We start from the raw sequence: 219486 nt of genomic DNA on the forward strand, positions 1-219486 counted from the left end.
GGCTCTTGTGGATTTGGGGCAGCCAGTACGGTTTCTAAATGTTTCTGATGAGCCCCGGATATTGAGGATGTTCAGTATTATAGAAATACACACAGAAATAGGAACTAATTTGGTTGGTCCTATTTCTTAGCAGAGATATAAAAATACAAGCAGCAGAATGAGAATAAACCAGCCCCACCTTTCTCTATGGAACTATGAACTATGGAACAGCTTACCTGAGGAGATATGCCTGGCGCCTATGGTACTTTCTTTTAGGCGCCAGGTTAAGACCTGGTTATACTCCCAGGCATTTTAACGTTCATGTTTTATATTTAATGTTTTTATTCTACTTTGTTGTGATTTTGTATGTTTTATTGTAACTTTGTATTTTAACTCTGCTGTTCACCGCCCAGAGAGCTATTCGCTATTCACTATGGGCGGTCTATAAATAAAATAAATAAATAAATAAATAAAATATATAAACAACAACAGACACAATCTTTTAGGTAAAAGAAAAAAATGTTTACTTACGACCTCATATGTTAGGAAATAGGCTCTAGCTTAGAAGAAAGAAAATAGGAGTCTCAGTTCATTTTAGTGGTTTAGTATTGATACTCTCAGAGAGAGTATCTGTGCCATGCGGCCTCTCTCAATGGTGGACAGATCAGCAATGGCGAATATGCAAGGAATCCTCCAGGACAAAGGAGGAGGAAGTCAGGTAAGTAACTCCACCCATTAGGAAGTTACATCATGGTAAAACAGGTACATGGGATATTTCCCGAATATCCCTTAAAGTGAACATGCAACATTTGCCTATTCCAACAGAGGAAAGGCCTCATGGTGGCAAAATGTGAGCCTGTTCAATTGTTAGGGGTGGACACAGAGCCCAGTTGGGAGGGGGACTGCATCAAAGAGGAGCTGCCTGAGTTTCTTGCTGGGTTGTATCAGAGCAGTTCAGTGCATCTAAATGAGGAGCAACAGATTGCCCTAAAGGGTTTTCTACTAAAGAACCAGGGCCTGTTTTCAAAATCAGATGCAGATATAGGGTGCACTTCACTTGTGCAACACAAGATTGATACAGGAAATAGTCATCCTATCAAACAGGCACCCCACAGATTACCTGTTGCGAAGCAGGAAGAGGCTTTACAGGCAATTAAAGACATGCATGATTAGGGGATAACTGAACCCTCCACCAGTCCTTGGGCCTCCCCTATTGTCCTTGTAAAAAAAAAAGGATGGTAGCCTTAGATTCTGTGTGGACTACCGAAGGTTAAATGAGGCCACAATAAAAGACTCCTACCCTCTGCCATGAATAGATGACACCCTAGATGCAGTGGCAGGATCTGCATGGTTTTCCACACTAGATCTCAAAAGTGGATACCGGCAGGTGGAGATGGACCCTAAGGACAAGGAAAAAACTGCTTTCACGGCAGGGCAGGGGCTATGGCAGTTTAGGATGATGGCTTTTGGCTTGTGTAATGCTCCTGCTACCTTGGAGAGGCTGGCGGAGAGGGTGCTTTATGACCTACCCTTGTTGGCCTGCTTGTTGTATTTAGACAATATTCTAGTGCATGCCAAGACATTTGATCAAGAGCTAACACACTTGCAGATGGTCTGTGACAAATTAAAGGGTGCCAACTTGAAACTGAATCCAAAGAAATGTAAGTTGTTCTAAAGAGAGGTTACTTACTTGGGGCATACCTGCAGGGTACCTCTCATAGTGTCAATAACACAACCATTGGCCATCATCAGATCCAGGCTGATTATAAACTGGTCCACAATGCCTGCCTCCCAGATCACATGTTGCAAATGGGCTGGGCCAATCTTTATGCTCACACTTCCCCATTTCCTCACAGGGGCTGGGGTTCCATTTACCATCTCCATCTGAGACCAAGTGGCCTCCCCAACCTGGGCCCCTTTCTTCCTGAACATGCCTACCATATCAGATCGAAGAACAGTAATGTTTGATCCTGTATCTAGTATCCCTGTGCATTTCACCCCACCAACTTCGCAATCAATTGCCAAGCTGCTATTAATTGCCCAGATTTAGGCACACACTGTGGGGCAGATTTAGGCACACACTGTGGGGCCTCCCTCCCTCCCTCCAAGCTTTGCCCCTTCAGCTTGGTGGCTCCCTGTTTCCCAGACCTGCTTTATTGTCTTTTGGCACTTGTGAACCTCTGTCCTGGCTTCCCTTGGCAAGATAGCAGTTCTCCCTTTTGTGGCCAATTTTGTCACAGTGCCAGCATCGAAGTGGCACCTTGCCCCTAAACACTTTGCCATTACCAATTGCCCTAGGTTTTCCCACCAAATCTAGGAACTCTTCTAACTGGTCTAAAACATTAGCTGCCCGGTCAGATGGTTCCACATCCCCATTCACATTAGAAAAGGGGGCATGCTTACACAGGTCTTCCTCATGAGGGGCTGCCTCCCACTCGAGCTGGTAGCTGCATAGAATGCTTCTATCTCCGTGGCAACTTCTACTGCTTCTCGCAAGGTCTTTGGATGCTGCTCCATGATCTTCATGCGGAAGTCCACATCACTCTGTCCGTCGAGGAACTGGTCCTTTGCCAGTGTCTCCCAGTACACTATTCCCGGTACGCTATTCCCACCAGGCATCTCAACTCCTCAGCAAACTCAGGAAGGGCCTCTTCTTTCCTCCTCCTGCAACTCCTGAACTGGGTCCTGGCTATCTCAGATTGGTGCACAGCCCCAAACCGTAGGTCCAAGGCTTTCACCAAGTCTGGATAACTCTGCCTTTTCTCAGATGGGAGATTCTGCAAGACCACCAGAGCTGACCCGCTAAGGTTGGCTGCGAGGAATCCTCCTCTCCACCCTTCATCCCAGCCATTTATTTGGGAGATTATTTCAAACTGGGAGAGAAAAGCTTCCCAGGATATTTTTCCATCATAGACAGTGGGCTTCTGGACCACACCTTGGTGACCAGCCCCCTTCTCTCAAGGCCTTTACGTGGAGCTCATGGGGTAGAAAAGTCTGAGGGGAAACTCCTAACCCCCAGTTGCTGGCTGCTGGTCTCTCTCCCAGCCACTCATTCCCAAGGTGGGTTGGTACTCTTGCTTCATCTCCTGCAGCTGCCTCTCCAGTTCCCGCAACTCTTTCTGGAGCTTTTCATTGCCATCTCTGTTGGCTAGTTCCAAGTTGGCTAAAGCTTTTTGGGTTTCAGCTACTGACTCAAACACCCTAAAGTCCAGGCTAAGCAGTCTCTCATCAACCTCATCAACTTTCTTACGGAAGTCCTGCATCTGGGCCTTCTGTCGCTGCTGGTCCTCCTGGCATTCTTGTAGCCTCTGCAGCTGGAACATCAATTTTATCTGTTTCAGGAGAGTTGCTGTTCCTCTCTCCATTTTAACTCAGGCACACCTTGCTCCCAATGCTTCTCCCAGGAAACTCAATCCCACTCTGACACCAGTGTTGTGCGCCTCCCCCAACCTCCGAGCGGTGAGATTTCGGGGGTTCCTGTGCTCATCCAGGGTTTGGTTTCCTTTGGGAAGAAGGTCAGCGGAGACTGCGGTGTCTTTATGAAATATGGTTTGTTTATTTACACATATTTACACATTCCAACCTGAGCTGAAGGATGGAGGGGGTTCAATGCATCAGCAGTCCAATACCCAGCTTTTCCATCTGGGTTGCAGGAGGCACCCCAAAGGCCATGGTGCAGAGAGCCAGTCTCTCTCTGCCTTCCAGTTCCCAGCAATTTTCTAGACACACATAAACTACAAGCACAACTTCTGCTAGCTGCCAAGAGTGGGGGGGGAGGCTCTCCTGTAGAGTTTAAATGACAAAAAGGGTCTTCCTGGCCCATTCTCCATTGCTAGGCAACTATCGGCCCATTATCTTACCTGGCCAATCTGTTTGGTTAACAAAAGACTCATTTGACCAGCAGAGAGTTCCTCATTCCAAGGCACAGGATTCCAAATCAGAGGCTGGAAAGGGGACCCACAGGAATCATCCATCCCAACCCCCATGCTCATAACACTACCCCCTTCTCTGAAAAAGGCCTGTCCCAGACCTGCAAACAAACAACAGAATAACTGCTTTTCCTACAAAGAAATAACAGGTACAGGTTAGTAAGACATTGAAATATACATCATTAAAACATAGTCATATTACAGTCTCATTTCCACATTAAAAATATGGGGAGGCTAGTCCTATGGTTCAGTTCAGTTGGCTGCCACTATCCCAGAGTGGCTACAAATAACAATACCATGTGCAAACCACAGCTTTGAGAGTATGATTGTTAATGGAAAAATAGCACAGGAATAAATAGTTAACTCCCCTCTTCCCATGCTGCAGTCCTAATCAGACCCTGCCTTCCCTTCTACAGATGCTTTTCACCTTGTGCTACGCAGATTAAAAACACGCACGCACGCACCGTAACTTGACATTTAGCATGGCCCCATGTTAAGTTTACAACTAGTTAATAGTCACTATGCCATCTTAAACTTCACTGGGCTAGCATAACTCAGAGTTACACCACAATCAGTGATTTAGTAGCAATCTCATACCTATCCAGTGAGTGTAAGATGAGGATAGGGTTTCACCTATGATGATTAAAATACAGCAAAACAGCACCGCCACCACACTCATTTAGGTGCACCACTATCAATCATGTTAGCCCCCTGTCAAAGGCCTTTTGAAACCAGAATGTCCTTGTGATCCTCCCTAAAGAAAAACAGAGAGAAAGCCTGACAGGCCTACTTGGGGAGGGTTCTCTATAAAGATAAAATTAATGTATGAAATATGTGAATAATATATGGAATTAACATGCTACAACTCAGTAGTGTAGTGGCAAATTTAGAAATGCAGGGTGTGATGTTCCTGTAGGTTAAGCATCTGTAAATATGGTAAGTGCGGGTCTATTAGGTGATGTATGGTAATTGACTGAGGGAGAAAGGGGGAGTACATGGGTGAGAAGCTGAAGTATGCTGGATGATGATTGGCTGAGTGGCTGGCTGGCTGGCTGAAGGTATAAATGGAGGTTTGTGAGTGATGGAGGGAGAAGTTGTTGAGTTGGTTGAAGTGAGGTCATTTGGTGAGGGTTGGTTGGTAGAGTTTTGAGGGAAGTTTGGATTATATTTGGCTGATATTTAAAGAGTATATATATGAACAGAAACATAAAGAGTGACCATATATGAAACCATACGCTTGTGAAACATTCCTAAAGTAATCTTGTTATTTCCTATTGTTAGTAAATAAATACTTATTTGGTTTACCAAAGGCCTGATCCTTGGCTGGGGGAACATACAGACCAGAAGGGAGGGCAAGGTAATTACCAAGGCTGAACAGAAACTGTATCTAATGGCGGCAGCGGTGAAGGGAGATATTGTAACAAGTCAAGTATCCAGAGCAACCCAGAGTTGTATGCTTTATATATAAAGATACAAAGGGGTTGGGAACAGCATAGGCACACAGTCACAAAGTAACAAGCTATAGAGAGACTAAGGCAAGGTCTCTGGGAGTATTGGTTACAGGAAGTGACAGGTGGTGGTGCCTAGTAGTGGGATCTAGTGAGATCTGTGCTAGAGCGGAGTGAGAAACCATATAAAGGACGGTCCTGACTGGTGGTGTTCCTGGTGGTGTTCCTGGTGGTGCCTAGTGAAAGGCAGTAGCCACAAGCAAGTGGGAACCTGACAGGGAGAACCAGGGAAGGACGTCACACAGGGTCCCTTCATGAGTCATCAGGATCGGCCTCACAGGCCAAATTTGGTAACTGGGGGCACCCACCTGTCAATCATGTGACATCATTACCCAACTCACTTATCAAAACCCTTTGCAGGGGGTTCCCAAGCCACAACATCCTGCTGGCAATCAGGTGATTGGAAATTGCTACACATGGGGCATTGCTAGCCCTGTGCTCAGCGCTTCCCAAAACACCAAACATAGAGCTAACAAAGTGGTTGTTCCCTCCCTTCCCCATCAGGGCAGGACAAAGAAGCTGGTATTTTACAGGCATTGCTGCCTGCAAGAAAGGTACTGCTCACAGATGATCTGCAAAAAGCAGGTCCCCCCCCTGCATTTTGTTTGTTTATTTGTTTCTTAAATTTCGATCCCACCCTTCCTCCTAAAAGGAGCCCAGGCCAGCCAACAAAAACACTAAAAGCACTATAAAACATCTTAAAAACAAAAGACTTTAAAACATATTAAAACAGAACATCTTAAAAACATATTTTAAAAAGCATCTTTTTTTTAAAAAAAAAAAAGCTTTAAAAAATCTTAAAAAGCAATTCCGACAGTGCAAAGGAGGTTTTGCATATCAGCTAAGAGAAGGATTTCTCTCTCGTACATGTTGTCTGTAAAATACAAGGACCATCTCCTTACACAGATTCACTGCAGCCAAAATAGAGGGAGAGAGAGAAAGAGGGCTAAGAAGAGTGGGTGGAAAGTGAGGTGAGGTGGCATTTCCTCATAAAGAAGGGGGCTAAAGAAGGCTAAAGAAAGGGAGAAGGAAGGCTGCCTCTAAAATACAAGGGAAATTGCTTGTAAAGCAGTTCTTTTCCCCTCTATTGTGCTTTTTGCAGATTGTCTGTGAGAGAGGAGTGGGAGAGAGAGAGCGCCTCACGGAGGGTGGGGGAAGACAGAAAGAGCAAAGGGCTAAGAAGAATGAGGCTGCCTGTATTTTACAAGGGGAAGAAACCTGGTTTTTGTAGATCAGCTCTGAGAAGGAGTTCTGTCTTGCGCCGTGATGTCTGTAAAATACCCCCACTCTTCTTAGCCCTTTGTCTCTCTCCCCCACCCTCCACTTTCTCCAAGACAATCTGCAAAAAGCACCATTGAGGGAGAAAAAAATGCTTTAAAAGCAAAGTATTTTACAAGCAGCCTTCCTTCTTTCAGGCTTCCTTCCTTTGTCCCCCTTCTCTGTGAGAAAACGCTGCTTTGCCTCACTCAGCCCCATCCTCCCTCCCCCTCACTAGCATGGCCATCTTCACCTACCCTCCACATTGGCTGCTATGGGTCTGTGTGGGACGGTTTGAAAGCCCTTCCTTTTAGTAAGATTCTGATGCAAATCCTCTCTTAATTCAGGCTTGGCTGTCCCTCCCCTTCTCCGTAAACTTCCCTCTCTTAACTCCTGCTGATTCTCTCCCTCCTTGTGTTTCTCTCCTCCCCACAACAATAGATGGTGGGAGACAATTAGAATGCAAGGAGATTCATACTGACTGTTGATGGCTGTAGTGATTCCTGACCTTGCTGGATTCTCCTGCTCTTCTAAGGCAAGAGGAAAGGGCATAGCTTTTAAATGATAGCATACACTCGTCATTCGGGAATTGTGGTGGCTTGATTGGCTGTAGAGAGAGACAGAGGGTCTCCAGGAGGGGGCCAGCACGGGGCCCACTGCAAAAAAAGTAACGGGGCTGTGTCCCACAGAGTCCCCCCAGGAAAACATATCTGCTAAAACTATGGCAAAATAAAACATAAAGGTTCTACAACACACCATGCTTGATGCAAATTACAAAAATGTGTCTCTCTGATCATTTTTTATATTCTTATCTCATCATTTCAGTGTTGCAAGAAAATTGAAACCGTTGACATTTAAGAAGACATAATATCCTTCTTTTCTGAATAACACAGGAACTATCCTACCTTCAGGGTATAGATCTGCATATAGTTCTGGTATATTATAAGCCTCAGGGGAAATGAGGTATCCAACTACAGAATTCACTGGCAATAAAAACTAAATTCCATAGATCTTCCAAATCAAATTAAAGAAGTTTCCCCTCTCTGTGGTTAATGTCTGAGTACTATTATCAGGTAATATGACAATATGCTATGTGTTGTAGAACTAGTTGAGGGCACAGGGCTTGCAGGCCCTCTGCTGGAAGTTGAGAATACAGGTTTTAGATACTTCATAAACTGGAGGAAGCACCATCCAAGGTGTAGCAGAAGCACTGTGCCTTTTGTTCTTGATAGCATTAGGCTGCCCGCTATCATCTTCAAGCTGTCTGTCAATTTAGGGTTACCATCATTTTGTCATTTCAAAAGGAGTACATTTGGCTTCGATAAGTGAAAAGTAAGAGTATGCTTGCTGTTGCACCATCTCAAAAAGAGTGCATGTACTCTTAAAAGAGTACAGTTGGTAACCCTATCTGTCATCCATTCTTATTGTCATGTGCAGTGATTCCCAAACTTTTTAAAAATCAGGCCTCTCTCCAAAATGTACTCCACCTTCTAGGCCTCCCAAATCAGCACCAAAAATTTGTTCTATAGGTGAGCATTTGATATGGAGATCCTTGCACTTAATTGTGCATATGAAGCCTGCTAAAGCATACAAGAATACTGAGATTGAGGTATTGGCATTAGAAGATTAAAGAACTTAACATCTCCATCTCCTAGCACAGGGAAACATAACTTGAATAAAACAGCAGCAATTCATAAACTCTCTTTCCCTCCCCCAATCAGGTGAGATAATAGGAAACTGAGGAGACCACATATCCTACCCAGAAATCCAGTGTTAATCAATGAGGTCTCCTGAGTTACTATGGAGCCCCAGATTCAAAGGCATTTAGAGAAGGCCTACTTACATGATTGGTGAGCCTCTAGTAATGGTGCTGTTTAAATACAAGGGAGAGGCACATCTATGAGTGGATTCCACATGGCTGGGAATTATATCTAAATCAGGGGTGAAGAACCTTTGACCTTCCAGATGTTCTTGGAATCCACCTCCCATCAATTCCATCTAGCATGGCCAATGGTCAGGGATGAAGGGAATTGTAGTTCAGATTTGAAAGGCCATGCATTCTCTACCTCTGATCTAAATTATCTAGTCATGGGTGAGGCTGATTTTGTGGCCCTCTCTAGATAAGTGGCCCTCACAAATCTGCATGAATGTTTGAAGAGCACCACAGCGATTCACAAATACTGGATGAGGCTCCACCAATGTGGTCATAAGATACCCATTGTAGGTAAGCCGCCAGGAATGATTGTTTGGAACAAAAGTCATAGGTAGTTAAAGCGAGAAAGTAATAACTAAAGCCAAGAAGTAAGATAGATAGCATCTCAATAGTAAAGTTCTAGTGCTGGATCTTCCATTTCAGTGGAATATTTTAGAGATTCTAGTTGAAAAAAGGGGAAGATGCTATTCACAGTCATTGAAACAAATACATTTCAATGATATATATGTGTAGGGTTGCCATATTCCAGTTCCACAAATCCGGACAGGCTAATTTGCATATTATGCATATTGTGCAAATTATTTGCATATTGATATTTGGATTGTCCAGATGTTTTGTTTTTGTGCCTAGGAATTACCACCAAAAACTGGGGAAAGATGTGAGAAATCTTTTTTTTAAAAGCAACATTTTCAGCCTTAAATGCCTAGACTCTAGTTTCCAACACTATGAAATATTGATTGATTAAGAGGATTTATATCCTGCCCTTCTGCTGTTAAAAACAGAGCTCAGCACAGCTTACAAATATAATAAAAACAATAAAAATACACAATCAATATAAAAACATAATAAAAACACAAAATAGCAACAAACATAAAGTAAGTCAGGGCAGCAGTACGGTTAACCATAACATATACAATATATTTCAGAGATGTGGTGGGTGGAGAAAAACAAGAAGCCAAAATGTTAGGAAAAGGAGTCTTTCACACCACATGCTCCGTTCTAAATACTGTTGCAGCAAGTTTTACAAGTTCCTCCCGTATTCCACTGGTGCAGGCACTCAGACATTCAAGAGCTTTGCTTAACTCAAAATTTCTTCTCCCTTTGATCAACCACATCTACACAGGTTCCATCTCCCTACTCAAAATGAAACTGGGCCTGGAAGTGTGCAACAACCCCACACATACCTTACTAATTAGATTACCAATGCCAGGATGTCTGTCTTATCGACTACTCTCCTGCTCCCCCCCCCTGCACCGGGCATCATGAAAGACCCAGTCCTGGGCTCAGAAAGAAAATAAATATCTGGTCCTCTTCAAAGTACTGATACGCCTCTTGTTTTAATTAAAATAATAATTATACATTCTTGCTCTTATCACTAATGGGAGTTAATTACCTTGCATATGCTGCTGTTGCTTCTATGGCTGTAACGGAGTGAGGTTAAAGATAAGTGAAATGCAAATAGGAAAAAAACAACACAAAAAGCAGTAACACTTTCCTAAATGTAATACCATACCAACCACAACAAGATTCCTATGAGTAAGGCAGAAAACTCAGCATCCCACAACCAGTCACGATTCATAACCAAAAACCCAAACTAAAAATATCCTAGCAGCCAGTCAGCCAAGGTCACAGAAATCCCCATGCAGCACAACCTGACCTGGGGACTGCAGTTAACGCAGAATGCTGCAGCACAATTGCTGACATGAGTGAGATCCTATCAGCACATAATACCTCTGCTCTGAAATCTGCATTGGTTGCTGATTTGCTACCAGGCCAAGTTCAAGCTGTGCTTTCCATGTTATGGGTGCCACATAGTACTTGTTCTGCTCTTGTAAGAAATCAGTCCTGTAAAGTGGCAGCACCTACGCTTTGGAACTCCTTGCCTATTGACATTAGGCAGACGCCTCTTTTCAGCACCTGCTAAAATCAGTTTTCTTGAGGCAAGCCTCTTCAGGCATGTGGAAGCTATTGTGTTTTTTATTTGTTTAAACTCATTGTTGGTTTTATTATTTTGAATGTTTTTAAATAACTGTCTTTAACTGTTTTTGCCAAAACAATTATTGTTTTAATTCTTTCTGTAAACCACTTTGAGGGTTTTTATAATAAAGTGGTATATAAATGTTGTAAATAAAATACATAAATAAATGTTGGAGTCACTGTGGCCCTTGAGTCTCTTCCCACTTTTAGGAACCAAGGAATCTGCCTTATACTGATTCAGGCCATTTCGTACCATGATTTCTTAAATGCAATACCATACCAACCACAACAAGATTCCTATGAGTAAGGCAGAAAACTAAGCATCTGACAACCAGTCAGGATTCCTAACCAAAAACCAAAAATATGATAAATGAAGAAATATTTATATAAGCATGACTAACAAATATATTTATTATTTACACAAACTGTAACGATATTTATAGTGCAATCCTAGGTTTATTTATTCAGAAGCAAGTCCCAGTGTATTCAGTGGGACTTACTCAAACAGGGACAGAAATACAACCTCAAGTGATAAGCAACTTCATTCACACAACCCAAAATTCCGAATCATGCCACTTTACGCTGTTTTGCAACTGTTTATACTTGTTTTTATGTTTATTGGATTTTAAATGGCTTTATTTCTTGTTGTGAGCTGCCTTCCACACACACACACACACACACACACACACACACACACTGCAGATGTATAAATACACACAGCCCATATAATAGTTTATTGTCAAACCAGTTGGTCATTGCAGAAAAATCAGTATTAGTTTTTAAAAAATCAGTATTAGTTTCCTACATAATAAAAACTGTAATACCTAAGTAAGCCCTGCGTACTTGCTGTAAAATAGGACTGGAGAAAGAAAGTTAGAACACAAACACAATTCTTTTTTACATTCACTCCCAAGTCCCATTGATTTTCAGCACATTCATAACCATGTCTACTCAAAAGTAAGTCCTATTGAATTCAATGGGATTTACTCTGGGCATATGGGATTAGCATTGCTTTTACAAAAGCAAGTATTGGGAAGGTTTTCAAAACAGTGCCCAGGATCTGACTCCTGCACACAAGAGGAAAAAAACTGAAATGTATATACTTACCCAATTTATGAGATTTTCAGATAAACAGAGGAGGAAACCACCATTTTCTGGCATTGCAATGAGGTTTCCTAGACACTGCCTCAGGTCAATCAAACTGAAACACAACCCTGGCTTCACTGATTGGCTGCAATCCTGAACGGGCGGGATTAAAGCTATGAAGTGCTATACAGTACCATTTAAAGAAAGATTTAACAGTCGGGGGGCAGCTGATGTTTGTATGTATTTCTTGAGAACCAGACCACCTAGAAACTTAATTTTTTTAAAATTAAAGCTGAGAATCCAGGCCACCTAAGGGGCTAAACGGGCACCGGGTGGCATGCAAAGAATCCTAGTAAAACCCGGCTAACCGGGCAATATGGCAACCCTATATATGTGTAGCATAATAAAATGTACTAATAAAATAAAAAATATTTATTCCAGTTTTAAAACAATATTCTGTGTTGGTGGTGTTATGAACTGTAATCATCTGCTTTGATTTCCTCTCCATGTGGTATCTGTCATGTTTCCTTTTGTAGTTATCTGCATCTATAGTAGCATGAAAACACAGGAGTGATTCATGGATTAGGCTAGATTGCTCACAGATTAAATAATTTCATGCAGTGATCTCATTTTAGTCTTTTACATTCATTTTACTTCAGAGCTGAAATTCAATTACCCAGAGCTCTTGAGGTCACAGTTATAGGATAATCCTTGCAGGGCTGAGAGATGCCTCCCAGAGTAAAAGCTTTAAAAGGGGGTGGGGGTAGAGAGCAGGATATATCTAAGTAAATTCAAACCTCTCAGAAATCTAAGTAAATCCAAAACCATGCAGATCATTATAAACTTCCCAACATTTTAAAATGTTATGGCTTTTAAAAGATACACACTGGACAGAATAAGCTAACTGATAAAAGAAACAAATGATACAGAAAAATTAAGAGTAAAGCAATTTCAAGTGGAGGATAATGAAAAAGAAAAGAGAGAAAGAGGAAAGGGGGAAAGGGTGTAGAGCAGGCCAGCATATATTATCAGCCCAACTGGTTACTGTATTTCCTTTTCTTTTCTGCTCTCACACTGGGGACCTTCCTCTCCGTTTGGTTGTCAGCCCAAAGACAGAACGTGCATAGGCCTCTGTGCTTAAAACATATTTCTGCCAAATTAAATTATAAGTATCAGAAGTCTCACATTTGTTGCAATTTCTTTCACACTGAGTTCCCTCTTGTCATTTTAAGCATCAATCAATATGAGGAAAGAACAGGACTGCCAATGCTGATATACTATCCTCTTTGCTATAAAAAAACTACAAACTCACATGTAGAAAGCATCAAAGGTGCCTTCCAGGGATGTTGGACTCCAACTCCTATCAGCCCCAGCCAGCATGGTTAATGGCCAGGGATTATGGAAGTTCAAGTCCAACAACATCTGGAGGACCACAGGCTCCCCACCCATGGCTTAGGATATCTCTGGTACATATGGCCCAAATTTTCCTGAATGTTTTAAGGCTACACCTGAGAAAATGACTAGGGGACTTCAGGACATAATTTTGAAACCAAGCAATGCTACAATTATACATATTGCCATACCATCTTAGGAGGCAAATTGAATTCCTTCTGAAACAGCTCTTAACATCATTTAATCAAATAAGCCGAGGGAGTAAACAGATTCCAGTCTATAAAACTGACCTGCTTCAAGAATAATTCTCTTTGCATTTTTCCACAGTCGCCTCTCTTGTATGCAACATTAAACTATAGGCTATGGTTTAATGTGCATGAGTGCTTTCCTCCTCCCCCACACCTGACTGTACAACTGGGGGTTGGGGAGGACAAGCCAGAATCTGGTGTGTTGTGATGTACAAACCTGGGCTCCTGGTTTGTTTTTCTCCAGACGATGAGGGGAAGCTAATGTTTGTTGTTATCTTATTACTCATGGAGGTAATAGATCACAAGTTTGGAGGTAATAGATCACAAGCTTGGGTTTGCATGTCATGACAAGCAGGATTCTAGCTTGTTTCTGACTTGTTTGCTTCCCCAACTGTAGCACAGTATGGGGCTGGGGGAGAAGCAAAGTGCTCATGAGTGTTAACCCATAGTTTATTTTAATGGATTAATGTTACGTGTGAACCAGGCCAATGTGAGATCCATATGGGGAAAGGGTCTGAGTCTAAGCAAATATTGATTTCCAGGTTGACCTAGCAGCCAAAATAATTTGACTAGGGATGTTAGAGAAATCCAGTTGAAGAAATTCCAACTTTTTGAAAGAAGCTAGTTCTAGCATTTCTATGTTTGCCCATTCAGGCAATACCCACATCTATCAGACAGAAGAAAACCATAATGGTACTTAGGATAGTTTGAAGTCTAAAGCTTCCAAGTCCCACTGGCAATTGCATATTTTAAATATGAATTTGTAGTGTTCTTTGAAGTCTCCATAAGGAGTTATGGAACAGAACATCAATTTTCTGAAAATAAAATTGAGGGACATGGACAGGGAGATCTCTAAGAACAGAAATGACTCAGAATTACATTCATTTTCAAGGTATCATTTCTACCCAATAATACATGACAAGTGCAGTCCATTTATTCATGTCCAGAGAGATCTTTTCCAAAACTGTTTTTATATTGAGATGTACTATATTATTACTTACCTTGGGACCTTTCATTTGTAAGTATTTCATATAATCAAACACAAAATAAGACTGGAGTTGCTAAATAAGCAAGCAACAGGTATATCCTAATTTATTTTACAGCCACAAAGATTGTCAACAACTTTTATTAATTTAATCAGGGCTGGGAGAGAGATATAAAGATCTTAAAGCAACAAAAGTGTGTCATTAGCATCAGACAGGAACTTAAACCACATGGGTTGGGATCCAGATGCATGCAGATGCTCTATTCACGTATAAGGGCTTAATCACCAGTTTCAGCAGCAGGGCTCACCATCTCTCTCGAAATGCCCCTTCTCAAGACTGGGAGCCATTTCATGGTAGACTCCATAAACAATGATGGGGTGTTGTTGGAAGGAATTTTCACCTGTTTCTCCCTAGTTTGAATGTAAGTGCTTTCCACTTGTGCATGACAGGGTTTGGATCTTCCAAATCTTATCTCCTTTGGTATCTCCTGATTGCACATGCTAGCAAGTCTAGAAGTGGAAGAAATTGTTCACAGTCATGGTTTGTGTCCCTGGCCAACTTAATAAGATCCAAATATATTCCATAGTGACAATTCTGGAACTGGATGGAGATATAGTAACTGAATAAGCTATGTTAAGTCTAGAGATACCTTGAATGCTAAGAGAGTATGATACAGAAAATTCCAAAGCAATCAAATGCTTTCTCCATAGGGAAAGTATCAACACTTGATTACTGCAGCAAAGACATCAATAAGCTGCCTTAAATTGTCTAGTTGAGGGGTCAAATCCCAGTGGTTTGGATATAGAAGACCTGAGGAAGGAAAACATTTTTACAGCACAATCCTATGTACTGGAAGAAAGTCTCATTGTTTTCAATGGAGCTGATTCCCAGGCAAGTGTGGCTAGGACTGCAGCCTAAATCTTTCTGCCAAACCTTTAGTATCAATTTATTAAAGAAATAAGTGTATGGCTATACAGGACTAAATACCTTTCCCCACTTTTAAGCAGTGTCTAAAGAGTATCTTGTACATAGGAGAGAAAAAGATTCCTTTGCATCCTCTATGGTTCTCTTTGGAAGAGTGACTAGAAGATCCTGCAAAACTTTATACAGTAGGGCCACGCGTATACAGCGGGTTAGGGACCAGGCCCCCGCCGTAAAGTGGAAATCGGTGTAAAGCGGAACCCATAGACTATAATGGGGCTGTCGCGCGAAAATGCCATAAAATGGCAAAATCGGCTTTAAAAAGGGGAATTTCCCACCGCCACATTAGCGGAACGCCGGAATGCAAAGCGGCGGTAAGCGGAGCCCTACTGTACTCATATGGATACTGGCTATCCTTCATTAGGCTGATGGTTTGCTGGTAGTCCAGGATTATAATTTTATGTTTCATCAATGAAAGGTAATGATAGGACATTTTCTTCTGATAGCCTGAAACTCTTTGGAATGTAAAACCCAACAGAATTTGAGAAGGTGACACATTCTGGCTAGTGGAAAAAAGCAGAGAAACAGTTTAGAGCTAGGTTTGCAGTTTAAATGTGAAGTGAAAACTGTGAGTTCAGAATCTAAATTTGAGATTAAAAGTAACTGGGATGCAATGGCTGCTCTCTGGGAATCTTATGCAAGAGACAGTTGATCTGCTTGGAGTTTGCTTACTTCCAATATATTCTCTGCTTGTGTGTTTGTAAGTAAAGCAAATACTACAAAAAATGGAATAGCCATATGTTTCCAAGACCCTTTTCACTGCAGGGAAAAGAGGGATCAGTCACACTGGTAACAATAAAGCAGCCAATGCAACCAACCACTTTCAGCATATACAACAGTCCCTCCCTCCCACATAATAGAATAATAATAACAACAATAATAATCCCCAAATAACCCTACATAATTAGAGGTGTATAAATAAACAGCAAAGCAATAAATATATCTTCAAAAGGGGCAAAAAGGAGGAACATAGGAACTACAGACAAGTCAGAGTTCAAATTGGCAGGGCCCGATAAACTGCATCCTAGAGTATTGAAGGAACTGACTGAAGAACTCTCAGAACCGCTCTCTATTATCTTTGCGAAATCATGGAGGACCGGTGAAGTGCCGGATGACTGGAGGAGAGCTAATGTTGTCCCTGTCTTCAAAAAGGGCAAGAAGGAGGAAACGGGGAACTACAGACCAGTCAGCCTAACATCAATCCCTGGAAAAATTCTGGAGCAGATTATAAAGCAGTCAATCTGTAAGCACCTTGAAAGCAATGCAGTGATTACTAGGAGCCAACATGGATTTATGAAGAACAAATCCTGCCAAACTAATCTTATCTCATTTTTTGATCGGGTAACCTCCCTTGTAGACTGTGGGAATGCTGTGGACATAATATATCTCGACTTCAGCAAAGCTTTTGACAAAGTGCCCCATAATATTCTGATTAGCAAGCTAGCTAAATATGGGCTGGATGGAACAACTATTAGATGGATCTACAGGTGGCTCCAGAATCGTACTCAAAGAGTGCTTATCAATGGTTCCTTCTCAAACGAGTGAGGTACCAGAGGGCTTGGTCCTGGGCCCAGTGCTCCTTAACATTTTTATTAACGACTTTGATGAGGAGGTACAAAGCATGCTTATCAAATTTACAGATGATATAAAATTGGGAGGCATAGCTAATAACGTAGAAGACAGAAACAAAATTCAAAGGGACCTTGATAGGCTGGAGCATTGGGCTGAAAACAACAGAATGAAATTCAACAGGGACAAATGCAAAGTTCTACACTTAGGAAAAAGAAACCAAATGCTTGGTTATAAGATGGGGGATACTTGGCTCAGCAGTACGACATGCGAGAAGGATCTTGGAATTGTCGTTGATCACAAGCTGAATATGAGCCAACAATGTGATGTGGCTGCTGTGAGGCGTCCTTCCCTGGCTCTCCCTGTCAGGTTCCTACCTGCTCGTGGTTACTGCCTGTCTCTAGGCACCACCAGGGACTCCACCAGTCCGGACCGCTCTCTCTTATGATTTCTCTCCCCGCTCTAGCACAGATCTCAACAGATCCCCCTGCTAGGCAACCACCAGTAACGTCCCAATACTAGTATTCCCAGAGACTCTGAATACTGGTATTGTTATTCTCTTCACCGCTGCCACCATTTGTTACAGTTCCCCTTCAGCCTTGGTCATTACCTTACCCTCCCTTCTGGTCTGTGAAACCCCAGCCAAGGATCAGGCCTTTGGTAAACCAAATTAAGTATTTATTACAGATAACAAAGCTAACAGGATTAACAAGATTTCTTCTTAAGGCACATAAGCATATGGTTTTACTCAATACTAATCCGAACTCCACCTCCCTCCTGGTAAACAACTCTCTAAACCCCACCAAGCAATCCACTCTTTCTCTTCTCCCCCCAGATTCCACAATTCACCACCTCACATTCCCCCAGATTTACCTGTTATCCTTTCATTTATACTGTCAGCCATTTTAAACATTCAGCCAATCATCAAGCATTCTATTGCCCATTCACTCCCCCTCCTCTTTCACTACTTACCATGTATACTCTAAACAACCAGCACTTACCATATATACACTAATATATAGGAACATCACATTTCCCCCCCCTTAAACAACGGCAGAGTATTATTCCTGTTCCAGGATTTATACGTCGCGTTAACAAATAAAAGTCTCTATGGGGAAAATGTCTTTCTTTGTTCCTCTGTCTGGTCACGTCACTACAGTCCCAGCCACTTGCCTGGAAAGTCCATCGGCCAGTACATTGTCCTTGCCTTTGATGAACTGGAAGTCCACTTGATAGTCCTGTAGGGCCCAGGACCACCTCTGCAGCATAGTGTTATGGCTTTTCATAGTCTGCAACCATAACAAGGCCCGATGATCCGTAGTCACTGTGAATCTTCGTCCCCACACGTATGGGCGCAACTTGTTCAGTCCCCACACGACCGCTAGGCACTCCTTCTGGACCGATGAATAGTTTTTCTCCCTCGGCGTCAGCTTGCGACTCAGGTACGCCACTGGATGTCTGGTGCCTTCTCTCTCCTGTAGCAAGACGACTCCCAGCGCCAGGTCCGACGCATCTGTAGCCACGATGAATGGTTTCTCATAGTCTGGTGCTATTAATATGGGTCCTTGGCACAAGGCTTGCTTCAGTAGATCAAAAGCCTTCTGACATTCATCCGTCCATACCACACGCTCAGAACACTTCTTCTTTGTTAATTCATGCAAGGGGGTTGCTATTTCCCCAAAATTTCTCACAAACTTCCTATAAAATCCAGCCACACCCAGAAATGCCCTTACTTGTTTTTTGGTTAAGGGGATCGGCCACGCTTGTATTGCCTCCACCTTGCTCCATAAGGGGGTGATTTTCCCACTCCCCACCTTATGTCCTAAATAGATTACTTCCTTTAGTCCAAACTGGCATTTCTTAGCTTTTATTGTGAGGCCTGCTTTTTTTAAGGCCTCCAATACTGTTGTCAGGTGTTGGACATGCTCAGGCACCGACTTGCTAAAAATGGCCACGTCATCGATATAGGCCACTGCAAAATCTGACATGCCTCGCAACACAGTATTGATTAGCCTCTGAAATGAACTTGGTGAGTTCCTTAGTCCCATGGGTAAGGTCACAAACTCATATAACCCATCTGGTGTACTGAAGGCAGTTTTGGCTCTGGATTGCTCGTCTAGTTCCATTTGCCAAAATCTTTTACAGAGATCTAGTGTAGAAATAATGGTTGCTGCCCCCAATAACTCTAACATTGCGTCTACCCTAGGCATAGGATACGCATCTGGGACAGTAATTTTATTGATTAGCCGATAATCAATGCAAAACCTTGTTGTTCCATCTTTTTTCGGAACCAGGACAATACTTGAGGCCCAGGGACTGATGGATTCCCTGATCACTCCTAATTCCAGCATGTCTTCCACCTCCTTTTTGATCTCATTCAAAACTTTCCCATTCACACGGTACGGAACAGATCTGATTGGGGCATGATCTCCAGTATCAATGGAATGTATAACTATACTGGTTCGGCCAGGTTTGTTGCTAAAGAGATTCCTATAGGTTTTCAAAACTCTCAGAATCTCTTCTTTTACTTCCTCCTTCACCTCCTCTGACCATTCCACTTGATCTACCCCTCCTTTGTCTTTGCTTTCCTGTACCAAATCTGGAAGTTCAGGCCCACTTCCCTCAGGGAATAAGGTAACTTGCAACACCTGTGCATCCCTGGTATGGTAAGGCTTCAACATATTTACATGAACCACTTTGCTTTTGTTTAATTGGTCTGTGGTGATTACATACGTCACTGTGTCAAGCCTTTCTCTGATGGTATATGGTCCTTCCCAGTTAGCCTGTAATTTGTCATGTTTCCTGGGTATGAACGCCATAACCATATCTCCCACATCATACACACGTTCTCTGGCTGTTCTGTCATACCAGTAACTTTGCTTCTCCTGTGCATGACTCAAATTCTCTTTCACTACTTCCATCATTGATGTTAATTTATTGCGGAATTCCAATACAAAATCTACTACAGAAGTTTTGTACTCTCCCAGAGTTCCTTCCCATGATTTTTTTAGCAGTTCCAAAGGTCCCCTCACTTTTCTAGTAAACATTAGTTCAAAGGGTGAGAAGCCTGTTGACTCCTGAGGGACTTCTCTGTATGCAAATAAGAAGCATCCCAAACGTTCATCCCAGTCTTGTGGGTGATCTTGAACATAGCTTCTTATCATGCCCTTCAAAACTCCATTGAATCTCTCAGTTAGCCCATTAGTGGCGGGATGGTAAGTAGTGGTCTTTAGATGTTTTAGACCACAACATTTCCACATACATTGCATCACTTCTCCCATGAATACACTGCCTTGATCCGTCAGCACTTCATGAGGGAAACCCAGCCTCATAAAGATTTTTAATAAAGCCTCTGCCACTACAGGGGCTTCTACAGATCTCAGTGCTTCTGCGTCTGGGTACCTGGTGGCAAAATCCACCACCACCACTAGATGTTTCTTGCCATGCCTTGTGGGTTTGGAAAAAGGGCCCACCAAATCTATTCCCACTCTATAAAAGGGTTGTCCAATTATAGGAAGGGGCTTTAAGGGTGCCTTGGTCTTTACTCCACTCTTTCCCACCTTTTGGCATATTCCACAAGATAGACAATGTTGTTTTACATCCTTGGAGATACTTGGCCAATAATAATGTGCAGCCAATCTCCTCTTGGTCTTTTTTATTCCCAGATGTCCTGCACATGGGACATCGTGGGCTACCTCTAGCAATCTGGTTCTGTATTTGCTAGGTACTATCAATTGCTTCACTGGTTCACATTCATCCTTTCTCTCAGCAGGCATCCACAGTCTATATAAAATCCCATTCTCACACACAACTTGATTCCTCAGTTTGTCAGTGAAAGGAATCTGTTGGGTCAGAGCTTGTTCCTTTATCTGCTTCAGACTTATATCTTGATGCAGCTCTTCCCTGAATTGCTCTGCTTCTTCCCCAGAGACCACTTGATACATTTTGTCTCCTTCAGCAGGCCTGCTAGTGGTTGCTATGGTGACCTGAGGCTGGTTAACAGATTCCACCCTGTTTGTTTCAGCCCCCCTTAATATGGCTTCTTTTTCTCTGCCAATTTGCTGTCTGGTCACTACATAGATCTTTCCTTGGGCGCCCATTACATCTGTTCCCAGTATTACTGGTTCTTGTTGCTGGGCATTAATGCCTACTTTATATCGGCCCTCTCGGCCTCTCCAAGTCATTTCCACCAGAGCCACAGGCAAACTTTCTGGTTGACCCCTCACTCCTTGGATAGTCACAGTTTCCTGAGGTAATATTACCTCAGATTTTATTAAATCTGGCCTCAGTAATGTCTGAGCGGCACCAGTATCAAGCAATGCCCAATAATTTGCCCCTTGTACACTCACTTCCTCTCTCAGACTTGAATCAAGGTCTGTTACTTCTGTCCAATTTATCTGGCAAAACTGAACCTTTTTCGCTGTTTCTAAAGCCTTGGGCTCTGTTTTCACTGCCCTTGTCTGAGCAGGATTACTAATGGGGTTGGCAACCTCACATTGAAAATGTAGGTGCCCTGGTCTACCACATTTGTAGCATAATTTCTCCTCACTTTTAGGGTACACAGATCCACTCTGGGGTGTCCTGTGCCCTTCAGATTTTAATGGAGGACTCACTCGCTGTGGTACCACATCCCTTCTGCCAGCACTATATGGTCTGGGTTTAAACTCTCTTGATGTTTTCCCCACCCAGTCAGTTCTATTGGAGGCGAAGTGATCCGCCATCTCTGCGGCCTCCTGCACAGATGTAGGGGAACGGTCTTTGACCAGGAGCCTTATTTCTGGTGGTAACTGATGGTATAATTGATCCAGTATCATGAGGCTTTTCACCTCTTCCACTGACTGAGCTTTGGCACTACTCATCCACTTTCCAAATATATCCATCAACTTTGCTTCCAGTTCCACAAAAGACCTCCCTGTCTGTATCTGGCAATTTCTGAAAAGCTTTCTAAAATAATCAGGCCCCAGTCTGAATCTTTTAAACACTGCTTCTTTGAATTCAGCATAGGTGACGGGCTTGTCTGAGGGGAAATATTGGTATACCTCAGCCAATTCCCCTTTAATCAGGTTTGATAAATACTGCATGTATTTATCTTCAGGTAGCCCCCACAACTGAGCTGCTTTTTCAAAGGTGCTGAGGTAAATTTGAGGATCTTGACCAGGCTCATAGACAACAAAGTCCTTTGGAGTAATTTTTATTTTTGCTCCATCTCTGTCCTTTCTTGTTTCATCAGAATGAAACTTCTCTTTCAAATTTTAACTTTTCTACTTGTAATTCGGCATCCACTGCTCGTTGCTTCTCCCTCTCCTCAAACCCCATTCTCATTTTCTCAGCTTCCATCCTCAATCTCTCAGCTTCCAACTCTCGCTGTTTATCTTTTTCCTCAGCCTCCATCCTCAATCTCTCAGCTTCCAACTCTCTCTGCTTGTCTTTTTCCTCAGCCTCCATCCTCAATCTCTCAGCTTCCAACTCTCTCTGTTTTTCCTTCTCTGCACCTTCCATCCTCAACTTCTCTCTCAAGTACTCTATATAAGCGGGATTGCTTAAATATCCTTCTGGGGTCTCTTCTCTGACAGGTTGTTTTTGCTGGGCAGTTGCAAATCCTATAAGTGCTACCCTCAATTCATCTACCCCTTTACCCTCCTGAGGTAAATTGAATGTTATGCACTTCTCCACCAGCTCCTCTCTTTTCATTTTTATGTATTCAGCCATGGTGTTTGAGTTCACTCACTCTTTGCCACACACTCTTTGCCAGTCACTCTCACAAGAAATCTTGTTTTGTTATTTCTGTTTGCCACACAACTATTAGGGATTGTCTAGTATTCGTATCTCACTGCTACAGCCAACACCTGTGACGTAGTCTCCTTTGTCACCACGTGTCTTTGGGACTCTCTTTGGTTCGTATCTGGATTCTCTGTTGTTCGTATCCCACCGCTACTGACACCACTTGTGAGGCGTCCTTCCCTGGCTCTCCCTGTCAGGTTCCTACCTGCTCGTGGTTACTGCCTGTCTCTAGGCACCACCAGGGACTCCACCAGTCCGGACCGCTCTCTCTTATGATTTCTCTCCCCGCTCTAGCACAGATCTCAACAGATCCCCCTGCTAGGCAACCACCAGTAACGTCCCAATACTAGTATTCCCAGAGACTCTGAATACTGGTATTGTTATTCTCTTCACCGCTGCCACCATTTGTTACAGTTCCCCTTCAGCCTTGGTCATTACCTTACCCTCCCTTCTGGTCTGTGAAACCCCAGCCAAGGATCAGGCCTTTGGTAAACCAAATTAAGTATTTATTACAGATAACAAAGCTAACAAGATTAACAAGATTTCTTCTTAAGGCACATAAGCATATGGTTTTACTCAATACTAATCCGAACTCCACCTCCCTCCTAGTAAACAACTCTCTAAACCCCACCAAGCAATCCACTCTTTCTCTTCTCCCCCCAGATTCCACAATTCACCACCTCACATTCCCCCAGATTTACCTGTCATCCTTTCATTTATACTGTCAGCCATTTTAAACATTCAGCCAATCATCAAGCATTCTATTGCCCATTCACTCCCCCTCCTCTTTCACTACTTACCATGTATACTCTAAACAACCAGCACTTACCATATATACACTAATATATAGGAACATCACAGCTGCAAAAAAGGCAAATGCTATATTAGGCTTCATTAACAGAAGTATAGTTTCCAAATCACGTGAAGTATTAGTTCCCCTCTATTCAGCACTGGGTAGGCCTCATCTTGAATACTGCATCCAGTTCTGGTCTCCACACTTCAAGAAGGATGCAGACAAACTGGAACAGGTTCAGAGGAGGGCAACAAAGATGATCAGGGGACTGGAAACAAAGCCCTATGAGGAGAGACTGAAAGAACTGGCATGTTTAGCCTGGAGAAGAGAAGACTGAGGGGAGAGATGATAGCACTCTTCAAGTACATGAAAGGTTGTCACATAGAGGAGGGCGAGGATCTCTTCTCGATCATCCCAGAGTGCAGGATACGGAATAATGGGCTCAAGTTGCAGGAAGCCAGATTTCAACTGGACATCAGGAAAGACTTCCTACGTGTTAGAGCCATACGACAATGGCACCAATTACCTAGAGCGGTAGTGGGCTCTCCAACACTGGAGGCATTCAAGAGGCAGCTGGACAGCCATCTGACGGGAGTGCTTTGATTTGGATTCCTGCACTGAGTAGGGGGTTGGACTCGATGGACTTGTAGGCCCCTTCCAACTCTACTATTCTATGATTCTATGAGCCTGACATCGATCCCTGGGAAAATTCTGGAGCAGATTATAAAGTGGTCAGTCTGTAAGCACCTTGAAAACAATGCAGTGATTACTAGAATCCAACATGGATTTATCAAGAACAAATCCTGCCAGACTAGTTTTACATCATTTTTTGATTGGGTAACCTCCCTGGTAGACTGTGGCAATGCTGTGGAGACAATATATCTTGACTTCAGCAAAGATTTTGACAAAAGTGCCCCATGATATTCCAATTAGCAAGCTAGCTGAATGTGGGCTGGATGGAATAACTATCAAGTGGATCCACAGTTGGCTACAGAATTATACTCAAAGAGTGCTTATCAATGGTTCCTTCTCAAACTGGGGGAAGGTAATGAGCGGGGTACTGCAGGGCTCGGTCTTGGGCCCAGTGCTCTTCAACATTTTTATTAATGACTTGGATGAGGAAGTGCAGGGAATGCTTATCAAATTTGCAGATGACACAAAATCGGGAGGGATAGCTAATACCTTGGAAGACAGAAACAAAATTCAAAGGGATCTTGATAGGCTGGAGCATTGGGCTGAAAACAACAGAATGAAATTTAACAGGGGTAAGTGCAAAGTTCTGTACCTAGGAAAACAAAACCAAATACACAGTTATAAGATGGGGAATACTTGGCTCAGCAATACTAAATGCAAGAAAGATCGTGGAATTGTTAGTGATCACAAGCTGAATACAAGCCAACAGTGTGATGTGGCTGCAAAAAAGGCAAATGCTATTTTAGGCTGCATTAACAAAAGTATAGTTTCCAAATTGCATGAAGTATTGGTTCCCCTCTACTCAGCACTGGTTAGGCCTCATCTTGAGTACTTCATCCAGTTCTGGACACCATACCGGAGCTGGTTCAGAGGAGGGCACAAGGCTGATCAGGGGACTAGAAACAGAGCCCTGTGAGGAGAGACTGAAAGAACTGGGCATGTTTAGCCTTGAGAGGAGAAGACTGAGGAGAGGTATGATAGCACTTTTCAAGTTGCCACACAGGTTGCCACAGAGGAGGGCCAGGATCTGTTCTCGATTGTCCTAGAGTGCAGGACATGGAATAATGGGCTCAAGTTTCAGGAAGCCAGATTCCAGCTGAACATCAGGAAAAACTTCCTGTTACAGCGGTACGACAATGGAACCAATTACCTAGGGTGCTGGTGGGCTCTCCAATACTGGAGGCATTCAAGAGGCAGCTGGACAGCCACCTGTCAGGTATACTTTAATTTGGATTCCTATGTTGAGCAGGGGTTTGGACTTGATAGCCTTATAGGACCCTTCCAACTCTATGATTCTATGATATATGCCAGAGAGAAATAAAGAAAAATCTTTTCCGTTGTCCCGTTAGCATTCATATCCAAGAGCAGTGCAATCATCAAAAAATGCAATAAGCAATTCAGAACTTAAGCTGCACTGCTCACATCTAGTAGAAAATGTTCTCCATAGTATCTCCCTGTAACTTTTATTTATCTATCATTAGCTTGATGTCTTCCTGTCAAGGAGCTCATACGTTTCTCCCCCTCTCCATTTGATCCTCACAACAACCCTGTGAAGTAGGTTAGGCTGAAAGACAGTGACTAGCCCCCTTTCATGGGCAAGTGGGGATTCTAACCTTTTCACCACACTGGGTCTTTGAGGAAGCAAACTCCAAATATCACTATGGAATGCAATATACAATACTCTTTGCTGGAAACAGGTAGGTGGTCAAGGTCTCTACCTGATTGCTGTAGGGAACCTAAAAGACTTCTATAAACTGAAGACTCTTTTTCTCATTATATATTATTTTTATTTGATTTATTATTTGATTTATATCCCGCCCTTCCTCCCAGCAGCGCTAAAACAGAAGCGCGAAAAACACTTCAAGACATCATAGAAACAGACCTTAAAATACATTAAAACAAAACAACGTTAAAAACATTTATTTAAAAAAAGCTTTAAAAACATCTTTTAAAAAAGGGTTAAAAACATTATTTAAAAAAAACATATTGACAAGCAATTCTAACACAGACACAGAGTGGGATAAGTTTCAACTTAAAAGGCTTGTTGAAAGAGGAAAGTCTTCAAAAGGCATCAAAAAGATAGCAGAGATGGCGCCTGCCTAATATTCAAGTGGAGGGAATTCCACAGGGTAGGTGCCACCACACAAAAGGTCCATTTCCTATATTGTGCGGAACGAACCTCCTGATAAGATGGTGTCTGCGGGAGGCCCTCACCTGCAGAGCACAGTGATTGACTGGGTACATAAGGGATAAGACAGTCTTTCAGGTATCCTGGTCCCAAGCTATATAGGGCTTTGTACACCAAAACTAGAACCTTGAACTTGGCCAGGTAGCAAATGGGCAGCCAGTGCAATTCTTTCAGCAGTGGGGTGACATGTTGGCGATACCCTGCCCCAGTGAGCAGTCTTGCTGCCTCTCTTTGCACCAGCTGCAGCTTCTGGACCAACCTCAAGGGCAGCCCCACTTAGAGTGCATTACAGTAATCCAGCCTGGAGGTTACCAGTGTGTGGACAACAGTGGTCAGGCTATCCCGGTCCAGAAACGGCCACAGCTGTTTTACCAGCCAAAGCTAGTAAAAGGCACTCCTAGCCACAGAGGTCACTTGGGCCTCTAGCAACAAAGATGGATCCAGGAGCACCCACCGGCTACAGACCTGCTCTTTCAGGAGTATGACTCCATCCAAAACAGGCAACTGACCAATTTTCCAAACTCGGAAACCACCAAACCACAGTGCCTCCATCTTGCTAGGAATCACACCCAGTTTATTGGCCCTCATCCAGCCCACCACCAAGTCCAGGCAGCGGTCCAGGGCTTGCATGTTACAGAGAAATAGAGCTGGGTATCATCAGCATACTGCTGACACCTCACCCCAAATCTCCTGATGGCTGCTCCCAAGGGCTTCATATAGGTGTTAAACAGCATGGGGAACAAGATGGTACCCTGCGGCACCACACAGCACAACTACCAGGGGGCCGAAAGACAGTCACCCAACGTTATTCTCTGACAGCGACCCTGGAGATAGGATCGGAACCACTGTAAAACAGTGCCTCCAATACTCATCTCACTAAGTTGGCCCAGAAGGATACCATGGTCAATGGTATCAAAAGCCGCTGAGAGATCAACAGGGTTGCACTTCCCCTGTCCTTCTCCCAATAAAGGTCATCCATCAGGGCGACCAAGGCCGATTCAGTCCCATAACCAGGCCTGAACCCAGACTGGGATGGATCAAGATAACCTGTTTCATCCAAGAGTACTTGCAATTGCTGCGCCACAACCCTCTCAATCACCTTCCTTAAAAAGGGAGTATTTGCAACTGGTCGGTAGTTGTCACAAACCAATGTGTCCAGGGTGGGCTTTTTCAGGAGTGGTCGGATCACCACCTCTTTCAAGGTGGCTGGAACCACTCGCTCCCACAATGATGCGTTGACCACACCCTGGATCCACTCGGTCAGACCCCCTCGGCAAGCTTTAATAAGCCAAGAAGGGCAAGGGTCGAGAGGACACACTGCTGGCCACATCATCGCAAGCACCTTGTCAACGTCATCAGGCTGCATCAACTGCAACCGTTCCCAAGAAGTTGGAGCAGACGTTGCACTGGACACCTCATTGGGGACTACAGGAGATGTGGATGGGGCATCAAGACTGCTACGGGGGTGAGCAACTTTACCCTCAAAGTGCCTTGCAAACAATTCACAGTGGGCCTCTGAAGGGTCTAAAACTCCATTTCCTGGCGTTGATGTCAACAGACCCCTGACAATACGGAAAAGCTCCACCGGATGGCTACTTGAGGATGCAATGGAGGCAGAGAAGTGGGCCTTCTTCTCTGCCCTCACCGCCACACAGTAGGCTCGGTTGTGATGTTTTACTCATGCCCGATCAGCCTCACAGCATGTCTTTCACCACTTGCACTCTAGCCATCATCCAACCTGTTTAATTGCCTTCAGCTCACTGGTGTACCAAGGTGCAAGCCGGGCTCCCCAGTGCCGGAGAGGGCACTAGGGAGCAACTGTGTCCAGGGCCTGACGCGCCTCGCTGTTCCACAGCATGACAAGGGCTTTAACAGAGTCACCTGCTCTATCTACTCCCCTAGGGCATTCAGGAATCCTGTGGATTCCATTAGGGTCTGGAGGCGGACCATCTTAATCTGTCCACCACCCCTGCAGGGAAGGATCGGAGCCATAAATCTAAACTTCACCAGGAAGTGATCTGACCATGATAATGGGGTGACATCCATGCCCCCATCTCCAGACCATCCCTTCCTCCATCTGAAGCAAAAACCAAGTTGAGGGTGTGCCCTGCCCTATGTGTTGGGCCACTAACAACTTGAGACAGCCCCATGGTCATCATGGAGGACATGGAGCCGGAACACTAGAGGCAGCCTCAGCATGGACATTGAAATCACCCAGCACTATTGTTCTGGGCTCCTCCAACACCACACCCAAGACAGCCTCTGCCAACTTGGTCAGAGAAGCTGCCAGGCAGCAGGGTGGACGGTACACCAGCAGCAACCCTAGTTTACTATCTTCTTGGCCCGACACCAGGTGCAGCCCCTCACAGCCAACTCCAAGACAGAGTGGTTTCCTAGTGACAGAGATGGAAGTTCTGTAGACCACAACTCCTCCTCCTCCTGTCCCTGCAGCCTGTGCTGGTGTTGCACTGAGTATCCAGGTGGGCAAAGTTGGGTCAGATCAACTCCTCCAAGCTCACCCACCCAGGTCTTGGTAATGCACTCCAAATTGGCACCTTCATCCACAATCAAATCATGGATGAGAGTGGTCTTATTGTGTACCAATCTGGCATTAAACAACAACACACACAGGCCAGTGGGCACTTCAGATGAGCAACAAGGAACCCATCCATGAATTGAGTCGCAACCAGGAACAAGGCGCAGATAGCCTTGCCCTCATCTTCTATGTCAATTCCATCCCCATGGCTATATTTCCCTCTGCCTGTAATCACTGAAATTGGGGTGGCATCACCCATGTTCCTCGTACTAAGACTCCTCCTAAACACCTGATATGGACCCAACACGAGCCCACCAACAAAACCTGCTGGAGCAAATTATCCCAGTAGGTCTCTGCAAGGATTGGAACAGTCATACCTGTTCAAACTTTTTCACACAGGGCCCATCCCATCTACTCCCCCTCCTGACTCACACCCAGGGAGGGCCAGCCTTCTCCCAGTTACAGACTCTCACTCTGAAGGCATCTGGTGACTTCCTCCTATCATTCAGTTCACTGCTCAGGCTCCCACCCTGTGCAGGAACTACACATGCACTACAAGCGCTCCCCATCACCAATCTGTTCGGTATTATAAAAATACACACAGAAATAGGAACTAATTTGGTGGGTCCTATTTCTTAGCAGAGCTGTAAAAATACAAGCAGCAGAATGAGAATATAAACCAGCCCCACCTTTCTCTATATAAATAATAACAGACACAATCCTTTAGGTAAAAGAAAAAGAATGTTTACTCACAACCACTTCACATGTTCAGAAGAAGATAGGCTCTAGCTTAGAAAAAAGAAAAATATAGAAGTCTCAGTCCATCTTGGTGTTTTGTATTGATGCTCTTAGCAGAGAGTATCATGCCATGCAGCCTCTCTCAAAGGTAGGAAGATCAGCAAAGGAGAAATACTCAAAAATCCCCCAGGACAAAGGAGGAGGAAGTCAGGTAAGTAACCCCACCCATTAGGAAGTTACATCATGGTAAAACAGGTACATGGAACATGCAACATTTGCCTATTCTAACACAATCTTCTCTAGATTGGTTTAACAGAAAACAAATTAAAATAAGAAAAGGTAATAGAAGGGGAGTAGCGCCCTCATGACTCCCTAAGCGGCTCCCCAAGGGGCAACCCCCTTCACTAGTGACCCTGCCCACAACAGACCCACCTCCCAAAGACAGCTGGGCTTTTATGCCTCCTGCCCCAGCCAGCAGCTGATGCAAAAGGCTGCAAGATTAACTGCAGCCTCTCTCTGGAGCCAGGGTCAGGCAGGGGTCCGAGTCCTTGCAGCACTTACTAGGGACTTCAGCTGTCTCAAGGGACAGCAACCCAAAGGAGCGAACAGCAAGAACCCAGATGCTCAGATACTCACTCCCAGGGCAGTTCTTCAGTCTCCTAGTTCTGCAGCTGTTCCCCATCCAGTATCAGAGGCAGTACGTCTCTGAATATTAATTGTTGGGGAACATGAGCAAAACAGTATCCTGTGTTTGACTCCTGCTTGCTGACTTCCCAGAGGCATCTGATTTACCACTATGGGAACAGAATTTTGGAGATGAGAGACCTTTGGTCTGTTCCAGCAGGGCTCTTGTTATGTTTGAGACTAACTATCTGCCACAAAAGCTTAGAAACCTGGGGAAATGGAAAATATGGCAAGAGAGGGCTTAGAACATGGTCAAAGCTTACAGATATGGTTTCACATATGCTTTTTCAGTAGTTGATGAGTGCAACATTATATGGTGTCTTTCACGGATGAATGAACCATTGATCAAAAACTGAAGTGTTGAGGTAATGGTGAATAAGCTGTAGGTTTGGTTAATCCACTTCTCTGAGGTGGCTTCTCTATAGGAGTAGAAGAGAAGTATAAATGTTTGCATACTCCCATGACACCTACTGTACTTTTTTATGTACATATAGCTTGTGGATGCATAATTTGTCACCTTTTCTCCTTTTTATAGGGGGCAGTATTTATGCAAATTGTCTACACATGTGGGTATGTTATATGAAGACATGGTAGGAATGTTTATTTCCCCATCACAATGGCAAATAGCTGCTTTAGGAAAATATATAAACTGAATCATAGTCAGGTGGCGTCAGGCTTGCTTCTGGAAAGTTTGGATTCCAGTTTCAGCATTACCATGGGTAAGTCATTTTCTCTCAGCTCAGTTCCCCATTTGTAGATAATACTATAAAGATTACCTACATAGTAGAGGCTTTTGAAAACACCCACATGTAAGGTCACTCAACTATATGACATAAGACGGGTTGCCAACCTTTTTGGGCCCAAGGACCTATTTCAAATTTTGAGAGTGCTAGGGGTACCATTCATAAAACGGTTGCCACAAATGTATGGCATAACACAAAATGGCTGCCATGGGGAGCATGGCATAATACAAAATTACAGAGTAGTCATGATGAAGTGTTTCTCATAATTGTATTTCCATATTAGAGAAGGCTTGATCTACTGAATTTCTGCCTGCCGTATGGCTGTTAAAGGCACAAGAAGCCTGCTTTTTCCCCAGTGCCAACCCTAAACTAAAGCCTAGACTGCCACCTATACCCACTTACCTGGAAGTAAGCCCCATTAAACACAACAAGACTTACTTCTGAGTAGACATGTATGCCATTGTACTGTAAGAAAATTATACAGTGAGTTCTTAATGGAGTCTGTGGCCTTTAGCTCCATGCATATACCTCTTGGAACATTTTCATATTTGCCTTTTGCAGGGAGGAGGATTCTTTAACATTCACCCATACATTGTGTAGTAACATTAGCGGAAAATAATTTCTAGGCAGTACCTGATCTCAGGCAAACCCAGCATAGGATAGGAAAGAAACATCCTGGTTGCTAGGGAAAAAGGAAAGGCAAACAATGAAGATTCCAAGGATGGGGGGGGGGAGACAGAAACAGAAAAAGTGCAATTAGAAGGAGGGCAAAACACCAGTTCTTTAGGACCCAGGGATTCCTATTGCCTAGTGTCCAAATGACTAACTTATCAATCACAGCTCTGACTTCACTCATTGGCTAATAATACTGGCAAGCAGCAGCAGGTTGGCTCATTTCACATAAATTGCTTAGAAGGGTACCTGCATATTTTGCTCTGTATCTTTCTTTCTAGGAGGGCATATATTTCAATCCGATACATGTCTACTCAGAAGTAAGTTCCATTGGGTTTCCAGGTAAGTGTGTATTGGATTGCAGTCTTACTTTTCTTTTAAATGAAAGCTTAGATCATGGGCTACCTGCTGAGGGCACCAATGAAAGCCTTTGTAAGCACCATGATGCCTGTAAGCAATGAGTTGGTGACCCCTGGCATAAGGAGATAAAAATGAAAAGAAAGAAATTGAGATGTTGCCGCCTCCTCACTGTAGTGTGTTATTTTTATAAAGAATAACATAATTTCAGTGTTGGGCAAGATGAATTTAGCAGTGTAAAAAGGAAAAGGGCTCAACTGTACTTTACTTGGCATATCATTCCTGTCTGCCCATCTCATAAAAGCACCAGATCAGTGCCCCAGGGACAGCATTCTTCCTTAACATAGTGAAGTGGCCCCCTATTTATGGAATGTATACAACACAACAGGAAATTTGACAAGCCCAGTCGCTGGCCTCTTTTAAATGAGCTCTGAACTAATACTTTTTAAAAATTGCCTTTTGGGATTAAAATGCGAGGTCAGCTGTTGGGTTACAATGGTTGGGCCATAGTGCTGGTTTTAACCAATTTTGATTTAGTAGTAGTAGTAGTCGTCAAACTTTATTGCCTAGCCATAGGCCTTTGCAATATACATTATAAAATTTACAGTATTAAAAAAACAACAACCAGCATTTAAAACAGATAAAAGGTACATACCCATGATACTACTCACTAAGAATTGGTTAGCAGAACTTCAGCATACTTCGCCTGTAGCTTTGGGCAGCAAAGACAAAAAGGGCTACTCTGTGTGTTACTAATGGGTCCTGGTCCAATAAGAGACGGATCATGGTTTCTTGCAAAGTTCCCTGTTGTATCAACAAACCATCAAGGAATTTAGCCCTCGGGTGGACATATAATGGACAATCCAGCAAGTAATGGGGTAGATCTTTGGCTACCTCTGCTCCGCAAATACATAATTGCTGGGCCCAAGGGACCTGGCTATAGCAGCCTAACAGGACCGCCGTCGGCATTGTCTGGAACCTTAGGGCGGTAAATGCGTGTCTAAAGTTTGTTGGCATAGGATAGGACACGTAACTAGCCCTCTGATGATTCAACTTAATTGCTCTGTACCACCTTGAAAATTTTGATTTATGTTGATTTGTCTAGAATTTTATTGTTATATTTTGTTTATTGTTATTGGTGTATTTTAGTGATTTCAAACTTCTTTATGAGTTTATTGTTCTAAATACAGTACATAAGCTTTTCAAATAAATCTGCTATATATTTTGGAAAGTTGTTTGCCTCTCCGCTATGCATTTGGACACTTCTTGAGATATTGTAACCAAATTTTGCATGATGGTTCCTGAGATCAAGGAACACATTTTTGTCTATGTTTGACTACAGTTAGACACCATTTTGAATCAAGATGACAGACTGAATCTTTCAAAATTTCACTGATATAAACCACTGATTTAAAAACTCCACTTAAAGGTATACTTTAAAAAGTACTACATAGTGTACAGAAACAGCAAGAATGTAACCTTCTATTCTACATTCATATCAAAATCATACTCTCTCACGCCTAGTACAGGAAGATTTTATTATCCTACTGTGACCAAATCACCTAGTGATATTTGCCTTTCCTCATGTGGCTTCAGCTTCCTTGTTTTCATGCCAGGAAATTGGAAGATTCACAGTGGATGAAGCTACTCTTTTCATATTTCATCCTTAAAAAAGTGCATTTTTGCTTATGTCATGTTGGATTAATGCTATCCACTGCCTCAAAGTAGTGAAGAGAAATCTAATATAATAATTCTTACCAATGTAGGTTACATTTGCATTACAAACTGATTTAAGGAAAAGCCAGTTTAAGCCTTGCATGTGAACAGTTTCCTTGGAACTCCTAAACCACCAGGCTACAGCACATCCGCATTCAAAATCTGTTAGCTGACCTCTTTTTTTGGGGGGGGGGTATTTTCTGATCCCCCATCCTCTTCCTGCTAATTCTGTTGGAATCAGAAGACTTCTCTTCCCCCCTTAATGCTAGAAACAGACAATAACACACACACCCCACAAACTGAAGGAGATTTTAAAAAAGGATTGCTGGTTGGGGGATCTACACAATCCAACTCTCACTTGTGGGAAACATATTTTGAATATATATATATATATATATATATATATATATATATATATATATACGTATGTGTGCATTATGAATGAAAAGATCTGTCAGTTTTGGTTATCTAAGTTTCTCATTTTTTCAGTCTTTAATTCAGTTCTCCACATTTCTGCAATTTGATTTAAAAAAAAAATCCTCATGAAAATTCCCCAGCATTTTAGTGCAAATTTCTCATAACAAACCATTTTTGTAGCAATTTTTGACACATTTTTGCAAACCATCTTGGCATATAATGCATTTTTGCATGTTTTCACTCTTATATTCATTTTTATGCACACTTTCCTCTAATATATGAATTTTTGTAAACATTATTTGGTTGGCGAACTGTATTGTAAAATCTGAACAAATGTGAATTTTGAAGGATGGCTGTGTTTCCATTCTCATATTGTTTCGGAAAGTGCAAATTTGATAAATTCAGCTTGAAATGCAAACAGAATAAAAATTATTGTCCATCTCTAGTGTGTGTACATCACGGGAAGCAGCCACTCTTAAATCACTTTCAGTGCACCTGTTTCAGAAAGTATTTGACCATGCTGCTGCTACTAGTGCTGTTTTGTTTGATGCTTGATCTTTTATGGGATTAATTAATTTAATTTACTTTTGTTAATTTAATAATACGTTCATTATTAGCCAGCAATCTATTTTAAAAATCCTATTAACAATCTTCACCTTTGCCACCTCCTGCATGGATGTTTACTCAGAAGTTCGACTGAGTTCAGTGGGGGAGTTCTTTCCAAGAAAATGTGTACCGTGGTGTGTTTCTGTTAATTTTGGGTGCAACCTTTAAAGTTTAGATACCCTGAGAAGGCTGGGCAGCCGGCTAAAGGAGCCTAGGTAACTGAAAGAGCGAGCTTAGGCAGGTTTACTCAGACGTAAATCCAATTCATGGACATATTCCCAAAGAAGTGTGCTTTTCTTCTCTGTTTAAACTTCATTCCCCTGAAATTTATCAGTCTCTCTCTCGGTTTTGCGTGAGTTCAGAATTGCTGCATTGATTCGTGTTAGGTAAACTTAGTACTCCCCCTCAGAATTGGGCGCAGTCTCTGTAGGTTTGGGATTGAAGGACCCGAAGTAAGCGGCGGAGACGGCGAAGGAGACGCCTTTCCTCCCTTGGTTCATCCGCTATTCGCGGGAGCGCGCCTTCCGCGATGGGGACGCGACTTCCTTGAATGCTCAAGACGAGTCCGAGCAAGAGGGCGATAACGGGGAAAACGGCTGGAGGTGGGTCCTGTGGCCGTGAAAGATGAGGGGGCGTCCTATGGGGAGCGGGCTGCGGCCCTCCTCAGCAAATGAAGTAGGAGCAGAACACGTTGGTCTCCTCATAGGAGAAGAAAGGAGGAAGCTTAGTGTGGGTTCGGCGCATGTATTCATGACTCTGCGACTAAAATTGGTGATCTGTTTGTGCTGCAACTCCTCGAAGTGTGTGCCTGATAACTTTTTTAACAAATGTGTTGGTGTGTGTGGTGAATGTTTCCTTTTAACATCGCCGGGGGTGGGGGAGAGCTTCTCCCCCACCCCGAGGTACATATTGCTTCGCAGAGGGCTGGTCTTGTCTGTCCTCGTTTACTTTTTCTTTCAGTGTGTGGGGCTAGCAGCTTCTCCCTCGGCTCGCCTTTGAAGAAAAGAAACAATTTGGGGTGTGGGAGGGGTAATTCATAACTTTATTTTATAAGGGGCTCTGCTCGGTCGTACTTTAACTTCCTACTCCTGCCCAGCTTATTGTGTTTATTATATGGAGGTAGGTGGGGTAGGGCAGTCGCCAGCCCAAAAAGTTAGGGAGGGTACCAAAAAAAGGGGGGGAATTTTCGGCTACGGCTTTCGGTGGGGGGCGAACTGTGTCTTCCTCCAGCTTCCTCTACAACCCACCTCTTTACCTTCCCTCTCCCCCCCCCCATCTCGCTGTATGCGTCTTTCCACCACCTGGGACTTGGCTTCTAAGTCTGCAAGGAATAGGCAGGCTTTAGTTTCTAAACTAGTAAAACACAACTTCTGACTGGTAACCTCTCTTCTCCTCCTCACCAATCTCATTTTAGTGGCATCTGGTTACAATTGTTTATAGGTGGGGGAATGCACTCTCTTCTCTGTTGTTGTCTCTCCTGCTCCACAGCTGAGCCCTGTGGCTTGACAAGATAAGCTGCAGGGCTGTGCTACAGGCCATAGGGGTGTTAGCTCTTCACTGAGACAGCAGTGTCGGTGGGGGTGCAGGCAGGGCTGGAGATTCCTTGGTAATTGCCAGGCCGTAAGTCCTCAGCCGGCAGCTTGGCTATAAATCTGCCAGGCTAGCAAGGAGGAAGCAAGATAAGGGCAGAGGCCGTTCAAAGCTTACGTGCCAAGCCAGAAATCCAGAAGAGACGTCAGTGAAGGTCCGGGTCTAGTTTGCCGAGAGATCAGTCTCTGTTGGGAAATAGGCAGTGACAACTTACTATTCAGAAGAGGAAATCTGAGACCATCCCAGTCAAAAGTACAAAAATAAAGTGGAATATGAGGAGAGTTGCAAATTGTGAGTCACTTTCTGTTAGGTCATGCAGAACAGTTGTCTGCTTTTAGATCTGCCAGGATCATAGGTTATTCTATGCAGTATTTTCATAGAACTTTATAGCGCTATAGTGTGCTTCCTAATTATCTAAATAATCCTGTGAAGCTCAGAAATAGCATGTGTCCAAGACCATTCAGTGATCATTAAAAGTTAGAGGGGCATAGGTTAAACCTAAAAACCTGTCTGCTGCGTGCATCACTGACTATTCGTTCACACTCATGCAGAAGTCAATAGGGCAGGAAAAGTATGCTTCCTTGAAGTAACTAGGGTTCTTTCACAACTTTCCTTTGCTCACAGGCTTCCAAGGTCATTGGGATTTCAGGAGAGTGTTCAAACTTGATTGCTGCTCGGCTATGTAATATACTGTTAAAGGACATTCCATTTCTATGTTGAACCATATTTTTGAAATCCTATATGCCTTTGACACACAAACTATGCTTTGTGTTTTGCCAGCATACAAGTACACCTCTGCCATCTGCTTCCTGGGGAGGGGCATATCAAAACCCCTGTTATCCGTACTCTGGATTGGAAAGAAGGAAGAGCAAAGCAGGTAAGTGGTTAAATCTGATTTTATTGGCTTTCCAGCTACTTCACTGGATGGTCTAATGTTTAGAGCAAAGGTGGGCACCTTTTTCAGCATTTCCTCATGAACAACCTTATGGGGGCTGCATGCCAGTGATGAGTGAAGTAAGAAGCAAAATATGGGTAGGACCAGATGCAATAGTGGGTGAACAGATGTGACTCTTAGCTTTGTATGGTAAGTTACATTCTAGTTACACAAAAGGTGAAATTCCTATACACGTACACATATCTCCATCCATGCAAGCGAAAGGCATAATCGCAGTTTAAGGACACATTTCAGCCAGGTGAAAGCACTTGAGATGGGCATAGAGCAGGATTGGTGAAGGGCATGGACTGGGAGATTCCTGAGAGCCAGATAAGGAGGGCTGGAGAGCCACATTCAGTCCCTGTACTGGACCTAAAATTCCTGAGCCCTGCTTGAGAGGTACAATATTTAGTTCAGGTTAAAGAATTTCTGCGGGTCCTTGGATGTCAGAATGCAGGTAGGTAGCTGCCATCCATATTCCCCTTAGGCAGAGCTTGGAAGATTACTTTTAAAAAGTAACAAATTACAGTTACAATTACTTGGCCAAAAAGTAGTAATTACAGTTACAATTGCAATTGCTCTGAAAGTAACTGATTATTTTTTCTCAAAAGTAATCACTACAATTACATTTCAGTTACTTTTTAAAAAAAACACCTGCAAGGTGCTGGCCTTGGCTGCTGCACATCTAAGTAGCCTAAAACAATATTAAAACTAAACACACACACATAGGGGGTAGTAGAAGGGTTCGAATCCCCACATAGCCATGAAGCTCACTGGGTGACCTTGGGCCAGTCACTGCCTCTCATGAAAACCCTATTCATAGGGTCGCCACAAGTCGGAATCAACTTGAAGGCAGTACATTTATTTTTTATTTTGAAGATGATGATTATGATAATGCATTTCAAATTAATTCTGTATGAGAAGCATTCCATGCCAAGCTTGGAAAACCAAGGAGGAGGTATAAAATGTAGACAAAAATACTTTTGGCAAAATGCCGTTTATCCTTTCTATCTGTATCTATAATCAGCAATACAGCTGAATGATATATGTAAAGTATTTTTTCTCTTTCCCTTTTCTTTTTTATTAGTATTTTAGTACTGCTGCTAAAGTTCTGATGAAAGAATAAAGCATTCATTAGCCAAATTCAAATGATTAGAACATATCACATAAATTCCACTGAAGTTGGAAGTTTTGCAATAGAAAAGGCAAAAAACACATACCCTATGATAGCCCAATAGACAATCAGAACTAATATAAACCCCTATTGCTTCTCATTTGCAAATGTTGCAAGATCTAAGGTAACTCTAGCTCATGTGAGTTCAGGTGATACATGTTTTGTAAATTTGTATAGATATTAGCAGAGATTGTCAACAGTCTGAGATGTGTGTGTGCCAATGTGTGCGTTTACCTAAGTGGCAGGCTTTTACCCTGCACTGAGATCACTGAGACTTAAGACTTAGTAAAATAAGGAAAGCTATTTTATTTATAGAAATACATAGTAGATAGGAAAGGCATACCTAGTTCTAACTAATTAACTTGGAGGTGCAACGCCCAGGTTTGGGAGTTGCCCTCATGGCTCAGGAGGGAGAGAGCAGAGACAAAGGTGTCTCCTCTCTCTCAGACAGTCGAACAAGAGAGGAAGGGTAAAGGGTGGAAGGAGGGGCAGATAAGCTTCCCTAAGCATATCAGTCTGCGAGGGAAGGAAGTCAGTCAGAGCATCACAGGTAAAGGTAGGCAAGCCTAGCCAGGAGTTTTATCTAAGAATTATGGCTTCTAAGAGCTGGTTGTTGGGACAGCAAGAAAAGTTCTCTCTTGGAAGCAAGCTGCTTGTTTCAAAATGTGTGTGTTGTAATCTTTCACTAACAGTTGCACATAGGATTTTCTGAAGCTTGCTTGCTTTCTTTTGACAGATGCTCATTCACTTGAAGTGAATTTTTTTAGTCAATAGATTCCTACAGGTCTGAACAGAAGTGAGAAATCAGTACAGCTTATTGTTAAATCAACCTTGTCACAAGTCTTCAGCTGCAGTTTCCCATAATAAAACCTCCATATGAGGAGGGCGTGGAATGGGTTAGTTACAAATGGGGTGCAGCTGTAGTGTGGCACACTATATGCCCACAAAGTGAATGAATCTTGGCAGCTTCGCAATCTAACTGGATTAATTTATTGCTTAACTGCATTCCTTGTTTGCCTCTGTAATTCTCACTTTTTTTTACCCACTGTTTGAATGTCTTTTGGGAATGCCTACTGATTATTGGTTATCATTTTGGGCTGATTACCTGCAGCTATTATTTCACCAAAGTTGCATACACATGATAGATTTAAAGCACATTTCACCACCCCAAAAAAGAATCCTGGGAACTGTAGTTTGTTAAGGGTGCTGGGAATTGTAGCTCTGTGAGGAGTAAACTACAGTCCCCAAGATTCTTGGGGAAAAGCCATGTGCTTACATGTATGGTGTCTACTGGGAGACTCTTACGGATTGATTCTATACTCCCAGAAGTAAATCCTATTGACTGCTATGGGAATTACTTCCAAGTAAGTATGCTTGGAATTGCAGCTTTTAGGTCATGTTTAATAGCCACCTTGTATCAAATTGAACAGAATACAGTTTCCAATCAGATTTAAACACTAACCACTTAAACTGGTCAGAGTGTCATTCCCTCTATTTCTGAAGCTCAGGCTGGAAGTGTTGTTGTTTATGTAGCCATGGTATCGCCATCCATACCACACATAATAAGGAGTATTAGCGGGCAAGAGGGAACCCCAAGTGTTGCAGAATACAAAAAAAGTGAGAAAAAACAGAAAGAGGATGACTCCCATAAGAACATAAGAACATAAGAAGAGCCTGCTGGATCAGGCCAGTGGCCCATCTAGCCCAGCATCCTGTTCTCACAGTGGCCAACCAGGGGCCTGGGGGAAGCCCGCAAGCAGGACCCGAGTGTAAGAACACTCTCCCCTCCTGAGGCTTCCGGCAACTGGTTTTCAGAAGCATGCTGCCTCTGACTAGGGTGGCAGAGCACAGCCATCACGGCTAGTAGCCATTGATAGCCCTGTCCTCCATGAATTTGTCTAATCTTCTTTTAAAGCCGTCCAAGCTGGTGGCCATTACTGCATCTTGTGGGAGCAAATTCCAAAGTTTAACTATGCGCTGAGTAAAGAAATACTTCCTTTTGTCTGTCCTGAATCTTCCAACATTCAGCTTCTTTGAATGTCCACGAGTTCTAGTATTATGAGAGAGGGAGAAGAACTTTTCTCTATCCACTTTCTCAATGCCATGCATAATTTTATACACTTCTATCATGTCTCCTCTGACCCGCCTTTTCTCTAAACTAAAAAGCCCCAAATGCTGCAACCTTTCCTCGTAAGGGAGTCGCTCCATCCCCTTGATCATTCTGGTTGCCCTCTTCTGAACCTTTTCCAACTCTAGAATATCCTTTTTGAGATGAGGCGACCAGAACTGTACACAGTATTCCAAATGCGGCCGCACCATAGATTTATACAACGGCATTATGATATCGGCTGTTTTATTTTCAATACCTTTCCTAATTATCGCTAGCATGGAATTTGCCTTTTTCACAGCTGCCGCACACTGGGTCGACATTTTCATTGTGCTGTCCACTACAACCCCGAGGTCTCTCTCCTGGTCGGTCACCGCCAGTTCAGACCCCATGAGCGTATATGTGAAATTAAGATTTTTTGCTCCAATATGCATAATTTTACACTTGTTTATATTGAATTGCATTTGTGACTTCCGGGAAGGGTGACTTAGCCTGTGCCTGCTTTTGAGACGGGCTCCTGCCTCAAAAGAAGCTTATTCAGATATATCAGTCAGTTTTTTCTTTTTTTTTTGACTGATTAAACTTCTCCCGGGTAGGGAGAAACGAAGAGATTAACCTCAAAGCCTATTTTTGTTGGGACGACCAGATCTCATTAATTTATGGGACGAGGTCCAGCCGACGAAGGTGGGACGGATTTTCAACAGCAAGCTCTATCTGTTAAAGCGAACGTTCATCTTATCTTCTAAGAGAGAACGCACTAACAGGCAAGCACCCTTCTTTCTATATTTTTCTTTTACTTGACTTAAATTGTTGCTGTTTAAAAGAGATTTGCCAGATTGATCGGTTTTTGACATCTCACTGGGGAGCCGTAACTTCTCTCTGCTACGCACTAATTAATAGCTTATCTCTGTTTTTGTTGCAAAAAGCTGTCCTGGATTTGCATTCTAAAGATATACACAGAAGAGGGATTTCTATTCCAGATTTTTATTTTGAAAAATATTATACTGTTTTGAGACTACTCTCTTTTTGGTCTATTTTATTTTGACGAATCTGTTTCTTGACGATTGCCATTAATTGTTTCAATCCTGGGAACTGCATTTTGTTTACTTAACTATTGGAGAGATAAGGCTGTCTGCTCTGTTTATACTGTGATGTCACCAAGTTTGGAGTATTAACCCAATTGTTGCTGAAATAAGAAGTGGTTTTCCTATATTTTTCTTTTAAAATGGCAATTAAGAAAGTGGCTGAGAATCTGGAAATAACTATGTTTCAGAAAATAATGGATGAGATTGAGATAACGAAAATTGAATTGAGTAAAATGAAGCAGGAGATTAAAGATATAAGGGTCCCTGTGAGAGAGGTGACCCTGGAAGGGGTCCCTGTGAGAGAGGAGACCCCGGAGATTGGAACAGGGGTCCCTGTGAGAGAGGAGACCCTGGAGACTGGAATAGGGGTCCCTGTGAGAGAGGAGATCCCGGAGATTGGAACAAACGTGGAACAGGAACAAGATTTGGAGTCTATGGACTTTAGATATAAAATCTATTGTTTGGAACTCAATGTTATCTCTGAAGAAATTAATGAAGATTCTAGAGATAAAGTTATCAATGGCATGGATTATCTTCTGGACTGGAATGATGTGATGGAGCCCAATATAGAGAAAATCTATGGAATTAACTGCAGCCATGTGACAATGGAAAAACTTTTAAGAGATGACCCAGTGTATTTTGAAAAAAAGAACAGAGATATGATTTTACAGCAGTATTTCAGCAACCTATTCAGAATGGATGGCAAGAAAATATTTGGGATAGAGGTAATTCCCATCAGACTCTTACTATATGACTATGGCTTTGACAGCAAGATTATTATGGAATACTGATAATGGAAGATTGGATATTGAAATTACTGGACTTAACAAGACTACTGAAGATGGAAGATGGAAAATGGAACTAATAGAGATAATAGAACAATGGCTACTGAAATTACTGAACCTAACAGATTCTGATGTGATGGATTAATTGAAATGTTTATTTTGACTATGGTTATGACAATAAGATTATCATAATTAGTAATGAGATGGATTAATCGATATGCTTATCTGGAAAAAAAAATTGATAGATATATTTCTTAAAGAATTGAAACCTCTCTTTGACTTTTTGTGGAAAGAATAAAGTAATGTTTATGAGATTTGATGATTAAGTAAGATAACTACTGGAGGAAAGTGATTTTATAATATGACTTAAGAGACAGGATTGTTATATATTATAGACTTATAACTGATTTGATCTTTGACAAATGGGAAGTCAATATTTTACTCTTTATTTTTTATTTTTGTTTTTTTTTTTCTTTTTTTCTTTTTGTTTAACTATTTTTGATTTTGTTTTTTGTCTTTGAATGTTTTATGATTTTGTTTTGTATGTTTTATGAAAATCTGAATAAAAATTATTGAAAAAAAAAAAAGAACAGACTCCCTCCCCTTGCAGAGGTTGTGTGTAGTGGATACCAGATCTAGATTTTCTCCCAGCCTGTTACAGAGATGTCGAGCCCCAGCTTTCACTGTCTTCTTACTTTTCTCCCTTATTCTGCTCTTTTGCCTCAGTATATCCTTCACTGGTTACTTTTTTCATTTAACGATTAAAACAAAATAAGTTCCCCTCTTGATCCAGTTCCTTTTCATTCCTCTATTATTCCTTTGATTTTTCTACTTCTGACTGGTAATGGGGCAAGACAAAAAGGAGAGGCAGGCTCTGGTGCCAAGTAAGATTTATTGTAGTGCTCTACGGTTTTCGGAAACACTTTCCTTCCTCAGGAGCTAAAAACATTCAAACAAACTGAAATTAATGTCATGGAGACAACACCATGGTCTTCAACATCAACAGAGTACTTTTAGAGACCACATTCTGTGTAAATCACTTAAAAAATTTAAAAATGTTTTTCATTATGATATATCCCTGATCATTAACATCAGACTGGCATCATATAAAACCATACTGTATGGCTCAAATTGAACAAAATCTTGTAATAGCCATTACAAAGCAGCTTAAACATAAAACTCATCTCCCCAGAAAAACACAAAGACATTGCCCTGTACTGACCCGTGGAGCTATATTTCCTTAGCTCTGTCAAAGTAATGTGAATTCTTTATCCAAGCCCCACACTGAATACAAACCAAACTTAAAGGCTGCTAGTATCCATAGTAAGTATATAAATCAGCTCAGCTGCACAATCACTGCATTTGTAAATTTTACTGATTACACTGACTAACTAGCATATACAGTTTTTAGACAGTAAACAAAGTTTCATATAGAACCCTTGTTTCTTATATTATTTAAACTCAGAAAAATCCAAATCCTCATTTAACCCTAGAGGTCCCAGACTTTTCAGAGAAATGATCCAGAATAACTCCCTCTTGCTGAGTAATCTGTCATTACCCACAACTCTTTCAATGGCCCAAAATGTTACATCATTTGGCTTATGTTGTTTCTCAACAAAGTGTCTGACCAATGGAGCACCCATTCTTTGGTATCTTAAATTGCAAAGATGTTCCCCAATTCTGAGTTTTAATGGTCTCGATGTCTTCCCAACATAAATCCGATTACAGGGACAAGAAATCAGATAAATGACTTCTGCAGAATTACAGTTAAAAAAATCTTGGATTTGAATGTGCTTTTCCAGTGTTGGGATTGACAATTTTTTTTTAATTTTGAGTAAACTTGCAGTATGAGCAGTGGCCACATGGATGGTTTCCTGTTGGCTTAGATGTATGAAGGATCGTTGATTGACACTTGTTATTGTCACTCCTTGCATATTCTGTATAGATCTGTCGTGTCTGGGTTGGGAGTCAAGAACAGAATCACTTGATGAAAGCAAATCAGTTTTTATTAGAGTAATTTCCAGACATAGGCTTCTCCGCCTCATGAACTCTTAACACGAACCAAAACCCGCGGCATGGAAGAGAGTTGATAGAACAGAACAGAGTTTCCAGCATTCCCCGTCCCTTATCAAGGGGGCTTTCGGGCCCTGATCCTCTCACTCTGCCTCAAACTGCCCACATCTACGCCCCTTCCCTCCTCTTTTCTTTGGCGCCGTTTTAACTGTCTTCGGGTGCGGGGCGATGGGGGGGTGGCTGCCTCCTCCCCTTCTGATTCGGAAAGGATGGTAGGAAGTGGGGGGGGTTGGCCCAATGTGTCAGGTGATTTCTCTCTACCCTTCTCTGCAGCCGAACGACCTTGGTCCTCCTCCTCCCTCTCTGTCTGTAACGGCAGCACATTCCTAGGGGGGGGAGTGCGTGAGAACCGAGTCTGTTGTCTGTTCAAGATTTCCCCCCTCTATCTGGGAAGCTTCTCCCTCCCCTCCAGACGCCTCAGCCCAGCTGCCCCCCTCTCCTAGTTCATTCTCAGAAACATCAGAACTCCAACCATAGCTCATGACAAGATCAAACAGTCTGTGAGATTTCTTGTTCTTTTAAATGCTACCATGGGTCTTGTTGTTAGGCCTGGCAGATCCTGGACCAAATGCCAATTGGAGCGAATATATGTTTGAAGTCTCTTAGTAATTGGATTGAATGGAAGGATGCATACTGTGCGATTCTGCACTGTTCTTTTTTGAGGACATAACAGAATGTCACGTTTACAGGCATTAGCTCTATTCATAGCTGCTCTCACCACCTTAACAGGATATCCTCTATCATAGAAACATTGTGCTGAAGATTGGGATTCCTGGATGTAATCTAGGTTTCTTGAACAGTTGTGCTTTATTCTTAAGAATTGACTATTTGGTATTCTTGAGATGAGCAGGATGATAACTATCATACTTAAGAAAAGTGTTTTTATCAGTAGGTTTGTTATAAATGGTGGTAATTAAACTCTTTATGGATTTTTTGACTATGATGTCCAAAAAATTGACCTGTTCAATACTGCAAGTTGTCTCAAAACTAAGATTGGGATCTTGAACATCAATCCATTGAAAAAAATCCCTCATCATTTGTGCCTCACCAACTCATGAATATTATCATCTATATATCATAGCCATGAAATTATATTTCTACCATGTGGATTGTTGGCAAAAATAAATTGTTGTTCAAAATGTTGCATGTATAAATTGGCAACCTCTGGAGCCATGGGGAATCCCATGGCCACCCTGTTGGTCTGCCAAAAGAATGCTGTGTTGAATGAAAAATAATTTTTCCATAAAGCTATGTCGGCCAAGGAGGTCAAAAAATGAGTTGGTGGATTCCGTACTTCTCATTTCTGTAAAATATCAAAAATTATTTCCAGTGCCTGATCTTGTGGAATACTTGTATATAAATATTTGACATCCATAGTGACCAGAATGTCTTTTGACTGGATCTTGATAGGACCTATTTTTTGTAAAAAAAAAAAAGTGTGGAATCCTGCACATAAGATCTCATGGAAGGAATGAAAGGTTTTAAAAAATAATCAACAAACTGAGTCAGTGGTTCCAGTATAGAATTATTGTCTGAATCCTGGGGGAGGATTGACGCCCTTATGGATCTTTGGCAGCACATAAAATAAAGGGACCCTTGGATTTTTCTTGGCCAAAAATTCAAACTCAGAAGTGCTGATTCACCCCATAATGCAGCCCTCCTCCAGAATATCTTTAATATGTGCACTTATTTCTTTGGTAGGGTCAGATGAAATCGGTGCATATGATGTCTCACCCAAGAATATTTGACCAAATAGTGTGATTTTAAAAGTAGCAAATACTTTGTTTTCACAACTAAATTTCTACTAACATTTAGCACAAACTATACTTTTTACAAAAAGTGAACTTAGACCATTTGTTTGGTGGAAGTGTTTTCATTTCTTTAGACAGTTTTATAAATATTACTCAGTGTTTTGTGACTTTAACCCCGGAGCAGGGTATTGTTTCGTACTTTCAAACCCAGAAGAAGATCCTATTTTCAGATTACTACAGAGGAAGATGTTTGTCATGTGTGGTGTATTCTGCCTTCACAGTTCCCTATGTTAAATTATTGGAGAGCAACGTGATACTGGAGCAGACATCCAGACAGAGTAACCTCTACTTAAGCAGGCTCAAATTCTAATTTGTCAGAAGAAATTGCTATGTTAGAAATAGCAAGAGTTGGTTCTATTGTTATAGAGTGTTTTTAATTTTGCCTCCTAAACATCTTTTAAAAAGATGCATTCTTTAAATTTGGAAGATGCGAACTTAAAGCGTTTGATTCAAGCACAGTTGGACATGCCCGTTATTCTCATACTGTGTATTGGATTCAGATCTCAGGAAGATAGAAAGCAAATAGATCTCATGTTGCCTCACCCAAACTCTAATTGTTACTTTACTACTTTTTGAAATTTAGAATGACATGCTCTTTAATCAATGGGAGTTATTCCAGTCAAGCCATTGTAAGTCTACTGACCTGTGACTCACTGTATGTTAGAGTGCATAAATTACTTAACCTATATTACACAACCAATAGATAACCAATTTGAACCTAACAAAATTTTGGTTGTTCAAGGATGTTCTAGCATTCTAGGGTATCCTGTCTCAGTTTTCCTGACTTTCTTTCCCTATGTTCAGGCTGGGACTGTAATACTTTGGGGAAATCATCTTGACATGGCTATGCTTTCCAGCTAACCCAGGGATGAAAAGGAAAACAGCAGAATATTCATGGAAGCCAGTATCACAGAGCAAATCTTCTCCATGTGATCGATACAAGCATGCCTGCTGCATCTGCCGAGGGTTCCTTTATGTTTATGGTGGCCGGCAAAACTCCAGCTTGAGTGATTTCTGGCGGTACAAGATAGGTAAGTTTCCTTGTTCATTTGTATCATTATACCACTAAACCAAATCCAGAGACTGTATTCATACAACCCTGTTTTTCTTGTGGTGGTTACAATTATCTCATGATAACCTGGTGGAATTTCCACCATGTTCTTCCTCTAACATTTTTTCAATTTGAGCAAGCAAAGTTACATTAATGAATAATCTTTATCATCCTAATAAAATATATCACATGATGATCACTATGTGGATTGGTCCTTCAAGCCTACCTTTATGGAAAGGTGACTCAAGCCTTTCATGTGTGAGAGTAAGAATATCGTAGAAGTTTTATTGTGACTACCTGTGGCACTTACAAACATTTTTGTTTTTGTGGTAAACCATGTCATTGGTGTTATGGAAAAGCAAACATACCTATTCAGAAACCATTGCTGTTTTTCTTCTGATACCTTCTTGCTTCTTGAAGATGTCTGGCTAGTTAATATTGAAAACTGAATACTGGATTAGATAGATCTTTGGTCCAATGTAGCAGGGCAGCTTTTATTTTTCTACGTTTTCAGAAACTAGACAAATGCTGGTTTGTATCTGGGAGTTTGTGTGAATTTGGGTGTGGGGGAAATTCCCAATGGCAATTGTCCAAAATGAATTTTAAAAAATACTTAATCACATTTTTTTATTTTTAATTTAACAAAATTTATATACTGCTTGGTTGTTAAAAAACCCCAGCAACTCTTAAGTAATTTGCTGTGTATTAGTGCATGGCAGCCTTGGGACAATCTCAGGGTACCTGGCTATGTGTTTGAACTACACATTATCAAAAACAGGTCTGCTGTGAAAATTGGTAGTCTTGTATTAATTCCACATTCCTTCTATAACATATAGTATAATATATCCTGTGTCCTGACATCATTGATCTGTGCATTTCCTCCTATTACACATCAGCTGACACTGGTGGGCGAGGGAAACTCCTGGCATTCTGCTAAGTAAGTTGAACTATGGTTATGGAGGGAAACTATGAAACTTGGTGGCTGGTGGCTGGTTTTGGTGGTAGCCCATATTTCTGATGTGTAGTTTCTGCCTCCATCTTTTTCTCCCCAGATATCGTTTGTTTGTTTGTTTGTTTATTTATTTATTTATTTATTACATTTATATACCGCCCCATAGCCAAAGCTCTATGGGTGATTTACAGCAATTAAAAACAATAAAAACATTTAAAATTTTGTTATAGAATACCCCCCCACATTCCCAACACAGATATATGGTATAGAATCAAAACCCAAATTGTACAAGGTAGTTCCAGAGATTACAATTAAAGAAAATATGACCTAATTCAAACCAACAAAAGGACTTAAATTCTGCATTTTGTTTTACCCATGGTTAGCAACTCAACCAAATTCTGATTGAGACTGTATTTGTCCAGTAACATGAACCCTTTTTACAGAGAAGTGTCATCAGAGACTGTTGCTGGCAGATGGGGCCAGTGTTCTCCTACACTGCAGACTGGCCATTGTGAAACTTATCCATGGACCTTGCCTTATTTTCTAAAACACACCAACCCAATGGTATCGCATCAAAGCATCATAATATATGCCAGTCCATGTTCTGTTTGCTTAATCTCTATGGGACATTAACAGAGCTTGATATAATAGGAAAATTGATTCATGTTGGAAGAAAGACTAGGTTATTTCATGGGTCCCTTTCAAACCTTAACAATCAATCAAAACACTTTCTAGCGAGTTACGAATGGGAGAGGCTGGAAAACTCAGAAGATGGCCCCGAAGAACTGGAAGAGCACACAATGGTGGATTATCAGGCAAGTTCAAATTGGTTCAGTCCTGTATAATGCTATGGATTGTTCTCCTTTGTTATAGTCCTTTTTTTATAGTCTGTGGTCTGGTGCTGTTCTGTACATTAGTTTCCTGGTAGTTCCTGACAAGAAAGAAGTCTCAGACTTCTGCTCAGGGTGGGAATTTCTAGTCTGTTTCCGCAGCAGCAAAAAGAATCACTTCTAAAAAACCTGCTAGTTATGTGTAATAACTTCCTACACGTCAGGTAAAAGCTTGTTAGCAGGAAGGAGTGGGAAGAGTCTGTCTTTCCTAGGGAGGTTCACCTACTCTGTTCTTTGTGGGCCTTCTTTCACAAATAACATTTTAAGGCAGAAACCTATAAATGTAAATTGAGAATGAACAAACACGTGGTTGCAAGCATCAATATATTGAGCCTCCATGTTTTGTTTAAATTTGAATTTGCACTTGGATAACCTTGTTAATGGAGTAACATGATTTTTTCAAAAGTAGATGTTTCTTTGTTCTACTACCCTTCCTTTAGGTGGAATAAGAAACAGGGTATCATTTTTTAAAATTTTATTTTGCATATTCTCTTAGTGACAAGACTGCTTTGTTGAGAGGGAATGATAAAAAAAAATAGCCAGTCAGCTGTGGGAGGACATTTATTTCAGTAAGGTCATTCAGTTTATTTTTTACTTATCAGGGCTGATTAAAACTTTAGAAACATTACAGCCCTTTTGTGAAAATTGCCCAAAAGCACTTTCCTGTGGTGCTTTATTTAGCGAACAAATACTTTAAAAATTCTTATCCTGTATGTCAGGTTGTTGTTTGTTTTATTATGCAATAAAAATGTTTTAAAGTGACTTGACAAAATAAAACTACATAAAAACAATTAAAACAATAAAAAATCAAAATAATAACAAAATAAAATCCATAAAATGCTCATCCAGCAATATGTTAGTATGGAACAGTTCCTACCCACCCCACTATAAGATGAGCACCAATGTAAGAGACAATATTAGCTGAAGGCCTGGGTGAACAGAAAGTCTTAGCTCGGTGCCTAAAGACTAGCAGGGATGGTGCCAGGTGTGTTTCTCTGGGAAGAGCATTCCTTAGACGGGGGCTACCACCAGCGACAGAAGTGGATCTAGAAGTACCACTGAGCTGTTCCCCTGCTCCTTAAAGGGGAGTGCACCAGGTTGAACCCCCCAATCTGGTCTAGGGAACTGGCAACTAACAGTGCCTCAGTCTTACCTGGGTTGTGCTTCAGTTTATTGGCTCTCATCCAGTCCGTTACAGAAGCCAGACACAGCTCCAGCAAATTCACCGCCACACCTGCAGATATAAAAGAGAAATAGAGTGGTGTGTCATCAGCATATTGATGACAACACACTCCAGGTCTCCTGATCACCCCACTCAGGTTTCATATACAGTGCCTTGCAAAAGTAATCAGCCCCCTGACCAATGCTCTCATATTACTGAATTACAAATGGTACATTATAATTTTGTTCTGTATGATATTTTATTTTGAAACACTGAAACGCAAAATAAATTGTAAGGTGACATTGATTTTATGTTGGGAAATGTTTGCAAGGGCTTCCAACCCTGCTGTGGTTGGATTTGCAACCTCCTCCATGAGTGCATCTCATTTTAGTTTCTTTCATAGCAAAAGCTACTCCTAATCCTGGAAACATAACACCAAAAAAATCCTTGGGTGTCAGTTATCTCCCTCTTGCCTCTAACTTTATCCAGTCTCACATGGTATTCTAGAGTGGCTACATAACAGGTTCCTCTCCATCCTGGTGGCAAATATTTAAATACTCTCAATCCACATACGAAGTAGCAATTGGGTAGAGCCACAATTCCAGTCCTGTAATAGCGGACTGACATCCAATAGGCATAATATCCAATTATTCCTTCTTTTTCTGGAGTATGCCGATGCAATCAAGAACCAGCCACCCATGCCTGCTTTTGCTTAAAATTGACACAACAGTTACTTGTACCATGTAGATTGTTTCCATTACATGTCCAACAATGGGTTCAACTTGTATGTTTAGGGAAGAATATATATAGTCTACTTGTCCTGCTCTGGATACGTTAGGGATTTCAGGTCTTAAGGCATAAGGAGCAGGATGAATCAAATCAAATAAGGGCCAAGGCACAGTAGGAACCAAAGAAGCATTATTAGGAGGTCTAGTTATAACGCTTCTCTTGTATACCAATCTTTTCCCTGAGGCCAATACTGCAGAGTTCTAATAGCAGGAACTACAGTACCTATGTAACAAGACCCTTTACACCCAGCTGGTGATCTCTTATAGGCTCTGTTCTCACAAACAAAATAATGTCCCTTTAGAGCAACGGTTATTTGACATTTGCCTACTGAATTCATCACTAATGTAGCATTATAATATAAGTTCAAAGGACAGGGTAGGTATCTCTTTGTAAATGTTCCATTTGGTGAAAAGTATCCTGCCTGTAGCATATATAATTAACAGTAACTATGTCCCACCCAGGGACGTTTGGGTGGACTTAGTATAATTAGTTTCATTTGATTGGAAACAAAAATCACCAATTGGAGAAAATGCTAGATGGATAAATTCAGACTTGTTTCTTCCCACATCTGCCCAGGTTCAGTTATCTTGCGAAAAATCTCCACTAAAACCTTGGCTTGCTTCTAACCGATTAAGTGGAATTGCTAATATTGGAATATCTCCCAGTGAATGGTTAGGAACATGTCTGAATATCCAACAATTAGAATAATTTAAATTAGTCCTTATTCATTCCACAACTTGCAAAAAGGCATTAGAAAGATATGCAAAATGCTTAATTCTTTGAATAGTGACATCTGTCCATATGTCCAGCTCTGTGTTATTTAAGACCCATTCTCCAGTCTGGTATCATCAGCCAAGGACCATTCTTCTGTTTTATTTAGCCAAAACAGGAGAGTCCATACTAAGCTTGAAAAGAACAGCCAGAAAATGAGAGTCCACACCCATTTCAAAAAGCAGGATCCAGGCCACGGGCTTCTTTCTCAAAGATGATACCTGGTCTGCCAAACAGATTCAGCTGCATCCTGTAGTGGCAAATTCTCTTTGCTCTGTAGTGGCAAATCCTTTTCGCTCTGTTGTGGCCAATTCTCTTCACAAGTGAACGCTTGGTTTACTACTGGACTTTTGTTGAGGGCATTATTATGGCCCTTTGTTGAAAATTCCTTTTCTAATAGGCTGTCCTGCTGGCAGGCACTAGGCTCATCACCAGACTGTGGAGACCTATTTTTGGTAACTGGTCTTTGGGTTTCTTGGGTAAGCAGCCTGAATCTGGGGATGAAAGGCCTTAACACACTTCATTAATGCCTTACAATAATTCATAACTATCTCATTTAAATTGAGGTCACAAAGGGCAGGATTTATATGAGGTGAAGCTGGAGTTCACATTGGGCGACCCATCAGGATCTTATGGGGTGATAGTCCAGTCCTTCTATTTGCTGTTGCTCTGATGCTCATAAGGGCAAGAGGAAGAGCATCTGGCCATTTAAGTCCAGTTTCAGCATAAATTTTGGCCATTTTGTTTTTCAAAATTCCATTCTGACGTTCTACTGCCTCTGCGGACTGAGGATGGTGTGGGCAGTGGACATTCTGTTAGATACCTAGAGCCTTACAAATGTCAACAATTTGCCCAGTGAAATGAGTTCCACAGTCAGAGCTGATAGACAAGGGCATGCCAAACCGGGACTTTCAATAGTCTTGTGGAAGCTGTGAGGGTGTCAGCCTTTGCACAGGGATAAGCCTCAATCCATCCAGAATACATACATACAATAACAGGATCATATTCATAAGAACAACATCTGTGCATCTAAATAAAATCAACCTGAATATGTACAAAAGGTCCCCCCAGTGGGGGGTGGGCTACCCTCTTTGTCCTTACAGCTTTGCCTACAGTGTGGGCTTGGCAAATAGGGCAGGTATGGCAATATTGTTTGTTTGTTTATTATTTGATTTATATCCCGCCCTTCCTCCCAACAGGAGCCCAGGGTGGCAAATATTGTTGGGCTACAGATGGAAAATTTGGAGCATACTAATCTTGCTGTACTGCATGTATCATTCCCCCTTTGCTGGAGTGGGCATATTAATGAAGTTACTTTGCCTCGGGCTCTTCTAGTATGAGGATTCCTCTTTCAGAGAGGGAAACTGGAAGAGAGTAGGAGGTGGCGATAGTGGGTTAAATGCCATTAACGACTGGTCAGGTTGGTTTGGGCATTGTGCCTTCCAATGGCCGGACTGACCACAGAAACAGCAGTATTATTCTGGGGCTGAAAAACTCCACAGCCCATCCCGTGACCTTGTCCCCTTAACCTTCCCCGGGCTTGTCCTCCCCCGTGGCCTTGGCCAGTGTCAAAATACTGAGTTTGAAGTGTCATAAGTTTAGTTTCTACAAATTCCTTCTTTTTTCTAACAGGCTAGGCGGTGGTTGGCTATCGTTACTAGTTCTTGAAGTAGTTTAATCTGCCAGCCTACAGCAATAGAACGCAAGTGTTCCTGAAGTTTTGGGAGAAGTCCCTCTATTATTGGATTTATATCCCACCCTTCCTCCCAGCAGGAGCCCAGGGCGGCAAACAAACTCTAAAAACACTTTAAAACTTCATAAAAGACCTTAAAATACATTAAAACAAAACATTAAAAACATTTTTTTAAAAAGCTTTAAAAACATCTTTTAAAAAGGTTAATTTATTTATTTTATTTAATCTTGCAGCTTGTAAACATTTGGCTATACATGCCAACAGTAGAGCAGACCTAACATTTCAAAACTGGTTTCTGTCCTCTACTCTGCATCCAGCTTCTGTAGTGCTGCCAAGGCAAAATCAGAGTGACCTGCTTGTTGGCGTTTTCTAACAGGCACATTCAGCTTTCAAGTGTGCACACAAACAGGTCAAGGCAATTTCCCCTTTTCTGGAGGTGGGGTTGTACACAAGGGTAACGTTGGCAGAGCCTCCCCCTTTACTTCCAAAAAGTTGCAGTCAAGGCTCTTGTAGGATTTTGTTTGTTTTGACTGTAGTAATGTGCTCCTTGGAGGATTCTCAAGAAAATGCTGGTGGTTCCTGGCAGGAAGACTCCAAGCTATGCGCAGGTCACATTGTGGTAATATTGCCACAATGCTACAAACCTCCTCTTGAGCTGCATTCCAGAATGGCGTCCCACTTTTCTGGACTCCTTGACATCCTACCGCCCCATAGCTGTTAACCCTGGGGCCACCCAGGAGTTACAACGCACACCTCCATAACGTGGGGCTCGGGATGATTTCTTCGGGGTGGCGCCCCGTCCTCCCTCCCTCCTGCACTTCGGGTCCGGCGCCACGTGGCAGAGGGGTGAACCTCGCCGCCGCCATCTCCTCCACGAGGCCGTCGCTGCTGGAAAAAGAACAAAGGCTGCAGCCACTGCTTCAGGAGAAGTTTCTAGGGCATCATCAATACCTGAATGTCTCTCAAAAACTTTCTTTAGATGGTTATGTAATCACCTGGGCTTCTCCTTTATTTTGTTTACAGTTATTAATCTTGGACCAGTCTGTTTTTGTAGGGCAGACTACAGTAATGGCACTTAGAAGTATGTTTAGAACTGTTTGGTCTGTGAACACAGTACAATTGAAGATCTTCCTCTTCCAAAAAGCCTTTTAAGTAGAGATCTTTCCCAGTCTCCATCTATATTAGAATTTTTTTAAAGATGTTTTTATAAGGACGAGCCTGCAGGACCTCATCTAGTCTAGCATAAGATTCTCACAGTGGCCAACCGGATGCCCTTGGGAAGTGTTTATCATTTGTTGCCAGATGCACACGGGAAGCTGTTTATTGTTTGTTGCTTGCTGCTGTGTATGGGATATAAATTTAATATATAAATAGAAAGTTGTTGTAGGGATGATAATATAACTATAGGAATCCGCATTAGTAAGTAGGGTTTTTTTTGCTATAAATGATTTATTCTGTCTGTCCAATGTTTAAGTGTGGTTTCAATCATAAAGGTTGGCCCAGTGAAAGGTATTGCATCCATTCTGTGTCTGTCACCGTCTACGCGTACACTTCATTGCAGGCCAGTCTGGAGAATGATTTAGCTTCTTGTAGGGGAGGAGAACACCATACAAAGGATCATTACTCCCTGACATACTTACACACTAGGTATAGCCACTTATTTCCTCCATCTGATGAATGCCCATAGTTCTAACGCTGGCACACAAAGAGGGAGAGTTGTTTGCAGTGCTTCCTTCATTCACAGCTGTCTTCTTGAGGATATTAGTGATACAGAAGGTTTTTAGGTTCATCCTATTATTTATTTATTTATTATTTGATTTGTTTCCCGCCCTTCCTCCCAGCAGAAGCCCAGGGTGGCAAACAAAAGCACTAAAATACTTTAAAATATAAAAAATATAAATATAAAATTTAAAATACATTAAAACAGAACATCTTTAAAAACTTTTCAAAAAAGCTTCCAAGACATCTTAAAGAAGGTTAAAAACAACTATTATGTGGCTAGTCATTAAAACCTCTGTCTGTCGCTGGAGTGTGATTTGAGATTTATCTTGAATTCACTTGGTTCTATTTGACTTTGGCAAATACAAGCATGTTTGACAGGAAAATCATTATTTTACTTGTAGGGTGTCCTCTATGTCTTCGGTGGAATGGTAGATTCTGCTTTTACACAAAGGAAGAATCCTCTCTGGATGTATGACACTGGTATGGAACAAGACAAGCGACATCTTCTAATGGGATTACATATAGATTTGCTAAATTGTAGTACAATTGTGTAGACAGTGTGAGGGATATATATGCTATATTAAATGTGCTAAATTTAGGGAGTGTTGACATTCATGCATGTATACCTGAAAACAGATGTTATTTATTTTATCCTCTTTTTTTTAGATATACCAGTGAATATTGACAGCTGTGTTCCGGTAACTCAATAGTCATTGGTATTTGGGGTTGTCAACATTTATATGTAATTGATAATCAGTGTCAGCATTCAGTATTCTCAGACATTTGCTGTGATGTAATATAACACCTGTTCTGGCCCGTTTGCACTGGCTGCCTATATGTTTCCGGGCCAGATTCAAAGTGTTGGTTTTGACCTATAAAGCCTTACACGGCACGGGCCCGCAATACCTGATGGAATGCCTCTCCCAATATGAAACTACCCGTACACTGCGTGCAACATCGAAGGCCCTCCTCCGGGTACCGACTCATAAAGAGGCCCGGAGGATGACGACAAGATCTAGGGCCTTCTCAGTGGTGGCCCCCGAACTATGGAATAGTCTTATTGACGAGGTGCGCCTGGCGCCAACTTTGCTCTCTTTTTGGCGCCAGGTTAAAACGTACCTCTTTTCCCAGGCATTTTAATATTTTAATATTCTTAGTATATTTATTACATCTTAGTATACTAGAACAATTATGTAATATGTTTTTAGTCTTTGGAATTTTGTTATGTGTGTGGTATTGATATGTGATTTTATTATATTGTATTTTAAATTTATGCTGTTCACCGCCCAGAGAGCCGTTAGCTGTGGGCGGTATAGAAATTGAATAAAATAATAATAATAATTAGGTATATTTAGTACTTATGCATGCATTTAAAAAGAGTACAGCCATAGGCAGTAGCTTGTTTTTAACATCATGTTGTGTATGTTTCTCTTTCCATTGCATAGCAGTTATTTTTTGTTGCAGCTTAAAGCTGTTGTCATTATAAAGAACTTGTATCAGAAACGTAGAAGTTATTCAGCTGTGGGTAAAATAGAAGGCCTCTCTTTCTCTTAAAGCAACACCACCACCTGTATGAAAACTATAGGAAAAAGCTGCATTAAGTTAGGTTTACTTTTGGTCTTCCAGAAAAAAAGTAGGAAACAGGTGGATTTTACAAGAGAATTGCAGAATCTAAATCACCTTGAATATATTATACAGAGAAAGATGAGGTATAAAGGCTAGAATTTCTAAGTATTGAGTAAGCCAAAATGAAATATTGAATGCCATTTCTTACTCAAGCTTTTTCATTCTTGTAACTATATTATAAGGATTACATACTTTTTGTCCCATAATAATTGTACTACAATACCAGGAATGGCAAAAAAAGAGAGCATCTAAGATTTCACATAATGTTCCTTGGAGCCATGATATACAGCCAGAAGTCTTAGTCATTGTAATAGTAGTAATATGCTTCAAACATTACAGTAGAGACTTGGTTGGCCTATGGCAGAAAATCAGGGCCTGTATTTTTGTTGTAATATACAAAGCACTTTTTACCTCCAGGCTTTATGAGAAGGCAAGTGGCAACATCAGTATATCTCTCTGTGTGTATGTGTGTGAACATACAGCCTTTCCAGCTAATATTACAGTATTTTAACAGTCCAGTCATCTCCTTTTCTCCCTTCTTTCGATTGGTAACAGTGGAGATAACTGTAGTTGATCATAGAAAGCTGGGTCGGAATATGGGTCTATTTACCCCAATAATGTCTACCCTGACTCATAGTCGCTCCCGAAGATCTCTGACAGGGAAGTTTTCTAGCCCTTCTACTGGATATATTTTTAACTGATGATGCCTAGGCTTCAGCCTGTGTCATTAAACATGCCAGACACTGGGCCATGGGCCCTTTTTTACCACAGTATCACCTCTGGCAAACACAATGTTGTGAGGCAACTTCTGAGTTATATTTATGACACATGAAGTTGCCTTAGTTGCTGTTAAAGGAAGGCAGTTCACCAACTTTCTCTGTCCCCCACCTCCTCCAAAGATTAATGGCCTTGCATAGCATTGTAAGTACAGCAGCAGCACCCTCCTGTGGTTAGTATTGTAAATGACACTTTATTAAAACTGCAGATTCAACAAAGTGGATGGAGCGCCAGCTCACAGCAGCAGAGGGTGAGGTAAGAAATTGAAAAACAGAAATATATGAATAATACATGAAACATGTTGCTTTGTTGATCAAACAGCTTGCTTAGGAATATGTTCTGAAAATGATTCCAGGCTAGGCTCATCCAGGGACATGTGGCAGCAGAGTAATCTCATGATGTTGCTGTCATTGCTTCACTGTAAGAGGATTCTTACTACCTTTTAGATAGCATCTATATTCTTAAATTATCTATATAGCATCTATATCCTTTTGAATCTTGAAACACGAGGGTCGTATCCCTCAGCCTCTGTCAGAAGAACAGGAAGGGTAGCAATTTTCAGCAATTTTCCTCCCTTCCAGTTCTTGGAACTCCCCAAATCTGCTCTGAAGGGCCCCACAACTTGCTGGACAACATTTTTAGGGCTTCAGTGAAGAGAACTCAAAATAGCTTCCTTCCTCATTTTGCTGGCTGAAAACTTACTACCAGCCGAGCAACAGAGTTAGGTGCAACCCAGACTATTTCTTTGGTTATGATATGCAGCACATACGTTTCTCTATTGAATTACTTACTATAAGTAACCAGTTATAGTTTGTGAGCTGCCCAGAGTAGTTACGTTAAGGGATGGCTATATACCTTTTCAATAATAAATACCAGGTTTTCTCCATATTGATGGGTACGAAGGGTGGTATTAAAATGTGTCCCACCAGCACAAGTTTTGCTTGTGTAATAGGATCTCCCCCCTCTTCCCCCCCTCTCCAAATCTGCTCCAGAGCATTGAGGGAACCCCTTCAACAGATGTAGGGGGTGCACAAGGAAAGCAAAGGGGGAGAAGATTCTGTTGTGCAAGCAGAAATCCTTCCACAGATGGAACACTCACATTGTACTATGTTGGATACAACCCTAAATAATGAAAAGCAGGTATACTGCTTTGAAGCATGCGGAGCTAGGGAAATCCGGGCTGCCATAAGTTGTGAGAACAAGTAAACCCAACCAAAAGAACCTAAGTTCAATTACCTTTCATCATGCAGATGAGGATTGTCTTGTGCAGGGCAGCCTGTCCTCCCTTCAAGTCCGAAACTACTTTCTCTCCTAAGTGATGCAAGAAGCTTAGCCAAAGAGTAAACAGAGGCAGCCTTGACTTCCCAACTTTTCCTCCTATCAAGCTGTATGAGTTTTCAAGCTGTTTTTCCCCTTCAGACTGACTTCACAAACAATGCTGCTGTATTACTACTATTTGCATCAGGAAAGCACTTGGAAAACTCAGTATGCAGATAACTGTTCCCAAGGGTTGTTGCTTCAGGTCTGATGTTGTAATTGCCGTCTGTAACTTGCCATTTTTTCTCTCCACCTATAATTTATTTGCTAATTCATCCTTTTCCACTTATGAACTCCAAGGATTCTTTTAATAGAGGATATCCCTGTATGAAGGATGCTTCTCTCTGTGGGTACTGGGGCACACCAGGAGTATTTCTCATTCTTGCTGTTCTGGTGGAAACATTGCAAATTCAATTCATTTCTTGCACTTCATTGCACTTGCCATTAATTACTAGAAGTGCTCCTACTACTGTTCAGTCTTTGTCTCTTACCTAATTTTTGCAGTAGTAGTTTCTCTTTCTGGCACTCTGCAAGTGAACGATAAAGATGATTCTGGGGTAGAGTGACCATGTAACTAACCTTGTCTTCCTGGGCGGAAATGTTTGGATAGCATGTCCTTTACAGAGACACCTCCACACTCATGCACTGGGTAACTATAGTTGCTGTTAAACGTTTTGTCCTTTGTCCTCACTCGCCCAACTGAGAAAAAGATAGAATTCTAAACCCGTGCCCTATACCCATGAAGTGGTTGTGCAAACAGAATTCCTTCACTTCCAATGTTTGTAACGGTGCAAATTACTGGTGTTTGACAAGGCAAGTATGAATTCATTCTTAATTACAAGCAGTAGGAATGCCTGCTTGATTTGTATAGATGTGATGGCAACAAATATTAATGATAGTTGTCTCATTACTACCCTCTGCAGGGACCAGCTCCAGTTAATCGGAAGGGGCACAGTGCAGTTGTCTACAGAGGTAGAATGTATTTGTACGGTGGATACATTGACATTAAAGGTGCTTCCCAAGAATTCTGGACTTTATGTTTAAGTAAGTTTGAACCTTCGCTGTAGGCATACAACTGCAAAGCAGCAGTACAGAATCTCTGGCCAGTGGTCCTAATTGGCTTGTGGTGTAATTAGGGTCAAATTATATCCACCTGTCCCATCACCTGATGTCATATGATATCAGGCATGGGGGCAGGTAAACCTTCAGGGCCAAATTGAAAAAGAAGAACTGGGAACACACTCTGTGCTCTTCCAATTCTTCCTTTCCAGCTACTGGTAGAATGTGGTGCTTTTTTTTGTCACCCCACCCACCTGTCAAAGTAGCTTCCAGTAACATAAGAAGGTATCAAATTTTAAAAGTCTAATTATAGTTGGAAATTAAACAACTAGAAACTCCTTTCTTTGTAGCCACAACTTGAATTCAAGAGTGCACTTCTGATTCTTCCTTTGAAATTGGATTTCCTGATGTCATGTGAATGGCAGGTGGGCAGCCCCACCCATCTGTCAGTGTGTCTGGCAGATGAGAGTTTTGGATCCAGTCCACTGGCCAGATGCAGTTCTCCACCCTTGCTGTAATGATTGGTGGTTATGGTACAGACCCCCTGAAATATCTAGAGTGAGAAGGCAGTTTTGCATCTGGCTTCAGCTTCATGTTTATATGGGTATTGAGTTAAACCAAGGATGGGGAATTTCAGGCCTGTGGACCAGATGAAGCCTTCTAGGCCTCTCCATCTTGTCCTCTAGACTCTTCTTCAGGCCACATCTCTTATCAACCATGCTCCATGTCAAGTGCTTTTTACCTGGCTGGAATATGTTCTTGCACTATGATAATGTCTTTTGCTTGCCTGGAAGGGGATTTGGAGAGATGGGTGTATGCAATCTATTGTACAAATGTAACAGTTACACCTGTTCTCTCCACTTTTTCTTCTGGCCAGTACCCCACCCCCTCGTATGCAACCTCCATAAAGTTGTCTATGAGGGAATGTGGCTGCTGGGCTGAAAAGGGCTCCCCTGCCCAGAGTTAAAACAGAAATTAATTGTAATCTTTTTCCTTCAGATACAAAACTGTGGACACCTATACCAGCTGTATCTTTTGGTGGCAGTCCAGGCCCTCGGCATGGTCACTCAGCTGTGGTTTATGGCACCAGTATGTACTTATTTGGAGGGCTAATGGGTCTGAGTGAACAAAAGGACTTCTGGAGGTGGGATTTCATGGCTGCCAACTGGTCTCATATCAGAGCAAGGTAAATATTTGAGAGCTATACACTGACAGCTTCAGCAAGCAGGAGTTTGACAGTGGATAAAACTACCAAAAACTAGAAGGGCAAACACGTATGTGTCTAGTGGAGGACAGTAGCTATAATGGCTCTTTTTCCCTGGATGATAGTCCATCAAGTGGGCTGTAGCTCAATCTAGTGACCATAGACAGGAAATTACAGCAGAATTGTTGGAAGGAGGTCGAGTCATGCATGTGACCTCTCCAGTCTTTTCCTGCCTCGTCGACCTAGGCGGTAGAATTTTCCTTATCTCTCTGTTTTTCCCCCTGAACCTTCTGTAGTGCCCAGATGCCGTGCCACCATCAGCTCAAGCAGCGATCCTTTGGATCCATTCATAGATCCCAAGTGCGAGGATGAGGGCTGGAGTGCAGATTCAGGCATGAAGGATGCCCCATCTGCAGCATCTTCCACTTCCCACAAACTCTTTGTGGCTGACCACTTCTTGCCTCTACTACACAAGTCCTTGGCAGCCTTGGACATCAACCCAAGGCAAGACCCACCTCTGCCTTCTTCCAGGGCAGCATCGGTGCTGAAGGGTCCCAAGCCCAAGTTGCTGACCATCCCTGTGCCGGACACTTTCAAGGCAGTAGCCCAAGCTTAGTGGCAAGCTCCTCTTCAGACCCGGCGCCCTCCCGGTTTGGCGGCCCGCTTCTACTCCTTCGAGCCAGCTTTTATGGACATGCTGAAAGTCCCTGGGGTGGATGGTCCCATTTCCGCTCTGGTTTCTCATTCTCTGTTGCCAAAAGAAACTGAAGCTCAGTTCAAGGATGTGTCTGAGCGTCCCCTCGATCTTTCCCTTTGTAACACCCATGAGGCAGCAGCCCTGGCGGTCAGAGCTTCTTGCATAGCATCTATATTTTCACGGGCTTCCTTAATTTCGCTGAACGATCTCCTGGAGCCAACAGCACAGGATATCACTCGTGACCCCATTAGACTACACAAGACTTTCCTGAAGCTTCACAGAGCTGCCACTTTCAGGGCAGATGCCAAACTGGATGCAGTCCAGTTTTCTGCAAGGGCAATTGCAACACAAGTCGTGGCATGACGTACCTTATGGTTACGTCACTGGGATGCTGACCCAACAGCTTGGGTCAATTTGTCGATGGCCCTGTATGTTGGACTGAAATTATTCGGTGCATAGGCCCTGTAAGAGGTCCTCGTGGATCCTAAAGAGAAATGCATACCATTCTTGGCTACCCTGCATTGAGAGGAGCGCAAACCTTTTTGCAGATTTGCTCCTTACCAGCTGACTTTTCAGTCATTTCAGTCCTTTTGGCATTCACAGTCGTCAGGCAGAGGCTGGGGCTACCGCCCCGGTCAACCTAACAGCCAGGAGTCACTTCTCCAGAAAATCCAACTCACGGGGGAAGCTGGTTTGACTTCACATCCTCTGGACCTAAGAGCAACAGGCCTCACAACTCATCACACCAGTTCTGACTTGGAGATCCCTCCAGTGGGGGCTCAACTCCATTTTTACAAAAATTGGGACCACATAACTACGGATCTCTGGGTATGACAAGCGGTCCAGGTGAGCAACACGATAGAGCTGGAAAGTCTTCCTCCAAATCATTTTCTGCCATTGCCCATGCCCATTTCTCCCATAGAGTGTCAGGCTCTTTCAGATGCCATTCTCCACCTTCTCCATATTGGGGCAATAGATCATGTACCAGTCGCAGAGTGGGTCTCAGGAATCTACCTCATTGTCTTCATCGTGCAACAACCGAGGGCAATCTTGGACTTGAAATTCCTAAACTACTTTGTCTGGTATCGGAAGTTCAGAATTGAGTCCCTCTCATCCATCCGGGAGGCTTTACACCAAAGCAACTATCTAGCCTCAATAGATCTCCAGGAGGCCTATCTACATGTGCCACGGCACAAACAATACCTCCAATTTGCCTATGACCGGCAACACTACCAGTATCGCACAATGCCATTTGGTCTCTCCTTGCCCCCCCGGGTGTTTACAAAGATTATGGTTGCCCTGGTAGCTTCCCTTCATTGCCAAGGTGTTCACATTTATCTGTACTTAGACAACCTGTTGATCTGCACAAAGACCCATCTTCAGGCAGAAGTGTGGGTTCATCTCACCCTGCAGGCCCTGTCATCCCATGGCTTCCTCCTCAACTATGCCAAGAGTCACCTGGTTCCCACACACTGCCTGCAGCACCTGAGGGCGATTCTAGACACCCAAGAGGCCATGATCCGACTGTCCCCCTGGAACTCAGGGCGGCTTGACTCGCCATCCAAAACTTCACTCGTAGCCTCAACCTTCACCACATCCTCCTTTGCACCGACATCTGTACGAAGGCCCACTAAAAAGGAGGACTGTGGTCATGGAGCCTTCAACAGGAAGCCACTCTTCTCCTCTCCTGGGCTGAGTCACACCTGGAGTCTATGCACGCAGAACATCTCAGCAGAGACACCAAAGTGGAAGCCGACTGGCTAAGTTGTCAGCAACCTCAGGAGGGGGAGTGGAGACTGCACCCAAAAGCCTTCTCTCAACTACACCCAAAAGCCTTCTCTCAACTACAACGCCACTTTGGCAACATGGCAGTGGACCTCTTTGCTTCTCCCAGCAACCATCAGTTGCCTCGATTCTTTGCCAGGTATCCATCTCACCAGGCGGAGGGAGTAGATGCACTTGCAACTGCCTGGCCTCCAGCCCTCCTCTACGCTTTTCCATCAACTCCGCTGATAACCTGCACCTTATGGAAGCTGAGAGAAGAACGTGCAGAGGTGGTGCTGCCTTCTGGCCACGCCGCCCGTGGGTTTCGGAGTTGATGCATCTGTCAATCAACGCACCCCTAAGTCTTTCGTTTTACCGGAACCTTCTCACACAAGGGCCAATCCAGCATCTGGACCCATCCTGGCTGAGTCTGACCGCCTGGCGGTTCAGCACAGCTACCTAGGGGAGGCGGGTCTGTTTCAGGTCATAAACACCATCCTGGCATCATGTTGTTCCTCTACAAAAAGAATCTACAGTTCCATGTGGTGCAGCTTCACCACTCGGAATGCTGGCAAAGACATCTCCCCAACCCGCACGTTAGTCTCAGAGACCCTGGTGTTCCTCCAAGAGGGTCTCAACAGGGGCCTTAAGGCCAACAATCTGCGGTGCAAGGTCTCGGCCCTGTCAGCGATATTATCTATCTATTGTCTATGGAGGCTCAGGTCTTCGCAGTGAGCCGGGCGGCTTTATACCAACTTCACCTGATACGGAGAATACACCCTTATCTCCCCAACCACTTGCTCCCCTCAGTGGTACATGCCTTGGTCTCTTCCCGACTAGACTATTGTAATGCGCTTTATGTGGGATTACCCTGGAAAACAGTCCAAAAACTGCAACTGGTACAGAATGCGGCAGCTCACCTGATTAAAGGCAGCCTCCGCCGAGATCATAGCACTCCAGTGTTGAAGGAGCTACACTGGCTATTGGTAGTTTTCTGGGCCAAATTCAAGGTACTGGCTTTAACCTTTAAGACCCTATATGGTGCTGGTCCAACTTACTTAAAGGAACACCTTTAATGTCATCATGGGTGCCGCTCAACAAGATTGACCTCGAAAGGCCTACTGGTTATCCCACCAGTCAAAGCAGCTAGACTGGTGAGGACTCGGGTGAGAGCCTTTTCAATTGTAGCTCCCACCTTATGGAATTCTCTACCAAATGACCTCTGCCAGGCCCCCTCTATGATGAGTTTTCGCTGGACTTTGAAGACGTGGCTGTTCCAACAGGTTTTTGAGGTGGGTTAGGTTCTGTGGGCTCTGCAGTTATTGGTGGTGATTTTAGTGTATTAATGGTTTTGTCTATTGTTCATTGTAATTTTATACTTCTGATTGTACGTTGCCCAGAGTGGTTGGATATCCTCCCAGATTGACGACTAATAAATCCAATAAATAAATATATCTCTCTGTTCCTTCGGAGTCACTGGTTCCCATCCTCTCGTACGACATTTTCTCAAGGGGGCTACAAGCCTTTGTCCTCCTATTGCCTATTGCTACTCCTCTTGGAGTCTCCAAACTGTCCTCGTGGTGCTGCAGAGGCCACCTTATGAACTGCTCAACACTGCTACTCTTCGCCTAATGTCATTCAAAGTGCTTTTCTTATGGCCATCACCTCGGCCAGGCGTATTTCAGAGCTCAATGTGCTGTCAATGGCCAAACAACTCTGCATTTTTTGCAAAGAGTGTGTTGTTCTGAGACTAGACCCCTCCTTCGTGCCAAAGGTGAACTCCCATTTCATCGCCAACAAGAGATTGTCCTTCCTTCCTTTTATCTGGATCATATATGGCCACATGAGAAGAAGTCCTGGCATTCCCTAGATATCTGGAGGGCATTGAAGGTGTATCTTAATCAGACTAAAGAGTTTAGATTGTCAGACTCATTGTTTGTATCTTTTCATCCCACCGGCTTGGGGGAGTCTCCACTTCAACCGTCATATTGGCTATGAGCCTGTATTAAGTTAGCGTATGAAGTACAAAAGGTGCCAGTCCCTAATAATATAGTGGTACATTCTACCCATTCAGCTTCTACTTCAGTGGCCTTCTCGGTTAATGTTTCCTTAGCAGAGATCTGCCACACAGCCACTTGGTTGTCTGCTAATACATTTGCAGCTCATTATAAAATGGATTTTCATTCTTCGACCATGGCTATTTTTGGCCAACAGGTCCGTGAGCCACTTTACCCTCCCTATCTTAGGTGGGAACTGCTCTGGTATCCCACTTGATGGACTATCATCCAGGGAGAAGAGGACTTTGGTCCTTACCTGAAATAAATTTCTCCTGGATGGTAGTCCATCAAAGCCCACCTCTATGTGGCTCTGCAGGCTGTAGTCTTCCAGCGTAAGGGTTCTACACACATATAATTAATAAATAACACTACAAGAATTCTGGCAAACGGTTATGCATGTTACAGTTCTCATTATATTGTTTTTTTCTTGCCTTACGGCTGTCATAGCTTAAGTACTGGGCTGGTCAGGCACCACAAGGGATCTTCCTTCACAGTATGCGTGTAACAATTCTATGTTCGAGGGTTGCTTGTTCTGTTCTTTTGCTTATATTCCATCAATACATTTGACATCTAAACATTCTGCAGTTTTTGTCGTGTTTTCCGTTTTTTCCATTTCAAAGGAGTAGGTCATGGCCGGTTACAGTTCATATATAGCTGGCACCTCGGTATTTGTCTCATCATGAAAAGACTGGAGAGGTCATGTGCGTGACTCAACCTACTCCCAGCAATTCTGCTGTAATTTCCTGCCTATGATCGCTAGATGGAGCTACAGCCCACTTGATGGACTATCATCTAGGAGAAATTTATTTCAGGTAAGGACCAAAGTCCTCTTCTGAAGGATGTGGCTTAAGCTGTATTTGTACTATGAGTAACAAGAAGTCAGTACCCTTTATAACAGGGATGGAACCTGTGCCCTTCCAGATGTTGTTGGACTCCAACTCCCATCAACCACATCCAACATGACAAGTAGTCTGGGGTAATAGGAATTGTATTCCAGCAACTTCTGTTTCCTACCTCTGTTTCATAAGCTGTGAAATGTATGCTTTAATGTACATCTTCACACTATTATAGTGACATTATCCAAAGAAACCTCTGAAAGCAGAATGCATTTCTAATGCATCTGGGGGGGGAGGTCTTCTGCTCTAGAAGAGACTTCTGGGGTAGATGGACTGCTGTGGGAAGTCAAACCCTGATGTGTGGAGGTAGGATCACATTTACAGGCTTTATTATCATTGTTTGAGACTTTTTAATGCTCAAATGTAATTTGTATGTTTTTATGTTGTACGTCGCCCAGAGTGGCTGGGTAACCAGCCAGATAGGCGACTAACAAATTTAATTAATAAATAAATACATACATACCAAACTGTATGTTTTCAAAGAGAGCAAACTTAACTCATAATTAGATTGTCTTTTTGAAGAACTCTTTTTTTAATTAGGGAAATTGTGCAAATCAGAACTTGTACTTTTAAAAATATATTGAGGAACTTGGGCTGACCAAGAATCATTGCATAAGGATCTGTAACAGCAAGCACTGCAAATCATGAGCCAATTTAGGCAACATAGACATTGGGATACACAATTTTAGCATGTGTTGTTGTTTTTTAAATTGTTTTTAAAAGATGTGTTTTTAAATTTGTATATTTGTTTTAATGTTTTTAGTTACTGTAAACTGCCCAGAGAGCTTCGGCTATTGGGTGGTATATAAGTTCAATAAATAAATAAATATGGAGGAAACTGTACTGAATGGAGAAAGGTAGTTAAGTGACTATGTATATAGCACTCACTGAACATAAATGTATAGCATTTTCATCAGCATAAACATTAACTGACCTGTGCATTTTCTTCTGTGTTATGCTTGTGTCTAGTCAGGGCCCCCCCAAAGTGGTGGGACACTCAGCCTTAATCTTTGAAGATTCCATGCTGGTCTTTGGTGGAGGAATCTCTAATAGCAGGCCAAGCAGTATGCTGTGGAAATACCATTTTCCATCTCAAATGTGGAAAAAACTGGCTAGTCCAACAAATCCTTCATCCAAAGCTTTTCATTGCCTGCTGGGAATTGGATATGGTTTCCAAGAGACTGCTGATCCTTCAAGGATGTCACTCAGCTACTTATATCCAAAGGAAAAGGGCTGTTCAAAGCTACTGGCTATGTCTAAGCAGCATGCTTGCTTTTGTGAGTATATTCGCCAGGAGCCCACATACCAGACATTCAGCAATGATAACAATGAACTTGAAATGAAAACCTTTTACCTGTCGCAGCAGGAGCCAGGATTTTGTTCATCCCAAACCACTTTGAATGCAGAACTGAGTGCAAACCAGGCAGCAGGTATAGTGTCTAAGAAAGAGAGAATGTCTTACCTCAACCTTTCAAGAGAACATGAGTTTACCACCCTTGCCTGTACAGAGAGAAAGATGAGCCTCAGTGATCTGAGACCTGACTCTGTGGACTTTAGCAAGTCTCCTGCTGTGCTGCTGCTTATCGGAGGCAAACCTTTGTCAAGTTCCTCTTTAATCTCATTTTGGCAAATGGAACTAGACAATATTTAAATGGCACACACATACCAAGGAGGGAGAACAAAAACATGCCTAGTCTTGGCAAAGTCATCTACCAGGAATGATGTTTTTAAGGATATTATGGATTTAAGGTTTTTGTATGGTTTTATGTATGCTGTGTTTTATATCTATGTAATCAGCATCGGAACCCACATTCTGAGTGAGAGGAGAACAAAAAATAAATTTTATTATTATTACTATATTTTACTCACCTTGTCATGAAGCCCCAATGTCACTTTGTTAAAATTGTCATTCCCAATTACTTTCTATTCACAATCATCACACTTCATAGTGTTGGGTGAGATTCAATATCAATCTCACTGTGCCTCCTTCCCCAGGTAAGGCATGAGCTGGATTGGACCCTGAACCACGCTTAGGAAGGAAAACACATTTACACACAATGAAATCTTTGGCAAAAGGTTCCACCCGCACAAAGCAGCCCTCAGTCCAACCAAGCGACAGCCTTGGTCAGATGGACGAGTTTATTTAGGAAGCATCAACATTTTATAGACCACTAGGGCACGGTGAACAGTAAACAGATGAAAGACAGAGTAATCAAAGTCGTAATACAGACATAAGAAAAGAACAAAAGGTGCGTTTTCACTCTTCCTGTTCTTAAAGTTATCACCTCCCTTTGACGCAGACCCTTCATGACTTACTGGAAAAGAACCAACATGTTTGTTCTTTTCAGGGTTAAATGCGTCTCTGCAGGGAACACATTCTTTGCCTTTGTCCTAGATACAAAAAGGCAATTTCAGCAGATTCTAAGTGCCAGTACTTTACAAAGAATTAACATATACTTAGCTCAAGCCTGAAGGAAAAGCTAAGGAGAGATGCATTTTAGAACATTCATAAGCCTACAAGGGGATAGTTTAGATCCATTTGGGGTTGCTACTTGAGGCACTCATATTTTCCACGCCAACAACAGAGCCTCTTACTCAGGGAAACCAAACTGTGCAGCTATTTTTATGAACTCAGATGAAGCAGCTTAATTGTGACTGTGACATTATTGTCCAATGAACCCACTGAATGTTACCATAGTGCTTTAGAGTGTTCAAAGTCCTTCATAGGTTATCTTTGTGATCTTTACTACGGCACTACGTGGCAGTGGTAAAAGACACTGGCTTGCCTAAGCCCTCCTGCGTTTGTGGTTGAGGGTGTATTTAAATCAGAGGACTTCTTGGTCTTTGCTTCTATGCTACACCACTTAAATTTACATCATCCCTAATGTGAAACACTGTGATCTTCAACTAATACTATGTATCTGGCCCTTTCAAGTATTTTTTTCTCCTAGAAATAGAGCCAAAAAGAACAAATTCCTCTGTAGTTCAAATAGTTCTTAAGATGTGAACCTGAGCAGGCTTCTCCCTAGGTCAGAGGTCAGCAAACCTTTTGAGCCATGGGCACATTTGCAAACTAGAGAAACTTGTGGAACCATGCACATACTTACTGTCCACTCCCTGTAGCAGTTAGGCTTGGAGGGAGCGTTTGATTCCCCCCCCCGCAAAGTCTATGGCCTATATGTAGGTGAGAAGGTAAGAGGCAACCTTCCCTTCCTAACTGTAATCTCCAGGAAGACTCCCCCCTCCCCCACAACCATTAGGCTGGAAAGAAGCCTTCTGTTGTAGATAATAGTCTTTTTCAAGCCTAATTTGGGGGTGGGGAAGTGTCAAATCTGAAAAGGAGAAAACCAAACCACCTTTCCCTCAAATGTGACCCCACCACCTGACAAAAAACACCCTCAACACCATGATTAGGCTTGGGGTGTCCTGGTACCCCTGAAGAACCACTCTATTGGCTACATTACAAGGTTTCTTTCAGGACCAATGACCTAGCTCCATCCCTGTAGAGTATCTGTTAAACCTCTCCCTGCACCCTATGTAATGATATGATCTACTCCTGTTAGTAGTACTGCAGCCAGTTTCTACTGTGTTTTTTCTCCCTTTTCCTGTTTCTCTGGGGACTTTAAAACATGTTGAGCCATGTGCTCCGCGGACATCCCAAGAGATTACAGATGATGACTCATCAATTTAGGGTGTACTAAGTGAATTTGCATTCTGTTGTGCCTAAAGAAAATACCTTTGTATACAGGCTGCCAAGGGATATTTATAGGTCCCAGATGGTTAATATATAAACCAAGGATGGAAAAGCAGCGGTGCTTCAGAAGTTGCACTCCAGCTCTCATCAGCCCTACGATTACACCATGCTGCCTAAGGCTGATGGGAGAGTCTGGCAACATCCTGAGGACTGCAGCTTTTCCATGCTTGCTGTACGTAGAACAGAATGGAGCTGCCACCACACCCCTCCATTGTTGTGTGCAATGTTGATTCTGTTCTGTGATAGTGGAAACAGAAATAAGGGTCTATATTTATCCAGTACTTACCACAGAAGCTTTAGTGTGATCTTTCATATACCTTTCAGCTGCCTTTGAAAAAGACAAGTATTAGTAAACAGACTGTTGGGTTAAAATTTAAGAATTGCCTTAAACATTATAGTTTGCTTTATACCCTGTCCATATAAATGTGAACAGTGCCCAGATTAGATTCAAAGTGACCCCTGACTGACTCTTGATATCAAGAAAGGTTTATTTCCTGGTGACCTGACCCTTACCTACACATTCCAGTGGCTCGAATAATAAAAGCCGGTTTGAGCTGGAAACTTCACTATTATATGTGTTTCTTATATCACATCCATGCCTATGACCTTGTTTATTGTTATAAATGTGCCTTGCATAGAAGTGTTATAAGTTGTTCCGCTGCCCCACAGACCTTCCCTTGTGAAACCCTTTGATATGCAAGCGTAGTAATTTTCATGTCTGTCTCCTACTCATGGGGCGCCCGGTTGCAGCCGGCCACCCCTTTACTCTTCTCTTTGTCGGTTCATGCAAAGCGCTTATCTCAAGAACTTGCGAAGTATGTAGACACAGAGTCTGAGAGATAGTCTTGATGTTTCCACTTTTGTCCTTCCCCCTGTACCCCTTCACCTCCTTGCATATACCCCAAAGCTATAATGTTTAGCATTTGCTTCTTTTGTATTTTATGACGTGAGCCCGATATTGTAAACTTCGGGGTAAGCCTATATAAACCCTAGAACACCAATAAACGAGGTTCCCATGCTGACCTGCTTCGGCTTGTAAGTATTGGGTCCCCTTTGCAAAGGTTTTTGTCTCGTGTTACTTGATCTCTGATAGTGGGTTAATTTGCACTCAACTCCGCACTCTTCCCGGGTGTAATAAGCGAGTTGGGGTTGACAGGGCGACTTGCGTGTTGGGTTTGGACCTAACAATTGGGGGCTCGTCCGGGATCCCTTGTGCGGACCCCCTTTTTGCCATTGCACCCCTTAATTTGATAACAGGCGCCACGAGAGAATTTTCTCGGTTATCAATAAAAGCGGGCAGCTTTGACACTTTGGGGATAAAGCACAGTTGAGGAAAACCCGCTATCAGACATCATGGGAAATAAAGGGAGTGTGCCGGTAAAGGACAGCCCTTTGGGAATAATGTGTATGCTGTGGCAAGAGGAGGACTTGCCTGTGCGTAAGAGAGGCCTGAAAAAGAGAAAGATGATTGAGCTCTGTGCAGTAGCGAGACCGCGGGTAACTGCAGTATTGGCACCGGGTGAACGGTAGCCAAAGAGTGGCTCCTTTAAACCCGTTCCTTTAAGAGGAGTAGGGGAGCGGATTGAGGTAAAACATTCAGATTAATTGCATTTCTGGCTCCTATGGCAGATGGGAGTGCAGAGATTAAAGGGTTTTTACAATGCTGAAAGACAGATCTTTGACTGGTGAGGCCCCCCCTCCAAGTTATTTTTCTGAGGATGACTCTCATAGAAGAATGATTTTAAGTCGTTCTATTATGCTTTCCGCGCCAGCGTCGCCTTCCAGCCCCGAAGGCAGGGCTCCTCAGCCGGCGCGGAAACAAGTCTCTTCCAATTCAAGTGCTGAGACGGAAGAGAAGGATCCAGGAGAGGGGCCCTCAGGGGGGAATGGTCACGCACTTGCGAAAAAGGAGAAAAAGAGAAACGGTTATTGACTAAGGAAACGCCATTGATTGTGCGAGACCAGCCATACCTGGACGCCCAGGGACGGGTCAAACTCCTAGGTGTGTAAGGCTTGTGTTTTCCCGGAAGTAAGAACGTAAGAATGGTAATAGGAAGGATTTGCATAAAAGAAATGTGTATGAGTTGGGTACCCAAGTGAGAGGGTGTATGCGTATAGCTTTTTTTGAGTTTATGTATGAAAGTTTTTCTGTGGGTTTGCTTTCAAGGGAACTTTCCTTCCATTACTGTCGTTCATAAATCATGCTGATTTTACCTTTTCCTCTTTTAATTGCTTGGATCAGCTGCGCTGCCCACCTGTTCTCTTAGTAGTTCTTAGCATTTTTTTTTAAAAGAAAGTATAGGATTTGAACTAAGCGATTCCTTTTAGAATGTCAGGGTTTCTTTTTCTTTTGTTCCTGTGCTGGATTAACTCCTTCTTCCCTTCCTCCTTATTTGATATGAATTTAGATTATTAAGTTTTTTTTTGTGTTTGTCTGTCTTGCTTGCTACAAATTACTTGTGTGCATCTTCCTTCCTGATGTAATGTTTTATATCCTCCTTATCTCAGTCCTTGCCATTGAGGAACGTTTTATTTCTTTGGAGCTCCCTTCCTTTTCAAGTTTCTTAAAATTGTTTTCTCCAGTTTGTTTAAACAGTGGGATGATTGTTTTTTTTGCAGCAGTTTTATGCTTTAAGTCTAACGTGATCCCTATGGTTTACTATGTTTTATATAAAGACGGATTGGCTGTGTTTTCCTAATTATTGTGCTGTCTGTTATGTGATTGTAACTTATTAAATATAATTTCTTATTTCAGCCCTTGCCGTTTGACATTAATCCCAATAGCAGATGTTCACAGAGGGGGGGATATTTGTCTAGAATAAGTTTTGCTTTTCATTATTTGTCAGTTATTTCTTATCTTGTAAATGTTACGTTTCTTTTGACGTGGTTCTGTTTTTTGTTTGTTTGTTTGTTTTGTTACTGCATGTTGAGCCAGAATTACAGAAAAGGGAAAGAGATTGGTTTCCCCCCCCCCTTGTTCTCTAGATCTAGCACAAACGTATTAAGCATACATCTTGAAATCAGGAGAAGATACTAGAGTTCCTTTTGTTTAGATTAGACCTGAACCTTTGGCTGTTGCTTGTAGATAAAAGCCTGGCACAGTTAGTTTTTCTGTCAGTGGCCAAAGGGGCAAAAATAACAAAATTACTTTTGAAACTACTCTACCCATTTACCTGTATATAAAGGGAGGCAATTGTAAGTGCCAACTAAATTTGTATGTAGTGCCTTGTGGGTAGAAATGTTTTCCTCCCCCCATACACTTTGACAGGGAAAAGATACCCATGAATTAGAAAGGTTGTAAGTAAAATGAAGGATTCTAGGAAATAAGTTATTTTGATGGTAGAGGAAGGATAGTTTGAGAAATATTTATTGATGGTAATAAGAAAAGGGAAAAATGACAGGAAAAGGGAAAAATGACAGGAAATAACAAAATGTTGTATGTGGGTTTTTTTTCTCTCTTCTTCATTGTTGCTAGATTGTGGATTAGAACCTATACCTGTTTAAACTTTTCAACTTGGGTAATATATATATATTTTATATATATATATATATATATATATATATTTGGAAGTCAACAACAAAAGAATATGTTGTACTGTTGTGTGTTTTGTCTGTCTGTTGCAAAAACAATATTTTGGTTTTGTCCACTTTGATCAGAAGTCTCATCTGTGGCCATGGATGTTTTATTTTTATATTTTCTTTCCTGGACTGAAGTGTTTTCTCCCCAAGGAACATTTTCCTTTTGCGTGTGTATCACAGAAGATTTTTATTTTGAGACATTTTGGACTCGATCTTTGAATTGCTCCAGGACCAGAACACGATACTCGGGGGGGAGGGGGGGAATGAAGATTCTTTCATTATTCCAGTTTCTCTGCCTAGCATCAGCAAAAGACACACATGTTCAGTGGAAGCTGTAACTGAACATGAACAGGATGAACTTTGTGCAAGCCATCCCACAGTGTGTTTATTTGTTTTATTTACTTGTTTTCTTTGTAATATTTCCATTGTAATATTGAATGTAACTGTTTATGCATTGTCCTTTAAGAATGTGTTGTTGTTATTGTTTTCCCTTCATAATTTATGTTATGGCTGTTTTGTTCTTTAGATGTTTTTACTTTTCAAATCCTTCTGAGTGATTCTGTAATAGGGGTTTACTGAATTTGGCTACTTCAGATGTGAGGTTCATCAATGTGAAGTTTTGACCCATTTGTTTATTTTCTCACTCTGTCATTACAATGGCTAGGAATAGGTAACAATTAATGTGAATGGATGTCAACACCATAAGAATCTAGGAAGATGATAGTTTGGAATTCCATCAAGATTGCTTTTCTCTCAAAATGATTAATGTATCTTATGGCTTTTTCATGCTAAGAAATGAATTAAGTTCAACTATTGTATATTCTGGACATGGGTGCATGTGCCTTAGAACATTTTGTGATTATGATGTTATTGATAAGTACTATACACAACCTATGCTAACATTTCAATAGATGCCTTTGTGGTATTAAGGAAATGGTAGGATGTGATTTTCCATTTAAAGTCCCTGTATGGATCATCCAGAGAATATTAGTCAATCCAGATTTGTTTCAACACCTCAAACCCATCACATTAGGTTATGACCTAGCTGATCTTCAGACACTACTTTCTCATCCTATGTACAGAAACAATTAGAAGCAGTTAAACAAATGGGGGAGCAAGTACACTCTAGATAGCACATGATTGCCATACAGTCATTTACATTATAGATAAGCACTCACAGATATAGGAACATGGATGTATTTGGAATTCCCTGTTTGGCTGGGGTAAGGATGCCAAAGAAGGTTTAACCCTTATAATGCACCCCATTGTGGTGATTTTGAATTCTGATCTTTGTCTAATTAGCCCTTGTAATGTGTATCCATCTCATATGGCACAGTCACACCCTGGAAGTCAGTATTGGAGACAGGGGGCAGAACGGTGCTTGCTAATATGTGAAAGGTCATCTGTGTACATCTGCCTTTCACATAAAAGGAGGGAGTGGTACGGCTTGGCTAACCCCGTTTTGGTTCAAGTGGAATCTAGGAGGTGCAAAAGCCAAGAGCTATAACTTCCACCCCAACTCACACATACCCCCACGGCTGGTAATGCGTTCCAGAGGTTTTGTGCATAGAAAAACAAGGGCAGAGTTAAACGCTGTCGCATAAATGTTATCTTAATCCTTGGCGGATACACCCCCATCCACAGGGAATCCCATTGCTCGTTAGAAATAGCATTAGTTTTCCTTTTTTTCTTGACTAGAAGCACACATATCGGAAAATATATACAGACATAGGGGGTCTTCTTATAGAGATCCCCCCACTGGCCTGGACTTTACAGGAGACAGGGACAACCAAAACAAGGAACACACACTTCACCACATGGATAAGTGGGAGTCCCCTTTGTTATTTAAGGAGTACAGTCTCCTTTGCTTCCTGCTACAGCTTAAAGGAGGTAGAGGAGGGCTGGGTGATAAGCGGTTTAGTAAGAGGTGAGGTCTGTGTGACCAATACATGTGATATACCCACTTGAAAATGGCAATTGGACTTTGAAGAATGGGACATAAAACAGTGGGTAAGGTAATATTACTGTTGAGATGGTAGCATTTGTTGCATTTGATTTTCCTTTGGTCACTGACTTGTTCTTTTCCTATTGGGCTTAACGGGTCGCCAAATGCCTGCTGGCCCTTGGTGGCTCTGTGAATTTTGGTCTAGCTGGCAGAAGATATTGTTTTATGTGATTATAGTAATAGTTTTTATTATTATTACTGGATGTTGTTACTTGCAATGTATTTCTAATGTTATTCAGTTAATGTCTATAGGTCTCTGAGTTTAGTTTTAGGGACCAAAACCAAGCAAACGGGCCATTCTAGTAGTATCAAAAGGTCCAGTCATACTTGACAGTTCCTTGGTCAATGTACTGAAAAGGGAGTTGAGCAGACGGACGCAAGATTGTGTTTTATGTTGTAATAGTTATAGTATTATTAATAGCTGTTTGTTGCTGTATACAATGCATCCCAAATTTAATCCAGCTTGCTTCCGCCTGCCTGCATAGGCTGATTTCTTCACTTTCCCGAAAGCCTCAATCTAATCTAATGGAAATGGCACTGAGACCACTGTGGGAAGCAAAACACGGAAAATGCAGCTACCTGAGTGAATAGTTATTCTCTCAGGGCTGAAAGGGGGGACTGTTGGGTTAAAATTTAAGAATTGCCTTAAACATTATAGTTTGCTTTATACCCTGTCCACATAAATGTGAACAGTGCCCAGATTAGATTCAAAGTGACCCCTGACTGACTTTTGATATCAAGAAAGGTTTATTTCCTGGTGACCTGACCCTTACCTACATTCCAGTGGTTCGAATAATAAAAGCCGGTTTGAGCTGGAAACTTCACTATTATATGTGTTTCTTATATCACATCCATGCCTATGACCTTGTTTATTGTTATAAATGTGCCTTGCATAGAAGTGTTATAAGTTGTTCCGCTGCCCCACAGACCTTCCCTTGTGAAACCCTTTGATATGCAAGCGTAGTAATTTTCATGTCTGTCTCCTACTCATGGGGCGCCCGGTTGCAGCCGGCCACCCCTTTACTCTTCTCTTTGTCGGTTCATGCAAAGCGCTTATCTCAAGAACTTGCGAAGTATGTAGACACAGAGTCTGAGAGATAGTCTTGATGTTTCCACTTTTGTCCTTCCCCCTGTACCCCTTCACCTCCTTGCATATACCCCAAAGCTATAATGTTTAGCATTTGCTTCTTTTGTATTTTATGACGTGAGCCCGATATTGTAAACTTCGGGGTAAGCCTATATAAACCCTAGAACACCAATAAACGAGGTTCCCATGCTGACCTGCTTCGGCTTGTAAGTATTGGGTCCCCTTTGCAAAGGTTTTTGTCTCGTGTTACTTGATCTCTGATAGTGGGTTCATTTGCACTCAACTCCGCACTCTTCCCGGGTGTAATAAGCGAGTTGGGGTTGATAGGGCAACTTGCGTGTTGGGTTTGGACCTAACACAGACTAATAGCATTAACACTGTAACTCTAGTCCTGCTAAAGGAAATCTGAATTCTGTACATAAATTATGCTTGCCTAACTGCTGCATGTGCTATTAATAGGGATGGCAAAGAGCACTAAATCCACACTCCATGAAGGGACCCTAATTCTTACATGAAAATACTGCTCACTCATTTTCAGGCCTGCCTTTGCAACCAAAAGGGCTAAACATGCATTATGGGCCTCCTCCCACACCAGAGGGGATCTCCTATAGGATTCTTTCTTCTGTCTACCAACCTCTCAGCCAGTTGTGCCATTATGAAGTGTTTCATATCTTCCACAAAAGGCTACTTGTGTAATGGGGAACCATAGGTTGGCATTATCTTTCTCAGTGCTGCAATGGTAGCACCATCTGTTGAGAAATGTCCCTTTAATCTAAAACCACGTTATTATTGTCTTAGCGACATCTGAGAATCTAAAGCAATTGAATTATTATGCTGAACACAAATTTTGGTGCCTGTTTGATACTATCACAATACATTGCTGGCCACCAATGAAGGATGTTTTTGCTGGTTTCATGAACACATGGTTGGCCACACACACCAATGAGGTTTGTAGGCTATGTGAAATTTGTTGTGCTCAAGTAGAAATGGAAAATAATCCCTTGAATCTGCCCTTTCCTGACATTTCCCACAGAACAAGGCTGTGAAGTCCATAGCCTATGCCTTACGAGTTTCAGAACTTCAGATCTCCACATTGTGGTTGCTTGAGTAGCTAATGCTTAAAGTTTAGCTATTGCGGGCAGCATATGGTTAGTTTTGTAAGCAATCGTATTTTTATATTTTTAGACCTTGCCAATGATTTTTATAATATACTGAAACTACTTTAAACATTTTAATATACTGTATATTCCGGCGTATAAGACGACTGGGCGTATAAGACGACCCCCAACTTTTCCAGTTAAAATATAGAGTTTGGGATATACTCACCGTATAAGACTACCCCTGCTTATGACATGCAAGCGATGTACCTTACCGGCGATTGGCTGGTTGTTGTATACAAAGCAGGGGATTTGAACCCCAGCCTTCCAGGTCTTAATCCAATTCTCTAACCACTATACCCCACTAGCATAAAATAAAACTCGGCATACATCCTAACCGCTACACCGCGCTACATAAAATGAAACAAAACCTAGCTAGGGGACAGGGTGGTACAGAGCGAAACAAGTGCCAGGGATGAGTTGGGTGTTTTTAAGCTCCACACCCTAAAAGTGAGATTATGACATCAGCCTGTGCTGGCACCTTTTAACTTTGGAATAGTCTACTGCACAAAACACTAGTCCCTATGATTGCCATTGCTTCTTTTTAGCCTGCATCGCAGCCTCCCCTGCCCTGGTGCCCACCAGATGTTTTGGACTACAACTCCCAACTGTGCTGGCTGGGAGTGGTCGTGCAAAACATCTAGAGGGCCCTGGGTTGGCAGAGGGTGCTGTGCCCCAAACATTTCCATTTCCAGGCCGATTCTAACAGAACCACCACACTGCAAATTCAAACAGCTTAGCTTAAGAAAAAGCATACAGAATTGCCATGACTTTGCCCACATGCCCTGCATTTAAACACACACAGATGCAGCTTCCCCTGCCGCCTTCCAAGGTCTTAGCGATCAAGTTAGCTTGGACAGACCTAGCTGCAACAATTCTCTTTTCACAAACAAGGGGGGGGGAGACAAAAATAAATAACCAAGCCCAAAACACACACACAGGGGACAGAATAAGAATTGCTAACTTATTTCGGGGAGCTGCGGTGCATTCAATTTGCAAAAAAATGTATCTATAGTGGGTGGCAAAGATTTGGTGTAGACCTCAAGAGGAGACGGGCACTTCCTGGATCTAACAGAGAGGGGGAAGGAAAGAAGAAATTGAGCCAGGGAGAATGCACACTTGGGGGAAGGTGGACTTAAAATATTCCACAGGGATGCAACATATTTTGGGAAGGCAAGCAGAAGCATCTCCCAATAAAAATAATAATAAAAAAGGGCTATCATGCACAAACATGGCTTTCAGGCACTGATGGGCGGTGGGGATACCATCCACAATCTTAGCTGAACAGGGCTAAACAAACAGAACATTGTCCCAACCACAATGGCCCAATCACCAGCAAAAACCAGAGAGATGACCCCTCCCCAGCTAGCACCAGTGTTGGACATTCAGGGGGCGGAGGAAGAAAAAGATACATAATGCCTCCTATCTCCCCCTTTTTTTGGCTAAACATTTGTAGTCAGCTGCAAAGAACTCTTCCATTTCTCAAAACACCAAAGGCCTTTAACAAAAATCTGCTTCCCCATCCCAGAGAAACAACACAAGCTGGGAAGAAGGGGGGAGGTCGGGGTTCTCCCCCCAAAAAACCCCTAAGTTAAAAAAAAACTTTATCCAACCACAATCTTTTTCATATATATTTTAAAAGATTTTTTTAAAAGGAAGAGAAAACAAAAGGGGGGGCTTATAGATTTGAGGGGAGGGGAGAAGACCTGGAAAGGGCCCCCACCCTCTATAGAATAGGATTTCTGAGAAACAGCATCAAAAAGGAGGGAAGGGAATGATCATTACTCTAAATTTTCCAAGAAGAAAATGAACGCCAGTGTTGTTTCTGCAGCAATGAATCAGATCCGTGGGGAAGGGGGGGCTGTGAATTTACACTGCCCCCCCAAATCTCCTTATAAAAATTACCGTAGTCGGGGGCGGGGAATGCACAGCTCAAGGAACACACCCGGCCTCAAAGTAAGTTTAGCTATTAAAAGCAGCTTGCCCAGAGCTTCACGGCCACGATCCCACACACCTTTACTTGGAAGTAACCGCCCTTGAACATAGCGGGGCTTCCTTCCAAGTAGGCTGCAAAATCCTAAGCGTCTAGGGCGGGGGATCCCCCTTACCTCCGAGTAAACGCGCAGAGGGCTGGGCTGCTAACGGGATGAATCGATGCGAAAAGTTCACCTTGAGAGGCGAGGGGGGGGCCTTCTTTACTTCCGAATAGGCGATTCCCGCCGGGCTTTGCTTGGGAGTGAAGAAGCCCCCAGGGGGCTTACTTTAGAGTAACAATGCAGCGAAACTGGGCGGCGCAAACTCTTTCGAGCATGAATTTCCTTGGGGAAAAAACGCCTAAGCGCTCCATGCAATCAAAAGCAGGACTGGACCCAACCTTGGCCACAAAGTAGGCCTGCTGAAATCAACAGGCACGGCCGGGCTCCGTTAGTTTCAGTGGGTCTCCTCTGGAGTAGAACTTTCCTGGAGCCCAGCCCGCAGCCGATCACACATTTCCCAACTCTAATTCGAGGGAGACCGTGTCACCCCAGCCATGCCTACTCGGAAGTAAGTCCTCTTGACTTTCACGGGGCTTACTCCCAGGTAAGCGGGGTCACGAGCGCCGCCCCAGTCAGGCTCAGAAGAGACAAACATTCACACACCCCATTTGAAACCGATGGGCTCAAGTCTACTCTAAAAGTAACTTGAATTGTTGGATAACCCCCATAAGCATTTTCCCGTTAAAGGAAAGAAAAGAGACCAATCCAACTTAATATTTTGCTCACCCGATGAAGGAGAGAAAGAGAAGATGGGGAGGGGGAAGGACGGAGGGGAAAAGGTCACCCCCCACTCACCCTCTCCGACCCCAAATGGCTTAAAAGAAACGTGCCTGGCACAGACCCGTTGAAATTAACAAGTCTAGTCAGTTTCACCAGAGGAAGCAGAATTGCTCCGGACTGGCCTGCTTTGGCTAATCTTTTCCTGAACCCAAAACGGCGTTGGAAGAAGGAAGGATTGGACAGGAGGGGGACGCTGAAGGAAGGAAAGTGGGGGGGGAAGAGACTTGTTGCAAGGAGGAGAGAGCTCTAGTTCCTTACACTCACGTTTGGCAGGAAGTCAAATGGATATATAATATATATATTCCCCTTTCTTTCTCTGGCGCCCAGTTTAATTGATTTTTTTTGCGGGGGGGAGGGATGAGGGAGGGTCTCTTCTGCGGCTTCCCACGCGGCGGCGGCGGCGCTGCAATGGCGCCTGAAACGCGGCGGCGGCGCTGCAATGGCGCCTGAAACGCAGCGCCTCCGCCGCCTGCCCTCCACGTAGCCCCGTCGAGAGGACCCAGGAGATCGGGGCTCCAATACCCCCTGCTGCTTTGCCAGGAGGCTCACCGGGGACCCTAAGTCGGGCCCTCCCTGCGGCCGCTGGATCACGCCCTTCGCCCAGCACCTGCCCTCCTCCCCGGGGCCAAGCAGACTTGGGCGCAGAAGGGCTTCCTTGGATCCAGCAGCGACCTTCAGCCATCTCGCCCGCCCCCGAGCTCCAGCCCCCACATGCCGGGCCTGACGCAGCTGCGCTCGCTCGGCGGTGGCCCGAACAAGGAGCTCCGGCAACTTCTTCCCTGCCGCTCGGCAAGCCGGGGGCAGTAGGGAGCCAAGCGGCCGGGCTCCCTCGGGGCAGCCTTCGGGTATATGCAGGGAGGGGATGGAGGCGCCCCTTCCCCTCTAAGCCGTGACCATTGGCCGCTACTGCAGCTTTGTTGTGTCTCGGAAATGTTCCACGGCGCTCGCTGACCCTCCCCCCGGCCCCTCTGATTCAGCCCCGCCGTCCGTCCTCCCGCCCGTGTCATCCCGGTCTGGCCTCTGGCTCGGCAGCTATTTTTCAGCACCCGGCGTATAAGACGACCCCCAACTTTGGAGAAGATTTTCCGGGGTTAAAAAGTAGTCTTATACGCCGGAATATACGGTATATGTTATTTGCTTGAAGAATTTAATAATGTACACTTTTGTCATAATAGACCACCATTGTTCAGTTTTAAATTGTTTGCAATATGGCTGGACATTAGTCTCCATCTGATGTAGATTGTGTACCTTACCTGTAACAAATTTGCAAAACACTTTGAAGAGCCTGTGTATCCTCCTATAATGAGGCAGAGGTCAAATTTGTGGAGCTTGGAAATAAATTGCCTTCTGGAATAAAATTAAAACCCTAATTCTAGCCCTGCAAGTAAATTATTTCTTCACTTTGCAGACAAGAATTGTGGGTAGAAATTTCTTACGTTCAGCCTGAAATTCTCCCCTTAACAACTCTTACTTGTTCGCATTAAGTTGTCATCAAAAATAAATGTCATCAGTTCTGCATGGGAAAATGTAACCTCACCCCAAGATAAGAGGGCTACTGAAGGTACGCAGAAATATAAGGGTGAAGCAGAATGTTTGCCCCAAGTAAGAATGAAAAATGGCAACATAATTGTTCTTGTTGGAGAGGCAGTTATTTTCCACAGATGTGTTATATTTTGAAATAAACTGAACAATAAAAGTTCATGACTGATTCCAAGTGGACCACAAATCACAATTCCCATATACAGATGTTCAGTTCAGTGCAGGTACTTTAGCACATCTGTTGCCATGGAACACTTTGCTCGATACATACATTACTTAAAAATACAAATAAGTTATATTTAGAGCTACTGTCAAGCTCTATATCATTTAAAAATGAATTAAAAATACAGCAGTTAGTGGGTGTAGTTTTTTAAACAAATACTCAAAATAATGACTCTTGCATACTTTAAAGTAAGTTTGTCCAGTTGAGGGAAGTAAGAGGATAAATGGATAATCAGAACACTCTGCTGGGGCTGCAACAGCAGAATCCATTCTTTGGTGCATGTGGAATAGCATACCTTCCCACAACTCCATCGATTTCACAATTAGAAAACAAATGAAAACTTTGCTTTAGAAGGAGGATGTTCGGTGTTCACACCAGAGATCAAATCAGTTTTAATAATCATTGAAACCCAAGGCCTGGGTCTTCATACTGTTAGTGAGCCTTCTTGTGTTTGCTACTATGTGTCTAGTGTGACATACAAGATGTGTGTTATATACATGGAAACATGATTCTCAGTTATGTAACATGCTTCACACATTACTATATTTGTGAGCTGAAGGAGAAGACTGGCACTTATTCCTTTAGCATGTAAATAATATTGTCATTTGGTAAGTATATGAACTGGGTCAACCAATTAACTAGTTAAAAGATCAGCTACTGTAAACAAAACTGCAATTTTGCATGCATTAAGCCAGGGCTGGGGAACATGCAACTTTTCAGATATTTGTTGTTGGACTCCAACTCCATCCCATCACTCCAAGCCAGCAATGGTCAATTGTTGGGGATTATGGGAGCTGTCGTACCAAAACATCTGAAAGGCACCAGGTTCCCACCTACATACCCTTCTAACATCAGTTAATTGTAATTTTCAAAATATACCATCAATCTTAATTAACCCCTAAAGCCAGTGTCTTTTAACCAAATGATCAGTAGATCAATCTTCTTCTCACCTCCACTGACAAGTACTGCATTTCTGAAAGGTTTTAAATTTCATCTGTGACAACCACCTTTCACATAATAGTTTGGCAGGTATCACGGAATTGCAGAGATGGTGTCAGGAAGGCTAAAGCTGAGAATGAGCTGAGGTTAGCGAGGGATGCTAAAAGCAACAAAAAAGCTTTCTTCAGGTATGTCCATATTAAAAGACAGGGAAAAGAAACAGTGGCACAGCTACTAAATGAGGATGGCAGAATGATAACAGATGACAAAGAAAAGGCAGAAGTGCTCAATTCCTACTTTGACTCAGTCTTCTCCCAAAAAAGGGTCTGCGACCCTCCCGGGAAACATGAAGCAGAAGGGGCAGGATTGGACCCTGAGATTGATAGACAAACAGTCAAGGAATACCTAACCACTTTGAACGAGTTCAAATCAGCAGGGCCCGATAAACTGCATCCTAGAGTATTGAAGGAACTGGCTAGAGAACTCTCAGAACCGCTGTCCATTATCTTTGCATAATCATGGAGGACTGGTGAAGTGCCAGATGACTGGAGGAGAGCTAATGTTGTCCCTATCTTCAAAAAGGAGGAACCGGGGAACTACAGACCAGTCAGCCTTACATCAATCCCTGGAAAAACTCTGGAGCAGATTATAAAGCATTCAATCTGTAAGTACCTTGAAGACAATGCAGTGATTACTAGGAGCCAACATGGATTTATGAAGAACAAGTCCTGCCAAACTAATCTTTTCTCGTTTTTTGATCGTGTAACCTCCCTTGTAGATTGTGGGAATGCTGTGGACATAATATATCTCGACTTCAGCAAAGCTTTTGACAAAGTGCCCCATGATACTTTCATTAGCAAGCTAGCTAAATATGGGCTGGATCAAACATCTATCAGGTGGATCCACAGTTGGCTCCAGAATCATACTCAAAGAGTGCTTATCAATGGTTCCTTCTCAAACTGGGCGGATGTAACAAGTGGGGTACCACAGGGCTCAGTCCTAGGCCCAGTGTTCTGCAACATTTTTATTAACTACTTGGATGAGGAGGTACAGAGCATGCTTATCAAATTTGCAGATGATACAAAATTGGGGGGCATAGCTAATACTATGGAAGACAGAAACAAAATTCAAAGGGACCATGATAGGCTGGAGCATTGGGCTGAAAACAACAGAATGAAATTCAACAGGGATAAATGCAAAGTTGTACACTTAGGAAAAAGAAACCAAATGCTTGTTTATAAGATGGGGAATACTTGGCTCAGCAATACAACATGTGAGAAGGATCTTGGAATTGTCATTGATCACGAGCTGAAAATGAGCCAACAGTGTGATGTGGCTGCTAAAAAGGCAAATGCTAGTTTTGGCTGCATTAACAGAAGTATAGTTTCCAAATCGCGTGAAGTATTAGTTCCCCTCTATTCAGCACTGGTTAGGCCTCATCTTGAATACTGCGTCCAGTTCTGGTCTCCGCACTTCAAGAAGGATGCAGACAAACTGGAACGGGTTCAGAGGAGGGCAACAAGGATGATCAGGGGACTGGAAACAAAGCCCTATGAGGAGAGACTGAAAGAACTGGGCATGTTTAGCCTGGAGAAGAGAAGAATGAGGAGAGAGATGATAGCACTCTTCAAGTATATGAAAGGTTGTCACATAGAGGAGGGCTGGGATCTCTTCTTGATCGTCCCAGAGTGCAGGGCACAGAATAATGGGCTCAAGTTGCAGGAAGCCAGATTTCAACTGAACATCAGGAAAAAATTCCTAACTGTTAGAGCCATACGACAATGGAATCAATTACCTAGACAGGTAGTGAGATCTCCGACACTGGAGGCCTTCAAGAGGCAGCTGGCCAGCCATCTGACAGGAGTGCTTTGATTTGGATTCCTGAATTGAGCAGGGGGTTGGACTTGATGGCTTTATAGGCCCCTTCCAACTCTACTATTCTATGAAGTTTCATCTGTGACAACCATCTTTCATATAATACTTTGGTTGCATGAAGCATGTAACAATAAGCCTGATCACTTGAACTTCTCCTTTTGTGCAATTTAATTGTAGAATACTTGTATCATCTCATGATGACCTATGTGGCAATAACAAGGGTTATATTCCACACCTGATTTCCTACTATGAACAGGAATAAGCATTTGTTTATTTCTAGATAAGAGACTGCCTATTTTTCATCTAAGCATACTTTCTAGTGATTCAGAATTTCAGAACAGCACAACTGAGAGCAGACATTTCTTATAACTGATCATCTGTCCATATTTCCTTTTTTTGGCTTGCATAGCATAGGACTTAAAATCACACAGGCAAATAGAGTAACATAAGGTTTTTTTTTTAAAGTCACAGTTCCTAAAACAGCCAACACGCAACATACTACAAACTAGCTAGACTTGCAGCCTAGGAAACTCAAGGAAGTGAAACTAACATTCTGGGTAACAGACAAATTATCATTCCATACCGCCCCACCCCCAGCCATCTCCCCCTATGATCTGGGGAATGTTAAAAAGGAAACTCACAATAATTAAGATAATGTCATTGCTATAGCATCTAAAATATACCATTATCTTGAAAATGCTGATAGGATTCATGAAGTAATTTGGAATTTACCTCCATAATTCGCACTGGAAAAGGTTGAAACAATTTAGGTAGCTTTTTTAAATTTGCTGATGGTAATGAGGAATTTATCAAAGGCAAAAATGAATCCAATGCATCTTGCAGGTAAGAAATTCAGCTATTGGTAAAGATGAAGTACTCAGCCCTACCTTCATTCCCACTGCAGAGGCTATTTTATAAAGAAAACATACTCCTCACAACGCTACAGATAAAAGCATAGCAGCTGTTCTTAATTCAGATGCAGCAATCACCATGTAAGAAGTGGGGAAAGGTAAGGGCAATCAAAGTGTTCACACACCAAGTTGATTCATTAGTTCCCCCGCCTCTGCCAAAACGACACTGCAAAAACAACGGTTTCTTTTAATCTTACATCACCAAAATTAAACTTCGCTTGCACTATAAAGACAGTTCTTACACATTTCATACACTTTCCCTTCCAGAGTTTATCTATGGAATTCATTGTCTCTTAGCACACAGATTTCTTCCAACTGGTTTTTTTGCTTGCTCACTTATCTAAACACTTATTTTAAGGAAATGAACCCTTAATCATCATAAATCGTTTCTTGAAACTGATATTATACTTAATAATTTATGTTTCAAGAGAACTTGCTTCAGAACCAGTTATATCCTTTCAATCTGCCCTCCCAGGTGAGTAGCAAAAAGTCATTTTGGGGCAATCAAGTTGAATACACCTTATGCCTTCCTGTCTTCTTTCAAACTGGCAGAAGAATTTAGTTAGTTTTTGAACTTGAGCCATACCATTGTGCTCTAATTGCACATACTCAGATTTATTGTTCTCTCTTAAAGGGGATACCAGATTACAAACAAAAAATGCTAGGCCTGAGTTAAACAAACAAACAGCATACTTCCTGAGTTTGTGGTAGAAAAATGTTTCCCCAATGGTCTAAAACTATTAGCACTCTAATGTTCAGAGGGAGAGGCCCTTTCCTTAAATGTCAGGTCATTGGCCTAATTTAATGAAGGTAGGTGAACTGTTGGAATGTGTTTGAACAGGTCTAGAAAATCAAGAAGTAAAACCTGGCAATTGTAACATCACTGAACTCGCCTGAAGAAAAAATAAAGTGTAACACAGAAAAAAGACAGTAATTCTAATTAGTGTGCACTTGCACTTATATTAAAGAAATCAGCTACTGACAAGTTCAGAGAACGTATCTTAAACCAATTTTCAGATTCCTTTCCTTGCAAGGAACTTTTCAAATAGCAGCCCATGAAAAGCCCAAAGGAACCCATCTTCAGTTCTTCTGCAGCCGAAGGCATGTTTGTAGCCTACCTAGTAGTATTTTAGAGCATTTTATAGATAATGGGACAAAATGTGATGTGGGACTGCTCCACTCACATGCTACCGTAGCTTTAAAATATTTGGTAGTGGGCAATTTATCAAGGTGCTGCATTTTCAGCTCCTTCCATACAATGTGAGCAAAAGTGCAAAGTCTAGAAAGTGGATTAAGGCCAAGAACATTTTATATATCAGTACAAAAGAGGATCAAAGGAGATGGTCACATAGAAAAGAATGGAGGGCTCACTCTATAAAAACATTACCACCATTTGCTTTTATACAACAACCAGCAGATGGCCTTAGAAGTTCTAATTCTCCTCATTACTGTGTTACAATATCCTGAGCCAGATAAAACTAGCTGGTTCATCACAGTCACTGCTTTATTTACACCTCTAAAGCAGAAGGAGTTCTATAAACAAAAGCACTACTATGGATGGAAGCCTCAAAGATTTCATTACTTGTCATAACTTGTTCCAGTGTACTTCACAAAAGGTGCTCAGGCTTCCCAGCAGCTCTTAATATTATAGTCATATTAAATTTCCAGTTGAAAGGATCCACAGTAAAACAGCCAGGCATTTTGTTTTAACCACGGTCTGAGCATGAGTCAATTCCAGGTTAAGTTCTTTCCAGGGGCCCACTGAAGATGCTAAGAAGATGAGACTTGTCAAAGCTCAGAGTTCAGTAGTAAGTAAACATTTCGGCCTTCTTGTCACATCTTCTGTAATGGGACTGAAAAAAACAACAACATACAATCTATGTAGGAGATTTAAAGGGGGCCCTACTTGGAAGAGGGGGCACTGAAAACTGAATGAACTCAGTCAGCCAGCCAAACTATTCAACCTGATGAAGGGCAAATCATTCCAGTCAAGCTAATTCATATCCATCAAAAGCAATATAGTGTTCTGTTCTATGGGACACAGAGTAAATATCATGATGATCAATTTAAGAGATGTCCACCATGAGCAGAATCATCTTTGCCTCATAGCCAACGATCATCAACTTTACTAATATCTGCAGTAACGTATATATGCTGATATGGAATGCATACAGTTGCTCACTTCTGACAAAATGCCCTAGTAGTACGTGAGTTTTTTTAAAAAAAAAATGGAATAGCCATTACAAACATTGACAAATTTGAGTCCTAAAGATGGGCAGAAAACCACCAGTAAAGCCTTCTTGGAAAAAGATTTGGAAACTGCAAAATATAATTGTGTCTCTCAGTGCTTAATAGAAAAACTGAACTAATTTAAACTCACACAGAATAAAATAAGGGTAAAACTACATTAAAGTAGTGTAGCAGTCCTGTAACCCAATGCACAGAGAAAATATTTACCTGGCCATGATTTCAGGTGAGTAAAGTTGAGGTGGGGAGCCAGCAGAGACTGTTGGTACCGCAGCGCTGCCTTTCACTGCTTTAAGTGCTAGGGCAATATTCCCTAAAGGCCCACTGGAAACCAGTCCGCTCTACATAAAGAAAATGAAAGTAAGGAAGTCAGTAAGGTAATACAAACTAACCTGATCCATGTATTCTGTCAACTGCATGTTCCCAAAAAATGTGGTTGTAGGTTCTGCCCTGCATTTGTGTTATCTTGACAGTGGAGGCTTGATGGGTTGAAGGAACACTGTAAGTGCCCCCACACACACACATTTTTGTTTGTTTTTCCCAACTGGGCTTATTTCCAGACTCAACTTCTGGCTGAGAAAAGCCCTGGAGGTAATTTGGTCTCCTGCTCCCCTGGTGCATTCACTATAGCTGTCCAATTTCCCTGTTTTTTAAAGTTTGATAGAAGTATCTGTTGGCTACAGGTATGTTCTTAAACGGCAAGGTTTTTTTTGCCGATTAGTGAATTTCTCTGCTTTTTAATCCGGGAAGTAAGAAATGGGATCCTGTGCAAGTTTGCTAAGAATGGACTGATCCTTTGCATGCTTATTGAATTCAGTGGGATTTCCTCCCCTGCAATCATGTTTAGGACAGGTGAAACTGACCACAGGGAGATGAGGAGGAGAGGAGGAGGAAGGGTAGGAAGAGGGCAGGTCTGATTATTTGCATGCTTATTGAGTTCAATGGGATTTACTCCTGTGCAATCATGTTTAGGATAGGTAAAACTGACTGGGGGGAAGGGGGAGAAGAGGGAGGGGGAAGGAGTGGGCAGGGGAGGGAGAAGAAGGAAGAGGGGAGAGATGGGGAAAGTAGGGGAAAGGCAGGTCTCATCATTTGCATGCTTATTGAGTTCAACTGGATTAAATTCCATGCAATCATGGTTAGGATAGGTAAAACTGACTATGGGGGAGGAGGGGAGAAAAGAGGGAAGGAGGAAGGGCAGGGAGAGGGGAGCAGAAGGAGGGGATTGGAAGGGGAGGAGGAAGGGGTGAATGAAAGGGGTGGGAAGGGGCAAAAGGGAGGTGATGGGAGGGAGGAGGAAAGAAGGGCAGGTTTGATTATTTGCATGCTTATTGAGTTCAGTGGGATTTACTCCTGTGCAATCCTGCTTAAGACAGGTATAACTGATCATGGGGGAGGGGGAAGGAGGAGGTGGGGGATGGAGGAATTTGGAAGAGGATGGGGAGAGGGAGGGAGGGGCAAAGGGAGGGGGAGGGGCAGGCTGTAGGAGATAGGCAGTAGGAAAGGTTTGATCATTTGCATGCTTATTGAGTTCAATGGAATTTAGTCTTGTGCAATCATGCTTAGGGCAGGTGAAACTGACCTGGGGGAGGGGCAGGGAGGGGAGATGGAGGGCAGGGAGGGGAGATGGAGGGCAGGGAGGGGAGATGGAGGGCGGGAAGGGAAGGGAGAGAGGGAAGAGATTGGGTGGGTGGGCACTGGGCAGACGGCATGCCCCTTTCCTTTCCAAAACAAAAACATCGTGAACAGTATTATTGTTTTTCAGCGTTTCCCCCACCTTTTTATTCTACAGCAGGCATATGTAGTCTCCCACCCAAATTTAAACCAAAGCTGTCACTGGTGACATCCACACCAGACCTTTATTCAACTTTAGACAGCCATGGCTTCTCCCAAAGAATCCTGGGAAGTATAGTTAGTGAAGGGTGCTGAGAGTTGCTAGGAGATGCTCTATTCCCCTCACAGAGCTCTGTCAGGGGTATAGGAGTCACCTTTCAGGACCCTTCACAAACTACATTTCCCAGGATTCTTTGGGAAAAGCCATGACAGTCTCAAGTGAAATAACTGCCTGGTGTGGCCCCCTGATTAGCCAAACCAAGCAGCTGTGAGTCTGGCCTTTGGAATGCTGACAGTTGGTTCTTACTGAGCATGCCTGACATTATGATAGACTTCAATGCTAAATTTCTTAAATTAATTAAAAATCAGCCAGGCATTTTCCTAACTTTTAAACTGCAGAAGATGAAGGTCAGAGTATGGGGCAAGGTCAGTAATTGGATTAGAGGTACTCTGTGAACATGGCTGATTTTTAATCAATTTCAACAGATTATGAGAACTCTGACAGAAAAAAGTCCAAAAGGGCTCTGGTTTTCTCTCTCTTTTTACACTTTGAACTCTCGATTCTCTCTGACTGTTTTGAGTATCACCATGAAAACGTAAAAGGTTGTTAAGCAAGCATTTCTGAGTTCAGGACTATAACTTTTGTAAGGTTTTGTTTTGTAATGAGGTTATGGGAAACCTCTGAATAGCAGGGAGGATATTTTCAATTTAACATTGCAGAATGCGAAAAATCTATGCTGGCTATAGTATACAGCCACTCTTGTGGCTGTATAATATCTAGACTACGAAGACACTATAACTGTCACTAACATTGCAAAGGAAGACTTTGATACACTACGCTGCATGTATTCAGCTTACAGCAGGAAAAAAGAGAATGAAATAAATAAATAAGTCAAAAACCATTTTTACATGTCAGTGTTGTACAACTGAAGTAGAATTTTAGAAATGCATTACACAAAACAATAATTTTTTAAGTGACCACTGCTATAATTCAGATTAAGATCTACTGTTCAGTTACTGTTACTATTATTTAGACATGAGTTGTTTTAAGAATAATCTCCTGAATTTAATCTTAGAAAATCACAAAAAAGTATAATTCTTAAGAATTATTGAATATACTTACTGGTACTAACCACCTGGGCAAAACTGTTGGTGGTGAAGACACCTAAAAACCAAACACAAAGAAAGATCTCTGTGATGCCCCTGTAGTGTTTGTATAATATTTATGGTAAGTGCCGGTTTTGTAGGTTAAATAGGGTAAGTAGAATGAGTTGCGAGGGGGGAGTACACATGATGGAATGTTGAGGAATGCTGTGTTGTGGTTGGGTGAGCATCTGGGTGGCTGAATGTATATATGGGAGAATGACAGTTGGTCAGGGGTTCATTTCTGGTTTTGGGTTGAAGAGGGTGAGGGGTGGATGTGTGTTTAGACGGGTAGTGAGGCAGGTTTAGGACTAAAGTATATTAAGTAAAAGAAACTATAATATGTTGAAGATCATTTATACGTAACTACGTGCATGACAACTGAATTCAAAGTAATCTTGTTTATTTCCAGTGTTATTTAATAAATCTGTTTGGTTTAACAACATGCCTGATCCTTGGCTGGGTTCATACAGAGGAGAAGGGTGGGCAGAGCAAAAACCAAAGCTGGAACCAGTACCTGTGGTAGCAGTGGTGAATGGTTAGTGTATCAGCAGCACGTATCCAAAGGCAACCCACGGCTGTAGTCTTTAAAGACAAAAAGATACCGAGGGGAGGAGGGGTTGTGGCCTGAAAGTGTACCTAGACACTTAATACCAATCTGTTAAAGGAGAAGACTAAGGCAAAGTCTCAGGGCAGCGCTGCTTTCCAGTGTGTCAGGTAGTGACGCCTAGTGGTGGGATTGTGAGAGATCCATGCCAGGGTCAGCACAAGAGAGGAGGTCTGACAATCTTATATACATAGAAAGACATTGAAAGTGTTTTGACATTGCTCTCATATAGCAATGCATCACTTGACTGTATACATTAAGAGACCACGTAACTGAATAGCAGCACAGGCACTATCAGTGGTACCCACTGCCAACTCCTGGGGATAGAACAATGCTGTCTCTGAGGTAACCCATGTAATTATTATATGAGAAACCAGCTTAGATAAGTATCACACAGGAACCAGAGATGTTCTGTGTGCAAATGATGGAAGCATAAATCAATCATGTTTTCCTTTTCAAATTATCAACAGCACAATGAAATCACTGAGTTCCATTTACCGTATATTCCGGCGTATAAGACGACTTTTTAACCCTGGAAAATCTTCTCCAAAGTCGGGTGTCGTCTTATACGCCGGGTGTCGTCTTATTAGGGTTGCCATATTGCCCAGATAGCCGGGTTTTACCCGGATTCTAAGCATGCCACCCGGTGCCCGGCTAGCCCCTTAGGTGGCCCGGATTCTCAGCTTTCATTTAAAAAAAAAATTAAGTTTCTAGGTGGTGCGGTTCTCGAGATATATATAAAAACGTCAGGCACACACACCCCGGTTAAATCTTTTTTTAAACTACTGTATAGCACTTCGTAGCTTTAACCCCGCCCATTCAGGATTTCAGCCAATCAGTGAAGTGTTTGTTTGGTGGCAGTGTCTGCAAAACCTCATTGCAAGGCCAGAAAATGGTGGTTTCCCCTCCTGTTTATCTGAAAATCTCATAAATTGGGTAGGTATATACATTTCAGTTTTTCCCCCTGTTGTGTGTAGGAGTCAGATCCTGGGCAGTGTTTTGAAAACCTTCCCAATAGTTGCTTTTGGGGGTAAAAACAGTGCTAATCCCATATGTCCAGAGTAAATTCTATTGAATTCAGTAGGAATTACTTTTGAGTAGACATGATTATGAATGTGCTGAAAATCAATGGGACTTTGGAGTGAATGTAAAAAAGAATTGTGTTTGTGTTCTCTTTCTGCCCCCCCCCCAAGTCCTATTTTAAAGCAAGTAGGCAGGGCTTACTTAGGTATTGAAGTTTTTACTCTGTAGGAAACTAATACTGATTTTTAAAAAAATACCATATATTCTGGCGTATAAGACAACTTTTTAACCCTGGAAAATCTTCTCCAAAGTCGGGGGTCGTCTTATACGCCGGGTGTCGTCTTATTAGGGTTGCCATATTGCCCGGATAGCCGGGTTTTACACGGATTCTAAGCATGCCACCCGGCGCCCAGCTAACCCCTTAGGTGGCCCGGATTCTCAGCTTTCATTTAAAAAAAAATTAAGTTTCTAGGTGGTGCGGTTCTCGAGATATATATAAAAACGTCAGGCACCCCCCCCGGTTAAATCTTTTTTTAAACTACTGTATAGCACTTCGTAGCTTTAACCCCGCCCGTTCAGGGTTGCAGCCAATCAGGGATTGTGTTTCAGTTTCATTGACCTGAGGCAGCATCTAGAAAACAAAATGGTGGTTTCACCCCCTGTTTATCTGAAAATCTCATAAATTGGGTAAGTATTGCAAGAGAAGAGGACCATCACCGCCCAGGGAGGGAGAGCCATCTGCCTGCTTTGCTGCTGCTGCTGCTTGGCCAACATCTCTGCTCTCTCCTTCTTGGGCTCCTGCTCTGCACGTGGGCACCTTGCAGGACCAGGCTCCAGGTGGCGCTTTTCCCGGGAAGAACGGTTTGAGAGCTGCGTTGGTGCGCATGGAGCACGGGACTGTGGTTGTTGTGTAGACCTGAATGGAATGAGTGGATGTTTGTATTACTGTATGTTGTGAGTGTGTGTGTATTTTTATTTTATTTTATTTTTATTTTATTTTATGATGTGCCTGGGCGGGAGGATAGGGTATTGGGAGGGGGGACCAGAGGGGGCCCCTGTTAGCGTAGTGACGGGTAATGGGAGGTATGGCGTTGTGAGGAGGACATGCCGGTTGAGGAGAACTCGGCACAGACAATTGGTGGCTGTACCGTGTTCCGGTCCTCCCCACATCCACAGGATTGCTGGTAGTTCTATCAGCCAACTCTCGGATCTCCAGTTGCTGCTTCTTAATGCCAGATCGGTAAATAATAAAGCTTCCCTCATCCATGATTTAATTGTGGATGAGGCGGCCGATCTGGCGTTTATTACTGAGACATGGGTGAGCGATCTGGGAGGCATTAATCTCTCCCAGCTGTGCCCACCTGGGTACTCGGTTCAGCATCTGGGTAGATCCGAGGGTCGGGGAGGGGGAATCGCTGTGGTCTATAGAAGTTCCATCCCTCTCATTAGGCACCCTATCCAGGTAGCTAATGGTCTGGAGTGTCTCCATATTACGTTGGGCCAGCGAGACAGACTGGGAATACTGTTGGTGTACCGTCCACCTTGCTGCCCAACAGCCTCCCTAACTGAGCTGACGGAGGTGGTCTCGGGTTTGGTGTTGCGATCCCCCAAATTTATGGTATTGGGGGATCTCAACATTCATGCCGAGACCGCTTTGTCTGGGGCGGCTCAGGACTTCATGGCCTCCATGACAGCCATGGGGCTGTCTCAATTTGTTACTGGCCCTACGCATATTTCGGGGCACACTCTAGACTTAATTTTTGCTACTGGAGCAGGGGATGGTGATCTGGGAGTGAGGGATTTTACATCTATTCCTCTGTCATGGACAGATCATCGCCTATTGAGGTGTAGGCTCACAATGTTTTCTCCCCTCTGCAAGGGTGGAGGACCTATTAAGATGGTCCGCCCCCGGAGACTAATGAATCCTGAAGGTTTTCAGAAGGCTCTGGGGAGTTTTCCGGCTGATAAAACTGACGCTCCTGTCGAAACCCTGGTCAATCTGTGGAATACGGAAATGACCCGGGCAGTTGACACAATCGCCCCGGTGCGCCCTCTCCTCTGCAGAGCTCAATTGGCTCCGTGGTTTACCCCGGAGCTAAGAGTGATGAAGCAAGAAAGGAGACGGCTTGAGTGCAAATGGAGACGAACTCCCGACGGCTGTGGTCTTGCACTTGTGAAGATCTCTACCAAGCTCTATGTGAAGGCGGTGAGGGCAGCGAAGAAGCAGTACTTTGCTGCCTCCATTCAGTCATCTTCTAACCGCCCAGCGGAACTTTATAAGGTTGTTTGGGGACTTTTACACTCTGGTCCTCAGAACGCAATAATACCATCAATAGCCCGCTGTAATGAGTTTGCGAGACACTTCCAAGATAAGATCGCAAACATCCGCCGGGACCTTGACTCCAATATTGTAGCAGTTGAGCCTAATGAGGTGTCCGGAGCACAGTCCTGTCCTGTTTTATTGGATGAATTTCAGTTGGTTCAGCTCGAGGACGTGGACAAGGTGCTTGGACAGGTGCGGGCGACCACTTCTGCTCTGGATCCTTGCCCCTCATGGCTAATAAAAGCTAGCAGGAACGGAACAGCCGGATGGGCCAAGGAGGTGATCAATGCCTCTTTACGAGAGGGAGTGGTACCACCCTGCCTGAAACAGGCGGTGGTGAGACCGCTCCTAAAGAAAACCTCCTTGGACCCTGAAAATCTTGACAACTATAGACCGGTAGCAAATGTTCCGTTCCTGGGCAAGGTTTTAGAGCGTGTGGTCGCTCACCAGCTCCAGGCTCTCTTGGATGAAACTGATTATCTGGATCCATGTCAATCGGGCTTTCGGCCGGGGTTTGGTACAGAAACAGCCTTGGTCGCCCTGTATGATGACCTCTGTCGGGAGAAAGACAGAGGGAGTGTAACTCTGTTGGTTCTCCTTGATCTCTCAGCGGCTTTTGATACCATCGACCATGGTATCCTTCTGGGACGTCTTGTGGACTTAGGAGTTGGAGGCACTGCTTGGCAGTGGCTGTGCTCCTACCTCAAGAATCGTCTCCAGAAGCTGGTGCTTGGGGAGCATTACTCGAGTCCCTGGATACTCCAATATGGGGTCCCACAGGGTTCAGTTCTGTCCCCCAGGCTCTTTAATATCTATATGAAGCCGCTGGGCGAGGTCATTAGGAGATTTGGAGTGCGTTTTCAGCAATATGCTGATGATACGCAACTCTACTTCTCCTTTTCATCTTCTTCAGGTGAGGCTGTTAATGTACTAAACCACTGCCTGGCCGCGATAATGGACTGGATGAGAGCTAATAAACTGAGACTCAATCCTGACAAGACTGAGATGCTGTTGGTGGGGGGGCTCTCTGCCCAGATGGTTGATGTCCAACCTGCCCTAGATGGGGTTACACTCCCCCTAAAGGAGCAGGTCCGTAGTTTGGGGGTCTTATTAGATCCGCTCCTGTCACTGGAGGCTCAAGTAGCCTCGGTGGCACGGAATGCGTTCTACCAGCTTCGGCTGGTAGCCCAACTACGACCCTATCTGGATAGGGAGAACCTTGCCACAGTTATCCATGCTCTGGTAACCTCTAGATTGGACTACTGTAATGCACTCTACGTAGGGTTACCTCTGAAGACGGTTCGGAAACTTCAGCTGGTGCAGAATGCTGCGGCCAGAGTTCTTACTGGGACAAAAAAATTTGATCATATAACACCTGCCCTGGCCCAGCTGCACTGGCTACCAATATGTTTCCGGGCCAGATTCAAAGTGTTGGTTCTTACCTATAAAGCCCTTAACGGCATCGGACCGCAATACCTGGCGGAATGCCTCTCCCGCTATGTACCTACCCGGTCGCTGCGCTCGACGTCGAAGGCCCTTCTCCGTGTCCCAACGCATAGGGAGGCACGGAGAATGATAACTAGAGCTAGGGCCTTCTCAGTGGTGGCCCCCGAACTATGGAACGCCCTCCCTGATGAGATACGCCTGGCGCCTTCTTTGCTATCTTTTCGGCGCCAGGTAAAGACCTACCTCTTCGCCCAGGCATTTTAAAAATTTTAAAATTTGAATTTAAAATTGAAAATTTTTAATTATGTTTTATTGTGTTTTTGTATTTTAACCTGTTTTATCATGCTGTACACCGCCCTGGGAGCTTATTGCTATAGGGCGGTCTAAAAATGTAATAAAATAAATAAATAAATAATAAATAAATATACATTTCAGTTTTTCCCCCTCTTGTGTGTAGGAGTCAGGTCCTGGGCAGTGTTTTGAAAACCTTCCCAATAGTTGCTTTGGGGGGTAAAAACAGTGCTAATCCCATATGTCCAGAGTAAATCCTATTGAATTCAGTAGGAATTACTTTTGAGTAGACATAATTATGAATGTGCTGAAAATCAATGGGACTTTGGAGTGAATGTAAAAAAGAATTGTGTTTGTGTTCTCTTTCTGCCCCCCCCGTCCTATTTTAAAGCAAGTAGGCAGGGCTTACTTAGGTATTGCAGTTTTTATTCTGTAGGAAGCTAATACTGATTTTTAAAAAACTAATACTGATTTTTCTGCAATGACCAATTGGTTTGACAATAAACTATTATATGGGCTGTATGTATTTATACATCCGCAGTGTGTGCGTGTGTGTATGGAGTCTTTCCAACACCCCTGTGAGGTAGGGTTGGAAACCAAGGCAGCTCACAACAAGAAATAAAGCCATTTAAAATCCAATAACCATAAAAACAAGTATAAACAGTTGCAAAACAGTGTAAAGTGGCATGATTCGGAATTTTGGGTTGTGTGAATGAAGTTGCTTATCACTTGAGGTTGCATTTCTGTCCCTGTTTGAGTAAGCCCCATTGAATACGCTGGGACTTGCTTCTGAATCAATAAATTTAGGATTGCACTATAAATATCTTTACAGTTTGTGTAAATAATAAATATATTTGATAGTTATGCTTATATAAATATTTCTTCATTTATCATATTTTTGGTTTTTGGTTAGGAATCCTGACTGGTTGTGAGATGCTTAGTTTTTTGCCTTATAGGAATCTTGTTGTGGTTGGTATGGTATTACATTTAGGAAAGTGTTACTGCCTTCTGTTTTTTTTTTTTCTATTTGCATTTCACTTATCTTTAACCTCACTCCGTTACAGCCATAGAAGCAACAGCAGCATATGCAAGATAATTAACTCCCATTAGTGATAAGAACAAGAATTTATAATTATTATTTCAATTAAAACAAGAGGCTTATCAATACTTTGAAGAGGACCAGATATTTATTTTCTTTCTGAGCCCAGGACTGGGTCTTTCATGATGCCCGGTGTGTGTGTGTGTGTGGGGGGGGGGGGGAGCAGGAGAGTAGTCGATAAGACAGACATTCTGGCATTGATAATCGAATTAGCAAGGTATGTGTGGGGTTGTTGTACACTTCCAGGCTCAGTTTCATTTTGAGTATGGAGGTGGAACCTGTGTAGATGTGGTTATCAAAGGGAGAAGAAATTTTGAGTTAAGCAAAGCTCTGCTTTTTGTTTGATTAAGCAGGAGTAGTCTTATACGGTGAGTATATCCCAAACTCTATATTTTAACTGGAAAAGTTGGGGGTCGTCTTATACGCCCAGTCGTCTTATACGCCGGAATATACGGTAATTTTCACTCTTACCCGAGGCATGCCTTCTGTAAAGTCAATTAGATTCTCTGCCTGTGATGCTAATAAAATCTCCAAGTCCTCTGGAGAGTTCTGCAAAACACAATAGTTAACTAAATTACAATCTGTAACCAAGCAGAACTGCTGAAGCTTTTCTACTATCTCATCCACTTTGAAAAAGCTGTAGGGTTGACGTTCATGAATGCTCCCTCTGAGAGAGTCCTTTCCCTCTTATACAATGGTTTGGTATACAAAAATTTACCTCATTAAGTAATTCAATCAATACAACACAGTAGTAGAAGAATCCCACTGTTGCTGCTCCAAATTCAGAATCTGTATAGACTGATTAAACTACATGTAAAGATTTCCTATATGCAAGCTCTGCAATTTGGAGTATTCCAACTTTTATGCAGGTCTTTTAAATCACAGACTCAGTTTGTACATAATGCTAAACCGAAGTACTACTTCACACAGTGGAATTTGCTCCCCTGAGAGGTAGTGGCCACCAATGGCTTTAAAAGGGGATGAGACACATTCATGGACGATAAGGCTATCAATGGTTACTAACCATGATGGCTATGCTCTAATTCCACTGTCAGAGGCACTGCAGAATGCCTCCGTATACCAGTAGGAAGAGGGCTGTTGTACTCAGGGACTGCTTTTGGGCTTCCCACAGGCATCTGGTTTGCCACTGAGAACAGAATGCTGGACTAGACGGGTATTTGGTCTGATCTAGCAGGCTCTCTTTAGGTTCTGATGAGGTCTTTTGCCCTCCTACCTCCAGTCTCATACTCTGGCACAGGCAGGAGAAGGAGATCAGAAGCATCTGCTTCAGTTTTCAGCAAACTGCTATTTGTTATGTTATGTTTGAATCAGGACCTACGGTCAGCATTAACTGTGATTTTTTGAAACAAATCAAGATTGTTAATCAGCATTTGAAACTGAGTTTCAATACACTTCACACTTACTACAATCTGTCCCAGTTCAGACAATATAAATTGTGGTTAGCTGAAAACAGAAAGAGATGCATCGAATTACTTTGTGACTGTGCCTGAAGGGGAGATGGAAGGGAGGGGGAGTGCATACAGTTCATGCACATAACATCAAATTATGGTTTATGTTGTGCCAGAACATAGCCAAAGTCTGTGGGTAAAGCAGGAAACACTGCATTTCCAAAGACAATGCTGCTGCATATGTTTTGACACTCAACTAAGTGTTTTGTATGCAACTTCTAGCCTTGTGGTCTGTAATAGTCAATGATTCATGGGGAAAAATCCACCTGTCCTCACAAAGACACAACATACCTTTATAATAGCAGCTTCCTCTGTAGGAGCCAGATTAGGGAGACTCAAAGAATCTTCAGGGGTAGAGGCAGCATTATCCTCATTTAATTCATTCCTGGAAGATGAAAACATGTCCACCATCATGCATAGCATGTACAAAATAGACAACGTTACTTTCCACAAACACTTAATTTGAAGAGATGACAAATGACTATGGAGGCAAATAAAAGATTATTGCCTGGAGCAAAGGCAGCCTTTGAACTCATTTGTCATGTGAACCACAGCATCTCAGCACCTGCTGCCTCTAGCAAGCCCCCTGAAAGGCACTGTGCTGTGGGCAGATGTCTACAAAAACATATTGCTCCAGAGTATTCAGCTCATACTCCTTTGCAGGAATCCATGGTCCCAAGTGATGGCTAGATAAGAATGCCAAAAGCTTTTCCCACTCTCTGGCACATACACTGACAGAAAGGACAATCTATGTGGCAACAATGCTTTCGCAGATCCATTTAACATACAGAGGTCAGAAGGAGATTGTTAAGAGACTTACAGGAAACCAGGGTGATTTAATTGGTATTGTATTTTTAAGCCCTCTCAGATTCAATCATTTCATTCCTTCTTATGAGCAAGTGATTTTTGATCCTATTCCTACCAAGTGTGAAATTTCACATGTGCCAGTTCTTTGGGTTTACAGGCTACAAAATTAGTATCATTCAGTAAAGGGCTGGAGGGGTTGGGGTTTGCATTTTGCAAACTTAGCACGGTCCAAATTATTAAATAAAGAAATAATCGTTTAGAAACAAAAATGAGCAAATGAGGGGACAAAGCACAGTTGATTGTAATTTCAATCATAAGCCATGAGAAGAGTATTCAGTGAATGTACAAGAGAACTCAATTAGTAATGATACAAAGAATCTTCATTAGCATGCTGGTTTCCATGGAAGTCAACAGTGATGTAGCTGGAATGAAGCCATTCTAATTTATGCACTGCAGCACACAAGCACTGTCTTTTATCTCTAGATATTGCTCTTTACTAAGTAGTGCAAGACTACAGCTGAAGTAACACTGGCCCTCTTAAGAAAACTAATGAACCTTATTTAAGATTTTGATTTTTTTTCTAAAAGAAAAAAGTATCCATCTCTGTACATGAATTATAATAAAGACAGTTTATAAACAAAAAACCAGCATGTGCAAGTAGTAGTTACAATCAAATTTTAAAGCAGTAGATGCAATAGAATTAAAAAGAAATATTATCCTGAAAAAGGCCACAGAAGTAAAAACCATCTCCATCGCTTTTCTTAAATTCTTTTTCTTTTAGGAGGCTGTTCTGAATTCTGGGTGCCATAGCTGGCGAGGCTGTGATGAAATGCAAATCAATCTATAATGCTTTTAAATTATTTCTAGTAATTAATTTCATGTTATAAGGATGGTAACACTTTTGACAGAGTTAAATAAACAGTCATGGTATCCATTCTAGCAAGCAGCCCAAGAGGAAGCAACTTCCTGAAATCAACACTGAGCTAAGACGTTGGGTTCTGTTCCTCTGGTATTGCTTGTTTGGATTGTGAATAAGCCAAGCTAATTGTTCCTGGGCTTCTGGCAGAAAAGCCAAATGACTAACCTCGCAGGAAATTACTAGGATAACTAAATGACCCATTGAAGTGCTGAGCTGTTTTATTCTTTCCTAGAATTCATTCTCTATGTAATCTTTATGCTGTTTCCTTGCCCTAAAAATATTCCCTCCCAGAGGACTTACAGAATGAAGGGATTTGAGACAGACATCATTTTCAGGCCCTCTCTTGATTCCTGGAACATGGGGTTGTGGGTTCGCAGAGGGCTGTTCTGAACTTTTCCTGACAGAAGAATGTTCCTGAACAAAGAAGACCCAAAGGTTTGACTATGAGCTCCTTTGCCACTGTTCATCACAGAACGTTCTTCATGTTAACAATAAAAATGCATGGCAGCTAGGCACCCACTCTGCATACATAAATTGTAGGCAATTTTCAGTCATGTGCCCAGGGTTGTGCACACTGTGGATTTCAACACAGCAAAATTCTGCACAAGGAGTAGCATTCAACTAGGTTCCTGCACTAGCTCAAGGATTAGTGGTAGTACAACAGGATTCCCCTTCCTGTCCTCCCCCCTGCACCATCTCCAAATCGGCTCTGGAAGGTTGGGAAAACCCCCAAAACTGATTTAGGGGGTGTACAGGAGAAGAATGTTCTGTTGCATGAGGAAAAATCCTTGCACTGACGGAACAACCTGCTTAGCGTCACATTGAATACAACCAAGGTATCCCATATTCTATGGTAAAGAAAAGTAAATCTGGGCAAATTAAATAGAGTTAGCTTCATAGAGAGAGGTATACCAGGAACCCACATATTTTGCTTAATTTTTATTATTCTTTTAGATGTGGTTAGCAGGAAACAGAGAGCACACCTGTGAGACAGTTATAGAGGTTAACAGTATTAGATTATGACCATGGAGAACCAAGTTCAAATCTCTTTTTTGCAATGAAACTTACTGTGCGGCCTTGGGCCAGTCACATATGGAAAACAAAACAATGGCCCACAGACTGGAAGCATTCGATGTACATCCCAATTCCAAAGAAAGGGGATCTCAGGGAATGCAGTAATTATCGAACTATTGCCTTTACTTGCCCATGCAAGTAAAATAATGCTCAAGATTCTGCAACAAAGGCTCTTACCATATATGGAGTGAGAAATGCCAGATGTTCAAGTTAGATTTAGAAAGGGAAGAGGCACCAGAGATCATATAGCAAACATACGTTGGATAATGGAACAGAGCAAGGAATTTCAGAAGAAAATCACCCTGTGCTTTATAGATTACAGCAAAGCCTCTGGTTGTGTAGATCATGAAAAACTATGGAATGCTTTAAAAGAAATGGGGATGACAAAGCATCTGATTGTCCTGATGCGCAGCCTATACTCTGGACAAGAGGCTACTGTAAGGACAGAATATGGAGAAACCAACTGGGTCCCAATCGGAAAGGGTGTGAGACAGGAGTGTATTTTATCACCCTATTTGTTTAATCTATATGCAGAACATATCATATGGAATGTGGGATTGGACCAAGATGAAGGAGGTGTGAAAATTGGAGGGAGAAATATCAATAATTTAAGATATGCAGACGATACCATACTGCTACCAGAAAACAGTAATGATCTGAAACAAATGCTGATGAAAGTTAAAGAAAAAAGCACAAAAGCAGGACTACAGCTGAACGTTAAGAAGACTAAAGTAATGACAACAGAAGAGTTATGTAACTTTAAAGCTGACAAAGAAGACTTTGAACTTGTCAAGGATTATCAATACCTCGGCACAGTCATTAACCAAAATGGAGACAATAGTCAAGAAATCAGAAGGCGTCTAGGACTGGGGAGGGCAACTATGAGAGAACTAGAAAAAGTCCTCGCATGCAAAGATGCATCACTGAACACTACAGTCAGGATCATTGAGACCATGGTATTTCCAATCGCTATTCACTAATAGGCAAAAATCCTTGCGGTTTAAGAACGTACATATAGCCCACAGATATTTCTATCAAACTTTAAAAAGCAGGGAAATTGGGCAGCTATAGTGAATGCACCATTGGAGCAGGAGACCTGAACTCCTCTCTGAGATATTGTACTGCCCTACAAATTTGTCAAAATGCAAACACAATTTGGGTTGGTCTTTCACAGTCCAATCCACTTCCTGTGTAGCTTGGAAGAATTTGGTAACGTGCCTCTGAGCATATAGTGGGTGGGGGCAACAACTGCCATCTCCAAAGATGGAGAATTATATTTTTGTATGATTGTTGGTGTTCTTCTTACTTTGCTTCTTTCCTGTGTTACTAATGTTTCTACAGAGAATCTAAACTAGAAAATTTTATTTCCCTCATTATTCATCCTAAAAATCTGTGACAAATTTATTTTTATTAATTTCAAAGCCTTTTTATTGGTCAATGTCATATGATGGTGAAGGCAGCCTTTTGTGTTTCAAATTGGAGGTTATGTTCTATTTCTATTTTGAGCGCATTAACAGTTGAATCTGAAACTGTGGTTTGATGTAAAATCAGACTGATTACAATATGTTGCTACTTCAGTAATGACTCTAGCTGTTGGAAAAAAGAGGATGCATGTTTTCAGCCTGCTATGTTTAAACCCCTTCATTTAAGGCAAGGTGGGCACGGTCAATTAAAAACATAGAGCACACCTAGAATTTTACTAAAATATATTTCACCTCCCACTGTTTTATCTTGTGCAAATTGAGACACTCCTGAAGTCCACTGGAGACTATTCTGCAGAAGTCAGTGCCATTATTCCACAATTATGTTTGGAGTTTTTTTAGTGTTAATTTTGCAAAGTGTTGCTGTACATCACATATTCACAGAAATAGAAACAAATGAAAATGATTTCCTACAGGAAACTTCACTAAAATTGCAAAGTAAATCAGACATATTTAAAGTGACCATCTGAACTATATCAACTGTCTGAATATTGTTGCTGCCTCCCTGCTAAAACAAGATCAGCACAGCACATGTCTTCTTTCTATTCTTTGGGCTGACTGCAGGTGTTGCCACCACTCACCATATGCTCAGAGGCACATGTTACAAAATTCTTCCAAGCTACACAGGAAGTGGATTGGACTATGAAAGACCAACCCAAATTGTGTTTGCATTTTGACAAATTTGTAGGGCAGTACAATATCTCAGAGAGGAGGTCAGGTCACCTGCTCCCCTCGTGCATTCGCTAAAGCTGCCCGATTTCCCTGCTTTTTAAAGTTGGATAGAAATATCTGCAGGCTATAGGTACGTCCTTAAACCGCAAGGGTTTTTGCCTATTAGTGAATTTCCCTGCTTTTTAATCCAGGAAGTATGAAACGGGATCCTGTTCAAGTTTGCTGAGAATAGATGAATCATTTGCATGCTTATTGAGTTCAGTGGGATTACTCCCCTGCAATGACGCTTAGGATAGGTGAAACTGACTACAGAGGATGGGGAGGGGAGGAGCAGCAGAGGAGGAAACGCAGAGGGGAGGACTGGGAGGGGAGCAGGCAGGAGGGGGAGGGGAGGAGAAGGACAGGTTTGATCATTTGCATGTTTATTGAATTCAGTGCTATTTAGTCCCGTGCAATCATGCTTAAGATAGGTAAAACTGATGGGGGGGAGGGAGGGCTGGAGTAGGCAGGGGAGAAGGAAGAGGAAGGGAGAGGAGAGACGAAGGAGGGGAAAAGCAGGTCTGATCATTTGCATGCTTATTGAATTCAATGGGATTTACTCCTATGCAATCATGGTTAGGATAGGAAAAACTGGCCATAGGGGAGGAGGAGGGGGAGGGAGCGTATTGGAGGGGAGCAAAGGGAGGGGGAAGGGAGGGCAGGTTTGATCATTTGCATGCTTATAGAGTTCAATGGTATTAACCTCCGTGCAATCACGCTTAAGATAAGTAAAACTGACCATGGGGAGGAGGAAGGGGAGAGGGAGGAGGGGCAAGGAGGGGATTGGAAGGGGATAGGGATGGGGAGTGAGGGGGAAAGGAAGGGGGAAAGGAAGGGGGAGGGAAGGGGCGGGAGGGAAGGGGCGGGAGGGAAGGGGCAAGAGGAAAGGGGCGGGAGGGAAGGGGCAAGAGGAAAGGGGCAAGAGGGAAGGGATAGGAGGGAGGAGAAGGGAGGGTGGGTTTGACCATTTGCATACTTTTTGAGTTCAGTGGGATTTGTTTCCGTGCAATCATGTTTGAAAATGGAAATGGACTGCCTTCAAGTTGATCCCAAGTTATGTTGATGCTATGAATCGGGTTTTCATGATAAATGGTATTCAGAGGTGGTTTTACCAATGCCTTCCTGTGAGGCTGAAAGGCAGTGACTGGCCCAAGGTCACCCAGTGAGCTTCATGGTTGTGTGGGGATTCGAACCCTGGTCTCCCAGGTCGTAGTCCAACATTACCTGGAGGAGGGGCAAGGACGGGAGAGAAAGGGGAGGAGATTGGGTGGGTGGGTGGGCACTGGGCAGAAGGGAAGCCCCTTTCCTTTCCAAAAGGAAAACATTGTGAACAGTATGATTGCTTTTCAGCGTTTCCCCCACTTTTTTATTCTACAGCAGGCATATGTAGCCTCCCACCCAAATTTCAACCAAAGCTGTCCCTGGCCACATCCACACCAGGCCTTTATTTCACTTTGGACAGTCATGGCTTCTCTCAAAGAATCCTGGGAAGTGTAGTTAGTGAAGGGTGCGAGAGTTGCTAGGAGACGCCCTGTTCCCCTCACAGATTTTCAATCAGAGTGGCTGACTGTTAAACCACTCTGGCCACTGGAGCTCTCTCAGTGGAACAGGAGTCTCCTCTCAGCACCCTTCACAAACTACAGTTCCCAGGATTCTCTGAGGGAAGCCATGACTGTCTCAAGTGAAATCAAAGTCTGGTGTGGGTGTGGCCCCCTGATTAGGCAAGCCCAGCAGCTGGGAGTCTGGCTTTTAGAACACTGACAGTTGGTCCTTACTGAGCATGCCCAACCTTACCATAGGGGTCCAGCCAAAATTTCTTTAATTAAAACTCAGTCAGGCATTTTTTAAACTTTTAAACTGTAGAAGATGAAGGTCAGAGTATTGGGCAAGGTCAGTATTAGGATTACAGGTACTCTGTGAACATGGCTGATTTTTAATGAATTTCAACAGATTAGAAGAACTCTTAGAGAAAAAAGTCCAAAAGGGCTTTGAGGTTTTTTTCTCTCTTTTTAGACTTTGAGTTCTCTATTCTCTCTGTCTGTTTTGTGTATCACCATGAAAATTGAGAGGGTTGTTAAGCAAGCCTTTCTGAGTTCAGGACTCTAAGTATTGTAAGGTTTTGTTTTGAAATGAGCTTATGGGAAGCATCAGAATGGCATGGGGGTATTTTCAATTTAACATTGCGGAATGTTAAAAAGCCACGCTGGCTATAGCATACAGCCACTCTCATGGCTGTATAATGTAGGGATGTGAAAACAGTGAAAAAAGCAGATAAGAGAAAAATCAAACCATCTCAAATGTGGTGGTGGAGAGCCTTGCGCATACCATGGACTGCGAAAAAGACAAATAATTGGGTGATAGAACAAATTAAACCAGAACTATCACTAGAAGCTAAAATGATGAAACTGAGGTTATCATACTTTGGACACATAATGAGAAGACATGATTCACTACAAAAGACAATAATGCTGGGAAAAACAGAAGGGAGTAGAAAAAGAGGAAGGCCACACAAGAGATGGATTGATTCCATAAAGGAAGCCACAGACCTGAACTTACAAGATCTGAACAGGGTGGTTCCTGACAGATGCTCTTGGAGGTCACTGATTCATAGTGTCGCCATAAGTCGAAATCGACTTGAAGGCACATAACAAAACTGCTTCAGAAGATTGTTCTGTGAATAAAGGGGCAGGAGCATCATGGAGTACTGCCTTGAGCTTACTGGAAAAAGCTTTAGGAGAGGAACTACAGCTCTGTGGCAGAGCACATGCTTCAGATGCAGAAAATTCCTGGCTTAATCACTGCCATCTCCAGCTAGAAGAATACAATAGAAGTATCTCAGCCAGAGGCCCTGGAGAACTGCTGCTAATTATAGTAGGTAATGTGGGACTAGATAATCTGACCAGGTATAAGAAAGCTTTCTATGCAGGATAAAATAAAAATGTCACATTCACATTACATAATTGCCACATGCATTCAAGCTGATCTGTACAGCCTGAAGGGCTAGAAATGAAGCATTTTAAAACTAAAATTCTCAGGCTACAAAATTCTGCATTTGAGCTGTGCATAACTAGAGAACCATAGAATTCCATTTATCCTTCCATCTTATGCACCCAGTGCCAATTTAGCAGACAAAAATCATTGCAAATCCATAGCCTGTTGGAAGCCAAAACAGTTCCCATGGCATTTACATCACACACCAGTACACTGAAACTAATTCCTTTTCTATCTCTTTCAGAAGGATGGCCAAGAAGTGACATTAAGCCATGGGAATTCCTTTACCCCCTGTACACTTGTATTTGATCTGTAGTCTAGCTGGCGATACCCTCCTCTCTCAAGTTACCAATCTAGTAGTACGCAAAAGTAATCTCTTTTTTTTTAAAGGGCTAACACCTTCAGTGGGTTAATGAATTCAAATAACAAGGTTATGTGTGAATTAAGCACTAATAAGAGAAATATTATCCTTCTGGTGGTTTGAAAACCAACTAATTTTGATTGTACAGAAACCTTTTCCATGTGGCTTCTTGATTCACAGAGTAACTGAAGCAACCTGCTCTTGCTGCCAGTAAAGTGCAGAACTCCTCAGCACAGTTCACCTTCAGTGCTTATACCTGGCAGCAGCATCTTGAATGTTAGTGTTCTTGTTGCCAGACACATTATCCTCCCTCATGACCTGAAAGAAAGAACATGGAGGGTAATGCTTCAGAAACTATTAATTTTACAGAGCAAAAGCAAGGAGTTTCCCCTCCAACAGACCAAGGACATGTTGCATAGTAACCATTTAAAGGAAGCAGAAAAGAGTTTAATGATCAACACTGAGAAAGTCTCATTTTACATGGCAAAGTATTCCAATATCTATTTTATTTTAAATTTAAAAACCACCTTTTTGTCTTATTAGGGCTTTCTAACGTGGTTTACAATATAGATTGCCAACCTGGGGCGAAGGGCAGGATATAAATTTAAATTATCATCACTACAGTAAAAGCAATAAATACTTTTTCAAAAACCCAGCAAAGTCAAAATAGCTGCATTAAAAACAGGCATATACAAGCCTTAACTATTTCCCAATGCCATGATTAATAAAAAAGACCCAACTACAACTCCAAAACCTGCAGGGAGCCAAGCTGCACCGAATGGATGCTGAGACAGGAAAACCATTCAGGCTGTAGCTTGTGGCCTGCTTAGCCCCAAGACGGTATACGGGCGCTCATATGTATCACTTTGGTATTTCTATATAATAGAAAAAAAAGTAGAAAGTATTGTTAAAGATAAAATAACCAAGCATATAGAGTAACAAGCTTTGCTGAAGTAGAGCCAGCATGGCTTCTGCAAGGGTAAGTCTTGTCTCACTAACCTATTGGAATTCTTTGAGAGTGTCAACAATCATATAGACTGTGGTGATGTGGTTGTCATAGCATACTTGGACTTTCAAAAAACTTTCAACAAGGTACATCACCAAAGACTCCTGAGTAAGCCTAGCAGTCATGGAATGAGAAGAGAGGTCCCCTTATGGATCAGGAACAGTTTAAACAGCAGGAAGCAGACAGTAGGAATAAACAGACAGTTCTCCCAATTGACAGCTATAGAAAGTGGAGTTCCCTAAGGATTAGTATGCATTTTTTAACTTGTTCATCAATGATCTAGACTTAGCAGTGAGCAGTGAGGTGGCCACGTTTGGTGATGATACTAAATTGTTCAGGGTTGTTGAAACAAAAAGAGCTCCAGAAGGACCTCTCCAAACTGAGTGAATGGGCGGTAAACTGGCAAATGCAATTAATGTGAGCAAGTGTAAAGTGATGCATGTTGGGCCAGAAAATTTTAACTTCACATATACACTCATGGGGCCTGAACTGATAGCGACTGACCAGGAACGAGACCTGCCCTGGGAGTGAGTATCTGAGCATCTGGGTGCTTGCTGCTCAGTCCTTTGGGCTGCTGTCCCTCGAGACAGCTGAAGTCCCTGATAAGTGCTGCAAGGACTGGGGCCCTCTGCCTGACCCTGGCTCCAGAGAGAGGCTGCAGTTAATCTTGCAGCCTTTTGCATCAGCTGCTGGCTGGGTCAGTAGGCATAAAGCCCAGCTGCCCTTGGGAGGCAGGTCTGCCACCTAAAGGGTGACACCAAAGGGATGTTGCCCCTTGGGGAGCCCCTTAGGAAGTCCCGAAGGTGAGGGCGCTACCCCCTTCTATTACCTTTTTTAAAAAATTGTTTTATTATTTTTCTGTTAAACCAATCTAGAGGAGATTGGTGGTAGGGAGGGCATGTGGTGCATGTGTAAGTTCCTGCACAGACTGAGAGTCTGTGCAGTGAACTGAATGATAGGAGAAATTCGCCAGATGCCTTCAGAGTGAGAGTCTGTAACTGGGAGAAGGCTGGCCCTCCCTGGGTGTGAAACAGGTGGGGGAGAAGATAGACCCTGTGTGAAAACTTTTGAATGGGTGTGACTGTTCCCAATTCTCGCAGAGGCCTACTGGGATAATTGGTTCAGGCAGGTTTTGTTGGTGGGCTCATGTTGGGTCCATATCAGGTGTTTAGGAGGAGTCTTAGTACAGAGAAACAAGGGTGATGCCACCCCAATTTCAGTGATCATGGGTAGAGGGAAATATAGCCATGGGGATGTGCTGAATTACCATAGAAGATTAGAGCAAGGCTATTTGCGCCTTGTTCCTTGCTGCCACTCCTCTCATGGAGGGATTCCTTGTTGCTCATCTGCTGTGACCATTGGCCTGTGTGTGTTGTTGTTTAATGCCAGATCGGTACACAATAAGACCACTCTCATCCATGATTTGATTGTGGACAAAGGTGCCAAGTTGGTGTGCATTACCGAGACCTGGGTGGGTGAGCTGGGAGAAGTTGACCTGACCCAGCTTTGCCCACCTGGATGCTCGGTGCAACACCAGCACATGCTACAGAAACGGGGGGGGAGTTGCTGTAGTTTACAGAACTTCCATCTCTGTCATTGGGAAACCACTCTGTCCCGGAGCTGGCTGTGAGGGTCTGCACCTGGTGTCAGGCCAAGGAGACAGGAAATTAGGGTTGTTGCTGGTGTACTGTCCACCCTGCTGCCTAGCAGCTTCTCTGATCAAGCTGGCGGAGGTCATCTTGGCTGTGGTGTTGGAGGAGCCCAGAATGATAGTGCTGGGTGATTTCAGTGTCCATGCTGAAGCTGCCTCAAGTGTTCCGGCTCGGGACTTCATGGCCTCCATGATGACCATGGGGTTGTCTCCAGTTGTCACTGGACCAACACACAGGGCAGGGCACACCCTTGACTTGGCTTTTGCTCCAGATGGAGGAAGGAGTGGTCTGGAAATACGGGGATGGATGTCACCCCATTGTCACGGTCACACTACTTCCTGGTGAAGTTTAGACTTATGGCTCCGATCCTTCCCTGTGGGGGGTGTGTGTGGACAGATTAAGATGGTCCACCCCCGAAGACTAATGGAATCCACAGGATTCCTGAATGCCCTGGGAGAGTAGATAGAGCAGGTGACTCTGTTGAAGTCCTTGACACGCTGTAGAACAGCGAGGCGTGTTGGGCTCTCGACACGGTTGCCTCCGAGCGCCCTCTCCAGCATTGTGGAGCCTGATTTGCACCTTGGTACACCAGTGAGCTAAAGGCAATGAAACAGGCTGGACGGCGGCCAGAGCGCAAGTGGCGAAAGACGTGCTGTGAGGCTGATCGGGCACTAGTAAAACATCTTAACTGTGCCTACTGTGTCGCGGTGAAGGTGGCGAAGGCCTACTTCTCTGCCTCCATCGCATCCTCAAGTAGCCTTCCAGTGGAGCTTTTCCGAATTGTGAGGGGTCTATTGACAGCAATTCCAGAAAAAGGATTTTTAGACTCTTTGGAGGCCCAGTGTGAATTATTTGCAAGGCACGTGGAGGGTAAACTTGCTTGCCTCTGTACCAGTCTTGATGCCCCATCCACATTTACTGTAGTCCCCAATGAGGTGTACAGTGCAATGTCTGCTGTAACTTCTTGGGAACAGTTTCAGTTGATGCGGCCTGATGATGCAACGATGTGGCCAGCAATGTGTCCTCTCAACCCTTGCCCTTCTTGGCTTATTAAAGCTTGCCAAGGGGGTTTGACTGAGTGGATCTAGGGTGTGGTCAACACATCATTGCAGGAGAGAGTGGTTCCAGCCACCTTGAAAGAGGTAGTGATCCGACCACTCCTGAAAAAGCCCACCCTGGACCCATTGGTTTGTGACAACTACCGACTGGTCTTAGGGAAGGTGATTGAGAGGGCTGTGGCACAGCAATTGCAAGTACTCTTGGATGAAACAGATTATCTTGACCCATCCCAGTCTGGGTTCAGGCCTGGATATGGGACTGAATCGGCCTTGGTCGCCCTGATGGATGACCTTTATTGGGAGAAGGCCAGGGGGAGTGCAACCTTGTTATTCTTACTTGATCTCTCAGTGGCTTTTGATACCATTAACCATGGTATCCTTCTGGGCTCACTTGGTGAGATGGGTGTCAGAGGCACTGTTTTACAGTGGTTCTGATCCTATCTCCAAGGTCATTCTCAGATAATAGCATTGGGTGACTGTCTTTCAGCCCCCTGGCAGTTGTGCTGTGGGGTGTCGCAGGGTACCATCTTGTCCCCGATGCTGTTTAACATCTATATGAAGACCTTGAGAGCAGTTGTCAAGAGATTTGGGATGAGGTGTCAGCAATATGCTGATGATACCCAGCTCTATTTCTCTGTAACATCTGAATTGGGAGAGGCCATGCAAGCCCTTGAATGCTGTCTGGACTCAGTGGTGGTCTGGTTGAGGGCCAATAAACTGAGTCTGAATCCTAGCAAGATGGAGGAACTGTGGGTTGGTGGTTCCCGAGTTCGGGTAATTGGTCAGTTGCCTGCTTTGGATGGAGACGTACTCCCTCTGAAAAAGCAGATTTGTAGTCTGGGGGTGCTCCTGGATCTATCTTTGTCGCTAGGGGCCCAGGTGACCTCAGTGGCTAGGAGTGCCTTTTACCAGCTTCAGCTGGTAAGACAGCTGTGGCCGTTTCTGGACTGGGATAGCCTGACCACTGTTGTCCATGCATTGGTAACCTCCAGGCTGGATTACTGTAATCTGCTCTATGTGGGGCTGCCCTTGAGGTTGGTCCAGAAGCTGCAGCTGGTGCAAAATGCGGCAGCAGGACTGCTCACTGAGGCAGGGTATCATCAACATGTCACCCCACTGCTGAAATAATTGCACTGGCTGCCCATTTGTTACCAGGCCAAGTTCAAGGTTCTAATTTTGGTGTACAAAGCCGTATACAGCTTGGGACCAGGATACCTGAAAGACCATCTTATCCCTTATATGCCCAGTCGATCACTGCGCTCTGCAGGTGAGGGCCTCCTGCAGATACCATCTTATCAGCAGATCTGTTCTGCACAATATAGGAAACGGACCTTTAGTGTGGTGGCACCTACCCTGTGGAATTCCCTCCCCTTAAATATTAGACAGGCGCTATTCTGTTATCTCTTCAGTGCATATTGAAGACCTTCCCCTTGCAATAAACCTTTTAAGTTGAGACCTATCCCAGTCTGCATCTGTGTTGGAATTGCTTTTTAATATGTCAAATTTTTAAAATATTTTTAATCTTAGAAGATGTTTTAATAGCTTTTGTTAAGTAACTTTTTGAAGATGTTTTGTTTTAATGTGTTTTAAAGTTTGTTTTTATGATGTTTTAATGTTTTTAGTGCTTTTGTTTGCCACCCTGGGCTCCTGCTGGGAGGAAGGATAGAATATAAATATAAATATAAATATAATAATAATAATAATAATAATGGATAGCTCGATGAAGATGCTGACCCAGTGTGTGGCAGCTGTGAAAAAGGCAAATTCCATGCTAGGGATTATTAGGAAAGGTACTGAAAATAAAACTGCTGATATCATAATGCTGTTGTACAAATCTATGGCATGACTGCATTTGAAATGCTGTGTACAGGTCTGATCACCTCACCTCAAGAATGATATTGTAGAGTTGGAAAAGGTTCAGAAAAGGGCAACCAGTGGATGGAGTGGGTCCCCTGTGGGAAGTGGGGCAAGAGCAACTCTTGTTTTGTTCTTTTGTTTATGTTCCAGAAGAGAGACAGAGTTAGGGTCCTCCAGATGGATAGGCTTGACTACCTTTACCTGTGATGCTGACTGACTTCCTTCCGTCGTTTGACTGATATGCTTAGCAAAGCTTACCTGCCCCTCCTCCTTCTGCCCTTTCCTTTCTTTTCTTCGACTGTCCGAGAGAGAGGAGACATCTTTGTCTTTGCTCTCTCTCCTGAGCCACGAGGGCAACTCCCACTTCTGGGCGCTGCACCTCCAACTTAGTTAGTTAGTAGATAGAAAAGGCATACCTAGTTCTATGTATTCTATAAATAAAGTAGCTTTCCTTATTTTATGAAGTCTTAAGTCTCAGTGATCTCAATGCAGGGTAAAAGCCTGCTTTCTTAGGTAAACGCACACACTGGCACACAACATCTCAGACCGTTGACAATCTCTCCTCATTTATACAAATTTACATAACATCCCCCATGAGGAAAGGTTGCAGCATTTGGGCTTTTTGGTTTAGAGAAAAGGTGTGTAAGAGGTGACATGGTAGAAGTATATAAAATTATGTGTAGCATGGAAAGAGTGGATAGGGAGAAGATTTTCTTCCTCTCTCACTAGAACTCGTGGACATCTAATGAAGCTGAATGCTGGAAGATTCAGAACAGATAAAAGAAAGCACTTCTTTACACAGGGCATAGTTAAGCTAAGGGACTCGCTCCCAGAGGCAGTGATGACTATCAGCTTGGATGGCTTTAAAAGAGGATCAGACAAATTCATGCATAATGGTGTCTAAGGCTACTAGCTATGATAGCTACACTCTGCCTCCATAGTCGGAGGCTGGAAACTGTAGGGGGGAAGAATGCTTTTGCACTCAGGTCCTGCTTGTGGGCTTTCCATGGGCATCTGGCTGGCCATTGAGAGAACAGGATGCTGGACTAGATGGGCCACTGGCCTGATCCAGCAGGCTCTTCTTATGTTTTAGGAGTGCACCAGCAGTAGATCTTATTCTTATTCAGTAATTATGTGATCTGAAAGTGTAGCTGGCTCTGATTCCTATGATGTTGCAATTGTTTTTGACATGTATTTTTGTTCACCTTGTTGTAAGCCGCCTTGAGCACAATTTTATGTGGAAAGGCGGCATACAAATAAAATGATGATGATGATGATGTTCTTGATTAATACAGTGTCCTGAGTGCAATTTAACATACAGCTTTGGCAATGAGAATTACAGAATACAACCTTTTATGCGGCAATATCAGTACCATACAAGATTCAAATATTATGAGGGAACTGGTAGTTTAAACAATCTGATTTTCAGGAAACTATTTTAATATTGTAACCACAGCAAATATGCATCATCAGCTCCAATCAAAATATTTCTTTAATAAAGTAAGGTCTTTATGTTATCAATAACTATACCATTTGTTATCAATAATTACACCATTCTGTCTCAAAGCAAGCACGCTCAGGTAAAAGCCAGAGGATCAAATGGACATTTTATTTTGTAAGGAAACTGCAAACAAACAAGAGGGAAAATAAGATGCAAGACAATAAGCAACAACATGTTTTATGTCTACAAATATCTTTCAAACAATGGACTTTACAATACTTTTAGAATGGAAGGCAGCAGAAAAGAAGAAAAAATACTGCACTACTATGTGGGGAAGAAGTGAAAGGCCAAGGGATGATGTATCCATATGTGCATATGATACGGAAGCATAATCTGATGCCCTTGTTATTAAGGTTCTCTCACACTACAGCTACCGCTTGCTGAAGAAAAGGTCCACAGAGAACTTCTGGATGTTAATTATCAACCTCAAGCAGCCAAGGAAAGCTTTACCGATCTATATTCTTTGAGAGCCACACACAGAAAGTTTGTAGTGTGTATGCATATTAGGGCAATAGATGACACAGATTTGTTTCACCCTCAGGATAGTCACAGTCTTCCAAAAACTAGAGCCACAAAAGCATTTCCATACCAGGTATAAGGAATATTAACAAGATCTAAGTTGTTCAAAGAAAAGCCTGTTTTTTACTCTTTTTTTAACTGCTCACAATGGCAAACACCTGGATTACCGCACTTACCTTGTTCACTGCCTCTGCCTGGGCCTTCAAAATATTGCTCTTGATGTCTGGAGGCAGCCGCACAGAGGCACTCACTGGACTCTCAATGGCATTGTTGAGACATTTCTCTGTCAGCTTCACCATTTCCTCCTATGAAGGAACAGAAATGCATTAATTAGCAGCATCTCTTTAAGGAGAATCTGGACAGGTTCACTGGGAGCAGCACAATGGACACACAAAAAGGGGGTCTCAAAGCCAGAACAAGTAATCAATGATGCTTCTAACCAACTTGCAACATCAAACATGTAACATACTGGAGAAAAGCCTGCACAATCAGAGACATGTGGTTTGGACAGCAATAGGTACACCTTGGAATATTTTGCAAAAGCTATTGATAAGTAACCACAAGGTCTGCTTCTACAATACACAAGGATTTGCACCAAACTAATGTTTTTGGAGCACACACCGTACTAAGGAATCCAGAACCAAACCAGACACACACACACACACACACTGATTAAAACATGCTCACCAGTTCAGTTATATAGCGGGGATAAAAAGGGAAACTTATCACTAAAAGGAACAAATGAGGACAGGGGCAAAACCCACCCTATGTTCATCCTGCTGATTTAAACCTTGCCACCAGCCAGCTCACTTATAGTATTAGGGCCATGCTAAGGGGGGGAAAGCAACAAAGTCAGGTGAGTAAGGCAGGGTTTTATTCCTATCTCTTTGTTTGTTTTAAAAGTTAACCCACTCCCAGTTTATAGCCAAACTGGTGAGTATAGTGAGTATGTTTATTAAATATGCGTGTGTCTGGTTTAGCCCTTAGTAGTACTGCTATTTCTCACTTTCTTATGGGGCATTTTGCTCTAGATGTCTGCTACCATATGTCAGGGCTAACCCAATAGTGTGAATGCATCTCACAATTAATCTAGTGCTTATATTGGGTGACATCAAAGAGTAGTTTTTCTGGACAATTACTTGATCTTAGGAGAAGCAAAAGCAATTGCCAGGTCAGATCTCCCTCCCTGGAAATTCCCTAATGTTCTTCCTTGCAAAGCACATCAATGCCTCAAGCATTTTCCTGCCCCAAATGGTGGAACCACAAGGTCCAAGTGCAGCGCTCCAGGATCTCTTGCAGTTGCGATGGGGAAACTCTTAGATGTCATGTGAACACATGCAGTACAACAACCGTACCTCTCCAACATGCCAAGATAGCTTGGGTCACATGCTGCCTCTCTGACACCCCTAACAAATACCCTAGAGTTGCTTGTGCAGTCAGACCAAAAAATGACCCTCAGAAAAACCATCACAAAACTGGGATGGCACTCTTTGTTAATCTGGGCAGCATGTACCGGGACAAGTTGCCATTGCTGACTGCACTGACTGCCCAGAAAATGTTTGTTTACTTATGATCATTTCTATGCCACTTTTTATAGTTATAGAGATGTACACACACCCCAACTGAAAACACAATGATGGCATGCTACCTGGGGAAAAACACAATATTACAAATACAGAGTAATACCATTACAGCAGCAGTTTTAAAGACAAAAAGACAGGGTCCAAAGTAATGATCAGGGAAAGCCTGGGAAACATATGTTAAGACACTGAATATGGCTCAGCAGCTAATCAGCAGCCAATGCTGCTGATCCTTCAGCACAGATGTAGTATATGCATAATCAAGTACCCCGATGGAGGAAAAAAGATGGCCGCAGTGAGCAGTCTGCAGTAAGTCTACTCTCCTGAATATTTTGATTTTATCTTTAATTTTAGCTTTTTTATCACAAATTTTATCATAAATTTTAAACCTTTTTGGCCATCTATGCATATGAACTGAAGAAGAACATTATTCTGAAGCCAAGGACTCATATTAACCTTTTCCTATTTAATGCAACAAGCTTCCAAACAAGATCGGTGTTTCCTGCAGATAGAGATTTCCATTGATTTTCATTGACTTTTTAAACTTTAAAGTTAAACCTTCCTCTTATATGGTGTCTCTAATTTCAAGCCTTAGAATATACTAACGAAAACGAAAAATCTTAAAAGAAAATAGTTAGAAAAGAAAAAGAGAAAGGATATGTATACTTACATTTAGTTATCTATCCTTGTGGAATTTTTACTGATAGCAGAACAGCAGCTGTTATTTACACAACTGATAACATTGGTTTAAGGGCTATTGAAATATGGTTCTTACTAGAAAAAGCTACAAAAAGCTGGGCCTTACGCCAATTGATAATCTAAATCTAAGCTCAACGCCAACGAAACGGACAAAGCAGTCGAAAATAACAAACTTTTGCTGCTTAAAGAAAGATGCTAATTCTGCAAACACTTCAAGGGCAGATCTTCCAGCTGTTCCACCTGGCCATAATTGGTCAATTTCCCTTACTCCCTGTGCTTTACTATCAGGAAAAGATGAAGCTTGTAATTTAGCTCAAGAAATTGCTCAAACATCCTTAGCTGATTTTATATTCGACAAAAACATGCTAGATGACTCTACTCAGAACAGCTCGCTCTCGATGCCGGCCCTTGAATCTTCTGACTGTGAAAACTCAATAAATTTGAGCTGCTCTGCTGAATTTATTCCTCACCAGGAGACAGAAATCTCTCAGATACCAAAATGCAAGTCGATTATGCTGAGCGAAAGCTGGTCACATACAACTACTCTGATGTTAACCCAAATTGCGCAATTCGTGGCGGAATCAAACTCTTTACTTACAACTTTAACGAATCTCCTACTAAAAAATGTTGCGAAAACAAATAAAGACGATGCAACAGTAACCACAGCCACGAAAATAACACAGACTATGGTAAAACAAGACTGTCAATTATTGACTTTAAATAAGAAATCATGTAGATCTAAAAAGCCATCCAGAAGCAAACAAATCAGGAAATCAAAAAATATGAAGACCTCTAAAACTCACTGCAAAAACAACATGAATTATAATAAGCTTTTTAAACTTTTGGATCCGCCAAAGTCTATGACTAAAAAGCAAAAGAGGAAGCGAAAGTATAAGAAGAAATCTAAAAAAGGGACTTCTGTTCAACTTCCGGCACCTCAATTAAACCAAACAGAACTTCCATTGAGGATTAATTCAAATGCTATGATCCCTGAGGGTTCTCCTATTCCAAGAAATGCAATAAATCAGCATCAAATCTTTCAACCATCGAAAATGTCGAATTTCTTTCCAGCTATCAATCAAAATAGATGGAATCTAGTTCGAAGCAGGAACATGATAGCCATAACAAACTATCCAAAACCTTGGGGTCTGCTGAATCTACAAGCACGGAAACATCACTTATGTGCCACCTTGGATAATATAATCCCTGGGCTTTTAAATGTCCACCAGATCATCTCAGTGGAATATCTCTTCAATAATTACATTTCCGCTAGAGCCCTGATAACATTATGTGATGATAATACAACGAATAATATCTATAAAAGAAGACAGATTCTTCTAAATCACAATCTTTTATTATCTAGGGTATTTAAAAATTGTGCTCCACCTCAATGTTTGATTTCGCGTGATCTACCAAAATATAGTCCTGTTTTGACTAACAGTTCTGATACTGCAGAACATCAAAATCCTCAACTCTACAGTACCTCGGACTCGAATCATGGTCTTAATGCTATAAGCCCTCTAGAAAATGGGAAATTCCTCCAGGAAGAGATTCTTCTACTTGACTCATTTTCCTCTTTATCGACAGATGCTAAAAGTGAAATAATCACGAAACTTGAAATTCTCTTACAGACTTTAAAAACGCAAATGGCAAATGTAACCCCCGGTGTGAGAATTTATGAAAACATTAAACTGAATGCTACTGAAACAAATAAAGATCAGCCCTCCATCTGGAGGACTACTAATACTCAATCTATACAAAATGTTTCCTTAGACATACCCAAGACAACGACTTTATCTAATCCCAACTCTTATCGCCTACAAGGTTATTGACCAAGATCGTCAAGTGTAAAGTGGTTCTTCTCCTTGGTTTCTTGGAATATTGCTGGATGGTCTAGCAAAATACAAATGCCAACTGTTAAGGATTTCCTATCCAGCTATGATATTTTATTAATACAGGAAACTTGGGCTAGGGATGAAATATACCTAGATGGATTCTCAGCCTTCTCCCTTGAAGCTCTGCGAAGCAATAGGGGGGGAAGAGATAAGGGAGGTTTATGTATTCTGGTTACTACCAGATTTGATGCTGTGATCTGCTCCTTAACCCCCTTGCGGGATCTAGCTGTGGCAATATTGTTAAAATCTACATCCTTTGTCTACTTAATAGTAAATGTATATATTCCCCCTAGCAAAAGAAAAAATTCTACCAAAAAACAATTTACCAAACTAGAATCTTATCTGTTAAGCTTGATTGACTCTTTCCCCAAAGCTATTTTAATCCTAGCCGGGGATTTTAATGCCAGAATGGGTGCATCAGATAATGACTTATATTGTAAATATCATCTTGAACCCCCGGCGATAGATGATCCTATAATAATCCCTGTAAGACAATCTAGGGATAGAGGCATAAATTATGCAGGTTTGTGTCTAATGCTTATGTCTGTGAAACTAAATCTATCCTTGTTAAACGGCCGTATGAGGGGAGACTTCGATGGAGAGCTAACATGTCTAGGGGCCAGGGGAGCATCTGTTATAGACATGATTTTTGTCCCGCCGGAACTTTTTGCTCAAATTAAATGCTGCAGAGTCTTGGCACGACCTGAAAGTGATCATTTTCCGATATCTTTAAATGTCTATGGTACAAATAAATCCCCTTTTTTAGAACAACGAACATTCGCTGCCACGGATGTTGAGATACGCCCAGCGCGGATTAAGTGGATTCCTAAACTCCAGGAAAAGATCGCTGAAGGTCTCAACTCCTTTGAATTACAGACTATCAAAAACCAACTTATAACAGCCGCCTATAGCTCTGTAAGCTACCATTACTTATACCAGTTGATTAATAAAATTCAATATTTGATTAGAACAGACCCCAGGAAGTCACTGAGAAGGTTTACCAATAAGGCGAACCTGTGGTTTGATAGTGAATGTTATGAAGCAAGAACACAAGTAAAATATTTTCATCAAGCATTTAATTTGCATAGATCTCATGAACATCTACATAGATTTAAGACAGCTAGGAAAAAATTTAAACAGCTAATTAAGCGGAAGAAGATTCTTGCCCTAAGACAATCGTGGCAAAATCTCCTTCAGGCTTCCAAATTAAAAGACTCGACTATGTTTTGGCGTATAATAACCCAACACTGGCCTAAATCCAATCTTCGATTAGAACGTGCCATTGCTCCAGCTATTTGGGAAAACTATTACACCATTCTTTACCAGGGAAATTATATTATGGAAGATTCCAAACTGGACTCCCATATAGAACCCCCTGTATGGCCTCCAGTTACTTCAACTGAAGTCCTAGATCTTATAGCTACCCTCAAACCAAATAAGGCACCAGGGCCAGACAATATACCCCCCGAAGTCTTTAAAGCAAACGCAAAGTGGTGGGCCCCCACCTTGGCTGCATTATTTACTAACATCAACTCTTCCATGGTTATACCACAAGGGTGGGGTGCTGCAATAATAATTCCATTATACAAAAAAGGCTCTCGACTGGACCCTGCTAACTATAGACCGATAAGTTTGCTTAATATAATTAGTAAGCTATACACCACTTACCTCTATAGGAAATTACTAGATTGGGTTAACCATACCGATTTGTTAGCACCTGAACAAGCAGGTTTTCGCATAGGACGATCGCCGTCTGACCATGTTTTGGTTCTTCAGCATCTTATTACCAAATACAGCAAAACTAATGGCCAGGCTTTATATTCGGCCTTTGTAGATTTAAAGGCGGCCTTTGATTCTATATCTAGATCTAGACTCTGGGTGAAAATGCAAAACTTGGGAATTGATAGGCGTCTTTTAATCTTGATACAGGGCCTTTATCATAATACTTCCCTGCAGATTCGGTGTAATAACGAAGGCCATCTAACGAAGCGTATCTTTACTTATAAGGGTGTTAAACAGGGGTGCATTTTAGCACCCTTACTATTCAACATCTATATAAACCCCCTAGTGGCCAAACTTTCATCTATATCATCTCACCCTCCAATGCTAGCCTCTAACCCGAGAGCCTGCCTGTTATATGCAGATGATATACTGCTCCTTTCACAGACACCCATTGGTCTCAAAAGATTGATGGCAGCTCTGTCATCCTTCTGTCAAGAAGAAAAACTAGTAGTAAATCGGCAGAAGACGAAGGTTCTTGTCTTTACTAAAAAAAGGACAAAACATATTTGGAGGATTGACAACTTGCCGATTGAGCAAGTAAAAACTACTAGATATCTCGGTATTGTACTTCAAGCATCAGGTTCCCATCAGATGCATATCTCCTCCTCCCTGTTAACTGCCAGACGCACAACAAAGGCCCTATTATCTTTCTTCTATACCAAAGGGGGCCAATTTATCTTTCCAGCCATAAAAGTATTTGCTGCGAAAATCCTCCCGCAACTCTTATATGGGGCTCAAACTAGTACATACACCAATTTTACTAAACTAGAAGCCATACAAAACTCCTTTTTAAGATCAATATTAGGAGTCCCTACTTGTGTTCCAAATTTTATATTGAGACTAGAATGTGGTCTCCAATCCATAGAGTCTTGCGTGTGGAAACTGAGATTACTATTATGGTTGAAATTAATTTTTAGGCCCATCGGGTTGGCTCCACATGTACTTATAGATAAAGTTCGTTCCCATTGGGAAAAAATGATTCATGACAAACTTTTAAGCCTAGGCTTTTCTTTGCCCTACATTCTCCAGTTGGGTTATGACTCTGCTTGTGCGATAATTAAACAACGGTTAAGAGATATTGACTTCCAGCATCATTTACTTCTTGTAAAGAAACAAAGACACAACCCGAAATTTTTCACCTTAATGTCCTACCTCATGAATTTGGAACTTCCCAACTATAGAAGGGCTTTTACTCTAATTAGATTAAATATATTGCCATCCGCTGTATTGTCTGGTAGATATAATAAAATCTCATATTCTGAGAGACTTTGCCCCTGTGCTGATGGAGAAATTGAATCAAATGAACATGTTCTTTTTCGTTGTATATTTTATCATGATTTAAGATCTCAATTGATTATGCCTATCTTGTCGTCTCTTCCATCTAGTCCTGAATCCTTTTACATAGATTATCTACTAGGCGATTATGTACCTGAGGTGACACTTGCTGTCGCCAAATTTAGCGCTGCTGCTATTAAATGTAGGAAAATAAAAGTCCAATAATTAATTTTAATCCGATTGTTTTGTATATTGATTTTATTTGATATATATCTCCTTGCTGTTAAATCAAATGGAAGTCATTTGTATTTGTTTTACTTTGTAATATTTATGTATGAAGGGTCAATTTGACTGTAAATAAACTCAAACTCAAATCAAGTACCCCACTTAACACCCTGGCCACAGCATTCTGCATCAACTATAGCTTCCAGTCCTATCTCAAGGGAAGCCCCACATAATACATATTACATTAGTCCAATTAGGAGGTTACCAATACATGAGTCACAATGGTCAAGTCATCCCTGTTCAGAAAAGGGCGTAGCTGGCATACCAACTGAAGTTGATAGTAGGTGCTCCTCATCTTTGATCCTACAAAGACAATGATGATCTGAAGTATCCCTAAACTATGTATCTGTTCTTTTCGAGAAGTAAAATCTCATCCAGAACAGGTAGAATTCCCAATTCCTGAACCTGGGAACCAGTCACTCATAAAGTATCCATCTTATCAAGATTCAGCTTCAGTTTATTTGCCATTAGCCAGTCCACTTCTACATCTGAATCAGGCCTCTCCCAATTGAGATGTAAAAGAGAAATAAGAATTAGGTGTCATCATCATACTGATGACACCATGCTCCAAATCTCCTAATCAGTGCTCCCAATGGCTTCACATAGATGTTAAATAACACTGGGTACAAAACAGTGCCCTGAGGCACCCCACAGCACAACCAGCATGATGCCAACACATAGTCAGTCAATGTTATTCTCTGAATCTGGTCCCATAAGTAAGGGTGGAACCACTGTAAGATAATGCCTCCAACTCAGGGAGATAACCAGGAGGATACTGTAAACAGTATTGAAAGCTACTGAGAGATGGAACAAGAGCAACAGGGTCACATTCCCTTGTCCCTCTTCCAAAGATGATCAGAGCAATCAAGGTCAATTCCATCCCAAGACCGAGCCTGAATCCAAGCTGGAATGGGCTAACGAAATCTGTTTCCTCCAAGAATACATGCAGCTGAATCACCATAACCCTCTGTACACCTTGCCCAAAAAATGGGTATTAACAGCTGAGTGGTAGTTGTCATATTCCTCAGGGTGCAGGGTGGGCTCTTCCAGGAGCAGACACTATCACCTCTTTCAAGGTGGCAGGCACCATTCCCTGGCATAAAATGTGTTATTTGCTCCCTGGACCCACCTGGTTAATGAGGAGGTGCTTCAATATTGCCCAGAAAACAAAGAACCATAAAGACCTGTGTATTCCTCAACGTATTTAGTAAACTACAATCCCCTGCCACTCCTGACAACCAGCAAGAAGGAAAAGGCCCATTTTTATTGGCTCATTATTTTTCTTTTCAACCAAATATTGGCTCCTAAAGTAGTTTCACAGCAATTAAAATCTAATTCACTAATAGGCAAAAAACCCTGTGGTTTAAGAACATACCTATAGTCAACAGATATTTCTATCAAACTTTAAAAAGCAGGGAAATTCGGCAGCTATAGTGAATGCACCAGGGGAGCAGGAGACCTGAACTCCTCTCTGAGATATTATACTGCCCTACAAATTGGTCAAAATGCAAACACTATTTGGGTTGGTCTTTCTGTTAGGCAAGCATCAGAATGGCATGGGGGTATTTTCAATTTAACATTGCGGAATGCAAAAAAATCCATGCTGACTATAGTATACAGCTACTCTTGAGGCTGTATAATACTTATCAATGGTTCCTTCTCAAATTGGGCAGAAGTAACGAGTGGAGTACCAGAGGGCTCGGTCCTGGGCCCAGTGCTCTTCAACATTTTTACTAACGACTTGGATGAGGAGGTACAGAGCATGCTTATCAAATTTGGAGATGATACAAAATTGGGGGGACAGCTAATACCGTGGAAGACAGAAACAAAATTCAAAGGGAACTTGATAGGCTGGAGCATAGGGCTGAAAACAACAGAATGAAATTCAACAGGGATAAATGCAAAGTTCTACACTTAGGAAAAAGAAACCAAATGCACAGTTATAAGATGGGGAATACTTGGCTCAGCAATACGACATGTGAGAAGGATCTTGGAATTGTCATTGATCACGAGCTGAAAATGAGCCAACAGTGTAATGTGGCTGCTAAAAAGGCAAATGCTAGTTATGGCTGCATTAACAGAAGTACAGTTTCCAAATCGCATGAAGTATTAGTTCCCCTCTATTCAGCACTGGGTAGGCCTCATCTTGAATACTGCATCCAGTTCTGGTCTCCGCACTTCAAGAAGGATGCAGACAAACTGGAACAGGTTCAGAGGAGGGCAACAAGGATGATCAGGGGACTGGAAACAAAGCCCTATGAGGAGAGACTGAAAGAACTGGGCATGTCTAGCCTTGAGAGGAGAAGACTGAGGAGAGAGATGATAGCAGTTTTCAAGTTGCCACACAGGTTTCCACACAGAGGAGGGCCAAGATCTGTTCTCGACTGTCCCAGAGTGCAGGACACGGAATAATGGGCTCAAGTTGCAGGAAGCCACATTTCGACTGAACATCAGGAAAAACCTAACTGTTAGAGCCATACGACAATGGAACCAATTACCTAGAGAGGTAGCGGGCTCTCCGACACTGGAGGCATTCCAGAGGCAGCTGGACAGCCATCTGTCGGGAATGCTTTGATTTGGATTCCTGCATTGAGCAGGGGGTTGGACTTGATGTCCTTATAGGCCCTTCCCAACTCCACTATTCTCTGATTTTACGATTCTATTCTGTGATTAGAAGGCGATACAATCCTGCCTGCTGATGCAAGCCTTAGCTGTGTCTGGCCATGATGGAGGAGTGACTGGCCAGAGACTTCCCTACATGACCATTGCTAGCTACGAAGATTCCCAGCTAGGAGCTGGCTCCAAACATAATGGAGGAGTAATCTAGCATCAGCTTTCTCCTCCACCATTGAAAAAAATCTATTTGGTAGTTGTAGGTGGCATGCATGCACTACCCAGGCTGCTGGATGACAGCAGTCATACTAGCTAAAGACAGTATAAATACTAAATGCTTATAGACTCAAGCACTAAAAGTCCCTGTAGTCATACAAAACCAACAAATATATTATGTGTTGATTACAACCACGGTGCTTTCTGGTGATGATATGCATGAGCACAAGGAAGTAAAAAATATACCCCATGTTCCCATGAATTGCTGGCACCAAGTGATTTTTGTCAGCTCAGACACTATTTCCTTGATGCAGCTGAGACCACAGGATTGCTCCATGTGAAGGATTTTAGACTACGAGTTGGACCTCAGCGTGGGAGCAAACATTTGGCTCCACATCACTGGTGGAACGAGTGGAGGGAAATGCACTTCATTTTTTTTGTTTGGTTTGGAAGTCTGTAACCTGCAGTGTTGCTCACTCCTGGGGGCTGAAGCTGTCCTGCAGGTACTTTGTGTTCTAGGAGATCTGTTCTCAATTAAAGGGGTTGTGCTCCTCCAAGATATGATGCCATCTGCTTCCTCTCAGACTGTAAATGAATCTAAGGTATGCAGGAAGATCCTGTCCTGTCTGGTGCCGAGGAACACAGGCTCACACAGTTCAGTAAAGTTTTCTCTTTTTATTAAAGTGACAGTTATATCATCAGCTTTTTGACTCATTCACCTAACTATGCTTTCTAAGAGCTATTTCCCTGACTAGCGCTGATTAAGAAAGCCTCCCGTTACAGACATTGACTCAGCACCCCCTCCTTGTTAACACCCCCCTTAACACCCCTTTGTGTGCAAATGACGGGTCCTCCTAACCCCGGCTGGCTGTTCTTCTTCACGCCTCTGAATTCTGCGAGAGTGAGGGGAAGGGGAGGAAAGTTGCTGGACCTCAACTTCTCCCCCCAAATGAGGGGGGCTAGCTGACTGGATAGGCGTGGGAAACTGCTGAGCACCCGGCTGGGAATCAGCAAGTGGATCAGGTGGCTCCTTGGGCGCAGGAGAAAGGAGTGTGTCCTCAGAAGCAACCTCGGACAGCTCTCCCTAGGCTTCCATGGGAGGAGTTGGGATTTGGGTGCGCTGAGATTCTTCCTCCCTCAACTCCACGCCCGAGTCCTCAAAGTCAGAACCCTCCTGCTGCAAGCCCTCCCCCATCCTGGGTCACAACAGATCCCAAAGAATTTCTATCAGATTAATGCATGCATCTATTTAACTTTTAGTGTGATTTCCCAAAAACAATATAAAGACAGGGCCAAACGGCAGTAAAGTAACAAGTTTCACTGAAACTTAAAATTTACATCCAATAACTATGGGAGGAATGAATGCATAGTACCTGTTTGTTGGTGTTAATGTTGGATTGGGAAACCAGCAATGGGTTGAGTTCTGCTTCCAGACGTTTCAGTTTCAATGATGCATCTTCAATTACTCAAAAAGAAAAGGACACAATATAAATCAATCTAAGACTAGAATGCAGTTCTGAAAATCTTTGGCATTTCTATCAACTATTAAAAACAGAATTTTCAATAGCAGTTTTAACTATTTAAAATGGGATTTTTAATACTGCAGTCACACTTATGAATATTGCATTTGCACCAGCTGGAAGCATCTAGAAAGCTTAATATTGGTATGGGTTTGGGGCTGAGATGGACAATTTCTCAGAATCCCCTTCCAGCCTCTGATTTGGAGACTTGTACTTGGGGATGAGAAACCCTCTCTGCTGGTCAGATGAACTTCTTCTGTTTATCCAATAGGGTGGCTAGGTGGGTTAATGGGTCTATCAGGTGCCCGTCAACTGGTGAATGGGCCACGGGGATCCTTTTGTCATTGAAACTCTTCAGGAGAGCCCCCCCCCCCCCGGGTGGAGGAGAGGCTTGTTTTTTTAGCATGTCTTAGAAAGGCTGGGAACTGGAGGCAGGCAGAGAGACTGGCTCTCCGCCCAATGGCCTTTGGGGTACCTCCTGTAATCCTGATGGAAAAGCTGGATATTGGACTGCTGATGCCTTGAACCCCTCCATCCTAAGCTCAGGTTGGAATGTGTGTAAATAAACCATATTTCGTAAATACACCACAGTCTCCGCTGACCTTCTTCCAAAGGAAACCAAGCCCTGGGCAAGCGCAGGGACCCCTGAAAATCTCACTGCTTGGAGATTGGGGTGGGGCGCAACAATATTTTATAAGAATTGTGGTCAGTGGCAGGTAAGCTCATGAACAGGTGAGGGTCACAATTCCTACTGAATGTTAAAAGCTTTCCAGAGTTTTTAGGTAATTCAGGCACAACACTCCTACGTGTGGCTGTGCAGACAACAGAAAGAAGAACCCAATGTCAACACCAGGAGAGTATTCTGGCAAATTTCTGCATTTTCTCTGGTGCATGCAAAGCTACTAATTGCATAACAAGAAAAACCAAAATTACAACCTTTAAAAACAGAGGGGCTCTATTCTGGTATACACTGAAAGGAAAAATAAGTTCTGTTCTGCTGAAGCAGAACGAGACCAGTGTACAGGGCAGGAAAAGGAAAGGTGGCAGTAGATTTCTGGACCTAGGAACCAGTAGCGTTAGAGATTTCTTGCCCCTGTACGGTTCTTTGCTGTTCTCCAGAAAATGTTAGTTCTTGGTTCCTATCCCTGCTTTCCTTTCTCTCATTTCCTTACATTAACTCCAGAACAATATTAATTTAAGCAAAAGTCCAAATTGAGCCAGAATAAATTCATGCAAAGTACATGAATCCAAGCTTATTGGGTACAGATTTTGGGGCTCCCATTGCTCAAAATCTGGATTTGTGCAGAGTGCAGAACACATATATACTCTTAACCTGGCTTTCAAGATCATTGGCCAAACAAATAAATAAAGCAGTAAGTGGCACATGATAACACACCATCACAGAGGAACAATCTCCAGGAAAATCTGTTCCAAAAGCTACATGGAAAAACCAACTAGATCCCAAGAAGAAATGTGGGTTACATCTCCCAAAGCCTACTTGAAAGGTCAAGAAGTAATGAGGCCAACCAGTCACAAGAGGATGGGAGGTGGAACTAGTCTACATGGGGCTTTATGATCCCCAGGACTGTGTGCTTCAAATCACCTCAAGAATAAAATGTAATAGTAATTCAAAAACACCATGCTGTCTTGAGTTCCATGACAGAAGGATATAAAGTAATGACACCCAAAACCAAGCTGCCCGAGTCAGTTGTATCATTCACTTAATGGTAGTGCCACTCTCTTATTTCAGTTTTGCTCATAGGGGATCTCATCACAATTTTCCCATATTATGTGTAGTTCAGTTTTTGATGGCTTTTTAAAAGCTCAAATCACCCTAACTCTAGCTTTAGAAATTGGGGTTTGTTTTAGAAGATAAAACTAGGTAACTGACCTGTTGACTGCTTATAGCATTAATACTGATGATATAACCAGCCACAGGAAGGAAGAAGCTGCATTTATGTGGCTGGGCCTGACTTGCCCCCTGAAGTGCTTCGTTTACAGCAGCTGCTGTCATTTTGATGGTTCCTCCTCCTGCTTCAGCTGTACAAACATATTCAGTGGGGTGTCTGCTGGTTCTTGGGTGAAATTCCTCATGGATCCACAGCATGGACACAAGTTGGTCCTTAAGCCAGAGGATAAGGAGGACAGTCATTGACAGGGAGATATGACCAGTCTGGTGAGCAGCACGGAGTGGGACAGCTACATGCTAACTCGATCATTTCAATCTGCAGAATTAGCACTTCTACAAGTGCCACACAATGTATGTTCTGCATCTGTGAGGAGTCATTCTCTTAGTGTGGCAGCACCTGCACTTTGGAACTCCCGGCCTATTGATATTGGGCAGGTGGCCATCACTCCACTGCTGAAAACCTTGTTTGTTTCATTGGGCCTATCCTGACATATAATTTGGTCACATCTGTTTTTACATTTGTTTTAGATATTTCATTGTTCTTAGATACTTTTAATAGTTTTTAAATGTTTTAAATACAGTTTAATTTTAATTGTATTTTTTTAATTACAGAAATGTTTGCTGCCCTGGGCTCCTTTGGGAGGAAAGGTGGGATATAAATTTAATAAATAATGATAACTCCAGAGCTCTGGCTGCCTGTCATCATCCTTGGGTGTTGTGCTGGGACACTGCTCCATCAGAACTCGCCACTGCTGCTGGTTCCCAAAGGCCCCTAAAGAATCATGTTCCCTGATGCTGACACTGGTAACATCTCTCCAGCATCTTCAATGAGTAGCACGATTCAGCAGGTGCTGCTGTTGGTTCCAGGTACACTGTAGTGCAAAGTGCCAGCAAAAAACCCCACAGTATCCTAGTACATGAAGACAATAGCTGGGAGAAAAAGGAAAAGAACAGGCTGAGATACTGTGGCTTGTCTCACTCCCTGCTGCCTGTTGGACTGGGGCTGCTGGTGTCTTTCTTCTAGCTGGGCCATCAGCAGAAAGATGAAGCAACCACAGCTGGTGGGTGTTTCATGGTCGGTCAGGGTGTTTCATGATAGAGTAGCTCCATCCACTCATACTGCTTCCTCCCTTCCACCTTACTTGTTGCAGCTGGCACCACGACAAGAGAGGAGAAAGCCAGCTTGGACGACAGACCAAGCTTTCTGGGAGGGAGGGATGGGCAAAATGCGGCGGCCAGATTGCTGACAAGGACCAAGCGGTCCGAGCATATAACACCTGTTCTGGCCCGCTTGCACTGGTTGCCAATATGTTTCCGGGCTAGATTCAAAGTGTTGGTATTAACCTATAAAGCCTTATACGGTGCGGGTCCACGATACCTTGCGGAACGCCTCTTCCGATATGAACCGGCCCGTGCACTACGTTCTGCTATGAAGGCCCTCCTCCGGGTTCCAACTCACAGGGAGGCCCGGAGGGTGATGACAAGATCTAGGGCCTTCTCAGTGGTGGCCCCCGAACTATGGAGCAGTCTCCCTGAGGAAGTACGCCTGGCGCCGACTCTGCTCTCCTTCCGGCGCCAGGTCAAAACCTTCCTATTCTCTGAAGCATTTTAAGTTACATTGATCTAATTTTAATAATGTTTATTGTATTGTTGATTGTATTTTAATATTATTTTGTTATTCATTGTATTTTTATACTATTTTATGTTCACCGCCCAGAGAGCTATCGCTAGTCGGGCGGTATATAAATTTAATAAATAATAAATAATAATAAATAATAATAATAAATGGGCAGGGAAGGCCAGAGACAATGTGACTCAGCTAAAACAATGGGCTCTTGTGGGATTTGGCTCAGTTTCAGAACACTGTCAATGATGTTAAGACAGCCTGTCCTGTCTGCATAACACATCAGACACTTTGCAATATCACAGTCAAGTAACCATAAAGTATTGTAAGTGTCCCAACAGTTATTACTTGCTTACCAACAAAAGCTGCATTCTCAGAGGGTTGGTCCTTGGTGCCATGAGGAGAGAAACTAAGGTCTGTTTCTTCCAGAGCTCCAGCTGACCCTCCAGCAGGAGGAAAACCAGCAGCATTGTCAATACAAGTTTTCAACAATTCCTTGTCATCCAGTAAATCAACAATCAGAGGCATACTACACAGGATACGAAAAGGAAACAAGGTTTCAGACATAACCAATTCAAATTAAGTCTGTGTAACAGGGATGGGAACTTCAGGCTCAGGATCCTAATATGATCCCCCAGGCCTCTCGATCCACCACTCAGAACTCTTCTCAACATACATACACTTCTCCCAAGGTTACATCCCACAGTAGCTCTGCTTCATGCCCTGCTTGGGTACTTTTGGCTTCTGGAATGTGCCCTTGAACTGTGATCTTGCCTATTGCTTGCTTGAATAGAGACTGAGTGTAAACGTTTTGACTTTTGCATGACTACTTTGTAGCCTACCATAGAAAGGTAAGTACCACATTTATCTGCTGCTCTGCCCCCACCCACCCCTGGCATACGGACCCCAGAAGGTTGCCCAAGTTGAAATGCGGCCCTCAAAGTTTCTCACTCCTTCTGTGCACTATGCAAGTACAGGTACAGGGCTCTCATGTTCCTCTCTAGCATTTTTTAAAAAGTCACAAGGTGTATGGATTGGGGTTGGGTAAGCATTTACAAGCGCTTGTAAAGGTTTCTGGGAGGCTTTTGCCCTGAAATGGGGTATAAATCTTTAAATAAATAAAATGACACAATACTATGACTGAAGCCTTCTCAAATACTACACAACTATTTTCCAGAATGTGAACATTCTTCTGGTATCCACTTTTTCCTGTTAGGCAAGCCAGAAAGGTACTTTTTCTTTACAATTTACTTCTTTGGACACAAATTTGACACCCACTCACATGTGGCTTTCCTGAGCTGCATTATGACTTTCATACTCATGTTAAGATTATGACTCTGGAAAATGCAGTTGGTAACAATTACTTCTTCAAAAAGCTCTGGATACAGATACAAATCTTAAACATTGTTATCTATTTAAAAGAATCAAGGTGTTCTATCCACTCTTGTTCATTCTCCTTACAATCTTATTACACAGCACTTATGTTTTATTATTAAGAATTATGATCCCATCTTTCACTTCCATGTTGCTATAGCACCCTCCCATAAAACCTGGATGGGGGAAAATGCAGCCTTTACAAGATTTTATTGCATTTCATACTTTCCACCGTTTTTTCTCTTTTTTACAAGCCAATGTGTTTCTTTTTAAAATGACTTGGTCTGCAGGCAGCATACAAAAATCATACATGCAAGATTTTTCAAACAAGACAATTTTGCTCTCCTTAGTCTCTCTACATGTTTTTGTTTTTTTACAAAAAGCTTGTCCACCCAATGTTGTATCTATTAGCAAAGGAATGGGTAGGTTTAGTTATATGTAACAGCCATAGCCCAATGGCAGAACCTCTACTTTGCATGCAGAAGACCCCAAGCAATGCCTCCTATCTCCAGATAGGGCTGGAACGTCCTTGGTCTGAAACCCTGGAGGCCTGCTGTGTCAGTCAGTGTAGACAATACTGAGCTTGATAGACCAATGGATTTAAGCTGCATAAGGCAGTTTTTTATGTTCCTTCTTAACATAATTTGAATATCATTCTCATCTTCTTTAGCCAACATTATTTGAGCATATGCAGAGCTCAATCTTGCCAAATATTTAAGAAGTGCATATACCTATAAATGACTTTTAGCTATTGGAAAGCGCTAATAGAGGTACTGCTTTACAAATTCTGATTGAGGGCCAAGGGGATGGAAGACAAGCTATCTTCATTGGTCCTATCTGATAGCTCAGTTTTTTCATGCGATGACAAACACATGAGAAGAACAAGAGAACGGTGCAAGACTCTGCCCCTCTGGTTTATAAGGACAAACTTTTAAAGTAGGGAGCCTCCTATAGGATCTCCATATGACTTAGAACTCTGATTATGCAGAGATTATTCTAAATCTTACAGGGAGCCTGAACAGTACAGGAGTCTGCCTGCTTCAGAAGTTCATTCTTCAACTTGTGGAGGGTAAAAAATACAACCAAGTGCCATCAGCATATTGATGACATCTCAACCAAAATCTTCAGTGGAATTCTTTAGTGGAAGCTTCATCTAGTTTGCGGTGAACAACTTGTGAACCTTTGCCTAATTTCATGTGGGTGAAGGGAGGCCAGAGTGTAGAAAGGGAAAAACATTGAAAAAAGGTGAAACATATGTGGAAGGAAAGCCTCAAGATGTACTGAGTCTGGCTTGGAGTTCTGAAGTGATCTGTCCTCTCAGCAACCCACTGAGTTGGGAGGAAGAGAGAAAAGGAGGGGATCCCACCCATTTTTGGCTACCCATCTGTCTGCCACAGTTACTTCCTCTTGTCAAATTTGTAATGTATATTCACATGATGCATAGTACAATTCTTTTTTGAAGCAACAACAGTAAATCAATGCGACTTTCTCCTCTCTCACATATTGTCTCCAGTACATTTTACTTATGTTAAAATATCCTTAGCATACAGGCCACAGGATAGCCTTGAGACCAAATTAAATTCTATTGATTGCTCAAGCAAAAGTAACTGTGGCAGACAGAGGGGTAGCTCCTAACCAGAAGATCACAAAAGATCTAGGATATTTTAGTGGTCTCTACATGAAACCACAGTCAGTGAGAAAGGTCTGAAGAAAACTTCTGCAATGAAGAAAACTGCTGCTCTCCTAAAGAAAACTGTCTTTTCACATGCACTGTTTCTTAGGACCGCTTCATTTGTCACTTTCATCAAAACAGATTAATACATTGCCCTGTAGCACCATGGTTCTCATACTATGGTGCAATCCCACCTCCCCTCCATAGGGGAAGGCACAGTGAAATTATAGGAAGGAAGAACATTCTGGAGCAGTCAGTCAGAGATACTACAGTCACCAAAAGTGCTATGCTAACTATTGGAGAGAAATAGAAACTATGCAACCACAATAGCGTCTTCTCATCATCTCCACCATGGCTGATTTTAGGAGCGAATATGAGATGCTATTTCTAGAACAGTGGTTCCCAAACGTTTTTGCCCATAGACCACTTGAAAATTGTTGAGGGTCTTGGCAGGCCACTTAATGATCTTTCTGCTTGTTTTAGCAACTGTAATGTGCTGTTCCAGAAGCTGTATGATTTTTTAAATTTATTTTTATTGCACCCTTTATTTCTTAAATATTGTACTATAATCTAAATTCCATAGAATTCAAATCGTAATACAATAAAATATGATACAAGAAATAAAATTAGACTGAGGAGATAATGATAGCACTTTTCAAGTACTTGAAAGGCTGCCACACAGAGGAGGGCCAGGATCTCTTCTCGATTGTCCCAGAGTGCAGGACACCGTATAATAGGCTCAACTTACAGGAAGCCAGATTTCAGCTGAACTTCAGGAAAAACTTCCTAGTTGATAGAGCTGTACGACAATGGAACCAATTATCTAGGGAAGTTGTGGGCTCTCCAACGCTGGAGGCATTCAAGAGGTAGCTGGACAGCTATCTATTGGGCAGCTACCTACTGCTTTATATTGGATTCCTGCACTGAGCAGGGGGTTGGACATGATGGCCTTATAGGCCCTTTCCAACTCTACTATTGTATAAATTATTATAAAATTATAATTAAAAATCAATATGAATATTTTATGCAATGGAAGTACTGTCTCCTATCTTCAACCACAAATCCACAGACATGCTGTGGACCACCTGAATGAAGCTCACAGACCACTCCCTGTTCTAGTACTCTTCCAATGTCATTGTTAGATTAGGGTACTGATCCACAGATGCACATATACAAAGAGGTACATGCCAAAGAGATGGCTACCAGTGGGTTGTAAGACTTGGGAGGTACAGTAAATTTAGAATGGGCTCAATTTTAAAAATGTTTAGAAATACCTCTGTAATATGTGGATGGCGGTGCGAGTTTTTCCATTTGTGGATGAGTGATGAACTATGGCCTTTAAAGTCCATATATTCTACAATGTCTCCTCACTCCCAATCATAACAATGGGCAGTTTGCAAGTTTGTAGATTACCAGGACAACCCCAACCCTGTCCAGGGAGTGGTGGGATGTGACAGAAAGGTGGAGCTACCGCTACGTCCACAGTCATGCTGCTCATGCCGGTTAGGGCAAGACAAGTAAAACTGTCAAGTGACAACAGTGGAGTTGGCTAGGGATCTAGCAGACTCTGGAGCGGCTCAATCCATCCTCTGGAATGCCTGTATTCCTACTGGAATATAGGGTTTGTTTGTTTTTTGTGAGCTAACACCAGCAGACATCCCTCTAATGGGATGAAATTGGGAACTCCACAGAGGCAGTGAACACTGGTGTCACTCTGCATGCAGAGGCCAGCAGGAGGAAAGACATGCCTGTGTCTCCTGATCTGAAAAAAGCCCCAATGGAGGAATTTCATCATGTCATAGGGATCAAACTGAAGTGAGGGAAGGTGCAGAACAATTTTCCTTTTGAATAATATGATGGAAGAATGAAGGGTGAGATGGAAATAGCCTGGCACATAATTCTGAGCTCTTGAGATTGCCAGGATCATTCTCTTTGTTTCTGAAGTAGATGTTATCTAGAACTGGCATGTCTGAAGCAGAAGAGAATTGGTCACATATAACGGGAAATGCTTACACCAATAGGGATACAGGCATGCTTACATGATTTACTAGTGAACACAGGTGAACAGGTTTTTGCATTCAGTGCAAAACATTTCAAAATGACACTCTCAGACAACCTACTTAATATTCCTTCAGGTCTCCTTGAAAGTATTTTATTTTTAATATAAAATGTATAACTGTATTTCATTTCCAATTAGGAGCGCTATTAAAAGTGCAGAAGATCTAAAAAAGGAGCAGCCTTCACCTACCAGTTGCCATCTCCTCTGTTCTCTTTTAAAAATATATACAACAGTTACAAGGTCATGTCAAGCACAATTAAACTAGTGTTGGTGCCCGTGTTTACTTAAAACCCTTGGAGAACAAAATATGGTTCCTATGGGTACAATATGCAGCTTTGTTACAAGGAAGCTATTTAATCCTTTTTTCCCCATTAAGAAAAGCCTTAAAATATTTTCTCTTCAATGTAACACAATCAGTGGCAAGAGATCTATGTTTAAAGAGAAATATCTAGTAAGCTATTCCTTAATATTCAGGTGTTTCAGCACATGGGCTAATTATTTAAAAAACCATATCCTTCAACGCATCAATACTCCCAGGGTGTCGCAGGGAACAACTGAGGTTTCCTAAAGGTCAAAGGTTCTACAAGTCAGTCATGGCAGTTTGGACACCAGAACCAAATGCCTGTCTGTACACTCCTGCATTCTTCACATTGCGTTCATGGACAAAGTCACTGTAGTGTCTATCCATTGAGTGGGCCGAAGGAGGAGACCACGCGTTCCATGCACTTCCACCACGTTGACAGCAGTCACCAGCATCATGGGGCCTGGATTGGTTTAGGGAATGGGATGGGGCACAGTTAGTATCTAGACACAAATGAGGAGAATGGAAGGAGGAAGAGGTAGCAAATGAAGTGGCGAACTAGGAAGAACAAACTTATTGAACAGCAAACAGTGTGTGTGAGCTTACAAAATACACAATTCAATTAAATGGACTCTCAATTTAAACCCTCCACTGCTGCTGTGAGGTCATGTTGGTTTCAGAATGACCTATACAATATTTAATTTGAATACTCTGCTTTTTCATACAATGCCTCCTCCATTTAGCAAATGAAATTAGAAATGAAGGCATATCCCGGTGGCTTTTCATGTTCTGCCTGCACGGGTTACCATAAAATTAATGGCTATTACTCAGTCTAAACATACAGGCTAAAGGTATGCCCTTTATTTAAGCAAATTACTTTATCGGCACAGCAGCGCTAAAGGATTTAAATAACATGGTTAAATGCTAAGGACAAACATACTGTTATTAACATGATGACTACTTTGACCTATCAGAAAATAAGAGTTTGAGTCTGAAGTAAACAAGGAGGATGAAGCAGTTCGCCATAAAGATTATGGCCCAGTTTGCATGGTTAGTTTCTCAAGAAGCCCATTTCAAACCATGGATTATGAAGCTGGTGTGTTTAATTATTGCTCATTTTAAACCAGGATCCCTGGTTTATATGCAATACTAAGTAATGAAGCTAAACTCCTGCATAAGTCCTGCTCCATGCTGCACAGGAGAGGGGACTGTACAAATGCATGAGCTTGATACTTTGGCCTTATGAATGCACACAGTGCTAAAACCATGGTGTAACAGTGCATGCAAACAGCCAGTGAAAGACAAGATAAAGGAACTTCATGCACATATTGTTTACAATTCACCAAAAGTGATCCTGCTTGCTTGGCATGGCTATTACCATTTTACTATGCCCAAATTACATGTTAGAAAATTGCAAAATCAGTCTTCTTGGATTTCCAGAGCGTTGTCAGTTACAAACCCACACAAAACTGTGTGTATATTCTGAGTTAACTGCTTTTCTCTCCCATGATACTAAATGGGAAAGTGAATTATTATCTTTGCCTGGCAGAAGTCAGGTTTGTTTAATTATTAATGCATGAAGCAATCTAGGACTTGCTGGGCTCTAACTTGGCCAGGGACTTGGAGATATGAACTTGTTATGACAGTAAAACTTGAGAGGCTCAAAAAGAGGCAGGGGTAGCTCCTCCTCTCTACTGCTAACTGCCCATGAAAGAAAATATAGTTTAACTGGAGTTGCTCCATGTTGGAGATATCCTGGATACTTGTTACTAGAAGTTTGGTTTGTAGCTGGATTCATGATTACACTATTTTATGTTCTGAATCCCAAATTTCTTAATAAACATTTTAAAAGTAACTGCACTAATGCATCTATAGATTTGAACTTCTGTACCCATCTATCAGCTGTAACCACTGATTTTACAAAAAGAATGAAGCACTCCCCAAATGCTTAGTGTGTTCAAAGAAAAGTTAAGATGGCCCATTCTGAATGATGGCATGAGATAAAATGGAAATCCTGACTTATGGCTACCCTATGAATAGGGTTTTCATGGTAAGCTGTATTCAGAGGGGGTTTACCATTGCCTCCCTCTGAGTCCTCCCCAGCTGGCTAGGGCCTGCTCAGCTTGCCACAGCTGTATAAGCCAACCCCTTCCTTCTCTGCAACTGCCAGCTGGGGGGCAACTGAGCTCCTTGGGACTATGCAGCTTGCCCATGGCACGTAACCCCTGAGCCATTCACTGTGGGGGTCATCTTTAGCTGGCCCTTTATGCCCAGGAGATACGAGCAGGGATTTCGACTCCCAGCCAGGCTCTCCTCCCCACTGTGCTGAGATAACTATTGTGCTTATGTGTGACCAGAGAACTATATGACAGTGCAGGAGGTCAGTAAAACTCTTGTTTGACTTCCAAGCTCCTACATTTACTCCAACTTGATTAAAATGACTTGCTGCCCCAAACCAGCTAGGGCAACCAACTAATTTAAACAAGACTCCCTCCAGCTTTTAGACCTCTTAAATCCTTCTGTTTAACAATCAGCAATAGGCACTCTTTGGAACTCCCTCCCACACGATCTCCGGCATGCCTCTTCCCTAAATGTATTTCGGAAAGCCTTAAAGACCTGGCTTTTTCAGCAGGCCTTTGGGGTATCCGGGGAGGGTTAATCGATATAATTGTAATGCCTCCTACACAGTTTTAATATTGTTGTTGTAGATCTATTGTTTTTATTGTATTACTGTATTTTATTAATTGTGTTTTAATAATTTTGTAAGTCGCCTAGAGTGGCCATTGGCCAGATAGGCGACGAAGAAATTAAATTTATTATTATTATTATTATTTAGGCATAACTATTCTTTTCAGCAGTACCATGCCACATTTGGTACTACTGTATACATGAGGAAAGTTTTCTCGGGTTTTTTTTTCTCAATAGTTTGAGTATCCAATAGTCTTTGGTCATTGTTTTTTTTTGGGGGGGGGGGAGTATGGATGTGTGCTGAATCTTTAGCCATCTTCAAAGCCTGTGCCTCAAAGCCTGTAGTTTTAGAGATAGTACAATAATTGCCCAATGAAGACTGTGGTGAAACTTGTCCCAATCTCAGCATGGTGAAAGGAATTTGTAGGAATGCTATCGATCACGTTTTCCATTTAAGATAACAGTTCTGACAATTCTGTCTGACAGTTCTGACAATTCTAAAGTTCCATTAAAATTAAGCTTAGGAGTTCTAAACCACACCGCTATGCATGCAAGCAGCATCTTTACTAGAATATGCACATTAAAGTGAAGATAAAAAAAACATGCAAGATATCAAGCCAATATGTCAAGCATTTAAAGAAGTCTTCTTTAGAAACAATTTTAAATCAAGTTGACCCCTGATTCTTATGTTAAGGATTTGGTTCTCTGCTGTATAAATCCAAATATCACAAGCAGAACGTTTCTTTTACGAAAAGTTGCTTCATAATGATTGCTAGCAAAACATCCATCTGATTGTTCAGGGTTCCAGAACTTGTGGAAGTCTTTGAGTACACAACTATAAAGGGAACACCACCCCCTGCCAACACTCACATTGTTAAGCCCAGACGTGGGGGGGAGGGAGGAACATCATGGCAAGACTATGCAGCATGGCCTCACTCCTTGCTCTCATGTACAGCAACACGGGAGGTGATAAAGCCTGAAGGGGACTCACCTGTAGCAGACATCCTAGCCCCACATCTGGTTTGCTCCATTATCAAGGCAGCAACCAACTAAATTTAATCTTAAAATGCAGATTCTGGAAGATTCCAGAATACACAGGCTGCCCATTCACCCCTTGAACTCGATGTAAGATTTCAATTGTGTCTTGTTAAGAATTAACATTGATATAATCCACTAACAATTAAGTGTAAAGTTAACTTTGCGGTTTACATGGAATATCCTTTCCTTTGCAGTTGGTAGGTTAGGAATTTCTACAATAAAAAACTTGAACTCACAGGAAAATTCCTGAATGGTGCTGCATTGCATATCCTTTTGAGTGGCACTGTCAGCATTGCAGTTCAAATGTAATACGAAAATTTGTAGTCTAAAAAATGACATAATTAAACATAACCTCATGTTTTCATACATGCAAAGAACCATTCCTTTAAAAATGTACTGATCCTTTACCCAATTAAAAAGCATAATGCACCATAGCTCTTACAATCTTACACTGAAACAAAAAGTTATCTAAAGAAGGCTGGTAAAAGTGACAGGAGCAAGACCAACGCCAAGCCATGGAAACCGACCAATTAAAAGGGATAAGAGGTTGATTCAGGAAAGCCCCATAGGCAGCATCGAGACATTCAAGTTGCTCTCCTCCAAGCAGAGATACACATTCCATCAATGCATCCAGCTTAATCTCATTCCAAACTTCAGACTGAATGCAGCACACTTGATTGACCATACAGCTCCAAACAATTCTTGACTGATTTTCCTTTTCCCCTTCAAGAGAATGGCAGCACAGCTTGTTAAAATGCCCACATATAGGCCGGGTCCCCATGTAACATTAAACCATAGTTAAAAGCAAAAAAAAAAGTTTACTGTGAATAAGCAGCATGCTGCTCATTACTGCCCATTTCACTCTTTTCCTGCTCCTGTCTGCTCCATAGCAGGAAGAAATAAACTAGAGGCTGGCTTACTTTAGCCTGTTATGCGAGAACCAGCATTCATGGTTTACCATGAGTAGTAAGCCAAACAAAAATGTTTGCATTAAATCAGTGGTTTATCATCATGTGCAAATCAGGTCATATTATACAGAATTTTAAAAAGTATGCTGATGAATAATTAGTTCTGTTGGAGAAGAATGCAGATTTCTTTTTCTACACAGGTGCAAGACACAAGCATGTAGACCATACACATATCTGGGGCAGCCAAGTTACAGCTCCTATAATTTCCTTTTCTACACAATTGTTAAAGGTATAGCAGCCCTGCCATCTTTTATATCAGACCAGATATCCATACATGCCCATTTTGCAGCATCAGTGAAAGATACATGTTTACATGCCACATGATTATATATAGTTTAGAATTTCAATTAATATTCATGTAGGAAACCACATGCAAAACAGCCTTAATAGAAACCTTAATAGATGGTAGCACATACTTTTCTTTGTAATTATTGTTGTTATATGCCTTCAAGTCGTTACGACTTATGGTGACCCTATGAATCCTTTGGATGTATTCATAGGGTTTTCATGGTAAGAGGAATTGAGATGGTTTACTAGTGCCTTCCTCTAAGCCTACAGCACCTGGCATTCCCAGGCAGTCTCCCATCCAAGTACTAACCAGGCCTGACCCTGCTTAGCTTCTGGGACCAGACGAGATGGGGCTTGTTCAGGGTAGTATGGCTGTAGACCTTTGTAATTATACTGGATATAAAATGGTTCTTTATAACAGAGATGGGAAACCTCTGACCAAATGCTGTTGAACTGCAGCTCCTATCATCCCTGACCACTGGCCATACTGACTTGAGCTAATGGAATTTAGAATCCAATAATATCCAGACGGTCACAGGCTCCCCACCCCTGTTTTAGAAGGAAAAGAGGACCACACTGAAGTTTTCTGGGTTCTACCATTCATAGTACAATTACAGATGTGCAGATTTCTAAAACAGTATTTTCTTGGAAGCAGCATCAGCTTGAGGCTAGAGATTGTTAAAGAGCTATAAAAGCATAGTCTGAGCTGTTTGGAGCTGGAGTCTAAAGGGCACACATGAGAATGTTACAAAAAAGCATGTGCACAGCAGTTATACTGATCTTATAGTAGACAAGCCATCATACTGACAAGGCAAAAAAGATTTAAAAATAATAAGCATCACCACCTTACAATCACCACCAGTGGGAAAGGAAGAAACTGACAGATCAACCAAGATCTCAAGAGAAAAACCTCCAATTTCAGACACTAGACAAATCAAGGGCAAAAGAAAAGAGAAAGCACTTTTTGATTATATTTTTGATCATAGCTGAGGAACAACTTCAAGATATAAAGCAAAGGTCCAGAGCATTTTGAAGTCAACATATAATTGGCTAGATTTGCGTAAAAGACATGTTCAATAGAATTAACAATTAGAACCTCACATTATTTATATTTGCAATATCACTGTTAAGTTGCATAAAAGCAACATGAATTAGATTATGGTCGCATGTGGGTCTTTCACTGCCTAAAAGAGCTTTACATTTATTGCATCCTATTGCTGCAGTTCTTTAAAGTGTCTGAGAGAATTAAAATTCTTCACCAAGATTAAAGTGTCCCCCTTTGAAGTAAAAAAGACTGTACTCTTGCACTAGAATGGGGCTGTAGGCTAAGTAATGTGGCTTTATCTTGATGTATAGCCAGAGCCTGGACCACCAGGAAAAGGCATTTAAATGAAACATAAGCTCTTATTTATTTAACAAATTTTATTCACCACTTGATTGTAATAAAACCTCTAAACGGCCTTATGTGCAACTATTTTCATTTTCCTAAGTAAACTTCTGATCGTGGCAGACATCCATGAAGTTGAGAAGCTATTTTTTAAGGAAAACCCTGCAATAATGAAAAATATTCATTTTCTTATCTGGCTGACCCTTAGTACTGAGCACTCAGTCAGGATTTTGCTCAGTACTGCTTAGTACTGAGCAAAATCCTGACTGAAGGGTGCAGATGGAGCACTCACGTCAACCCACTTCTCAGCAAGAGCACACAATGAGAGTCCTAGCTAGGACTGCAAATAAGGAATCGACAAAGTATCCCCATTAGGCTAAAAAGAACAGTGAGTTAGCCTGTGAACCACTGCCTCTCCCAGTATTATTTTCCTTGAAGACACAAATATAAAGCGTGTGTTCAAGATCAGTCGCGGAAAATATATGTGAAATGACCAATAGCTTATCATTTCCAAATTAGAGCAAGGTGACAACAGAGTAACGCACCATTTCTTGTCTTGCTGGATAGTCCCAGGACTCCTTGGGAGATTTTCTATTTCGACTAAGACTGGGCCAGAAGGAACTGTTGTTACAGAGGGCAGGGCTGGCATTGTATTCCAATTCTTGAAAGACAAAATACAAAGGCAAAAATATTTTAGCTAAAAGACACATTATTAAGATAAGAAGAAGGGGAACCTTGAGGAATCAACAGGCAGAGTTTGCTTCTCTGCCATGGCTGGCTTCCAACAGGGAACACTGTATCTCAAACGAAAAAGAATCCAATACTCCCTGAACATCTCATGTGTGCTACTCCAACAACAACAACATCCACCTGTGAGCAGTGTTGCCTTGAGTGGTTTTTTTCCAATTAGGGAAACCAGAATACGAGTTTTCCTACTTTGGTTTGCAAATTTTGATTTTAACTCCTCAAGTTCTAGTGAACCAATTGCCGCTTCCCATTTAGTAAATATGAGACCAACACCATTGTGTTTTGAGCATAGTTTAGTTTTGCCCCAAAGACTTATAAGAAAATCTTAAGTAAACAGATTATAGACTTACTTGCTGTGATCCATTATTTTGGCTGAAAACATTTGGAACCCTGAAAGAGAAAATGAAAGTTAACTTCCCAAAGATCAAACCATTGAGTTTTAAGACTTATCTGGGTCTCTTAGCTCCAACTATGAACCTGAATAGAACCTGCCAATTGCCCATCTATTCCACCATCCTGTTCTTATGGTGGCCAACCAGATGTCTGGATCAGTAAATGGAAAGTTAAACCTGCTGTAAACACTAAGTTTGAGGACACACCATTATTTGTTTAAATGTGCATGTATCACTTGACTTCAAAGCAGCCCTCTGTCTGACATTAACATGATATACTGATGTTGGACTTTTACCTAAGCCATCATAATTTTCCTGGAGTTCTGCTAGGCAGAATATGGTAAACACTGTACAGCTGCTACACAGCAAATGGAGAAGGAAAGCAGCTCAGTGGTAGAACATTTGCTTTGCATACAGAAGGTCCCAGGTTTAATCCCTGACATCTCCAGGTAAGGCTTAGAAATAACCCTGTCTGAAATCCTGGACAGCTGCTGCCAGTCTATGTAGACGATACTAAGATAGATGGACCAAAGATCTGACTCAATATTAAGGGAGCTTCCCACGTTCTTAAATCTGATAAAGTAATAAAACAGCATAAACGGGGGAGAAATGTTACACTGTTGTAAATCAAAGCCAAAACTCCAACCATGGTAAGGTGAAATACTTCTGAACCCTACTGCCTGAGCCCTAGGAACACATTTACTTGTCTTATCCATTTGTGCTTCACCTTCATCAAGGTGTCCCTAAAAGGCTTTTGGTTTCCATATGAAGCTAACTAACACTAATCTGTTAAAGTTCAGGAGCCAAACACCACATCATCAAAAAGCAGGTATTAAACAGCATTTCTTTCAGCAGCAATACATTATTCACTGCTGATCTAATAATTTTCAGTGGAACGGTATGCATCTTTCAAAATCAGTATTAATTAGCATGCACAGTCAAACATGTAACTGATTGGCTTTAGAGTGAACATGCCATGATACCCTAACACCACAGTAAACAATAAGAGAAAAGGACAACAGACTCCCGTGAGGCTGCCTACCTTTTTTCAGTAACTATGAAAAAGAGTAAAAAGTACTGTAACATGTGAAGAAACGTTACTTCCAATAGTAAGAAACTGGGTACAGAAGAAATGCTATGAATCTGATAATTCACAGCTCACTGCAGATAAATACTGAAATCTTCTTCTAGAACCAGCTTTGATTGAGATGAAAACCTTATTACCCCAGAACAGCGTTACCCAACCTTTTTCGACCCAACACCCCTTTGCAAAATCTTTTTGTGCCCAACGCCCCCCTCAGATTAAGTATATGCCAATGCTTCCTATTCTTCCCTTAAAATATGAGTAATGCATAAAAGGTATTTTCAATTATTATTACTGGTCGTTTTTATCATGCCTTTTTATTGCACTTATTGAATTCTTAGTATGATTTATTAATATACATACATAGTTATAGAAAAGTAAATAAAATGAGATTTATTATAAAATACTAGTGTGATCCTTGAGCTTGATGAGTTTTGGCTAACTTCACAATATCTGGAGTTTATAAATCCATAAAATACACGCAAGAAACAAATTGCAGATATAGGACTTGTTTCTTATTTCACAAATCCTAAAAACATAAGCAAAAACTAATTAAGTCCACACAGTATGAACCAATAAAATACACTGTGTTACTTAACAAGCTCATTCAATTTACCAGCATTGTTTCGTTAAACAAGTTCATTTAAACATCACAGAAACAACGTGTAGCGAGTGTGTCCCATTCCTGAAGAAAACCAATGAATAACTGACTGTCTGCGTCACCCGTTTGCACACGGCACTCATCCATTGGGAGAATGAGCCCTCCACCAATACACCCAGCTTATCAAACACTCTCTCGTGATTGGTTCCAACATCCCTCAAGACAGCATTGGAACATTACCTAGTGCCGGGGCATGGCTAATATCCCCATTCCTTGATATGACACTGGCCGCTATTCAGAATTTCTTTACTAAAGAGCACACACTATTTATAGTGTTATTTCCATGAACTGAGACTATTAAATACATTCTAACTGGGGACAAAACAGTTTAAAAATTAATCATTTGTGCATTAAATAAAATTAAACTTAAATGCTTCAACTGTCGCATCAGAATGCCAAATGTCAACGCCCCCCTATTAAACCAAAGCGCCCCCCTAAAGTTTGTAGTCACGCCAATGCCCCCCTGAAAGGCTGTAATGCCCCCCAGGGGGCGCTACTGCCCACATTGGGAATCGCTGCCCCAGAATATAGGTACATGTCTGCTAGGAAGTGCAACAACAACAACAACATTCAATGCAGAATGGTCTGAATAAGATAATTCAAAACATAGTACTTTGGTTATATCAGTGTACTCTTTATTGACAAAGTATCTTTGCCACATTTAGCAAACAAGAAGGCTGAAATAAGATGAAATGAAGCAAACTAATATTCTGGACTAGCATCATTTGTTTTATACCAAAATGTTTCATTTTTGACAGGTTAGTTATACAGCAGAAGTAGGCAATATGGTGTGCTCCAGATATTGAGGACTCCAAAACTTATCAGCCTAGGTCAGCAAGGACAGTGGGAAGAAACAATGGGAGTTGCAAGCGAACAACATCTGCAGGGCACCACACTGGCTACTCTTGTTGATTCCAAGACATACTCAGAAGAAATCTTTTCTTTAGAAGCCTAATGTTGACTGATCCTCTTACCTAGTTTCTTCAGACTTTGCAGTGCTTCCTGTAGTAAATAACAAAAACAAAACATTGTCGAATATGTCACTTACCCACTATCAAAAAACTTCCACTATTTTTTCAGAGATACTTCAGCAAAATATTAGGGACACACTTTTAAAATGACTGTCAGGTGGGGATAAATAATTTGTAGGATTACAAATATCCTACAAATTAAGATTTCATTTAACTTACCACCTTTCATAGGCACTTCCACTAAATACAATGGGCAAGTTCGGAGGGAGGGAAGAAAAGTTCATGCAATCGCCCAATTAGCAAGTTCCCAGGCTATGGTCTAAAGACACATAAGGCCAGCTCCCTGTTGAAGCTAAGCAGGGTCATGTGTGGTCAGTGCCTGGATGGGAGACTGCCTGGGAACCATATGTAAATCCGCCTTGGGTTTCATGAAAAAGAAAGGCGGGGTATAAATGTAATAAATGAATAAAATAAATAAATATTGCATGTAGCCTGCAGAATTGGCCAGGATCCAGGAACTGAAGGGGCAGATTTGATTTACTGAAACATTAGACTCCACTTACCCTCAAGCAACACTGCTTTTGAAACAACTTTTCATTTCAAAATCAATTGAGGCTATGGCACAGGGATCAGGTATTCAAAGAAAGAAGTCAGAAGTTCTGTTGGGCTACTGTGAGCCAAAGTAGCAATTTGGATCAAGTGCAGTAGCATGGCCTATGAATGGGTCAGGTTACCTTTCATTTGTAGTGTTCTCCTTGAGTATCGTTTGCTAGGCCTTCTTTCAAAAGATGCCGATCTTCTGGCTTTGTTGGTCTTTGTTGTCTGATACTCTGTTTTCCCACTAGGTTGAAGTGAGGTACACCAGAACAGAACAAGAGATAACATTTATGGTGGCATAGTTGATATAAGTGGCAGCACACAATTATCCTTGCTCTTCTAAACGCTTGGTTCTTATGCAACCAGGTACTTACTACTTGATCTTATAAAAATGTTAAACTGACCCGATAATTGCTACATAGGATTATAATATAAAAAGCCACGAGCAAAACAGAGAAACAGAAAGATGGCACAACGAGAAACATGAATAGGAGGAAAACTATAATCAACGAACACATTCAGTTGACTATTATTGGAACCATATATTTTTTGTGTCAAAAATAGTTTTACAACAAAAAATAACATTTGCTCATCTTAACTTGGCATAACCTATTCCACTTCCATAACCCACACTTTTATTAAATGATTTGTACACTCGTGTGACAGTCAATGGAAAGAAGTGGCAGAGAGAAACTCAAGGATTCACTAGTACGTGAGCAGGTTTGTAGTATGGGAGTGCTCTTTGACCCAGCAGTATATCCAGAAGGCTACATGGTAGTTATGCCTAAGAGTGCTTTTACACACAGTTTCAAATGGTGTGCCAGCCACAACTCTTGAAGAAGGGAAATGGCCACAGTCACATATACAAGAATCTAATCTGGCTGTAACCAGTGCAATGTGTTCTACATGGTCTTGTTTTGAAAATGATTCAGAAACTTAATTGGTTCAAAATGCAGTAGCTAGACTGCTGATGCAAGCCCAATCATCAGATACTAAGACACCAATATTACACAGGCTTCCAATCTGTCCATGGACTCAATTCAATGTATACATATTTTAACCCTTAAAGCCCTAAATGGGGGGAAATGAGGATGTACACTTGCGCAGAGTAATAAAAGTTCCTCTTCAGACAGTTAACAAGCATATGCAAAAAATGTTTGAGCTTCTCTCTATAATCATGACATCTAGAAATTCACTCTTTTTGGCATTAAGGATCCAGAGTAGAGGCCACTACAAACATAACTAGGTATCAGCTTCCTTTTCCTGTCCATTATCTGAGAAAAGGGCAGGGAAGGTGGTACTGAATACAGTACCGCCCCTACGCACCGGGAAGCAGGGCTGTTGCCCTGGGCCTCGCGCTTTGGGGGGGACCCGCGTATGAGAGTGGGTGGGCGGGCGGGTGGGCAAGCGAGCAGGCAGGCGAGCGCGGGGATTCTGTGAGGTAGTGCAAAAGAGGCAGCTGGGGAGGTGGTGTCACAGTCTTTGGGCATCAAATCGTGAGCGGCGCTTTCTGAACCTTGTCTCTATGAGCTGCATAGCCTGAACTTCCCATATTCAATTGGAAATCGCTCTCGGCTGTGGTTCTCTGTGGATGCTGAAACTGACATCTGCCACTCTAGCCTTTTTCACAGCTCTATGCTGAAAGCCTGCTTTGCATTAGATAATGAAGGAGCGGGAAAACCCTGCCTATCAACAGCGTGTATAGCTCCAAACTATACACTGCTCCCCTATATTTAGTGTTTTAAAATGAGCCCTTCCTTCTCAAAAAAACTAGTAGAACTCAACTCACAAGCCTGAAGTCTATTTTATTTTTCTTGTCCATATACAGTATACCCCCTAGGAGGTAACAGCCACAGAATGCACATGCATCTAGAGTTGCCATTCTGTTATGCAGGGAGTTGTTGAAAGTAGTTATTATTCACTGCATGCAATACAAATTTAGTATTTTTGGCTTATTGCCACTTTTATTTTGGAAGCCTATGCACTTAGCAAGGTTTTAAAGATAATCTTGGTTCTCAGAATTTCTTGCTCATTCCCCACTGACTTCAGTGTTTCATGTAAATACTCATAGCATTTCAAAATACTTAGATGTTCTGAGAATCTGGTAAGCAGCATTTATCAGTAATCTGGTAAGTAGTGTATCAGTTTTTAAAGTAAATTCAATGTTTGTTATGGTTTTAGAAAACGCAAGATTTCTTCACATCAATAAATGGAGCCCTAATACAGATGAACCTGGGTGGTGGTAGCTAGCTCAGTCATACATCAATTTTAAAATTGTAGTGTAGCGTGAAAATAGTGCATCTAGATGACTAGACTAGTACTGTTCGTACTGAGAAAAAAAATAGTGCCAAGACAACAGAGGCATGAATTTGATTATAAATAATTGTGCCGCTAGTTCATTTGAGTGTCGACAACTAAAACGTAAGTACCACTGCATCTCCTTTTTTCTTAATTCATTTTTTGTTTACGTTGTGATAATTTCATTTTAATTTCGTTGATCTATCTATAATTTATTATTATTTTAAATATTTATAATGAATGCAAGTCGAGATCGAGATAAAAACAGAAAATATGTGGTGCTCATGGGAGGCCCCCAACTATGTTTTTGCCCCGGGCCCCGCACATGCTAAGGGACGGCCTGACTGAATAGAAGACTGCTAACCTGTATCTGAACCGTGACCCCAACCGAATGAAGCCTGATCGACTGGAACCTTTTTGGACAGGCCCGCGAAGGCGGAAGAAGGCATGATGCTCGACTGCACACTTCCACAAGTGTTTGCAGGCCTTTGGGTGATCCAACCTAAAGACAAAAGTGTGCTCCTGCTCCTTGCCCTTTAAAAAAAGAGGGAGAGATAACCACCATAGGTACGTTGTGGAAAAGGATTATGAACACTAGCTTCACAACATTGTAGGTACAGTCAAGAATTACAGTAACTCATGGAAGAAAGAGCAACTCAAACAATACATTGTTGGTAAATATTACCAATAATGTTATGAAATACTGAGAACATTCACAACCTTAAGAACAATGTTCTCTCAGTATTTTACAGTAGTAGTGATAGAACAGGTTCTTCCCATTTCCTTGACACAGAATAAGCCAGAAAGATAAAATATATATAGCAGAGGATCTGTTTATCTTTTTTGTTATGGCAGGATAGGAAAAGAGCACTACTATTATAATACTTGCTATACAACACTAGTCACTGAAATAGAAAATTACAAAACAACTTCCTTTAAAAAAGTCAAGCCACCACTTTTAGATCCCTGGTCTGCTGCATGATATGTGCTGCAATTTGTGCTCTCTTTGACTGCAAATGGGTGGCGAGGACATAATTATGTTGTACAACAACTAGAATATCTTGGCAAGAAGAGTAACAACTCAATGGCTTATGTGAACTGAATGGAAAAGATTGCATTTCTAATTTATAAGGGGTTTGGTCAAGCAAATTACCATAAATTAACAAATTATTGTTTGCTTGAAGAAAGGTTAGGGTTAATCTAAAGCTAAAGTGTCTAGCAGATGGGATCAACTGAATCAGTGAGGAATTACACTCAGCTATTCATATTAAACAATTGTCTGTTTACTTGAGCAGTGGAACTTAAACCAGTAGAACTTAAAGAGTGGTTAACTTTGGCTGAATCATACCACATATGTATCTACTTCATCTTCCAGAACTACCCAGTTCAAGGGCAAGTAATGATACTTAAAACTGACCTTTCAGTTTAGCTTCATTTCTTCACAGCTAGTCCACACAGAAAAGAGGGATGGGTAGGTTCAGATGGCCACCCACCACATGCTGGAATGATGTGTGTGGGAGATCACTGGGCCTCCCCTGACACCATTCACATGTATGGAGCTCACTAAAAGGGGCTCTATGCACGTCCCAAAGCATGCACACAGAGCTCCTCCATGGAAGTACGGACATTGTTTCCTACACAGGCTCCCTTCTAATGTACTGTGAATCTATAGAGTTCTCTGAATGCATGGACAGTGCAGGGCATGATCACTGGGCACACTGGCATGGGGCGAGCCTCCTCATACATTCTTTCAACGTGCAGAGGAGTAGTCTTAATTTCCCTAAAGAAAGCAATTCTGCCAAGACTCCAAGATGTTGCACAACTGCATGCAGGCAAGCCACATGATAAAGAGTTGGCATACTATATATTTCTTAGCTACTATAAGACACCAAGAAAGTAGTAGTAATTTCCTGTGACATATTAGGCCAAATCTTTGAGAGCTTCCTAAGCAGATAAGTGCATATACATTGTAAACACATATAGTGTGCAGCATGTCCACACTGGCATCTCAGGCGTTATACAGTTTACACTTTCACTTTACCAGGACACTTTTCTTATTGATTGCCATGGTGTTTTATAAAGCCAAGAAGCCTTTTAAAGGTACGCTCACACCCATCCTCAATTTATTCTGCTTACAATGCTCATGCTTAAGCTAACTCAGAGCAACAGAAACAGCTTCATTTTTTAGCCATTATTTGTTTCAATAGAAGCAAAGTGAACAAAGACTTTCTTCTACCTGTTCATCATCTTCAACCACCACTAGTGTTAATTTATTCTTTCTGAAGTCCAACCTGGTGATCTTTGGCCTGCAAGGGGGAAAAGTTAAAATGGAATAGATGTCTGTACTTTAGTGCAATTTTGGAAATATCTATGTAACACCAAGAACCCCAGATATCATCTTATGCTATAATCCAATGATTCTCAACCTGAGGGCCGTGACCCGCAAGGGGGCCATGAACAGTAAAGAAATGAATTTATTTTTTTTTGAAGTCTTCATTCCCTGAATGCTGTCTGCTCCCCACTACTGCTACAGACTACACCTCCCCCTTGCTCCATATAAGCGTCTTTTCAGCCGTACCAAGGGCAGGCGCCTACCTATAAAATGTGGCAGACACCAAAGGAGGCTGAGGGTGGAGATACCAGGAAGAAGAGAGGATTACTATCGCTGACTCCCATCTTGCTGCTGACAATGCCCTTGCTCAGAATGAGAGGAGAGGGCTTTTCATGAAGCAAAAGAAGCAAGGCTGCAAAGAAAGGCTGCTTTCCCCTTTCCTGGCAGCCAACCAGCCTGCCTTTCTAGGCTCCTGCTTCGCTGCCACCTCCTTTTAAAAATTATTCTTATTTGTGAGGCCTCGCAGATCTCACCTTTGGCCCAGATGTAGCTACGGAGCAGTGAGGATGCTCAGGACTTGCTCACCCCCCCATCTCTGAGGCTAAATGGGTGTGCCAGTGTCCCCCTTTTCTTCCACTACACTCCACCCCTCCAATCTCTCAGACACTGTGGCAGTTGAGGGCTTTCCCCCTCCATGTGCCTGAATGCAGGTGTGCTTGCAGATGCTTGCAGGAGAGGCAGATGTATTTGTATGTGTGCTGATCTATCTTCTGCTCCACTCTCATTCCCAAGTTGCCCATTTTCTACCGGGCCAAGTTCAAGGTTGTAGTTTTGGTGTACAAAGCCCTATAAAGCTCAGGACCAGGATACCTGAAAGACCGTCTTACCCCTTATATACCCAGTCGATCACTGCACTCTGCAGGTGAGGGCCTCCTGCAGATACCATCCTATCAGGAGGTTCGTTCTGCACAATATAGGAAATGAACCTTTAGTGTGGCAGCACCTACCCTGTGGAATTCCCTCCACTTGAATATTAGGCAGGCGCCATCTCTGCTATCTTTTCGGTGCCTTTTGAAGACTTTCCTCTTTCAACAAGCCTTTTAGGTTGAGACCTATCCCAGTCTGCGTCTGTGTTAGAATTGCTTAATAAGTTTTTTAATAACGTTTTTAACACTTTTTTAAAGTTTTTTTTAAAATGTTTTTAACGCTGTTTTGTTTTAATGTATTTTAAGATATGTTTTTATGATGTTTTAAAGTGTTTTTAGCACATTGTTTGCTGGCCTGGGCTCCTGCTGGAAGGGAGGGATATAAATTAAATAATAAATAAATAAAATAAGCGCACGCTAACCAAGTCATCAGTTCTGATGATCATCCCAAGGCCTATAAACACTAACACCCCTCCTCAATCTATCCGCCCTTTTGTCTTCACGATATAGCATCCCCACCATGACCACATTGCTCCTTCTTGATTATTATTATTACTTTTAAAAAGCTCAGCAGGTTGGCTGAGGCTGGGGTCCACATACTGCAGCTGAAATGTATTTAATTGTTACTGCATTTATATCCCACTTTTCCTCCAAGTTGCTCAAGGTGGTCACATAGTCCCCTCCCCCCTTTCCATTTTATCCTTACACAGACCCTGTGAGATAGGTCAGGGTGAGAGAGAGTGTCTGGTCCAAGGTCACCCAGTTGGCTTCATGGGGATGAATCCTGGGTGGGGATTTGAACATGGATCTCAAATAATAATAATAAATAATAATAATAATAATAATTTAATTTATATGCTGCCTATCTGGCTGATACTGTAACCCACTAGTGTTGGGAGACAGGACTGTACATCTTCAGACTCTGGGTGGGGGAGGGCTATACCAATTTGATTAGACCTTTGCATTAAGAAAAGAAAACAACACCTCACTGTCTGCAGGGAGCTTTTAATGGAAAGGGGTGCTTGGAGATGTGATTTTGCCACGTACCGTTTTTTTTCAATTAACAGAGACTAAAATTACAATTAGCATGGGGGGGGGTTCACAAATGTTTTTGAGCTTATAGAGGGGGTCTCGTACTCACAAAGGTTGTGAAACACTGCTATAAATTAACACAATACTTAAAATTACAAGCTTAATTACAGGATGCTTTTAACACAAATATCAATGTTCAATTAGTTTCTTGTAAAGACAAAGGTTAATTGAATTTTCTGATTGTGAATGTTTAAAGATAGTCCTGCTTCTTAGTTCTTTCTGGTGAATGAGAAGTACAGTAGGGCCCCGCTTTACAGCGCTTTGCTTTACAGCATTCCGCTAATATGGTTGTGAATTGTAGAAAGGCCCCGCTTTACAGCGCTTGTTCCATTTTTACAGCGGTTTTTTGCCGCCAGGCACCATTTTGGTCAATGTAAGTCAATGGGATCCGCTTTACAGCGGGGGTCCGGAACGTAACCCGCTGTATGAGCGGGGCCCTACTGTACACAAATACCATATTTAATGTTCTTGGTGGAGCGGGGGACTTGAAGACAAAAAGCTCATCTAACTGAATAAATGCCACATAGCCTCCTGATCATTTTGTACTTCATGTTAATTTTAATGCAGTACGATACCCAGACATATCTGCACTCTCAGGGAAATATCACTCTTTTTTACATATAAACACACAGCTTAACACAGAAGCTAATTTCCTGAAGGCACAAAACAAATGGCTGATATTGCCATTTTCAAGAATTACCCCACTCATTCACAATATACCAAGAGCTCTGCTCTGGCAAATTACAGAGAACACCAATATTGGACAGATTTTGCTTATAAGGCTTACAGGACTAGGCTATAGATCTAAAATAATGTATATTATAAAATTATCCAACTTACCAAAAGAACAATCCAATCTTTGTATCTCCTTCAAACACAAGAACTCCTGTGGGTGTTAGTCCGAGGCTATAATCATTACCGTCTCTTGCCTAGTAGGAATAAAAAAAACCCAGATTAGACTATTTCTACAGATGTGACTTTATAATGGTACAAACTGCCTTAATTTAACTATAATTTCATTTATTGTTAAGATACTGTAGCAATAAAGGGCTTAGTCAACAGATATTAAGAAGTGTGCTACTAAGTATTTGCTTCAATTCCAGTTTTATTAAATAGTTTATCTTTTGATATTATTTTCACTACTTATTAGGATGTTCTTGGCTACTCCGAGGATTCCATGAAGCCATGTTGACAGAATATGAATTTTAAAAACAGACACAGTAACATAAAACATTTTACTTACATTATTCTACACTGAAAGCTTCTTTGTGCTTTTTTGAGTTACTTAATGTTAGGATCAGGTGTGCAACCTAAGCCAAGCAACATTAAGGGAACTATCCAACTTGGCAGGGGCTGGTGGAAGTGGAGCTGCCACATCCTATCTCCATTCAGTAGCTGATGGGAAGGAAGGATTCTGGCTGTGCCGGCACGGCTTGGCATAAGGAAAATAAAGTTATGTTTCTTTCTGCCACCCCTTTCCCCAGCGTATTGGCTGCCAGGACTGAGGGATGCAGGACCAAGATGAATGGGCTCAGGATGCGACGCAAGTCCCCCTCCCCTTGGTTCTGTCCTGACACACCTCCAGAACGCCCCTTTTTGGGGCCTTCTACAGGCTCCACGTGCTGGTCTTGGCTAGGCCCGTTGTGCCTGGGTGGTGGTGGAGTCCCTGGCTGCATCGCAGCTGCATCCAGGGAGAGAACACTTTTGCCGGCGCAGCCCAGTTGTGGCAACACCCCACTATCACCACATCCTGTATCCTCTCAGCCTAACGTATATGCCAGTTGGACTGTGCCCTAAATCTCAGTTTATTTTCAGCACTTCATCTCAAAACCCATCTTTGTTCTGAATACATGTTTAACATAAGGATTAAGAATTTAAGTGCAGTTCACCCCTTGTCTTGAGACCTGCTGGGAGGGGGTGGACAGATGAGAGCAAGGCAGAGGATGAGGACTTGGACTGGGATGAACAACCTGGGAGGGGCCATGTGGCAAAACAGACTTACAGGGCACCCCGGCTCGTCTTCGACAGCTCTGCCCCCACAACTCCGGACACCCCTGTGGGAGCTCATCCTAGCTTGTCAGATGCTTCCTAGCTGGGTGCCCCCCCACTCCCCATGCCCAGGCTGTCAGTTTGCATTCCCCCTCTGTCAGAGGGAGAAGACGAGAAGGTGGCCGAGGCCCCGTCTTGCGTCAGGAGATGAGTGAGGCAGCAAATTCAACAGATTCCGTTAAGACAGAGCCTCCACATACATGCGCACTCTCAGCATTGACAGTTGGCACACGCAAGCGGGACCCCAACCTAGTCTTACTTAAGCTGACTGGAGTGGGGAGTGCGGTTGCTGAGTCAATGTCTTAGAGTTGCGAAGTCACATTTAGCTAGTTCTAGAGAGATGCCGAGTTCTGAGAAAGCATGGATAGATTCATGAAGCGCACTGAATTGAAGCTGTCTCCTACTATAATAAAAGAAAAATTCACAACCGTGTCTGAGTCTGAGTTCTTCAACTTCAGGGAGGACAGTTTGACTCAGCTACCATCTCCTCCACCCGACGACCCCAGGACCAAGATGGAAGCAAGTGGCAGGATAAGGGAGGTCTACCAGAGCACCTATGAGACCGTACTAGCTGGACTCCAGCAACTCTGAGCCGAGACCCAGAGCCTCCAAATAGAGAACCAGACCTTGCGCCAGCAAGTGAACCAGCTTGGTAATTAAGTGGCAATCTTGCAGCAAGGGGCTGCCCCAGCCCCACCAGTGCCTGCTCCTCGAGTCAAGATACCTGGACTGATTGAGAGGTGGGCACCCGTCAGAATGGCCCACCAACAGAACCTGGTCATCATCCTCTTCTCTTCTCCCACCCCCCATCCCCCGGGGCTAAAGGCCTCTTGCATCTAAGAATATGGAATCCAAGCCCAAAATACTATCTGACACGACAGTGGCCAATATGCACATTTGTGAGTTCTTTGGAAGTGTGAGTAACTGATTTAACAGAGTGGTCACTAATTTAAATAGTGATAGACTTTTAATTCCCCCTCCCTTAATTATATCTTAGGTTGTTGCTGTTATATATGTATGACATTTTATAGTTGAACCTGAGATAAGTAGGTAATAACATGTTTTGAGACTTTGTATTTTACTGAGTATTTCTCATTATAATTGCTTTAATTTTTTATATTGTATAGATATTACATTAAGTATTAATATATATTGTTTCTTTCGTTCTGTGTTATAAACCACCCTGGGGCCTCTTGATGGTGGTATATAAATGGAATGGAATAAAATAAATAAATAAATAACTGTGGGCCTACCCCACTAATATAGTGGGAATAAGGAGCAGTTCATCACGTTCATCGCTCAGTGCAAGCTGTACATCCACGTGAGGCTGTCAGACTTTCCAAATGACTCCTTGAATGTGGCCTTTGTTATCAGCCTCCAGGATAGGGAAGCAGCCCAGTGGGCAACACCTCTGTTGCTTCAGAATGACCCTTTGCTAACCCAGTTTGACAACTTCGTGGAGGCCATGGCAGAAATCTTCAGAGACCCTCAGCGAAAGGCTACTGTGGCCCTTTAGTTGGGAACTCTGCAGCAGAGCAAAAACTCTCTCAGAACTTAAACCAACACCTTTTGAATCCTGGCCCAAGAGATAGCCTATAATGAGCCTGCTCTAATGTACTACCATAAGAATCTCAGCAAAAAGATCCTAGATGAATTGGCATGAACCCTGTCACCGGGCACCTTATCAGAATTCATCCAACTGTGTCTGCAGATCGACAGAAGTCTTGATGGTCGTTGCCTAGAATGCAAAGCCTAAGCAACCCGAGACGTGCCACCCATTCCCCTCCATCGCATGCGCTTCGCACCTAGTGTGGGAACCTTGACTCAGTCACGGGTAGAGCCCAGGCAGATGGGGGGGCACGGCCCTGCCTGATGGAAGTGGAGAAAGAGAAGCACCAGAAAGAGGGGCTGTGCCTCTGTTGCGGGAAGGCGTGCCCCTCCAAGTTGGAAAAGTTAGCCCTCTCCCACTGAAGTCTGCCTTACATTTGCCAGTCCGTCTAGACTTCCTATCAGGCCAAGATGTTCAGGTGTTTGCTATGGTTGATTTGGGCACATCCAGCAACTTCATGGATTTGGACTTTGAGCTCGAGAATCCCCTGTCCATGGAAACCATAGATGGGCGGCCCCTGACATCGGGTGTCGTCACTCGGGCCATGACTGGATTGCAAATGGAGCTACCGGGGCACGTTGAAAGACTGTCCTATCTAGCTGCCCTGCCCCAATTCCCAGTGGTATTGAGGATGATCTGGTTGGCACAACATGATCCTATTATCTCCTGGGAAAAAGCAACAGTTACATTCCAATGGGACTATTGTGAGCAGCACTGCCAGCCTACAGAGACAGCCGCCCCAGTGACACTAGTAGGTGTGAACCCTCCTGAGGAGGTCCTCCTACAATAAGAAAGAGGCTGACCAGTTGCCACCCCACCATCCCTATGACGGTGCTACAGACTTGCTCCTGGGGGCCCTCATCCCCTCAGTGTTCATATATTCTTTGTCCGAGCCGGAGTTGGCAGTGTTGAGTGAGTTCCTGGATGCTAACCTGCGGTGGGGGTTTATCCAACCCTCCAAGTCTCCTGCCAGGGCTCTGCTACTGTTCATCAAGAAGAAAAATGGGGAGCTACGCCTCTGTCATGAGTACAGACAGTAAAGGAAGATCACCATCCCCAACAGCTACCCCTCATCCCTCATCAATGAGATGCTGGAGTGACTGCAAATGGCCAAGATCTACACCAAGCTGGATCTGCATGGAGCCTACAACCTTGTCAGGATCAGGGAGGGGGAGGAGTGGAAAACTGCTTTCAAGACTCGGTATGGCCACCTTGAAAACCTGGTCATGCTGTCTGGGCTTTCGAATGCCCCAGCTGTCTTCCAAAATTTCATGAATGACATCTTCCGGGACTACCTGGATCATTTTACGATAGTCTATTTAGATGGCATCCTTATTTACTCCGACTTCCCAGAACAGCATGAGGCACGTGCACAAGCTGTACTACAAAAACTGAGAGAGCATCACCTGTATGCCAAGTTGAAGAAGTGTGGATTCGATTTGTGCCGCCTGGGGAGATCCGAGCCAAAGTTCTTTGACAATATCATGACTCCCCAACCATGGGGCATTTCAGAGTGTTCAAAACACTACAGGCAGTCACAAGTAACTTCTGGCAGCCAAGGATAAAGCATGAGGTCAAGAGACACGTCCAATCCTGCCCTACGTGTATGAGGGCCAAGCACACTCCTGAGCGACCAGCCAGGCTGCTGGAGCTGCTCTCCATACCTGAGGATCCATGGCGAATGGTGACTCTGGATTTTATCAGGGCTGTGGAGTCAGAAACAATTTTGGGTGGAGTCGGAAGAAATGTACCGACTCCGACTTCAAAATAAATTTTGATTGACAAATTTTTTAAAATATAAATTCAAAATGTCAGAGAAGCTTCCCATGAAGTCAGCTGTAGTTGAGCATTTCACCATAACTCAAGATGGAAAACATTTTGTGTGTCAGTGTATGACACAGGACCCAGATGAAGACAAATGCTGTGATGCCAAGATCAGCGCATATGCAGGCAGCGATAAAAATGATCCTATGAGAGCTTCCAATTTAAAAAGACATTTACAGCCCTTTCCAGGGCTGTGGAGTTGGAAGCAATTTTGGGTGGAGTTGGATAGTAGAAAAATAGAGGAGTCGGAGTCGAAGGTTTGGCGTACCGACTCCACAGCCCTGGATTTTATCATGGACCTACCTGCCTGTCAGGGGAAACTACTGTTCTGGTAGTCATGGATGACTTCAGTAAAATGGCTCATTTCATCCCATGCATTGATGCACCAACAGCTAGAGAGACCACACAGTTATTCGTTCAACACATTTTCCTGCTGCACGTGCTCCCAACCAGTCTGGTCTTGGACAGGGGCCCCAGTTCACTGCCGGTTCTGGCGTGCCCTGTTGCAGCTGCTATAGATTGAGTTATGGCTGTCGTTCTCATATCACCCCCCCCCGAAGGATATACAGACAGGGAAAGTGAATGCCACCCTTCAGCAAAATCTCCGTTGTTATGTCAACTACCGGCAGGATAATTGGGTGTCTTTATTGCCCCTGGTTGAGTTTGCTTACAGTAACTCTGTACATCTACCCAGGCAACACACTTTTTTGCCAATTTTGGCTATCACCCTCGTACTTTCCCAACTCTATCCTGGCCGTTCCTGTGGCAGCAGAGTTTGTGCAACAGTTGCAGGCGATGCAACAACTGTTACAAGAGCAATTAGCCAGAAGTAAGGCCGCCTACAAGAGAGTTTCTGACCAACACTGCCAGCCTGGGTCCGAGATACAGGTGGGAGATAAACTATGGCTCTCCACGTTATTTGCCAACAAGAGTCCCTTGCCAAAAGTTAAGAGGCTCAGAGGGTGGGGCCCTTCGAAGCAGAGGCTCAGATCAACCCGGTCGCATTTTGCTTACACTTGGCTGCCTCCATAAAGATCCACCCTGTGTTTCACCATTCATTGCTCATCCCAGAGAAGCCCCCGAATTCCACCCAATACCTCACCACCACCAGTCATGGTCAACGGGCAAGAGGAGTATGAGGTGGAGCAGATCCTCAACTTTCACCGGCACCAAGGGAAACTGCAGTATTTGATCCACTGGCGGGGTTCGGACCGGAGGAAAAATCTTGGGAGGCGTCAGATGTCCATGCGCCAGATTTGGTGAGAGAATTCCATGAAGCTTATTCCAACAAAGCCAAGCCTCTGGGGTGGGGGCAGATTTGGCATGGGGGGGGGGATGATGTTGTGAGCCCTGCCAGAAGGGGTTGAACAGGCGAGAATGAGAAATTCAGAGCCTTCACTTATGCACGCACTCTCAGCATTAACAGCTGGCACACGCAAGCAGGAAGCCCACCCAGACTTACTTAAGCTGACTTTGGGGGGGGGGGGAGAGTGGTTGCTAGGTGAATGTCTTAGACTCGTGAAGTCACGTTTAGCTAGTTCTAGAAACCGAGATGCCGAGTTCTGAGTAAGCATAGATAGATTCATGAAGCACACTGAATTGAAGCTGTCTCCTACTATAATAAAAGAAAAATCCACAACCGTGTCTGAGTTCTTCAACTTTGGGCAGGACACACCTCATCTATAAAATACAGTGGGATAAATTCATTGTGTCTGGAATAGCAGCTGGGTATATAAACAGTAGCTTTAGATCACAGCCATTTGTGCTAGATGTCCAGCATACAGTTAAGTGGAGTAGGCTATTACAAAAAGTAAATCATACCCATTCTTGTACTAGATACACAGACTGCAAGGTTAAACATTTTAACGTTCTGTAAGAACTAAAAATAACACTCCTGAAAGCACCACTTACCTTGACTATATGCATGTCTACTCCATACATTTCCAGCCATTTTGCTTTGTTCAAATAATTTGTTTCTGCCTGAGCTGGTGTTTGCCCTCTGGAATAATTTATATTACACAAAAATCACAGAAAGTTAAAAATAACATGTCTTGATTAAAAGTGAGGTTACAGAAATAACAAAAGGGTAATATCAAAAGTTTGTAGAGGAATCCCAGATAGTGCTGGTCTCCACCCAGTTTTAATAATTAGCAACTGCCAAATTATCATATTTTGTTTTGAAACACATAAAGATTGAGAAAATACTGCAGTACAAAATTAAGTTGTGGAATCTCATAGAATTGTATTGATAAAATCAAGAGGAGTTGTGGCTGTAGACTGCATAGAATATACACCCCATCATCTAGATAATACCACTTTGTCTTAGATACATTTTGTGGCTTGCTGGAGTTGCTCAGAAAATGAAGGCAATCTACACATACAGTAGGGCCCCGCTTCCCGGTGCTTCTCTTCCCGGCATTCCGCTAATGCGGCGGCTTTGATTCTCCATTTTTAAAGCCGATTTTGCCCTTTTGCGGCATTTTCACGTGATGCACCCCATTATATTCAATGGGGTTCCACTTTACGGCAATTTCCACTTTACGGCGGGGGTCCAGAACGGAACCTGCCGTATAAGCGGGGCCCACCTGTATTCAGCATACTGACCCAATAAGTGATATTGTCACATGAACCTCCCCAGAGGATATTATATTCTCCTGTGCAATTGTTTTAATTGCAGGCTGAAACCTACTTACTGTGTTTCCTATGAGTGTGATCAACTACAGGACACAGATTTTGGACTATGTTCTTGTTTGCCCCAACAGAAATAAAACAGCAACACTCAGGAAGGTGCTAATAGGGATGTGAAATCCCAGCAAAAGAAAGTAATGCATACAGTGATAATCTACTGAAGGGAAGTGGAAAGTTACCATTGGGGATTTTTTTACCTGTATTCCTTCCACTTCTCAAAAATGGCTAGTTCCATCTCTTCAGTTTGATTGGGCACAAATCTGAACTCCGAAACTATTTCAGGGAAGTGTTCAGCTGGGTCATAGTCACCAAGTTCAGCTGGAAAGAGAGGAATATTTCAAGCAAGTTCTACTAAAAGCAAATTTGCTACTGGCAGAATCAAAATGCCTAAAATGACACATATTTCCCTCTCCAAATGTTCTTGATTCTTCCATTATTTTATTGTCTTTCATTTTTTCAGACGGCTATTGGCATTGACAAATAAATGTGTGTTACCGTAAGCAGTGGATGAAGCAGAGAATGAAGGTATTTTTATTACATTACTAGAGATCTTCCAATAAAGAGAGACTTTTTGGAAAGCAGATTATGTGGGAAGATATTGACATACTGAACATTTATTCAAAGATTATGACAACTCCATTGAAATCTTTCAAAAAGTTTTAATCCATTAAGAATTTTTAACGCACACACACCACTTTTTTGACTGAAAATACCACATAAACAAGGAATATAAAAATATTTAATAAAAATTTTGAATGTGTAAAAAATGGAATCAGTCTTGAAAATTAGCCTCCAAAAGTTATTAGCCTACAATTTTTTTACTGGCCTTCTTTTTACTTATTAGAGGGCTGGCAAAAGATGGAGTATAAGTAATATGAGTAAAAAGCAGGCTAGATTTAAAAAGGCAGGTTAAAAAACCAATTGTGCTGGTGGAGGAGATAATGAATACTCTCTCCTTGCCTCCTCATCCAAGCAACTTAGCTTTAATGCTGGACATACTTAAGACAGCTTTTCCTGCTGCTCATCTAGAACACAAACTTGGCAGAAGTACGGATCACTCCCTTTCTCCCCCGCCAGGCGTATTTCTCTGGTAGCCAAGAACGTCCTGTAGGTGTAGCATAGAAACTCATAAGAACATAAGAAGAGCTTGCTGGATCAGGCCAGTAGCCCATCTAGTTTAGCATTCTGCTCTTACAGTGGCCAACCAGATACTCATGGGAAGCAAGTGCTGAATGAAACAGTACTCTCCCCTCCTGAGGTTTCTAGTGATTGGCATTCAGAAGCATACTGCTTCTGACAGTAGAGATAGAACATAGCCATCAGAGTTAGTAGCCATTGATAGCTTTATCTTCCCTGAATTTGTTTAAGCCTGTTTTAAAACCATCCAAGTTGGAAGCCCTCACTGCCTCTTGTGGGAGCAAACTCCATAGTACAACTTATGCACTGTGTGAAGAAGTACATTCTCTTCTCTGCCCTGAATCTTCTAATATTCAGTTTCACTGGATGACCCCAAGTTCTAGTTTTATAACAGAGGGAGAAAAAAACTTTTCTCTATCCACTTTTTCCATACCATGTATAATTTTATTCACTAACAGGCAAAAAAACTTGTGGTTTAAGAATGTATCTATAGCTAACAGATATTTCTATCAAACTTTAAAAAGCAGGGAAATTGGACAGCTATAGTGAATGCACCAGGGGAGCAGGAGACCAGACCTCCTCTCTGAGATATTGTACCGCCCTACAAATTTGTAAAAATACAAACACAATTTGGATTGGTCTTTCACTGTCCAATCCACTTCCTGTATAGCTTGGAAGAATTTGGTAACACATACCTCTGAGCATATTTTGAGTGTGGCATCCATGGCAAATAGTTCAGAAGTGACCACCGCTGCCACTGCTGCTGCTGCTGCTGCTACTACTACTACTACTACTACACTGCCTTCCACACGAATGTACCCAAAATAGACAACCATGACATATACAAAGCAACAATAGGAAGCGGCTAACATCCAAACGAAGAATTAAAAAAAAAGGGGGGGGGGCAAAAACCAAGATGCTAGAAAAGTAGGAATTTATTGTGTGTTTAAACCCAATGCGTTTCAGCCTGTTGATTTTCAGGCCTTCATCAGGGGAATGCAGGCTAGCGAGAAGTTCAAATGAGGAGACCGCTTACAACAGCATAAACGCCTCCAAGGCATTTGAACTTCTCACTAGCCTGCATTCCCGATGAAGGCCTGAAAATCAACAGGCTGAAACACACAACTGCTCCGTGTGACTGCGGAGTTACAACATTTAAATGGTGAGCTCACAATATACAGTGTTTCTCTTCAAGTGTCTTTGGCCTGTAGTGCTTTGGCCTCTCTGAATTGCTATCTGTGACCTTGCAATCAAAATGCCTAGTTGTATCTTCCCCCATTTAAATTTTCCTATTTTTTCCACCATCATCTTCATCCCTGGGGGGAGATATTTCCAAACTAGACCCTCCTCAGCTCCTATCTGCTTTCCACCTGCAATCAATTTAAAAGCTGCTCTGCCACCTTTTTGATTTTAAGTACCAACAGTCTGGTTTCATCCAGGTTCAAGTGGAACCCATCCGTTTTGTACAGGCCCAGCTTGTCCCAAAATGTTCCCCAGGTTCTAACAAATCGAAACCCCTCCTCCCAATATAATAATCTAATCCACTCACTGAGACGCCAAAGCTGCACCTGTATAGCTGGCCATGCAAATGGAACTGGCAGCATTTCAGAGAAAGCTACCTTGGAGTAGGCTGGCAGTGGAGGAAACAGCAATCTTTCCCTCTGGCAATAGCCCTTTTGGCTCCATTGCTGGACAGGCAGGCAAGAGCTTTGCCAGTATGTTCCTACCCTCCTCCAGCAAACCACTCACAGCCTGAATGCAATGCTATGTTGCCCATGGCAGCCAGGCAAGTGGTTAAATAACAAAGGCTGTTGTCAACAGAGAAAAGGGGTAAAACAGTAAACTTCACAAGACTGCTTAAACCCTCATCATGCAATGTCTGCAAAAATCAAGTGGTAATCTGCATGTGTAAATGAGCTATCACACGTTAGCCACCACAGAAAAAGCTTTCATTTAACTTCGTACAGGCATACCCCGCTTAACGTTGCTTCACTTAACGTTGCCTCGCTATAACGTACATGCTCCATACGTCCCCATACCTCACTTAACGTTCGTGCGCTTCGCAATAACGTACATTTTATTGGCATGACGCCACTGCCATCTAGTGGTGATTGTGTGCAGTACAAGTGAAGACAATTGCTTCACTTAAAGTAGATTTTCACTTAAAGTATACTCTCCAGTCCCATTGCGAACATTAAATCAGGGTATGCCTGTACTAGGGTGATACCACCACTTTTTGGGAACATTTCTGGTGATGCTGAGAAACATGTTCTGTCCCCAGATAATATTTTGACAGTTCATGCAAAATTATCCATCTTTCCATTTATATTGCTCTTTTTCTTGCCCTCTCTTAGTAACCCTCAGCCAAATCAGATTCACTACATAGGGAAAAAATATCATCCCATTAACGACATGAATTTCCAACTGGATGAGATCTTAAATCAAGGAAAAAAGAAGCAGTAAGCGGAGGGAGGGAAATACGACACCAAATCAGTAGCAGATAAAGGAAACAATGGTACTGAACAGGATAAAAAAGGTGACTTTTCACAAGACATTTTTCAAGCAATTATTTTTCTACCACCATGTCAAATTGCTGATTTCAGCCTAAAAATCAAAATAGAGAGTTGTATTTAACATAGCACTAAGCAAATTGTTCCAATGCAAGGATGTCTCCTGGTGCAATGGAACATTCTCCCCGTCTCCTCCCCCCATATAGCCCCTATATTTGTTCTGAGTTTCCCCCCAACCCTCCAGAGCAAATTTGGAGATGACACAGGGTGCACCGAGGAGGAGGGAGGAAACCCTGCTGCACTAGTGCTAATCCTTGTGCTAGCTAAATGCTTTAGTTGAATACCACCCAGAATATTTGGCACAGTTATCTCAAATCCCCTCAAGTGAATTGATTTGCAGTAAAATAATATTCATCTGCAAGTCACCAACTGATGTTCATATATTGTGATCAACCCATAAAGTGAGAGTACGTAATGAACTATTACTTTGATTTATTTATTTTTTTACAGATCTTGATTTGAGATGACCAATTTCCCTCGATGAAGAATTACACACACTGGCAAAAATTAAAATGTGAGCGTACTTGTTTATTGTCTATAACGGAACTGTGCACAGAAAAAAAGCTGATGTTATTTAACTGCTTTCATTCCTCTGTTTTATTAAAGGTACCCATACTTGCAAATACTAGCCGAGGTAACTTTTTTTACCATCAAAAATATTAAACTTTTAAACTATTTTCTCAAAATGTAAGAAGCGGAAGCAATTAAGGGGCAAAAGAAGCAAAAACACACTGAGTAACATAACAAAATTTATTACATTGTGTGCTATGTAAACATTTTAATAATTTCTTGGACCTTGAACACAACTGCGTTTATTAAATAAATATTTTAAATAGCTTTTTCATGAGACTTTCAATTTTTTGCACCAAGGCTTGGGGCATGGCCATAGATGCTCTTTCCTACAAGAAATACAGAGAACTTAATAAAACTGCATCTGATACTTGACTAACAGACTCTGAACACAGCTTAGAACTTATCAGTATCCAATTCCATGCCTGTCATCTACACTCAGATCTATCTCAACTATAGGCAATTCCTGTAGCTCTGCAGTAACAATCCATGCACACTTGGAAGTTTCACTGAAAGAATGCAGCTGAACTTACTTCTGCATAAATATTTTTTAGTCTTAAAATAGGCACAGGCTATGCAACAAGCCACTGTAATTTATGTACTCTGAAAATTTAAATTAGAGTGTTGTTGAAATAAAGACATGACAACTCAGATTTAAAGGTTATTTAAGGAGGACACCTTGTGCTAAACCCTGCACAAATTATTATTTTTATATTTGAAAAATTCAAGACAATCATGCAAGGTGAATCAAGAAAATTCTTAATATCTATTGCAAACAATCCCTAAGAAGCAGCTCAACGATGACAGCTCTTTCAGGAAGTACAAATGGAAAGAGACAAAAGAGCTGCCATTCTCCGGTGCAGGATTCTGAATTTGATTTGCCTAATCAATCAGTAAGATTCAATATGGGGTTCACAATATTTTTTGCAGGAACCACAGCCCTGAGACATTTATAAGAAATAGTTCTTTCACTGAAGAAAGTTCACTCTTCTCACTCCTCCCCCCTTTTCTCCTACATAAGGACATAAGGTAGTCCACGCCCCAGGATTCCACTCATACTTCCTCATCATGCTGGACTGTTGAGTAGCAAAAAAAACCCTGAGATCATGGTGATAAGTCACACATGACTGAGTGCTATCAGCTACCTCTGGCTAGGTTGAACATGTAATAGATCCTTAAAGTGCAAAAGCAATAGCAACCAGAAGTAGATTAGGTACTGTAGTTTATTTGAAACAGTGGTAATTATTATGACTAATAGTCTACATGATGCATCCTATCTGTATAGGAAACTTGTTCTATTTGAATCATTCCTGTATCTCAAGCAGTACACCCACACAAAGTCAGTTCCCTTCAGGCAACTCACCTTGTAACATATAAGCTGACAACTGCACAGCTATTTCAAACAGACATTCCAACCTGCAATGAGAAAAATGTATGTAGAGCAAATTTTAACTGTAGTATTAGGAAATAATTATGGGTCAATGATCTGGAAGAGGTGGAAGTAATGATGAGTTTCAGTGAACATGCCAGACTACTCAGAAATATACTTAAAGCACATATTCCAGTAAGCATTTAATTTTCAGAAATGTATCGTTTGCCATATGCTTAGAAAGCTATGCTTAAAAGGGCAAATCAACTTGTCTATGTCAGTTCAAGTTCCAGAAATAAATGGATTAGTGGATCATTAATAAATTGCTCAATTATACCACACCAAATACACTCTAAAGTCACTGTTTTAGTTATGCACCCACACACAGTGATACATCCCCATTCTCTACAGATTCCCCCTCTATTGTACAGCCCTGTGGAATCCATTGATGTTCACTGCTACAAAAATAATTTTAGAATCTTGGAGGTACACAAGTTCCATATTTGTAACCTGAATTTCCTAGACATAATTCATATAAGCAAGCCGCTGTCATTTAGTGTAATTGTCAACAGTACTTACTTGCCACTCAAAATGTCCTGTTTTAGCTGAAGAACAAACAAATACCTATTTCAGGAGGAAAGAGCAAGAACAAGCCATCAGTTTGTGAACACTTCCAGCAGTGAAGAAGTGACATCATTACAAATATAAGCAGGTCGATGCCAGACTGATCGAGAATTATGAAATAACGCACTGTGGTCTTCCAGTTAGTTCATGGAAACAAAGAGCATAACAAGAAAACGAAATTCTAACTAAGGAATACCCATTTTGTCATTTCAAGTTTTTTCGTGATTTCCCAGTATGCAGTATTGAAAAGAGGGGCAGAGACAAGGATGGATTTTCAAACATGTTTGAAAACTTTACTATCAGATGTTCTATGCTTCCTCAAAGCTATGTTTCATTAATGTTCTAATAAAGAGTATGAGGACCAAATATAGTGCAAAGGCCAGAGTAGAAGGACTGGCTACAAGGATTACTCACTGCAGAAAGAAAAAAGCCCACACCAAAGAACCACCAGTTCCCTGAAGGGACAGGAACTGCAATGGAACACCTTGAGGCAGTGACAATTTGTGTAAGATTTTGTGCCCACCCCTTCGTTTTATCTTTGCCCTTAAGGGACATTAACAATAATGAAATACAACCATGAGGATTGGAATTTTGATTCATTTTTTTAAAGAATAAAAGGCACCCGCAACACTCAGATTAATATGCCAAATATAGCACAAAAAGCAAAGGTTCTGTAAACCTTTATACTGATTTTCTAGATCTCCTGTTTGTATCAGTGTGTACAATGTACCTTGTGAGCTCTTCACGTAGATTGTTTGGTTCAGAAGAGTAAAACTTTACACGAAGATGCAGACAGTATGGTGGACCAACTACAAAAGGGAATATATTTAGGTTATTGACAACAAGGATGATATTCTGCAAAGGTATTCACTACCCAGACTTCAAGAGGGGAAATCCCTTTTATGGTACTGAGTACAATATAAAATCTACCTGCAAAGAAGAGAGCTAAAACAAAAGTAGTTTTATATATCAAAAGTCAACCCAGTCACATCACATTAAATTGATTTATCCTGCCAATAAGAACAGACATATCTAGGTTAATTCCAATATTACAAAGCTCCGTTGCATGGACTGAGAAATCCATAGATCTCAGTTGTGTACCCAACCAATCAAATCCTTAGAAACTTTCCCAAGCACTGACAAGAGTTTTGGGGAGTACTTGCTATGGGCAGCTTATGTCAGCACACATTCTACAGGATTCTGAGTCAAACCTGGGGGCATTACATTTTCTCTAAGTGCAGCATTTTGTGGAGTTAGTCCAGTCAGAGGACAGATTAATGAGTCTTTGAAATTATACAGGTCCAAGCAGATTTGTATGACAGAGTGCTAGGCTCGTTCTCGTGAAGCGCAAATGAAACAAATATACCTTGCTGGGGCAGAAAACCTTCTCTTGATACTAACGTCCTTATCATCTTTAGGTCTTCTTTCTTTGACAACTTTGTCCCTCAAATCTTCAGAACAGCCCAGTTTAACATTTTGCTAGTCTATCACAACCTGGGTTGTCTGACGCTTATTTCATTAACTCTAGGGACAGTGGAAGCCAGCTTTTGGCAGCAAAGAATAAATAACTCTGAAGCAGTCTGCACTCACTGTGTCTCACACTGCCCACAGACCTTTCCTAGAAAGATAGATAACCACAAGATTCTATTGTGGTAGACTCCACACTTATTACCTCCCAATGAGAGAAATCGTAAACCAGGAAGATTGTTATTTTTGCACCATCCACTGATTCAGCACACCTGTGATACCAGATTTTCAAAGTTTCTGTCCCCTTTCGAATTACTAGAAGAGTTCTTTTTTAAAAAAGCAAGATATACAAGTCACAGAAGAAAAATACATACACCACAATACGCCAGTGCAGCAAATGCTACTAATACACAGCCCACCAAATCCATGTTTTTTAGTAAAACAGTCACGGCAGAGAGAGGACATGGCAAATAGAATGTGCTGCAAAATCTTTAAACAACTGGGGCTCCAAACTTTTTTTTTTTTTGCTCTGTAATGAATCAGCTTTCAATATGTCATGTTTAAGGAAATAATGTAATATGAGTCAAAGAGAGTTACAATGCAAAGTTTCTGGCACTATAATGTTGTTCTTTGAATACTGTTTCATACTGCCAAGGTATACTTTTGATAAACATATTCATCACAGATACCAAATTAATTTAAAAAAAAAAACCCAAGAAACTAAATCCACTTACTTTTAACTTGTTTTTTAATACTCTTTGTGTTGTCCAACCAGTGCTGAAAGAAATATAAGTCGATTAAGAACTATATGGTTTCAATACAAGAAAAATCTTTTTATGAAAGATGGAAAACCAAAAGGAATAGTAAGAAATAAAGAACTGTCATAGAATAGAAACAGCAAAAATAGTTCTTCATAGCTTAAAAACATCCACAGTATAAAGCATTTTCAGATCAACGTACACAGAAAAGTGTGCTTGTGTACAGAAGATCACACAACTAGAGTAGTAAGTTAAATGGATGTAACAGCTCACTAGAATAAGCTTTCAAAGACAAGTTATTAATTTCTTTAGCACTGAAATCATCATCTGCATTTTTGCAGCATATTCGAATTTCTCTTTGTTAGCCAGAGGCTAGAAAGTTGCTGGGATTGTCACAGTTCTAACATATGATCCAACAGGTTTAAAGTTGGCCACCCTTTCCAAGCAATATAAAAAAGAGAAAACTTCCCACCTAAGAAACAATAAGGCACACCAATACTACTTTTCACTTCATATACATCCCTTCTATTCAAGCACACAAACTTTCTCACAGTTATGCCTAAAAACTAGTACTGTGGAATGCTTTGTCTATTTCAAGTGCTGACATAAGCATTAGCATCAACTGTATAAACAAGTTCCTCTAGGAGAGAGTAGCAACTGGGATAAGGCAAGCAGTACAAGATAAAAACTTGCAGTTCACGTTAACTTGAGAATATAAGGCTCTAGCAACTAAGTTCATGAACTATGTTTTTGGAGGAGAAAAGAAAAAGACTGATCCCCAAACACTAGTATGCTGTGAAATCTGTCAACTATTTTCTGTAGGTCACTTGGCTGGTGGTGATATCCTTTTACATAATATATAAGGGCATTCAAAGTATGGTATTGCAGAGTTAACACCTATGGCCTCAGACGTCCCTCTAAACACCACTGCTATTGTTCCGAAGGCACGACATGGTTTCCGATCCCATATTGTAGTCAAAAGTATGCTGAGAGAGATCTCATAAGTAGGACAGTTGTCAGATCTGATGTTAGTGCAAACTGACACTACCCACTCCCACAGGCTGAGTCTAACTCAAAGTGGCATATGCAGTACTGCGATACATATGGGCTCACCTCTAAATACAGACTATTAATAATAGCAGCCAGAGCAACTCTAATCCCATTTTCAGCAGACATTCCTATATTACCCGATCAGATTACTAAGCCTATGGGGAACTTGAAAAACTTATCTAAACCAATATAGACCACAACTGTTCCTAGACTATACCAATTCAGACTATAGTAGTAGTATCATAACTAAATGCTCTACAGCATGGATAGAATGTGAGGTGAAAGCTGCTCTTAAAATACTTGGAAGAAACAAATCACCAGGAACAGATGGCATACCGATAGAGTTGCTACAAGCTACTGAGACTGAATCTGTCCAAATTTTGACAAACATTTGTCAACAAATATGGAAAACTAAACAATGGCCCACAGACTAGAAGCATTCGATATACATCCCAATTCCTAAGAAAGGGGATCCCAAAGAATGCAGTAATTATTGAACTATTAATATCCCATGCAAGTAAATGCTCAAGATTCTACAACAAAGGCTCTTACCATATATGGAGCGAGAAACGCCAGACATCCAAGCTGGATTTAGAAAGGGAAGAGGCATCAGAGATCATATCACAAACATATGTTGGATAATGGAACAGACCAAGGAATTTCAGAAGAAAATCACCCTGTGCTTTATGGATTACAGCAAAGCCTTTGACTGTGTAGATCATGAAAAACTATGGAATGCTTTAAAAGAAATGGGGGTGCTACAGCATCTGATTGTCCTGATGTGCAACTTATACTCTGGACAAGCGGTTACCTTAAGGGCAGAATATGGAGAAACCGAATAAAATCAATTCATTTGAAATGTAGTGTTGGAGGAGAGCTTTGCGCATACCATGGACTGCGAAAAAGACAAATAATTGGGTGTTGGAACAAATTCAACCTGAACTATCACTAGAAGTTAAAATGAGAAAACAGAAGTTATCATACTTTGAACACAATGAGAAGACATGATTCACTAGAAAAGACAATAATGCTGGGAAAAACAGAAGGAAGTAGAAAAAGAGGAAGGCCAAAAAAGAGATGGATTGATTCCATAAAGGAAGCCACAGACCTGGACTTACAAGATCTGAACAGGGTGGTTTATGACAGATGCTCTTGGAGGTCGCTGATTCGTAGGGTCACCATAAGTCGTAATTGACTTGAAGGCACATAACAACAAACAGCATGGAAAATGTATACACCTAGAAAACTAGATGCTGTGGAGAAGGGTTCTAGACTTGCACCAATATATTCATTTTCTCTGAGTTCGAGAAGATGGAGACGGCACCCACCTTCTGAAAGGTGCAGAATTCTGGTAGCAGGAAACAAAAAGTGCAGGGGCAGAGCCAGTCACAAAATGGTGACAGATGGAGTCAGAGTTAGGCATAATCAGCTGGTAATTACTGATATCACATTCTATTGATATCTAATCCATTTTTGGAAATTGCTAAATTCTTTGGCACAGCATTTTGCTTGTGGCAAAGAGTTTCATAGGTGCAGCTTTCCTCAACAAAGTACTCTAGAGGTATTGTATCTCAGCCTCACCATTTTAGGCAGAATTTGCTGATCCAGAGGCTCTAAGAGGAAGGGCCTTTTCTTTTATATTTTTCCCTTCCAACCCCCACGTGCCTCTCGAAGTATTTTTACCCAACTCCTGTAATTTTTTTCCCATTCTCTTTTCACACTCAACTTGTACATTATTCCCACCCACCCTCCAAACTGCCAGTTTGTTTCATCCCTCCTCAGTTTTATTTTTTACATTCACTTCTTCTTTTAACTGCTTCCTTCTCTTAACTGGGAAGTCTTGGCCCATGAACATCCCAAATGGAGGTCGGCTATTATCAAAGATGCTATGGACTTCAAAGAAGCACGAATACAGGGCGAATGGGACAAATGAGCTAAGTGGAAGGCACGTCAAACAAATCCTCATTGTGACCATCTTCCAACTGGAAACCTATGTCTTCACTGTGGGAGGCTGTGTGAATCCAAAATTGCCCTCCATAGTCACTTATGGACCCACTGTTAAAGACCTTATCTTGGAAGATAATCTTACTCGGCCATGATTGATAGCCAATGAATGAATGCTAGCTATTCCTAGTTTTATTATTAAATCTTAACCTTCTAATACCACATTGATTTCCTTCAACAGCTCCTCCTCCCTTTTAACTTCTTTGTTTTCCAGCCATATTTACTAGTATGCAAAGAGTTACTGATGCTGGCGTTGGTCCAACCAAAGGCTATGGTATGACTACGGGCAGGGGCACATGAGGAGGCACTAGGCAGGCTGTGGCACTGAAGCTCACCTGAAAGTGGCCCAAGCCTACTGTTTGAGAAATAATGAGTTATATCAACTAACTGAAAAATTTACATACTTAGCAGTAGTAGCGCACAATACTATAGAACTGGGCAACACTTTAAAAAATCAAAGAAATGTTAAAAAAAACTTGGCATTAATATTATTCCTTGCCTTCTTTGGATAGTTATCCATCTGCAGCTTGCACCTATCTAACTTAAGCTTTCTTTGCCAAGAAAAATAATCATCCGATTTGAATACTACAAGGGCTATGCAACAGTATACACGAACAACAGGGAAAGGAGAGAAAGGAAGGATGTTCCCAAACTGTAAGGCAGGGTATGTGTTTGCTATATTTCCAGCCTGTTTTCCTTCAACTCCTCCACATTCCACAGGAAGGCAGTTAACAGACCAGAGACAGGCACTGACACCACTTAGTTCAACTCAGTTCCTAACACCAACACCATCTTCAAGAGTTCAGCTTGAGTGGCACACAGGAAAGGGGGAGGGAACTACTTTTACAGAACAAAGCCTGGAAGACACTGAGACCTGATCTCATCATGTTGCAGTTACATTTGGTAACCATATTTTACTTCAAGTTAACTATGACATAATGCTTGGAACACATTACGTTCATGCAGCAAGCACAAATATTTATATTTGCCAAGATAAAACTACCTCATGTCAATAAATGTAATATAGTAGGATCAGGCAGGATCTCTAACATTGCCGGAACATATATACACACATGAACCCCATCACAGAAGGTGAGGTTATACATGAAGAGTAACAGGTCAAAAAATTAAGCAGAAGAATACTTCCACTGAAAGTTTTAAGATCTGATAAAGTGTCCAGCAAATTTGGTCTGAGCCAAGCCACTCACTGATCTCCCTACTACTGGGCTGCTAGCTATCCCTTTGGCCATGAACCTCCAGCCACAATTCAAATGTGCAAGCACAAGAGCATTCTTCCTTCTTATGAACAGCACTCAAAATTTGCAAGCTATATTATATAGCCACAAGAGTGGCTGTATACTATAGCCAGCGTGGATTTTTCACATTCCGCAATGTTAAATTGAAAATGCCCCCATGCCATTCTGATGTTTCCCATAAGCTCATTTCAAAACAAAACCTTACAAATCTTACAGTCCTGAACACAGAAACGCTTGCTTAAAAACCCTCTCAATTTTCATTGCGATACACAGAACAGAGAGGATAGAGAGTTCAAAGTCCAGTGCACCACCGCCCTCCCCAGCGAACCCCAGTAACCACGATTCAGAGGCGTGCTACCTCCGACAGCGGAGGCGGAGTGCAGACATTGCGGGGAGTTCCTCCATTGATCATTTTGTTTGCCCTTTTCGAGCTCTACAATAACCTTTTCAGAGGTGCAGCAACCAAATCTGTACGCAGGTGGCCACTGGCCACAAGACGAGAAAGGGACTTTTCAACAGTGTTTCCAAGATGCTTCTTATTTTAACATGATTCCACTGAAGAGGCTTCTCCTAATTAACAAAATCCAGTGGTTAATATTCTGCTAATATTAAGGTCACCTGTCACTAATTTTTGCAATAAAGTTTGTTAATTCCCCTTTGAAATACTTCCCCTAGGTACTTTCTCTCAGCTTCAGAATGGGAGTAATAATGACATCTCATGCAGTGCTAGTTAATTCCCCTTTGAGACCTTGCCTTCTCTCATAAATACTGTACCACCCTACAAATTTGTAAAAATCCCCTTTGAAATACTTCCCCTAGGTACTTTTCCCTCAGTTTCAGAATGGGAGTAATAATGACATCTCATGCAGTGCTAGTTTAGAGGATCATTAAGCTAATCTTTCATAACATAATGTTGTTTCTATTTTAATTTAATTATTGTATATTGTATTGTTTATATTATATATTATTGTATTTTTATATCTGTGTTTATTTTTCTTGTAAGCCGCCTTGAGGGTCTATGGCCGAAAGGCGGATGATGATGATGATGATAATAATGATAATGATAATAATGATAATAATGATAATGATAATAATAATAATAGAGAGAGAAACCCAGACACTTTTTGGACTTTTTTCTGTCAGAGTTCTCATAATCTGTTGAAAATTATTAAAAATCAGCCATGTTCACAGAGGACCGGTAATCCTATTACCGACCTTGCCCCATACTCTGACCTTCACCTTCTGCAGTTTAAAAGTGAAAAAAATGTCTGGCTGATTTTTAATTAATTTAATAAATTTTGCATTGAACTGAATGATAATGTCGGGCATGCTCAGTAAGAACCAACTGTCAGTGTTCTAAAAGCCAGACTCACAGCTGCTTTGCTTGGCTAATCAGGGGGCCACACTGACACCACACTTTGATTTCACGTGAGACAGTCATGGCTTCCCTCAGAGAATCTTGGGAAGTGCAGTTTGTGAAGGATGCTGAGAGGAGACTCCTATTCAGCTGACAGAGCTCCAATGGCCAAAGTAGTATAACACTGACCGAAGCTCTGTGAGGGAAACAGGGCATCTCCTAGCAACTCTCAGCACCCTTCACTAAATATACTTCTCAGGATTATTTGAGAGAAGCCATGACTGTCCAAAGTGAAATAAAGGCCTGGTGTGGATATGGCCAGGGACAGCTTTGGTTTAAATTTGGGTGGGAGGCTACATGCGCCTGCTGTAGAATAAAAAGGTGGAGGAAATGCTGAAAAGCAATTATACTGTTCACAATGTCCACCCCTCCTCCTCCTCCCCTCCCCCAGGTCAGTGTTGGACTATGACCTGGAAGACTAGGGTTCGAATCCCCACACAGCCATGAAGCTCACTAGATGACCTTGGGCCAGTCACTGTTTCTCAGCCTCAGAGGAAGGCAATGGTAAAACCACCTCTGAATACCATTTACAGTAGGGCCCCGCTTTACGGCGCTTCACTTTACAGCGATTCGCTAATGCGGTGTCTTTCAATTAGGGAAAGTCCCCGCATTAAGGCGCTTGTTCCGTTTTTACGGCGGGTTTTTTCCATCGCACACCATTTTGACGGCATTTTTGCGCAACGCGTCTCATTATAGTCAATGGGTTTCGCTTTACGGCGATTTCCACTGTATGGCAGGGGTCCGGAATGGAACCCGCCGTATGAGCAGGGCTGTACCATGAGATCTTGAAGGCAGTCCATTTCCATTTTCAAACATGATTGCACAGAAATAAATCCCATTGAACTCACAAAGTATGCAACTGATCAAACCCACCCTCCCTTCTATTTCCTATCTCCTCCCTCTTGCCCCTTACTTCCCCTCCAATCCCCTCCCCCTCCAATCCCATCCTTACCCCTCCCCCTCCCCCTGGTCAGTTTTACCTATCTTAAGCATGATTGCACAGGAGTGAATACCATTGAACTCAATAAGCGCACAAATGATCAGACCTGCTTTTCCCCTCCTTTCCCTCTCCTCTCCCTTCCTGTTCCCCTTCCTTCTTCCTCCTCCTCTGCACACTCCAGCCCCCCCTCCCTCCCTTCCACCTGGTCAGTTTTACTTATCTTAAGCATGATTGCACGGGAATAAATCCCATTGAACTCAAACATGCAAGTGATCAAACCTGTCCTTCTCCTCCCTTTCCCCTCCTGCCTGCTTCCATCCCCGTCCTCTCCTCCCTCCCCTCCCCATCCCGTGGTCAGTTTCACCTATCCTAAGCATGATTGCAGAGGAGTAAATCCCACTGAACTCAATAAGCATGCAAATGATCAATCCATTCTCAGCAAGCTTGGACAGGATCCCATTTCTTACCTCCCAGACTAAAAAGCAGGGAAATTCACTAATGGGCAAAAAACCTTGCAGCGTAAGAACGTATTTATGGCCCACAGATATTTCTATCAAACTTTAAAAAGCCAGGAAATTGGGCAGCTATAGAGAATGCACCAGGGGAGCAGGAGACCTGACCTCCTCTCTGAGATATTGGACTGCCCTACAAATTTGTCAATATGCAAACACAATTTGGGTTGGTCTTTCACAGTCCAATCCACTTCCTGTGTAGCTTAGAAGAATTTAGTAACATGTGCCTCTGTGAATATGTGAAGTACAGCTTTGCAAAATTAACACTAAAAAACTCCAAAAATAACTGTAGAATAATGGCACTGGCTATTCTGCAGAATAGTCTCCAGTGGACATCAGGAGTGTCTCAGTTTGCACAAGATAAAACAGTGGGAGGTGAAATATATTCTAGCAAAATTCTAGGTGTGCTGTATGTTTTTAATTGACCGTGCCCACCTTGCCTTAAATGAAGGGGTTTAAACATAGCAGGCTGAAAACATGCATCTTGGGCAAGCCAAGTTTGTCTTTCCAACAGCTAGAGTCATTCCTTCATAAGTAGCAACATATTGTAATCAGTCTGATTTTACATCAAACTGCACTTTCAGATTCAACTGTTAATGCACCCAAAATAGAAATAGAACATAACCTTCAATTTGAAACACAAAAGGCTGTCTTCACCATCATATGACATTGACCAATAAAAAGGCTTTGAAATTAATAAAAATAAATTTGACACAGTTTCTAGGATGAATAATGAGAGAAATATAATTTTCTAGATTAGATTCTCTGTAGAAACAATAGTTACAAAGGAATGAAGCAAAGAAAGAACACCAACAAACATACAAAAATGGCATTCTCCATCTTTGGGGATGGCAGTTATTGACCACCCAACATATGCTCAGAGGCACATGTTACCAAATTCTTCCAAGCTACACAGGAAGTGGATTGGACTGTGAAAGACCAACCCAAATTGTGTTTGCATTTTGACAAATTTGAAGGACAGTACAATATCTCAGAGACGAGCTTAGGTCTCCTGCTCCCCTGGTGCATTCACTATAGCTGCCCAATTTCCCTGCTTTTTAAAGTTTGGTAGAAATATCTGTTGGCTATAGATACATTCTTAAACTGCAAGGTTTTTTGCCTATTAGTGAATACAGTTTAGGGGGCAAAGGGCTTTAACAGGTTATGCATTTCTGTAAACAATCTAACAGTTACTGTGGATTACAGGCATACCCCGCTTTAACATACGCAATGGGACCGGAGCGTGTATGTAAAGTGAAAATGTACTTAAAGTGAAGCACTACTTTTTTTTCACTTATCAATGCATGTACTGCACTGCAATCGTCATATATGGGCATAACTGATGTAAATAACCAAAATAAACATAAAATAAAATAAAGTAAGCTTACCTTTAATGTCAGCTGGCAGATGCGAAATGGATGAACGAAAATTTACATGCATTGCAGGAAGGATGAAGGAGAGGTTATATCTTCTACTTCATAAGTCAAGTCATCAAGGGCTAGACGCTTTCTTGCTGGCGACTTGGATGGACTACCTGAAGTAGGAGTAGGGCTTGGGGCTGATGTCGATGCTAGAGATGGATCAGTGGATGTTGATGGTCTGGGAGATTGACTGGGTGCTGCTGCTGGCCTTTTGAGAAAGTAGGTGCCTATGGAGGTTTGAACTGTAGCTCTTTTCTTTTCCCTGTAGATTTTTTTGTAACAGGCATAAGCCCCTGAAATGTTTTCATTGACTTTGGAACTTCTTTCAAAGTCCCTATCATGCTTTTCAAAAAGAGCCATGGTGCTATCAAGATGACGGAAAGCTTCCAAGAGAACTTTTGAAGTTAGGTCTTTAGGCTGTTCCATGGTCTCATCCTCATCCGGCACATTTTCTTCCTCTCTCTCCTCTTCAAGTTCAAGAAGATCTTCACTGCTGAGGGGTTCAGTATGGGACGCCATAAGTTTAGCAACATCTTCTGCCTCCACTTCCAGCTATAACTGCCTTGCCATCTCTACAATATTTTCAGTAACATCAGCTACAGGATCTTCAAAGGCTTCGACATCATCAAATAACTGTGGGCATAATTTTTTCAAGGCCCCTTTCATTGTTGTTTCCTTGATGTCATTCCAAGCATCTCTTATAGTTTTGATGCAATCCAAGATGTTGTAGCTTTTCCAGAATTTCTTTAGGACTTCTTGACCTGTCCCCTCTTCATTTTCTATTGCTGCAAAACACTTGCTGAAGGTTCTTTTCAAGTAGTTCAACTTGAAGGTGGCTGTGACACATTGATCCATGGGCTGCAGGAGTGAGGTGGTATTCGGTGGTAGGAATTCCACTCGAATGTTAGGGTTCAGTTCACCTAACATTCGAGGGTGGCCAGGAGCATTGTCTACAAGGAGCAAAATTTTAAAAGGGATATTGTTGTCCCTGCAATAGGCTTTCACCTCTGGTACAAAGCACGTGTCAAACCAATTTTCGAAAACAGCTGCAATCACCCATGCTTTTCTATTAGACCTCCAATGCACTGGAAGTCTAGTTTTAACATAGTTCTTTAAAGCTCTAGGGTTTTCCAATGATAAATTAGCATAGGCTTTAGTTTCAAGTTACCAGAGGTATTGCCACCTAACAGAAGGGTTATTCTTTCTTTAGCTGGCTTGTAGCCTGGCATTGTTTTCTCCTCTCTGGCGATGAAGGTTCTTGCAGGCATCTTTTTCCAAACAGCCCACTCTCATCCACATTAAAAATTTGTTCTTTGGAGTAGCCTCCCTCTTCAATAATTTTGGCAAGGTTGCGTGAATAGCTTTCTGCAGCCTCAGTATCTGCAGCAGCTGTCTCTCCTTGCACTCTGATGTTATGTAGGTTAGACCTCTTCTTGAACCTGTCAAACCATCCACAGCTTGCAACAAATTTGGCATCCTTCGCTGCCTCACCTTTCTTAGCCTTCAGGTCATTGAATAGGCTTAAGGCCTTACTTTGAATCATTGCCTGGCTTACAGGAACCTGGCGTGCAGTCTGATTTTCTATCCATATTAAGAGTCTCTCCATATCTGCAACAACGCTATCCCTTTTTCTAATTTTTGTTGTGTTCACTGGCGTAGCACTCTTATCTTCCACAAGAATTTTTTCTTTGCTCCTCATGACTGTGCTGATGTTCGAGTGAAGCCTAGCCTTCGGCCTATCTCAGCTTGAGAAACACCTTCATCAGACAGTTTAATCATTTTAAGCTTCATATCCAAAGTGATAGATTTACGACTTTCTTTGTATCTGCCATTATGTACTGTACTACTGTACAGTACCATACTGTACAGTACTGAAGGCAAGAGAAAACAATACCAATACACACACACACACCCCACACACACTATTGGGAGTCACAAGCCAGCAGTGGCAAAAGCCAGAACTAATTTTGGGCAGAGACAGAGAGAAAAAGCAGGAAAGGAAGATGGGACAATGGATAGGTATAAAATGGGACAATGGATAGGTATAAAATGAAATCAAAGGAGATCTAAATATTTTTTTTTAATTTTTTAATTTTTTTTATCACAAACAATTACAGTAAAGCAGATGGGACAATGGAGAGGTATAAAATGGGACAGTAAAATGAAATCAGGGGGATCTAAAGAGCACGAGGTGCCCCCCCACACACACACAAACACAGACTGCCACCACCGACCTAGGCCGGGGCAGGCAGAGCTCCAATCGCTCTTTACAGGACTGTAAAGTAAAGTACTGTACTTAAAGGTAAATTATTTACATTTAAATGATTACAGTTCTGTCTCCAAGGCAGCAGCCGCTCAGACTGCTAGATCGCTTAATCGCTCCGCTCAGATCGCTAAGAAGACAACTCTTCACAACGCACGTGGCACATGGAAAGCAAGTTCCGTCAGTGTCCATTATTGCAAAGCGCGTACTGTTAAAGTGGGGTATGGTGGAGTATGGAGCATGTACGTTATAGCGAGGCGACGTTAAGTAAAGCGACGTTAAGAGGGGTAAGTGCACTATTAAAAGTAAACAGCAGATAAAATCACAAATTCAAGACCCCAATGCAATTCAAGCTATACAGTTGCTGCTATTATGGCCTCTTTAAGAACGGCCAGTGTTGTTAACATAGCTGCGGCTCTGAGCTTGCAACATTTTACTCATTGCTGCCACCTGGATGTAATGAATATGTTTGAATGTGTATTATGTTTCGTGAATGATTGAGCTGTTAGTGTATGAGTTTTTAGTTGGAATGTGTTGTAGTTATTTTAATATTGTCTGAGTGTATTGTGTGTATGTTTACTGTATCGTATTATTGATTAAGTGTGTGTATGTGTGTGAATTCTTTGTGTGTTTTGCTGTAAATGTGTATCATTTGGTGTGAATGTGACCAGGTGTGTGTGTATTGGTGTTTTTATCTCTTTTAACATATTAAAACCGGGGAGACCTTCGGGGGCCCCAATTAGCGTAGTGACGGGTAATGGGAGGTATGGTGTTGTGAGGAGAACATGCCAGGTAAGGGGAACCCGTCCCAGACAAGTAGTGTCTGTGACCCGTTCCGGTTCTCCTCACATCCCCAGGACTGCTGGTTGTCCTATCAGTCAGCCTTCGGATCTCCATATGCTGTTGTTAAACGCCAGGTCGGTACAGCATAAGATCTCCCTTGTTCATGATTTAATTGTGGAGGAGGCGGCTGACCTGGCGTGCATAACCGAGACCTGGGTGGGTGATATGGGAGGAGTTGCTCTTACCCAGCTTTGCCCACCTGGGTATACGGTTCAGCATCATGGTAGAGCCGAAGGTCGGGGAGGCGGGGTTGCCGTGGTCTATAGGAGTTCTTTCTCACTCATCGAGCACCCTGTACAGGTGACGACTGGTTTGGAGTGTCTCCACCTTGTGCTGGGCCAGAGACAGGCTGGGAATTTTGTTGGTGTACCGCCCGCCCTGCTGCTCAACAAATTCCCTAACTGAGCTGACAGAAGTAGTCTCGGAGGTATTGTTGCAGTCCCCTAGACTGTTGGTACTGAGGGACTTCAACGTCCATGCCGAGACTGCTTTATCTGGGGCGGCTCAGGACTTTATGGCGTCCATGACAACCATGGGGCTGTCTCAGTTTGTTACTGGCCCGACGCATGTGTCGGGACATACCCTTGATTTGATCTTCGCCACTGGACAGGGAGATGGTGATCTGGAGGTTGGGGGGTTTTCATCTACCCCATTGTCATGGACAGATCACCACTTGCTGAGGTTTAGGCTTACGGCGACCCTTTCCCTCTGCAAGGGTGGGGGACCTATTAAATTGGTCCGCCCTCGGAGATTAATGGATCCTGAGGGTTTCCAAAAGGCTCTGGGGGATTTTCCGACTGAGAAGACTGGCGCTCCTGTTGAAGCCCTGGTTGAACTGTGGAATACGGAGATGACCCGGGCGGTTGACACGATCGCTCCCATGCGCCTCCTCCTATGTTGAGCTCATACAGCTCCATGGTATACCTCGGAGCTGAGAGTGATGAAGCAAGAAAGGAGGCGGCTTGAGTGCAGATGGAGGCGGACTCCCGACGAATGCAATTATGCCTTGGTAAGTGCCTGCTCTAAGCGATATATAGCAGCGGTGAGGGCAGCAAAAAAGAAATATTTTGCTGTCAGTATTAAGGCATCACTCTCCCGCCCAGCGGAGCTTTTTAAAACTGTACGAGGGCTTTTACATCTTGGCCCTCGGGATACTATAGATTCATCTGTAGCCCGCTGTGAAGAGTTCGCTGGACACTTCCAAGATAAGACCGCTTGCATTCGTCGGAACTTAGACTCCAATATTATAGCAGTTGGATTCAATGAAGCATCCAGATCACGGTCTTGTCCTCATTTATTGGATGAGTTTCAGTTGGTGCAGCTTGAGGATGTTGACAAAATCCTTGGACTGGTGTGGGTGACCACGTCTGTGCTGGATCCTTGCCCCTCTTGGCTGGTGAAAGCTGGCAGGACCGGAACCGCCGGCTGGGCCAAGGAGGTAATTAATGCCTCTTTGCGAGAGGGAGTGGTCCCTGACTGCCTAAAAGCGGCGGTAGTGAGACCGCTCCTGAAGAAACCCTCCTTGGACCCAGATAACTTGAACAACTATAGACCTGTGGCGAATGTTCTGTTCCTGGGCAAGGTTCTGGAGCGGGTGGTGGCCGGCCAGCTCCAGGGGCTCTTGGATGACACTGATTATCTCAATCCGTTTCAATCCGGTTTTAGGCCTGGGTTTGGTACCGAAACAGCCTTGGTCGCCCTGTATGATGACCTTTGTAGGGAGAGGGACAGAGGGAGTGTGACCCTGTTGATTCTCCTTGATCTCTCAGCTGCTTTTGATACCATCGACCATGGTATCCTTCTGGGAAGGCTCACGGAGTTGGGGGTAATGCTTGGCACTGGCTCCGTTCCTACTTGGTGGGTCGTCAACAGAAGATAGTGCTTGGGGAACACTGCTTGACACCCTGGACTCTCCATTGTGGAGTCCACAGGGATCGGTACTGTCCCCCATGCTTTTTAACATCTACATGAAGCCGCTGGGTGCAGTCATCAGGAGTTTTGGAGTGTGTTGTCACCAGTACGCTGATGACACACAACTTTATTTCTCCTTTGCATCTTCCTCAGGTGAGGCTGTTAACGTACTAAACCGTTGCCTGGCCGCGATAATGGATTGGATGGGAGCTAACAGACTGAAGCTTAATCCAGACAAGACCGAGACGCTGTTAGTGAGTGCCTTCTCTGCCCAGATGGTGGATGTTCACCCTGTTCTGGATGGGGTTACACTCCCCTTGAAAGAACAGGTTCGTAGCTTGGGAGTTCTTTTCGACCCTTCCCTGTCTCTTGAGGCTCAGGTAGCCTCAGTGGCACGGAATGCTTTCTACCATCTTCGATTGGTAGCCCAGCTACGTCCCTATCTGGACAGTGACGACCTCGCCTCAGTCGTTCATGCTCTGGTAACTTCTAGATTGGACTACTGCAATGCGCTGTACGTTGGGCTGCCCTTGAAGACAGTTCAGAAACTACAGTTAGTCCAGAATGCAGCGGCCAGATTGTTGACGCGGACCAGAAGGTCCGCTCATATAACACCTGTTCTGGCCCGTCTGCACTGGCTTCCTATTTGTTTCCGGGCTAAATTCAAAGTGCTGGTTTTGACCTATAAAGCCTTACACGGCATGGGACCGCAATACCTGGTGGAGCGCCTCTCCCAATATGAAACTACCCGTACACTGCGCTCAACATCTAAGGCCCTCCTCCGAGTACCATCCCATCGAGAAGCTCGGAGGGTGGTGACTAGAAATAGGGCCTTTTTGGTTGTGGCCCCCGAACTGTGGAATGGTCTCCCTGATGAGATGCGCCTGGCGCCGACGCTGCTATCTTTTTGGCGCCAGGTGAAAACCTTTTTATATTCCCAGGTATTTTAATGTGTACTATTAATATTCATTGATGTATTTTGCTGCTGTTTTGATTTTTGTTTACGTCTGTTTGGTTTGATTCCATTGTATTATTGTATTTATATATTTTCTGATTGTTTTATTGTTATGTACACCGCCCAGAGAGCCCTTGGGCTTAGGGCGGTATATAAATTAAATTAAATAAATAAATAAAATAAAATTCAGAGAATTACGACAGCAAATATAGCTACAAGAGAAATATTCAAGACTGCTCTACCTTATGTCAGGAACTACTCAGAATGTGGATAGAAAAAAAGTTCTATAGTAGGAGATAACATGCTGATACTTCAAATTCAGGAACTCAAACGGCAGTTAAAGCAAAGTAAAAACAAAGCAATAGAACAAATTTATTTTCTACTGTAACCCAGTATAAAATCTCCCAGCCAGGTGCTCCAGAAAGATAGAATGGTTGATGTTACTGACAACCACTGAGAAGTCTAGCAGAACCAACAGAGACAAACTCCCTCTTTTCAGCTCCTAGTGTATGATCATACACACACACAAGGACGTGACCAGAGACAGCCCAAGGCTGTTTCTGTACCAAAGCTAGGCCTGATGCCAGATCATTCAGATACGTAGAGCTGAGAAGTCACCACCTTGCCCAAGACTGAAACTGAACTGAAAATTCTCCAGAATAATGGGACTAAGAGAGTTGTTGAATTTTTTTTAGCAATCACCCAACTACTACCTTTTAATTTGCTGGGACCAGCACTCAACACTCATATCAATCAGTCAGTCTATTGCAAGTGGTTGGCCTCATCTCTCCAAGGAATGTCCACATCCTCAGGGTGCACAAAATGAAAAAATACCCAACAGTGTGTAGTGTTTGAAGTGACAGCGTATGTTAGCAACTTTATCTCAAAATTACCTATCAAGCTAGTTACAGAAGACCATCAAGTGGTCCCTAATTCCCGGGGAGAAAATGTAACAGCCATTTGACTTCCTGGAAACCTTAATCGGATGACTGTCAGAAAGTAGCGGTGAGATTTCTTAATTGTCATCATTTAGAGCCACAAAATAAGTATATATGTGTGTTTAATTAGAACTGCGCTAGTTGTTGCCCCATCATTTCATTACTGTTAACTTCTCAGACCATCAGGAAGCCAGGTTCTCTCTACTAACAGAGAGAGGACACTCAGGAACATGTTAACTGCCTAGGTCATTTTCCCCTTCCAGAGATCAAGCAAGCCTTCAATATGATCACTAGCCGAAGTGACAGCAGAAGCCCTAAGAGCCCTCAGAAAACCATCCTGATCTATCAGTCTTCTGTGGTTGACCATCCCAGTAAGTCCATTGTTTCTGCAGAGATTAGGGAATACACGAAGTCTAAACCTGATCAGGTAGTGAACCATCCGTGACAATGGAATAATACCAAGTTTCCCCAAACCCAGATCACCAACTTCCCATCCAAAACAAGAACATAAGGGGCCAGAAACTGCTTGGAGACAGGTCCATATTGGGTTTGGACTCCTGAGCCACTCTCAATAGGGGAGCCTTGAAGTCTCGCAGAGTCATTAGTCTGGGACTGTCCAATACCATCCGAAGTCTCAGACCACCCTTGCTTGCTCAGGCAGGGATGCCATTAGGCAAAAGGGCTAAGGCAGAACACCTTGCATTAAGGTGAATTGTTAGCATTAGATGTTAAGTCCCTTCTAATACAATTATACCAATTATACCAATTATACTATAGGTGGGGAAAGCAACACAGACAATGGAACGCAAATGTCTCTTAAATTGTGGGGACATCTCTCAAATTATACACACAGTTCTGAGAATAACATTAGAAAATTTTGTCCTGGAAATTGTGTAGCATCAACAATGTTCAAGATTCACTAGCTTGCATAAAAAGCAGAGCTCATTAAAATTAAAGAAATGCTCTTTAACAGCACTTTTTAATATACTTGACAAACATTACTAAATAGAAACCTAAAGCAATTGCATTAGACTGAACAATGCCCTTTGAACTGCACAATGACTGCATTCAGCTGTAAATACAAATTGCCTAAAGCTAGTATATTAAATGGTATCAAGTAAAGCTCATGGAAACCCGAGGCTATAAGAACAAGTCAGAAGAAAAATATGACTGAGACCAGAAGAGGCCTTCATTGCACGTGAGATGGTGGAAGCGCAAAGAAGAGCAACCAAAAAGACTGAAGTTGTGAACTATACATATACAGAAACCAGTATCATGAGCAAACCGTTTATGCTTTTTAGCTCAATAAGGCTGGGCATAAATAGTTCAGAAACACATACCCGTGTCTGGAGGGAAAAAACCCTTCCCAGTAGGACTGTAGTAGTGGCTGCTGAGCAAAATGATTTTAACTTGATTATTTTGCATTCTTTTATTTTTTTTTACAAAATCTCTCCCTTGTGTATGTATCTACGAATAAATAAATATGAAATAGCAGAATGATGTTTAGTCTATGTTCTGAACACAATCCTGCATTTCAAGAGAGAATACAGCCACAAGAGTGGCCGTATACTATAGTCAGCATGGACTTTTCACATTCCGCAGTGTTAAATTGAAAATACCCCCTCATGCCATTCTGATGCTTCCCATAAGCTCATTTCAAAACAAAACCTTACAAAACTTATAGTCCTGAACTGAGAAACATTTGCTTAACAACCCTCTCAATTTTCATGGTGATACACAAGACAGAGAGAATAGAGAGTTCAAAGTGTAAAAGAGAAGAAAAAAACTAGACCCCTTTTGGACTTTTTTCTATCTGAGTTCTCATAATCCGTTGAAATTCATTAAAAATCAGCCATGTTCACAGAGTACCTGTAATCCTATTACTGACCTTGCCCCATACTCTGACCTTCATTGTCTGCAGTTTAAAAGTTAAAAAAATGTGTTGCCAATTTTTAATTAAAGAAATTTAGCATTAGAGTCAATGATAAGCCTGGGCATGCTCAGTAAGAACCAACTGTCAGCGTTCTAAAAGCCAGACTCACAGCTGCTGGGCTTGGTTAATCGGGGGACCACACCCACACCAGATCTTCATTTCACTTTGGACAGTCATGGCTTCACCCCAGGAATCCTGGTAAGTGTAGCTTGTGAAGGGTGCTGAGAGGAGACCCCTATTGCCCTGACAGAGCTCCAATGCCCAGAGTGGTTTAACAGTCAGCTGCTCTGACTTAAGCTCTGTGAGGGGAACAGGGCATCTCCTAGCAACTCTCAGCACCTTTCACTAACTACATTTCCCAGGATTCTTTGGGAGAAGCCATGACTATCTAAAGTGAAATAAAGGTCTGGTGTGGATGTGGCCAGTGACAGCTTTGGTTTAAATGTGGGTGGGAGGCTACATGTGCCTGCTGTAGAATAAAAAGGTAGGGAAAACGCTGAAAAACGACGATACTGTTCACAATGTTTTCCTTTTGGAAAGCAAAGGGGCTTCCCCTCTGTCCAGTGCCCACCCACCCAATCTCCTCCCATCCACCTTCCCCCTCTCCCTCCCCTTCCTGCCCTCCTCCGCCGGTCAGTGTCACCTATCCTAAGAATCATTGTACAGGAGTAAAACTCTGAAAGTATGCAAATGATCAAATCTCCACTGCATTCTGTCCCCTCCCACTTGCCCCTTCCCTCTCCCTTCCTTCACACCTCCCCTCCCTTCACAGGAAGTGGATTGGACTGTGAAAGACCAACCCAAATTGTGTTTGCATTCTGACAAATTTGTAGGGCAGTACAATATCTCAGAGAGGAGTTCAGGTCTCCTGCTCCCCTGGTGCATTCACTATAGCTGCCCAATTTCCCTATTTTTTGAAGTTTGATACAAATATCTGTTGGCTGTAGGTACATTCTTAAACTGCAAGGTTTTTTGCCAATTAGTGAATTTCTCTGCTTTTTAATCCAGGAAGTAAGAAATGGGATCCTGTGCAAGTTTGCTGAGAATGGATTGACCATTTGCATGCTTGCTGAGTTCAGTGGGATTTACTATCCTGCAATCATGCTTAGGATAGGTGAAACTGACCACAGGGTAGATAGTCATGGCTTCTCTCAAAGAATCCTGGGAAGTGTAGTTAATGAAGGGTGCTGAGAGTTGCTGGGAGAGGCCCTGTTCCCCTCACAGACCTTCAATGAGAGTGGCTGACTGTTAAACCAGTCTGGCCACTGGAGCTCTGTCAGGAGAATAGGAGTCTCCTCTTAGCACCCTTCACAAACTACACTTCCCAGGATTCTTTGGGGGAAGCCATTACAGTCTCAAGTGAAATAAAGGGCTGGTGTGGGTGTGGCCCTAATTAGCCAAGCTCAGCAGCTGGGAGTCTAGCTTTTAGAACACTGACAGTTGGTTCTTACTGAGTATGCCAGATGTTATCACGAGTTCAATACTAAATTTCTTAAATTAATTAAAAATCAGCCAGGCATTTTTTTAACTTTTAAACTGCAGAAGATGAAGGTCAGAGTATGGGGCAAGGTCAGTAATAGGATCAGAGGTACTCTGTGAACCTGGCTGATTTTTAATGAATTTCAACAGATTAGGAGAACTCTGACAGAAGAATATCCAAAACAGGTCTGTTTTCTCTCACACGCTTTTTACACTTTGAACTATCTATGTTTATCTATCTGGTTGACCAAATCATTGCAGGAGAGAGGACAAGGAAATAAGGGCACTGATTGTACAGTGACATTCAGGACAATTTCACAATCTGTTTTAAATTTTGTTGTACCAAAACATCTTAATACACGAACAAGCCTTTTGTTTAGCCTAGTATGATTTAATTGACTTTACTACTGTAAGGGGGGGGGACTCACTGCCACTTGTGCTGAATCCATGAATCGTAATCCAAAATAGTCACTTTCAATGAGGTCCAGATGGTACATGATCTGCTCGAACAGATGCTGTCCTTTGGCTTTTTTCTGAAATTACAAGAGAAATTTGTGTTAGGAAGAGACAGATTAGTTGCTGATTAACCTTATTTTTGAGGCCAATTCTGCGTGCACTCAGAAACTTCAGTGAAGAAAATGCAGTTTTCCCTGGACACCAGTTTTCTCTGCTGCTTATATTTGCTTCTACTAGCAAACCTGGCAGTCCTGAGACTGACAACCAAACAGAAGGTAGCGGCTTCTGTATATTCATGTGACTCACTCTCTCTCCCCCTTCCTCCCTCCCCCTCTCTCTCACACACACAGTGTCGGAAAAAGTCAGAGCATGATTCTTGCCCTCCAGGAGGCACAATATTTATTCATTTAATAAAGGTCTATCCCACCTTTTATCTGTAGATCCCAGCTTTATAAAGAGATATATTAAAACCATAAAATTCAATACAACAACATTAAAACCATAATAAAAACTAAAACATATCAGAGGCAGCAGAAACGCCTCAGTTACAGATAGTTTTACCAGCTTGAATCAGTTTCCCCTCAAAGTCCTGGGTGAAGAGGTCTCTTTCAAACAGCATCAAAAACCAAATTGTGATGGTGCCACTTCCAAGAGGAGAGTGTTCCACAAACAAGGTGCCACCACAGAGAACGCCTTATTCCATGTCACCACATGACAGGCAACACCCATCATCAGAACAAGATGGTAACAAAGAAGTTGGAAGGGGAGCAGTAAGGGAACATTTATTTATTTATTTTATTTATTAAATTTATTAGTCGCCCATCTGGCTGGCTGTGCAGCCACTCTGGGCGACGTACAAAATAAAAACATACAAATACATTAAAACATTAAAAATCTCAACAATAATAATAAAACCGAACCCACCCCAAAAGCCTGCCTGAAGAGCCAGGTCTTCAAGGCCCGGTGGAAGCTCATCATAGAGGGGGCATGGCAGAGATCATTTGGGAGGGAATTCCACGAAGTGGGGGCCACAATTGAAAAAGCCCTCTCCCTAGTCCTTACCAGTCTAGCTGTTTTAACTGGTGGGATAGAGAGAAAGCCTTTTGAGGCTGATCTTGTTGAGCATGCCGGCATCCCTGACGATGTTGGAGGTGCTCCTTCAGATAGACTGGACCAAAACCGTATAGGGTTTTAAAGGTCAGAACCAACACCTTGAATTGGGCCCGGAAAACAACCGGTAACCAGTGCAACTCCTTCAGCATTGGAGTGATGTGATTTCGCCGGCGGCTGCCTTTAATCAGGCGAGCCGCCACATTCTGTACCAGCTGCAGCTTCTGGATAATTTTCAAGGGTAACCCCACGTAGAGTGCATTACAGTAGTCTAGGTGAGAGGAGACCAGGGCAAGTACCACAGATGGGAGCATATGGTTGGGAAGGTAGGGGCACAGCCTCCATATCAGATGGAGTTGATACAACGCCACCCGGCTCACAGCCGAGACCTGAGCCTCCATGGACAACTGGGAGTCAAGAATGACCCCCAGGCTGTGGACCCGGTCTTTCAGGGGCAATTGTACCACATTGAGCACCAGGTCAACATCCCCCAACCTTCCCTTGTCTCCCACAAACAGTACCTCAGTTCTGTCAGGGTTCAGCTTCAGCGTATTCCTTCCCATCCAGCCACTCACCAACTCCTAGCACTTGGATAGGGTTTCTACAGCCAACCTCAGGAAAGATTTGAATGAGAGATAGAGCTGCATGTCATCTGCATACTGGTGACACTGCAGCCCAAATCTTCTGATGATAGCCCCCAGCGGCTTTATATAGATGTTGAACAGCATCGGGGAGAGGATGGAAACCTGAGGCACCCCACAAGTGAGAGGCCAAGGATCCAAAACCTCATCCCCCAATGTCACTCTCTGGTACCTACCAGAGAGGAAGGAACAGAACCACTGCAGTACAGTGCCCCCTATGCCTAACCTCTTCAGGCGGTCCAGAAGGATACCATGGTCAACGGTATCAAAAGCCGCAGAGATCCAAGAGGACAAGGAAGGTGCATTCGCCCCTATCCAACGCCCTCCTCATATCATCCACCAAGGCGACCAAGGCCATTTCAGTACCATGCGCAGGCCTGAAGCCTGATTGAAATGGATCCAGATAATCCGCTTCCTCCAAATGCACTTACAACTGCTTCACCACCACCTGCTCAACCGCCTTGCCCGGGAATGGCAGATTTGAGACGGGACGAGAGTTGTTCAGATCTTGGGGATCCAAGGAGGGCTTCTTTAGAATTGGTTTTATTACTGCCTCCTTGAGAGCTGATGGCATTACTCCCTCTTCCAGGGACGTATTTACCACCATCTTGATCTGCTCGCCCAGTCTGTCCTTGCAGCTCATAATGAGCCACGACGGGCAAGTAAGCAAGTGGTTGGCTTTAAGGTTGAAAGCACCTTGTCCACTTCATCAGAGGGAAGAAGCTGGAGCCGATCCCACACCACCGAAGCACCACTGGCTGCCTCTGGTTCGCTCACTGTGTCCACAGCGCACAAAATAGCACTCTTAATACGATCGATTTTCTCCATAAAGTGCTTTGCAAACTCATCACAGGAGGCCTCAGCATGTTCCATCGGTTCCAGGGCAACTGGACCAACCAGGCTCCGGACCACTTGGAACAGCCTCCTGGGACAGCACTCTGCGAACGCAATAGAGGCAGCATAAAAATCCACACTATGAGACATGATAGAAGCTCTAAGAGCTCATAGTATCCTGGAACTCAACATTCTTGTGTTATTGCATTGTAAGGGAGATTCCCCAATTGTTTTACCCCATCTATAATCTCAGTTTGTCTTAATTTCAATTCTTCAATTGAAAGCTGCTAAGAAATTTGTATTTCCAGGCTATCAACAAGCACATTAAACATTTCATAACTCACTGGGACAATACGCAACCTGTAATCACGAAGGTGCTCAGAGGCCCTTCCTGCAGCTGAACTTCATAGAATTGTACATCTCATTTCTAGTCATCATAGTGACAAAGAAGGTGAACAGATGAGAAAGCTTTGTAATGTCAAACAAGTTGCTTAGTATCTATTAACACAACCCCACAAATGCTCAATAACTTCATTTAGAATGCATACAGACAAAAGTCAAACTGGAATTAAACAGGAAATGTGAAAATATTACCAAAACTATTTGTGTTTCTAAATGCTTCTACAATAATAATAGTGTCTGAACTCCTGATGAGAACATTTTCATTGCACTTGTGAATGACTACACTAAATCAAATGGCTCGTTTCGGGAAGACCAAGAATCCAATTCCAAACATTTCAGGATTTTGGCCAAATAATTTGTATTGTTAAGGTGCAAAGAATGTTTTCATACCCTTCTTCCAATCACTCTTGCCACAAAATTGGATATCAATTAAAGAACACACAAGTAGACCTGCCACCTTGCAGCCAAAAAGCATCTTTTAAGCAACATAGTACAGGCTGAGTGAAAGTAGTTACTTAAACATCACTCAGTCATTAGTGGATAATAGTTTCTGTTGCAAGAATTTTGTATTAACTGTTAAAACTTTATAGTATACAGGAACACATGATTAAGTTGCTCACATGCAATATGAAAAATTATACAAATTAATGCAGGATAAACCTATCAATGGCTGATGCCACAATGGCTTTGTTCTACAGCCACTTTTGGAAGCAGTATGCTTCTGAATGGCAGCTGGTGGAAATCACAAGCAGGGAGAGTGATGTTGTGGTCAGGTCTTGCTTTTGTTCTGTCCAGAGGCATCTGGTTGACCACTGTGCGAACAGGATGCTGGACTAGATGGGCCCTGGGCCTGAGCCAGCCGGCTCGTATGTTCTCAATGTGGTAGCTTGATTGTTCGCTGGGACAGAGTATCACCATGATATTACTCTGCTCAGGCTAAGAAAGGTGCTGGCACTGATGCACAAAGGCCTGCCTATAACAGCTTGAGACCAGGATACATAAAAGATCTTATTATCCCTTAAACACCTAACCAATCACTGAGCTCTGCCGGAAAGGGCACCCTGCAGACACTGAGCTCTGCCAGAAAGGGCATCCTACAGATTCTGAAATTGAGTCTTCAGTGTATTGGCACCTACTCTTTGGAGCTCCATCCCATCACATATCAGACAGGTGCCACCTCCACTGTCTTTTCAGTCACTGTTAAAGACGTTCCCCTTTCAGCAAGCCTTCTAATTTAATATTTTTATCCCAGCTGGTATCTGTATTGGATTTGAAATTGTTTTTATATATGCATTTTTTATGTTTTATTGTACTGTGGAATTGGTTCAAGATACTTAGGAAGTAATTCATAAATGCAAATTATTACTACTCATCATCATTGGCAATCACTCGTGGCCGAGTAAGATTGTCTTCCAAGATAAGGTCTTTAACGGTGGGTCTGTAAGTGACTGTGGAGGCCAATTCTGGATCCACACAGCCTCTCACAGTGAGGACAAAGGTTTCCAGATGGAAGATGGTAGCAATGAGGATTTGTTTGACATGCCTTCCACTTAGCTCATTTGTCCCGTTCGCCCTGTATTCGTGCTTCTTCAAAGTCCATAGCACCTTTGATAATAGCCGACCTCCATTTGGGATGTTCATGGGCCAAGACTTCCCAGTTCTCGATGCTCATGTTACATTTTCTTAAATTCGCTTTAAGAACATCTTTAAACTTCTTTTGCTGTCCACCGATATTCTGTTTTCCATCCATAAGTTGGGAGTAAAGTAGCTGCTTTGGAAGACAGTGATCAGGCATTCGAACAACATGACCAGTCCAGCGAAGCTGATGTTGAAGGATCATTGCTTCAACACTGGTAGTCTTTGCTTCTTCCAAAATGCTAACATTAGTCCGTCTGTCTTCCCAAGTAATTTACAGAATTTTCCGGAGGCAGCATTGGTGGAATCTTTCAAGAAGTTGGGAGTGGCGTTTATAAATGGTCCATGTTTCACAGGTATACAGTAAGGTTGGTAGTACAATAGCTTTGTAAATAAGCATTTTGGTCTCAGGACATTCACTATCTTTATTGTCCAGCAATGTCCGTATACTCCATGTTCCAAAATTCAATTGTCTTTTGCAACCGCCAAATGATGACCCCACTGGACACAGTAATCCAGTCAGGGAGAGAGATGAGACAGACTATGTTTAGGGTACCTTTTCTAGCCCTCTCCCCATACAGGGTGAGCAGAGTGGATCCTGAATTGGACTGCTCAGTCGTGGATATAACTGCCAAACTACTCAACTGCCTTGGTCCTTGAGCCAGGACGACTGAATCTGTATCCACCACCCATGTGCCAGTCCATGACTAGGGGCTTCCAGATTTCACAGTCCTGCCCCCATCACCATTTGCTGATCGCCATGGGACTTTTGGTTTGGTTTGAAGATGCCTGTGCATGAATTTGTTTTATGTGGGGATATCAGTGCACAACAATCAACACACAATCTTGACAGAAAAAGGCTTTGATCCAATGGCATGGATACTACGACGATTGGAAGTCTTTTATCTGCTGCAGCCTTCATCCACCTTCACTGCCATTGTAATATACACATTGTTATCCTCCACCTGTTCTGCTGTTGAGGACATTCTTGGATCGTTCTTTGTCTGATTCCTCTTCCTTGATCTTACCGCCATGGGTGACCTTGCTTGGAGTACATGACTCCAGACAGCATCGCTCATAGGGCACACACAAGCCCACTCACCACTACAAGGTGACGATCCATTTCACTACTACTACATTTAAACACAACCCAGGATGTTTCCCTTCTAGACTCAAATAATGGTGTATGGCTCAAAACGATTTAAAAAGCACCCTATAATGACAGACCCTTTAGGGACAACATTACTGAGAGCCATCCCAAATGATCAATTTCCTACTGTGCACTTTAGTAAGCTCATGGAAATGGGCAGTAACAGTTATTGAATGTTAGTATCTCAAATGTGTCCATGTGCAGAGGACAACATTCTTGGAAAAATGCCTAGCTGTACGCAGGGAAAATTTGGACTAATGTCACAAGTCATATGAAATAAATAAGCATGTATTCTTAATGCAGCTACCAGAATTTTTCACCTCAAGTCACCTTAATCTTCAGCTTGCTTTTTCCCATGACCAACATCTCAGAGAGGTTAAAGAGCAAAAGAGCCACCAGAAACGCTGCAAAGTGAAATATGTTTGAGGGCAGAGAGATTAAAGTAATTGGTATTGAGAACAGGACTGCATTTTGCAAAATAAATAAATACATCACAATCTTTGCATTTATCACAGCAAATTTTTACATACACAAAAAACATTTATTTCATGGCACAATCTTTTTTTAATATAGCAGCCCCACTGGTTCTGCAATATAGTCCCCCCCTTTCATCTGTCAAACTATGCATCCCCCAATATATCAGAAGACATTTGTGTTCCCTCTCAAGTGAGGAGATTTAAAAAAGCAGAAAGATTTTCTTTTACTTTTAAAAAAGTAACAAAAAAGAATGTCTATTAATTTATTTTGATTATTTATATACTATTTTATTTTGGAAAAAACCTAAGTAGTTTGTAATTTATCTTAAATAATAAAGATCAAAAAATACTTTTTAAAAATCCACATGATAAAACATCACAATTAACAATTAGCAGTGCAATCCAAATCGCTTTGCACCAGGCACAGGAGGGGAGAGTGTGTGTTGAATTGGGCAGAGGTTTTCCTGCTGGCCTCAACCGTATACCAAATGGTGACAGCCCACAGAAAGCTCAAAAATGGAGGGGGGGGGGACTGAAGTAGCCCAGAAACCCGGCTGGCACAACAATTTCCCTGCCTCCTGCCTTCCACCCCTAGTGGCATGAACAAGAGAGCTGTGGATGTGGCAAAATATTCTCTAAACACCAGAAGGTATTACAAATGAAAATCAACTACAAAATATGAATTCCACATTTTTAAATAATGTAAATGACAAGAATAAGAAACTTACTGTTTCCAGCCCACCATATGCCCAATCACACAATTAAACCAATCCAATTAAATTCCCAGCCCCGTTATGTAACTTAAGCAAACTTTACAGCTAAAAATACATTCCACTCAAGCACACCCTTACATAATAAAGACAATCTCACAACAAATACACAAATATTATAAAACAATATACTCAGGCTTCACACTCTTCTAAGCACACCCGCCATTCACACTATCCACATTCTGCAACCACTCCTGTAATTCAGTCTCAGATGCTCAATCAACAAGCCATTCATATGTCTACACCAGTGTTTCCCAAACTTTTGTTGTTGTTGTTGCTGGACTACAGTTCCCATAATTCCTGACCATTGGCCATGCTGGCTGGGGCTGATGGGAATTGTAGTCCAGCAACAAAAAAATTAAAAAAAGTTTGGGAAACACTGGTCTACACCATGAGACACAGCCAAACCTGGACAAACACTGACAAACAAGAAAAGCAACAATATACAACCACCTCCCTAAATAAAACATACACATCCAGTACTCCCTCTTACTCAGGGTGTGTTTATATGTAAAATCTATCCACAATAGCAGGCTCTCAACCGGGGGGTGATGGTATAGAAACCACTTTCACCAGCTGTCTAACAGATAGACAATAAAACTTCACCAATTTCCTCCCCAGAAAAAAAAATGAACAAAAATCACTATTATAAAGAATGAGAGCTTCATAAGTACCACCCTCATGTCTCTCACTCAAGGGACCAAAAGCTACCTCAATATCAGACTGTCACTGTATAACCTGGCCATAGAAAATCACATGTCTCCTAAACAAAAAGGAAAATAAGGGTGGGGAATTGCTTTATACAAGGAGACTATTCATTAAGTTATCATAATAACCAGGTGAAAACATAACACTGCATGGATTTTGCCTAAATATTCATTTTTTTCCTGAAGCATAGAACCATTTGTCTACCTCAGTTACAAAATGAATATTTCAGTAACATTGGCTAATTCTTTGGCTATAAGGTATCACTCATGTTTGATCAGCAATGACTAAGTGACCAGATCGGACTACAGGATCGCACATTCTCTCACCAGACCATATTTTCTAGCAAATCACACTCCCAAAACACATCATAGCCTTTGAATTTCTTGCCCTTCTCCCTTTTTTTACTAATTATTTTGTTTTGTTCTTTTATACTTAGCTTAAAGTAATGAACAAAATTGCTTAGTGTATTGACTTGTACATAATCAAGTATTCGCAAAACATGCAAATGTGTACTAATATGTACATTTTTAAGGCTTGAAGCCAATCTGTTTAAGTAATTTGAAGATTCCATGTTTCTAATTTTTTCCCCAGTATCACATATATTGAAACACTCAGCAAGGCAAGCAATCTGTGAGCATAAACCCACATGACAGCTATAATTTCTGTGCAAAAGATTTCTCATTAGTAGAAACACATTCCATAAAAATGTTAATCTTAACTTTCTCTTTAAATGGTACTTTGCCCAAGCTGGAAGCATACCAAAAAAGAAGCAGTGAAGCACTGTGAAGTTACTCAATGATTTCCGATAAAGTATTAACTATCTTCCTCACAAATAAGACCAGGGATTTGTCCCCTAAGAAATAGTATGCTCACTTCTGATTCTTTGACATTTCAATACTAGTTATAGTAATACGTGTCAAAAGGAAAAATGGGACAAAACACACAATTATTTTAAAAAGATTATCCCATATTCAGCTATCAATCAGTCAGAGGCAGTAAGGCATTAAAACCATCTCCCCTAAGAGCCAGTCGTGCAGGTTTCCAAAAAAAGTTGAATTGGAAAATTTTCAGTTTGCATCAGAAAATTTTGTGATGCCCTAGAAAATTATCAGACATTCTACCTGTACTTAGTAAACAAATCTACTAAACTTTGAAACTGCCAAGCCTGCTTAATACTGTATTTTCAACTGACATCCATTCAGTGTTACTAATAAACTTATGAAATAGAACATTTTCCATAGAAAAGTAAAAGTGGAAAATTTTCTGTCCCACATCACTGCTAAGAGCTCCTGAGGTTTCGGGGGAGGGGGGAAGCAAATAGCAAGACTAATGCAAAGTAGTCCTCTTTGGTTCTCTACAGCTGATAACATACACACAAAATTCCCAATACCTCATCCAAAAATGTAACACACAATCTACACATTTGTTCTTCATAAAAAATGAATTTATGCAAGTATAATAGGATACATTTTATGGAGTTAATTTTCTGTCCAACACACTGTTGCGATTATATGCCTTCAAGTCAATTACAACTTATGGTAACCTTATGAATCTTTTGGATGTATTCATAGGGTTTTCATGGTAAGAGGTATTCAAGAGGTGGTTTACCATTGCCTTCCTCTAAGCCTATGGCACCCAGTATTCCCAGGTGGTCTCCCATTCAGGCCTGACCCTGCTTAGCTTCTGAGTTCAGACGAGATCAGGCATGTTCAGGGTAGTATGGCCATAGGCTCCAACACACTAGCAGGCTGAAATCTACACATTTAAATTTATGCTCAATTTCTTTTAAATGAAAAGCCTAGACATTCTACTCTCTGAACTTTGATTTCCAAACTAATTGAAATAACCAGGAAAATATGGCATTACTCCATTCAAGGCACACAGTTTATTTCAGAGTGGTATTCAGAGTAGACTCACTGACGTTAATAGGCATGACTAATGTAGGTTCATTAATTTCAATAGGTCGACTCTGAGGAGGACTTGAATATAATCCATAATTTCACTGTTTACTGGGTAGAAGGAACACCAATATAAACTCATTTTGACAAGCATGAGAGACTGATGTAGAGGCACAAATCTTAAATTTCTGATTTCAGATATCTGTTTTATATTGAGATTGTATAGACTTGTACTATATAGATATCATTTTGCCATGTTTTGCACTGGGAATCTTTGGGTTGAAGGGTGTAATATACATTTAAATAAATATTTTTTTATACACACATCTATGAGATTTTTATTGGTTCTTTGGTCTGATTTTAGAAACCCCTGTGAAATGATGACAATTCACAGAACACAGCTCATTGGGCCCAATGCCATCACAAAGTCACACCAACGTTACACTGGTGGATAGAAAAGAGGAGTATTGTAAAAAGTTACATAACCCTACATTTGTCGTTCTTGGCCGCAAGGTTTAGAACAGACACATCTGGCAGGAAGCTGAGCTGACTGAGCAGTACTGCACTAGCCAAGGACAGTATTTGCTGTAGCAAATATTTGCCTAAACTAATACATAAGAGGCGGCTGCCCACTCATAGAAGCATCTTTCTGACCACTCTTCACTAGTGAATATTACTAATCAAACTGTGTACATGAGGTTAACAGAACTATTACCCAATACATAAGAGAACATGTGAATGGAAGGAATCTGCAATCACCTAAAGTTCAGCAAAGCACAAAAAGTTTGACTCATAACTTAACCTTGGTTTTCCATCATGCAAAGTCATTGCAACATGGAGCAGATTATGAAGCTATGAATAGGTTAAGAGTCCTCAGTGTTTGTAATATCCAGTGATTTGTTTTTATAGATGGATCACATCTGGTTGACATGGTATTTTTTGCTAAATTCTCTTCATAACAACAGAAGAGCACCCTACTGGATCAAACCAAAAGCCTTATCTAGCACAGCATTCTGTTCTAACAGATCCCAAGTGCAATAGCATTTTATGTTGCAAAGAATGTACTCTGGGAAAGAAAATGAATTTTTATAATACATATACAGTTCTTTTCTATGTTAAGTGAATTACACTTAAGAAGCAACATCCTGTATGTTTCTATGAAGTTGAACACTAAATGTATTATTCTTTGCTTATAATTAGGATATCTAGCCTTCTGATATGCATTCATTTTTATTGGGTTGCATTCAACCTAGTGCTAAGTTGAGTGTGCCATCAAGTGCAAGGATTTCTCCTTATGCAACAGAACATTCTCCCCCTCTCCTCCTCCCATGCACCCCCTAAATCTGTGCTGGTTTCCCCCCCCCCGACCCTCTGGAGTAGATTTGGGAATGGTGCAAGGGGAGGAGAGGAGGGAACCCCTTGTGCTAGCTGAAGTTGTTCTGCTAGCACAAGTATTTAGTTGAATACCACTCATTATATGCATATAACTATAAAACAACTTATAAAAAATTGATTAGTATATTCACAAGATTAATAAAGCACAAATGCATAAATACATATATATTTACTGTGCATCAGTGCTTTATTAGTTTTTTGAATATCCTTTTAGAAAACATGTTCCATCTATGTAAAGCCAAAAGTGGTGTTATTTACCATTTGCCGACTGTACTGCCAAGTCACTGTACCACGCAATATGGAAATAGATTAAAGCAGTAGATTATGAGTGTTCTTGTCCCTCTGAGCCAGACGTGGGAAGAATCCCTACCTTTCAAAAGGTGGGCAAAGCTATTAATGCCTATTGGCCATGATAACTATGGAATCTTTATGTTCAGAACCTCTGAGTATCAGATTTTAGGAACAAACAAGGGAGACCACCTGTATTATTGCCCTACCCTTCAGAGGCATCCAACTAACCACTGCTAGAGATAGAATTCTGAACTAGATGGACCTTTGGGTCCAATTTAGCTGGGCTCCTCTTGTGCTCTTCCAACTCTCACCATTATCATTATCCTCACTGCATTTCTATATTATTTTGAACATTTGAATTATTAAATTCAAATGTAGGGTGATATCCAACTAAGTCAGAGTCAGAGTACACTCAGTGAAATCAACGGACGACTCCACATATGATTAACATTGGGTATCATACATAATCCAATGTCTGCCTGATTTGGGCTAGCCGAACAGCTGGGAGAGATTCCCCTCAAGACAGCTTGTGCCCCATCTTGTGCAGTGTTATGTCTCAAAGGTGATAATAATTTGGAGGATATTTGTAATATGACATTCTGGAGTCAAGTCTATCTTTAATTTTCTCATTTAAGATGAGAGCTACACAAACAGTAAGCAACTTCAATTCTGAAAGTAAAGGTTAAGTGAACCAGAGAGCTGATCCCAATTTGCCATCACTCAGAAAGCCCTCTCACAGGTAGCTACATAATGAGCTTCCAATACCAGCAGCACTACCAGGAGGGCCTCCTCTCAAAATCTTAACACACAAGGAGGTTTATAGGGGAGATGGTGCCAAGATCCCAAGCTGTATAGTGCTTTGTAAATCAACATATGCACTTTGAATTTGGCTTGCTAGCAAACTAGCAGCCAGTGCAAACTTTTCAGAATTGGCATTATATGTTCCTGGTAGGCTGCACCATATAGCAGTGTAGCTGCTGCATTTTGCACTAACTGCAGTTTTTTAACCAGTTTCAAGGGTAGCCCCACACAGAACATTCCAGTTCACAGTGATACATGGGTTTCTGTGGCTACTATGATTGACTGCTATGACATGAACACACAGATGTTTAATTCAGCTGCTGAGATAAAGAAGAGCACAATTACACTCTCAAACATGAGTCAACAATGTTGAAAAAGAAACAGAATTATATCATACCGGTAAGTCCACACTGACATCAGTCCCATCCAGCAAAGAGACTCGACATGTAATTATGGATTTCTCATCTCCAGCTGCAGGGATGTGAGTCGCAGCTCTTTGGGCCTCTCTTAACCGTTCCTTCTCAGCATGTTTGCGCATAGACCTGCGTCCAAGTGTTCGTCGAAAGAAACTCAGCATCATTACTAAATAGGTCAAGAAAAAATTGTAAATGTTTCAAGAGGAAAGAGATTAATAACTTTTAAGTAAAACATTTCAAGTCAAGGCAGTTAAATATGCACATTTCATCAAGATTTTAACCAATTCTGCACTACAGAAAAACACTTGCAAAAGTAGATATGCACAATGCTTCCTGAACTGCCAGACCTCCTGAGCAGCCTTACAACAATTAGAAGTGCTGCCTCCAGAAGTCACCTGGCAATAAGACATCTCAAGAATATACTGGGAGCTTTGCAGGTGCAAGGAGGTACAGGAGAAGCATGCTCAGATCCTTCTGAAGCTGCAGCATCCATACAGTTGATGTAACAACAAAAAGGGAGGAAATTTAGATTTATAAGTGAATCCCTTAAGTATAGTGGTCAGGGGATTGGCAGGTATGTTTTTATGGTACTTTGGAACAGTGTTAAGCGCTGCTTAAGGAGGCTCTACTGCACTTTAAATATGTTTTAGAATATAACTAAGCAGCAAATGCCGGGATGCAGCATATATTTTGGGGGTGGATATAATAATGGAAATGTAAGTAATAATGGGATATATATTATTGCCAATAGACCCTTTAATTTTGTTATTTCGAGATAAAAAGGCATTTTTTATCATTTATTAAATCTGCATTCCACCCTTCCTCCCAGAGGGAACACAGGGCAGCAAACAGGTGATAAAACACTAAAAAAATGTAGAAAACATTTCAAAAATAAAGCATCTTTAAGAACATCTTCAAAAGCAATTCCAACACAGATGCAGACTGGAATAAGGTCTCTACTTAAAAGGCATGATGAAAGAGGAAGGTCCTCAGTAGTGTTAGCGGCGTCAGGGAATTAGTCCAGCACTTACTGACAGCTGCCAGAACGATAATTTGTTACTTCATCGTTGGAAGAATGAATTATTGAAGTTTGGGACATTTTATGTATGGTTAATCTTAAAAATATGGTAAGAGTTAGAGAAATTAGATATCCAGACAACTTTTTGTAGAAACATAGAGTGTTTTTGCAATTTATTGGTGTAAAAAGATTAAACAATGCAGATCTGTAAATATTACTTGGAACTTTATGACTTTTACCTCATTTTGGTTTGAAAATTTGTTGCCTGTTTTCAGTCCTGACTATGTGTTCATTATTGCTTCTTTTTATGTATACTTAATCAATTCAAAAATATATTAGAAATAGAGAATACAACTATTTGACAAGTAAGGGAGAGCTGCACCCTTCAAGAGTAAAGACAAATATTCCTCTCAATAGCATGCTATGCAGTTGTTTCAATAGTTCAATAAAGCATGTAGGTTTCAACATATGTTCTTGAACAATTTGGGATTCACAATTTACTAGATACAGTTAGCCTAGAGGCTTCAAAATTAGCCTCTGCACTCAGTTTCCCATTTCAAAAACAGATAATATGCTCAAACGTTAAGTTTTGTTTTGTACAAAGCAGATCTTATCTATATAAAGATTCCAGGAAGGTTTTGAGGAAGGTCAAGGGAAGCCAGCCCACCCACATACAGTACACGTTAAGAGCACTCAAGAGTTTGCACCTTGCATGACTCATAGCTGAACCCAAACAATCTGGATCCCTGACAGAAGTTTCATCCTCCACCATGAGCCAAAAAGGATAAACCTGCACATACGCCTTCCACCTTCTGTCTGGACTTGCCTGCCACATGCTATCACCGTGCGAGGTTGGAATTCTTACAAGGTCAAATTAGCACAAGTGGAAGACTAAAATTTTAAACTACTCTAGAGCTATTGGTTATGGCATAAGCCCCTAGTATCAATATAATCCAATAACTTCTCCCATTCAGAACATTAATTCTGTTCAAAGAGAAGTAGAACTTATCTCCATTAATTCAGGGTTTGTTCTTTAAATAACTCAACTGAGCTAAAAAAGAGTAGACTCTGAATTCTTACAAATACTTATTTTATCCAAAGTTCTTCTTTTAACTAAAGATGCAACAGAGTGAACCTGGTATTTAAGTATGCAAACCACCCGGTCTATCACTGAACTATGACCCCTTCCATACAGGACAGCTAGTAAAAGGGTTAGATATCACATCCTTACTCTAAGGAGTTCCATTGTTCAAGGCCCATAAGAAGAGTCCTTTATTACACAACCTCCCACATCACACAACCTGGGACAGATGAGTACTCACCACCTAATACTAATAAGCCTGACCCACTTTCATTGTCACACCTGTTTGCTGAGCCACCACATGTCCCTTTCCATAAACACATACAATGAAGGTGCTGTGAAACTCGAAGCACGCTTTCAGGGAGCATCTTTTCACCTCTGGGTAGATGCACATATCTCTCATGGAAAGTGTCAAGGTGATGAAAGAGTGGTTTGGAGTTGATACCATACATATAAGGAAATGTTCAACATTTGAACAAGCTGAAATAACAGTCATCAAAGTAGCCAACCGTGTAGCTCTTGTGCTTATTAAATATAAATAAGTGAACGGTTGACTGGAACTTCAGAGGACAACCAAAGGGGACTACTGAGAAAGAAATAAAACTTGGAATCAGGTATGTAGTCTGCCAGATATAATTGCTGCAGTCATCCCATATCTTCTTATTTTTTTGTAAAAAAAATAATCCCCAAGAGAGCAAGCACTCTAACCTCAATGCTCCCATATATTTAGATTTGTCATCACTTCCCACTAAGAAAGTCTGAATCAATTTACAATAAAAAACAAGACACTCTGGTGGATTTTCCTAAAGAAAAATATATCACTGAACTACAAGGCCAACTAATTTCAGGTTGAGGCAACCCACAAGTTTAGTTTTTAATATGTGAAACCTGCAAATATCAAAAATGGTGAAACAAAGTATGTTACTGTTTCTGAACAAGCCCTTGACAAAAATTCAAAACAGAGAACAGCCTGTAATGCAACTATCTGAGCTGTTCAAGCTTAAATTTGCTCTCCCCTCAAGATTTCATGCTTTCTAAAGTAAAAGGAGAAAACCCTCACAATGACAATATTTTTACATTTGTGCCATAATCACAGGCAGCATACCTGACTTACTTGTGTATATAGGATGCTACAGCAGTACTGAAAAAAGTGCAACTTCCCCAATACCCAATAGCTACTGGAAATAGAGGTAAGAATAACTATTTCAATTTTGGGAAGAGGCTCAATATAAAACTAGAGTTACTGCACCATGCTTAGTCTCTCCAAACATTAACTATAACCAAACAAGAATGGTTCAGAGTATATTTTGTTTCAGGCACAGAGCCAGTCCCTACAAAAGGGGGGGAAAGTCACTCTGCTATGAGGTCTGGAGACAGACCTAAAAAAATTATTTTCAAAAACTCAGTGGTTTTTTTTGGGCAGGGGGGCAGGAACACTGTCCTATCATCATCAGTTAATAAAACAAATGGTCTGCCTCAGAGATACCTGTACTGTAACAACTGGAAACTGGGAAGAGATGCTCTGTGTTTTACCTCCTTGCTCAATCAAGCAATCAATAAGAACTGTGTTGTGATGGCTCTCCCCAACCCCCCCCCAAAAAAAACAATCACCACCATTCAGCTCCAGGGTACAGCTTCCAGGAAGGCCTGAACTCTGATACCTCCTTGTTTAGAAGCTAACCTCTAAGATGATGAAAAAAATTACGTAGTATTCTCCTCCACAGTTAAAAGATGGGGAATATAACACAACGGAGTATGGGTGCTCTGCAATACAGAAATTGGTGGGAAGATGAGCAGGTATTGATGGCAGTATTGTTGTTCTTATATACCTTCAAGTCGATTACAACTTATGGCAACCTTATGAATTCATAGGGTTTTAACGGTAAGAGATATTCAGAGGTGCCTTCCTCTAAGCCAAAGGCACCTAGTATTCCCAGGTCTCCCATCCAAGTACTAACCAGGCCTGACCCTGCTTAGCTATCTCCGGCATGTTCAGGGTAGTAGTCAGCAAAAAATAAGTAAATTAAGTATCACTCATAAATAACATGCAGGAAACAGAGGTAGAAAGCTTGAGAGTATTATCCAAACTCTAAACATGTAGTGGATGAAAATGCAGTATATTACCCTAGGGAAATTAGACACAGTAAAAGTCAGTAAACAAAAAGGGCATTTTTAACCCTTCCTGACCCATCCTTAATCCAACCCCCGCCACCTCACCCCCTCTCCTAAGCACGACACACTCCGTCGTCAGTTTCTATGGATAACTGTGATAATTAGGTCTCAGAAATTTACCATTAGAAGTGGCGGGGGGTGGAGGAAAAAAAAGAGAGTATTGGATATTAAAGATAGCAATGTAAGCACCCCCATATGTAAGGGTGGTAGTCACCCCAAACTCTGAAAGGCATCTATCATGGGGTTCTTAAGATTACAGAGCCACGAGAACGTCTCAGGCATACAAGGCATCGTTTGGGCTCAACGGATACACAGCGTTACTGAGAAAAAGATTGAACAATAGTAATAAAAGAGAGTTCAGAAAGTGCCTCGCCGCCCCGGAGTTGGAGAGCACAAGCTACAGCCTAGATACGAAAAGGGAAGAAAAAAGACGCCTCTTCTCAGGGCCCCCACCAACTCGGGTATTCTTTTCCCGCCTTTCCCCTCAAGAAAATCAACCCTCACCCACCTCCACTCCCCGACACACACGCACAAAACCACGTAACAGCCTTTCTCGTTCTCTCCCAGCTGCTCTTCTTCCCGACCCGACCAGAGGCATTGGCTACGAAGGGAACAACTCCCAGCTTGCTACGAGGGGCGGAGGCAAATGGCCGCTGAGTAAGGCCAAGGAACCGCCTCTTTTCTCCTCCTCTTTTTCCCCCCTTTTCCTCCCCTGCCCTGTAAGGCCTCCTCTTAAAGCGAAAACGCCGACGGCAAGAGAGCTGCCTGAGAGACAACAAACTAGTTACCGGAAAGCACGAGGCATCCTCGCCGCTCCCCTGCATTCCCCGTCACATTAAAAATCCACTCATGTTACTTAAAAAAAATACACCACAATGCTTTTCTGTTTGTCTAAATCACGCGACCGCTTATGAATAGGTCGGGACATTTGCCCATAAGGGAAGAGCGCTGTCCTGGTTAATGTTAAGGCTGCAATCCTATATTCCCAGGGAAGTGGCTAAACACCATTGAACTCAGTGGGACCTACAACTGAGTCGATATGTACAATTGCGCTGTAACTTTTTTGCGACACGCACGATGCTAATAACAGACCCGCACTCTCATGCATGTCTGCTCAAAATTTAAGTTCCGTCGAGTTGAGAATCCAGCATTACGCACAACCTCGCTAGCGCTGTATAAGCAAGTTCCCGTTTATATACTCGCATCTAAATTCAACAGAATAAAGCAACATCGTCCGAGTTAGATCTCAGAGCCAACCTTTTAGACTAAACAGTGCTACAAGTATACATTGAAAAGTGGAACAGAAAAATGCAACCCATCCCAATATAGCTCCGATGCATCATGCACGACTAGTCGCCAGAGCAAAGCGTTTCCATCAGCCACACCTGGAGGAGGAAGGATCTACCCATCAATTGCGAAATTCCTTGAAGCTGAATTTTAAAAAAACAAAACACTCATGCCGCTCCCACAAGGTCATAGTAAAAAGGGGCTGGGTTTGACTACCTTTGTGTGCCCCCCATTCTCAGAAGAGACAGGTGGAGATGCACTGGAACCGGCAGAACAATGAGTACAGATATATTACGAGTTGGCAGAGCTTGGAAGATTACTTTTTAAAAGTAATAAATTACAGTTACAATTACTTGGCCCAAAAAAGTAGTAATTACCGTTACAATTACAATTGCTCTGAAAGTAACTGATTACTTTACTTTTACTCAAAAGTAATCGCTACAATTACATTTCAGTTACTTTTTTTAAGAAACTCCTACAAGGTGCTGGCCTTGGCTGCTGCACATCTAAGAAGCCTAAAACAATATTAAAAATAAACACACACACACAGGGGGTAGTAGAATAAAAATTTTTATCCATAAGATTAACATAATGGCATAACAGAATCTCACATCCCCCCAAGCAATGAAGATACCCCAACTCTTGAAATCAAATTTTACACTTGAAATGCTTTTATAATATGTTTCTGTTATGTCTCAAAAGAACAAGATGCTCAAAGAGCATGTCAGACAAGGAATGTCTTTTTACAGTCATTACGTTGCCACCAGTACTGAACAGGCGTTCTACTGCGGCGCTTGAAGGCATGCCTGTGTTGTGCTGCAAAAAACACCGCAGCACACGTGGAAAGCCATGGAGTGATGACACTTCCCTGCTGGGAGACCTCAGGTACCTCACCAGTTCCTCCTCAGCAGTGTCCACTGCTGACTTCTTGCCCTGGGGCAGAAAGTTAAAGAAGTCATCTTCTAAGTCATCTCCTTCCTGGTCTTTATCTGAAGACTGATCACTGTCCTCGTTAAGTACACCCATCTTTATTTCAGCTTTCAGCAAGGCTTCCATTGTGTATCTAAGAAAGAGAGAGGATATGTTAACACATATATGTTAGGAAACCATCATCTGCTCTTCATTTCCTGATGCTTGTCATGTCCCTGGTTCAGGGTCCAGCCTGAGCCTGTGGATGATGACATGGAAGGTAGGAAGGTGACCAAGTCACCACACTCATGGGGCAGCACAGCAGACCCTTAAGGATTACCTGCAGCAACCCAAGGTTGTGATGAGGAGCCCCAGGAAGAAAAGGCCCAGCCCCTGCCTACCACCTTAAGCCCTCTGATGCCTCCCTTGAGACAACATTTCCCTTGGAGTAATCCACCCAAAGGGCTTCCCTAATGTTCTTACTTGTTGGTATGGGTGGTGGTCTGACACGATTCCAGCCAATCTAGTTTGAAGCGAGGGTGTAGGCAGGCTGCCAGAAGAAGCCTCTTGTCCTCCCAGATAGCTGCAAACCGCTTTCTTAGGGCTTCGCGCACACCTCTCAGCAGCTGAAAACAGTATGTGTACCTCTCAGGTTTGTTTTCCAGTCCTTCTAACTTGCGGTCCAGATTGCAGAGCGTTGGTAGCAAATACCCCATGAACATGCCGTTCTCCCGTTGCAGGATATCTAGGGACTGGGCTAGTGGCTCCATAATCTCTGTGTATTCCTGTACCACTTCAATCTCAGCAGCTGTGATCCTGGACAAGGAGCAGCGGTCCATTATGGCATGCATTTTTAGTGGCACAGTTGACAGGAGCTCATGTAGTTGCTTCAACGCATCAAAGGTGGAATTCCACCTGGTCTTATTCGGTACCTTCAGATACACACCACATTGCGCATGGATATACTCAGCAATCTGGGCTGACTGGTTCTGCTTGGACCACAACTTGCTGCACTTTCCCATCAAGGAACGAAACTGTTTCTTGAAAGGACCAAGAAGACTACTTTTGGAGGAGTCAGAAAGCATGGCCTCTATGTCTTGTGTTGCCACAAGGTTGAGGGTGTGGCTAGCACATCTCTGGTGTGGTGGTAAAACAAAATCCTTTCCTGAGTCTGCAGCTTCTTCCTCTGCCTCAGGTCCTGTGTCCAGGATCTCACAGATAGGCACAAACTCCACCTCAGCCTCCTCCTCCTCCTGGTTATCACCATCATCGTCACTGGTGCCTGCAGCTTCCACTGGTTCTTTGGCCATGAAAACTCTGAACGCTTTCACAAAGTTGGAGCCATTGTCTGTAGTAGTGCACATAACTTTGTTGTGGATCCTGTACTACACATGTACATCATGCAGTGCTTTTGAAAGGACATCGTATGTATGGCGCCCCTTCAGACGCTTACAAGCCAAGGCCCCGACCTCACGTTTCAGGGTAGTTGGGTTGATCCAGTGGGCTGTTACCCCAAAGTAACTCTTCTTGCCATTGGTCCAACAATCTGCAGTGGTTGCTATATATACCACAGCACCCATTCGGTTTGCAAGAGTTTCTCTCATGTGACATGCTCTCATCTCAATTCTGTCTCTCAGAGTCTTGGCACATATGATGGTGAGATCTTTGGGGAGTCCAATGCGAACCAGATTAATGAATGATGGTTTGTCCACAGTCTGAAGTGGTAATGTCTCCTCTACAATGAAATCAATGATTCTCCTGTCGAGATTGCTCTGGGTGACAGGCTCCCTGCCAGATCCCCACCTCTCAAGGGTTGTCTGCTGCTACTTCAGCATTTTGGGAGGAGGGGTGTCATGCATTGGTTCAGGAAGGCCACGTCTCCTTGCCTTTATTGCTTCTTCAATTGCTCTCAGCTTCTCAGGGTGTGCCCTCTGAGGAAGAAGAACAAAGCATGAATCCAAGAAAAAATGGAAGAGGAACTTCACAATTGAAACATAAATAGACAATGGACACTCTTTGAGGACCAGCATGACAAAGACTTACCTCAAAATGTTTCTTCACATTGGATGAGGAGGAAACAGCTGATCTCAGATTTTTGATCCTTGGAAGGCAGTAATTGCATCGTACAACAACATTTTTCCCACTCTGGCTCACAAATGTACAAGCTTTCTCAAAGCCAAACCATGGTACTTGCTGTTCTGCAGATGTGGCTGTGGGCAACTGGCACTGCTTCATGCCCTCCTCCTCCTCGTGCACAGGGCCTCCCTTCTGAACCTCACTTTCTAGTTTTGCCTCCTCAGGATCAACAAGCTGTGACTCAAGTGGCCGCACTAACTGACTGCTGCTCTCAGCAGCAAAACCTGCAACAAGCGTCTCTGTAATAAACAAGAGATAGTGCTCCTATATGGGTGAACTTCAGCTGTGATGTGCCCCCATCTCTTCCCCATGCTGCAAGATCCCCCAGTCAGAGTGGAAGTAAGCAGGTCGATGGCACAATTAAAAGAGATCCTATTTGCATCATTTTTGCTCACTGAATAACCCTGCCTGGGCCAGTCTAACCTACTATCTCACAGGGTTGTTGTGAGAACAAAATGAGACTAGGGTTCAAATCCCCACATAGCCATGAAGCTCACTGAGTGACCTTGGGCGAGTCACTGCCTCTCAGCCTCATGAAAACCCTATTCATAGGGTCACCATAAGTTAGAATCAACTTGAAGGCGGTACACATATTTTTTATTTTGAATATGATGATTATGATAATAAATATGCAGCATTTCAAATTAATTCTGTATGAGAAGCATTCCATGCCAAGCTTGGAAAACCAAGGATGAGGTATAAAATGTAGACAAAAATACTTTTGACAAAATGCCGTTTATCTTTTATATCTATATCTATAATTAGCAATACAGCTGAATGATGTATGTAAAGTATTTTTCTTTCCCTTTTCTTTTTTATTAATATTTTAGTACTACTGCTAAAGTTCTGATGAAAGAATAAAGCATTCATTAGCCAAATTCAAATGATTAGAACACATCACATAAATTCCACTGAAGTTGGAGTTTTTGCCATAGAAAATGAAAAAAACATATAACCTATGATAGCCCAATAGACAATCAGAACTAATATAAAACCCTATTGCTTCTCATTTGCAAATCTTGCAAGATCTAAGGTAACTCTAGATCATGTGAGTTCAGGTGATGCATGTTATGTACATTTGTATAGATATTAGCAGAGATTGTCAACAGTCTATGATGCTTGTGTGTGCCAATGTGTGTGTTTGTGGCAGGCTTTTACCCTGCACTGAGATCACTGAGACGTAAGACTTAGTAAAATAAGAAAAGCTATTTCATTTATAGAAATACATCGTAGATAGGAAAGGCATACCTAGTTCTAAGTAACTAACTTGGAGGCGTAACACCCAGGTTTGGGAGTTGCCCTCACTGCCCCTTCTTCATGTGTACTGGAGAGTGACAGAATAGGGCTAGAAGCAAATAGAAAGCAAAAATGGAAAGTAGGGTAACATCTAAAGAAATACTCCCCTTTACATCTCTCCTTTCTTTCTTTCTTTCTGTATATATATATAAAGTATCTTTTAAAATTGTTCTTTTCAATTCACTCTTGAATGAACATCATACCTAGGGCAGATCCACACCATTCCTTTAAAGCACATTCAACACCCATTTGAAGTACATGAATCCCACCACAGAATCATGGGAACTGCAGTTTGTTAAGAGTGGTGAGAACTATAACTGTGAGGGGGAAATGACACTTCCCAGAATTCTTTAGGAGAAGTCATGCGCTTTAAATGCGAGTTGGATGTGCTTTACACATATTGTGTGAATCCGCTTAATAAATTTTGCCTGCATGTAAATTGTTTTAATTAATTTTTCAAAATGGAAATAAGCTATAAAGTGTAGTGGGTGACCATGGGCTACTCACCATTTCTCAGCCTATCTGCCCCTCAGGATGAAAACAATGGAGAACCATGACTACCCCAAGGCATACTTAAAATGTAAAGGAAGTATTGTACAACCATAGTATGCAATTGGATACTTATAGGGACACAGCATGATTAAACTGGGTGGAAGTAATGAGTGGGGTACCACAGGGCTCGGTCCTGGGCCCAGTGCTCTTCAACATTTTTATTAACTACTTGGATGAGGAGGTACAGAGCATGCTTATCAAATTTGCAGATGATACAAAATTGGGGGGCATAGCTAATACCATGGAAGACAGAAAGAAAATTCAAAGGGACCTTGATAGGCTGGAGCATTGGGCTGAAAACAACAGAATGAAATTCAACAGGGATAAATGCAAAGTTCTACACTTAGGAAAAAGAAACCAAATGCACAGTTATAAGATGGGGGATACTTGGCTCAGCAGTACGACATGCAAGAAGGATCTTGGAATTGTTGTTGATCACAAGCTGAATATGAGCCAACAGTGTGATGTGGCTGCAAAAAAGGCAAATGCTATATCAGGCTGCATTAACAGAAGTATAGTTTCCAAATCATGTGAAGTATTAGTTCCCCTCTATTCAGCACTGGTTAGGCCTCATCTTGAGTGCTGTGTCCAGTTCTGGTCTCTGCACTTCAAGAAGGATGCAGACAAACTGGAACGGGTTCAGAGGAGGGCAACAAGGAAGATCAGGGGACTGGAAACAACGCCCTATGAGGAGAGACTGAAGGAACGGGGCATATTTAACCTGGAGAAGAGAAGACTGAGGGGAGATATGATAGCACTCTTCAAGTACTTGAAAGGTTGCCACACAGAGGAGGGCCGGGATCTCTTCTCGATGATCCCAGAGTGCAGGACACAGAATAATGGGCTCAAGTTGCAAGAAGCCAGATTTCAACTGGACATCAGGAAAAGCTTCCTAACTGTTAGAGCCATACAACAATGGAACTAATTACTAGAGAGGTAGTGGGCTCTCCGACACTGGAGGCATTCAAGAGGCAGCTGGACAGCCATCTGTTGGGAATGCTTTGATTTGGATTCCTGAATTTAGCAGGGGGTTGGACTTGATGGCCTTATAGGCCCCTTCCAACTCTACTATTCTATGATTCTATGAAAATATTTATATAAGCATGACTATCAAATATGTTTATTTATATAACCTGTAAAGATATTTATAGTGCAATCCTATGTTTGTTTACTGAGAAGCAAGTCCCAATGTATTCAATGGGGCTTACTCAACCAGGGAAAACTGCAGCCTCAAGTGATAAGGAACTTGTTCTTTTAACAAATCCTTTAAGTTGAGAGCTTATCCCAGTCTGCGTCTGTGTTGAAATTGCTTTTTAATATGTTTTTAAACTTTTTCTTAAAAAAAAATGTTTTTAAAGCTTTTAAAAATGTTTTTAAAGATGTTTTGTTTTAATATATTTTAAAGTCTGTTTTTATGATTTTTAAAGTGTTTTTAGTGCTTTTGTTTGCCACCCTGGACTCCTACTGGGAGGAAGGGCAGGATATAAATCAAATAATAAATAAATAAAAATAAATAAATAAACTTCATTCATTTTTTAAAAAAAACACAAGTCTGCGCTATGTTTACTCACAAGTCCCATCAATTTACAGCACAATCCTAACCATGTCTACTCAAAAGCAAGTCCTAATGGAGTTCAATGGGGTTTACTCCAGGTACATGCTTTACTCCCAGAAAAGCAGATATTGGATTAAATAATTTCATATTTCATAGCCCAGGGTCTGACTCTTGGACAGAAGAGGAAAAAAAACATTAAGCCATATTACTTACGCAAACTGCAAAAAACTCAAAGCCACCATATTCTGACGTTCAGCCTAGGCATGCCTGGATAAACAAGTCACAATTCTGGCATCATTGGCTACAATCATGAAAGGGCGGGGTTACAGCCAGAGCTTTGAAAAGTTACTTTTTTAAACTACAACTCCCATCAGCCCCAGCCAGCATGGCCACTGGATTGGGCTGATGGCAGTTGTAGCTAGAGCATGGATCTGTTTAAAAAAAAGTTGTGCGGGGGGCAGTTGACGTTTTGGTGTATATCTCGGGAATTAGACCACCTAGAAACTTACTTTTTTTTTTTAATTGAAGCTGAGAGTCCGGAGAGTAAGGGGTGGTAGCCAGAGAGCCGGAGGCCCCCCCAAAACCAGAGACTCCAGCCGAAAGCACACACACATACAAATCATCGTCACTCACCTCCACAGCTGTTCGCCATTCTGCTGCTGCCTTCTTCTCCATGTCCTTGCCCTGGCTTTGTCCTCTGGCATCCATTTTTTCCTCTCAGAGTCAGACGCTAGCAGGCCCCCCCTGCCTATTCACCTCTTCCCTCGTGCCTCCTAACACAGATCACGAGGGAAGAGAAAGTCTGCGCAGAGGTCCAATCAGTGTGAGGCACATGTCTTGTGTTAACCAATCACAGCCAGGAGCTGACTTCCCCTTGTTCCCGCCCCCAAGTAACGTCCAACCTAACGTGGAAACGTTAAAGTTGCAGCTGAAAAGTAGGGAAATTACTAGTCGTTCCGTTACTTGCCAAATGTAATGGAATTACCCACTCGTTATCTAAAATTGTAACTAATTACAAGTAACTCGTTAAAAATAACGAGTTACTTCCAAGCTCTGCGAGTTGGCAATCTTTTTATTCCACAGAAGGCTGCAATTTCAGGGCCAACTTATCCAGTAGGCACAGTAGGCACAGTGCCTAGGGCCCACAATACTTTTATGGGCCCACGGAAATGTTTTAATTTCTTTTTAAATCAGAAGGAAAAAAATGAACTTTTAGGGTCGAATAAAATGTTTTAATTTTTTTCTCATATCAAAAAAAATGAAACTTTAGAGCACATGAAAATCTATTAAATTTTGCCTAAAACAGAAAAAAAAAAGTTGAAGTATTTAAACTATATCACAAATATTTTTTAATAATCATCTAATTATTATCAATCATGTGAAATCTAAAGTAATCGTGTTTGCAAGGAGAAAAGTGAGGTTCCTCTGGTTTTTGGGGTCTGTTAAAATTGAGCAGGTCAACTAGTACAAGTATTTGGGGGTGTGGTTCCATGAAACAGTAAGCTGGAGATCGCAAGCAAACTATGTCAAAGCTAAGGCTGAGAAAAATCTGGGTGTGATATCCCGCTTCTTTTTTCTTAAGGGAGGGAAATTTGTCCCTGCTGCAGTTTGTGTGGCAAGAACAAAAATAATCCCAATGATGCTATATGGGGCCCCAATCTGGTATCCCTTTTTTAAGGGGTCACTCGAAGGTCCCTTCCACCTTTTCCTCAAATCCATTCTAGGTGTCCCACGATGTGTTTCTGGGGCTACCCTCAAACGAGGTGGGCCTAAATTCAATAAATTGTATAGCCTGGACTCATACTATTCATTATTGGCTTCGTTGTAGTTCTATGCTACCTCAAGAGTCATTTGTGAGGCAAATAATGAGTGATAACACTACCCCTCCTTGGTCCAAATTGGTAAGGGACAAAATCCTAGCGGTTGGCCTTTCCCCTGTCGACCTGCTTGCCGTGGAACACGACAGACCTAGGGTGCTGGTCAAACAGCGGTTGCACGATATTGATAACCAGGAGCTCCTTGCAGCTGCTGTGGGACCATGCTCCCCCTGCAAAGAGGGGATGCGCTACTTAAGATGGCTACCTGTGCCAAAGTATAGAAGGGCCTTTTCTTTGGCCCGTTTTGATGCTCTCCCGTCAAAACCTCTGGAGGGCAGATTTGAGAAAATACCGAGGAGCAACAGATACTGCCCCTGTGACAAACCTGAAGTTGAAACGGTCTTACATGTTTTGTTTAAGTGCCCTTTCTATGATGAAGCTAGGACTGGTCTCTTACGTCCCATTCTGCAAGCATTCCCAGGTCGCTCTATGGACTCTTTTCTGGTAGTTCTCCTCCAGGGCTCCGACAGACCAGTTACAATCCAAGTGGCCAAATTTCTGAACTTGCCTATGGAGACTAGATCTCGTAAGTGTGTGTCTTGCCCCTAAGTACTGTCCGCAGCTGTTTCTCTGCAGAGCCTATTTAAGTTGTGTTAATATGTTTTATTGTTAATTCCTTGTATATAGTGGTTTTAATGTATCGCAATGGTTGGTTGATCAAGCAATAAAGATACTATTTGATTTGAAAATAATTTTTAATATAGATATTATTATGGTGGAAGGGGCCAATGAAGGCAAAAGTGCCTAGGGCCCATGAAAGTCATAATGCGGCCCTGGCTGCAATCCCTCCGGGGTAATCTTTGGGGATGCCTGCTGCTGGTTGGTGTGACCACCTCTCATCTCTCCACCCCACCCCCCAGCACAGCACATGCTGCATGGGGAGGGCAAGGAGAAGGGAAGAACAGATCCCTTCTACCTGAAGTCTAAACTGATGTCTTTCAGAGAAGCTTTTCCTACACCGCTCCATATTGTTTCAGCATCTCCTATCCTGTCCTCCCCCCTATGGCTGTCAAGGAATTCTGGGAATTGTAGTTCTCTGAGACAAACTACTGCTCCCAGGATTCAGTGGAGGAAAATTGTGTTTTTATTGTGTCTTAAAGGTATTGTGGTGTATGCAGCCATACATTTAAAGGCTGAGGAATTCACATGGCTGTGTTGGGCCAAAGGTTCCTTGCCTGGGTAGATATGATAAAAAAACCTTATAGCCCAATCCTATGCTTATTAACTAAAAAGTAAATGTTCAGTTCAAAGGTCTTACTCCTATAGGTAAATGTGCATAGGATTACAGCATTCACCACCAAGATTTATATAATACCATAAAAATAGCGTAAAGGGGCAATGAACCCACGTTAAGCCATAATTACTAGAAGCACTTTATGGTAGAATTCATTAGCACAGTGGAAAATTCAGGTTGCACAATGTTAACACAGGTGTCCAAAGGGAACCTGAGTGTGTCAACCTGCCAGCCATGTGTCTCATTGAACACACCACATTGAGAGGAGGGGGACCTTTTGCTAGGAATAAACCAAGCACTTTGCTCTGAAATGTGACCAAATATTGTGTGTATAACCTAAAAAATGCAGGTCGAAACTAGGCTAAAGCAAAACATTGTGTTATTGAGAGAAAAAAGAAGAACAGTACAAAATTACTGGGTGTATGGCAGCATTAATCATTAGTACACTTACCCATTCATAACTCTAATTCAGTAAAATCCTTGCAATTTAAGAACATACCTATAGCCAACAGATATTTCTACCAAACTTTAAAAAGCAGGGAAATGGGGCAGCTATAGTGAATGGGGCAGCTATAGTGAATGCACCAGGGGAGCAGGAGACCTCACATCCTCTCTGAGATATTGTACTGCCCTACAAATTTGTCAAAATGCAAACACCATTTGGGTTGGTCTTTCACAGTCCAATCCACTTCCTGTGTAGCTTGGAAGAATTTGGTAACTTGCCTCTGAGGATATGGTGAGTGGTGGCAACACCTGCCATCTTCAAAGATGGAAAATTATAGTTTTGTATGTTTGTTGGTATTCTTCTTACTTTGCTTCTTTCTTGTGTTACTAATGTTTCTACAGAGAATCTAATCTAGAAAATTTTATTTCTCTTATTTTTCATCCTAGAAATCTGTGTCAAATTTATTTTTATTAATTTCAAAGCCTTTTTATTGGTCAATGTCATATGATGGTGAAGACAGCCTTTTGTGTTTCAAATTGGAGGTTGTGTTCCATTTCTATCTTGGGTGCATTAACAGTTGAATCTGAAAGTGCAGTTTGATGTAAAATCAGACTGATTACAATAAGTTGCTACTTATGAAGGAATGACTCTAGCTGTTGGAAAAAGAGGATGCATGTTTTCAGCCTGCTGTGTTTAAACCCCTTCATTTAAGGCAAGGTGGGCACGGTCAATTAAAAACATAGAGCACGCCTAGAATTTTGCTACAATATATTTCACCTCCCACTGTTTTATCTTGTGCAAATTGAGACACTCCTGAGGTCCACTGGAGACTATTCTACAGAATAGTCAGTGCCATTATTCCACAATTATGTTTGGAGTTTTTTTAGTGTAATTTTTGCAAAGTGTTGCTGTACTTCACATATTCACAGAAATAGAAACAAAAGAAAATGATTTCCTATAGGAAACTTCACTAAAATTGCAAAGTAAATCAGACATATTTAAAATGACCATTTGAACTATATC

General features: G+C 42.1%; 2 protein-coding genes and 2 pseudogenes across 14 annotated transcripts; 1 reads left to right on the forward strand and 3 right to left on the reverse strand.

Moving 5' to 3' along the window:
* The first annotated feature begins 31935 nt into the window (after positions 1-31935).
* Positions 31936-68612, forward strand: LOC133376640 (leucine-zipper-like transcriptional regulator 1). 5 transcript variants are annotated; one of them, XM_061609169.1, is made up of 9 exons: positions 31936-32015; positions 37140-37236; positions 47133-47359; positions 49067-49146; positions 55760-55838; positions 57970-58016; positions 60002-60122; positions 61137-61323; positions 67725-68612. In XM_061609169.1, the coding sequence occupies exons 3-9, from the start codon at positions 47197-47199 to the stop codon at positions 68404-68406; spliced, it is 1359 nt and encodes a 452-aa protein (XP_061465153.1). In that variant the 5' UTR covers positions 31936-32015; positions 37140-37236; positions 47133-47196; the 3' UTR covers positions 68407-68612. The 5 variants fall into 5 exon arrangements, with proteins under 5 accessions (XP_061465153.1, XP_061465151.1, XP_061465149.1 ...); XM_061609167.1 differs by lacking the exon at positions 31936-32015 and adding an exon at positions 35215-35371; XM_061609165.1 differs by lacking the exon at positions 31936-32015 and adding an exon at positions 35395-35498 and having other exon boundaries at positions 47186-47359.
* Positions 68613-82721: 14109 nt separating this feature from the next.
* EPB41L5 (erythrocyte membrane protein band 4.1 like 5) lies at positions 82722-208508 on the reverse strand. Of its 9 annotated transcripts, none has more exons than XM_061609182.1 (26): positions 208430-208508; positions 202883-203067; positions 190347-190451; positions 170973-171015; positions 169502-169580; positions 168727-168771; positions 168142-168194; positions 162699-162819; positions 161725-161812; positions 155172-155260; positions 152218-152287; positions 150346-150515; positions 147821-147927; positions 147090-147117; positions 144329-144368; positions 143777-143892; positions 131813-131985; positions 127777-127868; positions 116235-116363; positions 108722-108783; positions 102148-102261; positions 100413-100506; positions 99124-99201; positions 91844-91885; positions 89098-89228; positions 82722-88493 (listed from the first exon to the last, which is right to left on the reverse strand). In XM_061609182.1, exons 2-26 carry the CDS (start codon positions 203063-203065, stop codon positions 88436-88438), a joined length of 2310 nt encoding a protein of 769 aa, XP_061465166.1. In that variant the 5' UTR covers positions 203066-203067; positions 208430-208508; the 3' UTR covers positions 82722-88435. The 9 variants fall into 9 exon arrangements, 8 of the variants coding, with proteins under 8 accessions (XP_061465166.1, XP_061465162.1, XP_061465161.1 ...); XM_061609178.1 differs by lacking the exon at positions 208430-208508 and adding an exon at positions 207681-207880 and having other exon boundaries at positions 82723-88493; positions 127777-127859; XM_061609177.1 differs by lacking the exon at positions 208430-208508 and adding an exon at positions 207681-207880 and having other exon boundaries at positions 85335-88493.
* Positions 142106-142224, reverse strand: LOC133378539 (5S ribosomal RNA; annotated as a pseudogene).
* Positions 199724-199831, reverse strand: LOC133378602 (5S ribosomal RNA; annotated as a pseudogene).
* Positions 208509-219486: the final 10978 nt, after the last annotated feature.

This window comes from Rhineura floridana, chromosome 2, assembly GCF_030035675.1.
Source record: "Rhineura floridana isolate rRhiFlo1 chromosome 2, rRhiFlo1.hap2, whole genome shotgun sequence".
NCBI lineage: Eukaryota > Metazoa > Chordata > Lepidosauria > Squamata > Rhineuridae > Rhineura > Rhineura floridana.

Excerpts from the sequence above, each read along its gene's own strand:
- EPB41L5 (XM_061609182.1), bottom strand. The coding sequence starts at position 203,065 with ATGATGCTGAGTTTCTTTCGACGAACACTTGGACGCAGGTCTATGCGC. Across the intron at positions 155,261-161,724 it reads TAGACATGCATATAGTCAAG|GCAAGAGACGGTAATGATTA; the intron begins GTAAGTGGTGCT and ends TATTCCTACTAG. Across the intron at positions 108,784-116,234 it reads AGGCAGAGGCAGTGAACAAG|GTCATGAGGGAGGATAATGT; the intron begins GTAAGTGCGGTA and ends TCTTTCTTTCAG.
- LOC133376640 (XM_061609165.1), top strand. The coding sequence starts at position 35,409 with ATGGGGAGCGGGCTGCGGCCCTCCTCAGCAAATGAAGTAGGAGCAGAA. Across the intron at positions 37,237-47,185 it reads AAGAAGGAAGAGCAAAGCAG|CTAACCCAGGGATGAAAAGG; the intron begins GTAAGTGGTTAA and ends TATGCTTTCCAG. Across the intron at positions 49,147-55,759 it reads ACACAATGGTGGATTATCAG|GGTGTCCTCTATGTCTTCGG; the intron begins GCAAGTTCAAAT and ends TTTTACTTGTAG.